Source organism: Lacerta agilis, chromosome 3 (assembly GCF_009819535.1).
Source record: "Lacerta agilis isolate rLacAgi1 chromosome 3, rLacAgi1.pri, whole genome shotgun sequence".
Classification (NCBI taxonomy): Eukaryota; Metazoa; Chordata; class Lepidosauria; order Squamata; family Lacertidae; genus Lacerta; species Lacerta agilis.
In genome coordinates, this window is record NC_046314.1 from 95124618 (window position 1) to 95389309 (window position 264692).

The window sequence follows — 264692 nt, forward strand, 5'->3', positions numbered from 1 at the left end:
CAAAGACCACCTCCTTATGCAGCTTTGGGAAGACAGTGCTATGGCTGTGGGTAGAGAGTTGTCAAATGTTGCTGAGGGCCATCAAGAAAGGCCTTGAGGGCATGTTGGACCACCCTACTGAGAGCCAGTGTGGTGTAGTGGTTAAGAGCGGTGGACTCGTAATCTGGTGAACCGGGTTCACATCCCTGCTCCTCCACATGCAGCTGCTGGGTGACCTTGGGCTAGTCACATTTCTCTGAAGTCTCTCAGCCCCACTCACCTCACAGAGTGTTTGTTGTGGGGGAGGAAGGGAAAGGAGAATGTTAGCCGCTTTGAGACTCCTTCGGGCAGTGATAAAGCGGGATATCAAATCCAAACTCTTCTTCTTCTTCTTCTATCTGAAGGGCTATGAGGCGACAGGCCTCTCCTCTATTCAAGGGACTTTCTGCTCCAACTGCCTGCCAGGCTTCAGGGAATCCGATCCCTCCCACGGTGGCAGCCAAGAAGCAGATAAACAATAAACGTTCTTACCAAGCAATTTATTCAATAATTCACAGAGAGCAATGAAGGAATGCAGTCTTCCTATGATAATGGTGATGCTCTGAGTAAGGTTCCATCCCCTCTGTCTCTCCTATTCTACGTCATGCCTGCATCAGCTAATCTGAGCTTTCTGCTTCTGAGCTTTCTGTCTGACTACCCTCAATGCTCGCCTGGTCCTGGGAGTGAGGTCAGGAATGCTTTCCAAAGACACTGAGTCTGTCAGCTGTCTCTCCCCTGGTGCTGCTTCTTTCTGCTGTTCTTCTCCCAATATTTCCCAGCTTTCCCCCTCTGCAGCCTCTGAACTATGACCTTCTGCAAAGCACTGTTCTAAATCTATACTGTCCTCCTGTTCTCGGGAAGGTCACAGTCTTCCCTTCTGTGATGAGATGTATTTCTATTTTGATTAAAGTAAAGGGAGGTAAAGGGACCCCTGACCATCAGGTCCAGTCGTGTCCGACTCTGGGGTTGCGGTGCTCATCTCGCTCTATAGGCCGAGGGAGCCGGCGTTTGTCTGCAGACAGCTTCCGGGTCAAGTGGCCAGCATGACAAAGCCGCTTCTGGCGAACCAGGGCAGCGCACGGAAACACCGTTTACCTTCCCGCTGGAGCGGTCCCTATTTATCTACTTGCACTTTGACGTGCTTTCGAACTGCTAGGTGGGCAGGAGCTGGGACCGAGCAACGGGAGCTCACCCCATCGCAGGGATTTGAACCGCCGACCTTCTGATCAGCAAGCCCTAGCCTCTGTGGTTTAACCCACAGCGCCACCTGGGTCCCTTTCTAAATTTGCATTTCTGCAGATGAGTCAGACAAATTATATGCAAAACTGTGCTCGGGGGGGGGGGGCAATGCGGAAGTGACCACCCTATTCCCAAGACCAGTTTGCTGACACACATATTTACCAGATTGGAATTCTGATGTGCCCCTCTAGGAATTTCATAAATGCTTTTTTGTGAAATGATATTGCCACTCTGATTCCTGGCTACACAACAGCCAGATGGAGATGTCACATGGAGACAAGAGAGGTGACACAGGCCAGAGGTTCACGTGCCAAAAGAACAAATTATCTCCATTAGATTCACAACCTTGGCCTCAAAGGAGTAGCTGTCAGTGAAGTAAGCAGTAGGCCAGAATAGAGCCCAATCAGAATGTCATTTTGGGCCAAAATTCTGTCATTTTTATTCCATGGCCTAAGAGCAGATGGACTGATGGTGTAAATACTTAAAGGTATGGGATTGCTTTCAAACTGGGTCTTGTGGTAGGTTTTAAACATTTATATTGCATTCATTTTGATACAACAGTGTCAATCAATTAAAAAAATAATAATTTGTTTACCGTACCAACCTTTTATTCATCCCTAATCCTTTCTCCAAACACTTCTCTTCCATTTCACTTTTGTACTCAAATTTTCAACCTTCTTCTGTGAATGTGACTCCAAATTAACGATTCTGGATTTAGTTGCAAGCCTTTATATATAAGCCTTGTTTGGATGACATGCTAAGCCAAACTATGGTTTAGAGCAGCCTGGTGCAGCAGCAAAAAGGATCAGAGAAGGAGAAATGGCTGTCAGCTGCTCTCCAGGAGATCACACTAAGCCAGGGGTTGGCTTAACATGTCATGAGAAATGTCTTACAGTGAGCCAAGACACTCGGTAGTTCACACCTTCCAACAGGCAACAACCGTGGGGGGGGGGAGACTATATCAGTACAAGATATTATCAAAATAGAATCTGTAAACATTTTTCCCCTCCTAAAAACACGTAAAATAACGAGTAACGAAAGATTTGTTGTTGTTCAGTCGTTCAGTCGTGTCCGACTCTTCGTGACCCCATGGACCAGAGCACGCCAGGCACGCCTATCCTTCACTGCCTCCCGCAGTTTGGCCAAACTCATGTTAGTAGCTTCGAGAACACTGTCCAACCATCTCATCCTCTGTCGTCCCCTTCTCCTTGTGCCCTCCATCTTTCCCAACATCAGGGTCTTTTCTAGGGATTCTTCTCTTCTCATGAGGTGGCCAAAGTACTGGAGCCTCAACTTCAGGATCTGTCCTTCTAGTGAGTACTCAGGGCTGATTTCTTTGAGAATGGATAGGTTTGATCTTCTTGCGGTCCATGGGACTCTCAAGAGTCTCCTCCAGCACCATAATTCAAAAGCATCAATTCTACGGCGATCAGCCTTCTTTATGGTCCAGCTCTCACTTCCGTACATTACTACTGGGAAAACCATAGCTTTAACTATACGGACCTTTGTCGGCAAGGTGATGTCTTTGCTTTTTAAGATAACAGTATCCAAAAATCGTCTTCTCTTCAAAATTTCTAAAATTACAGGATCCTACTTCCAGGTAATTTACTCCTGGGATTTTTTTTTGGGGGGGGATGTGAAAATGGTACTAGAACACTGTTGGGAGGTGTTTTGTATTTTTATTTTTGCCAACATTACCTGCATGGCAATCCCAAAAAATGGTGGGAGGAAGGAGAATGAAGGTGGATAAAGTGCCTTTTCCTACCCCCTGCTAGGACCAAAGGATTCCAATCTCAAAATTTCATTTATTTATTGAATTTATATACCGCCCTATACCCGGGGGTCTCGGCGGTACACATGCTTATCTTTGGCTGGGTCTTGGGAATTTACCAGATTATATAGTCGTACATATCCACATTAGATAAAGGTAAAGGTAAAGGACCCCAGGATGGTTAAGTCCAGTCGAATTCGGAAACTGCTAGTTGAATATGGGGTGCAACGCTCACCTCCGCTTTTAGGCCAAAGGAGCCGGTGTTTGTCTGCAAACAGCTTTCTGGGTCATGTGGCCAGCATGACTGAACCACTTCTGGTGCAATGAAACACCGTGATAGAAACCAGAGCGCACAGAAACGCCATTTAGCTTCCTGCCGCAGCGGTACTTATTTATCAACCTGCACTGGCATGCTTTTGAACTGCTAGGTTGGCAGGAGCTGGGACAGAGCAATGGGAGCTCACCACCGTTGTGTGGATTTGAATGGCCGACCTTACGATTAGCAAGCTCAAGAGGCTCGGTTGTTTAGATCACAGCGCCACCCACATCCCCATACCCACATTTTTATTTTTATTTTTTTTAAAAAATCCACATTAAAAACATATCTCCAAATAGTTATGATCTATAAATAGCATCTTGAGAGACAAATACATTTTTAAAACATTTGCATATATTTTAACCCCCCCCCCAAAATGTATCTTACAACGACTTCCAGAGTTTCAAAGGGTTTGGCTTTGGCAAATGCATACGGATGAGAAATTCCTACAGCTACTGATGGGCAGCATGTCAGGATATACTGGGATACTGGTATGGCATTGTACACCGAGACACAAGATGGGGTTCATAGGTCAAAGGTCCCTTCTTGAGAAGTCTAGAGGGCATCCCTTCAAATAACTGCTAATGCCTGGAGTAAGTCTGTTGCCATTCAATCCCAACATGAGAGTAGCAATAGAGGAATCCCCAAACAGAGAGTGTCGCCCACGGCCAGCCTGTGAATAGAAGAAACAAGAGGGATTAGGCAGATGCAACAGCACTAGAATCCAGTGAACGAGCCAGAGAAGCAAAAAGCTCACCAGCTAAGCAACTTTTCAGTATTCGGCAGCTCTGGAAAAGGGTGAATGCCATGCAAGGAATCGTTTTAGGAAAGGAATTGAAAAGAAAACTGTCATGGTTGCAATGCTGTTGCACAAATCTCTGGTGCTCTCCCAGTTGAAATACTGTGTACTTAAGTCAAAACAAAATAAAAAAAATTCCTTCCAGTAGCACCTTAGAGACCAACTAAGTTTGTTCTTGGTATCAGCTTTCGTGTGCATGCACACGGAAGCTCATACCAAGAACAAACTTAGTTGGTCTCTAAGGTGCTACTGGAAGGAATTTTTTTAAAAACTTTTTTTTTGTTTTTACTATGGCAGACCAACATGGCTACCTACCTGTAACTGTGTACTTAGTCTCTTCTAGTCACCACACCTCAAAACAGAAATACTGTCGAGCTGGAAAAGGTTCACAAAATGGCAACCCAAATGGTAAAGGGAATGGAGGAGCAACTCCCCTGGGAGGACAGGTACAATATTTGAGGCTTTTCTTTATGATATATGGTTCATTTACACATTTATACAACCTGAGCTTACAATGGAGGGATTCACAGCATTCACGCCCCAAGAGGTTCTGGCTTCTCCACAGCAGCCTTGGACTTAGGTAGACCCCAAATATTGCTCTCAATGCTGCTCTCTGACTCTCACTCCAGCCTGCGGCCTATTATGTCCATTTTATAACTCCTAACTGCGACCCTAAAACACTTTAAAACTAATTCTCATTTGAGGAAAGGAGGGAGGGAACACACTCATTTGCAAATAAGATTTTCCCTTGGTGTTTTGTTGTCCTAATCGCTCCTTATCCCCAGGCTATCGCCTCATGCAGAAGGCTGGTCCTGTTTTAATTTGCTTTTGTCAACATTTGAGGCTTTTTGGTTTAGAGAAAAGGCAAGTAAGAGGCATAAGAGAAGCGTTTAGAATTATGGAAGATGTGGAGAAGGTGGAAAGAGGTAAGTTCCACCCCCCCCACACACCTCATGACACTGGAACACTAGATGTACAATGAAGCTGAACGCTGGAAGACTGAAGGCAGGCGAAAACAAGAAACGACCTTTTTCACTTAGCCTGGGAACTTGCTCCCGCAAGTGGCAGTGAGGCCACCAACCTGGATGATTTTAAAAAAGGACTGGGAAAATTAATAGAGGAGAAGGCTATCAAGCTGGCTATGTTCCACCTCCACTGTCTGAGGCTATATGCCTCTGAATGCCAGTCGCTGTGAATGCGCTACGGTGTTCAGGTTCTGCCTTGGGGCTTCCCTTTGGCATCTGGCTGGCCACTGTGAGAACAGGATGCTGGACTAAGATGGAGCACTGGCCCTATCTAGGAGGGCTCCTCTGATGAATAAGGATGCCTGGAGCAGATCTGATGCTACCTGGCATCATCTCAGCAGATGCTCAAGTTAGCCCTCCAGGCCTATTCGTGTAATTGAACTGATATGAGCTCAGTCCACCAGGCCCTGGCGCCTCATAGCTTTGATTCATTTCAAACTCTCTCTTTTATCTGTGTCTGAATGGAGAACTAAAAAGAAAAAGGAAGGTTAAGCACAGAGTGACTTAAAAAAAAAATCAGATGACTTTCTTTTTGGTCTTGGCAGAATGCTCCAGGCTTTGGAAGGAAGTGCAGCAAAATAAGGTGTCCTTTCATTTAAACCAGGCATGTCCAACAGGTAGGTTGTGATCTACCGGTAGATCACTGGATGTCTGTGGTAGATCACTGGCAGATCATTGGCTTCCCCCAAAGAAGATGACAGCTGTTCGACAGTGGAATTTGCTACCAAGGAGTGTGGTGGAGTCTCCTTCTTTGGAGGTCTTTAAGCGGAGGCTTGACAGCCATCTGTCAGGAATGCTTTGATGGTGTTTCCTGATTGGCAGGGGGTTGGACTGGATGGCCCTTGTGGCCTTTTCCAACTCTATGATTCTAAGCTAAACAACTGTGGCTCCCCTAAAGAAAGCTCAACATTTTACCTCCTCCCTGAAAAAACTCAACAACTTTGACCTGAAACCCCCCCCCCCCAAAATGGGCCTTCCTCCTTCCTAAAAAAAGCTCAACAACTTTGACCTGAACCCCAAAAATGGGGGTAGATCACTGCCAGTTTTTAACTCTGTGAGTAGATCGCAGTCTCTTGGGAGTTGGCCACCCCTGATTTCCTGATTTAAAACATCTCTGGAGAGTGGGCATCAGGGTGAGTAGGAAAGAGAGGAAGACGGAAAGAACACAGCTCTCAAGAAACACTAAGGGGAAATTTCATTCCACTTAGACTTGATATCAAATGCATCATTACAGGTTTTTGTTGCCGAGATGTGCAAGGACTCTGTGATTTAGGTAAGGCCAAAGCACCCTTGAAATGACTGCTGTAAATGAATGTTTCGTGTGTTCTTATTATTTGATTATAGAGAAGGGTACAAGATGACATGCAGGTCATCACAGAGAAGCTGAATTCTTCGGTGACATCATTGGCGTCTGCTTGTCACAGTCTCTCCTCCTCACATTCTCAACTCTTCTTGAAGCTCTTTGCCTCTACCTGGATTGCTATAAACATTTTAATTTGCAAAAATAAAACAAGTGTTCAGAAGTTAGGGGAAAGCATAGAAAAGTATACTTTTCTTTTTTCTTTTTAAAAGTGATGATAGCTGCCTTGTGTGTTTCGTAAGCGAGCTAGAAAGGCAGGTCATAAAATATTGTAAATAAATCAATGATATTAATGTCCTTGAACAAACAAGAGTTGCTAGCTTAACACTGTGAGTTAAATAAGTAATTGTGGATGCTGACAAAAGATGAGCAACGTTTCTTAACTTGAATATCCTTGCATAGTCCTCTGAAGAAGAAGAAGAAGAAGAAGAAGAGAAGAGTTTGGATTTGATATCCCGCTTTTCACTACCCGAAGGAGTCTCAAAGCGGTTAACATTCTCCTTTCCCTTCCTCCCCCACAACAAACACTCTGTGAGGTGAGTGGGGCTGAGAGACTTCAGAGAAGTGTGACTAGCCCAAGGTCACCCAGCAGCTGCATGTGGAGGAGCGGAGACGCGAATCCAGTTCACCAGATTACGAGTCTACCACTCTTAACCACTACACCACACTGGCTCTCTGAGTGGGCAACAGGGCTTTTTTCAGCCTGAACTTGCTTCCGCAGCGATGCTGGTGGTGGAGTAATCGGGTGGAGAAGTGTCCCCCCAAAAAATGTTGCTTGTTTGACTCCCCCCTAAAAAAAGCTGGGAGTTCCTGTACCTCTTTTTCTAGGAAAAAGCACTGTTGGGCAATATACATGCAGTGCTGCAGGTCTCACAAATATGTGCTTTGCTGGACACGTAGGTGAGAAAGAGGAGTTTGGGATGAATAAAGGTTGAACAAATGAGAACCCTTTGAACTTCTAGCTGGAGTTAGCTGAGACTGGAGGCAAAGCCTTGGGGCATGTGTGTGCTGCAGTAGCTGTGGGTAAGGAGTGCCTGTTTCCTTCCATTATGCTCTGCTGGTATACTGAAAAAAACAGCGCAACTTTCCCCTTCAAAAGGAAACTAACTCTGGGAATGTTGCTCATGGGAATTCCCAACGCTCAGGGAAGTAGGGAATGCAAAGCGAGAGGAAAGAAAGCATTTGTGATCATTGCTGCTCAAAGCAAAACCAACAAGGATGCGCTGATTCTGTAGAGCCCCTGTCTCCCAATTTCCTTCAGAAATCATAAAACTGGAATCCACATTCTGCTTTAGAGTTGCAACACTTGCATAACAAGCAGCAAGGAACTGGATGTGGGTCAGTTGTGTGGAGTTGCATGCAGGCAAGTCAGGAGCTGGAGCCAGGAGACGGTCAGCAATAAAAACACCATTGCCAGTGAAGTTAACTCTTCATTCATAGAAATCCAAACAGCTCAGGTGATCACAGCTAGTGACCAGAGAAACTCTTCGCAGTAGGTCTTGCCCCAATGAGCCAGTTGTGAGGACTGAAGGTCCCTGCCTTCCCACAGCTGCCTAAGTCTCCTTCTCTCCAGAGTCCCCCCCCCCAACAGCCAGAGACTGTGTCTGCATGCAACCAATCTCCCCTCTGGGTGTTCTGGGAGCGGGGGGGGGGGGGGGAGGGAGCTGGTTGCAGCAGGAGGGGGAGATTCCCTGGATTTTTTTCTCTACATATAATTTTTATTAAATTTTCTGTTTTACAATTTAGAATACTCATTTAAACATCCTTAAAATATCAATGACTTCCCTTCCTCTCTTTCCATGTTTCATTTTGCATATCATAAATCCCTGCATATTTTACATAAACTAAACCATTCAGTATTCCATTATTACACCCATCAAAACTTATTTACACTGTTTGAATTTATCTTAATGCTGCCAACGTTTTCAAGTGTACACAATCCCCCCCCCCAGATATTCAATAAACATTTTCCAATCTCCTCTAAACGTATGTTCTCTTATTCTATATGTTAAGTCCGCAAGCTGTGCATATTCCATCAACTTAAGTTGCCATTCTTCTTTAGTTGGGACCTCGCTCATTTTCCATAGAGACTGCCTGGATTCTTCAGCAGCGTGCCTCATCTCTGTCTCCTGCCTTCCCCCCACTCTCCTGCCTCTGAGACTAGACTCCTCTCTGTCGCAGCCTCTTCCTGCTCACTAAACCCTGCTGCCTCTTCATCTTCCAACACCTCCTCCCTGCAGTCTTCTATATCTGACCATGCATCGTCATTCCCCCACCAATCCCCTGGCTCTGAACCTTCTCCCCAGCCCCCCCGGGTTCCCCTGGGGTTCCCCCCCCATCTGGGGCCACCCACCACTCCTCTGCATCCAACCAGTCCATGACATCACCCCAGAAAACAGTAGAAACACTCTGAGGTTCTTTTTTCTTCTTCTAGGGAGAAAGAATCTCAAGGAATATTCTCGGGGAAATGTCTTGAGAAACTTTGGCTCAACTTGAGGAAGGAGCACTAGCGTAGCTGCAAGGGAGAGCCTCAGCTCTCATTAGGATACAGCGGGCGATGGGGAAAGGACCCAACAGCATTCTAATGAGGGCTCTGAATTTCCCTGCACTGCAGCATCTGTGGAGTAAATCTGAGCAATTGCATGCGACTTCAATTGTTCTTAATAGAACTTGTCCAGCATTAGAGACTTCTGAGCGATTCAATAAAAGCCGGGAGAAAAATCAAGCTGTGCTCCTTCGGCCCAATAGCAGCAGCGCTTGGTAGGATTGCTTTGCAACATTGTCCCCACCCCCACCCCCCACCCAGACAAAAGGCAGCGTGTCTAAATGGTTGATGCAGCTTGATTCTATTGCAAGCCCAAAAGGAACAAATAGATGTTGGCTCTAAACATCTCTCAGCACCTTCCAGTTATTTATTGCATTGCATTGTAGGAAGATAGGACTCTGCTTTATTCCAGGTCAGACCATTTCTACATCTAACCCGGCATTGTCTACTCTGACTGGAAGTAGCTCTCTGGTCCAATACACACACACACACACACACACACACACACACACACACACACACACACAGTACTGTATTAGGTTGCAGGTGATGGGCACACATGGTTCCTTCCAATTTAATTGCTGAATTAAATACCTATAGTGGTATTCAGGATGCGGGTGGCGCTGTGGTCTAAACCACTGAGCCTCTTGGGCTTGCCGATCAGAAGGTCGGCGGTTCGAATCCCCGCGGCGGGGTGAGCTCCCGTTGCTCGGTCCCAGCTCCTGCCAACCTAGCAGTTTGAAAGCATGCCAAAAAAAGTGCAAGTAGATAAATAGGTACCGCCCCAGCGGGAAGGTAAACGGCGTTTCCGTGCGCTGCTCTGGTTCACCAGAAGCAGCTTAGTCATGCTGGCCACATGACATGGAAGCTGTACGCCGGCTCCCTCGGCCAGTAAAACGAAATGAGCGCCGCAACCCCAGAGTCGTCTGCGACTGGACTTAACTGTCAGGGGTCCTTTAGCTTCTTTTTTAGTGGTATTCAACTCTAGTCCTACTCAGAGTAGACCTATTAAAATTAAAGGACACGACTAACTGACGTTCATTCATTTGAATGGGTCTGTTCTGAGTAGGTCTTATTCCACCCCTACATTTTGAGTTTTATTAATTGGTTGGGGGCCAAATTTATTTACTGGGACCTTAAAAGTCAGGACACACTTGTGTACATTTTGAAACTATTTTGGTTCTGGTTTGTTACAGCAATAGGACCTGGAAAAATTGGAGAGCCAAAGGTTGCCCAGATCTGATATGCAGGGGTGCTACTGAAGTCATATTTGTTTAGAATTCTTCATTATCTACTGATGTATCCACTGAGTGCTGTTGTTCTGCTTATGAATAGATAACGGTTGTCTTTGACTAGGAACAATATGGTGTTTCTTTTTTTTGGGGGGGAGTACATTTGGAATCACCTTTTTTACCAACCTAATCCTGCTCTTGGGAGGGGGGGGGAATCCACTTAGAAAAGTGAGTTTTGGTCAGGATATGCAAAGCTTAGCTCGCAATCCCAAACTCTCTGGGCGTGCGTAATGCTACCTTTATGTATATGAACAAGAATTTATTCCCTACTCAAAGCAGTATAATTAATTTTAATTTTATAAATGGGCTAAATTTATACCCCACCTTTCCTCCAAGGAGCTCAAGGCCACATGTGTGGTTCTGCCCACCTCATTTAATCCTCACAGCAACCCTCTAATGTAGGCTAGGTTGAGAAGCCCAAGGTCACCTAGTGAACTTCGTGGCTGAGCAGGGATTTGAACCCTGGTCTCCCAGACCCATCACTGTGACCACAACACCACCACGCTGACTCTCACATATATATATCTATATATCTGCATGGTGCATAGAAGATGCCTCTTTTCCACCACCCACCACCCCCCGCCCAGCATCTATTTATGCTGCCAAGGACTAAAGATGGCATTTGGTTCCCAAGCTCCCTTCCTAATTTGAATCCTCTGCACAATGCAGGCGGCAACTGTGCATCAAACCACACATGTGATCAAAGGGGCGGCTGCCGTTGCCAGAGCTAAAAGTAGCTCAGTAATTGAAAACAACCATTTCCTGCAGTGAATCGATGTTGCAAAACTTGGAGCGGGATATTCTGCGCACCCCCCCTCCCCAATTCTTTGTGGCAGGCAATAGATCTTCAGCAGAGTATAAAGCAGCAAGCACTTCAATGGGGGGGGGGGAACGAAACCAGGCTGCATGAAATCCAGCACTCAGCTTGCCCCCAAATCATTTTTTGGTGTTTTTTTGTGTGTGTGTGCTTTGTCAGATGGCTATGCTGCCAGGAGGAGATTTATCGAAAGAACAATGCCTTGCTGTCATTATTTTCTTTTCCAGGCTCGAGAGGTACGTGCAAATTAATGCAGGGAGGACTGCGGAGCAAGTGAAACGCAGAGTGCAGGGCTCAGAGGTTTCCATTAAAATTTCCACAGCTTTTTGAGAAAGCTCAGCTTTAAACAGCTGCTTCGGTAATTGATTTACGCAGGAAGAGAAGAGCCCAAATCCTAACCAATCTGTGATCAATAATGGTTTTTTCTCTGCAGGCTGAAAAGGATGCTGGGGGCTGGGGAGTTAACAGTAGGTGGCATGTAGCTGACTTGACACCTTATTTTCTCTTTTCTATTTGTACTTGCTGCAATAGTCAATTCAAAAAGTCTGACCTCCACTGTCAGCAACACTGATTACCAGCCAGGAGCCTGTTTGTTTTTCAGTTGCCAAAAAAAGGGGGTGGGGGTGGGGGTGGGGTGGGGGGCGGGAATCAGTAATTTTTATCTGCTCCGCTAGCTTCTGACATTTTAAATCTTAATTTGAGTTTAAACATCATCTAAAGCTAGGGCCAGGGTAGATGAGATTTGCAAGACTGCACAGTCAAGAGCCTGCATTGTGTACATCACAGGAAGAGGCACCGATAAAATTTGAATGATGCAGATAGAAATGAAAATTGGGGGGAAATACAGCCCTGCAGCAATGAGTCAAAAAAGAAGAAGAAAGAAGCGCAAACAAAACCAGAATCACAAAGGCTACGGAAACAAGGCAAACTCAAATGCTAAAGAGAACTGTGCCAGCCATGTTTCTGAGAAAATGGACTTTCAAGTCCTCGTTTTATCTTATTCCCTGACAAATGAACTCACAGCAGAGGCGTATTAGCTTCTAGGGCAGCGGATGAAGTGGAAGAAGAGACAGTTCTTACAGTACATACCCAGGAACAAAGCAAGATCGTCGTGGCCCCATCTGCACGACATGTTCAGTGGTAGAGCATCTCTTTAGCATACCTAAGTTCCCAGTCTCAATCTTCCTCAACATCTACAACTAGGGCTGGGAGAGACTCCTGCCTGAAACTCTGGAGAGCCACAGCCAATCACTGCAGACAATACTCAACTAGATGGACCAATGGTCTGACGTAGTCTAAGGCAGCTTGCAGGGTGTTCCGAAGACAAGCTCTTCCACACAGCAATTAGAGGTGCAGGAGCCTTGTTCTCTTTTGTAACTGGCCACCCTGAAAAATAATCAGCGACAGCATCGCTCTGCTCTACCCCACACTTAGCAGTAACAGTTGGCACGTTCGTTTGGTAGCATGTTCACACTTCTGTCTCGGTGGCATCTATGCTGGCTCAGTCACATGCAAAGAACGGAAGATGTCAGGATCCTCGAGGGTGTGCTCTGTGGGGAGCTATCCTCAGGTACCAGGCCTATGGGCAGACTAAGTCTGAGCCACAAAGATATCTGTAAACATGACGTGAAGGCTGGCAACATTAACCCTGCCACGTGGAAATCCCTTGCAGACGACCACAGTGTCTGGAGACCCTCAACAGTCAGGTCATGTACCCGCAGCAGTGATCAGAGGAGGAATGGCTGCTGGGGAGGAGCGCAGAGAGAAGAAACAGCATCGTGCATCTCAGCAGTGAAACCAGATGGCTTCATCTGCCCCAGCTGCAATAAAACATGTCTCTTTCATATGTGGTCTCTACAGCCACAGCAAGCACTCCAATGGTTTGACTTTACCTCCTCTGGCATGCTCCTCCATTGTCTCCCAAGACAGGCAGATGCCAACAGAAGACTACCTAACGCTATGCATTATTTGCTGTCACACAATCTTTGCAGGAAACGAGGCCAGTGCAAATTGCATTAACCCTCTTTAATGCTGCATTACTATGGTGCAGGGCATGCAAGGAATCTTATAATAAACAAACAATAGCTTTATGAGAGGGACTAATTAGGAGCTGCTACTCCATTTTAAGAACCAATCTGGATAGCTCCCCAGGAATGCCAACCCATGGGCAAGGCCTATGTAACAAGGCTTAGGAGCGCATCCGACTCCGGACCCCATTCTGAGCTTCTTCAGATGTCCAGGAAATTAACCTGATTACTCAGAGTGGATGTGGATTATTGCACCCAGCACTACATTCAACTGGTCTCTTGTCCAATGCATGTTTGCATGTTAGATATATAAGCATGTAGGCCAACTGTGCAACACCCAGAATGTGTTAATGTTCCCATTGATTTAGACTGCATTCTTGCAACAGTTTCCTGTTGTATTAATATTTTCATTTACCACCTGCCTCATTTTTGGGGGGAGGGGTGGCACACACATTATCACTGAGGTAGGCTACCTGCTATAAAAATTCAGCACAAAACCCATTTGCATTTTAAAAAGACCCTGAGAACACCTTTTAATCCATTTGGGGTGGGGATAACTGTCCACCCAATTATTTCTTGCAGTGTTTATACTCAAGCGTGGACCAGTGTCATCCAAGGCACGCCATCAATCATTCCTCATAAATTCTAATAGCCTTAAATGTAAAATGCTTTGCACCGTTTACCGTGTAAATACAAAATCAATGTAATTTTCCCTGATAATGACAGGATCTCTCTCTTTCTGCAATCAACATTGTTCATTTGACTGAAGTCCTGATAATTTAATGTACTGCCATCCATGAAACTGGATTGTCACAACAGATTTAGAGAGAATGCCGAGTTTTAGCATTTCATTATGGCGAGTCTGAGCTCCCAGAGTATCCTTCGTGTCTGAAAGGAGATCCTGAGAACAAGCAGGCCTCAAGAATTTTGATCGTAACACATTCTGGCAACCAGTAAATATTAAATAAAAACTGCAACTTGCCAATTTTATGACTGGAATGTCAAATTTCAGGGAATGCTTCGTGAAACCGGTTCACATAGATGTTGATGCGGCAGGACTATACTACGATAAAAGAACAGAAACCAACTCGAACGTTTTAGAAGCCTTTCTGTAGTAACAGGTGATCTGAGAGGAAGTCATTTTACTGCACCCAAGTTATAGAAATGCTTGTCTGCTCCCAATGAAAGTGTTTCTGTTATTAATTGCATGCATTTTTGCAACATAGCAATAAAAGGTATCAAGCTGCTGTTCTGTTCCTCTGCTTCCTGCTTCCCTGAGCAGCATAAAATTCCAAGCAAGCTTTTACATGATCAGCTCCCTTGCATGGACGGGGCTGGCTCAAGGTATTTTGCTGCCTGAAGCAAAACAAGATGGTGCTCCCTTCCTCCCAGTTCCACACCCAGAAGCCAACTGGATGGGCAGTTGAATCTTGCTTTGACACTAGCAACAGAACAGTGTCATCCACCGCAGAGCAGCAGGCTAACGCAGGCGGTACATGACAGGCCATGAGGCACACTGAGTGCTATCTTCCATCAGAGAACAACAGCCAGCTCATGCCACCTGCCACCTGAGGCAGTTGTTCCACTCTTGTCTGATGGCAGGGTTGGGCCTGTGCATGGAGGAAGGACTGGAGACAAAGGCCACATCCACACCATACAAATAAAGCACTATGATAACACTCTAACAGTTGTGGTTTCCCCCAAGGAATCCTGGGAACTGCAGTTTATTATGGTTACTGTGGATGGTTGGGAGACCTCTATTTCCCTCTCAGAGATACCACTCCCACAGCTCTGTGGAAAGAGGGATTGATGGTTAAACTCTATATTTGCAGCCAGTGTCTTTGAAGATAGTATCCCAGGTGCCAACTGATCCTTGGCATGAATACCTGAGACCTAAGGACACACACGGCTCATGCAAAGCAATGACTCTAAAAGCAAGCATGGACTATAGCTTGCTCCAAAAACTAAAATTTGGAGAAACCTCCTGCATTTCTTAGCTCTTCTTGCTTGCTGCCTTGGCATACAAATTGAAACCACCAACATCATCTCCCAACATGTTGTTTATACACTGGGATAAATTCAGTAGGTTTTGGTTATGTTGAGAGCATATCCAATATGGGGCTGTGCCAGCATAGGAATATACACAGAGAGGCGCCATGGTGGGAATCAGGGAGGCAGGCCTTTGTGCGTGTCATTCTAGAAGCCTTTTAGCCACCCACAGAATCAGCGACATCAGTGCTACTGTATGCTCTTGACAGACCCTTTCTAGTAAGCACAGGTGGCGCTGTGGTCTAAACTACTGAGCCTCTTAGGCTTGCCGATCGGAAGGTCAGCAGTTCGAATCCCCGTGACGGGGAGTGTTGCTCTGTCCTAGCTCCTGCCAACCTGGCAGTTCAAAAGCACACCAGTACAAGTAGATAAATAGGTACCGCTGCGCGGGAAGGTAAACAGTGTTTCCGTGTGCTCTGGTTTCCGATACACTGTCCCGTTGCGCCAGAAGCACATGACCTGGAAAGCTGTCTGTGGACAAACATCAGCTCCCTCGGCCTGAAAGTGAGATGAGCGCCACAACCTCATAGTCACCTTTAAATTGACTTAACCATCTAGGCTATAATGAGACTTTAGCTAACAAGCAGGATGGGCTTACATAAGGGATGGGGTACCAGGTATCACTGGACTTCAACTCCCATCAGCCCCAGCCAGCATGGCCAATGGTCAGAGATGATGGGAATTGTAGTCCAACAACATCCAGAAGGTCACAGGTTCCCCATCCCTGACTTATCCTGTTGGATTTGCACTGGGTGAGACTGTAGCGACAATGGAGCCGAATAACATATGTGTTGTCTCAGCTTTGTGTATCTACTAGGCTGGTGTGCAGAAAGACACCATAGCAGCTGGTGAATGTACAAACATTTCCAAAGGCACGGTAATTTGTTTTCAAAAGACCATGTTTCATAATGCAAAGTGTACAGATGTCCTGTGTATCTAGAATACCTGAAGTGCTCAGCGCTGGGAGGGGGGCAGGCGGAATACGCACAGGCACCACATGGAAGACCAGAGAAAATATCCGCTTTGCTTTTCCCCTGTCATATTAATGATGCTGATTCAAGAGGGTTCTTAATACGTGTGAAACCAAAAAGAAATATCTTATAATTACTTTAATTAGTTTTCCATCCAAACTACCTATAAAAATGATAAATGAAGTTGATGAAGCTGATTTGCATATATCTGCCTCTTGGTGGCTTCTCTTTCCACTTCCCTTTTTAAATCCATGGCATGAAACAGACAGATTGTGCTCCATAAAACTCTCATCGTTCTATGTCACTGACAGGGATATTATGTTTATGGCAAACTGGCATGATTAATAAGGGATGGGCTATTTTCATTTTGGCATCTACTGCTCTTGTACACATGCTAATAACTTAATGGGTGATGATCACTCCCAGCGGCTGCATGTAGATGTGGAAAAGCATGGGGGAGAGGACAGAACCCTGAGGTACCCCACAAGTGAGAGCCCAGGGGTCTGAACACTCATCCCCGGCCACCACTTTCTGAACACGACCCAGGAGGAAGGAGCGGAACCACTGTATAACAGTGCCCCCAGCTCCCAACCCCTCTGGACGGTCCAGAAGGAAGTTATGGTCGATGGTGTCAAAAGCCGCAGAGAGATCCAGCAGAACTAGGAAACAGCTCTCACCTTTGTCCCTAGCCTGCCGGAGATCATTGACCAGTGCGACCAAGGCAGTTTCAGTCCCATGATGAGGTCTGAATCCCGACTGGAAGGGATTATTGGGTTAAAGCCAATCCTTGACCTCATGGTAAGCAATGAAGAGGAAGGGGGCAAGACTAGCTCACTCATGTCTGCTTCCTCCCCACTCCACCTTTCATGTTTGTTAACTAAGATCCTGAACACCTGAATGGAGCAAAAATCATTTTTAAAAAAAGGTTGTGTGACAACTAGGGATGGCCACATATGCCGATTTCTGTTTTTCTTGGCTTCTTAGTATTTTCAATCTTGACTTCAGTTCTCCACACTTCAATATCAGTTTGGCATTTCCCCTGCAATGAAAATTCACTAGCATTTTGGGGCAATTTCCCCTCCCACCCCCACCTGCAGTATAGACATTTTTTGGATGCCACTTTGCCCAATACTTTTGCAAAGCAATTCCCCACAATATAATGCATTTTTTTTGATATTGCACTAATATACACATTTGTTGGGTGAATGCACTAATATATGCATTTTTGCACACTTTACACTGGTATCTGCATTTTTGCACACACCACTTGACTGGGGAGCTGCACTGCAAAATTCAGAGGAGTGCAACACTGATTAAAGTTTTTAAATGTTTCGGTTTGCCGCTTGTTGTTTCAGAAAGTGCCTATTTGGCAGATCTGCCTTTAAATCCAGGGGGAAATGAAACGTCTTCCCTGTCCCTAGCAACAGTTCCTGAATGATCCTGAATGCCTCCTGCTTGGTTGTTGGGCTACCCCCGTTCCACTTTGAAAACTGAGCTTGGTGCTGCAAATAATTTGAAAGACTGGATTGTTCCCATATCTTGTGGATGTGCAGTTCGGGAAGAAGACCACAGGTTCCTCAGCAGGATGTGTACTTGTCTGTAGCCAAGTGTATAATATCTGCTTCCCCCTTATTGCTCCCTAATGAAATGCTTCAACTAGAAAAGATAGCCGGGAAGGAAGCGAGATCCGAGGTGCTCAGCATACAGAGCCAGAGGCGCAGAGAGGCTTCTGCAAGCAGCTTTCCTTGCAGCCAGCTGCTCAGTGCATCGTGATCCCTGCCAAGGCATCTCTCTGGTTCATCAATTGACAGCACCTGCTCCCCTCTCAGCTTATTGGATCAGAAACGTCGGAGCACCTGGCTGAGCAATGGCACCAGTGACTCAGCGCTGCCTCCCACAACCTCAGCCCACGGCAGCCGAGTGCGGGAGCCTGCTTCCTCCCTTCTCTTTTTGCAACCAGAGAAGCAGACGCACAAAAGTCAGGCTGCACGGTGGCTCTGGCCGTCACGTTCTCAAACTGTACACTGGAGCTGCCACCAGATAAGTCTCGTATTTGGGTGAAACCACCCAGGGAAACCAGGGCTGGAGTTTCCAACATGGATTCAGCAGAGGGTGAAGTTTAGAGCAGCCTTTGGCAACATGGTGCCAGCTAGGTGCTGTTGTTTTAAAAAATACAACTCCCAAAAGCCCCAGCCAGATGTTTTGGACCACTCCTCCCATTAACCCCCCCCCCACCCTAATATCTGGAGGGCACCAAGGTAAGGAAGGCTACTTTACAACAGGCGGGGGTACCTTTTATTACAACCCTAATGCAAGAGGGGAAATATGACAAAGTAGCTTGTCAGATTACTGTGTGCCGGAAGTGAGAAAAGATTCACCCACCAAAATTACCTCTCCTGCACAATGATGGAAAGGACATGAGTCAGATCCTTAACGGTATTTTGTCACTTCTCAGTAGTATCAAATGACCTTTTATATAATGTGTAGCCCAGACATTTCAGAACAGAAGGGAAGAAGTCTCTGGTTCCACCTCTCAGCCAGGGGGCAGAGGTGTGTCCGTGTTCTCAGCAGCAAGGAGAATCTGTCCAGATTGTGATGACTCTGGCATCAGACTCTAAAGGACCCAGAGTTAGAAAGGGAGTTGCATACAAGGCCAGCCCTGAGGTGCGTCTGCAAGACAAGCCTGTGGTGCCAAAGCCCCTCTGGAGAGAGGATGTCACACTGCCATCCTCAGAAGACTCCTTTGCAGAAGCTCCGGTACAATCAGTGTTTCTGCCACTTTGTTGGGGGGGGGGGAATTGTTGGAGCCCCTTTAACTGTCAGCAAAGGGGGAGCTTGCAAGTCAGGAAAACTATTCTCTCCCCCCCCCCCCAATACATAAGAATCCATACAATTTATGCACTGCTTGATTGTAAAAAAAACAAACAAACTCAAAGCAGTTTACAGAAAAGACAAAACCATAAAATCGAGAAAAATTCACAACCCTAATTTAAAACATACAAATGTTAAAATATCAAAACCTATTAATATTACTTCAACTTTCTCAGCATCTGGGTAGGCTTGTTTAAACACGAATATATTTAGCAGGTACCAAAAAGGGTGAAGGCACCTGCCTGATCTCAATAGGCAGGGAATTCCAAAGTTGCTGCCACGCTAAACAACCAAGTCCTTACAAATGCGGAACTTTTATTATAAGGTAATAACCTGTAGCTATAAACTTCTGCTCCTATACAGAGCTCGGCCTAAGGAAGACTGTTGCTGAAGTAACATTACAGCCCTGATCTCTTACAGCAGCAAGCCCGGGTCCTGCACAAGTTTTGCTTCTCCTCTGCCAAGACCAGCGCTTGCAGATGATACTGCTGGTGTTGTATGCCTCTTAACACATTTACTCATGTGCAGCATTAGAAACGGGAATACACTTTTGGTCCTGCATCGCCAGTTCTGTACCTCTTCCAACCGTTTTGTATTAAGTGTGGCAATCTTAAAAGGCGAACCCCTTGCAGAACCAGCTGCTTGCGCAAAGCATCATAGGCTCATAGAATTGTAGAGTTGGTAGGGACCACGAGGGTCATATAGTCCAATGCTGTGCAATGCAACAATCTTTCACCCAACATGGGGATTGAACCCATGACCCTGAGATTATGAGTCTCATGCTCTACCAGCTGAGCTACCCAACATTCCCTTTCACAAAGCTCTGCGCTCAGTAATATGAAGGGCTGAGTTGTGATGCAACATTCAGTTCAGGGCCAGAAACGCAGTCCTGCACCTGCTGGCTACACATAAGCAGCCTTTACACCTGCACAGTGCTTCTAAATATGGTTTCAAAATAAAGATGCATTTGATAGCAGAAGGAGTATACAAAAATACATGATACTATAGAAAAGAACTTTGCAAAAATGTGTATATTAAGGAAAATTGCATATGAAAATTTGTATGTTAGGAGAAATGCTGAATTTTCATGAGGACTTGAAAATTCTTTTAAAAGAAAAATCTTTTAAAAACAAGATTTGCAAGCTGGCGTGGAAGTTTGGAGAACTGAAGAGCAGAAAAAGAGAAAACCAGAGAAACTTAACTTGTCAGATTCACCCATCCCTAAAACTGAGAGCTGAACAGAAATACCATGGAGCTTACAAGTTTCCAATAAAAAGCTTCCTTTTTTGCCTCGTACTGTAACTAGTTTCTCAAATTCTACTGCCTCTCTAAGGATATTATGGCTCCCCTTCTGTGTCTATAAAAAAAATAAAATAAAATAAAAAATCTTTGGAGGCCAGTTGCAAGATGTATAATGAACCAACTCTCAGTATCAGGGGAAATTTTTGCATGAATGAATCTGATTTGACTTTAATTACTGCTGTGAATAAAGAAGCCTCTCTCTATTTAGCAAATGTTATGCACTTGTAATTGTCATGTAAGTGGAAAATCAATGTTCTCTTACTCCCCTCCCCCTCCTCCATCTGTAAACATAGCCATGTATTCTAAAACTCAGTAGAAACAGTCACAACAGGAAAAGGGTTCCCTTAATTTATAAAAGTTGAAAACCACTGCTGTAGGATAAGGCACTCTCTCACATTCTGTGCACTTGGATGAACAAGCATCAAGCGGAGATGATAGTGACTGTAATGTGCTTAAACACAGCCACAAATTCTCAAGGCCTAGAGCCTGCCCATGGAGAAGGGGGCTGAGGGACTATACTGCTGGTCCTGCCCTGGTGTACTCAATGAAACTTGTGCAGATGTCTCTGCATAGGTGAAATTTAGAGAGACTATGCCCTGGATTCTCAAAATATTAGGACCTGGGCCTATCCAATGAAGACGAATGTTGAAAGGGCAGACAAAATAAACTACTTCTTCACACAGTGCATAGTGCATATGGAGTTTGCTCCCATAACAACAACAACAACAATAATAATTTATTTGTACCCCGCCCATCTGGCTGGGTCACCCCAGCCACTCTGGGCGGCTTCCAACAAATATTAAAATACATTAAAATATCACAGGTAGTGACAACTTTAAAAGAGGATTACACAAATGCTTGGGAAAAAAAGGCTATCAACAGATACTAGACCCAACCAGGGGCACTATCTGGGGGGCGGGGGGCTGGAGGACCCCCAATTTTCAATGCGGGAGCCAGGCCCTCTCGAAATTATGCAGCGTCCATGCCAGGGATTAAGCTAGAGAGTTAATACATGCAGAGGAGATCTTCTCCCACTGAACTGTGGCTCTTCCCCAGTATACTTCTGAAGTTGATGTCGCACTCAGATCCCACTTGTGGACTTCATGCAGGTGTCTGGTTGGCTACTTTGAGAACAGGCTGTTGGGACAGAGGGCCCTTTGGCCTGATCCAGCAGCACTCTTCCTTTGCTCACTTCTCATTAAGAAGAGGACGATAGGTTTGGCAAAGTGGTGAGTTGTGAACAGGCCACGACAAATCCAGCGGCTCTTGTTCTTCCAGACGGCAGCAGAGGCCAGAGTGTGCTTCCCCTTGCTTCTGTGGACCAAGGGCAGCTGACCATTGTAGCACAGTCTTCTTCCTGGTGGCGAGACAGAACTCCTTGCAGTTATTCTTCCTCTGGCTGATGGATGGGAAGCAGGTTGGTCTTTCTCCTGCTGTGATGTTCTTCAAGGGAGGGAGGTGTGAACCTCACAGTAGCCCTTGGCTGCCTGGCCAATGGCAGAGGGCAGAGTGTGCCTGCCTTCAGCTCTGCAATCCCAGAGCAACTGCAGTTGGAGCTGAGAACTTGACATCCACACCAAAACATACAGATACACACATGGGCAGAGCTGTGGTTATGCTTCTGTGGGTTCACTTCACCTTTCCTTGGAGGGTTAGAAAAACTACCCAAACCCGGCTGGTCATGATGGGGCATTAAGAACAACAGCCATATACTGTGAGCAACAACGGTTACACAATGCCTAATTCAAATGGCTGGAAAGCTGTTGTCAGGACACAGCCTGTGTTCATCTATCCCTGCTGGTGCTTCAGAGATGGAGCAGCAGAAGGGTGGCAGGTGAGATGCCACTATGAATAGACAGCTCTTGGCTAAACAGAGATGGCCAGGATACATGCACACTATCTAAAGCATTTAGAGCCAGCAAGTTGGATTTACTATATGGGAGACTACAGGATCTTTGCGCTGTGTATTCACTGGAAATAAAAGTACAATTACAGGTGCTGTGACAGCTGTAAAACAGTGTTGGAGGCAGCCTCAAACTGTTATGCAAACACTGCTGTGTGTTTAGCATCATATTTGCCCCTCAGAGAGAGAGGAGCCTGAAATAAATAGCATTTGCTGCAGTATTTCTCCCCAGATCATTTCTTGTGATTTATTATATATCTTATCTTTCTAATTCTAGCATTTAAAAAAAAACACACACCATCATCATCACCACCACCAGTGTGCACTTGACCTTTTCCTTCAAAGAGCTGCATTACCAGAAGTCGCCTGCGTAATAAATGAAAGTGTCTTTCTGATAAGAAAGTCTGTAGAGGCCAGCCCTGACATTTCCATAAAATGCATTTTATACAGTTGGATTACACCATCCTCTTGATTTTTTTCTCCTTTGTTTTAAGAGCGTCAGTGTTATTTTAACTCGCTCTTTCTCCAAATATCTTGGCATGTCTGCAAAGCATGAGTAACTTTTTAGGACTAGCCTACTTTATGCTGGGGGCAGTTAGGCTTGACCTCCAAGGCGGAGAGCAGAAGAGTATGCTAGCCCTCCTTCCTGTCCTCCTTTGGAGGAGATCCTGGAGGTAAGAGGCACCAGGGCTCAATATGAGCAGGAATTGATACCCCGGAACCTATTTTGTATAGTGGAAACATGCAAAGTAAGAGATGAAGTCTCCCACATGTGAAATTAGGTGGAAAGGGCATTAGGTTTCCTCAACCTGCTTTCTCATCTCGTCTCCACAACGAGTCATGAGCCCCACCTCCCTCTCTGTTCCCGCCTCCCTCTCCACAGCTGTTGGAGTCTCCCTCTGACACGTCCATGATACCTATCCCATTACCCAATCCGACAACCTCAGATACCAGGACAGCCTTTCTCAACCTTGGGTCCTCAGATGTTTTTGGCCTACAACTCCCATCATCCCTGACCGCTGGTCCTGCTACCTAGGGATGTTGGGAGTTGTAGGCCAAAAACATCTGGGGACCCAAGGTTGAGAAAGGCTGTCCTAGGAGTAGCTCTGCCTTTCCATAGGGGGATGTTGCCTCAGCCTCAGTCACTTCTCAGGAGGCAGACACCTGCCCTGTCCCATAGATGTAGGAGGAGCCAAAGGACAAAGGCACAGAGGCTTCTGCTTACTAGTGAGAGATTGCAGAAATGACTACTGCACTTAGTTGGGCCAACTCCAATGCTATATATAGGGTAGCAGGGTGTGTGTGACAGTATTCAACCCCTACCTACAGTTTTGGCAATTGGAGCACCTGACTTGGTTGCAGCTGTATTTAGGATTAATTATGTGTATTGGCTGAAGTGCCTTAAACCAGCGATTTGCATAGCTAAACATTAAAGCCTTTGGAAAGAATCCTCCTTTGAGTTTTTGTTCTTCATCAGCTAGGAGTCGAGACACCGAGTCAGATTAAAGTCCAAAAATCTAGAGGTGTTTTGCATTTCCAGAGTGAGCCACAGCTATATCTATATCTGTATCTATATATCCATACAGTGGTACCTCGGGTTACAGACGCTTCAGGTTACAGACGCTTCAGGTTACAGACTCCACTAATCCTGAAATAGTACCTCAGGTTAAGAACTTTACTTCAGGATGAGAACAGAAATTGTGCGGCGGTGGCGTGGTGGCAGCGGGAGGCCCCATTAGCTAAAGTGGTACCTCAGGTTAAGAACAGCTTCAGGTTAAGAACGGACCTCCAGAACGAATTAAGTTCTTAACCGGAGGTACCACTGTATATCATATGAAAGACATCCCTCTATTACACCTTGTCCATTGCTATGATAGACAGGCATTTTTCTAGTCAGCCAATCAGGGAAGAAATTTAGCTGTCAAGCACAGAGCTTGGATATGTTTGTAAAGTAGGGCGGGGGCAGAGGGTTCAAGTCAGTAGTGGATGGCATGGTGGGGTAGAAGCTCTTACCTGATCTTGCTGATGCTGACCAGCAGGGAGAAGGGGAAGGCGGAAGTGCAGTGCAATTGTACCGGTAGGGGTGTCAGATTGCCTCTGCTGCTGCATTTGCACTGCACTAAACTCACGGCCTCATTGCCCCTCACCTTTCAGGTAAGGAGCAGTAGCACATCTACCAGGAGTTTGGGTAAGTTCCTCTGCCCCACCAACAACTTGCTAAAGGAGGAGACGAATGCTGCCTACTTGCCAAGCACCTTTTTGTATCCACTTAATGAGCGGGCAAATAATAAATACAAGAAATCTAACAAACAATTTGACCGAAGTAAATATTATAGATCACTTATGGAACAATAAAATCAGCCCTGACTACAATGCTACCCTGTTTCTCCTAAAATAAGACATAGCCATAAAATAAGCCATAGCAGGATTTCTATGCATTTGCGAAATATAAGCCGTTCCCCAAAAATAAACCATACCCCGAAAATAAGCCATAGTGACGTGGTACCTTCCATTAAAACAGCCTGGAGAGGCGTGGCAATGCAGCGTACCGATGCGACACGGTTAAAATAAGACATCCCCTGAAAATAAGCCATACTGTGTTTTGTTGAGCGAAAAAAAATATAAGACGGTGTCTTATTTTAGGAGAAACACGGTAGTTGGTTTTGGGGGTTTTCTGACTGATCATTTTGGAGGGTGGGGCTGACCCTCTGCCTCCCATACCAACGGGAGGGGCTTCAGTCCCCCTTCCCCCCTCATTTCCAGGGACCTGTGCTGTCAAGGGAGTCCTTTTCCAAGGGAGAATTACCAATTCAGCTAATCTTTAGCCTTTATTTTCTCTTTCCACGCATTTGGGCTTAATGTGTCCAAAATGTGATCAGTTTCCTATCCCATGCAAGATGATATTTCAATGCTAATTTTAATTTTGAAAATAATTGCATACTTCAAACACAGGTGATTTAGAAAGCAGAAAGCCTTTTTAGCAGAGGCTCTGAGCATTTTCCAAGGCCATCGTTCCAGCACCTGGCCTCCCAACACTAATCTTATTTAAAACCAGGGAAGTGAGAAAGAGAAATATTACCATTTTGTTCTCCAGCACATCACATTTCTTGAAGCTTTTGTAATTACCCGTGATTTATTTAAATTTGGCCTTGCTTGCATTTACTAAATTGTGATGTTCCCTACCATTCTCCAGTCTAATAGGGATGTCTGGCCTTGAATTAATGAGGGACAGCAGGAATGTCATACAGAAGCCAGCAGGCAAAACTCATGTGTGTATTTGCAGGATTAAGTGGTAAAAATGGTTCCACTTCCCTCTTTTCAATTTGTGTAATTAAAGTGGGGGGAGGGACACCTTATCTGACAATTGCTCCCACTAAAAAGGTCCCCACACCCTGAATTAAGTGTGCTCCGCACTGCCACCAGAATCCACACTCACAAACAGCACAGGAGTATATAAAGGAGAGCAACATGTTTTGCTGTATTATTAGAAACTAGCTTCTGGGCATACACCTCCTGTGTCTGGAGAGGACACTTCTCAAGAGGTTGCCAGTAAGCAAGAATATTCAAACTGGCAAGCAGAGGGAACAGCAGCAAGCACTCGCTCAGTTCTCATTTTGTAATGTGGCAGACCCACCTGCCAAACAAATATGGCAGCAAGTGCTACAGGATATACAAGCTACAGAAGAGATCAAAGGGGAAGAAAGGGGGAAGCAGGGCTTGGTCTAAAAAAAAAAAGCAACAGGTAGCCATAAATAAGACAGTACTTCCTCTTGAGCAACAACTCCACCTTCACATTACTTTCAGATTTGCAAATTTGAGTGGTAAATAAGCTGGCAAAAACTACTAGTCTTTGAGGTGGGCTGTCCTAGGATGGATGGAGACCTCTGTCCCTTCCTCCAGAAGTCCACTCCAGGCACTTCATCATGGTTCCTGCACTGCAGAGGTTGGACAACAAGACCCTTGGGGTCCCTCTATAATTCTATGGTTTGTTTGCGGGGAGGTTAGATGATGCTGCGTCCAATCAACTGTTATCCCACACTTTCCAATGCAGCTCCCGGTCACTTTCCTTATCTCAGACAGGCCAACCTTTTGGGGAAGTGGGTTTGTTGCATGACCTCCCAAACAACTATAACGACATAACCTGAATTTGCTGGTATGTGACTGAATGGCATCCAAAAACAGAGATGCAGAAAGTACCCTGCATTCCCACGCTGGATGCTGCAGAAGAGGACATTTCCCTCTTCTGGATTAATGCCCACCCCTCCTCTGCTAGTCCACTCACCTGCCGGCCTATTGCTCCACCCCTCCTCTGCTAGTCTACTCACCTGCCGGCCTATTGCTCTCTGTTGCCTGCGGCTACCAGCTGTGTGCTTAAATACAGCACTGTGCCAATTCGCAACAGCCAGTGCTGCATGAATATTTATGTATGTAAAATAAACCAATGAGTAAAGAAATAAGCCACCAGAGCTCAAGTGCACCCAGATGTGCTGTGTTTACTTAGTAGTGAGTCAAAGCACTGACACACATGTTCCTGAAGTGGTGTGGCATAATGTTCTGGTCTTCAACTGGTGGGATTTCCAATGGCATAATAAACATCAAAGCCTCCGTTCCTCCCTACAGATTTAATTTACAAAGGACGTTAAAATCAGCACCAAAAAAACCCCTTCATCTTACAGTGACTCATCAAGAAGAAGCAAGCTTTTAATCTCCTCTGGACAGCATGGGAAGAATACGCAACGAGCTCTCTTGCGTCCCATGAATGGACTCAAAATGTCATCTGCCACAGGTTGCAATAAGACAGTTGAATCACTGAACTAAATCCCTGTCCAGGGCACTGGAAATCCATCCAAGCCTAGGATCTTAATCTGGCCATGCACAATCCAAAGCAAAAACAGAAAAGATGAAAAATATTTCAGGTTCCCCCTCCCACCCCATTTCAGTTCCAACCTCTGTCTAGGGGACAAGAGAAGGAAGCTGTGCCTCAATTTTAGGCTTGGGAGGACAGAAATCTGGAGGAGGAGGAGGAGGAGGAGGAGAAGAAGAAGAAGAAGAAGAAGAAGAAGATTTGATATCCCGCTTTATCACTACCCGAAGGAGTCTGAAAGCGGCTAGCATTCTCCTTTCCCTTCCTCCCCCACAACAAACACTCTGTGAGGTGAGTGGGGCTGAGAGACTTCAAAGAAGTGTGACTAGCCCAAGGTCACCCATCAGCAGCATGTGGAGGAGCGGAGACGCGAACCCGCCTCCCCAGATTACGAGTCTACCACTCTTAACCACTACACCACACTGGAGAAAGAGGATGGTGGAAATTTGGGTTCCGGAGATAATGACATCCTCAGGCGCCAACATTTACTTTAATGATCGCCATCACTTTTGAAATCAAGTGTTTTCAAACTCCACCATCCATGGTTGAAAACTGTTGAGGGTCTTGGCGAACCACTCAGTGATTTTTCAGCCTGTTGTAGCAAACGTAATGTGCTGTGTTAGGTGCTGCATGATATTTAATTGCATTTTTACAGAAAAGCTGTGGTCCACCTGAATGAAGCTTGTGGAGCACTGGTGGTCCATGAATCACATGTTTGGGAACCCCTGCTCTAATCTCTCGTGGTCACTTGCACACTGCCAAAACAGATAATGAAAGTGGGCACAGATGTGTGTAAAATTCGCATATGCTAATTGATATGAAAATGCAAATATAAAACATACACGTAAACAGAGTCATTGGTCTATCTGGCTCAGTGTTGTCTACACTGACTGGCAGTGGCTCTCCAAGGTTTCAGACAGGGTTCCCTACCTAGAGATGCCAGGGATTGAACCTGGGACCTTCTGCATGCCCTGAGCTATGGACCTTTCCCATAAATATACATGAGCAGATTATCCCAGGTAGCTGAAGTATTATTCAAAGAGGGTTTCCCCCTTTTGTTATTCATTAGTGCCAAGCATTCCACATATCTAGCATATCTCTAAAGTCAAGATTACAAAATTAAATAATCGCTTTTTAATTGGACTATAATTTAAATAGAAATCCAATCCATCTTACCACCTGCTAATTGAGGCACTAACTGTTTTGGGGCAACTTCTTCTTTTTTATATATTTTTATTAAAAAAATTCTGTTTTACAATTTAGAATACTCATTTAAACATCCTTAAAATACCAATGATTTCCCTTCTTCCCTTTCCATGGTTCAATTTGCATATCATAAATGCCTGCATATTTTACCAAAAAAAATTAACCATTCAGTATTCCGTTATTACCTCCATCAAAACTTATTTACACTGTTGAATTAATGCTGCCAACGTTTTCAAGGGTACACAATTTCCCCCCAATATATTCAATAAACGTTTTCCAGTCTTCTCTAAACGTATGTTCTTCTTGTTCTCTTATTCTATAAGTTAAGTCTGCAAGCTGATGGGCAACTTCAAAAGCCCTGCTCTCTCTCCTTTCTTAGGGTTTAAAACCTTGCTTCCACAGGACAGGCCTTGAAATAGAGAATTAGATTACTGTCCACTGTCAAGCAGGATGCATGGTCACCCAACCCTAATCTGAACCCTGTATAGCTGTGAGTCTTATTTGTCTTCCCCAGTATCCTCTCGTTACTGGAGTATCCATTGGGACTGGTAGGCAGAGGGACTAGAATCATAGAGTTGGAAGAGACCACAAGGGCCATCCAGTCCAACCCCCTGCCAAGCAGGAAACAGTAGCTGAAGCCAGAGCCAGTGGCGGGAAGAGCCTTCTCATGACTGGTTATAAGTTAAAAGGCTGGCAGCTTGAAGATGGTCAGCAGTGCCCCCATATAGACCAGCTCAATAATGTGGAAAAGAAGTGGACATATTTCAGTCTTGAGGGATCTACTCTGTTTATAACCAGAACCCAAGAGACAGATAGAAAACAGTGGCATGGATACAGACTGGCATTTAGGGAACTGGGAAGGTGCTCTGCCCAGGGATTTTTCAGTATCAGAATTGAACTCTCGGTGCTTTTATAGAAAAATCTACTCCTGATTTCCGCCCAGTCTATCTTAATTTAGAAAAAAAAGAGTTCCCCCCCCCCCAAATGCTGCTTCTAAACAATTACGAGTTTGCTTATCTACTGCAAATCACCCAGAGATCTACCAGCAGATCTTTTATTATTATTATTATTATTATTATTATTATTATTATTATTATTATTATTTTGCATAACCCTGGTTTAGAAAACCGCAAGGCAAAGATCATCAACATAGCCAAGAGGAAATTACTTTCAATGTTGTTTTGAATTTGCTGGCTGTCTTCACTTTTTCCAAAGGAAAAAAAGAGCCAAAGCTAACATTGATTTTCTGCTTCTCAGTAAACCCCCAAACAGACAGTTGTTCAAAGGAACTGACAGAGATGTTGCTGGTGATCTTCAAGGAAGCTCCCTAGATACTGTGCCCTGGGAGACCTCAACGTCACGTTGACAAGAACTCAGAAACTGGGCCTGATATTTGGGCAGACAGTGGAGAAATCTGTTTGTTACCTATCTCCACTTAAATATGACCAGAGCATGGATTGTTCCACAATGAGCTGGTATCTACAATGCAAGCTGCACGAAAAGAGAGAGAAAGAAATCAAGGAAGCTGAAATACTGAGGGGGGGGGGGACACAGTATGAAGCTCCCTTTTCCTGTCTTGTTTTCCATTTTAATGAAAGCTTATATTAAAACCAAGCTCCCTGTTCATAGGTCTAATCATGTCAAGCTATTTTAGAATCCAATGCTTTGTAAAGGTTGATTATGGAATTTGTTTTCATGTAAATAACTTCTCCTGTAGTGACATGAAACAGGCCTTTTTCAGTGGTGGCCCCCTGTTTATGGAATGCTGTCCCCGGCACTAGCTGTTTTTAGGCACAAGGAAAAAATATTATTTTTCACCCAGGCCTTTGGATCTTAATTTTAGCAGGGTAGGGTGGAGCTGGATCTCTCCTTCTCTCTCTCATTTATGAATTTTAGGCTGCTTTTTGTTTTTTCTACTTGTTTTCAACGTTAATTTTTTGTAAGTTGCTTCGAGTATCATTTTTTGTACAGAAGCAGCTAGTAAGTATTAATTATTATTTTTGTTACTACTACTACAAATAGCTTCCTATGACGGATCTCCATTCTCAAATTAGAGACACTTAGATAAGTTGACAGCATTACCCAAACAACTTTACTAAGTGTATCTCAGGTGGCTTTTAAAACTCAGATGTACAGGGGTGCTCCTCAGGAAAATACGTAAAATGCCCTTGCGTGAATGCAGATCCCCCCAATGCACATAAGGCCACCACCTATTTCTCCCTAGAGCCGGTCACTCATAATGGCCCAAACTGATTCTATCAGAAGAAAGACTAACAGATAACTTTTGTTACCATCCTGTCAGGGGTCCCTTTACCTTTTTAAGTACTAATAGTGAATTCATTCACCGTGTGGACGCTTATGAAACCAAAATGGCAACATCCTCTCACAAGGAAGGTGTATCAGTATGCTTGGTGGAACTTCAATATTTGTTGGAGGGGGAGGTGAGGGATAGAAAATGAGGAGGGGTGGAATGGAGTATCCTGTAAATAGGCATGGCTGTCTAGATTCCGTGAACAGGAAACATTCACAATACCTGCTCAGACTAACGGAATAGGACAATTATAATAGTACATATGAGGAGGAATTAAAGAACCTTTTAATGAGGGTGAAAGAGGAGAGTGCAAAATATGGTCTGAAGCTCAACATCAAAAAAACTAAGATCATGGCCACTGGTCCCATCACCTCCTGGCAAATAGAAGGGGAAGAAATGGAGGCAGTGAGAGATTTCACTTTCTTGGGTTCCATGATCACTGCAGATGGTGACAGCAGTCACGAAATTAGAAGACACCTGCTTCTTGGGAGAAAAGCAATGACAAACCTAGACAGCATCTTAAAAAGCAAACACATCACCCTGCCGACAAAGGTCCGTATAGTTAAAGCTATGGTTTTCCCAGTAGTAATGTACGGAAGTGAGAGCTGGACCATCAAGAAGGCTGATCGCCGAAGAATTGATGCTTTTGAATTATGGTGCTAGAGGAGACTCTTGAGAGTCCCATGGACTGCAAGAAGATCAAACCTATCCATTCTTAAAGAAATCAGCCCTGAGTGCTCACTAGAAGGACAGATCCTGAAGTTGAGGCTCCAGTACTTTGGCCACCTCATGAGAAGGGAAGACTCCCTGGAAAAGACCCTGATGTTGGGAAAGATGGAGGGCACAAGGAGAAGGGGACGACAGAGGATGAGATGGTTGGACAGTGTTCTCGAAGCTACTAACATGAGTTTGGCCAAACTGCGGGAGGCAGTGAAGGATAGGCATGCCTGGCGTGCTCTGGTCCATGGGGTCACGAAGAGTCGGACACGACTGAACAACTGAACAACAACAACAGATATGATTTTTAAAGAAGTAAGTGGAAAGGCTGGAACAGGTCAACCTTAGAATCATAGAATCATAGAGTTGGAAGAGACCACAAGGGCCATCCAGTCCAACCCCCTGCCAAGCAGGAAACACCATCAAAGCATTAGGAAACACCATCAAAGCATTGAAACAGGCTTGTAAAATTAACCCAAACCCAAAACATATGCATGCATCAAACTTGTTCAAGAACCAACCTTCACAAAGTGGAGGTGAATGTTAAACATTCATTGACTACACGCTCATTAGAAATCCGTGTTCCACATGCATTACTCAAAACCATTTCCCATATCTCTTCCCAGAATCCTGACCGCTCCAACGCCTGTGTATTTCCATTTCTTATTCCTTTAGCTCTGCCTTATCATGCAGACAACAAACTTGATGATAAAGCTGAAGACCCTATATTTTCATTTGGCCCTATCAGCAAGGAAAAGAAGGATGAGAATTAAAAACCGTTCCGACAGAGTCAACAGACGCGACTCCACAGCTTCATTTTTATGGAAATTTAGAGAAGCAGAGATATTATGTCCAAAGCAATAAAACTTCATCCTAAAGTGTGTGGGTTTTTTTTTCTTGCTGAGGGAGGGTGCAAGGACTGAGCTGAGGTAGGGAAAGGCATGATCACATCTTACTCTACCGGAAGCCCACCTCCTCAGTAAATATATTTTCTCAACTATGCCAGAAATTGCCTCTCACTCTTCCTGCATCTAAAGAAACTCCGGGCTCCATTTTAATGAATTATTGTCTTGTGAGAATAAAGCAATAATTCTTGAGTACCCCATGTGATTTCTATTCTTTTCTGAATGAAACAGAAAGTCAAGGAAACAGTAGTTTGTGGTTAAGGAGCTATATTGGTGCAACAAAATATATCTCCTGGAAGAGGAAAGACCACTCAGGAATAACTGTATGCTACTGCACACATTCTTCTGGCACTGTGGTCTAAACCAGAGAGCCTAGGGCTTGCCGGTCGGAAGGTTGGCGGTTCGAATCCCCGCGACGTGGTGAACTCCCGTTGCTGAGTCCCTGCTCCTGCCAACCTAGCAGTTCGAAAGCACATCAAAAGTGCAAGTAGATAAATAGGTACCGCTCCAGCGGGAAGGTAAATGGTGTTTCTGTGCGCTGCTCTGGTTTCGCCAGAAGCAGCTTTGTCATGCTGGCCAAAGGACCTGGAAAAACTGTCTGCGGACAAACATCGGCTCCCTCGGCCAGTAAAGCGAAATGAGCGCCACAATCCCAGAGTCGTACACAACTGGACTTAGCTGTCAGGGGTCCTTTACCTTTACCTTTTTACTGCACACATTCTTCCCCCGCAGTAAGTTCCCATCTGTAGTCTACAGTTAAAGCAGTATCAGTCCACATTAAACAGTCGTGGCTTTCTTCAAAGAATCCTGAGAACTGTTATTTAAGGGTGCTGACATTAGGAGACCCTCATTCCCTTCAAGGAGCTACTTCAATATTGTTATTACTACCTTGTTGTTTGCTGCCCTGGTGTCCTTCGGAAGCAAGGGTAGGATAACAACCCAGTAACTCATCATTATCTTCCTCCTCACCATCTTGCCCTTTGCCCCACACAGAATATGTCTTGGGCTACCCCTGACATTTCCCTTTTGTTATCGCAGCGCAAGATTTGAGCAGGCTACTGCTGAGCGTTCCTCATATGCTATTTCTTTCCCAAACGTTCATTATCTTTGTTGATTGCTTCTGAATCCCTTCATTTTTTTGACACTCAGTAAGTATAGCAATCATCAAGAACGATGCAATGTTGAAAAGATAATGCGTGTTTCTGAATACAGTGCTTTTAAAACAAATAAAAACGGCACGCGCCAAATTACTCCTCTTCTTTGAAAATAGGGCGCTAGCTATGTTTTGCATAGGAGATACCTGTTGGCTGTGATAAAACATTGCCAATCACATTGGCCTGGAATTAAACCCAAACTGTAGCTACTTAAATCCACAGTGTTTTCTGGTCTTATGTTTCCTTTCTGCACCACAGAAGTTGGTTTAAACAGGGATCACCAGTAGGCATATTTTGAATTTTGAGAATTTTGAAAGTGTAGGGAAACCAGTAAAAAAAAAAGAAGGGCAGCACACTAATAGCAAAAGCAACCTCAACACAGTTCATGCAGCTATGGAGTTTTCCACTTAAAAATCCCAAACCTTGCCCAACATGAACAAGACAGGGCTCATATGAATTGCGGATTCATTTCATGACATTAAAGAAGCAAACCTCTTTCCACATTTCCCTCTCCAGTACAATTAGTTTCCAGTCACTTATATGCCATATTACAATGCATGTCAGGTGAGACATGACAGGATGTTCAGTCCTGTTGTCTCCAAGTGCTCTCCGGTGCTGCAGGGGGCAGCTGCCACTACAGCGGAGTCAAACGGTTGGCTTCTCTGTGATGTTTGAAGGCTCCCCCCCTCCTTCTTCTCTCATTTACTAAGCTCACAGATCCAAGGACAGCCACTTACATACTTTCTCCAGCTTTGCTATCCTAGTATTAAGTATAGAATAAAATAAGGTGTTTGCATATCACTAAGGCATACAGTGGACGCTTGGGTTGCGAACGCGATCCGTGCGGGAAGTGCATTCACAACCCGCAGCGTCCGTAACCCGCAGCGCTGCATCTGTGCACATGTGGGCTGTGATTTGCTGCTTCTGCGCATGTGCAAAGCGCCAAACCCAGAAGTAACACATTCCGCAACCCAAAAACGCGCAGTCTGAAGCGGCCGTAGCCCGAGGTATGACTGTATTTGAAAAACAAGTCATTGTGACAGTTACAGGTAGGTAGCCGTGTAGGTCTGCCATAGTCAAAACAAAATAAAAATTAAAAAAATTCCTTCCAGTAGCACCTTAGAGACCAACTAAGTTTGTTCTTGGTATGAGCTTTTGTGTGCACCTGTATCTGAAGAAGTGTGCATGCACACGAAAGTTCATACCAAGAACAAACTTAGTTGGTCTCTAAGGTGCTACTGAAAGGAATTTTTTTTTTTAAAAAAAATTAAGTCATTGTGATTTAGTTTACCATACACATGCCTCAACAAGCTTTCTGGCTGATAAAAGTTAGATTGGGCTAAAGTTGTAGATTTTGTCAGCCTAGTTCTATTAATGGGAGCCATCCCACAACCCAATGGCAATTTGTGCTTTTGGCTGGCATCTGTCTGTCTCGGGAGACAATGGATATGGCTTGACCCCCTTTTTTTGTAATTGGGTGAGGAAAGCCAATCTGTTGATTTCAGCCAGACCAACGTGGCTGAAGTCAGCAGAGGCTGACCGCAAAACATGGCTGCTATATAATGCAGCCACATGTGCATTGCAAAGAGAAAATGCATCAGCCAAAAAAACCCAGACAAAACATGACATATATTTGCATAGAATTTGTATATGCTAGTTTACACGCATACACAGAGAAATACTTAAGATAGTTTGGACAGAAATGTACTCAGTATAATAGGGAAAACTGTGACCCGTGGCTGTTCCAATGGATGGGCAGTTTCCAGCACCCTGGTTCTTTATCCTTCAGCTGGCAGTGGTTTAAACAGCTGATCACACAGAGGACTATTTCAAAAGGACCACCACCATCTGCAGATGGACATATTGATGTAGCTACAGGCTGAACACAGTGTATAAAACTGCCTTTACTACCTTCCAGAAGTGATGCAAAGGTCTTTTCTTGTTAAAGGAGACCAATACTGTATTTTCTTGGGTAAGTTCATTTCCGACACGGTTAACATCTTACCAAATTGTTTTAACAATGCAGTCACCTCACTTTTAACCTTTAAGGATGACTTGGATTAAAAGCCTAAATAAACAAGCAGACTGAGCTGCCATAACACTGTCCCATTGATTTGTCCCTCGAATTACACTTGCTTTATTCTTGCGTGATTTGGAGAAGAAACCTCTCTCGTAGTGTTAAGGAAAATCCTAGTTGTGAATAATCTCTCTCACTAGAGACATTGTTTGAAAATCATTCATTCCCTTGTGTGGATTAGCTTGGTAATGCTACCCAAGGTCAGTTAGTCTGTGCTGACTATCTCAGCCAGCCAAAGTAGCTGCCTGCTGCTACCCAGGAGACTTTAATTTGTACGGTCTGATTTATAGTTCCCCCCCCCATTCCACCATTTTAATTCTTCCTTCATGCAGGTGAAGAGTATTTATTTTAGCTCAGCACACTGTGTGCAATCAGATCCGTTTTGAACTTTGCGCTCTTCATGGCATCCCAGCTGAGTTTCCCTCTGCCATTGCAGAGAGAATTACTCTTTCAAATTAAGGAACTTAAAAGGGAATAGATGTGCTCACAAGGGCCATTAATCCTCACATGAGGGGGCAGCAGTCATGAACCGCACGGGACCCTGTTTTTCTGGCTGTTGACAGCTAGGCCTGAACACAGTAGCTTGCATTTATATTTCAAGCGCTTCCTGCTTAGATTCCTCCCTGCCCCCCAAAACGAGGAGCGTTCTTTGAGCAGTTGCATCTTGGTAGTTTTCAAAAGCCAAAGGCAAATGGTGCCCTCAAGGAGTCTTCTTTTTAAAAGAAAACAAGCGAAACCATAACTTTAATAACAGACAAATCGTTTCCGCTTTATCAGTGCCTAAAATCTGTCTCCTGAGGCGGCTGCCACATTCTGCCTAACGGCAGGGCCAGGCCAAGACCAGAGTCACTTTCACTATGACAAGCCTTAGAGTGATCTACTCAATCTTCATGGGTGATTGAGAGCTGAAACTGAATTAGCCCGTGCTCTTTTAAAAATAGGTGCCAGTGGGGGGTGGGGAAAGACATGGAGGCTGGTCAAACCAGTTCTATTGCTGGGGCAGACACTGCAGACTAGGTCTTATAGACATTACTAAAATTTTGAAAGCCTGTTTCTCTATTTTAACCAATAAAGGTCACGGCCACTTTAAACTCCATTTCCAGTTGTAGTGTCACTCTTACTCTCCAGTTGGCCACTGCCTCACACTGCAGGTACTGGGAGAAGGGAATGACTGAAGCCTGCTACTCCCCAAAAAGTGTAGCATTAAGATTGGTAGTGAAACCTTTACGTCTGGAAAGAATGACAGAGTTGCGCTCTGCACTATGTCCCTTCATCAACCTTATTCTCCACAATAATAATGCTTTCCGTATAAATACTAGAATGGGAGCAATTTTCATCTTCAGAACAAACAGAAACCAATATATTTTTTTGGGAGGGGGGAATCATTTTTAACATTTAGAATGTCTTTCAAAATGATTTTTTTTAAATGCTTGATTTCTGCACACCCAGTGGGTTAACATAGCCACATTCTTCTGCTCCCCACGAGAGCAGAGTTTCCTACCGGAAGGATAATCACTGTTATTTACTGCAGCTGGGAAAGGGTAATAAGTAACAAAAGTAAATATATGTAGAATTTCCGTCAAAGTCTAGCTTCAAGGATAATGACGCTTACAGTTAAGGGATGTGTGTTTTTCTTTTTTTAAAAAAACAACAACAACACCAAAGAGATGTAATTTACAATAAGACAAAAACACTCTTTCCAAATGATTTTTTTGTGCAAATATGTAGAAGACAGACTTTGTAAAGAAATCATTACATTTGAAACAAGTTTCAACCTTAGTCTAATAAAATATTTAAGGTGATGGGGATTAGGCTGGAGTGTAGGGGAAGACATCAGGAGTCAGTTTATTATTATTCTGCTGCATTGGTCAGCACAATGCTGCCCTCGAGGTCTTTTCCTGTGCCCCCCCCATCCCCATTGCTCCCTTGGTCATGAGGTGGGGAGAGCAATTATCTTTCTCTCCACTTAAAAGCACATTATGTGTATACTCCCCATCATCCGTAGATCTCAGGGCAGTTGGCAGTATAAAAATACAAGATAAAAACACAAAATACATAATAGAAACAAGAACAAACCATTAACCCCATTCCTCACCCCCATGGAGCAGAAGGAGGAAGTTAGAAGAGTGACACTCTTTCCCACTTTATCTTTCAGCTCTATGGTGCTTTCCAAGGTTCAGATTAAGGGCTCTTCCAGACTTCCACTTGTCCCACCACTCCCCGCCCCTGGGGAAACCCGACCTTTGCCACTGAACCACAGCAAATGTCTGTTGGATTTTCCACGGATTGATGTTTGTTCTGATTCAGTGCTAAAGAGCGAGTTTTCCTAGGGAAAGCCATGGGACAAACAGAAAACCGCTCAGTCCTGTGCTTTCTAGACATGGGACAAGTGGAAGTGTAGACAAGCCCTAATTCTGCTGGACCCAACTTTTATCCAGATACATTGGGAAAAGGAATTGTGTGCACGTGTGCTTTACTTCTGTCTCTTGGGGGAAGTGATCAGGGGAAGAGAAGTGAGCAAAGGGTTGGAGCCCAGAGCACCTGCTCAAAAATCCAAATTCTAGCAGGAGCGACGAATATAAAATATCATTGTTGTTCACATGCAAGTCTAGAATATGTGGCAATACAAATAGCAGCAGCTTCCTTTTACAAAGTACAAGCATAATTGTGCTGCACGTAGTATTGCTTCTCTATGCCCAAGCATCATCGCACATACTCATCCAGGAACCAAAGTCCATGGCAAGAGGCTACCATGTCTGGATCCCAACTGCACGGGGGGGAATTGCACTCAGAAATGAATGGGAAGAGAATAAAATACCCTGCATGCTGGATACACCTTATCCCAAGTGTCTGTTTTTGACAGTAAGACACTGGATGGCCACAGCATAAAAATATTTTAAATAAATAAAGCTTGTTTATTGGTGACTGGGGTAGCTGGAAATTGCCCCCCTCCAGGTGAAAGATTAACCTTTCAACACTTTTTGTAGTTCAGGAGACCTGGTGAATGGAGCAGTGGCCTTGCCATGCATATTTTTTCTCCAGTCTCACCCAATAGCTGGACGGGGAAATCTCATAACTTTAAGGCATGGATGGGGAAATCTCTCAATGTTGGTTTCTCACAGTTAAATTCAGTTCCCCACATTTCCACATCAGTTTGCAACGATGATGATGATGTTGGGGATGACTGTAGGAAGTCCTCGTGAAAATTCACCAGCAGATTTTGGTGTGAGTTTCTCCACATATATTTGTATGGAGTCTTGCATACAAAGAGGCTGAAATCATTCCACTTAGCGCCTGAAGAACATCACAATTTGGAGCCTGTGCTAGACCACCCAAAGAGCTGATCAGTGAAAAGCCAGCTGTGTAAAATAGGACAATACCCAAAGCACAATCCCAATGGTGAACTCTTTTGAATCAGCACTCTGTTTTCATTTGTGTAAAATAAAAAAACCAACCAATAAATTATTGGGAGTAGGGAGCTAAGTAACATGTGTGTGCAGGGAAATAAGTGTTTATTGCCTTGCGTCGTTATTTACTTTTTCAATCCGTAATTTTTTCTTTTGGCTCAAGCAGGTCCTTAAGGCAGCTGACAATCATTTATCAGAAAACAAACCACAACAGCCTATATAACAAAATAGGAAAAGAACATTAATATCTCAGCAGAACAGAGCAACAGGCCTGGCATCTCAATTATTAAATTTCCCGAGGCACGTTAGCTCACTACCCCAAGCTAACTATTGCTCATTTAATGTTTCTAGAGTCCATACTCAATATTTTATATACAACAACCGTGCTTCTCTCTTATGTTATGTTTCACCTTGCAATATCAAGCAGAATGCTGCAGGCCAGGATACCAAAGTCCTCCACAAAAAGTAAAGAAGCACACTGAATACTATGAGCTCACATAAAATAAAGAACGAAACAAATTTGGAGATCATATGGTAGTTTTGGGGTACCCATAAACTACAGACATTTGCAATCACTCTGACCTAAGGTGGCAACCTATGTGCATTACCAAAAATGTGGGCTGAAGAGGGCACAGGTTTGCATAGCAGTTGCGTATACCAATTTATGTGTCGTATCCAGCACTGCTGTCCTGCTCCCACAGGGGACGTCTGCTTGTACAACTGAACTTCCCCCTCCTCTTCCCGACAGGTGTGGAGGACTCTCTGGAGCAAATTTGGGGGGCACATGGGGTGAGGAGAGGAAAGGGGGGGTCCTGTTTCACAAGCGGATGCCCAGTTGCATAGAACTGGAATACAATCCTACATGTACAGATGCAAGTCCAGAAACAATTACTGCAATTATTAGAAATGCAGTACGTCTCCCCACAAGGGGACAACTGGGTCAAGGTGGCTTGTGTGCCTGGTCCGGCAGCTGCCCAGATGCCACTACTGATGGGCAACTTCAAGGACCTTGTTTTCCCACTGGATGGCTCTTTTATCTTTAAACTGTTCTTGAACCCTCCTAACAGAGGATGATCGTCTGACAGCCCTTCAAACAGAGCACAGTCCTCTGCAAAGAAGAGCACAGGGCCACCCTCATCTGATCGCAGGACCAGGGCCTGTGAGCGTAGATTAAGTTGTACACTTACAAGTCCAAGTAGCTTTCCTTGGTTTAAAATTGCAATGTTCTAGTTCATTATTAAATACAATGCCTGCCCAAAGTCATTTGATTCAACAGAACCCTGAGCAGTCAAGACAATCTGGTAATCTGGGAGAAAATCATGCTTTCGTCTCTTGCCTCTAAAAATAGTGTGTACATCTTCTTCTTCTTCTTCTTTTTTAAATGCCGTTTTACCTTCCCTATGACAATGACTGGTTTTCCAGCTCTATGCAAACAGACAGAACAAATACCAGGTTATATTTGGCTACGTGCCAGGTGGCTGAAACAAGTAAGAACAAACCTTCGCACGTGTAAAGGATCCTGACAGCTGAAGGACAAGACCCTTTCAGACTACTGTAATGTGTGAACTCAGCGATTCTGGATATAGGATCCAACCATTCCTGTGACCAGGCCAGCTTTTGCTATAATGAGAATTATTACTGACTTTATCCGCAATTGCCCAGTTTGCAAGCTACATTTGCCCTGCATTTTGCTCACAGTGAAATTTCTGAACCAAGAGGGTTGTGACTGGCACACATCAGAAGACAGTGGAGGGGACTCAAGAAAGTTTTGATGCAGCTGAAATACTTCTCAAGGAGAGGGATGGTGATGGTTCCATAAACCCTTATCTGGGATGTCCAAATAACATTGATTCTTTCAACTGGGCTATGTAGCTAGCAGAGGTTGGCGCAGAGAGAGTGGTGTTGCTCTCTTGGCTTCCCAATGCCATGAATCGCTGCCGGTCACTGAGAGGGGGAGGGACAAGGCCTAGGGAGCTTAACATGCTGTATGAACTTTGCTGCCCTGCCTGTACCACCCTGTTCAGGCTATCTATGTCATTTGACTCCCAATGACATTGGACGCCTAAGTGAAGACTGCTGTTGATACGGTGTTGGTTCGTATTTGATCTGCTTTGTACATAATCCTGTAACGATGCAGCCAACAACTAATTCATAAAGATGGGCCTGATTACGTAGAAAACAAAACATAAAATGTCCATTTTTGGACATTTTGAGGAAACGCCAGAAAAACAAAGAAAAACACAGCAAAACTTCTTCTAAGACACTATATCCTTTTAGGAATCAAAGAAACAGACACCATATATATTTTTCATACACTTCTATCATAAAAAACAAGCTGAAGAAGGCATCCATGCCGAAATGGGGCCCTGTCCTGGTCTCCCTGGTTTACATCTGACACGTATTTGAGAAGCCTTGACATCTATCTCTAGAAGACTTCAAGGAAAATTTCCATATGAAACTATTTTATGTTTAAGACTGTAATTCTTTACAGAATTGATATTACATTTGGAATTACTTACGAGTAAACGTATGTTTTTTGGTTAAAACCTTTGGCCAGAGTTCTTATTTGGATTCATTACAGTGTATTTGGCAATAAGAACTCCAACTTCTTTTACGAGTACTTTAAATTTAAGCTACTGTTGCAAATGGCAAGGCAGATCATTTGAAGACAAAATAAAGAAGGTCCCATCCAAGAGAAAAGTCACCTTTCTTCTGCCGGGTTCAAGATGCAGTTTTACATATTTCAACCACGATCAGGAAGGATCTTACACTTTTAACACAAACACCAAATTCACATCATTTGTGGACTAAAACACAATGACAATTTTCAGATTGTCATTGTGTTTTAGTCCACAAATGATGTGAATTTTCAGATATTGAGGCACGCGGTTTCTATTTGTAATAATGTTTCGACGTGAGCATGGTGTAACACAAAGTTACGTATCTGTCCGAAAACATGATATGGTCCCAAAGCTATCCTAGTGTGTTCAATCACGCAACTGTATTGTTTAACGTGATTTATATAACATACACGTGCAAATGCACAAATGTGATGACTGTGAAAAGTTCAGATCTGGACCTGCACTATAAGAGGCCAGTTGAGGAGTAGCAAGCGGCTGCTCACACATTTCAACACAGAATTACAGCATAGTGTGCTGCAATCCCAGTGCTCCCTGCTCTGTATTTATAGAGCTGATTGGCCTTTAATGTTAGGGTTGTCATATGTCAGGAATTTCCTGGACATAGAACAGTATTCAGCCCTTGTAAACAGTGTCTAGGCAGAAATCACTTAAATGTCCGGGACGTATGACAGCCCACATATGGCAACCCTATTTAATGTGGAAGACAAACAGCAAAAAGTGCAGAGCTATTCCTTGGTGCTAGTGGTGATTCCTTGATAGCTGAAGCAGTGGGGAATTAGATGGCTGTGAACTAGGGAAGGAACCAGTACAATAAGGAATTGTCGGTGGTAGACTGCCATCTCCCAAACTATTATTTACAAAGTTCTTCTAGGTAACTACCTCTCATATAAATGGAACGGAGGAAAGAGAGAGTCATAGAAAGGTTATTTTTAACACTCTGTAATTTAATGTCTCTTACTTCTCAACAAGGAAGATGTAGTACCATTGCCCTGAGCAGTTTTGAAATTAGTTTTTCACTTTTCAGTACCATGGGTCTGACCAGTGAATTGCTTAAAAGTGATATTTCAGATCCTATTTACTGCACAATGGGGGCAGCATAACTTGTACAGAAAAACAATTATTGCTGAGGCACCTAAAAACTCTGTATGATGCATACCGATGCAGCGAGTGCCTTAGAAGAGGAGAGGAAACACTTCGGGCATCCTACACATTCTCTGAATCTGGTGGCGTAGTCCCCTGCCTATGAAAGTTTATGCTACGATAAAAGTGCAATAAAGGTGCAAAATGTTGTGTCAAATGAAAATATATGAGAGCTGGTCCAACTGTGATGCCTACTGGTGTAATGACACCTTTGCGAACTCCTAGCACCCACAGAATCTCTGAGCCTCCCCATACACACTCACTGCCCCCTTCACTACAAGGCAGCAAGGCTGGGTACCTTTTTCTCCCTTGAAAAACACAGCAAGGTGAAAGAGGAAGTGGGAAGAGCGACACTCTCTCCCACTTCCTCTTTCATCTCTATATGCTTTTACAGGGGAACACAGGAAGCTACCTTACATTGAGTCAGACCATTGGGTCCATCTAATTCAGTATTGTCTACATTGACTGACAGTGGCTCCGAACTCTACCTGGAGTTGTCATAGATTGAACATAGGACTTTCTGCATGCAAAGCTGTGTAGAACTTAGTTGGATGCAACCCAATATGTTTTTAATGCTGCTGCTAAGTTTATCCAATTTTGGCTTTAACGCTTCTTGTCCACTTTTAGGGATTTCATATTATTGTTTTTTTTGTACTGGTCCATTGTGCTATAGGACACTCCAAGTACCAGCAGGAAATGCTTCTAAAAAGTGCCTGGAATGAAAATAAATAATAAAGGATCAGGCTGCCAGCCAACAAGCCCTGGGGAAATGCTACAATGACTACTGCTGAGATGATGTCAAGGACAAGGAGGACTAACTGGAAAAGGCATATAGTGCAAGACACAGTGAATGGCACCTGAGAAAGATGCTAGTGTGTTTTGCAATGCTGAATCAAATTCCAGGAAGGTGTGTCTAACAACAACAACAACAACAACAACAATTTTTAAAATCAGATTGATAGAACTTGCCTTCTACGAAGATCCTGTTCCAGTAGATTCTGCCAACATGATTCCCTCCAAGAAAGATAAGGTTCGAGAAAATCAACCACATGGTAGACACAGATGCCAGAGCTGCATGGAGTCGCCGACAGCCTCTTGGGGACAAAAAATGGTTCTGAAAAGAAGGTAAATTGGATTTAATACACAAGTTAGGAAGGGATAACTGCTGGGCATGTGGAGAAGTAAAAGCAGATTACATCCATATTTTCTGGAACTGTCCCCAAATACAGGGGTGTGTTTTTCTTTGGAAATAATCTCAGAAACGTTAGGAACACAAATCCCTATAGAACCTAAGACATTTCTGCTTGGATACATAAAAGGTGTTTTCATAGACAGTGATCAAGAGATGGCAGTCAATTTGATTACTTCAGCAAAAATAATAGTCGCAAAGAGCTGTGGTGGGGAGAACTCTCCTCACTACTTTTAAAGAGATTGAAAAGATCTGGACCACGGTGAAAATGGTCAAACTAACCTATTACAGGAGAATACAAGCAAATAAATTCATGGAGAAATGGGTATTTTTCTTGATATATTGGAATAGCAAGTATAATAACGTAGACGTTATGTTGTTTTCAGTTTATTGTTAAGCTTTTAGGTGGAAATTTTGTTACTGTGTTGTAAACTTCTTGTTTATTGCAAACTTATTGCAAACCATAAAAATATCAATAAAAATGGTTCTGAAAAGCAAATTTTAAACAGGCAGCTTACAATAAAATCTTAATACTGGAAGAGTAAAAATAAATCATGGTGGTGTTAGGGTGACTGCTACAGGTATAGTGAAGTCATGAGAGTGGGGAGAAGCCCCTGCTCTCTTGTAAATGTTAATATTTTAAAAAAAGAGATGGGGAACCTGCCACTCTCAAGCTGTTGTTAGACTACAAATCCCATTACCTTGCCCCTGGGCATGCTGGGAGAGGGTGGTGTGAGTGGGAGTTCAACAAATCTGGAGCATGGCAAGTTCCCTATCCTTAAAGGTAAAGGTAAAAGTACCCCTGACCATTAGGCCCAGTCGCGGACGACTCTGGGGTTGCGGTGCTCATCTCGCTTTACTGGCCGAGGGAGCCATTGTACAGCTTCCGGGTCATGTGGCCAGCATGACTAAGCCGCTTCTGGTGAACCAGAGCAGCGCACGGAAACATCGTTTACCTTCCCGCTGGAGCGGTACCTATTTATCTACTTGCACTTTGACGTGCTTTCGAACTGCTAGGTTGGCAGGAGCTGGGACCGAGCAACGGGAGCTCACCCCGTCTCAGGGATTTGAACTGCTGACCTTCTGATCAGCAAGCCCTAGGCTCAGTGGTTTAGACCACAGCGCCACCCGCGTCCCCATCCTTATCCTTGGTTTACAGCAATAGGGCATCATTCTAAGAAGAATTCTCCTCTGCATTGAAAGTAGTGCTGGAAAGCACCTTGGCTTAGTACACCACATTTAAAGGAAGTGTCCTGGGATTTATATAGGTTTAAAAAAATACACACACCAACAGAATCAATAGTTATCTTCCAGGGGTATACTACACAGAAAGTTTCAGAGCACATACGATTAGAAGCAGCTATATTACCAGACAACTCACTGGTTTTGCAAACTGTATGGTTATTGAGCGAACCAATTAACAGATGATAGGGTTTGGATTCAGTGGATCTTGGGCTTTCCCAACTGAGATGTGTACTCAGCCAAGGCTATGGCAGCCTAAGTTGCTCACCCCAGTTTAGCTGGGACTCAGCTGGCAGAACTTGACTTACACCATAGTTAGTCCCCAAAAAGGGTTGTTCCAGCAGTGGGACAAGGAGAGACTTACATGTATTCCAACTCCGCTCTCAGCTCAGTCATGCATCTGTGCAACCCAGTAGAACATAGCTCACGAAAAGGGTGGCGTAAGTCAAATTCATCCAAATTCCTTGTGAACAGTTTGGAGCGGGGCAACTTACAATGGCGTTAACTTTCGCCATTGTAACAGTAATGCATGCATGTGCATAACTATGATAATTATGCATGGTGATAGTGTTACAAGATGCGGAGAAAATGGAAATAATAGCAGAATTTGGGGTCATCCATTGAAGCTGAATACTGAAATATTTAAAGCTTTCTGTGGCTTCTAGCCATGTTGGCTACATCATTTTTCCACTGCCAAAGGCTATATGCCTCTGAATACCAATTGCTGGGAATCACTCAAGTCCTGCTAGCAGGCTTCTGACAGGCATCTGCACTGCAGGGCGTTGGACTAGATGACACCTGGGTCCCTTCCAACTCTACAATTCTATGATTCTATGATCTGGTTGGCCACTGTGAGCACAGAATCCTCGGCAAGATGGATCTTTGGCCTGACCCAGCAGGCCTCGTCTTATGTTCTTGCTTTTTTCTTGAGCCAGGAGTCAGGGTTGTGCTTTACAGCTTGAATGTTCAATACTACAATAATCAATACGCATTTCAAAAACAGCAACGCAGAAGTCACTCTTGTGAGTAGGAAAAATTAAGTTAAATTCACATAGCAAATTAAGCACAGGGAAGTTAACTCAAAATATAAATACCTTTCCTGTCTCCATAATTTAGCTTTATGATTATTCTTCTACCATAATTGCTTTTATTGAAGGATCCAATTAATATTACTGTATACCTTCCTCTATTAAAGCTGCTAAGAATTCGTATCACTGGGTTAGCAGATTGTTTTCCAAAAAATCAAATCAAGTAACTTTGGAAACACAGGTTTTATGTTCAAACTTAACAGCAGAGAACTAGACACATCTACTCAGATATTCAAGGGAACTCACTCCCAGGTAAGCAAGTATAGGTTTGCAGCCATTTAATATGTGCAAGCAACAGTATTCCTACCTCTATTTGTTTCAAAGATAGCAATCCATAATTTATTACATTTTTGACATACTCTTGGCCATGTTTGTGAAGCTTTCAATGTTATGCATGTATAAAACATTCAGAGCTTTCTTATTACAAGGTTGACACCAACCACAAAGTACATTAATATTAGAGTGAACAGTCTGGAAACACATTTAGTCCTCTGCTGCACTTGCAGTATTTTTATTTGAAATTTTTTAAACTAGCCTTGCAGTGAACAGGGTTAAACTAGCCATAGTTTACTGCTAATTTTCATGTTTCAAAACTGTAAGAAATGCCATTCACGTGATCGGTTTAATTGCTGCTTTAAGTCCTCTTCTCATGTTATCCATATGAAGGGCTCTCTGTGCGTAGAAGGGGGAATGAGGGCTGACTCTGACCCCAGAGTTGCACAGATCCCAGGTACACCTTTCATAAGTTGATGTCTGCATAAGAGAAGCCCACATTCACAGAGGAAAATGTTGTGGTGGGTAACTGAAGCAGTGCTCAAGTGTTACTTTGGGACAGAAAATAATATTTGTGTAGGCAGTGCTATTTTTCTAGAAAAAGAGGTGCCGGAACTCACCATGAACACCTCCCTCATTCTCTTAAAATGGCAATGGCACCTACCAGAGAGGTGCTAGAAAGGAGTTCCAGTGTGTTCTGGCTGAAAAAAGCCCCAAGTTTAAGTCCACCCTTTTACAAAACCAGCTAATTCAGTTCAAGTTCATCCAAACAAACTTTTCTTTATAAAAAGTTCATTCACAGCCATTTTCTTCCAGCTTTTGGTATGTTGCAAGTTGCTAGGCTGACATATAGAGTCCAAACCAAATCAGGTTGACAAATAAAAAATGTCAACAGGTGAAGCTTTCCTTGTAATTTTATTTTTATACAGGAAAAAGTTTACCCTTGTTTACTTTGTGCCAGCCACACAGCTGTAAAAGGGACAAGGGACCATTTGCATTGTTCCTGTTATCCTCACTGAAAACAGGTCCTGCTTGAAGAGACTACTAAATCTCTTCAGCAGAAAAAGATACAGGAAATGCCTCACATTCATTCCTTTTAATTGCTTAGCAATCGTGTTTAAGTGAGTAAGTGTCCTTAGCCATAGCAGTGCCCCCATATCTGCCTAATAAGCCTTAGAAAGTTGACTCAACATTTGGCTTTCTAAATTTTTCAGAGATGTCCAAATGATTTACAAGAAAGAAAGAAGGAGAGAGAGAGAGAGAGAGAGAGAGAGAGCGTGCTAAGGATTCGGGCCTCCTGCTGAATGGGTGAAGGTGTATGTACATGAAGACGAGCTAGACATTATTCAGAGTTCTACCCCAAAATGAATGTAATTCACCTTTAGTTCACCTGGCTAGTATGGGATCTATCTTCAGAAACAGCTGATAAATTTTTCAACTAGTTCAGTGTACTTCATTAAACTGAATTAGTTCACTCCCAGCACTGGCTTTTACTGGCACTTCATTGAACACAAGTAGAACTATCTGGATGGTCATAAACCTGAATCCTGAATTGTACCGTGGTTCCTACTTACACTCAAGCAAACACAGTAAAACAAGACAAAACAAAACCTTCAGACCTTCTCCAATCAAGTTTGGAGGCTGAGTGACCAAGGCTGGGAACACTGGAGGATGGGGCCAGCATGTGCTATTTACATGAATTATTTGTTAGTAATATTCCACCTTGGGGTGTCATGAGAGTTCAAGCAGGGGTGCTTGAATAGGTGAGAAATCCTGCTCAGTCAAATATCAGTTCAAATCTTGCCAAGCAGAATCAGGGCTTAGTTTCTACTCAAGCCACCTTCCCTTGCCTGAAGGACCCCAAACTTGTCTTGTGGCAAGCAGTGGGGCAACATGCACTCTAATCCTAATGTATCGTTATAGGAAGTTCATAAAAATAACTGGGATATCAAGGGACTTACTTCAAGCACAGTAGGGTAACTATTGTGTTTGTGTGTGTCTGTGTATTACTATTAAATAATGGATTTGGAAAGCACATTTTTATTATTTCATGGACATTATCATCTTATGTATCAATTTTCTGACTGAGTATGAGAAACACCACTAATAACAAATATGCATTATATTTTATAAAGTAACTTACCCTTGTTAGCGCATCTATACCTATATATATATCTATATCTACATCTATATATCACCAGTCAAATACAGCTTCGAAACTGAAGGCAGGAATGACTGATATCTGCACACAGACATTTATTCTGTCAATCCCAAACATGTTCAACATGTTTTCTTAGTATTTACAGTTGCCAAAGCTCCTGACCTTTGAACAATCCATGAACATTCCAAATGTGATAGGAAAGAAGCTAAATGTGGCTGTTAAATATTCTACTGACAGATGTATAGATACTGATAGGATGAAACAGTGGTTCTGTATGCGGAGACAAATCATTTGTCCCTATTTAAACGTAAACCAAGATAATCAATCTAAGCCTATCTTCAATGGTTTTCCAAGGTATCGTTAATTCATACATGACACGGGTAACTTTGGGATATGCCCAAAGTACTTAAAATGCCACAAGTCAATGTAAGCATACAAGTTTGGTGGCTGGAATGCGATGAAAACGGAAGGGTTAAGCTGCCATATGAATGGAAGGCGTGGGTATAAAAATACCATTATAATTTGCTTTTCTGTGCTTGAAATATGGTGTAAATTGATCGTCTGCCACTCCTGGTACTCAGTCTAGAGTGTGTGAGTCAGCACTCTCCGGGCGAGAAGTATTGGTGAATGTTTTGCGGTAGACTCACATCACAAAAACAAACAAGATAATAACAGAAAGCAACATATAATTTCAGCAGTGACTGTGACTATGTGGAAGGAAGATATTGCACACAATTCCCCGCAGGGCCAAAAATCCTATCCCTTACAAGAGGGGCATCAGGGAGCCATCCTGGAAGGTGGTCTAGGAATTCAAACTCATTTTGCAGATTTCTGTGACAATATAAGCCACAGAAGAAATATCTTACTGCAAAAGTTGTAAATCTGTGTACATGTTATTTTAATGCTGAGGTGTAAATGATAAAAATGCAATCAGTCAACAGCATTAATCCTAGGGTGAATGTGATCTGCTCATTCAGCAAACAAATAAATCACCCAGTAGAATGTCCTTCAACCTTGAAGGCTATATGGATTATGATCATTGTCTACTAGTGGTTCATCTGCAAATGTCCTAATCACCAGCTGCAACTACCGGGGAAGCATTTCGCCACTGTGGAGAAGCATTCACTGAAAACTAACCAGGCATGAAAAGGTCCAGCTCGTGTGATACTGGTTTCACCACACTGCGATTCTGGCCTTCTGAAGGTGATGCCATCAGTCCATGCAAGGACACACAGCAGCAAACCTTGGTTGGAGGCACAAGAGGGATGGACCCATTCATTTACAATGTGGTTACTGCTGGCTATTAACCAGAAATGGGGAGACAGACCACCTCATGCGATGCCAGTGTCACCATGCTGCTGGAAATTGCCTAAGTAATCGAGTGATGTCCTCAGTTTGTGACAAGGCACAAAACTACAGACTTCTGTGGGAGGTACAGCACAGGACCGCATCTGCATTGCATGAAATCCCTTTTTCCTTGGTCACCACTTGCCAGATTTTCTTCTTGGCAACCAACTGCAACAAGAGCATAAGAACACAAGAAGAGTGCTGTTGCATCGGGCCAAAACGCCTCTTCTACTTGCCTTGGTCAACCAGATGCCCATAGGAAGTCCCACAGGCACTACCCTCCCCACTTGCCACTGGCAGCAGCTTCCTTAGAAAAGGACAGCAACACACACACACACACACACACACACAAAATAGACAAAAGGGTCAAGAAAGTGGAGTCAAGGGTTAGGCTGAGTGCACACCATATATTTAAAGCACCTAGAAAAAGCAGCACCCAGGAAGCTGTAGTTTGTTAAGGATGCTGGGAGTCATAGCTCTTTTGGGGTAAGCTACAGCTCCCAAATTTCTTGGATTGTTGGTTTTTTTTAAAGTATGATATGTATAAAGCCGTAGTTAGCTTTAATAGGGAATACAACAGTTTTATAGAGGACAGAGATCTACCAACGGTCCAAAACATTCATATTAATATACGTGCTGATAATTTTCTCTTCCTGTTGCTCTAATAAGAAACTGTTTTGTTATGAAAAACTGTATTCCATTGCACATTTATTATTACTATCATAATTTGATTTTTTTAAATAACCATTTTCATTTCATCAGTAAAAGAAGTTACACGCAACTATTTAAAATATTGAAAAATAATTACAAATGAACCATATATTTATTTATTTTCGGTCACGAGTGAGTCAATCATGCCTAAGTGGTGGTGGTGGGGATGCCTGTATGAAGAGAAAGCCTGGATTTATTTGTATGTTTGCAAGGTAAGCTCTCTGTAGCTTTCCTCCCGGAACTTATTTTCACTGATTCAGAAATGGGCTAAATAGTTAAGAGGAGAATGACTAACCTTATTCTCCAAAGACTAAATCATAAAGCTGGCTTTTTGGTTGTTGTTGTTGTTGTTTTCAAATTGAGATGGATTTTTCAGTCACCCCTTAGATGAGTCATCTGCACGTAGTTTCATTTGATGTTTGCTTTTTTGCATCACTCAGTGCAGGAATGTTACTGCTGTAAAAGTGGTACGTGTCCTGGTTCTTTTTATTTCCGGTCTGCTGGGGATTGCTCTTCCGGCACGAAGATTTATTTAATTATATTTTTACTCACTTAAAATAAATTACAGATTGATTTTCAAACCCAGTGCTACCCATAGTGCTTTATAAAAAGAATTAACATACACACACGAACATATAAAGCATAGTACAGTTTTAAAACAAAGTTAAATGCAGACATTTCAAAACAGTGCAAAATGTTACTAAAGCCAGCATGAACAAACATGATCATAAAATCATAGAATCTTAAGAGTTGGAAGGGACTCAGGGGTCATCTAGTCCAACCCGCTGCAATGCAGGAATCTTAGCTAAAGCACCCGTGACAGGCGGCCATTTTTTTCTGTAGGAAAAAAAACAACAACCCACAGCCACAACCAGATTAGCTATGAAAAGCAGCAGTTAAGAGCTGTTTAAATTCTGTCAAGGGGTGGAGCCTGCTGAACATCACACATAGTTGAGTTCCAGTCCCCATGACTGAAAGAGCATGTGCAATGTACCTATACTGGGTATCTGCTGAAGTCTAGATGCTTGCATGGAGAAGCTAATGTATATGGAAGTCTCCAAATGGTCTTACCCAGAAGAAGAAGAAAGTATATGCATTGATACAGACCTTCTAACCAGCAGTGTACACACAAGGGCTGCTCATGTGGTCATGCACCCCTGTGTAAGCAGGGACTGCCCATTTGTTTCATTGTCCAGTCACACTCTGCATGCACCATTATGTTTTCTGAGTGATAAGCCTGCTGGACCAAAGTCCCATCCAGTCCAGTATTCTATTTCCACAATGACCAACCGGATATCTTTGAGAAGCCCACCAGCAGGACATAACTGAAATGGATCTCCCCTACTCATGATCCCCAGTAAATAACAGGCATGTTCTCTCTGATCCAGGAGGTAATAATATACAGATATCATGATTAGACAAATCACAGGCACAACTAGAGTGGGCCCTAAAAATGTATCTCAAAGCAAAGACCACTTGATCACTTGAAGTTTCTAAGTCGTCTTCAAGGGCAACCCCATGTAGGGTGCACTAAAATAGTCCAATCTGGAAGTTACCAAACATGAAATATCAACATTTCTGCCCAAAAGGGGCTGACAAACCAGTTTTGGCCACCAAGGCCACCTGAAACTCCAGTAACAATGTTAAATCCAGGAGCACTCCCAAGCTATAGACTTGCTCCTTCCATCAGAGTACAACCCCATCCAAGACAGGCTGTCTCTCTCTACCTCCCACACTCGAGAACTCGGTACACATAACACCTCTGTCTTTTCAGGATTGAGCTTTGATTTATTGGCCCACATCCAACCCATCGCTGCCTTAAAACACCTCAGCCGCCTCTCCCAATTCAGATGGAACAGAGAGGTAAAAGCTGGGTGTTGTCTGCATATTAACAACACCTTGCCCCAAATCCTCTGATGACAGATTCCAGAGGCGTCATATGGATGTCAAATAATATGGGGGACAAGATGGAACCCTATGGGACACCACAGGACAACTTCCATGGTGCTGAACAGTGCCGCCACCCCCTTCACTACTTTCTGGAAATGGTCCTGGAGGTAGGATTGAAACCACTGAAGTATAGTGCCCACAACCCCCACCTTATATTTCACAAATTTGTTTCATCCATTTTTCAAAGGCATTCAAGTTGGCTTTAAAATGGGCCGTGATGACATCAATGTTCAATAACATCTGACTCATAATGCAAATGTTTTTTTTTTTGACGCAAGCTCTCTTATTCCTCTGCAAATGGTTTCCTGCGTATCATTTAAATGGAGCACTTTGAACTTGTGTACCTATTTTGCGCCTGTACTTTCTGCATTCAGACTAAGTGCTCAAGAAAGGAAGCTGCTGTGCTGGCAGTTGGTTGACACACATTTCGTTGCCTGAATGGACATGAACTTTTCAAAACGGAATGCAATTTACAGAAGAAAATCCAGGTGCACACCAAGAGAAAAGCATTCGTTATGCAAGTGTGACTTTTACAAATGCAAATCATACTTGTGTGTTGGGGTGGATTGTGTGTGGTACGGTAGCTTTCACATCAGCTTCTGGTGTGCTCTTCAGTGGGGAAGATTGAATATTATGCCTGGATGCCTCTCACTTCTGCCTGAGACCCAATACCAGGGAGATTCTTGGTTGTCTCATAGTTGAATTTCTTGGTGCCTTGCTAGCGCTTTTCTGGAAAGCAGGAAGTAGGACAGAGTATATCCTTTCCTAAGTTGCCTCAGAACCAGCCTGAAGCACAAAACACAACTCTGGGTGGGGTCGTGATGCTTACTTGACCTCCCAGCAGCAGAGTCATTGCTGCTTACCAGGAGAAGAAAAATAAGAAGAAGAGGAGTTTGGACTTGATATCCCGCCTTTCATGCCCCCTTAAGGAGTTTCAACGCGGCTAATAATCTTTCCCTTCCCCTCCCACAACAAACACTCTGTGAGGTGAGTGAGGCTGAGAGACTTCAGAGAAGTGTGACTAGCCCAAGGTCACCCAGCACCTGCATGTGGAGGAGCGGGGAAGCGAACCCAGTTCCCCAGTTTATGAGTCCACTGCTCTTAACCACTACACCATGCTGGCTCCAGGAGGAAGAGTGGAAGGGGGCACGGTGGTGGGGAAGTTAGTATTATGTTCAATACACCGGTGGGAACATGGCTGTACAAATGCACTGGGAAGTGTGCGATAACAAGTTGCTTTGATGCAACTTCACCTAATCTCCCCGCAAACAAATCAAAACGAATGCTCATTAAATAGCCGACGTCATCTAATCTTCTTGCAAACAAACGAGGATGAATATTCAATAAGCAGGCCGCCTAGAAGCACCCAGTGGGATTTGCACAAAAAGATTTGATACTCACATAGCAAGAATCTATATTGAGTTGCACTTGTGGGGGTGAAGCTTCACCACCAACACTGATGGGGTGGAGCTGCTGAGCATGTGTACGCTTCCGTCTCACTAGCAGGGCTTCTAGCACAGAAGATCTCATTCAAGACGCTTGCCTTTTAGGTTCCTCCCTTGAACTTCACAAGCTACGAGATACAGGCAGGCAAGAGACCCAAAGAGCTTCCTTTGCACTAAATCAGGGGTAGCCAACATAGTGCCCTTCAGATGTTGTTGTACTACAACACCCAATATCCCTTACTATTGGCCATGCTAGCTGCGAGTGATGGGAATTGAAGTCCAGCAACTTCAGATAAATGAACAAACAGCTGCACTAAATTTCTGATGCCCTAAATTGTTTAGCCGCAATTTATGATTTCTTAAAAAAAAAAAAAAAAGACCGCTAAGCAAAGTAAAATCCCCTCTTAGATGGCCTTCGGGATTTTTTATTACCTTTTGTTTTCATTGTGTTTCACAGCACAACCACTTTCTGTATTGTGTAGCTCTAGAAAGTTGCCAATCCCTAAACTCGAGTCCAACGAGTGGGCGCATTCTGATAGCACTAAACCACCTGAAGTCTCTAGTAGAGGGAGTCTAGTCCTAAACACAGTTCTGAGCATTACAAACATGAAAACCAATGAACTTACGATTAAGTCATGGACAGCTGGAAGAGAAACCAGCCTCTTCACTCCATTCTCGGCTGCTACTCCAAGCCAATTAAGTATCGCCCAGGACCAAAGGTAGCTATAGCCGCCGTGCCAATAGCTTACAAAAGCAAACGTGATTGCTGTGGAGAACAACATCTTAAAGATGCTGCAGCGGGATCCTCCCATCGGGATGTAAATGTACCTGCCAGGGAAATTATAAGCAGAAGTAATTAAGACTTCATTGAAATCACAGCAATACAACTACTGCAATATAAATTTGTTTTTACCAGCAGCTCTAAAGTGCTGCCTTGACTAATTACCTGACATTTTCTTTCTGAAACCTCTATAGTTTCTTAAAGACAGTGGATGAGTTAGTGTTTTTTAAATAATAATAATAATAATAATAATAATAATAATAATAATAAATTATTCATGCTTTTTGAGAGAGAAGAAGAAGAGTTTGGATTTGATATCCCGCTTTTCACTACCCGAAGGAGTCTCAAAGCAGCTAACATTCTCCTTTCCCTTCCTCCCCCACAACAAACACTCTGTGAGGTGAGTGGGGCTGAGAGACTTCAGGGAAGTGTGACTAGCCCAAGGTCACCCAGCAGCTGCATGTGGAGGAGTGGAGACGCGAACCCGGTTCCCCAGATTACGAGTCTACCACTCTTAACCACTACACCACACTGGCTCTCCCCCACCTGGAAGATGCCAAAACTGAATACACAGGCTATGCCACATTCCCAGTGAGGTTAAACTTTAATAATGATGATGGTGATGATGATGATGATGATGATAATAATAATAATAATAATAATAATAATAATAATAATAATAATAATAAATTATTATTATTTATTACTTATACCCCCGCCCATCTGGCCGGGCTTCCCCAGCCACTCTGGGTGGCTTCCAACAGAGTATTAAAAACACAATTAAAAAATAAACAGTGAGGTGGAACAGGATATTAACCAGGACCAAGCAGTCATCTACACAGCAAATAAATAATTCCATATTTACTTGCATGGTTTCTGAAATCTTTCCACAATAGGTTTGTGAAACACTATTGTTGGATGAAATGCTTTGTTTGAAAAGTTTTGGTAAAATCTTGTTTGGTAATTTTAAGTACATTTTAGTAATGTTTGCCTTCATTCACATTGTTTCTTTTTTACTTTCTGTTTTATTTGCAGTAAGTATCTATACAGAAGTATTACACAAAATTCAGAGCTGCTGCTGAGAATGGAAGCATGCAGTTCTTCCTCTCACTCCCACAATTTACCTGACATCATTGCATCATATTTTACTATGTCAAACTCAGAGTAGGCACACTGAAATCAACCGACTTAAGTGCATGGATTTCACTGGGTCTACTCTGAGTATGTACGGAAGTGAGAGCTGGACCATAATGAAGGCTGATCGCCGAAGAATTGGTGCTTTTGAATTATGGTGCTGGAGGAGACTCTTGAGAGTCCCATGGACTGCAAGAAGATCAAACCTATCCATTCTCAAAGAAATCAGCCCTGAGTGCTCACTAGAAGGACAGATCCTGAAGTTGAGGCTCCAGTACTTTGGCCACCTCATGAGAAGAGAAGACTCCCTGGAAAAGACCCTGATGTTGGGAAAGAGAAGGAGAAGGGGACGACAGAGGATGAGATGGTTGGACAGTGTTCTCGAAGCTACTAACATGAGTTTGGCCAAACTGCGAGAGGCAGTGAAGGAAAGGTGTGCCCGGCGTGCTCTGGTCCATGGGGTCACGAAGAGTCGGACACGACTGAACGACTGAACAACAACAACTCTGAGTATGACTTAGTTGGATACTGGCTTTTCTCCACATTGGCAGGGATGCTGGTGGAGTGGGGAGTATCATGCCATGTAATGGTACCCAGAGCGAGGGTAAGTTGTAATGCATGTTACACACAGTGTGAGGAGGCCTACCCAAGACTTACATTTTTGTAACGTGGTCCCAACCTAAGTTTTCCTTTTAAGGTAGGAAATGCAATCAGTCATTTGATCCATAATGTTTACATTTATAATTATTATTATTACAGCTCCACTGGTTTTGAGGGGAAATGAAGTCCCCTTCCCAAGTGATATTTTGAAAAAAATAGAAACAAATTGTACAGGATTAAGGAGATATAGATCTAACTGAAGAATGCAATTAGAAGTGGCAACATTTAATTCTCAAATGCTTACGACATTTCAGAATCACTATTCATCTCTCTGTCTGATGGTCAACACCAGCCTTTGAAGTCTTTCTTTTCCATAAATCAGGCTTCAATCCTCAACATACATCTTAGTGAAGAAACCTCACTGTATGAAGTGGCATCTACTTCTGAGTAAACCGGCAAAGGGGTGTATTGTTAACCAGTGCCATTTCCCCCAGGGAATATTTGATTATTAGATCCTGGTCTCAAACACACAACAAAACTAGGGAATTGGGGGGATGGGAAGTGTAATAAGATCACTCTACTCTTCGTGTTGAGGCTCTGCGAATGTTATCGTAGCTGGAGGTTATGCAAGCAGCCCAGAAGTGCTTTCTAAGTGTCCTTGCAATTTAGACACTCCAATTGAGAGACAGCCAGGCTTTCTTCCGGCACTGGCAGAAAACTCCTTCTGGGGAAACAAACCAGGACCCCTTTGAAGAACTGGACATGATTTATCCTGCGTGGTTTAGATTCTCTCACGTTGTTCTTGCATACCTTCAGTAGGGAATACATACAAGCCCCCCCCCCCTGTCATGTAAAAATCAGTTCTAAGCAGAGTGATAGCTAAAACATGGACATAAAAATTTCCAATTGACAGTTCAACAGATGCATCTTGGAGGTTCTTCTCAAACCTTAAAAAGATAGCTCTCCCTTCTTCAACCTGGTGTCTCCCTTCCTCAACCTGCAGTTCCTATTGGGCCCAGCAAACGCAGTCAATGGCCAAGGATTATGGTAGTTGTGGTCCAAAACATCTGGATGGCACCAGGCTGAGGAAGGGTTTGGAAGTAAGAAAAAGCAGAGCATGGTGTGTTTCTGCATCAGTAATATGCTGTTGTGTTTGCTAAGCTCCTCTGAACTTTTTTTAACAGCCCTAGCCAGCAAGGTGAACATCGCAGGACACAAGCTCGTCCCTGAAAGGATAATTCAGGAATGTTTTCCATGAAAGCATCCTCTAACTATAGCAGATTCAGGCTGGTTCTCATCAGGAAGCTCCTCTGTTTGTGCAAATGATCTCAATTGGCACCAATGTGACCATCACTAGGAATAGTCTTAGAAATGACAACTTTAATTTAAAAGTGTGCTTTCAATTACAGTTCAGTTTACACGGTGTCAATTGGCTCTCCTTAGGTGACTGCTCAGGCAGCTGTACAGGAGGGAAAGAGATTCAGTTTTCTGACTTTTACAATCTAGTGCCAGCAGTTGGTTAATTGAGCAGCATTAATTCCTTTTTGCTTATGAAAAGTCTTGGATGTGAATCCTTGAAAGCGGGGAGGATCCAGATATAATTTTAGTGTTGACAATGGAACCATTAAGAGCTAGATGGTAAAACACTGCACAAGTGATGTCCGGCTGTGACTTAAAACTGATGAAGGGTTGGACTCAGGCTATGCTAGTTACCGGGTTAAGTTCAAGGTGCTGGTTTTGGTGTATACAGACCTATACAGCTGGAGACCTGGAGACCTGAAATGTACCTGGGGAAACTGGATACCTGATGGGTACCCCATCAATCCCTGCACTCTGCAGGTGAGGGCCTCCAGCAGACAGCATCTTATCAGGAGGTCCATTCCACCCAATGTAGGAACTGGGCTTTTAAAATTGTGACACCCACACTTTGGAATTCACTCTGCTTGAATATTAGGCAGGCACTCTCTCTGCTGTCTTTCCAGCACCTGCTGAAGATCTTCCTCTTCCAACAAGCCTCGTATGTAAAGATCTTTCCCAGTCTGCATTGGACTTGTTTCTAAATGTTTCACATGCTTTATTGTTTGTGTGTTTGCGGTCCTGCACTTCTTTGGGAAGAAGGGAAGGATATAAATTTAATAAGCAATAATGATGGTGCCATTTAGTTCCCAATGAAATCATAGGAGACTTAATTCATGGCTGATTTGTCCCACCAGCTTCATAGGAAACTGTGTAATTATAGTCCTGGTCTGTCCTTACAAACACATTTATGTAGAAAATGAAGTATTTGAGTGGTATATTGCCTTGAGTGGTAAACTCTGGAGAACTCAACCGTTTGCCGTAAATGCATGACACTTGGTTTGGTTCTAATAAAGGTATTTCCCAGTCTTGGATTGTGGAGTCTTTTCTCTTAAGTTGTAGTATTTTTACCTACCTAATGAAAAATGCCTGACAATTTAAAGTATTTCTTACTGAAAATTAGCCCACCTTGTATCGGTGGTGATTGTGCAAAGCACTCCTTCTACAACTACACAGCGTCCTTTTTCAAGTAACTGGGCAGCTTTTTAAAGTCAGCTTATCTCTTGCAGGCAAGCTGTTCCATTTAAGCAGCACATCATAATTTTAACTCACAAGATGCCCATTAGTGAATTGGACAGATTATGTAAATACTACCCTTCAAATCCCTATTGCATCACAGACACAATTGCTGAAATATTTAAGAATGACATTTCTTGAAGGCGTAAAACTTTCAAACCCAATTACCACTTCCTTGTTGTTGTTGTTCAATCGTTCAGTCGTGTCCGACTCTTCGTGTCCCCATGGACCAGAGCACGCCAGGCACGCCTATCCTTCACTGCCTCTCGCAGTTTGGCCAAACTCATGTTAGTAGCTTCGAGAACACTGTCCAACCACCTCATCCTCTGTCGTCCCCTTCTCCTTGTGCCCTCCATCTTTCCCAACATCAGCGTCTTTTCCAGGGAGTCTTCCCTTCTCATGAGGTGGCCAAAGTACTGGAGCCTCAACTTCAGGATCTGCCCTTCCAGTGAGCACTCAGGACTGGTTTCTTTAAGAATAGATAGGTTTGATCTTCTTGCAGTCCATGGGACTATCAAGAGTCTCCTCCAGCACTATAATTCAAAAGCATCAATTCTTCGGCGATCAGCCTTCTTTATGGTCCAGCTCTCACTTCCGTACATTACTACTGGGAAAACCATAGCTTTAACTATACCACTTCCTTAGTTTCTTACAAGTGTTAGCTGCACCACAGTGAGACAGCCTTTTGGAAGCATTTGTTTGTGCTTGCAAACTTTGCTGCTTAATGGCTTCAGTATTAAGACTTCCCAAATCCATCATGCTTTCAATGAATTTGCTTACAAGCTGCCCCTGGATGAATAAGCACTCTGAATTCCTGCAAGATCTGCATTTTTGTGGCATTTTCACCTTATTTGCATCAAGCCATCTGGTTTTGGGTTGTTGTTTTTTTACAATATTTTAATACTTTCACACCAAATCTTTTTATTTCTTATTAATGAAACTTGTATGCGCCAGAGAACTGCAATGTCCAATACGGAAACATCATACATATGGAGGGGCAGTGGGCCCATGCTACAGCTACGTGCAAGATGAGAGAGAAAATGTGGGTGTATGAGCAAAATGCTGCAAGAATCGGGGTGGGGATGTAGAAACAAATTAACATGCCTACACCCATCTCAAATGTTACATTGCATGTGCATTATGGGTAGTCTCTCTGTTCAATCGTGCACATAGGATTTTCAGTTGGGAGACTGCAAGGATACTACGAAGTCAATGATGCAGGGCAACCGCAAGGGACACCTACGCATACAAAAATCGAGGGCTTTTAATTAAACTTGGTGTAAAGAATGTTCAACACCACTATGGCAATACAAGGAGAGCCAGGACTACGAAAATATGACTATGCAGATTTGTTTCCCCCCAGAGAGGTCTCGATCAGGGTCAAGAAAACAGAATTAAAAATGGAATTCCACCTGCGAGCTTTGCATGCACTTTATGGAAATCGGAGAAGGTATTTATGACTCTTAATACGATTATCTACTTAAAACTATCCAACTTACAAAAGTGATTTAAAGGACACACTGTCCATTATGGAACTGTAAAAATCTATAACAGCCCTCTCTACCATCCATGGTTGCTTTTCCGTGGTTGATAATGAAATATTTGTCTCTTTGAGACATGCTGGATCACAGCTACAAGGATGTATTTCAAATGAAGGTAAGAATGGCTGAAGTGAATTTTGGAGAACAGGAAGCTACAAAATGGCAATACCCAAGTCCCAGAAAAGGACAACTAATTTTTTGAGGCAAAGGAACAACTGCTCCTAAGTGCATTGCAATCTATCCAGTATTTAAATTCTTAAACACTTTCCTTACTAATTTAACAAGCTTGCCTAAGTGCTTGCTAGATTTTAATATTTTAATGGGCAAGGAGATGGAGTGACTAAAGCCATGAACCGTAGAAACTTTGCTAATGACCAAATAGAAGAAGAAGACAAGAAGTTGGAAGAAGACAAGGGAAAATAACTAATGAGAATCTCTGTTTTTTTCCAGGATTCACATTCTACTTTGCACTTTGTTTGAAATAATTCACCAAAGATATCTCAAGGGTCACCATAATTATATATGGGGCTTTAATTTCTTTCACTCTTCTGTGGTCGAAGTAGGAATGGACAAATTTGTCCTTCTATTTCTTTCTCTATCTAAATGTTTCCAATCCCTCATTTCTGCATCAGTTTGCTTTTAAAAAAAAATAATAATAAATAAAATCTTCATGATTAATAATAATTATACTTCATTGTGAAGTAATTAATACTGATCTACAGCTGATTACTACACTGCAAACAACAGCAAAACAGTGTATTACAAGAATAAAGACAACCCCCCTACAACTAATTGGTTGAGGAAATGTTGGCAGATTATCTTAATGATAAAACTTACAGATGAGATAAAAACAATACATGATAATCAGGAGAACAAAGTTGTTGAGAGGTGGGCTTTGTTTTTACATTTTTGGAATGGCAATCTAAATGGTGATATTTATCCTTTTAATCTATTCACCACATTTAGAAGTTTTTGTGGGCTGGGTTGATGTTTTTTTTAATATGCTCTCCTTTTTCTCTTCACATGTCATTTTTATTTTACTTTCTTCTTTCCCTGACTACTTGTTTTCTTTCTTCCTGACAAGCAAGCTTGTTTGATGTGTAACGATCTTGGCTACAAAGTGTAATGATACAATATTAATAAAAAAAAATTTTTTAAAGAAGAATATAAAAATTCAATAACATATTCAACTAAAGGCAATGGCATAGAAAACCTAAATTTATTAAATAATAACATCCTATCTAAAACCATGACAACCATGTTTTCTCTAGAAAACGTAGGGGGAGATACCTGTAAATCTGAAACCAAACTATATGAAATATATTTCCACTATACTGAAAAAAAATGATCAGGATCTTCCTGTCCCTTAGAAATCTGTTAATGTATGTATGTGTTATTCTTTTCTGAAATAACTGAATTCCAGACAAGAATTCCATCATGCAGGTGCCATGATGCCCACAAAGGGTTCCACTGGTGCCCCCAGGCAGGTGCCCCAGACTCTGAGTTATGGGGGAAAATGTGCAAGTAATTTCTAGGCTGTGAAATGAGAGTGAGTGTCATGTGGCCATCTTGTACATTTTCCCTGGTATTTAGGAATGCTCCCTGTTGCCATTAGATGCAGTGTGTGTGTGTGTGTGTGTGTGTGTGTGTGTAAAATCAATATTGTGTGATCCTCACAACCAGGAACAGCAGGTCATAAATGACCTCCTATGGTAAGCATGAAATTGCTGTCTCTCTGATTTTGAGTAATACCACACTCCCCATGGCAGCCATCCATCTTATGTTATGCCGTGCCCTACATAGCAGCTGTTTTGCCACTGGAACCCCCAGCACTCTTGAAAAATTGCAATGTGTCCACAAGTCCAAAAACGTTGGCGACCCCTGCTCTTAATACTCTTGTGCATGTGTGGTGCTGTTTTGTCTCTGTAGGCAATGGGTCTCACAGCCTGAACGTCAGAAAGGTAACATCAGAAATCCTTGTCTAACATTCTGAAACGGCACAAAAGGCCATGCCCAACATTTTAGAGTCTAAACACAGAAGTATTCTGTTTAGACTGCAAAACGGTGGGCAGGGCCTTTTGTGCTGCTTCAGAATGTCAGACAAGGATTTGAAAACACTTTCTTCAGTGGTTTCTCAGTTTCTTCTGACACCAGTTAGACACATTTAATCAACGAAGCGTGATTTAATTAAGGGTGTAAAGGGGAAGAAAACCCAATAATGTGGCACTGATTACAAAAATAGATATCTTCAAAGTAATACACTTCAAAGATGATTGGGGTGTGTGTGTGTGTGTGTGTGTGTGTGTGAGAGAGAGAGAGAGAGAGAGAGAGAGAGACAGAGAGAGAGAGAGAGAGAGAGAGAGACAGAGAGAGAGACAGAGACAGAGAAGAAACTGGAACTAAGTAATGCATGTTTCCTAATGAGCAGCTGCTCTTCCGTGAAATAAAATGGGTTAGAATCTACCCCCCAGAGTTGGGATCCACTCTGGAACTCTGGAATCCTTCAGGTGATGTGCAAACGTTCCCCAGGTTTCAAATGCACAGATGGTTTTGCATTAAGTTGGGTGTTCATTATTACGACCTGTGTTTGATGCTTTAAAAAACCCAACTACTGTGAAGATGGTACTGGCCTCAAGCCAAGTTCTTCTAAGTCTAAGCACATAACTCCATTGTTTCAAAGTCCTTTTTTCCCCCAAAGAAGCTTTAAAATTTTTGGCTTATAGTAGATTTGTGCTGCAGGAAGGGGTGATAAAGTTGACACCTTTTTGCTCAATGTCCTTTGTATGAATTCAGAGCCACGTCTACCTTTTTCCGTGACAAAAATAAGGTTGTTTTCGGCTGCTTTCTTTTCCTGTGTGCTCTACAGAGAAATCACAGCTGCTTAAATGGAATGGATTTTTCTTTTCCTTCAGCCCATCAAGTGAATTGGTTTAAACCTGTGTAAGCCCTTGCAAGATGCTTTGCAAAGATGTAAGGAATAATTTGAAGGCAATAAGACAGCAAAGTGTTTTATCTCTTGCGATCAAGCATAGAGGGAAACCTCACATTATTGTATCCAGGCTGTGCCTGTTAGTTCATCCTTCTTTCTTTCTTTTGACCTCAATATCTGACATCCATATTAATCCACTAAGAAATCTGCTATCATGAGACAGGATTACTTAATTGTAACTAAACCTAATACTTTTTTAAGCTGACTCTCTATGTGTACATGCATTTGTGTCTATATTGGTTCTCACATAAGGCATGCATTTGCAAAAATCACTTGGGAAATGAAAACTTTTATATGTAATTTTCAATGCACAACTCAGTGAACCTTTGCCTTCAAAGAAGACAACTGTTTGGGACCAGGTGACTGGAAGGGTCACCTTCATCCTTAAGAGCCTGACTGCCCACTGTGCATCATCAAAGGCCATACTCTGTGTCCTGCCTGCGATCAGAGGTTCAGCTAGCTGGGATGTATGACAGAGTCTCTTTCATTATGGCACCCATGCTTAGAAGCTCACCTGGGCCTCTCTTTATTGGCTCTCCAGCATCTAGTAATTTCTGTTCCACCAAGCTTTTGGATTGCCCTGAGCTTTTATATATATCTCGCTGTTGTAGAACTAAACAAAATATAAAAAAAAAATCCTTCCAGTAGCACCTTAGAGACCAACTAAGTTTGTTCTTGGTATGAGCTTTCGTGTGCATGCACACTTCTTCAGATACACTCATACCAAGAACAAACTTAGTTGGTCTCTAAGGTGCTACTGGAAGGAATTTTTTTATTTTATTTTGTTTTGACTATGGCAGACCAACACGGCTACCTACCTATAACTGTTGTAGAACTGGCGTCCTATTCCCAGATCACTGACACATGGCTTAGACAACTACCGGTGCACCCGAGTCCATAGAGACTTGCCCTGGGGACCACAAGGACCTCTCCTTAATCCTGCTGAAATGATACTTGAAAGAAGCATTATACTGTAGCCAATGGAATAAGTTGCAGTGTATGTGTTGTGTCCACAGCAGTTTGCAACTGTGCCTGCGGCTCCAAAGAGGCTGGCCATCCCAGGCTTGGTTCAATCCCCAGCTTCTCTAGATAAGGCCATGAAGGACCAGCCAGCCTTTGTAGGTAGCCAATGTGGTGTCCTCCAGATGTTGTTAGACTACAGCTACCATCAGCCCTAACCACTGGCTATGCTTTCTGTGACTGATGGTAGTTGGAGTCCAACACTGTCTGGGCAGCTGCAGGTTAGCCATCACTGCTATAGAAAGAAGGAACTATCTAGGTCAGCAATCTGACTTGATGCAAGGAAATTTCATATCTTCCTTTGCACCCTGGCAGAGTGCAGCAGAGTTTTGCCAGATGGTTCAGTGCCTCCTTCATCTTGGTCTTCAGGGGGATGTGAGCAAACCCTCTGGGACGGACTGAGATTTTTCTGCAAAGCAACAGAATATTTAAAAAGATTGTTTGCATCAGCAGTGATCTTGAACATACTAGTTCTGCACTTCAGTTTAAGAATGTATCCAGACCTCAACTTTCATTCACTTTTCTTTGTTCCAAAGCTCTGTCACCATTATCGTCAATGATACTAGCTGCAAAAGTGGGGAGGGAAACATTTTTAGCCACCATGTTGAAGTATACATGAAGGAGCGTCTCCACTCCTATCATTCAGTCTGGACACTGAGGTCCAGCACCAAGAGCCTTCTGGCAATTCCCTCACTGCGAGAAGTGACGTTACAGGAAACCAGGCAGATGGCCTTCTCGGTAGTGGTGCCTGCCCTGTGGAACGCCCTCCCTTCAGATGTCAAGGAAATAAACAACTATCTGACTTTTAGAAGACATCTGAAGGCAGCCCTGTTTAGGGAAGTTTTTAATGTTTGAAGTTTTATTCTGTTTTTAGTGTTCTGTTGGGAGATGCCCAGAGTGACTAGGGAAACCCAGCCAGATGGGCAGGGGTATAAATATTATTATTATTATTATTATTATTATTATTATTATTAGGACCGACATCATGCAATCAGACCATGTGGTAAATCCAATAACATTGATTAGCAACGTGGGAACCCATAAAACATGTCATGGAAGAAAGCAGCCCTGGTGTAATTTCTGAACACAGCTTCTGTGCTTCCCCTGTATGAAATGTATCCTGCAACTACAGCACACAGAAAGTAGACAAACTTTTGTTAAGTGTTGACATCGTCTCCCCCACCCCGCCACCTACTTTCGTTCAAAAAAGCTTTTTGCTGCAAAAAGCAGGAAAAGAAATTATTGGTGAGGAATAAAATGCAGCGATAGAACATTTAATTAAGATAGTGCCTTTTTTCTGCCTCAGCAAAGTTATAAAGAAGCTATTGAATAATTCAACACGCAGGGATCCTATTGCGACTACCCAAGTCACTGGAATGTGTCCAACAAACTGAAGTCAATGGCTCAGAGACCAGACCGACAGAAGAAGTGGAGCGTCCTTAAAGATGGGTAATGTTGAGAAGCAGGGGGAAACACCATAACACTAGACTTAAGTATTACCTCCGTTTACATTTACCAACAGAAATTTAAAGTTCACAGAAACCTCAACGATTTCCAGATAAAGTCGATGAATGAATTCCACAGTGGGATCGTAGAGCAGGGATTCTAGGCCAGCCTTTTCGAGAGCTGACACACCATTGGGAACATTCCTTGAGTGTACTCTGACTTAACTGGAGATGCCAGGGCTTGAATCTGGGACCCTCCACACACTAAGCATGTAGTCCACCACTGAATTATGCCCCATATGGACCCTCCAAGTAACTTTAAGCCATAAAAGGAAGATGTCTGCTGGAATCTACTCAGAGTTTCTAGTGTTTGAACCACAAGCTGGTCTGGGAGGGCAGGGCCCTGACTGACTCCAGCTACAAAAGCTGAAGTTGCAGAGGAGACTCTTGGGCTGAAGTGCTGTTTGGGTTGTTGTTGTTGTTGTTGGGAAGGTGTTATTGCTGTTATTGGGATTAATTTTTGCATCTTTATTTTAGCTCTTATTATGATTGGTGTGGAAGTTGTCCAAATTGGCTGTGTACTTTTTGATGTGTTGTTTATTGCTTATGATGACTTTTGTGACAAGCATAGTTCAAACTATGGAAAGGTGGCATACAAATAAAATTATCTATGTATGCAAAAAGCTAGAGAGTTCCAGAAAAACATCTACTTCTGCTTCATTGACTACGCAAAAGCATTTGACTGTGTCGACCACAGCAAACTATGGCAAGTTCTTAAAGAAATGGGAGTGCCTGATCACCTCATCCGTCTCCTGAGAAATCTGTATGTGGGACAAGAAGCTACAGTTAGAACTGGATATGGAATAACTGATTGGTTCAAAATTGGGAAAGGAGTACGACAAGGCTGTATATTGTCTCCCTGCTTATTTAACTTATATGCAGAATTCATCATGCGAAAGCCTGGGCTGGATGAATCCCAAACCGGAATTAAGATTGCCGGAAAAAATATCAACAAACTCAGATATGCTGATGATACAACCTTGATGGCAGAAAGTGAGGAGGAATTGAAGAACCTTTTAATGAGGGTGAAAGAGGAAAGCGCAAAATATGGTCTGAAGCTCAACATCAATAAAACTAAGATCATGGCCACTGGTCCCATCACCTCCTGGCAAATAGAAAGGGAAGAAATGGAGGCAGTGAGAGATTTCACTTTCTTGGGTTCCATGATCACTGCAGATGGTGACAGCAGTCACGAAATTAGAAGACGCCTGCTTCTTGGGAGAAAAGCAATGACAAACCTAGACAGCATCTTAAAAAGCAAATACATCACCTTGCCAACAAAGGTCCGTATAGTTAAAGCTATGGTTTTCCCAGTAGTAATGTACGGAAGTGAGAGCTGGACCATCAAGAAGGCTGATCACCGAAGAATTGATGCTTTTGAATTATGGTGCTGGAGGAGACTCTTGAGAGTCCCATGGACTGCAAGAAGATCAAACCTAACCATTCTCAAGGAAATCAGCCCTGAGTGCTCACTAGAAGGACAGATCCTGAAGTTGAGGCTCCAGTACTTTGGCCACCTCATGAGAAGAGAAGACTCCCTGGAAAAGACCCTGATGTTGGGAAAGATGGAGGGCACAAGGAGAAGGGGGCGACAAAGGATGAGATGGTTGGACAGTATTCTCGAAGCTACTAACATGAGTTTGGCCAAACTGCGGGAGGCAGTGAAGGATAGGCGTGCCTGGCGTGCTCTGGTCCATGGGGTCACGAAGAGTCGGACACGACTGAACGACTGAACAACAACAAATGTATGCAAACCTCAGAGTCTTGGGCTGGGCTTAAGCAGCTGAGCAACCACAGAGCATGTAAGCAAAAGCTTCAAATTTTTGTTTGCGAATCAAAAGAGACAGGAACATGCATTGTGAGCAGGCTGTTTATTCATATGGCAAGTATCAGGAGCTTCATGTTTGCACAAGGAATCCCAACCAGAGTGTTAAGTGTAGGGCTAACCTCTGAAACTGATTTTAATGAACTTAACACAGATATTTCTGATTCAGTCACCCTATTTGTACTGTACAGGAAACTCAGGGTTTAAGGTTTTGAACGAAGCTGCTAGTTATGTTATATGCTGCTGTGCTGTTTTTCCACAGTTTTAAATGAGATTTAATTGTTGATTAAATCAATTGTTGAGCTGTTATTTGGTTTAAAAATTCACGATTGATTATATATATATATACAGTATAGGCAGACAGAAAAACTCTTTTCTAAACACTGAGATGAGTCTCCAACCAGACTGAAAAATGTTCTCCTGTGGACCTATATCCTCTTAATCTTCATTTCTAGGGGCTCAGGCTAATGGATACAGGGAAAGGAAATGCAGGCCATTTCAAGGAGTAAAAAGGAATCATGACATCCCAAAGGGCAAAACAAAAAAAACCCTTACATTGAAAACACAAAGGAGATGATCTTTTAAGGTGGAAGAGTAAAAGCTTTGAAGATTTAGAAGTAATACTGCAGATAGACTGGAAGGTTAGATGGTAAAATAAAAAACAGGAAAGGGGGGGAGTGGCATTTTAACTTTGAAAATTGTTCTACGCTGGGGCAGATATCAACAGAAACATTTATACTGGTATTGATGTTTCAAGCGAGTACCGGTAATTCCACACATTTTTTCCTCACCTGCAAATATGACAAAGCATGTTTTCTATGCCGTGTCCAATGAAAATGTTGAGCAAAACTGGGTTATAGGTACCACCTCCTCTACGTGGGCAGTTCCCGAGTACATTTCTATCCAAATTTACAAGGTAACCATCTTGTAATCTTCATTTCTTTTGTTAACTGATGAAAATGTTGCACGTGACTCAAGTCAAGGCATTTGCCTTTAGCTGCCAACTGTATTTCTTCAAAAGCAAAGCAAGCAGATTGAGTTAGTGCATTTCTCAGACAAGCCAGGGGGTTGCATCTAAGGCTTGGGCAAGCAGAAGGCAGCTCTGGAGAACCCCTGTCTTTCTCTCCCTCCTCTCCCTGCAATCACCAGAAAACTTCTCCAGAGGAGCAGGGGCCCACTTCTGATTGGTGTGCACCATGTTTCACTGAGCTGCAATTTGGAGCATTGCCTCAAATCAGACGGAGGGACCCTCCATGGAACAGAGCTTGACTGGTGCACCCATTGATTATTTGCCCCCATGCACTACTGTCCTGTGTAACAGGAATCATGCTGATCGGGAGGGCTGCCTAACCCTCTGGAGAAGCCATATTGAAGGTTACAAGGTCACTAAAACAGAAAGAGAAGTGAAAGGCTGGTTGTGCAAGTGGCTTTTGCTTGTGCCGCCACTAGATTCAGCCCAGAGTGTCAACATGAGCAGCAATCTCCCCACATTCTCACAATACGCAGCCAAAACTTTAGGCCAGGCAGTGGTGGACTTTCAAATTTCAGTGGCGCCCTGTGCAGCAACAAAATTTAGCACCCACCTCATTGTTGTGGCCCCCTCTCAGCTCAGCACCCAGTATTGATGAACTGGTAGGGCTCCCCTAAATCCGCCACTGGGCGAGGTTCAACTTCAGAGACAATTCACTGGAACTAGCTATCAGGTAGTGGTACTTTTGACCCAGAATAGTTGCTCCCTGGGAAACAGCTAAAGAGAAATAAGCTGGTTGTGCTACGTAGCTTTAAGAGCCCTTTTAGTAATATATGACAGACTGATATACCTAGCCGGTGTGACTGTGGGCCAAGCACAGCATGTCTTGCAGTGACAACCATGTAAATATCCCTTTTATTAGCTAAGAAGATTAGGGGTTGTATCTGACTAAGTCAAACTCAGAGCAGATAAATAGACATGAGTAACTTAAGTGCACTGATTTCAATGGATCTATTTCGAGTCTTTCTGACACATACTATACTATGCTTGAGCTTAGACACAAATCTAAGATAGGACAGAGCACCCGATAAGGAACTTACAGGAGTCATCTACAAGTAACCACAATAAATTGCCATTAAATGTTGAAAGAGCCACCATCAACCAGGAGGGAAGCATTTAGAGGTTTTTAACCTCTATTTGCCTGACAGGCCTCTGATGTAAGAATGGCAATAAGATTCCATTTGTGGAATAAGCATTTCAGCTGAAAAGGCTCTTCCCTGTCAGGAACAGGTCAAAAGAGTGAAGAGAAGATATTTATATCCAATCATATAAAGTGCTATTTTTCTAGAAAAAGAGGTACCGGAACTCACTATGAAAGCCTCCCTTGTTCTCTTATACAGTGGTACCTTGGTTGTCAAACGTAATCCGTTCTGGAAGACTGTTCGACTTGCGAAACGAGGCACAAAGGGTGGTTGGCAAAGTCAATGGAGGAAAAAACAAAAGCAACTCCCCAGAAGCCATTCGACACCCAAAAAGCGTTCGAAAACAGAAGTAATTACTCCTGGGTTTTTGGCGTTCGAAAACCAAAATATTCGGCATCCGAGACGCTCGAAAACCAAGGTTCCACTGTAATGGCAATGGTATCCACCTGAGAGGTGCCGGAACTGAGTGCCGGTGAGTTCTGTCTGTAGAAAAGCCCTGATCATAGCATTGTGGAGTTGGAAGGGACACTGAGGGTCATTTAGTCCAACCCTCTGCAATGCAGAAATCCTACCCACACCCGTCCCCTGGAGGGCTCGAATCACCGACCTTCTGATTAACAGCCAGATACACTGACCCATGGTGCCACTGGTTATAACAGCTACCCTTTGTGCACAAGTTAACAAAAGTATTTTTACTTACCTTTATGCAATTTAATAAAGATCTGCAGGGGAAGTTCTGCTGGTGGTTTCTACACCTAATGCAATTCTAAGTCAGGGGCCCATGGGTGGACTCTCTCTACAATGGCCTCTCACCTTTGTGATGACCTCCCCTCTGAGGCGGCATCTCACTACAGTAGTATCCTTCGTGTTCTTTTGTTGACAAATGAAGAGGATTAGAGGGATGGGGGTTTATTGGGCATTTGAATTTCTGTCACTACTGCTGGTTTTAGTTATATCTCAGGGGGGCGGTTTCAACTAACTCGTCCCATTAGTGCAAGGATTATCACTAGTACAATAGGATTTTCCCTCTTCCACCCCCAAATCTGCTTTGGAAGACTGGAGGAAGCCCTAGAATATATTTAGGAGGCACAGGGAAAAGGAGAGAGGGGGAAATGCCATTGCACTAGCAGTGTTTTATGCTGTTTTAATCATATTTCTTTTTTTGTTTGTTTGTTTGGATTGTGAATAGTTGTATTCTGGGGCCTTTGGGTGAAGAGTGGATTGTTCTTGTTGATGATGCTATTTTACAAATTATTTTGAAAGTCTATAGTTTGCAGTGTTTAGCAAAATCAGAATATGTGTGCAATGAAATTAAAATGGTCACAAACCTGGAGCAAAGTAGGGGGTCGAGGTCCTCTTAATTCCATAATTATTGTTTCACTACATTCTAGAAAGTGATGGAACTGGCCAGCTCTGGAGACCTTTGACTGCAGATCAAATAACAGACTTGCCTTTTGTCAATTGACTTGTTTTAAAAAGTAACTTATTAGCATTCTCTCTAGGATCCACTTTTGGATACCAAAGTCATATCCACGTTTTATTTAAACTTGAAGCATGTACATTACCATAAACAAATTACCTACTAAATAAGAAAATCACTTCTACTACATTTTCTGTTATTGATTTAAAGCGAACCACATAATATAGTAGATGAGTGAGCTTGAAGTTAAGTTGACAAGACAGTAATGTGATGATGGAAACAAATGTTCGCACACATTTGAGAGACTCTCTGTCTCCATCCCTTGCTGAAGTGGTGCTTTTAGTAAGAAGCAAGATGCACTGCCATTGAGGAGGATTTACTGCTTAAGAGCTGACCATCTGGATGGAATGCAGGCTACTCACATCCAGGATTTGCTCCAATGTAAGAACACCTTAAGACTGTTTGTAAAATAATACCTATTAATTATATTGCTGTCAGGTCCAGCTCCTGTGCTATTGAGAGAAAGGCATCAAAACCAAGAGAAAGACTTTGAGTGCCGAGAGAGTAAGAGAAGCCTGCTGGGTCGGGCCAACAGAGCATTTAGTCCAGTATCCTTTCAGTAACCAACCAGGTGCCTGTGGGAAACCTGCAAGCAGGACCTGAGGACAACAGCATTCTGCCCACCTGTGATTCCCAATAGCTGCCCCAATGACTAGTAGCCCCTGGTAGCCTTGTCTTCCATGAATTTGCCTTTGCATCATATAATTCTAGAGTTGAAAAGGACCACAAGTGTCCAACCCCCTGCAATGCAAGAATCTCTTTGCCCAACGTGGGGCTTGAACACACAACCCTGAGATTAAAAGTCATGCTTTTACTGACTGAGCTATCCTATCTATTCCTTTTTTAAAGCCACCCACCACTGCCCCCTATAGGAGTGAGCTCCATAGTTCAACTATATCCACAAGTTCCAGTGTTATGTGAGGGAAGGGACTTTCGCCCATCCACTTCCTCCATGCTATGCATACTGTTATGAACTTCTAACATGTCACCTCTTCCTAACCTTTTCTATAAACTAAGAAGTGTCATTTGTGGTAACTTTTCTTGACTGCGGTGGGGTGTGTGTGTGTGTGTGTGTGTGTGTGTGTGTGTGCTCTAGCCCCTTTATTATTTTGGTTGCACTTTTCTGAAACTTTTCCGATGCTACAATATGCTTTATGAGGTGAGGCGACCTGAATTACACACTAAAATAATGTGATAGAAGATGCAGATAAATATATATTATTGTCTAATCAATTTCGCTATGTAAACTCGTTTGGCTTTAAGTTAAGCATAACAGAACCTTTTCCTTGAATACATATTTGTTGGCATCTGGATGGATTTGTGAATTTGGGCTATGTCTCTGCCAATTTATCATATGAATGACACCTTTGCCTTTTTTACAAAAGAAAGAAAGAAAGAAAGAAAGAAAGAAAGAAAGAAAGAAAGAAAGAAAGAAAAAGAAAGAAAGAAAGCTGTTACTTCCAGTTGTGCATGGCTGGTGCTGCTGCACACTGCAAAGGGGACACAAAAGTCCTGTGACCCTAAGAGTTTCCCCCCACTCCAGTTTACTCTGACCTCAATAACAGCATTTTGATGCATTAGATAAGACTGCACTCCTACCTAGGAATAAAAATCGTTGAACACAGTGGCTGAGAACTTTCAGAAAATACCATTCTGTTCTGGAAGCCAACAGGGCAAGGTATCAAGGCTGGTTAGGAGTTTCAGAACCATGGAGAGCTCCAAGTGAGCAACTTGCTCCAACAAAGGCTAGAGATTTACTGTGACCTTTTGGGTCTCTGTCTCCTGTCCACCTCTCCTAGGTTCCAACCCCTTTGTGAGAACTGCAGTCCTTAAAAGGCTAAGCCTCTTGCCTGCTGATGAGCACTGCTCTTGAAGGGAAGCTGCCTCCAAGGGTTCAGACTCTGGCTCCATGGGTTTGGTGCTGTGGAATCTTGTCCCGGGATCTCCTGCCCACCAGCCTTGGATTTAGCAGCCCCCTAGTCACTAGCATCAGGCTCAGAGTTGGATACTTGGTCAGACTCCTTAGCCAATGCTTATGCAGCCTCTGACTTTGTGTCTTGGTCGCTGCTGAACTCTGGGGTCATGACAACCTGGCCTTATTTTTCTTACGCTAATGATGAACAAGTGCAACTGAGGAATGAACCTTATCCTATGTATCTTTAACAATTTGCCATATTAATTCCTTCTGGAATTACCTTCACGAATATGCCCTTAAGGCTCTGAACAAAAACTCATCTTGCTAACTGATTGTGTAAAAAGGAAGAAGAAGGTAGCCTTGGCTCAATATTGGATATGTAAGTGTAATTGGACAGGAGCTTAGTTGTGGCTTTTGTTCTGCTGAATAGGTGAAAGCTCAGTCTATGCAAGTGCAAACTCTGCTCTTTTCAAAACCTCATTGCATTCTCTCACCCCACACTCTGTCTCCTAGATCTGCCAGAGAACTTATAGCTATTACTGTTTCTCAAATGTGAATCTAAAAAGGGGGGACACCTTAGATTTAGATGCTGATTTTAAGGACCCCCAAACTGTCCAGCAAGCACTAATGCATGTGAGTAACCCAGAACCTGCCAGGTGCATGCACCCCTCAAAGGCCTGCAGTGAGGCCCACAAGAGTGCCCAAGCCACCCCACCCCACTCTCCAATTCCCCTCTGCCAAATTTTGCTTCCTTCTCCTTCAGCCCCCCTATCCTGCCCATGAAAATAATGCTTCCACCAATAAGCCAAACAGCTGTTTTACATCAAGGTGGAGAATGCTTTTCAGCATGAGGGACATTGTCCCTTCTGGAGGAAACAAGCCAGTGGGCAGAAATGAATAGAGTAATTTTAAAAAGAAAAACTTCTGTACTATGGACTAGTTTCTTCACACTCATACACCCCTCTCCATCTTCCACCCAGGCTACCATTGTCAGGATTCAAGGGCAAAAATTCCCAAAGAGGGTACAAAGTCATGCTGTGAGAGATGTGGCTTGCAAAGATTGTGGGCTGGGGCAGATAGGTGGGATTTGCTTTTCCAGTGGTTAGTAGTTTTATTGATGTGTTCCGTGTTTTGAATGGTTCTTACAGATGTGTTACTGTTTTAACTGTTGGTGCACTGTTGGTCAGTAATTTCTTGTTGTATTTTTGTAAATAGTAATAATAATTTTAAGCTATGCTGCCCTTAAAGGATTTCACTGAAAGGTGTGGTTAAAATTAATTTAAATGACTGTTGCACGGCTGGTACAATCTGCTTTTAGAGCAGGTTGTGATCTTGCCGCCACTACCTTTTGCTACCTTGGCATTTTGAGACATTTGGACCGTAGAGCAAAAAGTATTTGATGATTCAAAGCAGTGACAAATCCTGGCTAATAAATTATGCCCAAACTCAGCAAACACCCACTTTCCTGTCACCTTTCATGTTTTTCAAAGTCCAAAATAGAACATATAATAAATGTAAAATATAAAAGGGCAAGAAATATGAGCAAAATGATAGGAAAATGGCACACAGGTAGATGTAAGTTCTTTGTTTTCAACAGATATCACCTTCTGCAAAACTGACACAACATCAAAACAGCAGAGACAGCAACTGGAAAGAATGGGAACACAGGGAGACAGACAGACCGACCGACAGTCAGATTAGTTGCACAAATTAGCTATGCCATTTGACAGATAAGCCCAACTGGATCCAGCAGTTGACGGTAATTAAGGCTCCAGAGTTTAGTGAAAAGTTTGTTGATGGCTCTGTGCGCAACAGAACAAATGTGTTATGTCAATTAAGGCACACAAATGAAGGCAAGGGAGAGCTAACTGAAAGAGGTCTATGCAATTACTGGCGATATGAGCCATTAGTATTGTAAAGAATGGTAATGGTAAGACCTTCTCGGTGGCTGCTCCTAAAGTTTAGAACTTCCTCCCCAGAGGAATCTGACTGGCTCCCTCCTTGCTGTCATTCCGACAGAAGGTGAAGACTTTTTTGCTCCCACATAGGATTTTGGGGACTGCTTTGAATGAAAGGGCTGATGTCATGCTATTCTTATTGTGATTATTTCTATGGTTTTAATAGATTTTATATGTGTACTTAGTTTTAGCTCTAATGATGTTCAATGATTTTTTAATTATAGTTCTTTTTCTATGTTTTTAGCAGTTCTCGTGTTTATATGTAAGCCGCCTTGAGTCTCAACAGGGAAAAAGGGAAATAAAACAATGATGATGATGATGATGGTTAGAAATTTAAAGAAGGCAGATTTATAGTTCAATGCCAGATGGGTAAATGTCTAATGGCAAGCATGGCTCAGCAGTGGAACAAAACTGCTAAAAGAGGATATGGAATTTCCACCCTTGGAGGTTTTCTTCAAGTAAAATCTGTATGGGGATCTGTTAGAGACACTTTGAAGTATATATATCTTGCCTTGGGGCATCAGCTTTATAATTCCCTTCCACTTCTCAGATTCTGTAAATATGATGATCCCGAAGACTAAAAGCAAATATTGCTTCCCTGGCCGGCTTTGGAAAGGCAGAGCACTGCAAACCCAGGCTTGAGAGCCTTTCTACAGCTGACAAGAGTGAGGATGCAAGCAGAGGTGCTTGAAACATGTAAAAATTAGAGTTGATTGGGCCCCCCTCCCCCACTGCTTTATCTTATTGGGAGGAAAAGCTACAGCTGTGAAATTTTGGTATGTCAGTCTGATGTTAAAGTACAGGAACAGTGTCAATTAAGGAGCTGGCAACACAAGTTATAAGCAGTGACCTTCCGGATCACAAAACACTGACAGCTTATCTCATCTCTAAGAATCACAAGGAGACAATATCTTCCTTGATATTAACTTGGCAAGAGTTATAGTTCTACACTAGTCTCCGGTGGACTGTAGATTGTAAACTCCACTTTGAACTATTTAAGAGAGGGGAGGGAAGAAGTTCAAGAAGGCACCTTGGCAATTAATCAGTATATTGATTTATTAATTGGGACTTGATTATTGGTGACACAACACATTCCGCCTCTCATTTTGTTCTTAGGCTGATGCATTGTTTCAGAGGGCACGTGGGTGCCGCTGTGGTCTGAACAACTGAGCCTCTTGGGCTTGCCAATCGGATGGTTGACGGTTCAAATCTGCCCAATGGAGTGAGCTGCTGTTGCTCAGTCCCAGCTTCTGCCAACCTAGCAGTTCAAAAGCACACCAGTGCAAGTAGATAAATAGGTACCACTGTATATAAATTCAAACAACAACTGGCGTTTCTGTGCACTCTGGCTTCCGTCACAGTGTCCCGTTGCACCAGAAGCAGTTTAGTCATGCTAGCCACATGACCTGGAAAGCTGTGTGTTGACAAATGCTGGCTCCCTTGGCCTGAAAAGTGATATGAGAACCACACCCCAGTGTCGCCTTTGACTGGACTTAACCGTCCAGGGGTCCTTTACCTTTACCTTTAGAGTACCTGCTTCTCTTGGCTACAATTATCACAGTGTGCTTTGCATTCAAACCATCCCTATTACCTCCAGAACATGCCTTGTTGCAAAGCAAACCTAGTGGGAATCCATTACCTCCAAAGATGAGGGAAGGTCTGAAGTTGAACATTGCCAACACACCAGGGACTAAACTACTTCTATTTACAAGCATCTGCCAAAATAAAGTATTTGATGGCTGAAGCTGCTGCCAGGGTCAATTATTGCTGTTTGAGAGGGTGAGTGGAAATGCTACCAGAGTAAAGAGTTTTGAAACATTAGAATTCAAACTTTGCTTTGGGGCCATCATACCATAGTACGAAGCAAAAATGGGCCTTATCTCAGAGATGGACAGATTTTTAGGGCAACCACTGGCAATGTGGTATCTGGCATCAACGGAGAAAGTGCACCAATCCCAAGAAAAAAAGATGCAACTCTCTCTCCACTGTTATAATATATACAGCATTTTACAGAGGTTATTTGCTTTTTTCTCAGAAAGCCATGTGAAGTTGATCACAATCATACACATTCTTACGGATGAAAAACTGAGGCTATAACTCTCAATGTAAGTCACCCAGCAAGCCCATGTCAGTAGACTGCTGTGAATCCCAAATACCAAGTCAAACCCAAAAATTTTATTTACTGGATCCCACTGGGTTTCAAAAGGTTATCTGAGTATTATCAGGCAACACCCAGAGTCCATTACGGGCAAAACATTTACTTTTCCAGTGAGAATCTTACACAATCCAATCACAGCTAATTACAGATGGGCAAAGATACATCAATAATATCCATGCCTTATGTTAATTGTTAATGAAATATATACTGAAAATGATATTTCAGTCATAAAAATTGCTATAGCAAACAGAAGACAGCTATAACAGAAGACATGTTTTGATGCTACCAAAGGGACCCAAATCTGCTTCACTAGGACTAAAAAATTAACAGTAGCTTTGTCAACAGAAAGTTTTCAGCTGAACTGCTGACACTTCACTCCTTTTGTTACAGGGGGAATTCAAGGTCAAGGAAGTAGGGGAGAAAATCTGGCGAATGTCCACAAGTAAGATTGGCATGGAACTGCAAGACACTTGGGAGATGTTCCTGTCCTAGGCTTCATTTGAACTATTGACCTCAAGATGAAAAGACATGCATCCTATTACCAGCAGCTGCATCCCATTATTAATTCGCGGGGTGGGGAATGCCAAGGCACACTTCTCTATAATGGGATTTCATTAATTTCCACAGAGGTCATCATCTTTAGGTTATTACCAACCAAGCTAATAAGAATGCTTGACAGCTAAAAGAGAGAGAGAGCATGCACTTTATTTATGTTCTCATTACACTATAATAGCTCAGAGCATTGCTAACTGCATAAAGCTCACAAGGTGAGAAACGGAAGCCCATGTCATGATATCAGTCTGATAAACCATGACATAAGTCAGAGAACAAGCTATGTGGCTACGGACTCCCTTCCCGCTTTTCCACTCACATGTCCTACTTTGATCTTCATTGTGGTTTCTTAAGTCGCAGTTTCCTGTGATGCTCAAAGCAAGAAACTGTGGTATAATTAGTTACATGGCTGCCATAGGAATTTCATCCAGGTGATCAGATCTGAGTAAGCAGGTGATCAGAAAAAGTATGGTGAAGTGGAAGCCCCTCCTCCCTCACTGGTGTAAGAACCAAGCAGGCCTCCAGCAGAGGTATACAAAGCTTTATCTCTCCTCCAGTAACACACTGCATGTTCATACCTAACCCCAGGTGATGAAGCTTCCTCCCACACTGCAGCATAGAAACTAAGGATGTGTTCACACTCCTGCTTACTGTGTATTCACTGCATTTCCAGTGCTGGGTTTTTAATCCATGTTCACCATGTGTACCTTATACTTCATTACAAGATATGAGATAAGAGAGCCAGTGTGGTGTAGTGGTTAAGAGTGGTGGACTCGTAATCTGGTGAACCGAGTTCACTTCTCCGCTCCTCCACATGCAGCTGCTGGGTGACCTTGGGCTAGTCACACTTCTCTGAAGTCTCTCAGCCTCACTCACCTCACAGAGTGTTTGTTGTGGGGGAGGAAGGGAAAGGAGAATGTTAGCCGCTTTGAGACTCCTTAAGGGGAGTGAAAGGCGGGGTATCCTCCTCCTCCTCCTCCTCCTCTTCTTCTTCTGTTTTATGCCAGTTGGAGTCCTTAAGCCATTCCTAAATCATCTCTCGCCAAGGTGTGAATACCTTTGCATAGGGTAATGAGATTCCCCACCCTGCTGATGCTGCCCTGTCTATCCATCAGCAGAAAGCTTGAAATGGGGAATTCGGGGGTAAGAGAAGGGTTGAGCTGGCCCAGGATTATGAACTGGCTCCACTGCCTGCACATTCATTCATTCATTTAAATATACACTGCTTGGTTGTTCTTTTAAAAAATCCTCAAAGCAGTTTACAAAGTAAATTAAGCAACAAAATTGTCCGTAAAAACAGTTAAAAACAACTATTTTTTAAAATTAAAACCAGCAATGAACTAAAACAGATAAAACACACATCAAGTTTCTACATATCTGGGTGGGCTTGCCTAACCAAAAAGATTTTTAGCAGGCATCAAAAAGGGTACAGTCCAAAGTGTAGCTGCTACAACACTAAAATATTGGTTTCTTACAAATGTGAAATGGGTATTATGAGGCACCTGTAATAGGGCCAGTGTCAACACCCACCCAGCCAAGGAGGACAAACAGACAAAATCCTTTATTGACAAAAGCAAGCACTTATAGCAGCTTCTAAGTTGCACAGAATACACACAGACAGAGACTTCTAGCAACTACATAGCATATTCTTAAGGCACCGATGTCGACATTTTAAATAAAAGACTGAGGAGATGCAAGGATGTGTATGTTCAAAAGCTTGAAACATTTTAAAACAACAATCTGGCCCTAGAACGCCCATTGTTCCACCTATTCTTTCCACTCCTCATTTACAAGCCAATAGCTTATACTTGCTGCCAAATCCCACGGAAGCCAAAGCCAAACTGAAGTGAGGGCCAAAGCTAACCAGGGGCAAAAGCCAAGCAATAGCTCTCTGGGCCTGTCAAATTAAACACTTTCTAAACTAAAAATGATTGCAAGGACATCAGAATTACCTTGCTGGGTCAGACCAAGGCTCACCTAGTCCAAAAAGAGTGATCAGATGATGAATAAGTAAACCAAACCTGGGGGGGGGGGGTCAGCTGAATTCCGGCGCCTCTTAGGTGGGCACCATTGTCATTATAAGAGAACAAGGGAGGCGTTCATGGTGAGTTCCGGCAACCTCTTTTTCTAGAAAAAAAAGTACTGAACCAAACTGAATTTCTCTCCCATTCCCAGCTTAGTCAAAATAGAGGCTGCTTTAAAGTGGCGAAAAAACCAGGGGATTATCACCATGCTTTGACATCATTTTGAAACCTTTATTTTTAAACAATGTTTAATATTTCAAGGTCAGTTTTTAGTGCTGCAAGTTCAGAGCATACCCCACCTCCTCAAAGATGTCCATAACGTACAGAAGTAACTGCTTCTTCTATGAGACAAACACACATTCATTCTTTCTTTTCCTTCCTTTCCTTGAACCGATACAATAATATTGATTGTCATTTCGAGAAAGAAAACTCTGAAGCGCTTTAGAATTACAACCGAACCCAGAAATACAAAACATTGCTCCAGGAAAGTGTCGTCTCTGCAACCATACAAGGATCGGCCTAACCCACCCAACGTCCTCAAAAACCTGCTTCCTATAAATAACCTTTTTTGTGTGGAGCATTTTCTCAACATTCTCATCCCTGTCCCCAACATGCATATTTTAACTTTGACATTTCAGTGCCATCTGCCACTTAAAAAGCCCAATCTGTTAAACTGTCAACATTTTCCCAAATCCTATGTAGATCAGCCAAGTCACTTGATTATCCAGCCATGAATAGGGGCTTTAATTTCTCCTCTGCCTCAGACCCCATGTAATAGCTTACACCTGTCTGATATGGTTGTGTAAGTCAGCTAATCGGAATGGCAGACATTTACACCCACATTGTTCACATGCTTGTTGTTGTTGTTCAGTCGTTCAGTCGTGTCCGACTCTTCGTGACCCCATGGACCAGAGCACGCCAGGCATACCTATCTTTCACTGCCTCCCGCAGTTTGGCCAAACTCATGCTAGTCGCTTCGAGAACACTGTCCAACCATCTCATCCTCTGTCGTCCCCCTTCTCCTTGTGCCCTCCATCTTTCCCAACATCAGGGTCTTTTCTAGGGAGTCTTCCCTTCTCATGAGTTGGCCAAAGTACTGGAGCCTCAGCTTCAGAATCTGTCCTTCCAGTGAACACTCAGGGCTCATGATTGCAAATGGCGAAAGTCCCCCCCACACACACACAAAAAAAAGCTGGAGTGTGGGGTGCATGAGGACTGGCGCATGAAGATTGCCACATTCCACTTGTTTAAGAGGCTGCATCCAGTCAAGAATGTGCAATGACACTTAGAAACACTTTCCACCAAGGGCAGGTAAACAGGTCATTTTCCAGATGTGGTTGGAATTATGATTTCCATCAGCCCCAGTCAGCATGGACAAGTGTTGGGGGTGATGGAGTTGTAGTCTCAAACATCTGGTGGGCCACGGGTTCCCCACTTTTGCTTTACACAATGAGAACATTTGCTTACATACACACTGGAAGAACAAATACCATGAAGTGTGAAGCATAAAGTGGCATTTGGCCACAGCTCCCCACTATACATCAGCTTATGGAGGGCTGAGTTTCCCTATGCCTGGATTACCGTATAATAAATTGCTTTGCAGTCCCTTATGGGAAGCGATTAATGAACAAAACAACAATACAAACAGAGTTAAAACACCAGGAAGAAATTGCTTCTGATGAATTGGAAAGAAAAGCTGAGGAAGGTATAACTTCTAACTTATTGTAGGCCAATCCAACATACTTATATGGCAAAGCAATGCTAGCACTTGACACTAATTTATCACAGGGCACTGCACATTTATAAATGCACACTGACAAACGTTATCTTAAGCATTGTCGCCAATTCTGAAGGTGAACAAGACTCTGAATTAAACGACTCTTGCATTTCTGCGTACTGGGACCAGCTAATTAAACCCTCAGTGTTCGGAGCAGACACCTGGAAATTAAGATTGGAACCACAGACAACCTTCATGCTCAAGAACACAGAGTTGGTAACAGCAAAGGGCTGGCGCACATGCTGGCTTGCCACAATTCAGTGTTTTTAGGTGCATTCGTGGGCAGGTAGGAATATGGGAGGCCTATAATGGCCACTTCTATTATCAAAAGGGCCCAGGGCAGCTTAAAGTAATTCCAACTCATCTTATTTCATGTCATTGGGGGTGGGGCATTTAATACAAGTAGCAATAGCCTAGGATAGCCTTGAACATACAAGCCATAGAAAAATGGTTGTTAGAAGCTTTTCCCCGGGTGAAAAGGCAAAGGGTGGCATTCTGTCAGCAAAAGGATTTCCACATGCACAATGGAACCTCTTCCCCCTCTTCTTCTCCTGCTCCTTCCAGGGGAGTATAACCCCACTCAGAACAGGCCGCCTCCCCTCCTCCTGGAATTAAGAACTTTGAACACGTAACACCTCTGCTTTGCCTTATCATGATTCAGCTTGTTTACTGGGCTGGGGTGTTTTTTGGGGGGGCAGGGTGCTTCTTGAGGAGGTTGTTGCTGTTGCTGCAGGTGGTGGTGTTTTTGTTTCTTTAGTTTAGATCTTGTGATTTCTATGAAAATTGTTCCATTTGTTTGTGTTGGCGTGTGTTTTTTTAAGTGTTTTTTTATTGTTTAGGATTCCTTTTGTTATGTTGCAGTTAGGTGCTTTTTCGTGTCGTAAGCCGCACCGAGCATGGTTTGAACAGTAGAAAGGCAGCAAACAATAAAATTATTTATTTATGTATGTATGTAGGTATGTATGTATGTATGTATGTATTGCCACATGCCCAGGTCATCTCTGCCTCCATGGACCACTCTACCATTTCAGCCTCCTCTCCTGATTCAGATGGAACAGAGAAATAGAGCTTGGTGTTCATTTGTATACTGATGGCACCTCACTCCAAATCTCTTGATGAGAGCTCCTAGCTGCGTTGTTAAACAGCACGGGGGAGAAGATGAAACCCTGCAGGACACCACAGGACAATTCCCATGGCACTCAACTGTAGTACCACATAACTACTTTCTGGAAACAATACTGGAGGTAGGAGCAAGAACCAATTAAGTACAATGCCTACAACCTCCCTGGGCTGCCTTCAGAAGAATACCATGGTCAATAGTATCAGAAGCCACCAAGAGCTAAAGGAGAATGAGCAGGACTACATTCTTTCTATCTCCTGCAACAAGTATCATCAACTAGGGTGATCCAGGTGGTTTCAATGCCATGTTTGGACATGAAGTCATACTGAAGATCCAGATTGTTGTTGTTTAGTTGTTTAGTCATGTCCAACTCTTCATGACCCTATGGACCAGAGCACACCAGGCACTCCTGTCTTCCACTGCCTCCTGCAGTTTGGTCAAACTCATGTTGGTAGCTTCAAGAACACTGTCCAACCATCTCGTCCTCTGTTGTCCCCTTCTCCTTGTGCCCTCCATCTTTCCCAACATCAGGGTCTTTTCCAGGGAGTCTTCTCTTCTCATGAGGTGGCCAAAGTATTGGAGCCTCAGCTTCAGGATAGGTATAATTAGGTAAACGGGTAAGTTATGATTATTTGACACAGGTAGTATTAACTGAAGGACTGTTGCTTATTCAAACCCTCTCTGATACTTGAAAAGTATGTGTCCAGTAGAACAGAAGTGCACTGACTGTAATGAGCAAGGAGTGATGGTTAAAACATGCACTGTCCTGTTGTGTGTTTCTCCAAATGATTTAACTCAGTCAGCCTTCTTATTTGCAACCAAATAAGTAATGCTAATGAGATTGCTTGTTGAGTCAGCACTTATACGTATTAGATCTCGTTGTGTTAGACATTCCAAAGGAAGTAGGATTAATTTCTATTGACATGTCTTCCAAAGGAAGTAGAATTAATTTCTATTGATGTGTCTCCTTTTTAGAGCCTTGATAATATTATTGGCATGTCACAGCAGCCAGAGGAAATTAAGCCTTTCTGGCTTTACATTCTAAGGTCCAGTTCCTTCCATAGATTTTCATCCTAGTCATATGTATCTTGGGTAGGTAGCCTGTTTTCTTTTGAGGGCTGCATGTACTGGGGAAAATTTGCTGGGAGGGCTGAAGCCAGCAGTGGGCGGGGCATGTTCTAAAGGTGGGCCAAACCACACCTTTCTCCCTTTCCAGAGACTGCTGTCTTGTGGTAGCAGAATGAGAAAGCTGGATACCACCCAGGGACTACACATGTAGCATGTAGAACATTAATGGCAAGTTTAACACATAATTTTAAAAGCTGGAAATCTCATACATTTCTTTATAAAAGGTATTTTGCACAAAAAAATGTGTTTCTTCATCTGCATTTCTTTCTGATGTGAAACTCATTTTTCATGTGCTTTGAAATTCAAATAATGTATTATTTTGTATAAAACATTTTTTTGAAAAACACACCCTAACACTATAAAGCATTAAGTGCATTGTCCTGTGTACAAATGCAATTTGTGACTCATCTATTCATTTGTAGAGGATTCTTAAATGAGATTATTCTTATTTTGAAACTGAAAAATAATTTGCCTTTAAGATGCAATCTCTGTTCCGTTTTTGAAGAAAGTATAATGAAGAAGCCTCCAATTTTAGCAATTTTTTTTAGCCTTTCTAAATCATTCTCAAAGCGCTCTAATTTTTAATGCATTCATTTTCTTCATGAGATTTTTGGAGTGTCTTTATTCCTTAATAATGGGGATGTGAAAATCAGGCCAGTTGACTGGAGTAAGGTCACACCTGGAGTTCTCAGGTGCCAAGGAACAACCTGAATACCACAACAGTTATGACTGGTTTGGATCAGGACAATCATTAACAATTGTTATGGAAGCAGCTCCATTGTCTGCATAGAAGTGCACAGCTGACACAGGAAAAGAGCTGCCTCTTACATTATCCCCCCCCCAAAAAAACCAACATCATCTACAATTTTTATCAAACCATATGATTTTGGGGAAACTGTCTTGTTTATTTCCACACATTTTCCTGCCTTGAGCCTTTAAACAAATGAATGGGGACAGGAAATAGAGCTGTAGGGAAGGTGTTGCATCCTTGCATTCATTTATTTTTTTTAAAAAAATGTGATTGCAGTCTTGTGTGTATCATCTCTCCATCTCTCTCTCTCTCTCTCTCTCTCTCTCTCTCTCTCTCTCTCTCTCTCTCTCTCTCACTCTCTCTCTCTCTCTCTCTCCTTCCTTCCTACATAAAACATTTATTTATAATTGAGTTTCAGTTCATTCCATCTGCGCCTTTTTGGGCTATTGCTGCAAAACAAAAAGGTACCAATTAAATATTTATACACAGGCACCTGGCATTTTGGAACTGTGCACTTGTGGGAAGCCGTGCCAACTTTAGGAGTGGGCTCACACTTTTGCAGCTGGAGCTAAACGGCAGGAAGCTAGTGGGGTACTCTGGAACAGCCTCCTTGCCCTGTTGGGAATGAATAATGTTGCTTGTCGTTCAATGCTGTTAGTGGAGGAGGAAGTTATTTTCATAGGGATTTAATATTAAGGGGGAACAGTAGAGTAAGGGCACTTTCCCTCTCCTACATCAAAGAGGTGGCACAGTTCAATCTTTTTCAGCAAGCTATTTCTGTGTTTTCGCTGACAAGTGACCTAAATGATCAAATTTGCTATTGAAATGCACATTATTTAGATGCTACTTAAATATTTGGCATTGTGACATGCACATGGTGAATGCTGAAGCTCTCCTAAAATGCTAAAAATAAAAGTATTGTGTATTTATTTGAAACAGAAAAGAGCAATGCAAAAATAGGCCACTGCAATCCCAATGAACAGTCATATAAAAAGGGTGTAGGAGACAATTAACACGACCAATTAATATTAATGTTGAAAGAGCAAAACATTTTTCATTAGAAGGAGACATAATTAATTTACATGTTTATTTGTACAGGAAGGCATCATGCTAACTTTTTCATACTGTATGTCCAGGAGGGACTGAAATAAGTTAACAATTCCTATGAAAACTCTTAGACTTGCCTGACTGATCTTCATAAATGTGGGATGGGGGTACAATCTAAAATATCAGAGTTCTCTGAACAGTTTGGGCTTAAAAGGTGCATGTATTCAGAGTAGAACTAAGGAGTGGAAAGAAGTCCATGTTGGTAATGAAAACTATCAGGATATCTCTGCATTAATTCACAACAGAGTGCTTTTAATTTTAAATCAATTTATAGTAGCTTCTCATATTTGATCAGATCCAGACCTGCTTGGTATCTGCTTTAGATACTCCTACATCCATTTGCTGCCCTTTCAAATACAACTGCCCATCAGACTGATAATCTTTCTTCCAACACTGGTGTTGAGATAGTGTCATCCACTCTTATCACAGGGTAGCAGGCTAGTTTAGTGGGTGCGGGACAGGCTACATGGAACTCACAACACTGTCTCCTCCTCCACTGTTTCTCTGCCACTTTCTGCTCCCACCCCAGCATGCACCATCTGAAGAAGCCCCCACACTCTGCCTAATGGCATGGACATGCCCTGCCTAGATTCGGCTTACTACTGAATACTCTAAATCAGTGTTTCCCATACTTGGGTCTCCAGCTGTTTTTGGACTACAGTTTCCATCATCCCTGACCACTGGTCTTGATAGCTAGGGATGATGGGAGTTGTAGTCCAAAAACAGCTGGAGACCCAAGTTTGGGAAACACTACTCTGAATTAAAAGACTAAGTTTTATGCAACTAACTCATTCCATCAGTGGATTTTCACTTGCACAACAGAAGTTCCCCGCTCTCCTCTCTCTGTGCGTGCCCCATGCCCTCCTGCAGATTAGCTCATAGGCAAGAGGATCCCCAGGTGGACCACTCGGCTGACATTCGTTCTGACATAAAGCAATTTCCTGTGTTTCTACGCCGAGGTAGAAACAACAGAGCTAAGGCACAAAAGCTCCTACTCCATTTCTACAAGTCTCCACAAACGTGAGAGCAGAATATTGATTTACTTTTAGATGTTTATTTGAAAACCAAATTTAGCCTCAGGTTCACACTGCATAGGCCAGGAACTAACACATTGACTGTCCACCTCCTTGAAATATGGCTGCTATGGAACCATAAGAAAAGGCAAAATTGTGACCCAGATAGTAGATGTACATGTAAATAATGTCAGGAGTAACTATATTTGGACATAACAGTGTGCTTTTAAATAACATACTTGGAACGCAATGTGCCAAAACGTTGCACTAGAAGTAAAAGAAGGTGACACAAATGGTTTTTTTAAATAAGGGCACTCGTCTTCCACAATTAGTTGTTCTAGTCATTTAAATGATAAAAGCCAGAAAGGACAATGTCTCCTATGCATGTGATATAACCCATGACACCCAGAAATATACAGTACTTAAATTAAGGAATTAATAAAATGGGGGAAGGGGAACCACAATATAAATAGTAGAGATTTTGAGTTGCTTATTTATTCATTCAACTAGCCACCTGAATTCTTTCCCGATGTTGTCTATTAACTACTTAATAGTTAATTGTTAATAGTAAAAAGTGCCCTAAAATACTTTGGACTGCAACCATGATCCATCCCAGACAGTACAGGAGTTGTAGTCAGGCGCATCTATAGCAGTTTCATTCTGGTAGTCCAAGGCATGTCCACATTAAATATTCTCATTGGTTTTAATTGTATTTTTATTGCTTCTTTTCTTTCTTATATTGTATTTTATTGTATCAAGAACTAAATTCTATGGAAAGCAAACCTAAACATAACAAAATACTATTAAAATTAATACAGCCTGCAGCACAACGCAATACAATTGCTACAATAGGCAGAAAAATCATTACGTGACCCATCAAGACCACCAAGAATTCTCAAAGCAGTCAATGGTTGGGGGAGGGGGGCGGAGATTGGGAACTACTGGTGTAGAGTGTACCAGTTTGGTAAAGGCTGGGAGAGACTATGTCACATTTCTGTAACAGCAGCATTTTTGGAACAGCACAACTTCTGGAACAATTTGGCTAATGGTCTGTGGTAAACTAATGGAATAAAACTTGTTTAAGGTCATAGGAATTTGACCATATTAACTACCATGACGCCATTTTGTTGCTACTTTCTACTTTTCCCATCCAGGAGTTCATCCACACTGGAGTTTAATGTGGATTAGAAGCTGCCCATGTCTCTTTTTATTACTTTGTTTGCAGCATCCATCCGGTGGGGGGGGGGGTGTATGAATTCCTGCGACTCATGTGTGTGAGGTAAAGAACAAAAGAACTGGCTTGGTGCCTGGATTCACAATGCGTGGCTTTGCACACTCCCCAGCAAGAGAGAGCCCCCAATAGCAGAGTTGAAACTCACAAAAGTAAATCACTTTGAGGTTGTTGTTTTACAATCAAGCCATGCATAAATTTTATGAATGAAAGCAGTCTTGCCGAACTTAATGCATCTTTGTATTTTATTTTTTATGCTAGACGTGGTTACGACCACTTTATGGTACTTCCTGGATGACACCTGAGTTGACCTTTGCATAGAGTGCTCCGGCTACATGCAGTATATTCGAATATTTGTTTTATTTGTACACATGTCGCTCCTTCCCCAGCACGCTAAAGGCTGCATGAGATAAATGACTTGGAAAGAGTCGTTTCAACTTGCTACCCTACCAAGTTTTGATTTGGTGGAACTGATTGGCAGTAGGTAGAGGACAAACAAAACGAAACAATCCTTCTCAGAACACAATAATTAACCCCAAGGTGTTGCAATGGGCACTGGCACAGATGGATATTTAAACAGATTAGACAGGTGTGCCAATGGCTATTAGTTACCATCAGGAAGATTGGAAACTTATGTTCGGAGGAACTACTGCTCTAATTATCAGATACTGGGGGATAAGCAACACAAAATTCATCCTTCATGCCACATTTGTGAATATCCCAGGCCCATATGGCTGAACTAGTTGGACCTGATCCAGCAGGACAAGTCTTCCATTCTTATATTTCCATTTCGCAGAACAGAAATGTTGCTGGGCTACAACTCCCATGGTTCCCCCAAGCATTGGCTGTGCTGGGGAGTCCAACCAGAACTAGAGTGTCTCTCCACAGAAACAAACATAGCGCGTCAGATACAACTCTCTGGTCCTGCTAGTGGATGTCTGCTCAAGGACTTTTGCTAGTACAACAGGCATTTCCCTCTCTCCTTGCCCTTGCCCCTCTAAATTGGTTGGTGGGAGGACAGGAGAACACCCCCCCCCCAAAAAAAAAAAACCCAGCATGTGCTGACAGAGGAGGGAAGATCATTCCAACAGGCAAACAGAAATTCTTGCACCCATGGAGCAATCTCCTTAGTGCTATGTTGAATCCCTCCCATCAGGCTGTATTCAACTAAGTCCGTCTCGAAGTAGATCCACTGAAATGAATGCACCCAAATGAGTCGTGGTGATTAGCTTCAAGGGGGTCTACTCATACAGGGCCAGCATTAAATACAGTACCTTGGTTGTCAAACTTAATTCGTTCCGGGAGTCGGTTTGACTACCGGAACCATTCAAAAACCAAGGCGCAGCTTCAGATTGGCTGCAGGAGCTTCCTGCACTCAATTGGAAGCCATGGAAGCTGCAACGGAAGTTCGGCTTCCAAAAAAAACATTTACAAACTGGAACATTTACTTCTGGTTTTGCGGCGTTTGGGAGCTGATTTGTTTGGGAGCCAAGCTGTTCGAAAACCAAGGTACCACTGTACTACCCAATGGGCTGTATCCAACTTAGTTCTACTCAGTCAACCCCTTGAAAGTTAGCCGTGCACATTTATTTTAATGGGTCTACTCTGAGTAAGTGGATAGAACTCAAGATCTTCCATTTATTCCTTCATGCCACCAAATAATCTCCCCGCCCAACTTGACTGGCCCACGTTCTCTTTAAGAAGAGCCCCATTCTTTTATTTATCAGTGCTGTCTTCCACAGCCCTTTTGCTCTTCACCCTTTGATACCTCAGGTAGAGATGTGAAGGCCTGGGAAAAAAAACCGGAAAAATTCAGAAAAAACCATTTCCCCCCATTTTTTCCCCTGAAGCCTTTTTTGTTTTTTTCCGAAAAATTGGAAAAATAAAAAATAGATTATGGAATGTTTTATTTGAACATGATGAATAAAATATTTTAAGATAAGGGGTTCAAATATTTTATAAATCATTTCTAAAAAAAAAATATATGTATGGTATCAGATTATTCTAATTTCTGTGAGGACAAGCAAGTCCTAGGTTACAAACTGAACTCTCCAATGCAAGAACAGGATACATTTCTTCCTTTAGGAGGTGCTGTTGTCATCAGAAAAGAAAAAGGTTTCAGTTTTGTTTTTGCATGTGTGTGGTATGATTGGTTCTGTTCCTCTTCACTAGGCCTCAAAGCACTGGAAGAAAATATAGAGCAACAAAAAGGGCCTGAAAGTATATACTTAATTACAGCTCAGAAAATGATTCTGATTAAATTTCATGCCCATTCATTGAAACTTAGTCCCACTTCCTTCTTCAGTTCTTTTTATGAGAATGTTTTTCTTTAAATACTGTGGAGAGGAAATATGAATAATTGCTACTTCTGGATTTTTAAAAATTGTTTTGTGGAGTTTTTTTTTAGTTTTTTTTTTGTTCCACATAAACTAGTAAACAGTTCAGGAGATTGTTGCTCCATTTGTTACAAATACAAATAAATATTATTTTAAAAGTAAATTCTGTTTGTAATAATTGTTTGGATACACTATATTTTTAATATGCGAGTTGTGATAATTTTATGCCCATTAAAATTGTCCATAGTTATATTTTATGTTTCTAAAGTAACAGAATGACTTTCAATCTGGAAAAGAAAAAGGAAGTGCCAATGTAGCATTTCCTCCCCCAAAAAAAAAACCTAAGCACCCCTGCTACAACATTCTATCCTAGCTAATATTTATTATGAAAAGTTATATAACCATCAAGCTACAGAACAATTTTTGATATTCAGTAGGTTTTCAGACTACAGTATTACCAACATAGCTGTCACGCAGACAAATACTGATTATGACATAATCACCAAATGGTGATAAATATACCATGTAACAATAGTTATGGGAGGGTATTCATGATGTTGTAAATAAAGTATATAAATACTTCAAGAATTTAAAGTTCATTCTTGCATTATAATAAACCATATTAAAAAGAAATAGCTTGGGGGGAAGATAAGTATAACTGAAATATCAATGTGTTACATGCAATATATTTATATTACTACTGTATCTTTAACGTTTATATTATCTTATTTTTCTGCTAATATGTATATGGGTATTCCATAATTATAAACCAGTCTTTGTGCACCCATTTACCATGCAATCCCCCACACCCAAGAGAATCACTAAAACACAATAAAAAACTGAGGCAACAATTTTACCACATCATATATTTCACTTCATTTTCAAAAAGACTATTATGACTCAGCACCGCAGCAAACCGAGAAGGGCAGATGCCTGGCCTACTGAATTGCTACAGCACAGAAAACTGGACCAGCTGAGCTTCTGCCTGCCATATGCTACAAATTATCTTGTCTGAATTCACAATGGGGAGGGGGATTCTGTTCCTATCATGGTCCTGTATTTTCATGCAAGTTCACATAATCAAGTGAAGACTTTGTACAGAGTGGAGTGGAAGTATGGATTCATTTCAGATGCTCAGTTGCTATCTACATCTGATAAGTTTTCTCACCATTCAGTTCCAGAGAACTTAGAAGAAACTGTTATGGTGCAAATCAAAGCCAACTCTGATTTATGTCAGAGTACACTGTGCTAGGAAATGGTGCGACAGGAGGGGGGGAAATAAGGCTTTGAGTTAGGGAGGTTTCCCTAACTGTTGTCTCCAGTGCAACTGAGAGTGTTGTTTGACATCACCATGCATCAGGCCCAGGATTAAGTAGGTCCCTAAAATATTAATGCAAGGTTTCCCTCTAGTGGTAGCAATACTTGTAATAGCAAAACAAAATAAAATAAAAAATTCATTCCAGTAGCACCTTAGAGACCACCTAAGTTTGTTCTTGGTATGGGCTTTCATGTGCATGCACACTTCTTCAGATACACTGAGACGGAAGTCACCAAACCCTTAAAAACAGTGAGGGAGTGGGGAGGGGTATTTCAGAAGGGTGGTGGGAATGGGTGATTGGCTGATAGGTGTGGAAAAGCTGTTGAGGACTCTTAACGGCTGCAATTGGTCTTACAGGGAAAGGCAAGGGGTGAGATGGCTAAAGATAGCTTTGTCATGTATAATGAGATAAGAATCCAATGTCTTTGTTCAGACCAGGTTTCTCCATGGTTTTAAGTTTGGTGATTTATTGCAATTCAGCCACTTCTCTTTCCAGTCTATTTCTGAAATTCCTTTGTATTAAGACAGCTACTTTGAGATCTTTTATAGAATGTCCTGGGAGATTGAAGTGTTCTCCTACTGGTTTCTCTGTCTTGCGGCAGCAGGAGGTCCCATTAGCTAAAGTGGTGCTTCAGGTTAAGTACGCTTCAGGCTAAGAACGGACCTCCGGAACGAATTAAGTACTTAACCCGATGTACCACTGTACATTTAAAGCACTGTGATAACACTTTAACAGACCCCCTTTTCCCCTCACAGAGCTTGTCAAACCACTTTGGAAGTTTTGCTCTGTGAGGGCAATGGGGGTCTCCTAACAACTCTTTGTACCCTTAACAAGCTACACCTCCCAGGATTCTTTGAAGGAAGCCATGACTGTTAAACTGGTACTATGGCATTTTAAAGATAGTGTGGATACGTTCATGGAAGATATGTTTGCCCTCTACAGGCCACAACTCTGGTGGTTCCAGGTTTCTAGTCTCCTGTGGTTTTCTGAGCACATTCCATAAGCCAGTTTTGTCCTGCAGAACTGAAATCTTTATGTGAAGGGCTCAGCTTAACATTGGAAGGAAGCTGTAGCAGTAAGTTCTTCATCTGAAGAGTCAGAAACAAGCAATGTATTGCCAAAGGGGGTGTGTGTGATTCTGCAGTCAAACGTGAGCAAATACCTTCACATTTGGATAGTGCAGCTGGTCAGAGTTTTGTGTCAACAATGCCATGGACCTTATTGACCTCTGTATGGGAGGAGCACAGAGAGAAGAAATGCCATGGTGCATCTGTAGCAACACAACTGGATGCCTTCATCTGCCCCAGCTGCAACAAAATATGTCTCTCCCACATCGGTCCCTACAGCCACAGCTGGTGCTGCAAACATCCAACAGTTTGACTGCACCAGATGAGCAGGGTATAAATAAATTATTATTATTATTATTATTATTATTATTATTATTATTATTATTATTCACCCCAAAGGCACACTCCTCCATTGTCTCCTGAGACAGATTACCAAAACAGAAAACCAATAACCAAAGATCATAAATAAAACATGGAAGTGGGGTTTGATGGTTAGATAAGAAAACCTCAATGCAGCTGTTAATTAAGAGCTTATTTCAAACTAAATTTACATAAACCGCTATCAGTGCAAAGGTCCAAATATACAATACAAGCCTCATTTACCACAACTAGCGAGATGCATGTAACTCTTGTTTCCCCCCACTCTCTTTCTGCACAATTTTCTTTCTGCTCATGTCCACGTCCAACCCTCACCAACAGATGATTGCGCAAGTCTGACAAGCTGCTTTTTAAAGCGTGCTGAAAATGTACAAGCCCATGCTTATGAAATAATTGTGAAACCAATTGGCTGGCTTGACAGCATAGTAATGAGCTCTACGTCAATTGAATCCTAATCACCTGGAAGCATGAGCTGTCTTCCCGTCTGCCAAAGTCCAAATGAGAGACAAAGAGTATGAAACTAAAATGAGAGAGACAAAAGGCACTTTACAGACAACCAATTGAAAATAACTTATTTGGGAACCGATATCACTTTTAGACAGCACACAGCTAACTACATGCAAAACAGGAGCCAGAAAGCAGCAAAAGAAAAACTCTACCCTTCACTAGCATAAAATACAGGGAACTTTTATTGACACAGATTCCATGCTAATAAATATCAAATTCTGCAACTCATGTTTGCTGTAATATATAACGTAAATCAAACGCATTTCTATATTATTTAGTTAGGGGTTTTGTTTTGTTTTGTTTTGTTACACTCAATGCAACATTTGGGTTGTGTTGTGTTTCAAAATATTCTTAAAATGAGAGTTCAGGAGAAATGTTCCAGGACCGTATGTGTGTAAAGATGCTGACAGCAACCAGAGGCTACATGTGAAGATTTTAAAGGGTGTTTTCTCCTGTCTTTAAAAGGGATTAGAAATTCCTATAAGAAAATAAAAACCAAGGTGTTCAGGAATCTGCAAGCACGACCAAGTTACAAAAGAAATGTTTTCAAGACCAGATGCATACAGAACATAATTTCATAACAACCGCAGGGCATCTTTAGAAAATTCACGCATATAGAGTAACAGCCATGTTTTTCAGATTCCAAGTCTCCTGTGGAAACACATCTTCTTTACTTGAACAGCTTGCATGATGTAATGATGTGCCATAGTATAGTAATTTATTTAATATTTCACAAAATATGGAACAATAAAAAGCAGCCACGTGGTTTGCCGTTGTCCCTTGGTAAAGGTAAAGGGACCCCTGACAATTAGGTCCAGTCGTCTCCGACTCTGGGGTTGTGGCGTTCATCTCAGGTTACTGGCCAAGGGAGCCGGCGTACAGCTTCCAGGTCATGTGGCCAGCATGCCTAAGCCGCTTCTGGCGAACCAGAGCAGCACACGGAAACGCCGTTTACCTTCCCGCCAGAGCGGTACCTATTTATCTACTTGTACTTTGACATGCTTTCAAACTGCTAGGTGGGCAGGAGCTGGGACCTAGGCGCTGTGGTTTAACCCATAGCGCCACCCTTGGTACTGGCCTGCAAATGGCTAGGTATTTTTTTTTCTTGGAACATTTCTACATTCAAACTAGAAATTCACTCATGCAGATTGGACACCCTGCACTGCTCTAGTATGAGAATCAATGAGACATTAGGGGTGGCAGGGAATAGTGCGCATTAAAGTGTCTCAGATATCTAGACTATTGAAGTACTGAAAGTATCCTTCTGATTCGCCAGTTAGGAGCAGCAGATGCGACTAAAGAACAATTTTGTTAGCAGGGTTTGGCTGACCCATTAGCTACACCAACAGCTTCGCCTTGGGTGGCACAACAGGAAGTGTGGTGGATTTGCAAGCCTTTCCCTAACCATGTACCCCACCACTGAAGGAACATCAACGACACACAGCCATGCAGTCTATGGTGGCACCAGATTGCCCATGCCCTGCTTTGCGGACGTTTTTCCTTAGAAGAAAGTGTTCTGGGTAAAGCCTCAGAGATCATATGGCCCACTGCTACATTGCCATAGCAAACACTATTTAAAGTTTAGCATTAAATTTCAAATAGTATTTGCCCCCACTATGGCGAAACCAGAGCCGCCTCATCCACAATGCCTCACTCTAGAAGGACATTCTGTAGGGGCATTTATAATAGCAATGCTTTGGTTGAGAGGCCCTGGAGAGCCTTGACATACCCAAGCAGCTGTCAAAACAAAACAAAAAGGATGGAGGTCAGTGTGCAGGGTAGTGACGTGGCTCTGTCTCTGTGGCAGAATGTCATATGGCAGATCTGTTTGCTGGGATGCAAGTTCCCATAAACTCCTGCAGGCCATCAGAGTTCCACTGATTTCCATTTCAGCTCCAGTATTGAACTGCAAAAATTCCAATAGAAACACATAGCCCTTTGGATTTCAGCCACTGCTATTACAAAATTACCAGGAATGCTCCTAATTGTATACTTTCTCTTATTAATAGCAGTAGCGGGGTGGCTGGGTGGGGGAATCTCTTAAAGCACCTTTAATTCGCAAACCAAGGAGATGACACAAGCATGACTATATCTGCAGCTTTCTTAATCTTGACTTGGCCACTCCATCGTTTTTCAAAAGTTAAAATGTTGCATTTACATAAATATGTGCTCATGTTGATGCAAGAACGTTACGTTTATTTTCGCAACATGCTCATCAGCTAATTCACTGTATAGCAAACAGATTGCAGTTGGTTTTTCTAAAATTGTGACTTAGATTTCATTCTCTTGAGGCTATAAAGGGAAACTATAACAGAAGGAGTTTTTATGGTGTCCTTTTGTTGTTTCCTAGATAACAAAAAAAAATCATTTGTATTTAAACTCAACATTCCTGCAGTATGTGGAAATTTCACTTTAGGATATTTGTAATAATGTGATACTTATAGAGCAGGAAGGACCAAATATCTTCCAGTCCAATTTTCTATAATCAGGATAATCTCAGATGATGCATTCTAACACAGTAGAACTGTTCCGCTTATCTATGATCATTCACAGATATAGGAAGAGTAAAACATAATTGCACTGCTAGTAATTCAAATATTTCTCCGTTTCATTTATATTTTTACTTCACTTCCATCCCACTCTTTATTTTTCAGATAACTCAGAGCAGCTCCTAGTGGGTCTCTCATCCGGGTTCAAGTTCACATTGACTTTGCTTTCACGTTCACTTTGCTTCAAGAATATCATAACAGAACTTTCACTGAGCAAATCTCCGCTATTGTTAATGAACTCAGACATAGTGCCAAATCATAGTTTAGCACCACATAAACCAGCCATCAACAAGTCTTGGGTCACACACTCAGTCTTCCCATTATACACAGAGGTCACCTTCTTTTCCTGGATCTAAAGTAAACTGAATGCTTTGTGTTTGCCCTTCAGACCAGGACTGGAAACAAGAATCACCCCGTGGCTGTCAATCAAGTTTGCTTTATGTCTGAAATTGGCAAAGGTAAAGGAGAAGTGGGATCCCATCCAAGACAGGTTGACTGCCAAATTTCTGGACTCAAGAACCACTCACCCACAGCCCAAACACTACTTCCTCCTCCTGTCTTTATTTCCTCTTTCAATCAAACCACAGTTTGCCATTACCTCTGAACCATGGTTTGAGCAAGTCCTCCAAACCAGGGTTTCAAAACGAGAAGGTAACCGTGCATGGGAAGAGAAGAAGAAAGGAGAGCAAAGAGAGATGAAGCCTGTGACTAATTTTCAATTGTCTCAATTCAGCCAATTCAATTCAGAGTGTATACAGAAGCCTTCTACATAATGAAGGAAGAGAGAAAGCATGTACACTTTCTCCTTAAAATCAAGCAGAAATAAATATACTGTGCACTATACTCACTGACTATGCTGCACAATGCCACTTTTCTGATGCAACAGGGGTAGACAGTGTTGACTAACCAGCAGTTTCCTCCCCCTTACCTTTGCCAATTTTAGGCACAAAGCACTTAGCAAACCAACAGATGGTTCATTATCCAAATTCTGTTAGTCTTTGGGCAGTACTGGAATAGGCTGGACCCTGTGGGAGTGCCAATCCCAAACACAAAGAATGACAACAAAGGATAACTAGACTGGAACACTCTTCCCTTTGTATCTTCTGGCCTTAGTGCAGTTGTGGGGAGGAGAAGGAGAAAATGCACCTAAAACTCTACACAGACTCTTTTTTGTAGGACAAATTCTGCTTTTACACACAGGTGCTGCATTCTAATGGAACAAACAGTGGATGGTGCTGCACTGAAACAGCTTTCCATGCTTTTTTCTTTTCTTTTGATGTTGAAAGAGATAACAACAAGAAAACAGACATGAAAGCTCACTCTCTTCTATGCCATGATCCTTAAAACAAAAGTAAACATAGGAACGTAACAAGTAGCAACTGGATCAAGAGAATGGATTGGGATCATCAGGTACTATATCAGGGGTCAGCAAACTTACCGCGCCTCGGGCCGGTGTCTCCAGTGCCAATCGCGTGGTGGGCTGGAGGGCGGGGGAAGCCCGTGCCCATATGCATGGGCACACACTATTTCCGGCGCACTTCCGGGTCGGAGGAGCACCGGAAATAGCTTGTGCACATGTGCACAAGCTATTTCCAGTGCTCTCCAACCCAGAAGTAGGCAGCCGTGCCGTGTCATGCCATGCCATGCCACGCCACACCATGCCACGCCACGCTGGTAAGAGTGGGCAGCGGCAGCGGGGGTCGCCATGGGCCAGATAATTGAGTCCCTCAGGCCGTATCCAGCCTGCGGACCTTAGTTTGGAGACCTCTGTACTTTATCATTGCAGAAGCTAAGTGGGTGTGGACCTCATAAGGAACTGGAATGGTTGCGGCATGATCAAACAATCCACTAAAATATTAAATACCATCTCAAAAGTGGTATGTGCTGTCAGTCCTGATCAACGGGACTTACGAATTGCATGTGAAAGCATGGAAGTATTAACTGCAAAATGTCTTCAAGTTGGCTCGTCATAGTTAACATTAACCCATTCGTACATCTGGAAAATAACAAGCTGAAGTTGAGCAAAAAGAGGAAATGACTCCTCCTGAACTCTTTCTCCCAGCCGTGAGGGAGGAATACAAGGAAGGAAAATGTGAGCACTGAAGGCTCCCTGTGGTGTGGTGTATCCCTGGTCATTCACATAGCACTTAACTATGGTTCACTGTGATACGAAAACATGGCTGCAGCTTTGTGGAAGAGCAGGTGTATTGTCTCCACCCCCATCGTTCTGCCCGGACACTGAAGTCCAGCGCCGAGGGCCTTCTAGCGGTTCCCTCACTGTGAGAAGCCAAGTTACAGGGAACCAGGCAGAGGGCCTTCTCGGTAGTGGTGCCCGCCCTGTGGAACACCCTCCCACCAGATGTCAAAGAAAACAACAACTACCAGACTTTTAGAAGACATCTGAAGGCAACCCTGTTTAGGGAAGTTTTTAATGTTTGATGTTTTATCGCTTTATTAATAATAATAATATTCTGTTGGGAGCTGCCCAGAGTGGCTGGGGAAACCCAGCCAGATGGGTGGGATATAAATAATGCAGTAGTAGTAGTAGTAGTAGTAGTAGAAGCCTTCAGGTCCGATCCGAGGCATCTCCAAGTAGGGCGGGGAGAGATTCCTCGTTTGAAATTCTGAAGGGCTGCTGCCAGTCAGTTTAGAAATATACTGAGCTAGATGGACCAATGGTTTGATTCAGTACAAGCCAGCTTCCTAGGTTCTTAGTGCCATTGTGTTTAGAGCTAAAAGTCACAAGCAGGTTTGCCTGAATAAGAAAGAGCATGTCATCCACATCAAACCAAAGAGAAAGCTACCCACTAGTACCTCTTCTGTTGTCTGTGAAAGGTCTCAGTAGATAGCCCTCCAAAATCATTATATTTCTTGTTATTTTAATTTCATAACAATCTCTTGACAGATGATAGATAGATCTTCAGTGCATGAGACTATTTTCTCTCGATGCTCAGTTTCCACTGCCTTGGTGTTTCCTACACACACCATTAAATATGACCACATTTTACTGGATACCAGGATCAGACACCCACCACACCTCCCCTTCTGAACAGATAAAAATACTACCTGTCACCCCAAACACATAACATCCCCTGGCACTAGTTTTTTTTAATTTTTCCTTCCTCAGCCATAGCACACTGAAACCTCCAAGGAGGCGACTTTTGCATCACAGGAGCAAATAATCTCACATATTCAAGAACTCATTTCTAGTGGAATATATATATATATTCCACTACTGCAGAAGCTTATGAATTTCCAAAAAAGCACAGCAGTCACACCGACATCATCTGGCTTTGCAGAACCTGGAAAGAATGAAGCAGCTTCTCTTTTCTGATGAAAATATCCCCACAAATCCCATTATCATGCATGTCTAATCTTAATAAAGCACAGAGAAGCAAGACTGCAAATCACCTATCTATTTTTCCATTAGCGGAAAGCAAAAATATATACCCTCTTCACCTCAGTCAAGTGAGGATCCTAAATAGTTGCAGAACAAAAAATAGCAGAGTAACAGCCTGTGATATCTTTCTGCCAGGTACCTGCCACAGGAACACACACACACACATTTTTTTGTTTAGGTTTTTTTTCCAGCTGGATGGGATTATTTTTCTTTTAGGTAACTGCATTTATCCATATTGTTTTCAAAATGCACCTTTTGTTGTTTTCTGTATTTTTGGTTGTAAGGTGAGAAAGGCAATTCATTAAATGGCTGACTGCCTGAATGAAAAAACTTGCTGTATTATAATAATAAAAATTATTTCCATTATTCCAAAATTTGATAAACTATGGTGCGTCTTTGGTCATGGTTGTAGGATTTTTCTGCCTGCTTTTGGAAAAACTAACAAGATATTTCGCTGTTGGTTTTCTAAATTTTACTTAAACATTCTGCCTCTGAAAGGAAATCATTCTCTCTGCCAAGATCTTCAAATAAATAAACAAACCTTACTGTGAGGGTCATTAGGAGACCTTTCAATTTAATTTGCTGTCTGGTAGTCGAAGTTGTAGGTTATACAGTAATCAGGTCCTATTTTCAAACAGCACTGAAAAATCAACTGCGTGTTTCTTGATGTGATGTCCCAATTTGTTAAGGGAGGAAATTGACACACACACACACACACACACACACACACACACATTGTTGGATCACCTTAGAATGCATAACTATGAACAATAAACCATCAGAGGTGGTATGATGAAGCCATACCATCGATGGCAGCTGGTTGCTTAAAGTCGCATAATCTAAGGTGATCCAACAGTGTATAACTGTTGTCAGGGGTCGGACTTCCTCAGAAGGTTTGCCAACACAGAGTTTGGAAAATTATCTTGAAATGACTTGGATATACAACAGAATCCAGCAGCAAATAATAAATACTGACTTACCTGACAAGAAATGTGTGCAGTCCAACATCAAAACTTCTGTAAAAAAAGAAAGAAAATATTTTAATATGCAAATGTACTATACAGTAGTACCTCGGGTTAAGAACTTAATTCATTCTGGAGGTCCGTTCTTATCCTGAAACTGTTCTTAACCTGAGGTACCACTTTAGCTAATGGGGCCTCCCGCTGCCGCCGCACGGCTGAAGCACGATTTCTGTTCTCACCCTGAAGCAAAGTTCTTAACCCGAGGTAGCTACTATTTCTCGGTTAGCAGAGTCTATAACCTGAAGCATCTGTAACCCAAGGTACCACTGTATTAGAAAGCGGAATCAAAAACTTTTTAGGGAATAAGCAAAAGGGGGGGGGGTTCAGGCTATGAAATGCAGGAAGACCACAGAAGCAATATTTTCAGAGGAGAGGTGGGTGGGAACTTTCTGAGAAGAGTCTTACAAGTTCCACTTCCGTCAACAAGAGGCGTTGCAGGTCTAATCAAGCACACAATACTGTATCTACTTCTGTACACTTCTGTGCAGAAAGAAGGACAGATTCAAATCAGGGGAAAGTGCAAAAAAAGAGCGATTGCAATGATTGTGATAAAGCAAATGTTACAAGAGCTGAAAAACCCCCGCTTACTAAAGAGGAAGCTGAGAGGGCATATTTATACCCTACAGGTGTGAAAGGCCCTACAATAGGATCCTGCCAGTGGGAGGGGTTTTATCTCCCCCATATGGTGCGGGTCAAGTTTGACAGACAATCGGGGCAATCACCGATGTCACGATGACAACAGGTGACCTGTTTTGGCCCACACAGTTTGAAATCCAACTGAGCTCTGGGCCTACTACCTGGAAGAAAGCCTCAGCATTGCTTCCCCCTCTCCAAATCTCAAACACTGGGCTGGAAAAGGATGCTGCGTCTTTTTATCTTCAAAGACGCCATCCTCTGGGTGAAACTCTTCAGATTAGGAAGCAGGGCCTTCCAGTGGTGATTTAAAACTATCCATCAGGGATTCTTTACCTGCGATTCCTGCACTGAAGGGGGTCCCTTTACGATTCTATGATCTAGATCTGTTTTGGACTACAGCTCCCATCAACCTGAGCCAACACAGCTGCAGTCCAAAACATCTGGAGGGCACCAGATTGGCGAAGCCTGCCCGAGGGGATACTTCACTCTTCTTGAGGGCTGTTGGCAGTTATTTCTTACTGACAGTAAGAGCTGTTCGACAGTGGAATTTGCTGCCAAGGAGTGTGGTGAAGTCTCCTTCTTTGGAGGTCTTTAAGCGGAGGCTTGGCAGCCATCTGTCAGGAATGCTTTGATGGTGTTTCCTGCTTGGCAGGGGGTTGGACTGGATGGCCCTTTTGTTCTCTTCCAACTCTATGATTCTATGATTCTATTTTTTCAAAAGTCTGCTGTTTCTCCTTAGCATGCCACTTCCACATTGGTATTCAGCACACAGTCGTACACAAATCTCCACATACAAAAATAAACCCAAAAGCTGGGGGAGACTCAAATGCCCTCATGCAAAATGCCCACGCTCTACTGGTAGCAATAACCCATTTGATTAAAAAACCAAAACACCACATTGCCAAACAGCAAATAAAAAAATACAGCCCTCTCCACCCTACTCTGAAATAGCAATAACTTACACATCTGAAAGTCAAAGCATGTGCAAAACTGTGATTAGTTTGCATTTATGAGATGGCCGGTGGAAATGATGAGTCAGCCCCAACTGTGTCGCAGATGCCCTGAAGTCATTTCCCAACAGTTGCATTTCACCCATGCAATTCCTTATCACCACAGCCCCTTTGAAAGTAGGCTTGGCAATATTACTGCTGCATCGTGCAGCTCGTTAAATGTAAGGTATAAACTATATTATGTTTATGATAGGCCAAGTTGTTAACTGGGAAACAAAACTGGCTTAACCTCCACCAGGTCAAATGTGCCCTTCTTCAAATTTTGCGATGCAGTTCTCCACTCAGAAAATGTTTACAAAAATGCATTAATTAGGAAGGAAGTCTATATAAAAATGAACATGAGAAAACATGCAAAAATGCATTATACTAGGGTAAATCACTTGCAGAAATGTGTGTGTTAGTCCAAATTGCATGTAAAAAATGTGTTTCTTAGGATAAGGTAAAGGTGAAGGGTAAAGGTACCCCTGACTGTTAGGTCCAGTCACGGACGACTCTGGGGTTGTGGGCTCATCTCGCTCTATTAGGATAAATTCACCCTTAAATAACAACTTTTCATAAGGACGAAAAATGCACATTGCTGCAGAAATGTAGCGATCTGAATTTAAGATTAGAAAATGTGAAACAGAGAGAAATAAGATGGATAGATCTAAGTAGCACACAAAACATCACCATGCTGCAGAAGATGCCACTGTCACACACAAAAACCAAAAACACTAGTCTTTCAGCTAGGCATATTCCTAAAATTGAAGAGTTGTGCACCACCACATAAGCCAAGTGAGAAGATCTGAAATTTATACCCTGCCTTTCCTTCAGGCAGTTCAAGGTGGTATATATGGTCCTGCCCTTTTCATCCTCAGAACAATTCTGTGAGATATGTTAGTCTGAGAGATACAGTGACTGGGCTAAAGCCCAGTGAGCTTAACAGTTGACTGCGGATTTTAATGTGAGTCCTTCAAATCCCATTCCAACACTTTAACCAGTAAAACACACTGGCACTATTTGTAAAAGAAAAAAAGAAATCTGCCCTGAATAGAATAAAGATTGAGACACCTCATTCAGCCAAACACTTCTCATTACGAGACTTGCGAGGTCTCCATAATGCCACTTTAATAGGTAAGTAATCAAGTGTTACAGACTAGCCATGAAATTCTGGCAAAAATGAAGTCTGCGGGATCCTTGCCATTCATTCCAACAGGGCCAGAAACTCACGCCGTGGTTTTATTTGTTTTGGAAGGAAGGCACAGTCCTTCCTAATACCGCTCAAGTAGTACTAATGCAGTTGGAATTCCACTGCTGGAACTTCAAAGAGGCCAACAGTACTCAGTCAATCAATCAGTGAGCAGTATTGGCCAACAATATTTTTAAAAAGTTAAGCATAATCCCAGATACTGTATAAGAAAAGCGGTAACAAAACAAAAAAAAACCCACAAAAGTGGTAACAAAAACAACAACAACAACAATGCGCCAGTTATCCACACACATGCACCTCAGATAAATAAGAAGTGTTCAAAGCCATTAGCACAGCAGGCAACATCACAAGCTGACTTTGAGCCAACAGCAAAAGCTGTCCTTAAAATGCCATATTTTAGGAGCAGCCGGAAAGCAACTCCTTCTTCTATCGGTAGGGCATCCCAGGAGACTGATGCCGCAACTCTGCAACTCCCTGTTTGGCATGGCCACCAGTTGAACTTCAGTTGGCAGGGGATCGTGGAGTAAAAGGGTACAGAATGGATGAGGAACATCAGGTATGGGGGTCAGATTCGGTTCTCCAGGCCTCAGTACCTGGTCCTCAAAACTCTGCCCAGGTTACACCCCTTTTTCCAGGTTGTGCCCACTAACTGGTCCTGCTTCACCCCGTCTGCTTTTGAGTGGCTGAAATGTGTCCCTGAACTCTAGTAATGCCTGTGGGGAAACCAGCTATCAGGATTCGCACACAAAACGTTTGACTCACAAGGCATTTGGGATCCGAAATACTACTTTCTTTTACAGGTCTCAAATCTCCCAGCTTTCAGCTGCACTGGACGTCCCCAAGTTCTAGTGTTATGAGAGACACAATAAAAAAATTTCTCTAACTATTTTTGACATAACAAAATAAAATAAAAGATTCCTTCCAGTAGCACCTTAGAGACCAACTAAGTTTGTTCTTGGTATGAGCTTTCGTGTGCATGCACACTTCTTCAGATGCACACTTCTTCAGACATGCATAATTTTATAAACTCTTTATCATGTCACCTTTTACTTGCATTTTCAGTGGATTTCCATTGTGCCAGCAGGCAGACATCAAAGGAACACAGGAAGTTTGCCTTAGTTCACAGTCAGACCTTTGGTTTGTGTACTTCAGTGCTGGATATACTGACCAATAGTTCTGTGGGGTTTCAGACACAGAACACACACAGCCCTACCTAGAGATGCCAAAGTGGGACATTCTGCATGCAAAGCAGATACTCTACCACTGAGCTACAGCCCATCCATCTATTTATCTACTTGTACTGGTATGCTTTCAAACTGCTAGGTTGGCAGAAGCTTTGTGGGGGGGGTCCTTTACCTTACCTTTACCTTTACCTACCTTCGATCACTGTGATCAGGTGACTACTCAGTCCACTAATTGTTGATGGGCAAATGCCCACCTTTCCCCTTCTTCTGATACTTTTATCATTGAACTGAACTTAGAAAATATTGAATCACAGAATGGCAGAGCGGGAAGGGACCCAGAGTTAGGGACTTCCCCTGCATGTGAAGACAGGCTCCAGCAGACTGAGCGGACAAGACCAGAAGTGGGTCTAACGGTCAAGGAGGAGGTTTCTGTATGTGCTGTAGAGGGAAGTGAGGAGCAGAGGGGGCTTGTCAACCTGGGAAGAAGGAAAAATCTGATCCAAAACCTCAGCTGCCTTGAGGGGTATCACTGGGACAAGAAAAGACTAAGGAGTAAGCCCTACACAAATCCAGAGTGGAGTCCCTAAGGCGGTTGGGTGGTTCCTTGTATGCCTCCTTCCGGCAACTCCTGCAACCAAGTTGGTGCCAAATGTATTGCCCTGTTTTCCTTTGGACCATACCAACAAGGCCAAGAAGGAGGGCCTCCTTACACACTGCCCAGGCTTGCGCCCCAGGGAGGTCACTTCGGCTGCTAATGTTGTGGTTTGACTTCATCCCTGGAGGTGAACCCTATTGTCCCTCGAGACAGAGGGACGCCAACAGCAGCAGAACTTGGACCAGACAGCCCTTCAGACAGAGGACACAAGAATACTGTACATATAATGAGTTTGGGAGACTGGATTTGGACCACAAGGGTAGGCACATGAGATGCAGATGCACCATCAGAATTAGGCAGCAAAGCCAAAACATGAGAGAATCTGCTTAGCGAGGACTGATTGATGTTTTATGCAGGGTTGCAAGAAGATGCATGCCATTTCCAAGGCTGTTTAAACTGATAGTTCATTCAGTTCCCCCAAGTAGGGACCATCTAGGCTTTTAAGTTAGGATTTCAAAAGCAGCCACTTACTCACTGATGGACTGAGCCCCTGAAACTAGAATATCTCAGCACCACGGGTGTCTCTTTCAAACCCAGGCCTGCTCGACAAAAGGAACCTTCAGGGACCATCCACTCTTTGAAGAGGAACGGGATGTGGAACAGCAAGGTTTGGAAGAGCTTTGCAACATTAAAACTGGCTTTAATGAAAAGCCTGCTCCTATGGGGAGGAGTCAGCAGGATTCTAATGCCCTCAATTAGTTTGAAATATTTACTTGATTCAGCTGCTTGGATTCCTTCCTTTATTTTAAAGGCAGTACGGGGGGGGGGATATTCCCACAGCACAGAAAATCAGAACACGGGAAACGTCGCAGTGGTGCCTTTCTGAAACCTGCACACAGAGGAAGGGAGAAGGAAGTGTCAGCTTGTCTTTGCCCTTCCTTTCCTTTCAAGCTTCAGCTGCTGAATAACTCCCAGGGGAGGGTAAAGAAATGGCTGTTTGGTTAGCTACCAAGGAACGAAGACGGCTGCAGATGGGATGCAAGTCAGAATTAGGTGTGTTGTGCAAAGCAAATCGTGCCAGGCACTACAACCCTCACATTAGCAGAATGTCAGAAGGGTTAAGGTGCTTATCTTCCACCTTTTACAAAGCATTCTTAAAATAGGTCTAGAGCAACACAGTCCCAATGCTGATGCAGCGAAACAAAATCCTCTACTTTCCACAGGATTAGCAATTATTCCTTTACTATGGGGTGGTGGGATCAGTCGCCATGGTATGGGGACCCTGAGGCTTCTCTGCACTCAGCTAGTAAAGGTAAAGGGACCCCTGACCATTAGGTCCAGCCGTGTCCGACTCTGGGGTTGCGGCGCTCATCTTGCGTTACTGGCCGAGGGAGCCGGCGTACAGCTTCCGGGTTATGTGGCCAGCATGACAAAGCCGCTTCTGGTGAACCAGAGCAGCGCATGGAAACGCCGTTTACCTTCCTGCCGGAGCATTTATCTACTTGCACTTTGATGTGCTTTCGAACTGCTAGGTGGGCAGGAGCTGGGACCAAGCAACGGGAGCTCACCCCATCATGGGGATTCGAACCAATTATGCAATTATGTATATGTTCCTCAATGTAAGTCACATGAAGACCTACAACTAATAAGTTCAATAAATAAATAAATGTTTTTGCCTAGCTTGAGTGTACCACTGAAATCTGAAATTGCCTGTCAATATGTGTCTGATAGAGAGAGGGAGATGAGAAACTAGACTACTGTACAGACTTTTGCCACTGGTTCTGTCCACCACTGGCATGTGGCCCTTGGAAGGTTGTCCAGAGGGGAATATGGCTCTCAGGCCATTGCACTAGCTATACTCTACCTGCTTCAGTTCAGATCCAAGCACCACCACAACTGCCACACTCCATCGGTTCCCCTTTTGTTTGTATTCAGAATCAGTGACGAAGGTCCCCACATACCTGCTAGAATTTCAATCCCAACATGCTCTGCACTCCCGTGAAGGGGATCCCTGTCCAAACTGATTGCAGTGGAGTAGCGAAACGTGCAGCTACTCAGAGCCAAAACAGCAATGCAAACGCCTTCCAATTTATTAAACACTTCTGCCTCCAGCCGGATAATCTCTTAATCACCATGAGCCTGGAGGGAGCTGTCTTTAGGGATTTCGACAATTTCAACAATGCCAGTTCTCGCACTATATAGGATTAACAACTTTGATGTTCTAATACACTTGTGAGTACTTCAGAACAGAATAAAAAAATTATATTCTCCAAGTAAAAGGTTCTTTCTGTGTATTTTGGGGTGGGAGGAACGAGACTCATTAGGTCAACTCAGGCTCAGACTACAAGGAACTCCATATTAGTGATTTGCTCATGGTGTTTCTAGAAATCTGCCCAAGCAGACTAAAAGCCAGAACAGAGGAAGGGCGGGTGGAGAGAGGAGGCTTATTTCTTTCCCTCTGTCCCCCCCACCCCCAGTCGCTTTTCTCCCAAGTTGCTTTCTCTCCCATGGGGAAAACCACAGAAAAAAAAATGTAAGGATCTCATATATCATTTCTCCCATAAGTGGAAAAGGATGCTTGAGGAAAGAGAGTTTGACTCGGAAAGTGCCCAGAGGCAAAAGTGTTAAATAGCACTTCTCCTGCTGTGCTTCTTTTCCAATGATTTACAGCTAAATATGGGTGAATTTGTCAATTTTGTTTTCTGTCAGTTTCTCGTTTTTTGTTTTTCTAGAGAGTCCCTTCAGGCCTTTGCAACTGACACACACAGGTAACAGAAGCAGGTGGCTTGTCCAATGTACAGGAGCTGGTGGAGCTAGTGTGTGCATGCATGCATGCATGCATGGATGCATGGATGCATGCCTGGCCTCCATGCATGTTTAGCATCCCACCCCCGATCAGGTTGAATGCCCAAATAGCACTATTGTCCTCTGTTTGTGGCCTTCTAGTTTGAAGCCCAGGGCAATGCAATCCCTTGCCACCTCCAAAGCCTTCTGATATTTCAGGCCATGACCCTGTGCAAATTGAAGTAAGTTCCACTGAGCAACTGCACCTGCAATAGCCCTGCCTACGCTCTCACTGTGAAATCTCTGTTTCTGCCTTCCATCACTGACAACCATATTCCTATAAAAGGCAGCGAACAAATAAAATATCTCTCTACCCCGTGGGTAGCTGTGATTCATTATTTTAACTGTAAGGGCATGAAGGAGTCATAATTCAAGAGAAGCAGAGGGCAAGCTGGGTAGGTTTTCTTAGATAATTGAAATTGACCCATAATTCACCGGTAGCCATGGGAGATGTTGCTCCTCGCGTAACTCTTCATAACACCGTTTGGCATGAACTGGTTTTCAAAAACACACACACACATCCCATCTGTGAAAAGATCACATTTAATTTTTTTGGACAGGCGTTGCTTGCTATGTGTAAAGGGACAAAACAGCAATAAAAAAATATGTCTGCTGAAAGAAAAATAAGGACAGAAGAGGCTGCTGGATCAGGCCAATGGCGAATCTATTCCAGTATCCTGTTCTCACAGTGGCTAACCAGATGTCTGTGAGAATCCCACAAGCACCTGAGGACAAACCTACTCTCCCCTCCTGTGGCTTTTAGCCTCCAACTATGGAGGCAGAGCATACCCATCATGGGTGGTAGCCACTAATAGCCTTTGAACAATCCCTTTTAAACCCACCCTTTGGTGGTCCAACAGTCAATCTCTCTTCCCAAGGAAGTCTGGGACTTGCAACTCTGTGAGGGGACGAGAGGTCTTCTCAACACACTTAAACTACAGTTCCCAAGATTCTCTGTGGGGATCCATGACTGTTTAAAGTGGTACGATTCTGCTCTAAATATATTGTTCCTTCCTGTGATTATTATTTTCTTGGCACTCCTGTGGTTTAGGGTTAACATTTGAACTAGCTAATCTCGACATTTATGCCAGAACATGCATAAATTCAAGGTGCTTATTCAGACATTTCATCAACGTGGCAACACCTGAAAGTTTCTTCCAAACCAAAGAATTGCCCGCAGAACAGCTCAGAATACAACTGTGGTGTTCATATGGAGGTGGTTGCAAAATTCAACCAGTTCAAAGGTTGAAGATTGGCAAGTGATGGAGTCATCGGGAGGAAGGTTGTCAAAAATTGCCTTTCAGTTGGAATAATTAAACAAGAGCAGTTGAGGAGTCTCAGAACAGCAAATTTAATTTAATTGGGTCCATTGTTAGCCACTCTAATGATTCTCTTTCTTCCAGAATTCATTACTTTCTTTCTTTCCTTAAAACCGCAGAAGGCAAACACAGAAGCGCTTTGGTAAAGAGTTTTTACCCTTTATTAGTCTCTCCTACCATAGCTCATCAAAATCAATGGAGACAACACAGCATAGTTTGAGGTTATTGCTATTTAAACACTAAGAACCAGAGAACGTTGTTTCTCTATTACAAGGAGGGGAGCATAGAGTCTCATGGAAGGAGACTGACTAACACACCTTAAGACATAATAACTATAACCTGTTTATTGGAGAAGCACATGCAGTTTGCTTTCTAATAAGGGGATTTACTGAAATAGAAGTCATAATTCCCAAATTTCTATACCTAGAATTGTACTAAACATAATTAAAAACAATTTTCAAGATGAACACCTTAAGGCCAAATTAGACTTTATATGCAAGGTGTGTGAGAGAGAGACACTTTTAATTATTTTTATTTTTAAAAATAATAATAATCTGGTCTGAGAGATTGCAAGCAAGAGCAGAAATGTTACTCAACCGTTTCACCACACATTTTTCTCAATCAAAATACACACAGAGAGACAGAGACTTTTATTCCTGCTATGAAATATTTTCACCCATGGAGGGTGAAAACAGCCTGAAAGAGTTGGGTTTGCTGAAACGGAATCCTTTGCAGAAACAGCAGCTCCTATCACCAAACACACATAACACAGATTCATTGCACATAATGCTGAACCACTCTGGTGTTTTAGACGACACCTCCCATCAGTTTCAGCCAGCTTCCCTAGGTTGGAGGAATTTTGCACTATACGAACAAGCCAGAAAAGGGGAAAAAAGCATTTGGCTCAGGCACTGCCCTCCTAAAGTCTCCCACATGACAGGGAAGAGGACTTTGGCAGAGTTTTGCTTCACTTTTAACTGAATGCTGTTACATACGAAATGGGGTTGTATTCAATGTAGTGCTATGGCTGAAATTCCCCATGTTCTCCTCCCTCTAGAACCCTCTAAATCTGTTCTAGTGGTTCCCCCAACCCTCTGGATCGGATTTGGAGATGGCCCAGGGGTACTTGGGAGAAAGGAAGTTCCGTTGCACTAGTGGTAATCCTTGGGTGCTTCGTTTTGTTGAATACCCGCTTACCCAAGCATTTGACGGTTGGAAGTTCTGTCCCTGGCAACCTTGAAATTATTAGTTTAGAGAGTAGTTGGCTGCTTTTAGGAGTTTTTAACAGATTTTTAGAAGGTTGTTTTTAACAATTTTTATAACTTAACTGAGGTGCCGGATATGGTGTGCTAGGAAGGCCCTCCTCACAGTACCTTCTACACATTACATGTGAAGGGGGGAGAGCCTTCTCTGTTGTGGCACCCTGGCAATGGAACCCCTTCCCTGCAGACATACAACCGGCAGCAACTTTTGCTATCTTTTTTTGTTTGCCTTGGTGGTTTAGTTGTTTAGTTGTATGTCCCACAAATGAACACAACAAAACAGTGCAGTACAGGAAAATGATGCCTTCTTACACCCCGCCCAAGAGGGAACGTAGCTGGCAAAGCAGATGTCACTGACAGAAAGTATTTTCTGGGCATGGGTGCCAACTGACTAAAACCAGTTTGAGGAAGGGAGGGGGGTTCTTGGTTCGTTTTGTTCCTGTTCTTTTTAAGTGTTTTGTGTTTTCATCTTGTATTTCTGCGCTGTGAACTGCCCTGAGATCAATGGATGATGGGCGACATACAAATTTAATAACTAATTAAGAATAAGAACCTAGACTGCATTTCTGATCTAAGGAGATTGTAATCCCATCCCTCCCAGGTAAACCTTGCTTCAAAAGCTGCCAAGGACCATTAGATTTCTGATAAAAACCCAACTGAAGGTGCAAAACCAGATAAAGGCCTACGGAAATCAGCAAAATTTTGAGGCATCTTTAAAAGTTACTTTTTTCTGAAGCATACCCATTACCCTCCGAAAAGCACAGTGAAAATGATCATCCTCAACACTTTTGCTGCAGGGTCACCTAATCAAATATTACTTATCCTTCCCTGCATGAATTTTCCACACAAAGTGTCTTTTTCAGGGGGGACAATAATGAAAAATGAAACGTATTTCATAAAGATGTAGGGAGAAAATAATTATCCGATCAGTGGAGCTAAGTGGTTTGGATCCAATTCTAATCATTAAGAAGATGAACATCCCAAAAGCAGCCTTCTCCTCACCTCTGTGGCAGGAGAAAAGTAATTATTAGATGGGAAGGGCGTTTTTCAAAAGATCAGAAAGAGAAGCAGTTAGGAATGGAAACGCAATGCTGCTTATCAATTTGCAAGTTCTCTTGTAGGTGCAACGTGTCATGTGGCACGCAGGCAGAAGGCCGCGCAGCCCATACATTTCGCGAAAATTCAACCGGCGATAAACCTTTGCAGTAAAAAGCAAAACTAACCTCCACATTCCGGAAAAACTGTACATGGTGCTCACGCAGCGTGGCAAGTCGGGAGCCTTCAGGCCATCCATTCGGATAACAAGTGCAGGAACACCGAAAAGCACGAGGTATTTCACATAAAAGAAGAGGACCTGAGCCAACGCCAGCCCACCTGAAAAGAACGCAAGGCGGGAATATACAAGTCATTGTTTTAACACTCATCCTTCCCTCTCCCCGTAAATAAGGTCACTCTTTCATGTCGTCCAAATATGCATCATTAAGGTGTACAGTGTCTATTATCTCTTTCTGCCTCCATCAGTTGTGGATGTGTGTGTGCTGCTGATAACACCAAGGCCGCGGGTTCGATACCCATATGGGCCACCTGCATATTCCCGCATTGCAAGGGGTTGGCCTAGTTGACCCTTCCGACTCTACAATTCTATGATTCTGGTGCATGGAACATGTACACCAACTGTGCCTATTAAACAGGTTGAAGCAAACCATTTCTTTTGGCACTCCTTTCTTGTGACTTGAATCCATTGGTTCGAGTCCTACCCTCCGGACCAGGAGAAAACAAGCCTGCTCCATCTTCCATGTGGCAGCTTTGTAGATATTTGAAAATCTCCTCTGATTCTCCTCTTATTATTTATTTATTCATACATACATACATACATACATACATACATACCCCACCCATCTGGCTGGGTTTCCCCAGCCACTCTGGGCAGCTTCCAACAAAATATTAAAATACAGTAATCCATCGAACATTAAACACTTCCCTAAACAGGGCTGCCTTCAGATGTCTTCTAAAAGTCTGATAGTTGTTGTTTTCTTTGACATCTGGTGGGAGGGCGTTCCACAGGGCGGGTGCCACTACCGAAAAGGCCCTCTGCCTGGTTCCCTGTGACTTGGCTTCTCGCAGTGAGGGAACCGCCAGAAGGCCCTCGCGCTGGACCTCAGTGTCCAGGTAGAATGATGGGGGTGGAGACGCTCCTTCAGGTATATTGGACCGAGGCCGTTTAGGGCTTTAAAGGTCAGCACCAACACTTTGAATTGTGCTTGAAAACATACTGGGAGCCAATGTAGGTCTTTCAAGACTGGTGTTATGTGGTCTTGGCGGCCGCTCCCAGTCACCAGTCTAGCTGCCGCATTCTGGATTAGTTGTAGTTTCCAGGTCACCTTCAAAGGTACATTGCAGTAGTCCAAGCAAGAGATAACCAGAGCATGCACCACTCTGGTAATACAGTCTGTGGGCAGGTAGGTTCTCAGCCTGTGTACCAGATGGAGCTGGTAAACAGCTGCCCTGGACACAGAACTGACCTGCGCCTCCATGGACAGCTGTGAGTCCAAAATGACTCCCAGGCTGCGCACCTGGTCCTTCAGGGGCACAGTTACCCCATTCAGGACCAGGGAGTCCTCCACACCTGCCCGTCTCCTGTCCCCCCAAAAACAGTACAGTGGTACCTCGGGTTAAGAACTTAATTCGTTCTGGAGGTCCATTCTTATCCTGAAACTGTTCTTAACCTGAAGCACCACTTTAGCTAATGGGACCTCCCGCTGCCGCTGTGCCGCCAGAGCACGATTTCCTGAAGCAAAGTTCTTAACCTGAAGCGTTATTTCTGGGTTAGCGGAGTCTGCAACCTGAAGTGTCTGTAAGCTGAGGTACCACTGTACTTCTGTCTTGTCAGGATTCAACCTCAATCTGTTAGCCACCATCCATCCTCCAACCACCTCCAGACACTCACACAGGACCTTCACCGCCTTCACTGGTTCTGATTTGAAAGAGAGGTACAGCTGGGTATCATCCGCATATTGATAAACACCCAGCCCAAACCCCCTGATGATCACTCCCAGCGGCTGCATGTAGATGTTGAAAACCATGGGGGAGAGGACAGAACCCTCTAAACATACCCAGCTCCATCAAGAATTCCTCACAATTCAAAATGACCTTAACAGATTAGAGAACTGGGCCAAAGCAAACAAGATGAATTTTAACAGGGAGAAATGTAAAGTACTACACTTGGGCAAAAAAAATGAAAGGCACAAATACAGGATGGGTGACACCTGGCTTGAGAGCAGTACATGTGAAAAGGATCTAGGAGTCTTGGTAGACCATAAACTTGACATGAGTCAACAGTGTGATGCAGCAGCTAAAAAAGCCAATGCAATTCTGGGCTGCATCAATAGGAGTATAGCATCTAGATCAAGGGAAGTAATAGTACCACTGTATTCCACTCTGGTCGGACCTCACCTGGAATACTGTGTCCAGTTCTGGGCACCACAGTTCAAGAAGGATACTGACAACCTGGAACGTGTCCAGAGGAGGACAACCAAAATGGTCAAAGGCCTGGAAACGATGCCTTATGAGGAACGGCTTAGGGAGCTGGGTATGTTTAGCCTGGAGAAGAGAAGGTTAAGGGGTGATATGATAGCCATGTTCAAATATATCAAAGGATGTCATATAGAGGAGGGTGAAAGGTTGTTTTCTGCTGCTCCAGAGAAGCGGACACGGGGCAATGGATTCAAACTACAAGAAAGAAGATTCCACCTAAACATTAGGAAGAACTTCCTGACAGTAAGAGCTGTCCGACAGTGGAATTTGCTGCCAAGGAGTGTGGTGGAGTCTCCTTCTTTGGAGGTCTTTAAGCGGAGGCTTGACAGCCATCTGTCAGAAATGCTTTGATGGTGTTTCCTGCTTGGCAGGGGGTTGGACTGGATGGCCCTTGTGGTCTCTTCCAACTCTATGATTCTATGATTCTATGATTCATAAGGCTCGCTTTTCAGACCTTTGATCATCTTGTGTGCCATTGTATGCAATGAAGTTGACCCATTCAAGCAAGGAAGTCTGCTTACACAACAGAACTTCCCTTCCTTCTCCTCCACCCTATGCCTCCAGGTCAAATGGGACAGGCATGAGGAGAGAGGAAAGGGGCCGGGGAGTTCCATTGTGCAAGCAAAAGTTTTTGTGCAAATAGGACAAACTTGGTTGGATACAATCCAATGTTTTCAGAACTCTATCTTAAGGATTCCATCATTTTCTGGGTGAATGTTCCAACCCTCTGTGCTTCTGCAGCTAAACCACTCCCTGATCTGTAAATACATATAGCATCAATATGTTAAAACCTCTTCCTTCATTCATTCTAGTTTATGTAGCACAGCAGGTTTAAGAAAACATTAGAAATGTCACACTTCCTTCCAGAATCTCAGCTGGGACCTCCAGATTTGGATTGGTATAATAAGCAAATATTGATTTTCAGCTCAGCGGAAATCAAGACCTATTGATCTCGGAGATAAATATTTACCCTCAAAGGGCTATAAATCTTCATGTGTCCTAAATATAAAGTCAATAGCTGGTGTGTTCAGTGTTATTACAGACATTGCTCTACTTGTCCATCCAGAATTCTCTTGGTCTTTTATAGCGTGTGTTCCAAAAAATGTGCATTAATCTGCCCACACCCCACCACCCTGGAAAAAAAGAACCAACTGGCTTTCATTTTGTGGAAATTTCTGAGCTCCTGAAGACAATCTTCCCAACATTCAGTTCTGAACATTTGCTTTTCTGTGCATTCCTACAATTCCCAGAGCGGTTTAGCAACAAATTCCTCTTCCCAGGGAACTCTGGGGACTGTACCTCTCTGAGGGAAATGGAGGGAGGGGGTCTCCTGGCAAGCTACAGCACCCAGGATCCTTTGTGGCTGTTTAAAGGGGTATCATAGTATTTTCGATGTATTGGATAATGTGGTGGGTTTGGGACAGAGAGGGAGAAACACACTTTGCACATTTCAAAGGCACTATATGATTACTATTAATGGTTTTGAAAAGTATCACACAGTTAGAAATATTTTAGCATGCAATCCTAAGCATACACACTCACTGACCTTGGTGAGCTTTACTTGCGGAAGGGTGGTAGCCTAGTGGTACCTGCTTAGCATGGAAAGGATTCCAGATTCTCCAGTAGGGGGTGGGAATGTCCCCAGTCTGAAACACTGGAGAGTCACTGCCAGCCAGTGTTGACAGTAATAAGCTTGATTAAGTCTGACTTTGCATACGCCAGCTTCCCAAATCCCTACGTTCTTTACAACTGAGGCTTCTGCACATACGTTGGTACCCATGAAGGCCACCAAAAAGAAGTGGAAAAAACTGTGACTCTTAACTCTGCCCGCTTTGCCTCACACAAAATATTGCTGTAGTGGTTGGTGGGCAAGACCACTCACTACAGGAGACAGGAATTGCACACTGGCTTTTTCAGCTATGGCGGTGGCTAAGCCAAGTAGTCCAGCCACCAACCCACCACCACCACCACCGCTGTCTCCCGAGGGAAAGGCCAGAAGGAACACACACTGTTGGATGCTCCTTCCCAAAGATGCAGAGTGCACCCAAGTAGCGGTAGCCAATGCTTCTTCCTCACCCACCTATCATGCTGTGGAATAGGAAAGGGCAGCATGGCTTAAGGGTCTTGGGGTGCTTTCTCCACTCTGCTATCAAAGAACCCCCTAGCCTTTCTCCCAAATCTGGAGCTGTGGAGCACTGAATAACTGCTTACCCTTCCCTCCGCACAGCTCACTCGCTGGAGGATGGCGCTGTCAGTTTACATTTTTTAGTATTGATCGGATGTACAGAGATCTTTCCTATTCTAATTAATTCAAGAGCGTTCTGGAAGCTTCTGTGTGTGAAAGAAACAAGCAGAAGGTTCACGATGTTTGGGTTATTCATTCAGAGAAGCTGAGTACAGCTGGCTTAAACTGGTTCTGTTATCTCTTCTGTCGAGGTCATGCTGACTATAAAAGTAGGGCCAGAAGGAGCCTGGGTTTCACTTTCTCTTTCTATCTCTTTTCCTTCTGGTGTGGTGTTCCGTACATTGTATGCTTGGTGCTAAGGTTTAGACTTATTATAAGTTTAAGTTATGTCTTCTGCAACTGGACTTCTTATGGACAGTGCCAAGTCTGAATGTATTGGATTTGTGACGATTACGCACATTTGCCTTCAGTAGCAGTAAAGCTCTGCTGGATGAAATACAATTGCCTCTGGTCTATTTTTTTTTTTGGGGGGGGGGGGAATCCTGCGACATGTTTAAGTTTTTACTCTGCTAACTATACATTGGAATCTACTCTGGATCAATATTGAGTAGAATTCCATGACAGGTGCCACACCAGCTGTGGCAAGCACACTCGTTCAAGCCTGTTCTCCCCTTCAGATGCAGATCCTGGGTGGTAGTCAACCGAGAAGAGACCTATTGAAATGAATGGACCTCTCTTACTCATGTCCCTTAATCTCAGTGGACCTACTCTGATTAAAACTTAGTTGAATACCACCCACGCAGTGCAGCAGAGACTCTCTGCATTCAGTTCCCTGCTCCCAGCAGGATTTGCAGTCAGTGCCAGTCAGCTGACAGGTGCTGAGCGCAAGCCCCTTTCAGTAGAGATCTTCCATTCAACCTGGCTTGAGGTCCAACCAGGCTACAAAGAAAGAAAGGGAAGAATTGGGAGCGCTTTCAGAGTGCACTCCTGATTATTTCCTCTGAAGTTGGGTCAGCTGATGTTAATGATTTCAGGTGATTGACTGGTCTAAGTGGCCTGAGTACTTTGCCCACCAGTAAGATCCTGTCCCCCTTCCCATCCCGTCCCGTCCCCCAGATGTAGCATATTCTAAAGGATTAGATATGTGTGAAAGACTCCAGATATATTTTGTCATCCATGAACCAGGGCTGTCACTGTATTTGGTTAGAAGATTCTACTATGATAGGCCCAGCCTGTTCATTTCTCAAAAGCATGCGCACACTGATAAAAATGAAAGTTATTGTGCTAACCGTTTCCCATCGTTCACTTACTGGGCATGAAAAGGTCACAAAAAAATCAAACCAGAATTCTAATTTATCCAGGGCTGGTCCTGGAATTGGGTAAAGTGAGCTCATGACCTCCGGCAGGAAATCTGTGGCACGAAATAGTTAATTGTTAATTATTTACCAAATGATCTTTTTTTTTTTACTTTGAGTTCATCCCTTTGGATTTTCTGCCTCAAGCACCAGTTCTGCATTTAGCATCAAGGCCAATAACCAAACTACCTTGGAAAACATACAACTCCTTATATGTAGGTGTGCATATATAGCTATTTTGAAGGTTTCCATGTTAATGTTTTCTCTCCAGAGAGTTCTCCTGCAATACATTCAGCAGCAGCAGCAGCCACCATAACAAGCACTGTTAAAAACAAGAGTGTTGGCCCTTAAATTATTTACTTACAATTTCAACCATCCTTATTTAGCAAGTGGCTGTTGGCACACCTGCTTGAGTCATCTTTGTGTTAGTACCAGAGATGCTCCCCTCCAAGGAGAATATTATATGCGCTGCTTCAATCAATCGGCAGAAGCAAGTTAAAGATTATGAGCCAGGGCTTAACAAGCTGCTTCGTTTCCAATATAACGGGGTGTCAAGAAACCATATCATTTTTATGTAGGCCTGCAAAACTGCCAGCTGAAAACAGCTGCTTCTGCCCCTAAAACTGTACTGATATGTCCAGGAAAAGATACGGGGCAGATGTTCACTGTGAACAAAACTATGCCGTTATTTCCCTTCCCTGGACAAATCCAATCCCTCTCACCACTAGGGATCTTTTTATTTGTTCATTTGAAAGAGCGTCTCCCGCCCCCCCCCTTTGCAGGAAAGCCAAGACGGCTAATGTCACTTTTTCAAGATGCAATTGAACAATTATGAAAATAAATGAAAGCCTAAACAGCAAAATAATCACAAAGGACCGCACTTTAATACAGTCAAATGAGTAACCTTGCAGGGAATTTCCACGCATGCTTATCGTGGAAGGAAGCTCCACTGTGTTCAGCGAAGCTTATTCCAGGTGCAGAGAATGGAGACCTAAACAGAGCAGTGTTTCCAGTTGCTTCCAGAGGCCTGCAACCATAGCTGTCAAGTTTCGTATTTGAAAATAAGGGATCAGCAGCCTCACCTATCCCAGGGACAGTCACATGGCAGTGGTGGGTGGAGCCAGAAGCAAAAGTGGGCGGCACTGGTGTGAACGCGTGCAGTAGGCTTACTGTATTTTGGAAACGCTGCCTGTGGGCTACGCCTGTACGCGCGGGAAATGGCTCCTGCTTGCTTTGAGGCTGCAAAGAGGCGAGGTCTTCCCAATCCCTGGCCAGCAGGGGGTGGGAGAGGAGCTGCTTCCTTTGAAAAAACGGGAAATTAAAGGGATATAAAAAATAAGGGATAGCAGCGGGAAACTGCTTGAAATAAGGGAGATTCCTGAGAAAACAGGATACTTGACAGCACTGCCTGCAACTGTCTAGCTCAGGCAGGCTTCCTGGGGAGGGAATTTCACTGACTGATTTCACACAATTGATAGATGGTATCTGAAAGCAGGGCCTCCTCAGGGGAGCTAAATGGATGGGAAGCGTTTGTATAGCAAGAGACGCATCCTCAGATACCCTTTCAACTTTAAACAGCCTTGATAAGCGTTATCTGGATGCCCCTGGTAAGAAAAGCGACCTTCACATTAGAAAGAGGCTTACTGGGATAAAAAACTGCTGTTAAGAGTTCTCCTCTTGCAACTGGGAAATAAATAAATAAAGGGAGCTCCACGGCCAAGTGCGTGAGGTAGAATTGGGCCTGCTTCAAGCAACCATCCACGGGGCACTCTGGGCTCCTGCAGGAAGAGAACTAACCAGTCTAGCTAGCCAGTGCTCAAGCTGCTAAAATGCTGTAGCTGGATCAGGATTCAAATCCCCAAGCAGCCATTAAGCTCACTGGGTAACCTTGATCTAGTCTCAGCCTCACCTGTCTCACAGGGCTGTTGCAGGGTGTACATCACCTTGAGCTCCTTGGATAGGTAGGATAGAAATGCAATAAATAAGTAAATAAATAAATAAGCGAGCTCACATTGTGTTCACAAGCAACACTAGTCAAAGTGTGCATATATGAGTGGACATATCATACAAAAATACACTGTATTGAGGGAATTTGCTTGCAGGAATGTGTGTGTGTTAGGAAAATTTTGCACTAAAACGCTGACAGATTTTCATGAGGAAGAATGAATTTGCATGATTATTCATTTATTAATAAAATTTATACACACACACACACACTCCTCACAAAAGAGCACAGAGTAGCAATGTAAAAAGTGTAAAGCTGAACTTAAGCCTGGAAAAATGATTCACCCCCTCCCTAGTTTATAGTGCTGTGATCCACTTTGTCATGTATCTTCTTTTGAAAAGTGGGTACAGACTTGAGATTTTATGAGTGAGTTTTCCTTTATCGCTATGGGTTGCTCTTCCAAATCCAACCTTGAAAGAAAAAAGGAAGGAGTACATTTTGCTGTGTGTCTTTCAAAGCTAATTTTCTCCTTTCAAAAAACACATACTGGAAGCTCCTTCAAATTTCCCCCCAAATGCACGAGCAGAGAGGGAACCACATTTTGACAAACAATGAAAAGCAAAGTTGTTTAAAATAAGTGAATTATCTTTAAATCATGGGTGAGTGTTTGGGGTGGGGTCCAATGTTTCCTTTTGCGATTACCTCACAAAAGAAGATGGGAGGCACCAAGCCCTATTCGTGGAAGAATCTAGAAAGTGCATGGAAAAATATATCAAGCCCAACACGCTTCAGGCTAGAGCCCTTTTTCAAGGGGGAAACTAAATACAAGTACATTAAACGAAAAACAAAAAGTTCACAGTGCCTAACTGTCTGAAAGTCAGGGAAGGTTTTCTGCCCCACAGCATCCCAGGAGGCTGTTGCCAGATCCAACTATTAAAGGGTTACAGGGTTTTTGAATCCCTGAACATACATCCTACATAATAAACCACCAGTTTGAATTGGCTTCAAAGAGTGAGGAAAGTCTTGAAAGAAGTATTATCAAGATACGCAATCTTCTTTCCTGCTGCCTCTGCAGTGGTAGTACTCCTTCGCATCATGACACATACACCCTAAACAACCTTCCACTTATTTAGAGGATACAGACTGGACAAAAGATGAGAAACATAGCTTGTAGCAGTATTCTTTATATGGCTCTTCAGTCTTGAAATCTGTTGCATCAGAAACAGAATGCAACATAGCTAAAGGCCGTTTATTGATGCCTCCCCTTGATCTATCCTTCAGCTGCTTAGTATTGATACTATTACATCTTTGTAATAATGGGCATTCCGGCTATCATTTGAACGCTTCTTGTAAATTTAATCTGGTTGTAGTGGAAGGGTTTCTGAATTTGGCATAGAAGAAACAACAACACTTTTTAGTTATTTCAGGAAAACAACTTTGTTCACCAAGCCCATTCCTGAGCTGAGTCCAAGGATGAGTGAGAGCTGTCTGCCAGTAATGATGAGCTTAAACCAGGAGCACAGAAAACATTGCAGTTTTTTTTGTCTCCATTCAAGATAACCTCAAAAGGCTTGAGAAAAACAAGCACCAAGCCGTGGACTATTCAACAGTTGTTACAGACTTTAAAATGTTCTGCATGGATAGTTACTTTTCACCTGCTGGAGGGCTTTTTAAAAATAATATATTTTCCTATTAATGCTTATTATCAAATGATCAACTGATTGAAAAAGTTTTGTGATTCACCATCAATTTCAAAAATCCACCATATGACCATGCATCTCATTTCCAATCACCTGGTCAAGATTAACTTGTGGTTATCGAGATCTGACACTGGTTGCATTAAACGAACTTGGCGGCAATCGATTTCACAACGCTGCTTATTCCACGTCGTATCAATTCCTTCTTTATTGTATTGAGCCCAGATGTATGGAACTCACAAGAGCACGGGTTCCCTATATTTGGTCTCTTAATTTACCAGTAAATGAATAAGGCTGAATATGTTCCATCAGTTATTAATTTTCTGTCATTTAAACATGAAATGTGTCAGCAGCTAGACCTTATTTCGCTTACTGAATGGTATCCTTATTTGAACATTAATCATCAGTTCTGAATTCCATGAACTACTAATAAAGCTGTAGAGAAAAACACGTTTCTTTGTGTGGGCAACGTTCTAGGACTTGTTATTCCTGCCTGAGGTGCAAGATGAACTGGAGCTTCCTCGGCTTATGTATGTCACAGTGTTGGTAGAGTTGCCAGCAAAACCCTTCAAACCAGCAAATTCTCTCCTTTCGGGTATTTTCAAAAGGAATTACAACTGCCCAAATAGCGTATGGAGCTGTTTCAAAAAACACAGCGTCCCCATGCCATTTGTGACTGTTTCGCCTGCCAGCACCCAAGACCATGGGTCAAGCTGGCCAAAATGGGTATAAACACACTGGCAGGGGGAGAGCAGGTTTGGGACAAAGTTATTATCAAATGGCTGTAAGCCACAGTTCCATGCTGCTCCAATCTACACATGGAGCAAGAAAAGCCAGTTTTCCCCAGGACTGAAGATAATAAGGTAGCCCCACACACTAAGAAAGCTCCATGGGCCTACCACAGCCTCAGTTCATTCATTCATTGATTCATTCATTATTTAAGTCATCACTTCCCACCCAAGTATCTTGAAACAGAATGAAATTCAACACGAAAATGTTAAAAAAACATATATATGTGTGTGTGAGGGTAGCCAATAGATCTCAAGCCGTCGGTGAATTATGGACTGCCCTGGCAGATTGAGTGAATGAGACCAACAGTGGGTCTAATGGTCAAGAGAGCAGTTTCTGCATGTGCTGTAGAGGGAAGTGCTTTTCAACCTGGGAAGGTAGCCCATCTAGGAGAAGGGAAACTCTGATCCTAAGACAGTTGGATGGTGCCTTCTATGCCTCCTTCCAGCAAGTCTTGCAGCCAAGCTGGTGCCAAACATATTGCTCTGCTTCCCTTTGGACCACATCTGCAAGGCTGAGAGGGGGGCTTTATCGTCTGGGCAGCCCAAGACCTCCATGTTTCTTGAGACAGATGGATGCCATCAACAACAGTGTGTGTGTGTGTGTGTGTGTGTGTGTGTGTGTGTGTGTCTACATGTATGTATTATATGTATTACCATAATTTTCGCTCCATAAGACGCACCTGACCAACAGCCAATGAACATTGCCAGGTCTATACACAATCTCTAAAATGGGCTAATAACCTAGCCGGGGAAAGCCTGAGCAAACAGGCTTTGTTTTTAACAACCTTTGGAAGCACCCGTACATTAAAAACAAAATAAGAGTCCTGCTGGATCAGGCCAAAGGATGTTTGCTGAACCCTTGCTGCTTGCAGGCTGCCTGTAGGCATCTGGTTGGCCACTGCGAGAACAGGATATTGCCTACAGGGAGCCTGCAAGCAGCAGAAACCTTAAACAGAAGCTCTCCTCTTAGGAGAGACAATACACTGCAGATCTTACTAGTTTACTGCATAAAACCAATAGACAGGCACTAACCTAAGGTCCAGTAGGTCACTGCTTCCAGATGTGAAGGACTGCTGCAGATGGCATGTATATACATAAAGTGAATCATCGACTCTGCCAGCCACCACCAAAGCAAAATACGAACGGAGCCCCTGATGAAAACCCAGAGGTTGAACTTCAAACTGCAGTTTTCTTGTTTATTCATCTGTATTAGATATAATAACGAGGATGATGGTGATGATAATGAATGGTGATGATAACAAAACTGTATAGAAAAGATGGGACTTTTAGGCTGCAATCCTATATACACACTTACCAGGGAGTGAGTCCTACTGAAGTCAGTGGGACTTACCGTATTTTTCCATGTATAAGACAACCTTTTTTCTGGTATTTTTGTGATAAATTGAGGTTGTCTTATACACGGGTTAATATGCTAAGTAAGTGAGGGCTGGTGCTGCAGCGGTAGCAGGGAAATGTTGGAGAGGAGGCTGCTTGTCCGCTCTTCCCAGCTTAGGAAGAGTATTTGGTGAGTGCCAGTATGTGGTATATTACAGCACCAGTTCCGTCAGCCAGAGCAGGGGACCATCGAAAAGCTGCTCAACAGCTCAGCTAACTTACAAAAGAAGCTCAACAACTGTTGAGGGCTCCCAAAAATATGGGTCGTCTTATACATGGGGTCGTGTTATACACGGAAAAATACGGTACTTCTGAGCAGACATGAAAAACATTGCCCTGTTAATTATGATAAGCAGTCTCATTTTTTTAACATTTTAAAAGGTATGTCTGGATAGTAAAGTATTGAATGTATTGGGCTGACCAGTGCTCATGGAGTCTTGTAGTCTCATGTCGGCTGACAAATTTTATTACAGTGGTACCTTGGTTCTCGAATTTAATCCATTCCGGAAACGGTTCGAAAACCAAGGTGTGGCTTCTGATTGGCTGCAGGAGCTTCCTGCACACAATCAGAAGCCTCGGAAGCCGCATCGGACGTTCGGCTTCCGAAAAACGTTCGCAAACCGGAACAGTCACTTCCGGGTTTGCAGTGTTCGCGAGCCGGTTTGTTCGGGAGCCAAGCCGTTTGACTACCAAGGTACCACTGTATACAGGTATGTATTTGAAGTGTAATATTAAGGCAATTATTTAAGTCAGTGTTTTTCAACCTTTTTTGGGCAAAGGCACACTTGTTTCATGAAAAAAATCACGAGGCACACCACCATTAGAAAATGTTAAAAAATTTAACTCTGTGCCTATATTGACTATATATAAAGTAATTTTTCCATTTTTCCCACGGCACACCAGGCAACATCTCGCGGCACACTAGTGTGCCGCGGAACAGTGGTTGAAAAACACTGATTTAAGTGTGGAGTACTTAAAAACCTGAGACGTGTGGATAGCACTTCTGTAAATAAATGGGCACAAAGACCAGACTTTCCCAACCTGGTGCCCTTCTGATGCTTTGAACTACGACTTCCATCAGCCCCTGCTGTAGCATAAAGTACCTGGAGAACACCAGGTTGGGTGTAGACCAAATGTGGGGAACCTAGATGTTTCAAACTACAACTCCCAGCAGCCCGAGCAAGCATGGCCAATGGTTGGAAGTGTAGTTCAGCAACAACTAGAAGGTTAAAGGTTCCCCACACCTGATATAAATCATGGTGTGTGATGGGGGACTCACACATGTGGCGTTTTGCTGTTTGCACCCATATGATTATGACACACTGTGGGCTCTACTTCTTGTAACCAATTTCCAAACAGAATAATCAGGAATCCATCACATTTGAAGTGCTTCTGACATGCTCCTGATCCTAAAACATAAATACTTCAAAGTAAACCAATTTCAACTGAATTTTCTTATGGACAGGACCCATCCTTACCAGCCCTTTCTTGTGTGAAGTCTACTGCAGGAATGCAATTTTAAAAGTCTCTTTTCCAGTGCTTTTTCCAAAAAAAGAGGTGCCAGAACTCACCACGAATGCATCCCTTGTTATCTTATAATGGCAATGGTGCCCAACTGAGAGGTGCCGGAACTGATTTCCTGTGAGTGCCCAGTGAAAAGAAGCCCTGCCCTTTCCTGATCTCGCACACCAGATTTCTTCAGAGAATCCAATCGTATATCGAAGGAGGACCAACCGAGATATTTGTCTAACATTATCAATTCCCCACTTTAAACTCTCAAATTTTTTTTCATAAATGGCTCATCGACTCACACTAACTCTGGATCACGTACGTCAACCAACGGACTAGTTCTGTTAGCGAAAGGATTTCTGTTTCCACACCTTGTGCCCTACTCCACAGAGTTGGGGGACGCCCCAGATCAGGTTCAGGGGGGATACGGGGAGAGGAGAAGTTCTGTTGCATGGCAAAAAGTCATTGCACTGATTGAATGAGTGTGCTCTCTTTACATTGTCAGATTTTCTAGCATTTTGCTCATTCAATTGTTTAAATAGAGTAAGACTATCAGGATTCCCACAACAAAATAGAAAATTCTTTCCAGTAGCACCATAGAGACCAACTGAGTTTGTTCTTGGTATGAGCTTTCGTGTGCATGCACACTTCTTCAGATACACTGAAACAGAAGTCACCAGATCCTTAAATATAGTGAGGGAGTGAGGAGGGGTCCATAGCCATCTCACCCCTTGCCTTTCCCTGCAAGACTAATTGCAGCCGTTAAGAGTCGTCAACAGGTTTTCCACACCTATCAGCTGATCACCCATTCCCACCACCCTTCTGAGTAATACTCCTCCCCACTCCCTCACTATATTTAAGAATCTGGTGACTTCTGTTTCAGTGTATCTGAAGAAGTGTGCATGCACACGAAAGCTCATACCAAAAACAAACTCAGTTGGTGTCTAAGGTGCTACTGGAAAGAATTTTCTATTTTGTTTCGACTATGGCAGACCAACACGGCTACCCACCTGTAACAGGATTCCCACACTTCAAGCTTTATGATGATCACTGTGTAGTAGTTATGAGTCTGCTTGCGTGGATATGACTTTTAAAAAAACAAAATACCTGACCAAATTTTTATTCCTTAGTAAATTACTAACACATAACAAAAGCTTAAAAGGTTTAGGCTTTCATCCCCCTTCACTTTTATCCGTCTCTCTAATGTCTGCTCAATTCATGCAGAGCTGACTCACTTCTCTGAGCATCATGCTTAATCATTCTGCAAAGTTCCCTTCAAGCCATAATGGCCTGTAGAATAGTCTCAACATCTAGTCTTTATCACCTGTTGGGATAATTGTTTCTGAAAAAAGCATTTTGTTCCCTGACCTCTCAGGAAAGAGATTCTGAATGAGTAAAGGCAATTAACGGAAGAGAAATGTGCTTATTTCCCTTTACACTCAGGATTTGCATTCAGGATTTCAAGCACGAATAATTAAAATGTTGTTTTGAAATATTAAATTTGGAAAAAGTTGCCTTTATAGGAAGATATTCAGGCAACCCAATAAAGCAGGGAAATGATTCATTCAGAAGTGGATTTTTGTTCAATGTGTGAATATCACATTATTATTATTATTATTATTATTATTATTATTATTATTATTATTATTATTATTTAGCACGCCCCCAGTAAACACTGGCCAGCTTAAACTAAATATTTTTAAAATACAGTAATAATTAACACACACCCCCAAAACAAACCCCACCCACCTTCCTTGCATAGAGGCAGCATAAAATAATTTTCAGCCCAGATGTAGGACACAGTTAGAACACCTGGTTAACAAAAAAAAAGCATTTGAAAGGCCTTAATTTGTTTTAACTGATTTTAACAGTGTATTTTTTAAATCTACCCTGGGACCTCTCGGCGAAGAGCAGGTAAGAAATCTAATTACAATTACTAATAACAGAAAAGGCACAGAAAGGGAGCTTCTTTGGGGAGGCTCTTTGGCGACACAATGAATTGGGGAGGCTTCTTTGGCGACACAATGAACTATGTGTTTTTGCACTCAAGACAATTTTGTCCTTCACAACAAACTCATCTGATGAGTCCTGAAGTGAAGATAGCCAGACGCTACTTAGAGAGCATACACTAAAGGGGGGGGGGGCATTTTCAAACTACAGTAGGCCAGAAGGTCAAAAACAAGAACCTCAGGCTGGACACCATTCTCTTTCATGCCCCCCACCCCTGACCTCTGGGTGTCATATTCTCTTTTCAGCACATTGTTGCCGAGAATGGCTTCTCAGGGGGGGTTGACAGACTGCAAAATGTTCCCCACAGGGATGCTTTCAAGTTAGTAGGACCTTAACACTAAAAGCTAAGGTAGCTAACATTTCCCTTTTTCTGTGTGATTGAGTAGGCCTAATGGTTATCATTAGTTTCTCCTCAAACAACTATGAGACCTAACCCTTAATGCAGGGTGCTCTCTCGCTCTCTCTTCACAGATTCATGGAAGGTACATACTCTTTTAAGGAAGCATTACATGGAGAACAGAAGTATAAAACATAAAAGGAGTTGCCAGAATAGTTCAGAAGTACCTAACTGATATTGGGACACTGGTGGCGCTGTGGGTTAAACCAGAGAGCCTAGGGCTTGCAGATCAGAAGGTCAGCGGTTTGAATCCCCGCAACGGGTTGAGCTCCCGTTGCTCAGTCCCAGCTCCTGCCAACCTAGCCAGTGATCAGTGTCAGCAACTTTTCTAAAATTTGGGTTCAACAAAACAGGGGTTTTCTTCTACATGGGGGCATCTTATACATGGAAAAATACGGTAGATTTCCCACATTCCCTACTGACAAGCAGGCAGGAAGGCTTATGCACCAAGGGCACAGAGTCCACAAAGGAGCCTTTCTGGAAGATCAAGTCAGCCTCCAAATCATTCACCTGGCAAAACTCAGCATCCTCCTCCTCAAGACTATCAGTGATCTATGATTCTGATTATTTAGTAAGAAACTGTAAATACAGCAGATATTAGACTATAATGTCTAACATGTCACTTGTATAATATGTTTGCTTGCCTGCATGTTTGTTATATAAAAATAAGGTGTCTACCTTCATTCATGCCAGGACACCTAGAATGCCCACATATCTTTTAGCTGGTGTGTGTGTGTGTGTGTGTGTGTGTGTGGTGGTTTATACTTCTGAAGTAAATTAAGTATTTGTGGGGAAATGGGGAAAAATTCCTCAGTTGTTAAGGGTAAGGGAACGAGGAAACACCTCATTCAGCTAACTTCCCATTTCTTTATTTTATCCTTTCCCCCTCTCTTTCCTTGCTCTGTTCATCGCTGGGAAATGATTACACAGATGATTGGCTTATTCTCCATAAAGAATGGAAGATTACTTAATAACTCTTATTACATCTTTCAGGGAGCTTGCCGGATGCTTTCACTATTCTGACTCATCTTTAATGACATCTCACTAGCAGCGAATACTTTGAAGAAGCTACCATTCTTCAGAGCGCTTGGTGGGGGGAGACTGGAAATTTCTGGGCTGCTGCCAATTCAGTTGTGATGCATGCCAATCAGACTTCTATAGGCCTGTTGACACATCTGCTTCCTGTTCGAGCACCAAATAATAAAATAAAATATTCATTTAGGCACATCAGCAGAGATCTTCGAGGCCGCAGAGTGTTTCCTTTTAGTGGGAACCGGGTATCAACATTCCTTCAGCAGCTTTGAAAATCTTTAGTTTGGAGGTAATTTTCCTTTCGTTTTATGGAACTGGTAGAAAGGTGCTTACAGCAGCTGATGTTCCTGCTATAGACTTGCTGATACAGCAGCTGCAAATTCAAGATGAAATGGAATCTCACTAATGCAAGCACACAGGTCTCCCACCTTCCCTCGCTTATTTCCTGAGCCGCCGGTTCTTTATTCTATATTGCAGAGATGGAAACCTCAGGCCTGGGGGGACCAAATGCAGGTCTCTCTCTTGCTCTCTGGCCCTCAAGCTTCTTCCTAGGCTACACACCCTTCAGAGACACATCCCTCAGCAGCCCTTGTCTTTCACCCTCCTGGAGTGCTTTTGCCTGGCTGGAATGTGTCACTGAACTCTGATAATGCTTCCTGTTTGCTTGGACGGAGCATAGAGAGACTGAAGAATCTAGGCCAGGCATAGGCAACCTTCAGCCCTCCAGATGTTTTGGCCTACAACTCCCATGATCCCTAGCTAACAGGACCAGTGGTCAGGGATGATGGGAATTGTAGTCCAAAACATCTGGAGGGCCAAAGGTTGCCTATGCCTGATCTAGGCTATCATAGAAAGGCAACACTGGCATTCATAGCTCCCCACAACGGACCCGGGTGGCATGTGAGGCACAGAATGTTGCCCAGAAGGGATTATGGCCTGTTGACTCATGTGGTCTACTAAGACAAAAGATTGCTTTTAATTGCTTAATATATAGAAATTTAATTGTCCCCAAATTTAATCCTCAGTATCTCCAGGCAGGGCTGAGGAAAGCTTTGTCTGCACAAACAACCTATTAGCAACACCTGTTAGCACCTAATAACAACAAATATTTTCAGTGAAGCACATAAATTTTAATGCACCTTCCCCCAAAATTCAAGATTTGTCTACACCTGTAGCAGAAACAGGACTGCCAGGCTGTGTCCCACTCTCCCCAGCTTCCATCCTGTAGAGAGCACTGTCATGTAAAATTATGTAAATACGCCAATGCTTAAAACATTTATCCACTTAAAATCTCATCAGCGAGAATTTTTGAAGTAAGGAAACACACATTTTTAAGGAGATAATGAGAACAGGAGTTCAGCACAATCTGAAAAGAGCTTTCTGGCTTTGCTTCCCAAAAGGCTAAAAAATCCTTATGATTGAATGACAATCTCTCTCAAGGCATGCAAGAAAATCTTATCACCTGCTATTTGGAACACACGCAACCAGCTCCCACGACACCTCCAACACGTCCCAAAAATTCAAAGTTATATTCCATCGAAATTGGCCTAGATCTGCAGGTCAAAAAAGAGGTAAGCTTTCCTAGATCTGATGGCCCGTGCCGAAAATCAGCATGATGAATTCTCACAGTTGAACTAACTTAGTCATTTGCAACATGCACACTTAGGGAGGAATTCAACATTGCACGGTGCAAGATTTTCAGTTTGTCAGACAGAACAATCCCCCCCCCCCCCGCATGCTGTTCTGGGGGTTCTCTCAACCCTCCCAAGCCAATTTCAGGGAGTGCACAGAGGGAGGGGGGGAAGTGCCATTGCATAAGCAGAAGCCCTTGCACAGAGCGTCCACTGACCAGACACATTATGTGAATCCTGCCCTTAGGGGTTGGGGACCTGACATTTTGCCTATAGACTTTTCTTAATTATAGAGCTGGACGGGATCTTGTAAGTCACCCAATCCAACCCCTGCTCAGTGCAGGGAATCAAGAGCTACAGCAGGGATGGGGAACCCTTTTGGCCGGGCAGGGCAGATCGTTATCTCCCCTCCCCCATCCCACAGGCCAACTCTGACAAGTGGGTGGGGCCCATCAAGCATCCCATGCCATGAGGGTTCCATCCTGCTCTCTGCAGGGGTCTGCTTCATGACAGGGAATGTGCTGGTGAACTAATAATAATAATAATAATAATAATAATAAATTGAATATAAGGAATGACATGTGAATTAGAGAAAAATATGTAATATCAAGCAGCAATGGTGGGAAGTAGGGAAGCATCTAATATGAAGAGCAGGAAGTCAAATTTTTAGAAAGTTGTATTAAATTTGATGTAGCATGACACTAATTTGTTAAAAATTTGGAAAACTAATAAATATTATTTGGCCAAAAAAAATGTGCTGGTGAAGCAGCACCCAGCAGGAACAAACTCTTCACTCAACAGCTGAGGAGCAGAGGGTTCAATCCTGCTCTCTGCACCCACAGCTGATTGGCAGGTGCAAGGGATGTTGAGGAAATGCCCCCCTGGGCCAAACCTCCACCCCCTGGGTGATCCACATCCAGCCCCCTGTTCCATGCATGTTAGGTCTACAACCATCTGTTTTACATGCAGAAGGTCCAAGGTTCAACACTGGCATTTCCGGGTAGGGTTGGTAAAGATTCCCTGTCTGAAATCCTGGAGAGCTGCTGTCCATCCTTTCAAACAATAATGAGCTAGATGGACCAACAGCCTGACTCTGCATAAGGCAGCTTCCTATGTTCCTAACCCAGGACAAAAGCATCTGCAACAGATTGCTGTCCAATCTGTTCTTGAGAACTTGCAGTGAGGGGGAAGCCACCAACCCTCTAGATAGCTGGTTCCTTTGTCAAACTGCTCTTACGGTTAAAACATTTCTCCTAATACTCAACTGAAATTTCTGCTGTAGCTCTGAAACCCATTAGATGTAGTCCTGCAAGTCTTTGTCCTCTTTCCATGTGACACCCCTTCCACACCACTCGCCATCTTTGCTGCCACCTCTCAAAATTTGTTAAGGATTCCCCAAACCCTTCACCTAAGTCCCAGAACAGAGTCTATGCAGTGCCACACTAAAACAAACACCCTCCATCTAGTTGCTGAGGAACCACCGATGATCACTCTTTTGAGTATTTCTTCCCAACCGGCTGTTAATCAACACTTAAGCAGTTTGTTAACCAGATTATCCTGGGGAGCTTTGTCAATGCTTTGCTGAAATCAAGATGAATTGCATCCACCATATTCCCACAACCCATTAAGCTAGTAAAGCGGGGGGGGGGGGGTAGATGAGTCTGGATTTATTCTTGTGGCTGCCTTCAGCTCTTTTTGCGCCTTTTATCTTGCAAAGACAATTTTGAATCACGGGATTCTTTGATCCAGCCATCAGGCCCTGCCAGTGGCTACACTGGTCTGAGGTCATGCCAAAGTTCCTACTTGCATGGATCCACAGTCAGTGTGTTTGCGTGCCACAAAAGCAACGCAACTCCCAAGAGGCTGGGCAAGTGGTAAGATCAAAATGGTGTCAGAAAACCATGTGGCCAGAAGCCTTCTGGTGAGTCCCGACTGGCATTGGCATGAGAGAAAGCTATGGCAACGAAGCAGGTACGTATGTTGTTATGAAGCAGGGTTTTGCCAAAATTGGGCCCCCAGCTATTGCTGGAATACAACTCCCATCATCCCTAGCTAGCAGGACCAGTGGTCAGGGATGATGGGAATTGTAGTCCAAAAAGAGTTGGAGACCCAAGTCTGGGAAACCCTGTTATAAAGGGAATTAAGAACCAGCAGCTATGAGCAGTACAGAAATCGCTATTATGCCAGGATCAAAGAATTATTATTATTATTATCATCATCACCATTATATTAATCACCTTCTAAACCACTATCTCAAGCCCATTTGCATATAAGATACCAAGAAGTGCTGTCACCTGTTTATAAAATCCATCGAAGGTAATAATGGGTCCGTTGTGGAAGACAGGATAATAGAACACATAAGCCAGCATCCAAAGGAATGGGTGAGGAGTCATTTTGGCAGACCTGTACCAGCAGTATTCCAGACCAAAGCTTGTGTAATAGAGGCAGCGGACAGTCAGGGTGAAAAGAAGCAAGTAGTATTCACTTTCACTGGCATACCAGCCTCTCTGTAGAATAAAAGCAGATCAAAAATTATGTGAAGTATCACCCACGCATATAAGGAGATAAAGAACATTGCGGATTCAATGCCACACAACCACAACCTAATCATTTTTACAATACTCGGTGTTTATATAACTTTGGCTCTAGTGCTCAGAGTATTAGGTACCACTATCTAAAATGCTACTTTGCTACTTTATTGAATATACCAAACACTGGTGCCATCTCTGGAGGGCCCTGGATGCCTAGGCACCCACAGAATTTTGACTCTGGGTGCCTGCCCGCTGCCTTACTGCTTTCAGGTGCCCTGGTGGCGACTAGGCCACCTAGTCTCCACCACTCTGTTGGGGCCCTTCTGTGGTTGCAGGACCTCTGTTGGGGCCCTTCTGTGGCTTCCCCATGGCCACAGCGGGTCCTGTTGGACCTCCTTCTGCCGTGTGACATCACACCCGGGCACTTGGGAACGGAACGGGGTTCCGTTCCCAGCCCCCGCATGTGTCCACAGAGCATGCATAAACCTGCCCTGCCCTGTTATGCCCCTGCTACACCCTATTCTGCCTCCCATTGTGCCCCCGTTTTCCCCTCTCCTGGGTCCAAAAGGACCTGCGCATCAGTGGTCACACATCAATTGGATGCACGCAAAACCGTTGCTGCCTGTAGTTTCACAGGTACAGCTTCCAGAAGGGTTTGTACCAGAAATCTGGCATAACTTTTTATATGATAAGAACATAAAGTGAAAGTTTTGACTTCCTCCTCAAGGCAGGCTTTCTAAGGCAAAGAACACAACATAAAGAATTGATTTCATTATGACCAACTTGACCTGGCCAAGATTTGCTCACAGACTACCGGTTACCCACTCATGTGATAAAGGGTACCAGACGAATGGTATCTGCACAGAAGAGCAGAGAACAAGTCGAAGAGCAGAGAAATGCTCTTTGGATGACCCCAGAGGTTGATAACGCACATTGGGGTTGGCCCCGGGCAAGGTAATACAAAACAACTCTTGGTGTCTATAGAGAGGCAGATTTCATATTATGGTGGAAAAGCTGGAGGCACAGGTCATTGAAAGCAGTGCTAACAGCATAAATTAATCCCAGTGGGTTGCATGGGAAACACTCCACCAGTACAGTACTAACATTAAAATAGCAAAAATCACTGCTTCACTGTGAGAAACCCTCATTTCCTCACCCATTTCCAAACATGGAATAGGTAGGTAATAGGAACAAAGGCATTAGCCAGCAGCTGTAAGCTTAAAGTTCAGAGGAGATTTCATTAATACTGTACAATGTAAGTTCTGAGTCAGAGAAAACCAAAAAAACTTATCTAGAAAAAGTATCAGGTTGGCAATGGGAGTCACGACAGATTGACATCTCCTTAATTGTTTCCCGTTGAAACGTAAGAAAAATGATCCCAATAAGGCTAGAAAGCAGTTTTTGACTCTGCGTCCACCAACCACAGACCATTACTGACAACATTGAAAGGAGCAGGAGAATGCAGAGACCTCATAAAAACAGAGTGGTACTAGGTTTGTGGGGCCGATTACTGGATGAGAGAACACTCAGGCACTTATTATCTCCATCATCCTGCTGATTCGAAAGGTCAGCACGACCGCAGAATATGGAACCTTGCAGAAATATAAAAAGGAGACATGGATCTGCAACTGAATACTTCTACAAGTCTTGTCTTCATTTTATGAAATCATGAATCACACCATGAATGGCCCAGCTTGACAAAGAAAATGATGGTTAGGGTATTTAAAAGAAAAGTCTACTAACAGAGCTAATATGTGAACCATAAAAAAACAAGGTTTGGAAGCCAACAAACCATGGCTTCAAACTGTGATTTGTTGGCACTAAGCAAATCATAGTTAAGCCATTAGGGAGAATTCAGACATTAGAGTTTGTCTGTCCAGGGTGGAGTCCATCCCTAGCATGAGTTACTGTTCTAGACATAAGCCAAACCCTCTCCACACTGCTATAAAATCCCTCAAAGAAGTCCTGCTCTTTTTGCAGATAGCAGCAGCTTGGTCTTTTTCAGTCATAAATTTATTGTTCTGTTTGTTGCACTAGTTCCTCTGCTGGTTGTTTGGGACGCTGATTTTTGTTTTACTGGATGCTGTTTTCAGTCATTTTTGAAATCTCCAAGAGATTTTATGGGCAGCAGCATAAAAATCTGAATAAATAACAGCAACAATGCTGATAACACTTCTTCCTACAAACACACCTGATGCAGAGAAACAGGAGGACTGCACAGAACAACAGCAGAGGCAAAACCAGAACAGTACATCATGCAGAGAGACAGTGGCTAACCTCCTTTGAGGATGGGTACTTGGGGATAGTTCGCCCTAGCACACATGTTGGAAATTCCTGAAGTGAGAGGGGTAACTATTCTTTACACCTTAAGCTTCCTTATAAAAGAAGATTCCTCAAAATGCACATTTTCAGAACCAAATTGAAAAGTGGCTATTTCAACAATAAAGTGCTTGGTATGAATGAAACTGCGGGAGGCAGTGGAGGATAGGGGTGCCTGGCGTGCTCTGGTCCACGGGATCACGAAGAGTAGGACACGACTGAACAACAAATGAATGAATTTAAACAAATAAATCACAGTATTTTTTATTTTAAAAACAACAACAGTTACCTTTATTTCTTCCAGGGCAGACACGTGCAAAGTTGACAACAGAAGCAATGAGCCCAGCCACATCAGAAAGGGGTTCTTAAATTGAGCCACTCCGTACGAGAAAGTTACATGTAGAAAAATCACTGCCAAACCATTGGTACCAAGCAGAAACCAACAGGCTGCCATGCCATACACCATCAGAAACCAGGGTTTGTACTAAAAAGACAGGGAGGACAATAATGAACGAAAACACTCGCTTTCGGTTCAGTGCATGACTCAAGACTCGGCGCCGGATGCAACTCAGTTTTGCATCAGTTTGTACAAGGGATAGGAGTACAATGTAGATTTGGAACCAACCCATTAGTCACACTTAGGTTGCAGTGCCTGGAAAAATGTCAGCGCCTGCCTCTATTACAAAAACACAGTGTCGACCTGTAGCATGTAACAGAGACATCTGTGGAAAGTGTGCGATATTTAATTTCAAGCTACAACCACTCCCCCTCAAATATTTAAAATAGGAAGAATTCTTGAAGGAATAATTGAAAATAAAAGTGGCTCACTTCTAACGAATCCCATGCTGAGCAGTGTTGCAGGCTCTCTGTTCTATAATATTATTATTAAAACTAGAGGAGAGAGAGGGGAAGAAGCCACTGAACTGTGGCACTAAAACAGGTGAGCAAAGGGAATCTATGCATTTCTACAAGGTCTAGGGAAGAAATGGGTTCATGTGGCCCGAGGGGGAACTAATTTCCCCACCTACATAAATAAGAGAGCTTTTCTTCTTCTTCTTTTCATTGCCTTTGCAAATGTGGTTGTTTCTGAAAGACTAAGGGCTTCCTCTTCTTTTTCGGTTAATCTTTCAAACATGCATCCAATAAAGATATATTTATGCCTCTTGTCTGCTTAGATTTTGAAGCCCTTACAAAAAATCGGCGGTTGTAGAGGATAGTTTTCTTCGCAGTTGGAATTGCTTCAGTGGTTCTTTCTTAGCTTCAAAGAGTGGCTAAGAAACAAGCAGACACCTAGACAGGCCTCTTGATTACTTCCAAAGAACAGCTGAAACACACTGAATATTATCTGAAATGCTGTTCCCCTCCGCTGGGTCACACGATGTCCCTCGGCTCTACTTGGAGCAGCACATTATGTGCAGCTCTTAACCATGTCTTTCTACTAAGCTGTGATTTCTTGTTATTTATTTTTTAATACACACACACACCATTTCACTTTTCAGAGTGTGTGGCTGATGTAGCACTTGCTAACCACCCCATCGCCACCATGCTTTGTTCTAGACCAGGCATAGGCAGACTTGGCCTTCCAGATGTTTTGGGACTACAACTCCCATCATCCCTGACCACTCGTCCTGTTAGCTAGGGATGATTGGAGTTGTAGTCCCAAAACATCTGGAGGGCTGAGTTTGCCTCTGTTGCCTGTTCTAGACCCTTCACACATTAGCCATGAGAAATGGGAGAGACCCATGCAGAAGTGGGGCAGCTGGGTACACTTACCCCATGCCTCGGAGGGCTAAATTGGTGGAGGCAACCCACTAGGGACCAGCAGCATTTTCGTTTGAGTTTATAACTTTATTCTAACAAGGCTCCCATCCCGAACGTCAGACAAACTCTACCCAGGACTGGAAAAGGCACCACATATTTAAAGGGTACTACAGCTGTGCCACCGATCCAGCCTCCGATGCTGAGTGAAGCTCTGTACCCCCAGAGGTCACGGGTGATCTCGTTGAGCAGGCACATATCCCACCTTTTAGGGTTGTTACCAGGATTGAATGACACTTTGTGCTACCTGCGGGAAGGGAGCTCACAAAGGCAACAAAACGTGTCTAAGCAACTAGTACTGTAAAACTAGAGCTTTCTTATTCTTCTACTTTTCTTTCTGTTTTGTGGGATGACGGTTTTGCTGGGAGAGTATGCAATGAATTTTAACAATTGTTGTGTAGATATTTGTGTAAAGGCACGGTCCTCACAATAAACTGATATGTTGTTATTCTTCTTAGAGATAATGTAGATATATTTGTTGATCCAAAGCCATTTCCAAATTAGAGCAAGTCAGCTCAAAGTCGCCTACCTTCTCCATGTAAAGGCTGGACAGCTGTGATACCGTGAGGTGACCGAAAAGGAGCCACAGGATATATCCTTTACCCCATTCCATCCAAAAATTCCATTCAAAATCCATGGGATCCTAGGCATAAATTGAATCCATCATAAGATGGGTTTAAAGCATGAGAAGACTGGAAGTACATGAACACTGCTTACATTTCGATTTAGGTCACAAACCAGGAGAAACCATGGCTGAAGTAGTTCTGCGCAGGTATCCAACTTAACACATGAGGGATTTTTCTATCACTGCCTATTGAGTTGTAACTCATTATTTTTAAATTGTAAGCCACCTTTGAGTGCATTGGAAGAAAGACAGTATATAAAATTAAGTACGATACGAGTGTGGTGGAGTCTCCTTCTTTGGAGGTCTTTAAGCGGAGGCTTGACAGCCATCTGTCAGGAATGCTTTGATGGTGTTTCCTGCTTGGCAGGGGGTTGGACTGGATGGCCCTTGTGGTTTCTTCCAACTCTATGATTCTATGAGTCTCCCTGCTCGCTCTCTCTCTCTCTCTCTCTCTCTCTCTCTCTCTCTTCCTCCCCTGGCAATGTATCCATCACAATCTGTATGGCCACATTCACTTTCTGAAGATATTCCCAGGACGCCTGCCAAGAACAATGCCATCCTTTGCACAATGTTGATCAAAAGGAATTTCCAAATTAGAACAGAAAGCAGACGGCAGTCACTGTCTGGGTGTCTGTATGAATTCATACCGTTAAAAGCGTGGCACAGTTTTCAAGAAGGTGCTGAAGGAATTTTTCCTCACCCTTTGCTTTAGATTGAAGCCTATGAAACGACCGCAAAATCTTTAGTGCCGACAAAGCGGCCGTATAACATTTCGCTGTCTGCGGTGTGTGTGGCTAAATTAATACGTTATGCACCATATCCCTCTCTTACAAATATATATATTTGTATATATTTGTAGGCATACTTACACACACCGTTATATATAGGGGCATATACACATATGCACACATCCATATAAATTAACGCAGTAATATGCTAAGGGATTTGGGTGTCATAGTAGCAATGATGCCTTCAGGATTGGCTGGCTAAGCTGCCCATCATGAGGGTGGGAAGACTAGGTAGCCACAAAGGTCGCAGGCAGTGCTTTTTCCCTTAAAAAAAAATGTTTAGGGGTACTCTCACTTTCCTACTCATATTGAAATACTGCTCCTCAATGAGGCCAAACTTAGATTCACAAAATATTTAGGGGTGTGCGTACCCCTGCGTACACCCCCCCCCAAAAGCACTGGTCGTAGGCTTAGCTGCTCTGCTGCTAAGGTTCGTTGCTTGCAATTTGCTGAGCTACTCTAATCCTTAAGAATCTCTATCGCCAACTGCTAAGCTACTCAGAAGCTAGGCAGGGCAGGCACTGTTGCCGAAGCATGAGGAACAGACCAAGTCTAGGGAAAGAGCAAGCGGGGGATGAGTCAGCAGCTAGGCATGGGAAGCAAGGAAGCCTAGGAAGAGACACTGGGGGGGTCGGATGGGGCAGAGAGAGAGAATGGTCCCAAAAAAATGATAGGAAGAATAGAAGGCCGGTCTGAAATGGGAAGGGATACTGGATGGTCAGGGAGGCCATCCAGTTGATGGGGAGATTGGTGGGGCTCACCTGACCTCCTGCTACCTGTGCCACTTTTTCATACTGGGAGTAAGATGGGGAGGCGAGGCAGCACCAAAGTCAGTGCAGTGGAAGCACCGGAGTAGTTCTGCTGCTATGTTTGGCCTTACCCCTCCCTCTGCACCTCCCAGTAAGCAGCAGGGATGAGGAACGAAGCTCGCATATTGATTTAAAGGAAGCGGTATGGGGAGGGACCATGTCTCAGTGGCAGAGAACGAACACACAGAGGTCCCAGATTCAATCCCTGGCATCTCCTAGTAGAGCTTCCTGTATGAAACCCTGGTGATATGCTGCCAGTTAGAGTAGGCAATACTGACCTAGATGGACCATAGCATAAAGGTGACTTCCATGTTTTCAAATCAGCCAAATCTTTGGACTAACTGAAATGCCACCAGTTCCTACGATTATTTATGAACAGAGATGGCATATACCGGTAAGAGGCAAGTAAAAGAAGCCAACTAGTTAAAGCATTCCCTCTCTGAGCGTACTGTCACAGCTCTTTACATTTCCAGGTGCAACAGACCCAGGATAGATGGATATCTCATTAGAATAGGCTTACAAAATACGTAATCAGGCCAGTCCCATCCCTTATTGCTATTCCTGCAGAAGTTGAGAAGGAATACAGTCAACAGCAGCAATATATTGCAGCAGCCTTCCACAACCTGGTGCCCTCCAGATGTTTTGGACTACGACTCCCATCAGCTCCAGCTAGCAAGGCCAATGGTCAGGGATTCTGGGAGTTGTAGTCCAACAAAATCTGGAGGGCACCAACTTGCCAAAGCCTGCATTAAGGCTGGAGATGGGTCAGACCCTTTGTGAAACACTGTTTTGTTTGAGGAGGAATTTCCAGATTTGCTACAAACTTCATCAGAGGTAAACTCTAGAGATAACCAAACCCCCATCCCCACAGATTTTCATTATAAAATACAGACAACACAGCAATCCAATCTTATGCATGTTTACTCAGAAGAACGCTTCACTGAATTCAATGGCAAGTCTGCGTAAAACTGCAGACTAATTCCCTTTTGTCTCCTCTTAAAATTCTGCAGATGTTTCAGCTCTAGAAAAAAGCTACCCAAATTTGTTTCACGTTTTTGCTTTAGACTGAACATAGGTGGCATAACTAGTTAAGGCGAATTGTCAACAATATCTTCATCCTCATGCCAAAAGCTTTGGGTAGGCTGGCCTAAACAATAAGGTTTCTTGTTATAGCAGGCATCAAAAACAGCACAACAAAGATAGTGATTGTATATACTGAATAATAGTAATAATGATTGTATATACTGAATAATGCTGTGTGGTTTTTAACTGTTGAATTTTTAGTGTTTGTTCCACTAAACATGAAAAAGGGGAGAGGAAATCTTGTTGTTGCTTTTCCTAATAGTTTTATTTAGCTCATACGATGACAGTAGTAACAGGTGCTTGCGACACTTACTCCTGAAAGACGAGTGAGCAAGCAAATCTGAATTTGTTTGCACACTAAAGTCCACACAGCTGCACAGATCAGATCTGCAAAGTTTAATACAGCACTTAGTTCAATTTCTCCGCCAAGCAACACAGGCCATATTAATTGGCAAACCCAACCGTGCCAACGTGACAAGCCATATGGCACAGGATAGCATTGCGGCTCCATCACAATTTGTGCCAAACTGTTCCTTCTTCATCCAGAGTGCAATTTAACACACCAGTCATCAAAGCCAATTACAGTTCACTGAAAGGCAATTCAAAATGCTTATTCCCATGCTTATTCAAATTAAAAGTAATATCTCAGCAATATTCATTGGCCTTACCTTTCTAAATCCTCCAAACAGTGAATCAGTTTCCAGCTCAAATTCTCTATCAAGTTCCTCTTCATACTCTGCCAGGAATAACAGATCATTAAATAAGAAGTTATTATCAGGAGGTAACAGAAGTTGGTTGTTTCTTATAAACAGCTCAACATGTACATCAGTTTCTGTTACACAACAACTGCAACCTAACCCAAATTATTAAACATGAAATCCCACTAAGCCTAGTGGGGCTTGTTTCCAAGTAAGCATGTGTCCTTTCCTAGCAAAAAAAAACCAAAACCCAAAGAAAGACATGGCTGACTTAGGAGGGCAAAAATCCAGCAAGCAGTTTTGGAATAGAATGAAAGAAATGGACTGGGTTTCATCAGGGCCTGAAGGTGAGAAGTTAAGAGCAGGTCTTTCAGGACCATGGACAGCATAGGACTCATTTCAATGAATGCATCTTCCCATCTGAGTCAAGTGCTCCTTGAAACTGTCTACTCAGGCTCCACCCCTTTGCTGAGAATTGTGGAGCCTTAAAGGAGTAGCCTTTTGGAGTAGAATCTAGCACGTTCCAGGAATTCATGCAAGGCACCTGCACTCAAAGGATGCAGCCTTTGATCCAGTCTCAGGGGGTCTCAGGATCAGTGGTGGTGTTCAGGCCCAATAGCCTGCTCCTCAGACAGCTACCCTGGCACCTCAGGTTCTGTGTCATCGCTGGGTTCCAGGAGCACGGCAACATGCTTAGGCTGAAAAGAGAGCTATTGTTGGAGATTCATTCCTGTGTCTACAGTCATGGGATTCTTATCTATCACATGATGGTGTATGTTTTCAGTCCACAGAATGGGAAGTGACTGAGACAGGATGTTTGTGTTACTGTGTTCTGTGAAGTGGGACTGTTGTCCTTTGTTTTCTCTTTTTGCTGTCTGATGCTAGAGATAGAGGCAGCCATGTTGCAGTGCTCCGTATGTGTTTATATGTAAATAAAGGTAGATTAGCCAAAATGCTGAGTTCTGTTACGCAACTGCGCAAACTCTGCGGATCCATAAGCATGCTGATGTTTATTGGCATCAGTTGCTGTGATGTTCGGGCAGAAGAAAGCTTTTGAAGCTCCCGAACAATCACCCAGGAGGGAGGGAACATGCCAGTTGGGCATGTGTCTCTGCCAGGGTACTACTCATGTATAGGAAATCCTAACAGTTATTACAGATTGGGTTTCTATGTCAGGGGTGGCCAGCTGTCAGATTCAGTCATCACCAGCAACTCCATCTTAGTCACCCACAGCCGTACCAAATTTTAAAGCAAGATGTGGTGTAGAAAAGCCTTGTGTTGACTTTCCTAGAGGTGAGGATGGGCACAACATTTCATATCCCTGCCACAACCAGACGACTTCCACTTGCTGAAATACTTAGTGCTATTTAAAAGAGACAAGAAGTCAAAATGCTAACAGGCCAATGATGCCAAGCCTTCATTCTATAGACATTTTCCCTTACTAAATAGTGAAAAGGTGCAAAATGAAACCAATATCTTTCACCAGAAGTGGCCACTCACTATGTGACCATTAGACTCAGAAAGGAGTAACAATCAGTTTGATCAGGGCTTAAAATTCATTGCACATCTTTTAAAAATAAACATCACAGAAAACACATGTTTAAAAGCATTGAAGTAAGTGGTTCCTTTCTAACGATGCATGTCTATTTTGGTTTATTGCATTATCACTTAAATTTACACATAAAAGCCAGAATAATTAGATTTTCGTAATATTCAGCAGTATTCATATTCCATCCTACGGCAGACCAACACGGCTACCTACCTGTAACTGTAGCCAATGTTCAGGATGGCCTACAGCATACTAGCAATAACCAAAAAGGCATGTGAGTGCTGTGCTAGACAGTCACTGCCTTTAATTTCACAGAATGTGTAACAGTGACCTACTGAATTGATCAGACAGCTTATTCACAGGAAAAGTGAGAAATATAGGCACAAAGGAACCTCAATAATAAATACGAGTGGTAGGTAGCAGTTAAGCAATAGTTGAGAGTTCAGTCTGTAAGGTTATCAAAAGCAGAATTCCCTTCCAACTTTTCCACCCACAGGCTTTCCAATTAATTTTCTCTCTCCCTTGCATACCCAGCAACTTCTGTTACAGCTCCACATCCATTTCCTGGGCTTCCTTCACAGCTTGCTGGTGTTTCAAATAAATCCAAATTTAACCTGAATTTAATCAGTCGATTAATTAATCTGTTAAAAGCCAGATCTGCTAACAATTAACAACAGCCTTAAGGTGTGTGTGTGTGTGTGTGTCTGTGTGTGTCTGTGTGTTGGTATTGCCCTTGCACAGCTACTGGCCACTCAGAGCAAAATTTTCAACATGTATAATCCACTGAATATCAAATTTATTCTTGCCCACAATTTGTCCCCAACAAAAGCCTGTCAAGTCCTATTCTGGAATCACACTGAAGAGAGACTGCCTCAGAGGTTCAAACAGTTAACTTTGCTTAGCTGAAGGGAGAAGAAAAAAGCTCTTCGAGTGAGGAGCCAAACGCTTGATTTATCACCTTTGCTTTTCTGAGGGGGATTCTTAATTTCTACCTGAAGAAATTCATCTCTCAACAGAATGAGTTTTTGCTCTCACTTTGTGACACCCAAGATAAATCTCAAGGGAAAGCGTCATCTTCTCTGAGGGATTTTTGCTTCTCCTTTTTCCTTTTTCCCCCTGGTCAACCTGCAGACCCTCTTAATCCGGCAGCACTGACCTTGCAGAGAGCAACCCAAAAAATGTAGACTAAGAAGTATTTTACTCAATAGACGCAGCACTTTAATGAGTTACTTTGGAGATTATTTAATGGCACGTGGGGCTTTATCCCTGGCTGCCTGATTAAAAGGCGCTTCTGCTGTGTACAGATAGGGCAGCACAGGCAGGAATCAAAGGTTTAAAAAAGGAGTGAGGAACCTCTGGGGCTCCAGATATTGCTGAACTACAACTCCCATCCCCTAGCGCTAATGTGAACATGTCCATAATTCACTTTCAAAGCACCATTTCTCCAACATTATGCTGTAAACTGCTAGGGACAGAACAGCCTGCGAATGAGTGGCAGAAATGATCGTGCACAAATGCCTGCTGAGAAAGATGGTGCCATGATTGAATGGTAAAACAGACATAGATAACTGTATCGACCATTTGTGGGCAGAAGGCGGGGGGGCGGGAAACAAACTCACAATCAGCGTCATTTGGAGTCCCCAGGTCCATCCTCAGCCTATGGGACACTTAGGGCAGGCAAAAGAAAGAAATATCAGGGAAATATCAGGCAGATTAGCCATTCTTCTCCCAACTCCTTCTGAGGTTCAAAGCGGATATTAACAACAACAACAACAACAACAACAACAACATGATGTGTTTACCACCCTATACCCACAGGTCTCAGGGTGGTTCACAAGATAAAATCACAATATAAGAATGTAAAATACACAATAAAAACAAAAACAAGAAGAACCCAACTATCCCGCACCCTCCTTGGAATCTCCTGTTCTCACTCAGTTTTTTGATCAGGATAACCAGCAAATGTCTGCTCACACTGCCCTTCAAATAAAATGATGATGATGATGATGATGATGATGGTGTGTGCTTTATCCCATCTTATTTTGCATCCCCTGCATAACATTTTCTTCCTGCTTTACTCTGGCAGACTCTACTGCATGCTCATCCACTTAAATATGGCTATCTGCTGATTCTAAACCTGCCTATTAAGTACAGTTATCAAGTCTGCTGCTCAAGATTGCCCTACAGCAGACACACTCTTCAACCCTCTACCTGGCCTATCCATCCTGCAAATGCCCAATCAGCACCCTCCAAACTCTGGGACCAAAGTGACAAAATGCTGCCATAGCTCTGGAGGCTAGGGAGGACTTGGATCAGCCAAGGGAGGATGTGGCAGTGACCGAACAAGAGCCTGAACAGGAGGGTGCAGTCTTGCCATCTAGAAAAAGGTGCCACTTTTGCAGATGGGAGCAGCAGATCGACGTGGCAACACAGAGCACACATTTGCAATCCCATCATTCCTGCAAGGTGAGCAAGTGTCATGAGTGAACATGCAACACCTTGTCTTTAAAAGCTCAGCGGGTGCGGCAGGGAAGCCTGTTGGGACATCTTCCTTACTTCTATCCAGTTCCGATCTTACCCTGCTCATCAACCATGACTTGTGAGCCCTGCATCTACTGCTGAGTCTGTACCATTACATACTTTACTTCCAAGTAAGAATCTCTCTCCTCATGTGCCGGGCAGAAACCTTGACACAATGAATGATTTTTATATAAGCATGTACCCTAAGCAAACCTTGCTTTATTTTTATAGTCATTTTTTCTGTATATAAAGATAGAATGCAGCACTGAAAAAATGAGTGCAAAAGTTGATGAATCTATGTCTGCTTGCCCTTATCACAACATGCAAGGTAGGGATTGCATTTGCCAACATTTTCAAAGACTGTTTTGCTATCTCCCCCTAGTGGGGGAAAAATAAGCATGGCAATTTACTTCGAGTTAAAAGTAAAAATGTTTTGCCACAAACAAAGGTTACGTATTCTTTTTATATATACGTTAAAATATCCAAGGCACATCTGAATTAAGCCATCAAACTGCCAGATTCAGAAAGCTCAACAAGGAAGAGGAACACTTAATATATTGAGCATATACAGTGGTACCTCGGGTTACGAACTTAATTCGTTCTGGAGGTCCGTTCTTAACCTGAAACTGTTCTTAACCTGAGGTACCACTTTAGCTAATGGGCCTCCCACTGCCGCCGCACCACCGCCGCACAATTTCTGTTCTCATCCTGAAGCAAAGTTATTAACCTGAGGTGCTATTTCTGGGTTAGCGGAGTCTGCAACCTGAAGCGTCTGTAACCTGAAGCATCTGTAACCCGAGGTACCACTGTACATGAATGATTCACATGTGGAATGCTCATATTTAATGAGCATGTTGCAAGGGGAGAGGTTCACTCCTGCACCACACAAAGAGGATGTCTGGACAAGAGAATAGCATTATCCAACCCACAGAAACGGATAGGAACGGAGGTACAGTATATGTGTTTATGGAACAGCAGCAGCTATGCACTGCTAGCCTCACTGGAAATAAAAGGGGAATTACCGTATTTTTCGCTCCATAGGGCGCCCGGACCATAGGGCACACCTTGTTTTTAGAGGAGGAAACAAGAAAAAAAATATTTTTCTGGTTTTCCTCCTCTAAAAGCCCTGGGTTTTTTTGAGGATCAGCTAAACATTTTGCAGCTTTTTTTGCAAAGGGAAAAGCCCTGTTTTTTTGAGGATCAGCTAAAAGTTTTGCAGCTTTTTTGCAAAGGGAAAAGCCCTGTTTTTTGAGGATCAGCTAAAAGTTTTGCAGCTTTTTTTGGAAAGGGGAAAAAGCAAAGCTCCTTTTGCAAAGGGGGAAAAGCAAAGAGGAAAAGCCCCGTTTTTAGGGGGTTCAACTCACATTTTGATTTCTGCAGCTTCTGAAGGAAAGGGAGCCTTTTCTACAGTTTCCAGTCAGATAATCTAATCAGCCAGTCACATGTCGCTGGGGAAACAAGCAACCACCCACCCTCTGCAGCACATTCAACAATGGAGGCCTGGGCAAGAGGGCAGGGCTGAAAGGGAGCTGGGACTCTTATCTCTCTCCCGATCTCTTGCTGATCAGCTGCTGAGCGGGGTCTTTTCAACACCCCCTTTTCTCTTTGTAAAATAAAAAGCACGATCCTCTTTTGGCCCCTGGGCAATTCAGCTCCAGGGACCACATTTGCTCCATAAGACACACAGATATTTCCCCTTACTTTTTAGGAGGAAAAAAGTCATAGCTGTAAAGTTTCAGATTTGAAAATAAGGGATCAGCAGTCTCACCTATCCCGGGGACAGTCACATGTCAGTGGTGGGCGGAGCCAGAAGCAAAAGTGGGTGGAGCAGCAATGTAAACTCCAAGCGGGCTCTGGCTCGGAGCGGAGCAAAGAGGAGGGCAGCCAGCAAAGAGGAGGGCAGCCATGTGTTCCGCGCAATGGAGCCCCATCGTCTTCTTGTCTGATCCCATCAAAACAGGACAGGAAGCAGCAGCTGCTCAAAGGCAGCCAGGCTCTGCCTGCCAGCTAACCCTATTGGCCGGCTGAGGGGCTCAGTGGCAACGGATAGGGGCTGATGCAGGGGGAGGAATACACCCCCCTGTAAGCACGGGAAAGAGCTCCCACTTGCTTTGAGGACTGAGGCTTTTCTCTCCAAGTAGGCGAGGTCTTCCCACCCAATCCCTGGCCAGCAGGGGAGGAGCTGCTTCCATTAAAAACGGGAAATTTAAGGGAAATAAAAAATAAGGGAGAGCAGCGGGAAACTGCTTAAAATAAGGGAGAATCCCGGGGAAAACGGGATACTTGACAGCCCTGAAAAAAGTGCATCTTATTGAGCGAAAAAGACGGTATGTTGTTAGTGACTTGCTCCCAATAATGGGAACTGCCTTTAAATAGAGAGCAGTCACCCAACAGAGCTCTTCGTTGGCATCCACCTGTCTCGAGAGACAATGGAGTGCGCCTCCGGGGGTGAAGTCAAACTACTGCATTAGCAGCACCAAAGTGACCTCCCCAGGATGCAAGTCTAGGCAGTGTGATTGGGCTGCCCCAGACAAGACCACCACCCTCCGTCAGCCTCACTGATGTGGTCCAAAGGAAAGCAGAGCGCTACATTTTGACACCAGCTTGGCTGCAGGAGTTGCCGGAAGTAAGCGCCATCCAACTGTCTTAGGGACTCTACTCCCAATTTGTGTAGGGTTTTACTCCTTAGACTTTTCTTCTCCCGAAGATGTCCCACAAGGCAGTGGAGGTTTAGGATCAGAGTTTTCCTTCTCCTTCCCAAATTGACAAGCCCCGTCTGCCACTCACTTCCCTCCACACCACATGCAGAAACTGCATTCTTGACCATTGGACCCACTATGGGTCTCGTCCGCTCAATCTGCCAGAGCCTGTCTTCTGATGCAGGGGAAGTCCCTAACTCACTAAGGGTTTGAGGCCCATCGGCTACCCTCACCTGGTTTAGCCGGTCAGGTGAAGCTGTTTCGCAGGGTGTGGCCAATATTGCATGTTGACAGCTTCTAGGAGCCACCCACAATTCAGAATGGACAACACGCAAAAAGGCCTGTGACACACTTGAGAACCATGGACACAGCAGCAAGACATGTTCAACAGGAACAGAAACACCACAGGACAAACACCTGTGTCTTCCCCCTAAGTAAATACTGATGGGTAGGAACTCCACACCCAACTGATAAATTGAGGCAGCAAAGCATCATTTCTTCCGTTCTTAAGCAACATATCCCATTGAGAGGGAGAGAAGGTCCACACCTCCAATAAAAAGTGCTATCAAAGGATTCTCCGACAAGTGTGACTTTCAACAGGTATGCATTTTAATGCTATGAGAGAATAAGGAAAAACTGGTGTACTTGTGCCAGAAGCATGAGGAGGAGAAAGGACTTGTTGGTTGCATTAATTTCAAAAATGCTACCAATTGCAGCAGTCCATTACTGCCACAGCCATTCCGCAAGTTTTCTTAACATAATGCAATAGCCAAATTCAAAAGCTGTGTTGCCCTTGGGAAAGATGCCAAGCAACACTGAGCGCAACTGCTGTTATTGCACTCAGCAACACTCTTGTTCTGCAGCTGCCAGCGCAGCAGCTATTGTTATACCTTTGCAACGTCAGCTCTCAAAATTATTGTGCTGAATTATGTTCAATATCACCCCAAAGCACCAATTCTGCTTTGAAGACTATTCTTATAATATATTTATAGAAACCTAACATTCAACAGATATTAGCAAGGTGGGTTCTATGCTCAAGGTGTAAACATTAACACAGAGAAAGCACATACACCGACCGTGCAACTGAGGCACGCGGAGTACACAAGACCAACCTTTTCACCGTGTGTGCAATTTACCAGTAGAATTCACTGACACACAATGAGTATACCGGTAACTGTGGATAACTGTGCTGAAGCAAGGGCTGCAAAATTAATGGGAAACCAGACATCAAACTGGAAATTGACAAAAACAGAAATGATCAACAAAGACTGGGGCAGCCTACTAGTGTCACGTGCTGTTAAATACTCTTGCTGAAGTAGCAGGAACAGACAACTTCCTCAGAAAATGGAAATAGCTACACACCCATCAGAAACTCATCACTCTGAGTTTCTACTAATCCAATCGCTTTACAGCTAGGAGACCCCCCCAACCTCAGAAGCACAAGCTGATATCAATGTGGCCCCTAAGGAATGGCCTTCATCTTTTACTTCTTCCTTAGATGGCTCCCTCCTTCCTCCAGACTTTCACTTTCCATTAAAGGAGTTATCATCCTGAGAGTGGGGTGCATCCCCAAATCCCTCAATACACAGAACTCTCTGAAACTCTTAGCTTCTGCAAGTAAGCTACCTTGGCCAGAAGGTGTTCAACATGCCTGTCTGCTTAACTATTTACCTGAGCCCTTGTGAAAATACAGTGGTACCTTGGTTCTCAAACTAAATCAATTCCAAAACCATTTGAAAACCAAGGTGCAGCTTTCAATTGGCTGCAAGAGCTTCCTGCAGCCACGTGGAAGCCACGTCGGATGTTCTGCGTCCGAAAAGCGTTTGCAAACCGGAACACTTACTTCCAGGTTTGCGGCATTCGGGAGCCAAAATGTATGAGTACCAAAGCGTTCAAGAACCAAGGTACGATTGTACAAATCAACCAAGTGGTAAAGTATGTGATAAAGGTAAAGGTAAAGGGACCCCTGACAATTAGGTCCAGTCGTGGACGACTCTGGGATTGCAGCACTCATCTTGCTTTATTGGCCGAGGGAGCCGGCGTACAGTTTCCGGGTCATGTGGCCAGCATGACTAAGCTGCTTCTGGCGAACCAGAGCAGCGCACGGAAACGCTGTTTACCTTCCTGCCGGAGCAGTACCTATTTATCTACTTGCGCTTTGAGGTGCTTTCAAACTACTAGGTTGGCAGGAGCGGGAGCGAGCAACGGGCACTCACCCTGTCATGGGAATTCGAACCGCCGACCTTCTGATCGGCAAGCCCTAGGCTTTGGGGTTTACCCACGGACTTAACCAGACCAGAAGCTCTACACAGTGGCATATTACGATCCAAGTAAACAGTTTCGTACAAAATGTTAATGCCACTTCTCAAGGGTTAAGCAAATGAATTTAAGTCACAAACATCCAGAGCTCTCCATCATGCAAGAAAAATACTCTTGTTAGGAAAATGAAAACAAATTTCCATTGTTACCCGTTTGAAAACACATTAGTAGGCCAACCTTCAGTTTTGCGTCATCTTTTCCTATTACAAAGTAAATGTCAACTGACTGCTTCTAGTGGTCCCTGACTAGCTGGAGTACAAACCTTGAATTACACTTTCATTAAAAAGAGATGCACAGCTTGTGTACCTTCCACCTGGCTCGGCTGCCGCTCTTGGCTCACACAAAGGAAGGGTACCTGCAAGCTCCGGGCAAAAAGCCTTTGTAGGAGGCCCTGCTGGGAGCTGTTACAAAGTACTCCATTAAGACATACTATTTAAGTCAATACACTGTGAACTACAAAAGCAAAAAATAATAATAATAAGCACCTAACGAGAATGAGTCTGAAATAGAGCCTTACCTCGAGAGGCTTGGAAGACTTCATAAAAGGAATAAAAATGAAAGCCAAAGGAAAGGAACAAGTAAAGAGACAGCTCCCATCCCGGCAGCAGTCCTAATTGTAATGGCATTTTTCAGGATTCCCGAAACCTAGGAGGACAACATCCTGGTAGATAGCGCCTGCAAAACAAGAAGATAATTTTATGGGGGGGGGGGGTTAACTAGATCCAGAGGAGTCTCCAGGAAAGGGCAGAACAACAGTTCTATATGGAAGATAATATTCATCCGAACTGTCAATCATAAGCAATGGTGACTGCATTATTATAGAAGTTCAGTCCAGTGAAGAAGAAGAAGAAGAAGAAGAAGAAGAAGAAGAAGAAGAAGAGGAGGAGGAGTTTGGATTTGATATCCCGCTTTTCACTACCCAAAGGAGTCTCAAAGCGGCTAACATTCTCCTTTCCCTTCCTCCCCCACAACAAACACTCTGTGAGGTGAGTGGGGCTGAGAGACTTCAGAGAAGTGTGACTAGCCCAAGGTCACCCAGCAGCTGCATGTGGAGGAGCGGAGATGCGAACCCGGTTCACCAGATTACGAGTCTACAGCTCTTAACCACTACACCACACTGGCTCTCAGGACCAAATGCACATAGAACATGAGTTGCCAGTGTGGCACTCACAGATGTACATGTTGCCCTCAGATGCCTTTCCAGGCACCCACAGAGTCCCATCCACCTACCCCTCCCGCTGCTGAAAGAGGCCTTCTTCAGCCTCGTTGAAGCACAGAGAACGATCTCGAGGGGAGCATGGTGTTACCAGCACGCGATGGCCCTTCCCCTAAAGGAGAGAAGCCTGTTAGCATCTCTGCTGATGTTTGCACCAGGGAGGATGGGGTCAATGGGTTCTTTGCTTGTGTCTCAGGGCTTGCAAAGGAGCAAGGTCAGCACTGCAGGCAGGCACTTCGGCCATTGTCCACCATGAATAGAATCCTGCACTGAAAATTATTTTCAGATCTGTAGAACAAAAGAGTAAGCGGACAAGCAGGAAAAGGTATCGTTCTCAGTGCTGTTTTTTTCTAGGAAAAAGGTGCCAGAACTCAATGTGAACACCTCCCTCTTGCAGTACCAGCAAGTTCTGGCTAAAAAAGGGCCCTGATTCATTCCCATTTTATACCATTACCGCTCCCCCCCCCCGACACAAAGCTGTATGGATATGTCTCCATAAGGGACATGCTGTAGCTCAGTGGCAGAGCACCGGCCTTGAATGCAAAAAGTCCCAGGTTCAATCCCCAGTATCTCCAGGTAAGGCTGGAGGGAAAGTCCCTTGCCTGAAACCCTGGAAAGCCACTGCCAGTCAGTATAGACCAGGAATGGCCAGGGATGATGCAGCAACATCTGGAGTAGACACTACTGAGCTAGATGAACCACTGCTCTGGCTTGGCATAAGGGAGATGCCTATGTTATCCTTATGAGTAGTTTCTCATCCAGCCACTGACCACATCCAGGCCCAGCTAACTTCACCAAAGTTGCTACATCATACACCTTGAAACTATGCCGTTGGAGTCAGGGCAATAATGGTGGCCAACCATGACAAATTCCATTTGCTATTCTTAAAATCCATGGCTGTTTGGTTTACTACAACTATTGCGGGAGCAAGGAGGGTGCAGATGGTGTTCTTTCACCACACTGCTGCCCTGTGGCATTTTTGGAAAATGATGCAATGGGAAGGGAAAAGGCCATGGGAATAGACTTTTTGTTGCTGTCCCAGCCTCCCCGTTTTCCTGCAGGATTAGTTCACCTCCTCAGATATTCCCCCAAAATGTTTCTACCCATACAGATTGTTAGTTGTGGGAGGGTGAAGTTAAGCTGGACACCAACCGAAAACACTAATTTTATTTTTATATGTCATCCCAGAAAGGTTTGCCAACTTTTCTGTTCAAACCATTCTGGAACCTCAAGTTGAGTAGCTCTGAGCATGTGCAGAGTGTCTTCCATCTAAGGAAAGTATCTTCAACCATTACAGAACCAGGACCCACTTTTAGCCCAAACATGCATTTGGGGACCCATGTGTTTATCTTTTGCCTTGTATTTGCCTGGTGGCAGTGCATCTTGGAGCAGCCTGCAAACCACTAGCGGGTGCCGACCCAACACTTGAAGAGAAGCTACAAAAAGCTTTCTAAAAAGTGTACCGAACATCTTCAAACAGAACAAAGTGCTCCTCCTCAAAAAAAAAAAAAAAAAAGCATAGTCTTTTCGAAACCACATTGTAGAGGAATAGCTTAAAACACAAAAACACCAACCGTATGAATTCCTTTGGGATTGTTACCATTCAGACAACTAGGGATGAGAGTGAAATTCTGGCCAGTTGATAAACCTAATCTCATATCCGCAAGACTGGAAGCCACTCTGCAGGCACTCAGGAGCCTTATCAAATTTTTGCAAAGTACTGTATTACAGGAAAGTCCACTGTTTGTTTGTTTTTGTTTGTTTGTAACAACCTTAGAGCGCAAACTTAAACCTCACTTGAGTTCAAGGCTGCTTATTCCCAGGTAAAATAATTGCGGCCCCACACGTTTATTTTAGCCGGGACTTTTGTGGCTCGCGAGCGCCTGCTCGGACTTCTATGTGGTGAACTTGTGCTTGCAGGACTCATCTGCCCATGCCCAGAGGCAACATGTTCTTGCGCATCTTTGCGCGCGCAACCCTCCTGAGACCGTCAAGCGGAGCTCCCCGGCATGACGCTTTCAGAGTCCCCTCCCGCTCCCAGGGTCCTCAGACAAAGTTTTCCGCGGCAGGAATTTCCTTCCCGCTTGGAACAAGCATGCATTTGTCCTCTGCGCCCGGGGCGAGACGCTCCTCGACTTGCTCGGCTCCTCGGAGCCTCCCTCCCGCCCAGCTCCCGGCGCAGGAGGCGGACCTCAACTCCCCGCCTTGACGGTTTGTCGCAACGAATGGCTCGCGGAGCTGCGCGAAACAAATCAAAAGCACCGACCTGCGGCGGAACGCGGCTCCATGCGCGGCCCGGGCCGTCCCTCCCCGTTTCCGGCTCCGGCCCCGGCGAGGCGCGCACTCGCTCCGCCTCTTCTGCGGAGAGCGGCGGGGCGCGCGCGGTCTGTGCCCAGCGCGCGTGGCTTGCAACATTCAGGACCTGCTTGCGAGACCGTGGGGCTGTTTACTTGAGTGTAAGCCTCGCGGAGCGCAATAGGGTTGGTTTCCTCCCTTCCTTCCCTCCCTGCACACAGATCAACTTTGGAATGGCGAGGCGAGGCAATCTGACCTTTTTTGCGAGCGTTTCTTTAGCAGGCTGGTTTTTTTTTTTTATGAAACGGAGAAGAAGCTAAAAGCTGGCTGCAGCAAATTTATATTTTAGCAAATTCTGAGATGCCCCTACAAGGCCAGCATTGGATCACAAGTCTTCCAGTGCCACCGTGGCACGAAAATAGGGATCTACACCTTCTTGCATAGTTTTTGCATGGGAGTTTCCTGAAATGAGTGTCAAAAGCACACCTCTCATCTAGCCCAGTAGACTGGATCTTACAAATAAGGATCTGAATCTGATTTGATGGTGGTTTGGGTGGTGCCCTTTGTAAACATGCACTTTCAGTAAGATCTCGTTGTACTGTATTTACTGGAACCAACTTTTACCCATGTCCATGAAAGCTTGTTTTCTCTCTCTTCCATCCCTCCCCTGAAAAATTCCACACGCAGACGTAGCTCATCATCTATCCCATTATTATTATTATTTTCGGTATATAAATGCCTTAAATAAAATAAATACATCAATTCTGAGAGAGGGGCGGGGTTTTGGTTTAAGAAGCACCACATTAAAATGTGAGGTGCATCTGTCCCCATCATTATTGACTTTCATGAGCAATTTTTAAACGTTCCTGTTTACCCAGTTATTTGATGACTGAAGAGCACTGTACCTGACAACCCTAAGATCACTGGATGAGAAAATGGTTTTGGAATGTTTTAACTGTTTTGGGAAAGCTTTTAAAAAATAAATAAATAATATTTTTCTTGTGGAAATGTTTGCTACCCTGGGTTCTTTCGGGAGGCAGGGCGGGATAGCAATTAAATAAATGTAAAGGTACCCCTGACCGTTGGGTCCAGTCGCAAACAACTCTGGGGTTGCAGCGCTCATCTCGCTCTATAGGCCGAGGGAGCCGGCGTTTGTCCACAGACAGCTTCCGGGTCATGTGGGCAGCATGACTAAGCCGCTTCTGGTGAACCAGAGCAATGCACGGAAATGCTGTTTACCTTCCTGCCATAGTGGTACCTACCGGTATTTATCTACTTGCACTTTCAAACTGCTAGGTGGGCAGGAGCTCCCCCCATCGTGGGGATTTGACCGCTGACCTTCCAATCGGCAAGCCCTAGGCTCTGTGGTTTAGACCACAGTGCCACCCGCGTCACATCAAGCAGCTCAGGGTGTCTGGATCTGGGGTAGGGAGAGATGTGAGAGTTTCTTCCCTGCTTCTCTAACCCCACTGTGCGGATACCAGAACCCTAGCTGGGACAAACAAGCATACACTGACAAACATGAGGTGCCAATAGTTACCCTGGTAATTGTTTTAGTAAAATAGTACAACTGCTACAGCAGGGGTCAGCAAACTTTTTCAGCAGGGGGCTGGTCCACTGTCCCTCAGACCTTGTGGGGGGCCCAGACTATTTTTTTTTGGGGGGGGGATAAACGAATTCCTATGCCCCACAAATAACCCAGAGATGCATTTTAAATAAAGGGACACATTCTACTCCTGTAAAAACACGCTGATTCCGGATTTAGGCGGCGATTGGGCCAGATTTGGCCCCCCGGGCCTTAGTTTGCCTACCCATGTGCTACAGAGTCGGAACAGCCACCAAATGATATATACAGTAACTTCTATTGTGCTGCATTTTCCTTTACTTAGAAGAGGGCGGCAGTTATTGCACAAGGAGCCCACTGGATGGCAGCAGAGTACAACGAGTGTTAGGTGCAAAAGTCCTGTTCTTTCCCAGATTAAGCAGCGCTGCTGTAATAATAGGGACATCGTCAGCTGATATGTTTGGGAAGGAATCGCTGGGAGGGAAAACCATGCATATTTATTATACCGATGTCAGCCACCATTCTGCTATAGGTAAAAAGGCACTGTCAAGTTAAGTAGGTCAGTACATTGATCAACCCTGACAGTGATCGCATCTGGAAGAGCTTACTGTCTTGGTCTCTCTCTCTACTCAGCCTGAGTTCGCCGCCCCCCCCGCCCCCACCTCTGGAAGAAAGAGAAAACAAGTGACAAGTTTCCTGGAGCCTTCGTTTATTAGGCTACCTCTAAGTCAGTTTGCATACATCATGCCATGTCTGACACACACACACACACACACACACACACATTTTTTCATGCATCCAAGCTGCAGCGTTTTCAATTTGGGCAAATGCAGTGCTTCTCCCGCAGGGATGCTTTGAGGGATTTGTTCTTTGCAAATTATGATTATGAACTGACCTGATCCGAATCTCCCAGGCTAAGGTGTGAATCGGAATGCCATTATCCTTCAGATTCCACACTTGGGATGTGGTCCCTGACTCCAAAACACACACACACACACACACACACAAGGTACAAATAGGTTCACAAGCATGCATATTTCGGGACAAAGTATGTTCAGCAATGCAAATTTAGTGAGAAAATACTTTCTCAAGAATACATATTTAAATCTGAATCTTAATACAAGCAATGTGTGTGGTTTTTGTTTGTTTTTTTAATTAAAAAATGCAGATTAATGGAGAAACAAGATGGAACAGATTTCTGACTGGACAGATGTGAAACTGACACGGACCAGAAATAAACAGAGTCACTGCTTTTTTCCCCAGGGGGTACTCAAGGGTACGCAGTAACTGCACCTCTTTTTTGTTGTTGCTAAAAAGTGTAGCACTTACTGTAACAACTCCATGGTGAGTACCGGCACTTATTTTTCTAGGGAAAAAAGCACTGAACAGAGCCATCCATTTCCTACACCCGGAGACTGCATGTATTGCTGTTAGAGGCTTGTAGCCCAAGGTGTGTCTGACCATTTCAAATCAATATGCAACAGGAGCCTTTCATTATGTCCAAAATTATTGGTTATGTACAGGCTTTTCTGTACTTATTATCTCTTTCAGCTACTTTTGATTTATTTGGCTTCCTCCTCCCTCCCTAGGTCTTCGCCTTTTCCGTCTGCTATCTCTACGGTAGGTCAGGGCCGAGGCTTTTCCTGGACTACAACTTTAAGAACCGTATGAACTGCAGGAATTCAACACAAGAAGTTTTTCTGGGCACAGAAACACAGCAATAGGGAATGCCTCGAGGGATGATTTTTTTTCTGCCTGTTGTTAATGCTTCAAAGGTGTACAGCCCTGCAAGTGCGGTGGGTGGGTGGGAACCCAACAAATCAAAAACATAGCCGTGCATATGCGAATATTGCAGAGAAACCAGAAAAACTAGTCCTGCCTATATCTGTAAGCGAATTATGTTGTGTATTTTTAGTAACATAGAGTAAGAGCATTGTTGTTACTCTGAGAAACTGGGCAGGGGAAATGAAGTGGGGAAGGGTGTTCCTCCCCCCCCCCCTTTTAAACTCTGCTCAGAATCTTGAAAATCGCTAAAGAACAAGTTAAATGTGGGAGAGAAGAACATAAAAAAGGTGTGGTATTTGCCGAAAGAGCCAAGTGAGCTATTTCAACAGCCAAGTTAAATATGATGCAGTCAAGGCTGACATGCACTTCCTTTCAGAGCTCCCAAGTGTAGGGCTGTGAATTCCGAGAGGAAAATACGCAACCTCATCCCACTCTTCGCCTCCCCAGCCAACCGTTCCTTGTTTGCCTTGGCCACGTCTGGGGCTAGCCTTTCACTCACTGGTCTGGTTTCGAGGACAATTGCTTCTCTGCAACGGATATCATTCTCCAGCTCTCAGCTTGGTTGCCTGTGAATGGAGCATTTATTTTCATTGACTCACAGGACTGAACAGATGCCGAGAATATATTTGAGGACTTCTACAAATGAGTGGAAAAGCACACAGCCTTCATCGGGCACAGAACCCACTGGCCTGCGTCCTCTTTCAAGACAGCAGTCTTCCTCCTCTTTTGCAGCAGAGGAGCTAATGCAGAGCTCAGCGATGGGTGGGTAATGTAAGCTGGGTAAGGGTCTTATTACGTGCAGGGCTCCTGAGGATTTAGAAAATGAGCTGAAGACAAAAGTGAAACATCTGGTTAGCATCACTGTGTAGCTGAGCAGCTGATTTGGGGAGGCTTGCTTGAAACCATGGCTGTTTCATCTTACACATGCCATGTAATCAGGCTGCACAAAGGACTCTGAAAATATATGGATCTGAACATCTGGGGCTGCTTTCCTTGCGCTGCTCTCTTTCCTAGCAAAAACCCATTTTGTCTTTCGTTAAAGAGGAGCTGCCTGTTCACGAGACATAGGAACCTGCCTTCTACCAGGCTAGACTCTAATTGCCCATCCAGCCCAGTATGGTCTATCCTGACTGGCAGTGGCTCGCTCTCCTGCATCTCAGGCAGTCCTGGGATAGCTCAGTCAGTAGAGCACGAGACTCTTGATCTCAGGGTCATGGGTTCAAGCCCCACATTGGGTGAAAGATTCCTGCATTGCAGGGGGTTGGAGTAGATGACCCCTGTGGTCCCTTCCAACTCTACAGTTCTATGACTTTCCCATCTCTTGCTACCCAGTCCTATTGTTTAACTGGAGATGTCCAGACTGAATCCTGGGCCTTCTGCAAACCAAGTCCTCTGCTTCTGAGCTATGGTCCTTTCTTCTTTAGTTGCAGCAAAAAGTAAATATGTGTCATAAATTGAATCGCTCCAATAGACACACACACATATTCTCCCTGTCTCTGAATATTCCACCCTATTGTGGTTTCAAATGAAGTGCAAAGTGCACAGGTAGAAGGAGGGTGGAGGGAGGGTGTTTAGTGATGTCAGGAGCTGCTGGGATATGTGTGTGTGTTGCAGTCTTCTTGGTGACTTCACCCACCCAGGCTCTCCTAATATTTCTAGGGAGGGAGGAGTGAGGTATCAAAGATTTCCTTGCTTGATCAACATGGTCTCCCTGAGCTCTTGCATGTTTTGAGTTTCTGATGTTCCTCCTTGGGCCTGACTCCTGGCCTGTTCTTCTCTGATCCTGCCCCCCCCCCTTTAGTCCTGATTGTTCATTGGTTCTCTTTCAGAGTTCTTGACTGCTGGGGGTCACATCCACACTCAGTGCTGAGTGGTCTGCTAGGGTTCCTGGGACACAGCCCTCCAAAGGAGAATGCCATGCAATTCTTTTTTTAAAAAAATCTCGGAGTGGGACACTTTCTGTCCCCACATATTTTATACTTCTACTTGAACTGAGAGAAGTTCTGCAAACATTTCTGTTCACTGGTGGATCAGGTCTCTGCAACACTTAGCTCATCCTAATCCAGGCATAGGCAAACTCGGCCCTCCAGATGTCTTGGGACTACAACTCCCATCATCCCTGACCACTGGTCCTGCTAGCTAGGAGTGATGGGAGTTGTAGTCCCAAAACATCTGGAAGGCCGAGTTTGCCTATGCCTGTCCTAATCCAAACTCACTGAGGGTTTGAGACCCATTGGCTACCCTCACCTGGTTTAGTTGGCCAGTTGAAGCTGCTTCCCGGGGCCCGGCCCCTGTCACATGCTGACAGTCTCTAGGAGCCACAGGTGTGTGCTGAGTGCAGGGTGGGGACCAAAGATGGACATCCTACCCCAGAAGAAACACAAGAGGTCCTACCCCTTCCCTAACACCCCATACACCCAATGGGAGTTGCAGCTGAACAACATCAGAGGGGGGCACACAGATTCCCCACTCTTATAGGATCCAGTTTTTTTTAAAGGTCCTGAAGGACCACACTGTCCAAACAGCAAGGACGAGCCATTCGATAAGTAACTCTAACATTTGCCAAAAGAACAAATTCAAAACTAGATTTGGACCAAGGTCTAGTGTGTGTGTGTGTGTGTGTGTGTGTGTGTGTGTGTGTAGACAGAAAGGACAGCATGTTGCACACACGCTTTCAGAGAAGCTTGTACGTGATTTGGAGGAAACTTCTCATTGCTATGTGGAGTAGCGAAACAGCAGGGTGGGAGGGAATGCACAGCACATCAAAGCTGTCCTGATGGGAATGATTCCAGACAAAACAAAAAGGCTGCCATTTTACACACACGCCGAGGTCCCCGCTATGTGGGACAGGGATAGATGCATGATGAGTGGGCACTTTCGGTTCCTTAGTGCATTGCTTAGAAACTGGATGGTCTAATAGCTAGATCAAGGATTTTGAGTTGGGTTATATTATATATCCTGCCCGAACCACAGTCTTACAGTGCAAGTCACAGCCTCTCAACTTGACAAAACACCACAGTCAGCTGGCCGGCTACCTTAGGGGAGTGAAGCGAAATGAATGCCTCCTTCATTTAGCACACAGTGAGTGCCAGACTCAAGAGCAGGGAAACATGGAATTTCACAAGCTGCACTGCTATATTTATATGAGATGTGGCATATTAGAATCATAGAACCATAGAACTGCAGAGATGGAAGAGACCCCAAGGGTCATCAAGTCCAACCCTCTGGGGTGCAAGAATCTCAAGCAGATCATACATGACAGGTGGCCATCCAACCTCTGCTGAACAACCTCCAAGGAAGGAGAGTCCACCAGTTCCCAAGGGAGTCCATTCCACTTTCCAACAACTTTTACTGATTTTTTTAAAAAAGAAGTCCTCATTGAAATTCATCATTTTAGTGCAAATTTCTTCCCTTTGTGGAGTACAATTTTTCATTGTTGCAAAGCAATTTCCTCCAATACAATGCATTTTGCATATTTCCTCCCCCCAATAATAAATGCATTTATATGCACACATTGCCCTAGTACAGGGGTCAGCAAACTTTTTCAGCAGGGGGCCGGTCCACTGTCCCACAGACCTTGTGGGGGGCCGGACTATATTTTGAAAAAAGAATATCAACGAATTCCCCACAAATAACCCAGAGATGCATTTTAAATAAAAGCACACATTCTACTCATGTAAAAACACCAGGCAGGCCCCACAAATAACCCAGAGATGTATTTTAAATAAAAGGACACATTCTACTCACGTAAAAACACGCTGATTCCTGGACTGTCCGCGGGCCAGATTTAGAAGGCGACTAGGCTGCATCCGGCCCCCGGGCCTTAGTTTGGGGACCCATGCCCTAGTATATGCATTTGCATACATACTGCTTGACTGGAGAACTCAGAAGAGTGTGTATTTTGAAGGAGGGTTTGCACTTTATTTCAGAATGTGCGAATTCGGCACACGTCTAAATGCAAACTTGAATCACATTTCTCTGCAGTCCGTAACAGCATATACAGGACTGTGCATGTGCAAGGTTGTTTCTGACTACTTTTCCCTCTAGAAAGATGGTAATGGAGAATAAAACAGTGGAAAAGAAACATGATAATCAGTATGAAAGTGTGTGTGTGTGATCCAGGTGTTCCTCCCTGTACAAAGCCAACTGCATGAGAGACCAGACTGGAGGAATAATCCCTGACCTCATCCTCTCTGTTGTGTAACGGCCTCTGATTTTGTGTATTTGAATAGAACAGAGACTCCCAACAACCCCCAATGCAGCAAGAGCGCGGAGAGCTAGTGTTTATTTTAAATCAGATTATCGATTTGTCATGGGATATGCTTTTTATCTTAGGGTCTTTGAATTTCTAAGCACTTGCATATAGTGACAAAATAAAAGTCAACAATGCTCCAGTGCGATCAATCGATGGTCCCTGGAAGAGTGTCCCTGGGGACATAGGCAGCAGCATCAGATCTCCTTCTCCAATGATAGAGAGGGAAGCCTGACCTTGGAGAGGAAGGTCTGATGCCAGATTCCCTTTCTCCACGACCACAGAGGCTTCCACTTCTCTTGCCTTACCAGCAATAGAACAGCCAAAATGGGGCGTGGCTGGGTAGGCCAGGGACCATGTCACCAGCCTAAAACACAGCTAGCTTAGAGACTTCTCCTGCATGTGAAGAAAGGCTCTGGCAGATTGAGCAGATGAGACCGATTGTGGGTCCAACAGTCAAGAAAGCAGTTACTGCATGTGTTATAGAGGGAAGTGAGGGCCAGATGGGGTTCGTCTTCCTGGGAAGGTAGCCCATCTAGGAAAAGGAAATCTCTGGTCATAAACTCCCACTGCCTTGTGGGATATCTTTGGGAGAAGAAAAGGCTAGGGAGTAAAACCCTACACAAATTGGGAGTGAAGTCCCTAAGGCGGTTGGATAGTACCTTGCACGCCTCCTTCCAGCAACTCCTGCAGCCAAGCTGGTGCCAAACGTATGGCTCTGCTTTCCTTTGGGCCACATCAGCGAAGCTGGGAGGACTGTCTTTTCGCCTGGGCAGCCCAGGACCTCCATACACACTTTCCAGGTTTGCACCTCAGGGAAGTCACTTTGGTGCTGCTAACACAGAGGTTTGACTTCACTGACCTGGAGGTGCAACCCATTGTCTCTCGAGACAAGACAGATGCCAACATCAACTCTCATCATCCCTGACCACTGGAAATGCTGGCTGAGGTTAATGGGAGTTGGAGTTCTACATCACCTGGAATGGAACACAGGTTCCGTTCTTCTGCTATAGTTTTTTGGAACCATGGCCCAGGGCACAAGTAATGCTAAACCATGGCTTGCAGTGAGCCTGAACAAAACCTCAGGTTTGTGTTCTCCCTCCTCTCCGCCCACAGGGCCAGGAGACCCACCGTATTTTTGTTGTTGTTGTAGATTGTTTTAATCTTGTATTTTTATATTGTTGCAACCTGCCCCAGGGGCATTGCAGTGAAGGTGAGGTAAGAAATCCGACAATAATGACAATATTAACAATACTCCTCACACCTTGTTCCCGCTGAGTTACTGTGCTTTAACACACAGCGTTCCTAATGCGATGCATGCCTGCTTCTCGAATCTTAATATCTATGCAAGTAAAGAAATTCTTGGGAGTGTTATTTTGCATAACAATAGCATTTTATTACCCTTCCCATCTAAAATAATGCAGGGTAATAAGTACTGGGAATTTGAGGCATTATCCCTTGAAAATAAGTGCTTCAGGCATTTGATCTTTAGACATGATTACATAATACGATGCAGAATGAGTGTTCGGAACAACTATTAATATTAATCTTAGCGCCTACACAGTGTTTTTCTCACATCTTCAAAGTGCTTTCCTTCCATTAGCTATAAGCCTTACAATACTTTTGGGACAGTCCCTGGTAAATAAGTAAATATTATTGCCATTATATTGATGAGACAACAGAGCCAGTAAGGCTGCACCATGTGCCCAAAGCCAGAAAACGGAGACACCACTAACTTGAAGCGAGGTCAGTAGGGTGGGGTGAGTTAGGGGGAGAAATTGGGCTCAAAACAATATTAAAACAAAAGGAGACTTGGTAGCGAGTGGGGATGCTCCACATTGTGTAACATTCAATATGTTGGAAATGTTTTGCATCTCAGGAACCTATGAGAACAGAGTAGGGTGGCCACTTATGCATCACAAAAAAAATGCACATGTGCATTAGCTAATTGATATGCGCATATGCAAATTTGGAAGTAGTGGCTGTTCTCTAAATAGAAATACACTACACTTCACTGCAATAGGAAAGACTGTGTCCAGGTTACCTTTTGACCTGCTCAGTCTACTGTCGAGGAGCTAACTGCTTGCCCTCCAACATGCCCCAGAATGGAACCAGGATGTGCGTCTTCCAGGGCCATGCTCCTGTGTGAGTTCACATGACTCGCACGAGAGAACGGCCCCTGCAAATGTGCATCTTTCAGGGCCATGATCTTGTGGGAGTCAGGTGACTCGCAAGAGAACATCCCCCCCCCAAAAAAAACAGGAGGTCCCGTTTAAATCGGGACAGTTGAAGGCATATGTAACTGTTGATGGGCAACTCCTTCCCCTGGTTCTTTAGCCTTAAACTGGACTTGGACCACACAGTCCTTCAAATAAGGGAATATCCTTTGCTATAAAGTGACAGGTGGACACCCAGCAATGGATGTACCCCTGAAATCAACAGATACTGTTTTTGACCATTCCTACATGGGGGCAGGGGGAACCCTCTGCAAACAGAAAACATAGCACATCTGGAACAGATGTTTAAGGGGAGCACTGCATTGCTGGCTTTCTGTTTGCATGGCGTTTGAAGCCTAGGAGTCTCCCCTCACCCACAGCCTGAAGTGATGCAGTCTGCCTTAGGACTTTGGTGTGTTACCATCTCATTCCATTGCATTTATAAGCCAAGTCCCACAAGACTGTGCCCCAGTTCCATTCCCTTCAGGGTTGTTGCTTCCCCCCCCCCATTCAGGTCAATAGATGTCATTTACATTGGGGGTGGGCTGGGGGAGAGTAATCATAGGGCTGCTGTCAAAGGCATCGCTGAGGAGAAACCAAAAGCTGACCTGGAGCCTCCAACCAGGTATTGACGCTGCAGGGGCTTTGCAATTCAAAACCCCAAAGTTTTCTTGATGACTACGAGCTTATTTTTTAAAAAAAATGTGAGGGAAGAGCCATGTAAACCAGAGAAATCATAACTCAGGAGTTGCTATCTGGATGCAGATTTAGGTCAGTTAAGTGGCTTCATGCAGAGAAGCCTCAGGTCTCACATGAAAGCAAGGATATATATATATATGATTGCTTGCTTATTTATTTTATTTCCAGGATTGCTAGACTGTGTCCTCCACTGCCAGAGGGGAGAAAATGTTGAAGTTGCCCCTCTACAAAGAACACCTGGGCAGCAGATCGAACAGGCACTCGGATGGCCTGGCCTTGGTCTTCCCTGCTATGGTGAGGCATTTGATGTATCCTTTTAAAGTATAGTCATTATAAATTTATATAAATATGCACTATATATGTAAATGTTATGCAAATGTATGTCCTGTTTTTGTCTCTTGGAAATGCACTTCTTCATTTTTGGCGATTTGTAAGTGACCACCTCCTCAGCATTAGTTACCCAACTCTCCTTCTGGCACAACCAGGCTCCGTTTACACAAATAAGGGCAACCATCAGAAAATAAAGAAATAATTCACTTTTTTGGGGGGTGGAGGTTGTGGGGAGGGATGGAAAGAGAGAGAGGGAGAGGAGATAAACTTGCCATAACTTGAAAGTGGGTAATTTTAAGTGGCGGGGTTTTTTTTTTCTCCCAGAAGAAAGCAAGTGAAATAGACACAAAAATGAAACATTACTGTAAAGATTGCCTTAAAGGGGGGTACTTATGCACATTTGGAAGAGAAACTAGTAACATAGTGCACATTAACAATTTGGGGCTTAAAGAGAATCAGCACCACTTCAGGAAAATTCTCAAATTTTATGAGGAATTTCACAAGTGGAAAATACATTATAGTCGGTGAAAATACTTTACTAGAATAGCTTCGCAAGAGATCTGAGCTATTCAAGGCATTTATTTTCTGCCACATCTTAAAAGAGCAGCCAACCTTTCCAACTGGAGCGTACAGATATGCCTATAGAAGACAAAAAAAAAAAAAAACCCTGCAAGGGCTTTCCTGGGCAACCGTTTAACAACAAGGCCTGTTCATGTGAACCTCTCAGGACTTGGACAACTTAGCAAATCTGGTCATCTTTTTCATTGATTTATTTAAAATGTTTATATCCTGCCTTTCCCAAAGAGTTTGAGGCAGCTAACAAAGCAGAACAAAAAATAAAATAATAAAGCAAACATATCCCCCTCAATATATATATATATTCTTTTACAAATTATGATTAAAAAGAAAGAAGCAGGGGATCAGCAGGTGAAACAAGAAGAACAGCTGAAACTAGATAAGCAGGTTTAAATGAAGCCACTAAAAACCCAGAGCGAAGACACACACACCAGCAACGGATGGTGACCAAGGAAGGGGTGAGGCAGGCCTCCCTGGGCAGGGAATAGCAAGCCTGGGCCTAGCCACCAAAAAGGCCCTCTCGCTTGTCCCAATCAGCCATAACCTTGGGATGCCGATTATAGCCCTACTGTGATCCACAACCCACATAAAGCAAGAAATTATCACTAGAATCAGTTTAGATGGCTGAAAACCAATGGCAGTAACAGCCCAAACCCACAAGTTTGTTTGTTTGGGAGTTTAGAGGGGGGTGTTACTGCATGCACTCTTGGCATATCTGGTCACCCTGATAGATGATATGTGGACCGCAACATTGCTGTTAAACCTAAACCGTAATATACTACTGCAGGCATAGGCAAACTCGACCCTCCAGATATTTTGGGACTACAACTCCCGTCATCCCCAGCTAACAGGACCAGTGGTCAGGGATGATGGGAATTGTAGTCTCAAAACATCTGGAGGGCCGAGTTTGCCTATGCCTGTACTACTGGTTCGGCTTTCAGAGTAGGGAGCCCTCTGAGGTCCTTCTTCATGTGCCTCCTACGCGAGAGGCCTTGGAGGCAGGGGCGTCGCAGAGGGGGCGGGGGGCCCGGGCAGCGCCCCTGCTGGGGGTGACACATCGAGGGCGGCCCCGCCCACTGGGCTTTATTTATTTATTTTTAAATTCTTTTTAGGCTATTTTCGGCACTGCCTGGGTGGAGCCGCAGGGGCCGCCAGCAAGTCGGGGTGTCACCCCCCTCACTGGCCGCCCCTGCGGCTCTGCCCCGGCAGCGCCGAAAATAGCCCCCGCCCTCCAGTGGCTTTTCGCGCCGCTGGCTGGCTTGCAGAGCTGGGGTAAAGAGAGCGGCGGGCCAGCAAAGAGGGGTGACACCCCTCTTCGCTGACCCGCCCCTCTCCCTGCCCCACTTGCGCTCCCCCGAGGGGGCCCGGGCGGCGGCTTCGGGAGTCTCTGCGGGCTGCAGAGAGTCCCGAAGCCACAGCCTGGCACCCCTTTGTGCTACAGCAGCGGCTTCGGGACTCTCTGCAGCCCGCAGAGGCTCCCAAAGCCCCCGCCCGGCATCCCCCGGGGGTGGGGCGTCGCTGCGTGTGCGTGCGTCATGACGCACACGCCACGATGCCCCGCCCCCGGGGATGCCGGGCCGCCGCTTCGGGGGCCTCTGCGAGCTGCAGATAGTCCCGAAGCCCCCACCCAGCATCCCCAGGGGCGGGGCATCGCAGCGTGTTCGTGCGTCATGACGTCATGACGCACGCACACGCCGCGATGCCCCCACCCAGAGGGGTGCCTCTTGGCTTCCCGCCCCGGGCAGCCAAGGGGCTAGGAGTGCCCCTGCTTGGAGGGTGACAACATGAGAACGAGTCTTTTCTGCTGTGGCTCCCCGTTTGAGGAATGCTGTCCCCAGGGAGGTTTGCCTGGCACCTTCATCTTTAGCCACCAGGTGAAAACATTCCTCTTCAACCAGGCCTTTGGCTGATTAAACAATCCTAAGTCCTTTTAAATGTGTTTGTGGGAGGAGGCTATTTCATTATGTACTTTGTGGTTGTGTTCTGTATTTTTATGCCGTGAACCACCCTGAGATCTTCAGATGAAGGGCAAACTGAATAAATAATAATAATAATACCTACAGGGAAGATTCCAGATAGTCGCAGTGGGTGGTTGTTTGGGGCTACCTGGGAGTTGTCCTGCCGAGTGCCACAGGACAATATATTGTCCCCAGTACTATTCAGCATGTATATAAGGCCCCTGGGTTTGGTCATTCAAAGCTCATTGTCTCCTTACCCATGTCTGCATGCTGCCCAGTCGTCCCGATTTAAACAGGGCATCCTAGAATTACAGAAGCCATCCCGACTTCTGATCGGATCCCATAATGTCCCGTTTTTTAGTCCGATGCTCTGGTGTGAGTCAGCTGGCTCGCTCCAGAGCAGCAGACAAAAATATGTTGGGGTTTCTTTGATCTCAAGTCAGTGGGCTCCCACAAGAGCTCGGGTCCAAAAGAAAGAATGTTCCGATTTGGATCAGCTGGATTTTGGAGGGTATGTGTCTGTCTATCTGTCTGCACATCACCTGTAGATAACTCCATGCAACTGAGCAAGCGAGTTCTAGTCCATTAAAGCTTATGCCACAAAGGAAGTACATGTGCACATATTAGATATCACTTCTTTGTCATGGTTGAATCTATGGGAACTCTGAGGCAACTCCCCGTCGAAGCAGCAGCAAAACCTACAAACCAGAACTTAGGCAATGGCAAGCTTACCTAGTGTGTTTGCAGGGAAATTTTGACCGTTTCCCCCCATCCCAGCAACATGTTTTATATTCCACAGAAGCAGGTCCTTTAGGTATGCATGGTAATAATAATAATAATAATAATAATAATAATAATAATAATAATAATGCAACATCTGTTGACAAGAAGGGAAATGAGTATTTATTTATCCAAGACATCCAACACGAACATGTCCGGGCTCATTAAAGTGTGAGAATTAGGCAGATTTTGTTAGTTCCTTTTCTTTGAACTGGCATAGCCCATCATTATTAGGCATTTAGAACATATAAAAGAGCAGATTAAATTACTTGTAAAATGTGATTGCATGAATAAAACTATTGTGACAGACCTCCCTAGGAATGGGTGTTTCTCCACCCCCACTCTTTATTTGTGTAGGTCTGTAAAGGATTTTTGGCAGAATAATAAAATGCCGATTGAGGGGTTTATTCATCATCAAGCATCTGACAGGGAAGCTAGGTGCAAATCAAGTGGCTAAATGAAAAAAGGGAAGAACCACCCCCCTCTGGTTCTGTCTCAGAGGCCTGTCAGCACTCTGCCTTTACTGCCTACTTCTCTTGAAGTCATGTGATTGTAATATATCTGACCTGCAAAATCTGCACAATGCGAAAAGCTCCGAGCCCAAATCAATGCAAGCCTTTCAGGTATTTATAGCTGTCTTTCCATTTAAACCCACCATTCCCCCACCCCAAATAAACTGAAAGGTAGCTTCCAAAGGATGAAAACACTGCGGAATGTAAGAAAACCATTATTGTCAAAAAACGGTGTGGGGAGAGGGAAGCTGCATAAAACCAAGGTGAGACAACAATGAAACTCTGCTACTGCATAACTCTCTGGCGGTAGCAATAAAAAAATATTGCCATCACAGTCCAATTAAAAAGCTCAGGTAAAAAGAACCGTTTTTGACCTGGTGGCCGGAGGATGCAGTTAAGGAGACGGATGAATCTATCAGTTTTGGGTTCTCTCCCTTTCTCATTTTGCCGTTCTTAAGTTCAGTTGTCCACATGTCCACATCAGTTTGTGACTTCTTTAAAAGTCACATGAAAATTCCGTATCATCTTAGTGCATTTTTTCTCCTGATATATGTGTTTGTATGCAATTTTCCCTAAAATAATATTTTTTTGCTAAGCAATTTCCTTTAATATAATATATATTTTGGTTTGGGGGGGGCATTCCTGAAATTGTTGGGAACTGTCACCAGGACATTTGCACCAGGCTGCCAGTTGCCTTTATTACTGGTTATCCTGTTTTTGATGTTACATTGGAGGGGGGAAACTCTCTGCAATGCATCTCAGGGTTGCCTCTACATTCTCCTAGACAATTGTGGCTCGGGCGGGGGGAGGACAATGGCATTCCTGCATGCTACGAAGAGGATGAGGAGGGGGTACAAGTGACTTGGGGGGGGCATCAGCAGCAAGGTGGCCCATTGGCCAGACTATGCTGAGGAGCCCTGAATATGTTGTTTGCAGAGGACACAGCCTTGACAGCACACTCCGAGGAAGCTCTACAGAGACTCATCAACCATTTTGCCCAAGCCTGTGGGGAATTAGGCCTTTACCATCAGCCTTACAAAGACCAACATCTTGGGTCAGGATGTTGCCAGCACTCCATGCAGCAGCATTGGTCTACCTGGGTTCCACCATAACCAGCAACCTCTCCTGTGATGGCCTGGGAGTCAGACTCTGATGCTGAACCTGAGGGATCCCAGCCTGCACAGGATTCCCCGCCTCCAGAACCAGCTGAGCCGGGGCCAGGGCTTGAGCCTGAAGGATCCCCACCTGTGCTGGATCCCCAGGTGCAGGCATCAGCAGAGTCTGCTCTGGCTCCTGATGGGAGGGAGGACCCATTGCCTGCAGGTGCTCCACTCCCAGCCTCTTCAGAGGAAGCTGAGGCAGCCCCTGGGTCCAGTAACCCACCAGACTCTCCTGAGCTACAGAGGCTCAGGACAGAGAGGCGAAGAGAACTAAGTGCCTACAGGAGGAGTGCTCGCCTCCAGGCCCGGAGGAGAGGCGAGTCTCTGGAGGATTGGGGCCGCCCTAAGCATAGGGCCAGATAAAAGCCAGCCTGACCCAGCCCAAGTTGCGTGAGCAACTTAGTTGCAAATGTATGCTCAACCTGCAACCTTGTGCCTGAACCTGCCTTGGACCTTGACCTGTTCCCTGCCTCGCTCCCCGCCGGACTGACCTCCTTTGGACCCCTACACCCAGGACTGGACTTGTGTGGGAATGTTGAGGGATGTGGGAGAGGATATATTGTTTTAGATATCCTATCCCAACTTGCGTTTACAAGCTCGATAATATCAGCAGAGCTAACATTCCCTTTTTACCTCACATGCACAGCGGATAGTTTGCATAGACTCGCTAGAGTCATAAAAAATGTTATCCTGGTGTCTTCCCCTTTTGATCCCTCTTTCAATAAGACGCTTCACAGTCTTCGGTCAAGTGAAAAACGTTTACTCACAAGTAATCATCTAGTCACACACAGGATCCTAGAGACAGGCTTAAAAGTTGCTAAACAATATACATGTGGTGACTTTCTCCTTATGAGAGAAAGTCCCCCTTTTCTACTCTTGGCCTAGTGCCAACGGTACATTTTTAGTAATGCTGCTTTTAAACTGTCAGAGAGAGAGATCAACACGACAACTGACCAGCGACAAAATGGAGCCCGGCCTGCGCTACAGTTGGCCGCTCCCAACTGTGGAGTTCGCTCCCAACTGTAGAGTTCCATATAAGGAAGTTTTGTCTCAGTCCAGGAAGACAGGAAGTTCCGGCTTGAGGACTGAGACAACCTTCTAGAAAAAGTTGGGTTTGACTGCCCCTGTTCTTTTTACATCCCACAACTTGGACCTCGCTTCACGGACAAACCCTTGGGGCCAGCACATCTCCATTGACGCTGAGCTGGACAAGTGTGTTGGCAAGGCAGCTACTGCAATGGCCCGTCTCTCCGAAAGGGTGTGGGAGAATGTGATGCTAACTCCCAAGACCAAGATGGAGGTCTACCAGGCTTGCTTTGTGGAAGTGGTTCGTGGGCAACTTCAGAAGGATCTGAAGCGCTGCATCAGAAGGATTTGGGGTGTCACATGGCAGGACAGAATTCCAAACAAAGATATGATCTCTCAACCCCACATTCCCAGCATATTAGCACTCATGTTTAAGTGACGTGTATACTGGTTTGGTCATGTCCACAGAATGAAAGATGGCAGGATCCCCAAGGATGTGCTCTATGGGGAGCTGGCTTCAGGGACCAGGCCCATTGGCAGACCAGTTCTGTGCTACAAAGATACCTGCAAACGTCATGCGAAGGCTGACAACATCAACCCTGCTATGTGGGAATCCCTTGTAAACAACCGCAATGCCTGGAGAGAGACAGTCAAGTCATGTATCCATAGCAGTGACCAGAGGAGAGGTGAAATGAGGCCGCAGGGCAGGGCAGGGCAGAGACAGAAGAAACCCCATGAGACAGAAGAAACCCCATGACACATCTGCAGCACTGCAACCAGACACCTTCATCTGCCCCAGCTGTAACAAAACATGTCTCTCCCATATCACTCTCTACAGCAGGCGCTACAACCTGCCAACAGTTTGATCTCATCCCCTCAAAGGCATGCTCCTCTATTGTCTCTCAAGACAGACAGATGCCAGCCACAGGTTTGTTTAAAACAAGTCATGAGGGCCTGAAAGCGGCAATTTCCGAAATCCTCCTTGTGGCGATGTTGGATGAGGAGTGGGGAACCCAGAAGCATGGGGCTCATGGCATCTCATTCTCGTAGTTCTAAACCAGGCTTCCTCAACCTTGTCCCTCCAGTTGTTTTTGGCCTACAACTCCCATGATCCCTAGCTAGCAGGACCAGTGGTCAGAGATGATGGGAATTGTAGTCTCAAAACATATGGAGGGCCGAGTTTGAGGAAGCCTGTTCTAAACCGTGACTTCAACATGACATCAGAACCAGGACAGTAAGAGCAGAGAGCAATTCTAATTGTTGGTGTGTTATTTCAAGGGTCAGTGGTCAGTCATAAACATTTGAAAAGCACCTCTTCTCATTTCACCCCTCTATATTTAGGACTGCACAGATTTATTCTCTCCCCCCCCCCCGGCCTGTTAATATGGAGATTTCTGGTGAGAACACTTTTCTGTGAAACTCTCCAGAGAGAGTTCCCTTTGGAAATTAGGCTTTTTGCTCTTTTCCTTGAGCTGCTGAAAAGTTATTCATAGCACAAAGATTGTTCCCCCTCCCCACCCCCCTGTTGCCTGCATAATGGCTTTTGTCTCCAAGATGGGAAGAGAGGGCAGCGTTTTATTTGATTGCTCAAATGAATAGCCAAACAGACATGGAAACATTTAAACTTTTTTTTAGTGTTTTGTGTCTTGAATATTCAACATAATGGAATAACATAAAATTATTAGTAGTAAGCAAGCAGGCTGCTATATTACCATGCCCTTATATTATTTCCTGGCTAAAACTCTGAAAACATTGTATCTACAGAATAAAACATCTTCCCACCTTTAACTTTTCACTACAAATGTAAAAAAGGGGGAGGGGTGGTGGAGGAGGAGGGAGATGTAAAACAGACGCATGATGCTGGCACACTTTTCAAGACATCTTGCACGGTTGTGATAGGTAACATGGTTTTAATTCCTGGGGGGGAAACATAAAATTGCACAATTTCCTTTCATGGTACCCATTTCTTCCGAAATGTTAAATTGGTATTACAGTAACCCACAACAGGTATAATGATTTAGCAAACACAGGAACAACAGAGCTGCCTTATGCCAAATTTATTTAATAAATAAAAATAATACGTGTTTGTCAGAGGAGGGCTATTGGCTGGGTATAAATAATACATTTATTGTTATTGTTATTAATCTTTTGCTTTTGTTACATATTTCGTATTTTTATGTGGTGAACCGCCCTGTGATCTTCAGACAAAAGGCAGGATACAAATTTAATAAATACGTATTATTATTTTTTAAAAAATCATACCATTAATCTTTCTAACTCAGTATTGCCTATATTCACTAGCAGTGTTGCTGTTGTTTAGCCGTTTAGTCATGTCTGACTCTTCGTGACCCCATGGACCAGAGCACGCCAGGCACTCCTGTCTTCCACTGCCTACCACAGTTTAGTCAAACTCATGTTGGTAGCTTCGAGAACACTGTGCAACCATCTCGTCCTCTGTTGTCACTAGCAGTGACTCAGTTTTAAATCCCTTCTCCTTTAGTGTATCTTAGCTCAAGAAAATATTGTTTTGTCACTGAATAGGAAATTCAGGTGGCGCTGTGGGTTAAACCACAGAGTCTAGGGCTTGCTGATCAGAAGGTCAGCGGTTCGAATCCCTGCGACGGGGTGAGCTCCCGTTGCTTGGTCCCAGCTCCTGCCCACCTAGCAGTTCGAAAGCACATCAAAGTGCAAGTAGATAAATAGGGACTGCTCCAGCGGGAAGCTAAACGGCGTTTCCGTGCGCTGCTCTGGTTTGCCAGAAGCGGCTTTGTCATGCTGGCCACATGACCCGGAAAAGGCTACTACACTCCAGTCCTTTTGAAAGGCCTTGAACACCTACCTGCTTCAGGTCACCTTTGCATGACCAATACCAATGAAGGCTGAGAGGTGCTTCGTTTAATTGTTGTGTTGTGGCATTCTGTCTTGTATCTTGGGCTGAGAGCGTATTTTCATTACTGCTGGCTTAGTAACTTAGGGGATGTTGTAGAATTATATTGTGTTTTCATAGCTTGTATTGTTGTTGTTGTTGTTCAGTCGTTCAGTCGTGTCCGACTCTTCGTGACCCCATGGACCAGAGCACGCCAGGCACGCCTATCCTTCACTGCCTCTCGCAGTTTGGCCAAACTCATGTTAGTAGCTTCAAGAACACTGTCCAACCATCTCATCCTCTGTCGTCCCCTTCTCCTTGTGCCCTCCATCTTTCCCAACATCAGGGTCTTTTCTAGGGATTCTTCTCTTCTCATGAGGTGGCCAAAGTACTGGAGCCTCAACTTCAGGATCTGTCCTTCTAGTGAGTACTCAGGGCTGATTTCTTTGAGAATGGATAGGTTTGATCTTCTTGCAGTCCACGGGACTCTCAAGAGTCTCCTCCAGCACCATAATTCAAAAGCATCAATTCTACGGCGATCAGCCTTCTTTATGGTCCAGCTCTCACTTCCGTACATTACTACTGGGAAAACCATAGCTTTAACTATACGGACTTTTGTCGGCAAGGTGATGTCTTTGCTTTTTAAGATGCTGTCTAGGTTTGTCATTGCTTTTCTCCCAAGAAGCAGGCGTCTTCTGATTTCGTGACTGCTGTCACCATCTGCAGTGATCATGGAACCCAAGAAAGTGAAATCTCTCACTGCCTCCATTTCTTCCCCTTCTATTTGCCAGGAGGTGATGGGACCAGTGGCCATGATCTTAGTTTTTTTGATGTTGAGCTTCAGACCATATTTTGCGCTCTCTTCTTTCACCCTCATTAAAAGGTTCTTCAATTCTTCCTCACTTTCTGCCATCAAGGTAGTATCATCAGCATATCTGAGGTTGTTGATATTTTTTCCGGCAATCTTAATTCCAGTTGGGGATTCATCCAGTCCAGCCTTTCGCATGATGTATTCTGCATATAAGTTAAATAAGCAGGGAGACAATATACAGCCTTGTCGTACTCCTTTCCCAATTTTGAACCAATCAGTTGTTCCATATCCAGTTCTAACTGTAGCTTCTTGTCCCACATAGAGATTTCTCAGGAGGCAAATGAGGTGATCCGGCACTCCCATTTCTTTAAGAACTTGCCATAGTTTGCTGTGGTCGACACAGTCAAATGCTTTTGCATAATCAATGAAGCAGAAGTAGATGTTTTTCTGGAACTCTCTGGCTTTCTCCATAATCCAGCGCATGTTTGCAATTTGGTCTCTGGTTCCTCTGCCCCTTCGAAATCCAGCTTGCACTTCTGGGAGTTCTCGGTCCACATACTGCTTAAGCCTGCCTTGTAGAATTTTAAGCATAACCTTGCTAGCGTGTGAAATGAGTGCAATTGTGCGGTAGTTGGAGCATTCTTTGGCACTGCCCTTCTTTGGGATTGGGATGTAGACTGATCTTCTCCAATCCTCTGGCCACTGCTGAGTTTTCCAAACTTGCTGGCATATTGAGTGCAGCACCTTAACAGCATCCTCTTTTAAAATTTTAAATAGTTCAGCTGGAATATCATCACTTCCACTGGCCTTGTTGTTAGCAAGGCTTTCTAAGGCCCATTTGACTTCACTCTCCAGGATGTCTGGCTCAAGGTCAGCAACCACATTTCCTGGGGTGTATGAGACCTCCATATCTTTCTGGTATAATTCCTCTGTGTATTCTTGCCACCTCTTCTTGATGTCTTCTGCTTCTGTTAGGTCCTTTCCACTTTTGTCCTTAATTGTGGTAATCTTTGTACGAAATGTTCCTTTCATATCTCCAATTTTCTTGAATAAATCTCTGGTTTTTCCCATTCTGTTATTTTCCTCTATTTCTTTGCATTGCTCGTTTAGAAAGGCCCTCTTGTCTCTCCTTGCTATTCTTTGGAAATCTGCATTCAATTTCCTGTATCTTTCACGATCTCCTTCGCATTTTGCTTGTCTTCTCTCCCCCGCTATTTGTAAGGCCTCATTGGTCAGCCACTTTGCTTTCTTGCATTTCTTTTTCATTGGGATAGTTTTCGTTGCTGTCTCCTGTATAATGTTACGAGCCTCCATCCACAGTTCTTCAGGTACTCTATCCACCAAATCTAAATTCTTGAACCTGTTCTTCACTTCAACTGTGTATTCATAAGGAATTTGATTTAGATTGAATCTTACTGGCCCAGTGGTTTTTCCTACTTTCTTCAGTTTAAGCTGGAATTTTGCTATAAGAAGCTGATGATCTGAGCCACAGTCAGCTCCAGGTCTTGTTTTTGCTGAGTGTATAGAGCTTCTCCATCTTTGGCTGCAGAGAATATAATCAAGCTTGTATTACAAATATTGAATTTGGGTGAGTTCTACTGCAAATATTTGAAAATGAAAATAAACAAATAAAGGTTGCCATTTTTCGTCTCAAAGTCACATTTATCTTCAGCACCTTGAAGTACTCTCCGCAAAGATCGGATTGTTCTTTCTGAGTTCATTTCCTAATTTCTAGATACTGCTATAGTGTGCTAATAACCAATTCTTCATATTCTCATTGTCCATATCCACTTCTTTATGCCGTATTTGAACATTGCCATAAATAGTATGTTTTGTCGCCAATGATTTTTTATTTGTTCTTCCTCATTGATCACAAAATCCTATTTGTTTATCAATAAGCTGAAGCTCTTCTTGGACCACAAAACTTGCAAGCCTACAAGAATTGAGATAGACTGAGATAAATCACTTTTGTTGCAGTCAGATCTATAGGATATCTTTAGCCTACCATTTGATCAAAACTGAAAGCCATTGTTCCCAATATTTAGCATATGTCAATCATGCTTTCACCAAAATTGGCTGAAATCCCACAAATCATACTCAGAGTAGAGTTGGAAGCGACCACAAGAGTCATCTAGTCCACCCCCTGCAATGCAGAAATCTTTTTGCCCAATGTGGACAAACAAAAGTTTCCTGCTCTACTGACTGAGCTATAGGCCCATTGAAATCAACAGGTTTATATGCATTGTTATGGGCTTCTTATTAAGTTCTTTATTTCAGTGGGCTTTCTTGGAGTATGACTAATGTTGTATATCGCCCATTGTGCCGAGACATCATTTTTTTCTATTTATTTTTTTAAAAAAGATTTGAAGATGGCAAACCGATTTCATTAATATTAATATGCCTAAATCTGTAATATGATATTCTAAACAGTTCCGTTGGCCCAACTGGAACTGTTTAATATATAATCAGAAAGATTATTTATCTCTGATCTAATGATTCAGTATTTTTGTTTTCAGTTTAACAGACGAGGTTCTTTTAAAAATAAAAAAATCCAGACTATAGTATAGCCACTAAATAAATCTGGGTAATTGATCTCTAGAGGGAGTTTATTAAAAGACTAAGCCACAATGCTTTCCAGAGCATGGTTGTAGTAATCGTGAACTTAAACAAATGTTCAGTGTGCTATCTGTATTTCATCACTTCATACTTTCTGACAACTGGCTTGATAATGGCTTTAATCCAGAAGGAGCGAAATACATCCTGGTGGATTACTAAAATAGCTGCAAAGAATTCGCTGCACTGTTTTACGTAGTTATAGCTCTTTGCCAAAAGAAGACAGAGATTTTACCTGTCACTGAGCATAAACAGAATACTGGGAGTTTTTCAACTACTACAACATGAGCGCATATTTTTCAAAAGGTTCTCCCTCACACAAGGCATGCCTACATTCCTTACTCCACCAGCAAACTACACCAGTGTTTATGTCTGAATTCAACAGGTTTTAATAAATATGCAATCCAGTTAAGTCCTTGGGTTTATTCAGACTTAGCTTCGTTTTCATTCTGCAGTGCTTTGTTTGCCTGCAAATGAGGATCTGCTCACCTATTAAGTCACCCTGTGCCTGATTATATTGGGCTTGTTTTCAGTGTGCTATTAGAGGAAGGAATATGACGATCTCACGAAGGAAGTTATCATGTGAAGGAAAACATTCAAATGGATGAGGATGGTCTGCTATGGCGAAGGCATTGGATTCACACACATAAACACCCCCTTTTGGGAGATCACTTCTTTTCTTTTCTGACATGCTCCTGTTGGAGCAGTCTTTCCACACCATTTGGTAAAGCATGAGCTATATATGGGTAGCTATATTTTTATAATCCGTCTTATATTTGAGATAGTGCAGTTGACACATAGGAAAACCTGTAGCCATTTGTCTCTTTACATATATATTTATTTGTTCCTGTGTTTCTGACCAGGCTTGTTTATCTATTTACTACATGTATATCGGGACACAGGTGGCACTGTGGGTTAAACCACTGAGCCTAGGGCTTGCTGATCAGAAGGTCGGCGGTTTGAATCCCCGCGACGGGGTGAGCTCCAGTTGCTCAGTCCCTGCTGCTGCCAACCTAGCAGTTCGAAAGCACGTCAAGTGCAAGTAGACAAATAGGTACCGCTCCAGCGGGAAGGTAAACGGCATTTCCATGCACAGCTCTGGTTCGACAGAAGCGGCTTAGTCATGCTGGCCACATGACCTGGAAGCTGTACACCGGCTCCCACGCCCAATAAAGCGAGATGAGCGCCGCAACCCCAGAGTCGTCCGCGACTGGACTTAATGGTCAGAGGTCCCTTTACCTTTACCTTTACCTTTACATTTACACTTACATTTATATCATAGGTCTCCTCCAAGGAGTTCAAGGCAGCTTATATGGATCTTCCCCCATTTTATCCTCACAATACCTTTATGAGGTGAGCAAGACTGAAAGCTGTGTGACTGGCTGGCCCAAGGTCATCCAGGGAGCTTTATGGCTGAGTGGGAATTTGAACCCTGGTCACCCCAATCCTACTCCAACACCCAAACTGTTTCACCACTCTGGCTTTCTGAGAAACTCAAGAAATACTGTAAGTAGGCCAAAGGTAAGGCAAGATTTGGAAGAAATTCTGTTCTTTCTTGCATTTCGCAAAAGAAATCTTAGAACTGCATTAGGAGCTTTGTACATTTGGAGATCATAGAATGTGACCCTTTGCTGTCTGCATGCATATTTGATTATTTGTTTGGCAGAAAGCAGGCGTTAAAATTTAATATCTTCCTAAGAGTTTTGCTTTGAGGAGACACGTTGATCACTTTAAATTTTAAATATGCTCTCTCTTACCAGTGGACCCTCAAAAGCCTGTCCAAATAGAAATTATTTGTGCTGCTTTAGAAACGTGTTCAGAGAAGCTGGTGTTCTGGTGAATTTCCGGAAGGCAAGTCCATATCTTTGCTGCATTTTTAAGGTGGCACTTTTGCTCATCTTTCAGATTGCAACAGGATTTTTTTAAAGAGGCTGAAACAAAGGTTTACTGAATATATGACAACAAAGGACTTGCTTTCCAACCCTGAGAGCAGGGCCGGCGCATCCATTTAGGCAAACTAGGCAATTGCCTAGGGCACCAAAATGGAAGGGGCGCTGGCCAGCCTGCCCCGCCACCCCCCCATCGCCGCTCCGCAAGTGGCAGAGTGGCGGGGGAGGGCGAGCAGCCCAAAATCGGGCTTCTCCGCCCCCTCCGCTGCAAGCTGCAGAGCAGCGGGGCTGGGCAGCAGCCGCTTAGCTCTGACCCAGCACCGCTGCTTTGGGGTGAACTGTGAGGGAGGGCTCTGTTTCCCTCTCTCGCAGCTTGCTTTGGAGCAGCGGGGCTGAGCAGGAGATGCTCCTGCCCAGCTTCGCTGCTTCAAAGCCTCGAAGGAGGGCTCCGTTTACCTCCCTCGCAGTTTGCTTTGGAGCAGCAGGGGTGCGCAGGAGACGCTTAGCTCCTGCCTAGCCCCACTGCTTTGGGGCAAGCCGCGAGAGAGCTGGAAAGCAAGGGGTGCAGGTGTTCTTCTTTCTTTACTGGTGATCACTTGTAGCTGAGTAAGATTGTCTTCCATGAAAACATGGTCTTAACAGTGAGTCCGTAAGTGACTGTGGAGGCCACTTCTGGATCCACGCATCCTTCCACAGTAGGGACATAGGTTTCTGGGTGGGAGTTGGTCACAGCGAGAGTTTGCCAAACGTGCCTTCCTCTGCAAGTTTCTGCCTTTCATCCTGAGGATAGCTGTCAACTTTTCCCTTGCGAGAAATCCTATTCGGAATAAGGGAATTTCCCTTTAAAAAGGGGGGAAAGTTGACAGCTATGATCCTGAGTTCGAGTATCTTCGAAGTCCATGACACCTTTAGTAAAGGCTGTTCTCCAATTGGAGCGCTTGCAGGCCAGTGGACAAGCAAACACACATAAGAGCACATAATCATGATGTGTTTGGAGACAACAGATGACAAGTAGCTGATTATTGTTATGAAAACTTCCCGCGGGGGCAAGTTGAGAGACTGACCCCCAAGACGGACGAAGCTTCCGTGCCCTCTGGCTTCTGGAGTCCAGGGGCACAATGTAATATGCGGTTGTTCCCAGCTTGAAAACAACACACACAAGCCTTTTAGGCTAAAACCTACTTTATTGTAGATTAAGAGCAGAATGTCTCTGTGTAGCAGCTCATAATTCAGAGCTGTCTATTAAAGCGTCTTGCATCTCCTGATGCAAAACAGAAAGTAAGGTACATATGTAAATTACAATGACATCACATGTGTGGAATGATTGTTGGATTTCCCACAGTGTGAAACATGACTCTTAAGTCAGGTGCCTCGCTACTTGCAGCTCGGCTTGTACTGATATCACAACAATTATATCACACACAGTAAACTGGCAAAAGAAAGCTACCCTGGCTAGCAAAGGACTGTATTCAACTAAATTGTTGCACTAGCAGAAGCTAGTCAAAGCATTCCATTTAGCAGAATGGAAATTTTCCTCCCTCACCTGCCCTTGCAGAGTCCACAACTCTGGGGAGCTGCGAGAACACCAAGGGTGTGTGCAGAGGGGGGAGAAGGCTCTGTCACAAAGGGAAAATCCTTGCACTGACGGAACCTTATCCTTAGCACTACGTTGAATGCAGCTTATGTACTTTGGCTCACAAGGTTCACTCCACCTTCCTCTGATGGCTGGCAGAGAAGTGTGCGAAAGGCCCGAATGATTAGCGCATGAAAAGCATTACTGAAAAAGCGAGGGAGCCTGCCGAATGCTCCTCGCTACACACTGTGTTTACAGAATGAGGCTTAAATGTAAAACAGGCAGCTTGCTATTCAAAGCAACACAAATGTAATCTAAGATCAGATAGCGTTGTTAGATAAATGTCTGAAAGGGCCGAGCCTGGTAAAGAATAAGCTCTTGACATCATTCTTAATGAACTGTGACATCTAAAATAAAAACTGCCTATTTACTATTCCAACCCTTGCCAGAATAAGCTATCGCAGCGCAACATCGTGTTATGCACGAGGAGGCAGGGAGAGCAGGGTACATATGTGCATCGCAATGTAAAACCAAGAGACGGGAATGAAAAACAAGCGCTGCTAGGCTTGAGGATGTGGTTCTTAATAAGGCAGTGCATCTCTCTCCCGTCTGCTGTGCTCTTCTGCAGCTCCCAGTCATTGCAAGGCGGCTGTGCAGATCAGCCCCTCGACATCAGCTTCTACTGGCACAAGAAAAGCATTCCTAGTACAGTGGTACCTCGGGTTACATACGCTTCAGGTCAGGGGCGGAGCAAGGGGGTGGGGGCGGTCCGCCCTGGGTATCGTCCTGGGGGGTGACACTTGGGGCAGCACCCCGCCTCTGCAATCAGCATCACTGGCGCGCGGCAAGTTTTAAGGCTGCAGCGCGTGAACAGCAGCACTGTGCTGCTGTTCACGTGCTGCAGCCTAAAAACTTGCCACGCCACCGCCGCACGGTCGGGAGGGGTGCCAGCCACTCGCGAAGCCATCTTGGGTGGGCGCGAGTGGCCAGCACCCCTCCTGACTGGGTGGCGGCAGAACGCCATGCGCAGTCCACCTGGGATGCTGCGTGGGTGCGTTAGGGAGCGGCGCCCTGCCCCCAGAGGGGTGCCCCCCGCTTTGCCGCCCCGGGCAGCAAAGCGGCTAGCTATGCCCCTGCTTCAGGTTACAAACTCCGCCAACCCAGAAATAACACTTCAGGTTAACGCTTCAGGTTAAGAGCCAGTGTGGTGTAGTGGTTAAGAGCGGTAGACTCGTAATCTGTGGAACCGGGTTCGCGACTCCGCCCCTCCACATGCAGCTGCTGGGTGACCTTGGGCTAGTCACACTTCTTTGAAGTCTCTCAGCCCCACTCACCTCACAGAGTGTTTGTTGTGGGGGAGGAAGAGAAAGGAGAATGTTAGCCGCTTTGAGACTCCTTCGGGTAGTAATAACTCGGGATGTCAAATCCAAACTCTTCTTCTTCTTCTTCTTCTTCTTCTTCTTCTTCTTCTTCTTCTTCTTCTTCTTCTTCTTGATAAGAACAGAAATCATGCTCTGGCGGCGCAGCATCAGCGGGAGGTCCCATTAGCTAAAGTGGTGCTTCAGGTTAAGAACAGTTTCAGGTTAAGAACGGACCTCTGCAACAAATTAAGTATGTAACCAGAGGTACCACTGTACTACTGAAATGTTCATTTAGCACTAAAGGAGAATGACTAAATTGGTGATACATATGATGTCAAGCCCAAATGGATCCTCACACAACCTTTAGAAGGAAGGAATGGCAGGTGTAGGTGTAGGTGTAGGTGTAGGTGTGGAGCTCACAATCTGTATCTGTACTGTGTTTTGGTTCTCATCTCATTTTGGAAAGTGCCAGTTTTATAGATCTGTCTCTAAATGTGAATTTCCAACCAACCCTACTTGAAGCTGGCCTAATAAAGGTACTGCCCTAATGTGACAGCGGGTGGCGCTGTGGTCTAAACCACTGAGCCTCTTGGGCTTGCCGATCAGAATCTTCATGATGGGGTGAGCTCCCATTGCTCTGTCCCAGCACCTACCAACCTAGCAGTTCAAAAGCACACCAGTGCAAGTAGATAAATAGGTACCATCACAGCGGGAAGGTAAACAGCGTTTCTGTGTGCTCTGGTTTCTGTCATACTGTTGTGCCAGAAGCGGTTTAGCCATTCTGACCACATGACCCAGACACCTGTCTGTGGACAAACACCAGCTCCCTCAGCCTGAAAAGCAAGATGAGTGCTGCACCCCATAGTTGCCTTTGACTGGACTTAACTGTCCAGGGGTCCTTTACCTTTACTGCCCTAATATGGGTTTTTGAATCTATCTCAAGGGACAACCTTTGCTGCCACAGATGCATGATGTCTGCAGCCAGTGCAGGGAAGACCAAGGAAATGCACAAGGAGATTGGTATTGGGTTGAACTAGACCAATAGGAACCAAGTGGGGTCAACCATGTGCTGCGGAGTCACCCCAACACTGATCAGGTGCTGCAACCCTGCACAGGCCCCCATTGGGGAGGTGTTTTGGCCCATTGGTCCCTGTGTGGACTCCCAGACAGAGTCACCTCTCCTGGGCTAAAGATCCAGTCCAATGCCTTATCCACCAATGTTGCAATGGTTGCCATTAGGTAGGTGGAAACCTGCAAGCTGGCCAATTTGCTTGCAGGAGAAAATTCCTCCCTGGCCCCGAATATGGCGACCAAGTAAACCATAGCAAAGTCCTTACTCCAACTTGCCCACTCCCCCAATGAGAGGGCCCCTAACGAACTGGGTGGGTGGGTGGAAAATCCCATGACAGTCAGCAAAGAGGGTGGCCTACACATGATCACCCTCTTAAGCATAGCAGGAGCAGGCAGCACCCATCCCCATGTTCCTGCCCTGATTGGCCTCGTAGGCAAGGCCCTCCCCAAAGGAGGTTGCTCCTTTCACCCATCTGTGCAGGCAGATAGCAGCCCTCTGGAACCAGCCCTTTTTGGGTAGGAGAACTGCATTGCAAAATTCAGAGAGCTGCACCATTTGAAGTATAGCTGTCTTTCAGTTTATTTCTTTCTCAGGAAGTGCAAATTCAGGAATTATTTCTGACATTTTTCCTCCTCACATGCTGATGCTGGCTTCTGCTAGTTCCATTGCTATTGCAGAAGCATCTACTTACAGTAGCTTGTCAGGCAATTCACCCAAACTGGCAACTGGGTGTGTGAAGGGCAATGGTGGGAAGAGAGAGGAGGGGAAAGGTTTATTCAAGCTCCTTTGTGTAGCATCTCGTGTGCTATTTTGATTCCTAACTGCTTTGCTAGCTCAGACTAAAGTTTCAAACTACCCCAACCTTCTGTTCTTTCAACAGTAACCAACCAGACGCCCCCTGGGAGATTGCACTCTTAGAAGCTGAGTGTGAGAGGCTTGCACAAACAGGCCCGGACCATATTTAATAGCATTAAGGTTAATTTATTGGCAATCAGAAGGGGGGGAAATTCACTGACTAGAAAAGGCTCAGGTGTAACATTCAGGCATGCAAATCTCTGCATACTTCTGCAACTGATTCCTAGGACCAGATTGGCCAATGCCCTTTATAAAATCCTCTCTCTCTCTCTCTCTCTCTCTCTCTCTCTCTCTCTGTGTGTGTGTGTGTGTGTGTGTGTGTGTGTACCACTCCACGAGTGCAATATGATACACTTGCTATGCCTCAACTTAAATGGAATGCGATACTCATTGTTAATATTATACAGCTTGATAGTTCCTCTACTTTCACGCCACCTTTTCAAGCCATTTGAAACCCAGCTTCTGTTTTACTAGACTTTTTGAAAAGTATTTGCACTTGGGGAAATTTCTGTTTTGCTAAATGGTATGAAATTCCAGCATGTTTGCACCAAGATAAATTAACTCAAAATCCCCAAATCCCTGGTATTTTCACACCAAGTTGCAGGAGGGGAACCCCCCCCCCCCCAGCAGGCATTTCTGAAGGTTTTGTTGTGTCTGTTGCTTGCATAACTGGCAGTGGCAGGTGAGGAGGGTCTGTGGAGAACAATAAAAAAGTAATTTGTAAAAACTTGAATTCTACTGCTGCCAGTTATAACAACATATCTGAGTGCATTCCAGCCCTCTAAAGAATTTCCCCCACTTGTACAAAAACAAAACCTCTGCAAATTTATGAAAGTAAGCATATTAAGCCCTTACAAAATATATTCACATGGTAGGAAAGGGGTAATCATAGAGAAAATTAAAATACTTAGTAGACTACCTCTTACCACTCATCTAGATAACAGTAAGAACACAATTCTTGGACCACACAAATTACTTTAAAGTCATTGGAAATTCTGGCTCTGGCCAAAGACATTTACCTCATGCCAGGAAAAATACAATAAAACAGCAGACAGGGAATCACTGAGCAGGGGAAAGAAAAAAAATAGATCTGGTAAATGCCCAGGGAAACAATGTTTTTAACTGCCAGAAAAAGCAAACTACTGAGAATGCTTGACAGATGCCTGGGAGGGAGACTCTTCCATTACGTAGGTGCCACCACCAAGAATGCCCTGTTTCTCATAGTTGCCTGGTGGACCAAAACAGACCATGACTCCATCCAAAGATCTTAGTGAACAGGCAGTTTCATATTAAAGAAGATGCTGTCTTTCAGGTAACCAGGTCCCAAGTTGTTTAGGGCTTTATCAGTCAAAAATAAAATCTTAAAGTGGGCTCCAAAGAAATCAAGAATCAGCACAGCTCCTGTGGTAGAAGTGTCACATTTGTGCAGCAACCTAGCTATCAGGCATAGTGATTGTTTACCATATAGACTTTAGAGGCATTCCCTAATTTGGCACACTAATCACCCCATTACTGAAAGCTGGCAATTTGTGGATGTGCCCTAATGTCACATGGGGCTGAGGAAAACCATGGACTGACTCAGAACACTAAAATGCTCTTTTGTACTTGTTGTGCTTGTTTTTGCACTGACCTTTAAAGCCCCAAATGGCCTTGGTCCAGTATACCTGAAGGAGCATCTCTACCCCCATTGTTCAGCCTGGACATTGAGGTCCAGCACCGACGATCTTCTGCTGGTTCCCTCACCATGAGAAGTGAGGTTACAGGGAACCAGCCAGAGGGCCTTCTCGGTAGTGGCAACTGCCCTGTGGAATGCCCTCCCATTAGCTGTCAAGGAAATAAACAACTATCTGACTTTTAGAAGACATCTGAAGGCAGCCCTGTTTAGGGAAGTTTTTAATGTTTGATGTTTTATCGTGTTTTTAATATTCTGTTGGGAGCCGCCCCGAGTGGCTGGGGAAACCCATCCAGATGGGCTGGGTATAAATAATAAATTGTTGTTGTTGTTGTTATAAATTTTTGTGGGCCCAAAACCAGACAGCCCACAGTTAACAGATGCATTCAAATTATGGACCACCAGGATGCCACATCCAGAGGCCAAATTTAATGTACAACAAGCATGATATTGTTACTGAGTTACTGCTATTGTTGTTTTCCCTCAGAATAATTTTATGGGTGAACACATTAATCCTGTGTCTTTCATGGCCCCTAATTTGTTGCTTGTGGATCTCTTTTGTCACTCTCCTTTGCACCCCCTTTTCTCCTGTGCATTATTTGAGAGGAGTGAAACAGTTAACCAGGGCCATGCTAATCTAAAGAACCCTGCATCTGAGTTAGCATGCATTAGAATTAATGGGACAATTCACACCTCAGAGGCAGTGCCTCAGGGTCTCTGCCAATTCAGGCAGCCACTTCCTTCCACATCACTTCATTTGGATAATATTGTGATAGTTTCCTTTCCTGCAACCCCAACAGCTAGTACAGTGGAAAACTATGCCTACAATAACACCTGCTAGGTGTTACCTCCATCCCAGGCCTCCACTGGCAAGGGCAGATGACCAATCGCAGAAGGAACTGGGCAGCACCATCAAAAATAATGTGATAATCATATTATCTGTGAGCAGTGAGACGTGTCCCGATCAAGGGAAGTAATAGCACAGCTCTGTTCTGCCTTGGTCAGACCACACCTGGAATACTGTGTCCAATTCCGGGCGCCACAAATTAAGAAGGATGTTGACAAACTGGCACATGTGCAGAGGATGGCAACCAAGTTGATCAAGGGGCTGGAAACCAAGCCTTATGAGGAACGCTTGAGGGAGCTGCATATTTTTAGCTTGGAAAAGAAGAAGAGTTTGGATTTGATATCCCGCTTTTCACTACCCGAAGGAGTCTCAAAGTGGCTAACATTCTCCTTTCCCTTCCTCCCCCACAACAAACACTCTGTGAGGTGAGTGGGGCTGAGAGACTTCAAAGAAGTGTGACTAGCCCAAGGTCACCCAGCAGCTGCATGTGGAGGAGCGGAGACACGAACCCGGTTCCCCAGATTACGAGTCTACCACTCTTAACCACTACACCACACTGGAGACTGAGAGGAGATATGATAGCCATCTTCAAATATCTCAAGGGCTGTCACATGGAGGAGGGAGCACGCTTGTTTTATCCTGCTCTGGGGGGTAGGACTTGAACCAATGGCTTCAATTTACAAGAAAAGAGATTCCGACTAAACATCAGGAACAACTTTCTGACAATAAGAGCTGTTTGACTGTAGAACCTTGGGAGGTTGTGGACTCTCCTTCCTTGGGGGTTTTTAAGCAGAGGTTGGATGTTCATCTGTCATGGATGCTTTAGCTGAGATTCCTGCATTTCAGGGGGTTGGACTAGATGACTGTTAGGGTCCCTTCCAACTCTACAGTGATTCTATGATTGTTCTCCTCACAGAAGTCCGCTATTACACACACAACCGCTATTACACACACAACCGCTATTACACACACTTCTGTTCATAAGATTAAATTACGACTCCCACATCACCAGTCCAAAACATCTGGAGGGCACCAGGTTGGGAAAGACTGGCTTCAGCAAAGGCCCATAGTGAATAACTGATTACTGTCCCTTAAAATACCATTTCAGTTTTAAAAATAGGGCAGGGGAGACAAAAAAAAATGCTTGGTACAATATACTTTTTTACCTGCATTATTGTATTGGTTTTATTGTATCTATGATTGTTACCAAGCTTGGGAATAGAAGTGTGATTTCTTCTTCTTCTAAACCTTCTTCACTAATGTAAAATTAAATGTTCCTGAACTGTATGGCAACATCACAGACCATGAACATTCCATGAACAGAACAGAGCCTCTTCTGTTTGTTGTTTCTTTTTGCTCACAAGTCACTTTTGGAAATCAAAACATTGACAGCAAAAAGTACAGCCCTATGCCTGTTTACCTGGAAGAAAGTTCCCGTATAGTTCAATGGGGCTTGCACTTAGGAAAATGTGCATAGGACTGCAGACTAAGTTTACTAGTCCTTTGTTCCATTTGTACGGTTCGTACAGCCCTTTTAGCATCTTGGATTTCACATTAATAGATTTAACATGCCGCTTAACAGAGCAGTCAGTGAAGCAAGCAACATAGTTTCTGTTCTTTTCATCTGCCTCAGTAATTAAAATGTGTCATTTAAAATACAAAGGAGGAGGGAAAAAAGCAATTTCTGCAAACATACTGAGGTGTGTTGTGCTTAGCACATTTATTCTTTTGTAGCATTTGATCTTACAGTGTTACAGCAAAAAAAGGGGGAAAGGGTAACTGAAGTCTAGCCTGGGATTTCCCAAGCGAAAAGAGCCAAAATGGAATCCTGAGCATTCTGTAAATTGCTGAGGATATTAAACGCTAAGTATAAGGTTACTGGGAAACAATAGCAGCCATTTTGAGCTGGTCTTTCCCACAGCTTGAAGTTCTGTGCGAGGCCCAGCTAATTTCGGCTTCAGACACTAACTCGGGCTGGAAAGTTGGATATCATGGATAAAGAAGCAATTAGGTAAGCAGTAGAGAACACATTAACCTTCTTGCTTACTACAAGTGTGAGTCCTAACAGGGGGTTGAACTTGCCTCCGTTAAAGGTGTTTTTAATATCACTTCCATTATTCTGGAAAGGTTTCCTGCTGTTGTGTCCCATACCTTCATAGATAGTGGCATTTCCCCAAAGCTGTTCTAATGTTTGCCATGGGGAGGGTCGGAGAAGGACCCTACACAGAAGGCATGAGGCAGTGATCCTCACTGAGAGGGAGTGTGGCTAGAGTTTTCCGTTCTGTTATTACAGCATGCCATCCTGCATCGTCTGAGAAAAGACTGAAGATGCTTCTGAGGCTGGTAGGCTGGTTGCTTCTTGATTTGAACAGAGGATCCCCCAGACCCCGAGGGATATATTTAAATGTGTGCATTTAAATATTTAATTGGAGGCAAGACTGAGTGCAGAGTTTCTAATCCCTGGATAACTGTCTAAAATGCAACAGATGTTCATCTGTAGCAAGTTCAGTTCCTGAATGTGTATGCATGTCCAGGTAAACAAGCTTGCAATCCCCCTTCAGACGTTGCAAAGTTGGAGATGGAGAAGGCAGGGGTTGGTGGGCACGACCTTGTGCCTCTTACGTGCTTAGAATTTTATAACACCTGAAGAGAGACTTGAGGATGGTTCAGATTTTAATGTGCCCATTGTGCAAGTGGTAAATCCTAGCATGGAGAGGATGGTTACTGAGCACTACGTTGGATACAGGCCTGAACAAGTTTGCAGATGACACCAAATTGGGAGGGGTGGCTAATACCCCAGAGGACAGGATCACACTTCAAAATGACCTTAACAGATTAGACAACTGGGCCAAAGCAAACAAGATGAATTTTAACAAGGAGAAATGTAAAGTACTGCACTTGGGCAAAAAAAATGAAAGGCACAAATACAGGATGGGTGACACCTGGCTTGAGAGCACTACATGTGAAAAGGATCTAGGAGTCTTGGTAGACCACAAACTTGACATTCTGGGCTGCATCAATAGGAGAGCTGGAACGTGTCCAGAAGAGGGCAACCAAAATGGTCAAAGGCCTGGAAACAATGCCTTATGAGGAACGGCCTAGGGAGCTGGGTATGTTTAGCCTGAAGAAGAGAAGGTTAAGGGGTGATATGATAGCCATGTTCAAATATATAAAAGGATGTCATATAGAGGAGGGTGAAAGGTTGTTTTCTGCTGCTCCAGAGAAGCAGACATGGAGCAATGGATTCAAACTACAAGAAAGAATATTTCACCTAAACATTAGGAAGAACTTCCTGACAGTGAGAGCTGTTTGGCAGTGGAATTTGCTACCAAGGAGTGTGGTGGAGTCTCCTTCTTTGGAGGTCTTTAAGCAGAGTCTTGACAGCCATCTGTCAGGAATGCTTTGATGGTGTTTCCTGCTTGGCAGGGGGTTGGACTGGATGGCCCTTGTGGTCTCTTCCAACTCTATGATTCTATGATTCTGAGAGTATTAAGAAGAATGCATGCTAAAATGCTGGTGTGAGAATTTGGCTAACTGAATTTAAGATTGGGAAAATGAGAAACTGAAAGGAATAGAGACTGATATCATGTCCCTCCAACATTTCTCCAATAGTGACGTCCTATTCCATCATCATCATTTTATTATTTATACCTCGCCCATCTGACTGCATTACTCTGGGCGGTTCCCAACATATATAAAAGCATAATAAAACACGCATTTTAAAAAACAACAGCCCTTCCCTCTACAGGGCTGCCTTCAGATGTCTTCTAAAGGTTGCATAGTTACTTATCTCTTTGGCTCAGGGACTGCAGAACTCCATACCCTCCAACATTTTTCTGATGACAATAGGGACATCCTAAGGAAAAGTGGGACATTCCGGGTTCAAATCAAACCAGGATGGCTTCTGTAAATCTGGGACTGTCCCTGGAAAATAGGGGTGCTTGGAGGGTCTGTGGTATGTGTGCCTATCCCCCCTCTAGCTCTTAGCCCCCTTTCCTTTCAAAAACAATTCTACAGAATTGTGAAAGTTATGAGAAAATTCAAATGTAAATGAGTTAGGTTTTCAAACACCCTTCCTGTCTCCTCCACTCTGTCACACTCCCTATCTCTGAGAGTGGTTCTTTTCCTTTTCACGGAACAGTTATTTCAGTTTAGCAAACCCCTTAATAGGCCTTTAATCTACAAGTCAGCACTAAAATGTGGGCAAAAGCTTAGCCTATGTTGTGGAGGCTACTTTAAATCACTCCAAGCTGCAGCTGTCCAAACATGCTCGCGTGCAGCAGCTCACCACATGGATCGGGCAATTTCCTCCCTACCACCACAATTGGTGCCCTCCATAAAAAAAATTTAAAAAGTGGCTTGGAGAGAATTTCATCTAGACTTCATCCACATGGTCAATCTCTGGGTGCGTACACATACACACACCACACACACACACAAAACCTTCTCACCATGTGGTCACAGTCCCCACATAGAGCAATTTAAAATGGTTTCCATGTGGTGGATTTAAGGTGTGCCCCAGCCCTGAGGCGGCATTTACCCAGACAACAGCAAACAGCATCGGGACCTTTGCTGGGGTTGATTCCAGAAGTCTCATTATACTTCCATGCTGCTCACCCCACCCCAGCTGGTGCCACAGGATGGCATCTGCTGAGGCCTATCCCTGAGGTCCATCACCAGAGCCTCCTGTCCCTCCTTGCTGCTTTTGCTCTTCCTCATCATCACCAATCTCTGTTCACCCTCACTCTTCATCAACAGCTCATCAACTGCTGGTCTCAAAGCATATTTAAACCTCTTTTAAAAAATATTTGCACAGAGTGATGCAACCACCTCAGGAGGGGCAAATGCTAGGAAGCAGGGGTGAGAGAATATTGGGCAACAGAGAATATTGCCTTCAGAGAGTAGGCTAGAGAACCCATAGTCGGCCTTCATGAGGTAGTTTTCCTTACAAACAGCTGGTGGCAACTTTCTAATTAGGCCCTGAACAATTTTTAAGAAGTTAGCGTTGAGAAATGTTACGAGAGAGTGACTGTTCACTATGGATTTTTAAAAGGAGATAGTATTGCCAACCATTTGTTGAATAGCAGAAAACTGGATTTGTCCTTAAGACCTTTAGTTGTAGATTCCTACTACTTTATGCACTTTTAAATTATGGTGATCATGATAATAATAATATAAATTTTATTGTTGTTATTAGTAGTAGTATATAAAAATGGCTGCAGAAAATATCTTTATTTCTTTCCTAACTATTCTCCTAACGCCACTCTGTTGAAAATCATACGGCTCTGGCTTACTTTGCCTTCGCTGTCATTATAGACTGCTAATATTTCATGTTTCAAACATAGCTTATCTATTTTCCACAGCTAAAATATTATGGGCAGCCAGTTAGGGGCAGCCTCAACAGTGTTGTTTGCACTAAATCCACTCATAATCGTTTCCCCATATTGTGAGGTGCTTGAAATTTCTGGCGCTCTCCACTCAGAAGTTAGTGAATACTGACAGCTATTATCAACACATTTTAAAAGAGAATAATATTCTGTCTCCAGGCCCTCTTTCCTTCCTCCTCTCTTTCTTTCTTTCTTTCTTTTGCACTGTCAAGCATTCTGCACTAGACAGCCAAAGATGAAGAAAGCCAAGTAGGGGGAAAGAAGGAACACTTCCAAGTATAACATTAAAAGGTCTTGCCTTAAGACCATGGATTTCCTTTTTGGTACTTTCAAAGAATGTCTCTTTAGTTCTCTTTGGCAGTGTGACCAGCAGTTGTGGGGTGTGTCTGTGGTTTTTCTCCTCTTCACAGTGACTCTATTGTTCAGAAACTGGAGCCAATTTATGGAAAGAAATGGAATGTTTATGTAACTTACTGTGCTTTAGACACGAAATGAAAAAAAAAGGACTGATGGAGGAAGGCCAGTAAAAACAGGATTTTTCTTCCTTTCTGGACACAGATGTTGGAAAAACACAGCTCCATCTTCATATTAAATCAAACAGCATTTCCATTTTTAGAAACTGCTTTTTTAATTAAGTAGGTCAGTGAAACAAAACCAGCCACTATTTGATCAGCGTTCCAACTTGTTTGTTTGTTTTTATTTTTAAAAAAGTGTGCCAGTGGTTGAGTGCTACTCTGTTGTCAGACATACAACTTTGGACACTGGGGAAATGGGCACATTGTGATTGGGCAATGCTGGGCTTCGTCGGGATGTACATTGCCAGGCCCCAAATACACAGCTGGCAGATCTCTGCTAGGCTGCAGATGTCAAGCATCCCATTAACCAAAATGTAGTTTCCTGGAAGATGCTGTTTTCAGATTAACTGGGCCATGCCGAAGACTCTTAAAATTAAAGTCACAAGGAGAAATCCCTCATGTAATCACACCTTTTGGTTCATGCATAAGGGAACAAAGGAACACAAAGGCTGTTGAAGCAAATGGAATGTAGGAAGCTAGTAAAAGGTAAAGGGGCCCCTGACCATTAGGTCCAGTCGTGTCCGACTCTGGGGTTGCGGCGCTCATCTCGCTCTATAGGCCAAGGGAGCCGGCGTTTGTCCGCAGACAGCTTCCGGGTCATGTGGCCAGCATGACAAAGCTGCTTCTGGCGAACCAGAGCAGCGCACGGAAACACCGTTTACCTTCCCGCTGGAGCGGTCCCTATTTATCTACTTGCACTTTGATGTGCTTTCAAACTGCTAGGTGGGCAGGAGCTGGGACCAAGCAATGGGAGCTCACCCCATCACAGGGATTCGAACCGCCGACCTTCTGATCGGCAAGCCCTAGACTCTGTGGTTTAACCCACAGCGCCACCTGGGTAGGAAGCTATCTTATACCAAGTCAGACCAATGTACCATACTGGTTCTTAGAACAGTTTGGAGAAAAGCTATTGATGGCTACTTGCCATGATGGCTAAGCTGTGCCTCCACAGTTGGAGGCAGTAATGCTTCTGAATGGCAGCTGCTGGAAACCTAAAGAGGGAAGAGTGCTATTGCACCCGGGTCCTGCTTGCTGGCTTCCCACTGGCATCTGGTTGGCTGCTGTGAGAACAGGAAGCTGGGTTTGATGGTCCATTCAGATGGGCACTTACTTTCCTAAGAAAAAAACATCAAGGATTGCAGCCTAAATTATAGGCACAATATATTATATGCATGGCAGGTAAGAATATGAGAGACTAGCAATGAATGAAACAGACTGTTTCCTTTCAGGCACCTCTGGGGTGCAATGGGTTAGTGTGTCTGGCTGTTAACCAGAAAGTTGGTGGGTTGAGGGCAGGATTCCTGCACTGCAGGGGGTTGGACTAGATGACCCTAGGGTTCACTTCCAACTCTACAGTTCCATGATTCTAAGTCCAGGTGTTTGTTCAAAAATCTCTTCCAGCTAATTCCGATACTAATCTTTAAAAATGCAAAGTATTTTGGATCTCAAAATACCAACACTGAATACATATTCACCCCTCCATTTTTCTTTAGCCTAGAATTCCATCACAAAATCCAGAGCAGTGAAATATCCGACGGATAATTACACTCCAATCTATTTGTGGAATGTTCTCCCCAGAAAGGTTCGGCTGGTACCTTCATTATACACCTTTAAGTGTCAAGCAAAAACCTTTGTCTTCAACCAGGCCTTGGGCTGATTAACATCCAATACGTTTTTAAACGTATTGTGGGAAGGTGGATTATTGTTTAATTGTTGTTATTATTTTTATGATGTATTTTGTGCCTTTTATATTGTGTTTTTATGTTGTTGTAAGGTTCGTGTGAAGGTGCTTCACGAGTAACGGAGCAGGAGCCCAGACAGTCTTTTGCAGTTTTATTGTGCAAACTATTTACAGTGCAGAGCTACAAAAAGCATGTCTGTCTCAGTCACTGGCAGAATCCAGGAGTGGCCCCTTCTGGCTTCTCCCCCAGCATAATAACTTTGGCACCCCAAGTCTCCTCCTACCTTCCTTGCGTTTCACTCCACTGCGCAACTGGGGTGCCCAGCCAGGCGAGGTGTGCACAGGGTCTCAGCAACATCCCCAAGCCCTCTCCCCGCCAGGCTCCCTCCTTGTGGCTCCTGGCTAGAAGAGGCGCTGGGGCTCTCAGTGGCATCCCTAAGCCCCCTCCCCACCTGGCTGGTTCCCTCCCTCTCCTCCCCACTGGAGGTGTGGCGGCTTTCGCCGCAGGAAGAGGTGCTGGTGAACCGCCCTGAGATCTGCGGATGGAGGGCGGTACTGTATACAAATTTAATAAATCAGTAAGTGTTTAGGTCCTGCAACCCACCTTTAACCCAGCTTGCAAGAACGGAGCCACCTTTTAGTTGCAATTCCTATTTAACAGATATGAAACCAAAGCTGAGAAAAAGCAACTTGTTGGATCCTTGCAGTGGGGCTGTGTTGGATCAGAGATCTTAACCGAAGCCTGCTAGGTCAAAGTCCAGCCTTGGAAGAAAATCTGGTTCCAGGGTGAAATACTTCAGCTTGGTAACAGAATCTGGCTTAATAAAGCATTGATTTGCCACATGGGCCATCAGTCAGACATCTGCTGGGCTTTTGAAAAGCCTCCCTCTTCTTTTTGAGAGTGTGCAGCACTCACTTCTACAGCCCTCTATTCCGCAGAGACACTCTTTGCGGAGGGAGAGCAGCGCAGCGCTATGTGGGGCTTGGGTTTCTTGGCCTTTGCAAGCAAAACCTGAAAGCAATTAAAGCCCAGTGCCATGCCAAATCAGTTATGCAGTCAGTGCTGGATTTTCCCATGGAATTATTACACAAGGATCAGGCTGCATTCGAGGCAAACGAGAACGCACAAAGCATAACACTGGTCCAGAAGAGGCTGGGCAGCTTGTGGGCAGATTTCATGAGACTTATTTTAAACTAAAAATGCTTTCATACTAATCAATTATGAGCAGCACATAGTTGGCACTGAGGCGATGGTTTGTTCGGTAAAGAATCTATCACAGGCCGCAATGCACCATTTCTTAAATGTAAGGTTGTGGGGCTCAAGCTTGCCTGGAAATGGCTACCGTGAAATCCTTTGCCTGTAATTTCAGATGTGCAGGCCATTATTATTCAGGGCTAAGGGAAAGGCACTCTGCACACATGTACATTGGCACTCTGTCATACACGTCAACATTTCTCCAAAGAAAATATGAGTGACCTATTCAATAATAATAATAATAATAATAATAATAATAATAATTTTATTTATACTCCACCCATCTGACTGGGTTGCCCCAGCCACTCTGGGCAGCTTCCAACATATATAAAAACATAATAAAACATTAAACATTAAAAATAAACTTCCCTATACAGAGCTGTCTTCAGGTGTCTTCTAAAGGCAGCAGCATAAACACATATAAACAGGAATCCTGTAGCATTTGTAAAACAGACATGGATTCAACTGGTAAAGCTTTTCCCAGCATGGAGCTAACTTGATGTGAAAAGCTTCAGCTGCTAAATTTCTACTTGCCTTAAAGACACAGAAGCCCTGCTGCTTGGGGTGGGGGTGGGGAGAGACTGAGGCATCCTCCAAAAATTTGGGAAATGACATATGAAAGCAATTAAAACAAAAAACCTTTGGGATTAATTATGGGAATAATTCTGCTCTCCTATAACCCTATAACCCTTCAGAAGTCCCTTTGTGTGTCATAGGAGCTTACTCCCAGGTGAGTTAAAAAAGGGTGTTTTGCTTCCCCATTTTCCAAGAGAGCTGCTGGAGCTTCTAAGCTCTACTGGAGTTAAAACAGCAGCTTTGCCAACTCTGCAACTCCGGGAGGACTCAGGCTCTTTCATAAATCCCGAAGCCTGTAAATCTGAAAGGGCCCACACCCTACACATTCCTATGCCACAGACTAACAGCCTCTCTAATTACGAGGTGTGGCATTTCTGGACAAGAGACAACTAATCCTCCAGACATGTGTGTTATTTTACATTTACCCTACATTTCTTGCTCTGCTTTGGATCTCAAGTTGCCCTCCCCCTAAAAAAAACAACAACCCCTAAACAATAGCACACACCAAAGACAAAGCCCAACAACAATATTTAGCTTGTGGTGAGGCTTGGTGGGGTTGTTATGGGTCATTAACAGTAAAGTTGTTCCTGAGAAAAGCAACACTTGAAGTACAGAATTCAAATCCTGATTCGATTGCTGCACCTACATTTGTTAAATTTCACTTATTTTTTCCAAATGGGTCGCTTGCAGCCTATATCACATTAAGTGGTCATTTCACATACCACCCCCCATTAACACACTTTATCTTCTTCAATGCACAAGGCACAAGGAGAAGGGGACGACAGAGGATGAGATGGTTGGACAGCGTTCTCGAAGCTACTAACATGAGTTTGGCCAAACTGCGGGAGGCAGTGGAGGATAGGCGTGCCTGGCGTGCTCTGGTCCATGGGGCCACGAAGAGTCGGACACGACTGAACGACTGAACAACAACAATCTTCTTCAATAGACTTTGCCATGTGGAATCAGTCTTGTCAGTGCTATTACTAGTTTAAACAAAATAAAAAAATTCCTTCCAGTAGCACCTTAGAGACCAACTGAGTTTGTTCTTGGTATGAGCTTAAGTGTGCATGCACACTTCTTCTTATCTGAAGAAGTGTGCATGCACACGAAAGCTCATACCAAGAACAAACTCAGTTGGTCTCTAAGGTGCTACTGGAAGGAATTTTTTTATTTTGTTTCGACTATGGCAGACCAACACGGCTACCTACCTGTAACTATTACTAGTTTGAGAGACTTGACTCACCATAAGCTGGTTGAATTTAGTGTCCAAGTTGCAGCCCAGTTTTAATTGCCAAAGACCAGTTTATATGTTTAACAGAATCCAGTGATATAGATTCCCCCCCCCCCCTTCCTGGTCAAAACCATTTAGATTGCAGTGTAACAGGATCTCTGAAAAAGTCATTTTCATATAGTTTTAAAACAGTTGTGATGTGAATTTTTCTAACGGCGGAATATGGCCTGGGTCTCTTTCAGAGTAGAATGTAAAAGTTCTGGCATATTTCATTCATTCATCAAACTTCCACGTATAAAAGCATCTCTTAAGATCAAGAAGAGAGAAATGGGGAGCTGCTCCAAGGTGGGTGCAAATCAAGAATAAGACAGCGAATTTACTTCAGAGGCGCTCACAGTGGTTTCAGCATTGCTCAGAAACGCCCAGGCTTTTGTTTTTTGTTGTTGTTGAATGTTCAGCTCCTCTCATGAGACAAAGATTTAACAAATGTTTTGGCCATAGGAGAAATTATCTCATTCCCTCAGAGCAAGGATTTCACAGGTGATGATTAACTGTGAGATCACAGAGATTAAAGTTAGAAAAGAGCTATTAGGTCAGGTCGTCCCTCCCTGAGGGCAGGTGCGGAAGTGTTTGTTAGGGTAGATTTCTCCACTTTCTTGTCCAGTCTCGTTTAAATGGCTCAAACAAAACAGCTTTCACAAATTCCATCAAACTGCCACTCTTGCAGTCTTGAGGTGTGTGGGTTTTGTTGTTTTTTTTAAATCCATGAGTTGACTCAGGTTATTGTTGCTGAATAGTGGCTAGCCTTGATGCTTTGAATTCTTCACTAGGGCCACCTGTCAGACGCAGCTCCTGCCCAAGTGAGGGAGGATTATGTGGAGAGGCCCAACACGAAGCAAAGAAGCAAAGCATGGATGGGTGAGACACAGAACACTTTAAGTATTGACAATGGCTGGGTAGGGTCAAGCACAAGAGATTGCAATTGTTTGGAAGGCTATATACCAGGCATGTCCAACAGGTAGATCACAATCTACTGGTAGATCACTGGACATCTGTGGTAGATCACTGGCTCCCCCAAAGAAGCTCAGCAACTTTGGCTCCCCTAAAAAAAGCTCTACATCTTTGCCCTGAAGCCCCCCAAACAGGGCTTTCCTTCCTAAAAAAAAAAAAAGCTCAACTTTGACCCGAACCCCCCAAAACATGGATAGCTTTCCTTCCTAAAAAAACACTCAACGACCTCGATCTGAACCCCCCCCCAGGGGGTAGATCACTGCCAGTTTTTAATTCTGTGAGTAGATTGCAGTCTCTTGGAAATTAGCCACCCCTGCTATATATGAATTAGCTTCTAGAGCCATGTATTCACAGCAAAATAATAACCAGACTTCACAAATGTGTGTTGTGCACATCTTCTGTTTATTTCTGTGTATGGTAGCTGGAACATTACAGATGAACCAACTTGGCGCGGCTGCCTTTGGGTATAAACTCACGTCCTAAGAATATATACAGTTTCCCCCATTTAATTTTGATTGGATATAACTGGGGGCCTGCAACTGTTCAGGCTTCGTACCCTTTCCCAGGATACTCCATTCCATTGCTCCTAGAGTTTTCCGTTCCCCCTCCCCGATAACAGTCAGCCAGCATTCTGTGGGTGCTAAGCACAGCTCAGCCATCAGTGGGCTGTTTGAGGGTTACACCCCGCTTTGCTTACTTTTCTTTTTTTAAAAAAAATGTAGTTCTGCAAACCTTGGGATTCCCCTAAGCTTGCTATTAGCTACCTCTCATGTGTTCTGGCTACACAAAGATCATCTATCAGTCAGACAATGTGTGCGTAAGTGTGTCCGTAGGATTTTTTTACTCTGCTTTTCTAACACATACACAAAGGGGCACCCAAAAACATATTGGGGGAAAATGAAATACATCAAAAGTACACAGGGTGGGCAAGGGATCCCACCATCAGCACATGGGACTTCTGCTGGAATTAATAAAATACATTACCTTTCTACTCAGGAAATGGAGCTAAGATTGTTCTCCACCTACATGGGCATTATGAAAATGATGTGCCACGTATTCTGGTTTTTAAAAATATATATAGATATAAATGAATGGTGGGTGTTTATGTCTAGGGGCAACCTGATTGCTAATGTTCCACCTCAGTTGCTGAGATCCCCTGATATGGCACTGATATGGTGCCATATTTGACATGGTGGCTCTGATATGGTGGCTCCCCATTGGCTTGGCTTTGGTTGGTTGTCCTTCAACAGAGACTTCAATGTGTCCTTCTGTGTGGCAGGCCCTGGCCTGTGGAACTCCCTAGGAGTAGAGGTTCATCAAGAAGGATCCCTCCCTTATGCCAGGCGTCTTTTGAAAACTATGTTCTTCAGGCAGGCCTTTGCAATGTGAATTTTCTCTTTTGAACGGATCGGTATTCATTGATATTTAGCGATGTTTTTAACGACGTGTTAATGGATCTTCTGTTGATTGCATCCTTATGCTGCACTCTGCCTTGCTATAATTTTACGAAAGTGTGGATTATAAATTCAGGAATAAATTAATAAGGTATGTATATGTGTGTGTGTGTGTGTGTGTGTGTTTGTGCTTTGCAAAGGGGAGGTTGTGCCTCTTGCGCTACGAGCTCAAGCATGCCTGCGTGTTGCCCTTCCGCGGGGACCATTTTGGCTAGGCGTCTTTCGGCTTGACAAGAATAACTAATATGAGGGGGTGACAAGGCTGAGGCAGCCTTCTTCCCCCGCCACCCCCGCTGCCACACGCACATCCTAGGGGGGCTGACAGAACTTGTCGCCTAATCTGGGATTTACTTTTTTCCTGCCCTGTCAGGGACTCTTGATCTGGGGCAGGAGAGAAAAGTCTCCGACGAGGGTTTAACTTTTAAATCCCTCATTCTGAAAGCATGAAGCATCTGTGTGCAGCAAACATATCTGACAGGCGTTGGACCCAGGGGAGGATCAGCTTCGCGAAGCTGTGCCATTGATCGCTCTGCTTCTCTCACTTCATTTCCTGCAGCGTCTCTAAATCCTGGTAGATGTAATTTCCCTTAGCAGCTGTCTTGACAGAGAATAACCTAGATTCCCATTACCTAGCAATTCCCATAGGCAAGTTTGATAGGTAGCCTCACGCACTGCCAGGCCTTCCACTGTACCTGCTTTAGGCTTGGCTCGATGCCCAATTCTCACCCGGTCATAACTCTGGGCTGACGGGGGGTGGTGGGTAAATCAGTCAGTCTGGGTTTCTCGTTTCTCCACTCTTAGGTTCACTTCTCCACATTTCCACATGCCGGTTTGTGAGTTTTTACCGGGGGGGGGGGAGAATCCTCATTAAAATTAGGAGGCCGTTTTGGTGCGAATTTCTCCTACTATACCTTGTACACAGTTCTGCCAAATATAAACATTTTTGCAAGACATTTGACCCTGTATATAATGCATTTTCATGTGCTATTTTTCACTAATATATGCATGTATTCTGCATATATCACTTTGCCATATGCATTTGGAGAACGCAGTACAGGCAAGATTTGGAGAAGTGCAAAATTCAAGTGCTGGCTATTGTTGTGGAAAGTACAAATGAGGCGAACTGAATCAAATGTGAACTGTATCAGATTTCTTTCCCATACCTAATAGCCAAGTACCAAAGCAGAGGCCTGCATCACCCTAACCACCGACCGGGCTTTATTTCATGATGCTCTGTCTCTGTTGTTGTTGAGGTTTTCTTCCTGGCAGTGCTTTTGTGCATCAAAAAGCTTCGTGACTGGCAAAAGCATAGCAAGCGCAGCTTTTCCTATCTTTTCCTATCACTGCCTCTCTGTGTTGAAACAAAATAAAAAAAAAATTCCTTCCAGTAGCACCTTAGAGACCAACTAAGTTTGCTATTGGTATGAGCTTTCGTGTGCATGCACACTACTTCAGATACACTGAAACAGAACTCACCAGACCCTTATATATAGTGAGAGGGTGGGGAGGGGTATTATTCAGAAGGGTGGTGGGAAAGGGCGATTGGCTGATAGGCATGGAAAACCTGTTGACGACTGTAACGACTGCAATTGGTCTTACAGGAAAAAGCAAGGGGTGAGATGGCTAAAAATAGCTATATCAAGTATAATGAGATAAGAATCCAATGTCTCTATTCAGACCAGGTCTCTCCATGGTTTTAAGTTTGGTAATAAGTTGGAATTCAGCAACTTCTCTTTCCAGTTTGTTTCTGAAATTCATTTGTAATAAGACAGCTACTTTGAGATCTTGTATAGAATGTCCCGGGAGATTGAAGTGTTCTCCTACTGGTTTCTCTGTGTTGTGATTCCTGTTGTCAGATTTATGTCCATTTATCCTTTGGCGTAGGGTTTGGCTTGTTTGTCCAATATAGAGAGCTGAAGGGCACTGTTGGCATTTGATGGCATACACAATGTTAGAAGATGAGCAATTAAATAGTCCTGAGATGGTATGTTCTCTGTGTTGAGAAAAAGGCACACATGGTATCAGCTCAAGATTTTGTGGGCACACACAGAGAGAGAGAGAGAGGGAGAGGGAGAGGGAGAGGGAGGGAGGGAGGGGGGAGAGAGAGAGAGAGGAGAGAGAGAGAGAGAGAGAGAGAGAGAGAGAGAGAGAGAGAGAGAGAGAGAGAGAGAGAGAGACCTGAGGATGTAAAGGTGTTCCCCCATCAGAACTTCTGGACCATGTGTAAACACCTACAAGGGAGGCCCTGCTAATAATGCCAACAGTAGGTGAAGATGGTGGCCTGATGGCATGAGGGAGGCAGGGACTTCTCAGGGGTAACTTACAACCTTATAACCTTATGAAGCCTAAATTTAGGAATTCCCTCCAACAACCATCCAGCAGGTACCCCAATAAGACCACATGATAACAGGTAAGGAGTTCAGAAATGGCTAAACATTTCTGCAAGTATTTCAACTTTCCTTGATTGTGGAAAGCATATCCATAACGCTGGTGAAAATGGTGACTCAGATTGTCACAGTCCTGCTAAAACTTACACATATATGAAACTTAATGTAGATTTGATGTCTCCTTTCCAGGAAGTTTTCTGAACATCTGAAAGTAATATTTGCCTGTGGCTAGGGAAGCTTCGCTCATGATGAGCTTACAATCGTGCAAATAGATTATCCGGATTCACTCTTTGAGCTTGGCTGAATTTAAACCAGGTTCAACCTTCAAAACTGCTCTGAATGTCTGGCCTGAGCCCCAAAATGTGTAAACAGACACACAAACATACACACATATCAGGCAGGAGTTCCAAATCTGAGTGTGTAACTCTTAGGTTTCAGTGCCAGCGCAGATTCTTCCTTTTAGAATGGTAAAGAAGTCTTGAAAGTTGACATGTGGAGAAAGTATCTGTTCAGATGCATATGTCACTCGCGCACGTGTGTGTGTGTGTGTGTGTGTGTAAAACAATGGCCTGCAGATATGTGCAGAAGAATCTCTCACTGCCAGACTGTGGCAATGTGGTAAAGCTATAATTTTCATTCCACGGATGTCCAAAAGCGCACTCTAACTTTGCCCAGTTCTAAATGGAACTCAACTGTGTGTAAAACGCACATCAGATTCAAGATATTTTGAAAGCTTGCAAGTGCATAGAACAATGCTGTTATACAGTTCTTTGTTATGCTAATAATCGCTTGCCAGCTGCTTCAAGCTGCCCTGCAATCATAGCCAAGAGCCAGCCAGCCCATTAAAAAGGAGCGAAGTGGGTTGGGAGGAGGGGAAGAGGGCAGCCTTCTTCTTCACCTTCTCTTAAAGATTCTGCTACTTCTAAATTTGCAGGTCCTCTGATTGGATTCAAACAATTAATTCCCCACATGTGCAGCGGTTTTTGCAATCCGAAAGTGGAATGGATCCAGTGGAACCAGATTGATTAAAGGGGACCAAAGCATGATGGACTGTGCAGCTGCTACTACGAGGGAGAGAGGCCATCCCTGAAAGTGAAAGCAGTAACAAAATTGCATCTGTTTGCATTTACATCCATTGCTTTGCTCCAAATTCCCTCTGGCCCCACCTACCACTGTCATGTCCCCCCCCAGCTGTTTGCCCAGAGGGGCTTATGTGGTTCTTAGTCTGAGAAAGACCCAGTGTGGAGTAATGGTTAGAGTGTTGGACTCAGACTGGGAGAGCAGGGTTCGAATCCCCGCTCAGCCATGAAGCTCACTGGGTGACCTTGGGCCAGTCACCGTCTCTCAGCCTAACCTTCCCCACAGGGTTGTTGTGGGAGTGAAATGAGGAGGAGGAGGAGGCACCATGTGATCATTGGAAGGTAAAGGTGGGATAATAAATATAATCAATCAATCAATCAATCAATCTTAATAAGCATAAAGTTTAGGGCAGACCAAATCTGCAAAGGGGAAAAGCCCTGTTTTTTTGAGGATCAGCTCAAAGTTTTGCAGCTTTTTTGCAAAGGGAAAAGCCCTGTTGTTTTGAGGATCAGCTCAGATTTGTGCAGCTTTTTTGCAAAGGGGGAAAAGCAAAGCTTCTTTTGCAAAGGGGGAAAGGCAAAGAGGAAAAGCCCCATTTTAATGGGGTTCAACTCACATTTCTACAGCTTCTTAAGGAAAGGGAGCCGTTTCTACAGTTTGCAAACAAACAACCTCCCTCTACAGCACATTCAACAATGGAGGCCTGGGCAAGGGGGCGGGGCTGAAAGGGAGCCAGGGACTCTTATCTTTCTCCCGGTCTCTTGCTGATCAGCTGCTGTGCGGGGGCCTTTCAACACCCCCTTTTCTCTTTGTAAAATAAAAAGCACAATCCTCTTTTGGCCCCTGGGCAATTCGGCTCCAGGGACCACCATTCGCTCCATAAAATGCACAGATATTTCCCCTTACTTTTTAGGAGGAAAAAAGTGCTCTTATGGAGCGAAAAATACAGTATGTGCCAAGTATGTCCACTATAACACAGCTATGGCCCTTCCTTCTTCCCTACAGCAGCTATATGGAATACCGTTCAGAAAAGGAGATTTGTCCATGAAAGCTCAAACTAGTGGCACGTAACATCCTTTCTTTGCCTTCACACAGATGAAAGTTCATAGATAATATCCAACAGCATTATTGGCATCAAGACAGCAAGACAGTTCTGAACAAGAACTTATGTTGTTGAAGATTTCACCCATGTGAAGATTTCACACATACACACACACACACAAAAAATACCCCTGCATCCATCAATAAACACGCCATAATATGATGATTTGCAGCTGTTCCAGATCAAATGGTGCTTTCATACCATGCCATCCACACAAACACAAAACTTTTCAATGGAAGCAATTTGCACTTTCAACGATGAATGAAGCGGTGGTGTGTCGGCTGAGATATCAAGTGATACACATAACATGTGTGAATTGGCCCTAAGTGCATCTAATAGCTTCAAGTAGCTGAAAAAAACATTTTCTGATGAAGAGGAACAAACAAAAAGAATGAAACAATGCTTGTAAGGTTTTTTTTTATAAAATAAAAGCAAAGGTAGTTAAGGATGGTGCATAATGGAAAATACTCAAAATCCACAGCTGGGCAATCACTTTATTAGGACAAACCAAATCATCTTTATCGGGGCTGCCCAAATACTAGCTAATAGGCATAAGAATAGAAGCATAAGAATAGAAGAAGAGGCTGCTGGATCAGGCCAATGGCTCATCTATTCCAGCATCCTGCTCCCACCAGATGCCTGTGGGAAACTCACAAGCAGCACCAAAGCACAAGAACACTCTTCCCTCCAACAGTTACCAGAGCATGGAATCCAACAACATTACAACTTCCCACTATGGAGGCAGAGTGCAGCCATCATGGTAGTAGCCATTGATAGCCTTATCCTCCATGAATTTGTCCAATCCTCTTTTAACCCCACCACTGGGTGCAAATCCCATAGTTTAACTATGTGGTGCATGAATAATAACTCTCTTTCATGTCCCCTGCAGTTTCCAACATCCAGCAGCTTCGTTGGACATCCAGGAGTTCTAGTGTAATATTGGGCTTTTCTATCTCCTTTCTCCATACTATGCACTTAGAGAATAATTTGCTATTAGCACATATAGCCGGGGTGGGGAACCTTTTTTGGTTCCGCAGGCCAGAAGCTAGCCTCATGGGCCCACACTTGGCAACCAAAGTCTACTTCCCCTTGCCAACGCACAATCAGGAGCGCACTTTAAGTCTCCTTGTTCTGCGTCTGCTGTCACGTCTCTGGCTGCTCCACGCCTGACATCACAAATTATGTTTCGAGGGAAACTGCTTCGTGGGCCAAATTTGACCCTCATAGGCTAGAAGTTCTCTACCCTGATCTCTTAGTCCCTTTGCAACCTGGCTATATTCCCTTACCTCAGATTTTTGTGCATCATTTTGTACCACGACCTTGAACAACCAACATGTAGTGGCAGATGGGTCCAAAGCCTTGCTTAATCATAGAATTGTAGAAGACCCCCAACAGTCTTCTCCCCCAATCCCCTGTAATGCAGGGATCTCAACTAGATCATTTATGTGGGAAGGAGCTGCTGCACTAGCTTCCTGACAGGTGGGTCACTGTTGCTTTCCAGTAAGCAAAAAGGGTGAGGGGTGAAGCAGTGGGGAGTTTGGTGCAGTGCAAATGTACCAGTGGACTTAATCTGGGGCTCCTGCCAGAGCTTTTGCACTGCACCAACCTCCCCACTGCCTCGCCCCTCCTGGTAAGCCTCAGTGACCCACCTGCTGGAAAGCTAGCTGCTTCTGGTTCTGAGGTTCCTTGTCCATGGAGTCCCTGTTAGATGTGAAAGGAACGTGTCATAGACCTCGAGATCAGTGTTGTGAATGATCAATTAGTGCAGCATCCTAGAAAGGAAGGAATAGTAATGTACGGCTGCTCCTAAACCAATATGTGACTGCATGATGAGCTGGCTGGGCCTTGAAATCTGATCTGAGACATTGCAAATCTTACCAGAGGCTTATGTGACAATTAGTTCATCCAGGCCTTGCTGTCACGGCATTATCTATTCCTTGGAAAGCCTTGGAGATCCCATCCTGACATCCTAATGAGCTTCCGCACGCCCAGCATTTATAGCTGTTCAGTTCACAGGGGCCAATACCGAGCCTTAGATGGTCTTGGATGCATCTCTCACATTCTCAAAATTAATCTGAGCTGGATTAACTGCTTCAGAAGATCTGGGCAGACTGCCAGGGGTGTGTTTACATTAAAATAAAACTGGACCTCAGAGAGATACTTTGCAACATCACAAGGGAATCTCTGTGTACTATAGTACAGTCAATTCTTTCCATCTGCCTCAGCAACAGAACTGATACTCTATTTTTACAAAAGGATGACTGGAAATGGTGTATGTCTGAAATACTCCTGATCTGACTAATTATAGATGATGGCTTGTAAAACCTTCACATTTTTATAGCTTTGTGGAAGAGTTTGTCTAGATGCCTCTTTGATTCAAACTCTTCACAACATATATCACCAGCCTTCCCCAACCTGGTGCAGTCCAGATGTTTTCGACTACAGATGCCATCCACCCTGGCCAGTAGATACTGCAAGCATACTTCTAGAAAATCATTCCAACGAGCTAATAATTGTGTCATTTTTGAATAATTTTGTGGAATGATTGTGCAGTCTTATCTGGCTTTTACATTTATGTCTTAACTGCTGACCCATTTCTCAGTTGCAGAACTATCTGAAGCAAAGTGAATCCATCAGGGGCCCTCCATTCTTATTTAAAGTTTACATTTGCTACAACAAACAAAAGGGAATACTCTGAGTTGGCGTGCCTAATGCCTACTGTGAAAGAGTTTTCAGTTTAATGCCACAACTGTGGACCAAGGACAGAAAAAAGTCCGAGTAGCATCATTGTGAGAGCTAACTTGCAGATGAAATGAAATTAACAAGAGCTGTAAAGAGCTTCTGGGCTTCTTTAAAAGAAATGAAAAACAGCAAGCAGCCAACTCAAATACAAATTCAAAAGGAAGCAAGCTGAGGGCAAGCCAATGCAACTTTAAGGTAAAATCATCAGATTTAATTTCAAGTACGTCAGCCAAAGAGCTGCAGGGGAGGGGTCAACAAGCTTAGGGAGATGACAGAAATGGCTTCAGAGAGTGGTTGTTTGAGGAGACCCGCTACTGTCCCTGGAACTTACTATCTGAAGGTGAATTGAAGGGGTGAATTTGGGTCTGTGAATTGTAACCAATGCGCTCATTTGAAAGTTCCAAATTCCATTTGGTAAGCTTGCAAAGCAGTCTGTTGTGGGTCTTTCCTTCCCCCAGCCTCCATTCTTGTTTCCCCCCTGCGCAGTATCGCCTTGTTTCTCAGACCAGACCATGCTAGAGGGCAAGTCTGAGTACTCTTGTCAGGCCTGCTCCATTCTGGGATTGTAAATATAACAATTAATGGGCTTTGTGTTACTTAGAGGAGGTCCGTATACTAAGCAAGGTTGGCCCAGCAAATTTTGGCACCTGAAGCAACCCCAAAATGGTGTCCCCCTACCCACCACCACAAGAAGGGGCAAGGAAACATCTACATCGGGAATAAAGGGGAAAGGAAGATCAACATTGGGATCTGCTGTCCCTGGGGATCCTGCAGCATGAGGTGGTCACCTCATCTTGCCTCAAGGGTGGGTGGCCCTGATGCTGAGCTCCTGTGATAGATGTCATTCATTACTTCCCCAACTCAGAGTGGTATGTGGTCTTGGAAATGTAAAGGTTCTACCTCGTTAGGCTTCAAGAAATGGCAGGACCCATTAACAATATGTTTATCCTTGATTTAACCTGCTGCCTGCATAAACTGTTGAATGCTGCCTTGTGTCTTTGGGGGGAAAGTGGGATATCCATCCATCCAACCAACCATCCAACCAACCAACCAACCATAATGCTAGCTAGAGCCCACTTTCTGACAATCAACTTTGGACAATCTTGTGCTATAATCCTTTTCCCTTAGGCACATATTATTTTATTAAATGTTCTATTTTTAGTTTCTCTCCCCCCCCCAGTAAAAATATTAGGGGAGGGGAACCAATCAACTTTACATATAGGGATTAATTTCTGCCCAGCAGGACATTCTTCACAGCCTTTCTAGTTGCCTGCACACACTTTTTCTTGAAAACCTCCGAGGATATAAGACACCACTGTGTTGCTGATATGCTCAGACATTTTAAAAGTATTCCCTAATGTTTAATTTTAACACACATCTCAGAATTAGAACCTAGAGCTTGTTGTCCTATCCTCTGTGAATACAGTGGACTCCTTTCCCCCATTCTTCCCTTTCTTTAAATCAAAAATTAATTTGTTTTTGTTAACCCACTTTCCCCCATAAGATTTGCTGCTTAGGCCCAGCTCTCCTTTGTAAATTTTCAGCAGTATTTACATCAGAGTAAGCAAGCATATGCACTCATTTCACACTCAGAGTAAGCAAGCATATGCACTCATTTCACACTCTAGCAAGGTTATGCTTAAAATTCTACAAGGCAGGCTTAAGCAGTACGTGGACCGAGAACTCCCAGAAGTGCAAGCTGGATTTCGAAGGGGCAGAGGAACCAGAGACCAAATTGCAAACATGCGCTGGATTATGGAGAAAGCTAGAGAGTTCCAGAAAAACATCTACTTCTGCTTCATTGACTACACAAAAGCATTTGACTGTGTCGACCACAGCAAACTATGGAAAGTTCTTAAAGAAATGGGAGTGCCGGATCACCTCATTTGTCTCCTGAGAAATCTCTATTTGGGACAAGAAGCTACAGTTAGAACTGGATATGGAATAACTGATTGGTTCAAAATTGGGAAAGGAGTACGACAAGGCTGTATATTGTCTCCCTGCTTATTTAACTTATATGCAGAATTCATCATGCGAAAGGCTGGGCTGGATGAATCCCAAACCGGAATTAAGATTGCCGGAAAAAATATCAACAACCTCAGATATGCTGATGATACAACCTTGATGGCAGAAAGTGAGGAGGAATTGAAGAACCTTTTAATGAGGGTGAAAGAGGAAAGCGCAAATATGGTCTGAAGCTCAACATCAAAAAAACTAAGATCATGGCCACTGGTCCCATCACCTCCTGGCAAATAGAAGGGGAAGAAATGGAGGCAGTGAGAGATTTCACTTTCTTGGGTTCCATGATCACTGCAGATGGTGACAGCAGTCACGAAATTAGAAGACGCCTGCTTCTTGGGAGAAAAGCAATGACAAACCTAGACAGCATCTTAAAAAGCAAAGACATCACCTTGCCAACAAAGGTCCATATAGTTAAAGCTATGGTTTTCCCAGTAGTAATGTACGGAAGTGAGAGCTGGACCATCAAGAAGGCTGATCGCCGAAGAATTGATGCTTTTGAATTATGGTGCTGGAGGAGACTCTTGAGAGTCCCATGGACTGCAAGAAGATCAAACCTATCCATTCTCAAGGAAATCGGCCCTGAGTGCTCACTAGAAGGACAGATCCTGAAGTTGAGGCTCCAGTACTTTGGCCACCTCATGAGAAGAGAAGACTCCCTGGAAAAGACCCTGATGTTGGGAAAGATGGAGGGCACAAGGAGAAGGGGACGACAAAGGATGAGATGGTTGGACAGTATTCTCGAAGCTACTAACATGAGTTTGGCCAAACTGCGGGAGGCAGTGAATGATAGGCGTGCCTGGCGTGCTCTGGTCCATGGGGTCACGAAGAGTCGGACACGACTGAACGACTGAACAACAACAAAGCAAGCATAGGATTGCACTGAGAATTCTTCAAGTGAGGATTTTGTCGTACATCAATAATTTGCAAGTCAGAATTGAGGGGGAACCCCCACACCTTTGGATGTTCTTCCAATTATTTGAAATGTGTGTGTGTGTGTGTGTGTGTGTGTGTGTGTCTGTCTGTCTGTCTGTCTGTCTGTCTTTCTATATAAAGATGTGTTGACCTCACTTACTAAAGAAGATAACAGAATCTTTAAGTTATAGGTAGGTAGCCGTGTTGGTCTGGCATAGTTAAAACAAAATAAACAAAATCAAAAAAAATCCTCCCAGTAGCACCTTAGAGACCAACTAAGTTTGTTCTTGGTATGAGCTTTCGTGTATCTGAAGAAGTGTGCATGCACACGAAAGCTCATACCAAGAACAAACTTATTTGGTCTCTAAGGTGGTACTGGAAGAATCTTTAAGGTTCTTCTACATCAGTGTGGAAAGCTGAACACAGCAGTGCAACCCTGGTCAAAAGTAAAAATTGGTTTTATTATAAAATCATAGAGTTGGAAGGGACCCCAAGGGTCATGAGTGATTAGATATGCCAGGATAGAATTGAGGATACATTTATCAATGCATATCCTTGAACACATCTCACTGAAAGTACTGAAGTGGGTGTAGATGGTACCTGCATGGGGATGCATATCTGGCTTACCCTTGAAGTTCTTGATTTAGCTGGTGATATGTACTGTATGAGGATGCCTGTTGTGGATGAGTGCTCACTGGAAGGACAGATCCTGAAGCCGAGGCTCCAATACTTTGGCCACCTCATGAGAAGAGAAGACACTCTAGAAAGAAACTCTGGTGTTTGGTAAGATTGAGGGCACAAGGAGAAGGGGACTATAGAGGATGAGATGGTTGGACAGTGTTATAGAAGCGACCAACATGAATTTGAAGAAACTCTGGGAGGCAGTGGAAAAAAGGAGTGCCTGGCATGCTGTGGTCCATGGGGTCACGAAGAGCCGGACACGACTAATTGACTAAACAACAACAATGTATGTGGAAGTCTTTTTCCACATGAGAGGAGGAGGCGTAGGGCAGCAGCTCAGAGACTGAGCTACAAATGAGAAACTCCCTTGCTGGAATCTTCCATCTCTGCCATGAACACATAGAGGAGTCCTAGCCTTATGCCCTCCATTCTACAATATGGAGCTAAAAATCAACCTTACAGGGTTGTTGTAAGAATAACAAGGCGATGTGCCCGTTAATTTATACAAAAGCATTATAATACAAAGTTGTTATAATTGGCTTGGATCCATAGTGGCACTTTCCTCAATCAATCTATTGGTATATAGACAAAATTCCAAAAGGTTTGGTACAGTAAAATCACTCAGAAAAATCGGCATCTAACAAATTAAAATACTCTTGCATAATATTCACGAATCTTTGTGGCATGTTGCAGAAACCTGGCTACTATCTCCATCTGCGTAAACATTAGGAAGGCTATCTTAAATTCGTCTGACTGCCATGCCCAGCTAATAACCAACTGCTTGATGAACTTAGATTGAATTGTCTGATACAAGGGGCAGTGCAAAAGAACATGCACGACTGATTCTATAGGATTCTGTTCACAGAGGCATAGTCTCTCTGCGAGTGGTATTTTATGGAATCTCCTCTGTAGTACTGCTGATGGCAACAAATTCAGTCTCACTAGCACATACGCATTGGCACTTTCCTGGATGTCTTTTTATGCTTTATTGGTTTTAAAAACAAAACAACACAAAACAGTCAACAAAAACAATCCAAAATCGATCCAAAAAAGATTTAGATTCATACATAACTAATTTCAACATGACTTCCAATCCCCCCATTGTGGTTCCTAAATTACATTTTTGACTCCGCACTTAACTTTCTCTCTCCTGAGTTGTTTCGGTTGTATTGGTTTTGTAAAATTCCCTTATTTCATGTAGAAGTCAATCCAGGCCTGCCAAAGAATTTAGATTTTTACAATGTTCTTTTAGGTATACTCTGTAAATGTCCCACTCTCTATTAAATATTTGGTCTGTATAATCTCTGAATCTTGCTGTCAATCTTGCTAACTCTGCATATTCTAACGTTTTGTTCTGCCAATCCAATTTAGAGGGAATGGAGTCTCCTTTCCTGAATGTCAGAGGACCTTATGTTTATAAAAAGGTTGCTAATCCAATGGAAGCCGCCACCTGCAGAAATGGATTCATCTCCCCCCTCTTCCATGAGCAGGAGATTCCATGAGTCAAATCCACTCATGGGCCACCTAGAACCATCCCAATTTGTGAGGACAAGGCAGAAGCTCAGTACCCATAATCCTGTAGTCCAAGATAATTTAGCCCTATTCCAGCAAACTACTCACACCTTCTGTTGAAGTGTAAGCTGTGGAATAGGGCTTTGCCAGCTAGTTCTGCCCCTAATATCACAAAATCTGGCTGGCCCAGACTCTGCTATCTGTGCACAGTTGGGGCTAGGCAGAGTATGTGTGATCAGGGGTAGGCCTCGCTGGTTCAGCCCCACTAATGAAGTGAGTGGTTCATCAGAATGAGGCTTCCAGTTACTGGAAATGTCTGACATCTTCCCCATGGAATTTAAAAAAACAACAGCATTAATTCTGCTTCGTAAGAGTGGAAAAAGTGGATTTAGGGGAGGACAATCAGTTTGAAGAGGTGCTGAATTTTGGTGTCGCACAGGTTGCCACTGAAATTTGAAACCCCAAGATGCACCACTGATATTGGCCTTCATTCCCACATGGAAAAAAGCAAAATGGGGACACATTGCTGAGCTGTGGGACTTGCAAAGCAGCCTCACATTAGAATGGAATTTGCTGTCCAAATCCAGAACAATTTACATGTACACATTTTGTCAACAATTATCAGATTAAGGAAAAGTGAAAGAGGGATTATCCGTTTTAGCTGGAAAGTCTCAGTGCTTGCAAACTGCAAGAGGCAATTATCAATATATAAAGTGGGCATAATAGATTGACATACCAAAGTGAACTGAAATTTAATCCTTGGGTTGATCTAGCCAATAGGAACAGAATCAGCCATATATTTTGCCCACAGAAACATTTCACTTAAATGCTGTTTCTTGACGGCGAAATAAACAACCACCACATTTAAAGATTTTTAAATCAAAATGATTTTTTAATCATTTCAATAAATATATATCAAGGAAAAAAACTCACTTTACTACAACACCACTTAGTATACAAGTACCTAAATATCTAAGCTTAAAACATCAGATGTTTGACATATACTGGAAAGGAACAGATTTTTCTATTCTCAACTGAATATAAACACAAGAAAAAAATCAGCAATTTAAAAAAAATGGTCCATGTGGACAAATGACTAAATGATCCTACTCATACACTGTATGAATGAGACCTATATTTAATATTGATAGCAATTTTAAAAAATGCTTTTGTCTTGGAGAAATAAGGTAGGATAATTTTTAAAAATATTAGAATTGATCATCCTTGCAAATTTCTTACTTTTGGCATAGATAAAGGTTATATTTAATTCTCTGCAGAATTTTGTCTTTGTATTTCCAAGAAATACACCCATGAAAGGTAGAAATATCTTCAACACAATCATACCTTATGCAAATGACAAGCTGTTAACAATGACAACAGAATGTGTTGGTCTATTGTGCAATCTCACCTATGTGTTTTAAAAAGAATGCAGATGGGTGGGTGGAATAGAACAAAGGAAAACACTGAAATCCGTAATGAAGTTGTCCCTGGTCAAGGACTTGGTTCTTCATGGCTGGCTTCTAAGATCTTGAGCTTCCTGCTTTGCATCCCTTCCCAGCTGTTGGAGTGTCCCTCACCTGCACCATCTGCTTGCTTGTGTAGTTCTATGACTGGTCCCATGTCCTCAGATTTGGAAGTGTGGAGTTAAAATCCACCCATGTTATCCTCCTTCCCCTGCTCAGCTCTGGCTTGCAGCAGATGTGGAAGCATAACAGCTTGGCTAACCTGGCGGCCCATGGGTGTCACAAACAGATAAGGGCACAGCAAGGTCACACACTCAACTGCCCACTCACATTCCTGAACCCTACATATTTCGAATTGGTTTAAAATCCCAATCACATTTTCAGCTTTGTCCCTACAGTGAGCTCCCAGTTCCATTGGTAAAATAAAACTGGGGTCGAACCAAAACAAAAAATTCCTTCCAGTAGCACCTTAGAGACCAACTAAGTTTGTTATTGGTATGAGCCTCAGGAGTGTGCATGCGCACGAAAGCTCATACCAATAACAAATTTAGTTGGTCTCTAAGGTGCTACTGGAAGGATTTTTTTAAATTTTGTTTCAACTACGGCAGAGCAACACGGCTACCTACCTGTAAATAAAACTGGGGGAAATTCTCATTGGTTGCTAGTTGCAGGTACTTAGGCCACCACCATACAGATAATCCCTGGGATCTGTTTTGAACACTCAGTCCAGCCTCTGGTTATCTGCAGAGCCCTTTGCAGAGCAGCCACAATGGACTTTCCATATCTGCAATTAGGTCAAATGGTTCTCAGGTCAAACCTGAGCATTGGAAAGTGCCTTATACTGTGCCAGACACTAATATCCATCTTGCCAAATATTGTATGCACTGGCTGGCAGCAACCCTCTGGCAGAAGTCCTTCCCATCACATGCTGGCTGAGAACTGCATCAAAAGTATGCCCATAGGGGAACAGGAGCTGCTGAATAGTTAGCTAGCCTCACTTGGCCCTTTTGTCTGCAACCTGTAGACTGTAGGGTGAGGAATGAGAGATTTGAGAGATACTATGTACCGGTAAATCACTTTCTGATGACCTATTTATTGTGCCTTCATCCCAGTTTGTTTACGGGTAGGTTAGACGTTTTCCAGGACATTTCCCCATCACTTTCCATATCACAAAAAAGTCTGAATTTGCAGGTGGGGGAGCAAATCAACTTTAACAGCACAACATGAATTTGCTGGTACGTGATTGAATCCCACCCAAAAAATAGCAACAATCTGGAAGTGCCCATAGTTATTTGAGTAATCCATGTGGCTGTTGCACTGGGAATAAAAAATAGAGGTTTATGGGAACAGCAAACAGGCCTTGAAGATCAACCCTCCCCCTTTTCTTTTGTGTGGGGTGTGTGGCTGGAGGTTACAACTGAATACACCCTGCTGATAATTTGGAATTCTGTGGTGACTGAAACATAGATTAAGTCTTAGTTAAGGAAGCTCTTCATTTGCCCCTAAACAAAAACAAGGGCAAGATTCAGTCAAAGTTAAGCGTTGTGCTAAAATTAAGATTGCTCTTAATTCAGGTCTTGCTCTCCCGTGGGGAGGATAAATGTAAAGAGTTATGTGGTATTTTCCCACATCTGGTTGGTTGGTTCTTTCAGCAATCAAAATATCTTGGTGATTTCAGTGGGGCAAAATTCATGGTGTGCCTAACCCTCCCCCTGTTATGTGTGGGATTCAAACAGGATGAACTTTAGCCAGATCCTGCTCAAAATGTGTGTTTTAAATTGAAGACACCTGAAAATGAACAAAATGCGCTTCTTACAATTGAAGATTATCCCCCCTGTTTCTCCAAGATAATCTTAAAAAAAAAATTAAAACCCTTACATTCATTTCAGATAAAATCTTATATCACCACATCGTTTAGTAACATTGTGCTTTTCTTCCCCCAAATAAAAAAACCCTAAAGTTATATGAAACCCCAGTACATGCTCTTTACAATTTTAAAGAGAGAAAATGATGTGAAACAGAATAAAGTATAAAGCATGCCACTGGTTCATGAACTTCATTATACCAGGGGAAAGGGGGGGGGAATCACAGCAACAGACAGTTGCCATAGAAATGTTCAAGCCGCTAAATGCTTGTTTACAAGAGACATCTCTCTATTGTTTCTTCTTCTTCTTCTTCTTCTTCAATCCTTCCTAACTATGGCAAATCAAAAAGCAATTGAGCAAAAACGAAGAACAGATGCATTTGAATAGGAAATCTAACACAGTATTTCAAAGGATACAGGTTTCTAATAATATTTGATCCACCCTGTTATTATTATTTTATTTCCTGTTTAGGTTACATCCCTGCTGTAGCTGTTTTGTTTTTTGTTTGTTTGTTTGTTTTTTTAAAAAAACAACAACTTAATTTTCGCCCTGGAAAAATTAAGATTAAAAATTAAGGCACCAAAGAAATTCTGCCCCTTATAGCAACAAACCAGCATAAGGCTCACTCATTCTTGCAGCTTAGCTGAAAACTGTGCATGTGCTGGAACTGTTTGCTTCTCATAAAGATTCCATAAAGAGGTCTTATTGCAACCAGTTGGGTCAGTTGAACCAGACACATAAATACATCCAAATGGTATCAATACTAGATAACGAATTGGGTGTTTTCCTCTTCAACTCTCCCTAGTCTTTCTCACGGCCATTATTCTTGGGCAAGAAGTAGACCTCCCCCTTTGCTGGTAATAATTTGTTTATCAGATATATAATTAATTGATACGCACAAAGGAGATTCCTCTTAATACATGTCAGACTCCCCAGGGGGCTAGGTGAAAAGGGTTGTGTGTTTTCTCCGTCTGGTTTATTAGTTTTCCACAGCGGCAAAAGCTAAAATACACATTGCAATTCAACGGAGCTCTTTATGAAGATTCTATATATATGTATCAATAGCTCTGCGATGCAGACCATACATACATACGCTCCAACGCACTCCGCTGCCAAGTCCCTTAAACTATCCATGAAGCTTGTGTTATGATTGTATTGGCTGTATAAAACTATCAGAAAAATTCATCCGGAATGAAATATTGTTCGATAAATTCAACATGCTTGTGCGTGCTTTAGAACTGCAGTTATTTTGGAAGGTGGTTCATATTTTACTTCCTTTACTGCAACATATTTTGCCACCTGGTAAGCATTCCCTTTTTCGTAAGGATTTCTTCCAAGATTCGTTCATGTTGCTCTTGTCAGCACGCCCTGTCTCAAAATAATCATAACATTTGCTTTTACATGCAATGCCATGGTCGCTTTTCATAGGCTCCCAATCCGAGGCACGGTCTCTTTCTATATCGTGGCTTCCTTTCTCATTGGTTAATACGGTCTTGTCCTGGTTCCCATGCAGCCCAGCATTAGTAATGAAAATTTCATTGATGTGTATCTGATCATCGCTCCGGTAAACTGGGGTGCTGCCAACACCATATTCCACCTGTTGGGAACAACTTGGCAAAGATATCGAAGAGGAGGAGGAGGAGGAAGAAGAGGAGGAGGAAGAAGAGGAGGAGGAGGAGGCGGAGGAGGAGGAATTTCCCATTGCAGAATTTGCAGACAATGGCAAACTTAAATAGTGGCTGCTGCATTCTTGGTAAAAACAGCAGGTGTGGATCTTTTCGCAGTCCTCCCTTGCCATCCGAAGGCGTTTTCTATAAGGACAGTCATGAGAAACGAACCACTCCTGGGCAGAGGCCCCCCCAAAGGAGCAAGCAGGGAAACACCAGTTGTTTTGCATGATAATTTCCCCATGAATTCTCTTCATTAAATTGTTTATGAGGACGGATCTCCTTAAGTAGACTTCGGGGTCGTCAATGTACTTCAGTTTTTCCAAAGACATATAAAGGATATGCGCCCGCTCCTCAAAGACAGATATCGTCTACGGATGAAAAAGAGAGGAGATAACAACAACAAATTATTAATATTCTGTTGGGAGCTGCCCAGAGTGGCTGGGGAAATCCAGCCAGATGGGCGGGGTTTGTTTGTTTGTTTGTTTTTGGCTTAATGCAGGTCAGCTGAAACATGCTGTTGAGATTCTACCTGTCATCATTTAACATGTAGGGCAGTCATATTTATTTTAAAACAGGGGTGCCTAAACTTTTTTCAAAGAGGGCCAGATTTGATGAAGTGAACATGCGTGAGCCGTGAGACCAGAGTTTCTGACCTTTTTTTAGGATTGGAGTTGTTGAGCTTTTTTTCGGTTTTACCCCAAAGTTGTCAAGCTTTTTTGCAATTTTACACCAAAGTTGTTGAGCTTCTTTGAGGATTGAAGTTGTTGAGCTTTTTGGGAAATAAACTGCCACAGGGCCCAGATTAAATTGAACGATGGGCTGGATTAGCCCCCCAAAATGGCCTTTAAACATGCCTGTTTTAAGACCTCTCTACCCCACCCTCCAGCACATTCAGCTCCCCCAAACCAGTAGCTTGTCATTACCAAAGTGCGACCCAGGAAAGCTAGTTAGTAAATAGCCAAGTTCTGAAGGAATTGAGACCATATGGTCCCAGAAGAAGGGCTGTAGCCTAGTCATAGAGCATCTGTTTTGCATGCAGAAGGTCCCAGGTTCAATCCCTGGCATCACCAGGAAGGACTGGGAAAAGACTTCTGTCTGAAACCCTGGAGAGCTGCTGCCAGGCAGTGTACTGAGCTAGATGAACCAATGGTCTGAATTATAATAAGGCAGCTTCCTGTGTTCCAGTGCTGGGATATTGACATTTTTCAATGTTAGTTCAGCTATGAGGAATCTTCTTGAGTCAAACTGTGTCATTGTGGAGAATAGTATATATGCATAAAGGGGAAAAACTGAATCAAACCAAAAAATTATCTGTACTTTGAGCAGTACCATACTTCCCCCAACAATAGTTAGCTTCCATGGCAGGAAAAAAAATATTTCTAATGAATAAATGACTCAAATGAGATTTGCAAGAATGTGAATTAACCAGAGGGTTAATTTAACCAGAGATGTTTTTATCTGGAAAAAAGCTTCTTTCCTTAATACACAGGCTAATTTCATATCCGTAACAGACTCTCAAGAGACTCTCTTTCCTTGGAGGTTTTTAAGCAGAGGTTAAAGAGAGGCTGTCTGTTGTGTATGGTCTAGTTCAGATTCCTGCATTGCAGAGAGTTGAACTAGCTGGTCCTTGGGGTCCCATCCAGCACTACAATTCTGATACTATGAACTCAGCAAACCTTAGGTATCTATATGTTCCTATCATAAGGCATAGAGCTGTCCTGTTTGCCAAAGGGACTGCAATCCTGCAGGAATTCATGCTGGGAAAGCAGGAAGATTATTTTCACCATGTTCCCCTTTTCGCTGCAGTCCCTCCCCCCAATGGTTTTCTAGATGGATCCAAGAAGCATACCAGGGAAAGGGACGTGATGGGCATGCCTGGAACCTCCATTGGTGCTTCACTGAGCAGCATACCCAACCTCCTCAACCCACAAAAAAACAAATTGTATTTAAAAAAAAGAAAGAAAAAGTAATGTGGCAACTGGTGTCAGCTATAACAGGTGCTGACACAGTGCCTGTTTCCTGCTGCAACCTTCTGCCCCATCATCTGCTGCTGTTGTCTCTGGTGGTCATTAGGCCCCGTCCCACCCCAGTCTGTGGGTTCCTCGATTTACACCACAAAGTCTGGTCCTAATGGCGCCGCTGTTTTCTTCCTGCCACCTGAAGGTACACTGTCACTTCCTGTTTTGTGAAGCAGCTTCTTGCCTTAACTATGCTGTTTGCATATGAGCAGAAGCAGATACAGAAAACAGGAAGTGATGTCAGTCATATATTTCTTTATGCAGCAGGCTAGAGTAGGCAAAGCTCCAGAGAATTTCTTCAAGTTCAGAAGCCTTGGTGAAGGAAGTGCGGGCTACCAGCCCATAGATTTGCTCTTGGCACAATTGCCTCCTTTCTTCCTCTCTTGATAGATTAAGATAAGCCAAAACATATGCAAATATTGTATGAGAAGAAAAGATATTCCTCTCTGTGTCTTGTTTTTCTTGTTCTGATTTTCCCTTGTGGCCAAAGAATTTTGGCAGGGAGGAAAAATCTTTCCTATGGAGATAATAAGGATATTTTCCAACAGTCCATTTTTCTCATAGCCTCTCTCCAAACAATGCAGCATCCCTTTCCCTTTGAGCAAAACCTTCTGCACATCTTGACAGCACTTCTTGTGCTTTAGAAACTAGTTCCAGGCTTTGCACTACCCTACTTTGAAAAAGAATTCATTATTAATTTCTAACAAACAGCTAGGGGAAATATGCAATGCAAAAAAGCATGCTATAAGTGAAAAAGGATGAAGTAATTAGTTACCCTGCTTCTGAAATATTGTTTCTGAAATAAAATAAAAAATAAAAAATTCCTTCCAGTAGCACCTTAGAGAACAACTAAGTTTGTTCTTGGTATGAGCTTTTGTGTGCATGCACACTTCTTCGGATACTACACTGAAACAGAAGTCACCAGACCCTTATATTTATATCTTTAGCCATCTCACCCCTTCCCTTTTCCTGTAAGACCAAATGCAGTCGTTAACAGTCAACAGGTTTTCCACACCTATCAGCCAATCACCCATTCCCACCACCCTTCTGAGTAATACCCCTCCCCACCCTCTCACTATATATAAGGGTCTGGTGACTTCTGTTTCAGTGTAGTATCTGAAGAAGCGTGCATGCACACGAAAGCTCATACCAAGAACAAACTTAGTTGGTCTCTAAGGTGCTACTGGAAGGATTTTTTTAATTTTTAATTTTGTTTTGACTGTGGCAGACCAACACAGCTACCTACCTGTAACTGTTTCTGAAATAAACACAGTTTTATACAAGAAGTTCATTGTATGCACTCAGTGGTTTTTTATTTTATATATATATATTTTAAAAGAGATCTCATGGTCCCTGGTTCAATTGCAGTCACTATTGCCATGACTAGAAACCAACAAATATCTGGCAGGCTGCAAAGCTTTCTGTGAAACTATCTACTGGTCTCTGTCCAGTTCCCAGTGGAAAACTATCTGCTTTACAAAAATCACCATCACATTTGGCAACCTTACTTAGCAAAAAGGTCATGGTGCACATGAAGCATAGAATCCAACATTCCCCTGGGCTTAAAGCTTAATTTTCCAGATGTCTGGGCAATATGGCAAGCTTGCAATGCTCTTACACATTAATTTGCTCTCCGTAGTATATTTTCAATAGGCTGAAAAGAAAAATCTAAGTTGCAAGGTCTACAGAATTGCTACCTGATCTCATGAGGGGTGGGAGTGAACGATGAATTAGGTAAGAACTGTTTATCTAAACGGTGGGTGTTCTGTAAAACACTGCTTCCCTAATACTGACACCTACTATGATTCAGAAACTAGAAAGATTGATATCCGCTGGGAGTGACCTTCAGGTCTATTCCTTTACAGTGGCACTTTTAGCTATACAGTATTCCATTTCTTTTCATTCACTATGATGAGCTAGTCTGTAAATCTGCTTTGGGGGAACAAAGTCACATATTTTTGTTTCTGTTTCTTAGCCCATTGTCTCTCAAACGTTACATATTTCAGCTAATGCCACCAGGAACAGCAAAGAGGTCAATGTGGTGGTGGTTTGTTTTATTTCTTGCTGCTCTGGAGCATTTTTTTTATGGGTATGCTGAAGCAAAGCTACATATTACATTAAAACTTCCCTTTGCAAATGTTTCACCTCTGTTTGGAATTTGTGGGATATAGGAACAAGGAGCGCAACAACAGTAGGCTTTTGCTACGCCTCCCAATGGAAACTAGTATATGAATGGAAAACAAAGTTGCTTTTTAATGTTATTGTGGCTTTCTGAACTGCTGAGCCTTCAGCAGAGTGAAATGTAAAGCAATTGCCTGTCACAATAAATAAACACCTAACACTCGAACAATAACAGAAGGGGCACAACTGTGGAATGAGAATTATTGTTATTACCATTATCAATATCAATTAAATTTGTATACCACCCTTTGTCCATAGATCTCAGGGCAGTTCGCAGCATAAAAAAGACAAAATATATACTAAAAGTCATAGAAGTTGGCTCTGCTCTGATCAGTTGTGAGTGAATTCTGTTCCCTCCTCAGCAAAGGTCCACACACCCTATTCCTACTTTTCAAGAGGATTCACTGAACCTCGAGAAAAGCTTTCAATGGGTTCAGAGCAGGACACTGGGGAGAAAGTGGTAGAAAAATCCCCTTTTGTAAACTTCCTTCCATCTGTGGTTCTAAAAATCCAAGTCACAGTATACTGTGATTTCCTCAGGGGTCCAAAGAGATTTGTATACATTACAGGGACAGAATATAAATTCCACTTCAATATGCAGGGTGATGAAAAGCCATCACGTGTAGGTGACAATACCAAAAACAAAGCAAAAAATCACGCCTACAGGATGTCATATAGAGGAGGGAGAAAGGTTGTTTTCTGCTCCTCCAGAGAAGCGGACACGGGGCAATGGATTCAAACTACAAGAAAGAAGATTCCACCTAAACATTAGGAAGAACTTCCTGACAGTAAGAGCTGTTCGACAGTGGAATTTGCTGTCAAGGAGTGTGGTGGAATCTCCTTCTTTGGAGGTCTTTAAGCGGAGGCTTGACAGCCATCTGTCAGGAATGCTTTGATGGTGTTTCCTGCTTGGCAGGGGGTTGGACTGGATGGCCCTTGGGGTCTCTTCCAACTCTAGGATTCTATGATTCTATGACTAATTAATGGCTCAAAGTGGCTAACCAAATCGAAAACCAAAACACAGCCTGCAACAATAAAATGAACACTTTTTAAAAAAATAATAATTATGGGGGGGGGTTTCCCGAAACCCCACATTAACAACACAATCCTATACGTGTTTGTGCAAAAGCAAGCCTTGGTATCTCAACGAGGCATATTCCCTAGTCAATGTGTTTAGGACTGCAACCCAAAATGGCACAATAGGCTTTAACAGGACACTTTCGAAGACTGATCTAAGCCAGTTCTGCAGAGGGACATGAGAAGGAGCAACTCTGCACCACAATTAGAAGAGGGTAGGTAGCCTTCGAGCAACTGCCCAAAACATATCTGCTTGCTGCAGGGCTTATGCCAGGGAAAGTGTTCTCAGGGGCATGTGAGCCTCAGGCAATGAAGGCAAATGGCAGCACTTTTAATTCAGTCCAGCAGCAAACTGGCAATCGGTGTGAAAAGGCTCCTTGTACATGTATCATACTGTTGTTGTGTGGACCATGGAACAAGCACCGGCATTGTATCAATGCATATGGGAAAGAGTACTTAAATGCAATTCCTTCCTGTCCACCAATGCACAGCCATTCTAAGATGTAAACTGGCCCTCATGATTCTTACAACAACCCCTTAAGGTGGGCTCTAGTTAGGTGCAAGGAGCTGCAGCTGAAGGTTAAGGCTGTCCAATGTGTTTTTGGCTGAGTTGAGATTTAGCTTGGACATCTGGCTCATGATTCAGGATCTTCCCATGCTTCCATCCCATTCCTTCCCTCACCATCAGCAAAATCTGAACCAGGCATTTCCCAGATTTATCTAAATGGGATCAGTCAGTCCTTACCCAGGATATTTTGCCCAAGTTTCATCCTACAATTTAGGCCAGGTGAAGCAGCCATTAAATAACAGCAAATTCTCAATTGTTTTGTAGGCGTGTGTGTATCATGCCATTGGACAAAGTGCCATTTGTATGCTTTGCCTCAGCCTCCAAAATGTCTTTGGCTACCACCAGCTTTATCTGCTAGGTAATGGGGATTCAATATTGTGGGGGAGGAAGATCATGCAATGTAGCAGAATTGGGAGCGGTAGCAGTGGTGGCAGCAACAGGACGAATGCAAAGGGAGAAGGAGCAGATTGCAAAGATGAAAGCTCTGCTTTACTCCTGGTGTTTCCCTTGGACACCATGGGCATTTGCCATCCAGCAGATCAGGAGCAGCAGGAAGAATGCCAGGAGTGTCCCAGTGAGGGCCAACCCAGGTTTCATCTGCCTCATCCAGCATGAACCTGAGAGCATAGAAGTTTAGAGCACATAGCTGGAAGACTATTCTGATGCATTGCTCAGAGACATGGGATCATCCCACAGAGAAGTAGCTCCCGTCTGCGTTCATACAAAGCTAAGTATGGAGACACTGAATGGTGACATCAAGGAGGAACCTTATTATTGAATTTATTCTTATGGATTTAATAGGTTTGCTGTACTATTGTTTAGAGATGTATGTGACTTTAATTTGTGTTATATTTTTACATGTGCTATGTTTTAATATATTTATTATTCTGATATGTTGTCTTAACAGAAGTGCTTGCTATGGACCACTTTGGGTTCTTCCCAGGAAGGGGGAAATGAAATATAGGCAATAAATGAAATGAAATGCATTACAACAACCAGTTTGGGTACTCACTGAGGAGCAAAAAGGAAATGTGCTCCAAGACTCATTGGGTATACAGTCATACCTTGGAAGTCGAACAGAATCCATTCCAGAAGTCCGTTCGACTTCCAAAACATTCGGAAACCAAGGTGTGGCTTCCAATTGTCAGCAGGAAGCTCCTGCAGCCAATCAGAAGCTGTGTCAGATGTTCGGGTTCCAAAGAACGTTCACAAACTGGAACACACACTTCTGGGATAGCGGCGTTTGGGAGCCAAAACGTTCGACTCTCAAGACATTCATCATCCAAGATACGACTGTATAAGCATTCAGGGTGCCTATATCTGATTGTCATAAGAAAGCAAAAGTGACAGCTATTCCATTCACCATACTAAGATGAGTGCAAGTGGAGAAAAAGCAAATACAGATATTTTTTAATAAACAAAACAGGAACTGAAATATGGACGTAACCTGGGTGGAGTATTTTCAGATACAAGCAGTGGAACACAGTAGGGTTGATTGCTAGCTAGGATCTACATGTATGCTGCGTTAGGCTTCAAGGCAGATGGCGTCCTAAAGATTCCTCTCTGAAACTTACTTTAGGTGTACAGCTGCTGAGTGGGGGGTGGATGTCCTCTTCTTCCACATATTTCCTTTTAAAGTACGTGATCTTGGATGTTGTTACAGGATTTGAAATTCCTCTGTGGTGAGATCCTGTGAGAAAATAAATAGCATGTAGCAATCTGTCTGAGGTCCCCCCACTCCAAAAAAAGTAGAAGAAAAACCTTATCCGTTTCTTCCCCAGTGCATCAGAACTCTACTACATATTTCTTTATATGCTTATATAGCATTAACAAAACAGAAATTTAGTTTAATAATAGTTTTTGTGAGAAAATGCTGTAGGCAATGAAGGGTTGTGCTGCTGCAAGACCGTTTAGGAAACAAGTCTGTTTATTTAAGCACAGTTGTCACATGAGCTTAAGCACCCTCTGCATATTTGACTTCAAGGAAACATTCATTCTGGCTGTTCAAGCCATTTGAAAAACTGCAACGTTCACGGCTACACTCTGTAGTAGTTTGAGGAATTAGACAGGGCTGATTAAGTTTAATGCATTGTTGGTAGTAAGTATTAGTTGCTGAAGATTTATAAGTTTGGCTTAACTTTCTTGGAAAAGGCTAAGACAACTCTCCAAATTATTGGGAAGGGGGATTATTAATTGATGTAGTTAAGTGGGCTGCTACCTGTGAAAATTAATGCCACGTTAATCATGAATTTGATTTTAATAGCTAAAGTGCCAGAGCTTTTTTAGTGTCCCCCCACACACACAAAATCAGTTCTTAACAACAGTATACTTGCATCACCCTCCTCTGGCAAGAAAAAAAAATGCTGGCCTCATGGGAAGACAAATCCAATTTGTAATTTATTTATCAAATAAGCATAATTTGCTGTAATAACCAACTTGGGATGATGCCCTTTAAGCCCAATAGAAAGGAAGTTATTTGGAACAGGTAGCCAAAAATGTAATTACTTTGAGCTCTTTTGAGACCAATGGATACTGTAATCTAGCCTGGGTCACAATACTCCAATCAAACCATATGCTACCATTGAGAGTGAAATTTTAATTACTGCCTAGCACTTAATATGGCCACCTGTTTGGGGTTTATTGCATTTTCCTCCTAGTGTTAATTTCAACCTCCAATAATTGATGCACAAGACAAACCGGGTGGCATCTAGTTTCCTTTGCAGCAGAGCACACCCAAGTCTACATGTGGCATGCTACCGGTAGTTAGTTAGTTAGTTAGTTAAAAAATACTGTACTGACAGTTAGCCAACAAGCTCATGCAATGGCTGCAGGCAAAACATAAAAACATTTAACCAACCACCAGTATTGAAAACTAGCTAGTCTACAGTTACTGTTATCAATTTAGAATTTTAATCTTAACCTCCCCCCCAAAAAAGGGGGCTTTTCCTCAAATATATTTAGAATCAGGCCTTTTCAGATAGCCAAAGAATGACATTTCAAAGCAAAGCAGACTAAGGCTGGATACACACCATATATTAAAAGTGCACACACACTAAGAATCCTGGAAACTATAGTATGTTAAGGGTGCTGGGAATTGCAGCTCTGTGAGGGGTAAATTACAGTTCTCGGGATCCTTTCAAGGGGGGGTGTGTGCTTTAACTGTATGGTGCCTATGCAGGCTCAATGTCTCTAAACACACTGAAGAAAACACAATTTGCCCTTCCACATCTATAGGTACTTGTAAGTAAGGCCTAGCAGAGTGTTTCTCAAACTTGAGTCTCCAGCTGTTGTTGGACTACAGCTCCCATCACCCCTAACCTGCTAGCTAGGGATGATGGGAGTTGTAGTCCAACAATAGTTGGAGACTCAAGTCTGAGAAACACTAGCCTAGCATATCCAAGTTTAGATGATCCGGTTTAGATGATCATTCTAAACCATGGCTAAGTGATCAGGAATGGTCACTTTGGGTAACTTTGGGCTCATGCACTCCCCTCTCCTTTCAACCTTCTTTGTACAGTATTCAAGAGGTGGTGCCTTAAAAGCTTCCACTTGTATTTCATAACTATCCACAGCTCCATGTTACGTCAGCATCTGGGGAGTTTTAAGTTTAAGCAGAATTATTCAACAAAACTGGATCTGTCCGATCCTGATTTGTTTTAAGTAACTTTGGCTAGAATAAACCACAATTCCACGAGCAGTTCCATACTTCTCTTGTTGTGTGCATAAGAAGAGAAAGAGAGGGGAGGGTGCTTATCTAGACCAACTTCTGACAACTGGGTGGGGCTGATGAGGGTTGTAGTCCAAAACCTCTGGAGGGCACCACGTTAGCAAAGGCTGGTCCTGACCATGGGACCATGATTTATTCAAATCTTCCTATAAATCATAGCATTGTCCCTGAAATCCACAAAGTTTTGCCCTGAACTCAGATTGCAGATAGGACATGTTGTGGAAACCTAGGGCCTACATGTTATATTAATTGTGCGGCTTGCAGGAGTATGGGGGGTGGCAATTTAATCCTAGGTATGTAGGAGCAGGGAGTGGATTTTCATGTGCATCAATGGGCACTTTTTTCTATGTCTATTTGTAGTGAAGGGGATTCCCCCCCCCCAGTATTGCACTTGGGGAGAAAAAGGTTAGACCTCCCCTGCCCTGTGCACTGTGGCCCCAGTGGAAATCACCCGCAAGCCATGCCTAGGGTCTACATTTTTTAAATATATACAGGTATATTGACAGCCACCCAATTGACATAATGTGTAAGGCCTTCAGCTATGTGGGAAGGATACTCTGTGTGCACTAAGAGACTGCAAATACAGAAGACTGGTTCTTAGATGCATGATGAGGTAGTAAAATCATCTCTAGACCGTATCATTTCAGACTGCAGGTAGGAGCTCTTGTGATTAAGTTCTTGTCCATTCGCCACTCCCAGGGGCCGAAAAATAAAGTCCTACCAAAAAGAGGCATGTCAGGGAGAGCAATGGCCTACATTGATCTGAATGGCACCCCAGATTATCTACCTGGAGTGTCTCTCTCTCGCTCGCTCTCTCTCTCTCTCTCTCTCTCTCTCTGTGTGTGTGTGTGTGTGTGTGTGTGTGTGTTACCTTGTATAGAGGAACATCAATCATGTTAATTCCTACCCCTAGCCTGAAGTAGCATCATCTAGACGCAGATTTGTTGCTTCATCTTCTGTCTGTGAGGACTATGCCCCAAAGACGCTCTTTTGTCTTTATTATTCCCTCTTATGCTCTGGGACTCCTCTGTACCACCAAAAGCAGGCTCTGGGATTTGGTGAGTCCCTTTGATTTTTTTTCTTTTCAAAGCCAGCCACTACAAAGCATCTATTTCCTCTGGTTTGAGTCAGGGCACCTTCAGTCTTTGTCCCACACTTATCTCCCGCACTGGAGGGGCTCAGAGTGAGATCGTAACACCTGCAAAAGTGCATTGGAGCGGGTGGTGCAAAACTAGCCTCCCCAGGTAACTAAAACGCTAATCCTTAAGGCAGTTCTAAGTGGCTGGAAAAGATTCCTGCACAGCTGCTTTTGCCCTGACACTTCTCCTTACAGAGCAGAGCAGCAGGAGCAGCCCTGATAACTGAACAAAGCCTTCAAGTGTCCTTCTTGTGTACCAGAGGCTGGGGAGGAGGACAACAACAATGGGAGGTTCTTGTCTTCACACCTGGCTACCAGCTTTCCAGGAACATCTTGTTTGCCCCTGCTGGAAAGAGGATACTGGACAAGGTGGGCATTTGGGCCCTTATTCAGCACAGGATTCATCTGAAGCTCACTGGGTGACCTTGAGCCCTCAGTCCCTCTTAACCTGACCTACCTCGCGGGGTTGTTATGAGGATAACATGGCGCACGCTCAGGGGGGAGGCCATATGTTACCCATATCTCTTTCGAGTAAGCATCCAATGATGATTACTTACTTACACACACACACACACACACACACACACACCCCACTGTTTTTTTAGAGAAAGAAGCCGAGACGGTGGTTTGATGCTGATGCAACCGACTGCAAGCCCTGCCTTGGCGCGGAGTCTCCCATCCCTAAGCCACCTCCTTACCTGGCGCCGGGGGCTGCCCAGCCGCTGCCCTGCTGTCGTTGCTCGGCGGCGGCAGCGGCTGCGCTTGGCCCGGGTTGCTGCTGCTGCTGCTGCTGCTGCTGGCGGTGGCAGCGGTGGCTGCATCCGAGGCGGGGCTGCTCTTGCTGCAACAGCGCGACTCCCACAGCGGCTGGAACTCGGCGGCTCCTTCGGAGGAGACAATGGGCTCGCAGAAGCTGCTCAGGGGCAGCACCAGAGTCATCGCGGCACCTCCGATCTGCAAGCGGAGACAAAGGTAGAGCGCGACCCGTCAGGTCAGGCAGGCAGGCAGGCAGGCAAGCAGCCGCCCGCCCCTTGCCCTGCCCTGCCCTGCCTTGCCCGAGCGGCAGCGGAATCAGCGGCCATTGCGTGCCTTCGCCCCGCAGTCAGCCTGGCATCTCGCTTCGGCTGCTGCTCCTGCCGCTGCCACCGAGGGATCCTGTCTCTCTCTCTCTCTCCCCACCCCAGCCTCTTGCTTTGCCATTTCTCACCCGGGTTTTGCCCTCTCGCACTCGCGCTCCAGCTTTCACGCGCTCGGGAGCATTCTCCCTTCGCCTTCCTTGTCTTCACTTGGCACGGATTCTGTCTCGCACTCCCATCTGCCCTGGGACCACACACGCTCCTGCTGAAGAAGCCGGGGGGGGGGGAGAGCACCAGACCCAAGAGCTGACCTTCCCTGAGCGCACCTCTCCAAACGCACTTGGTTGGAAGTAAGTGCCGCTGATTCCGGGGGTCCTTACTTCCAGGTAAGTGAGCTCTGAGCACCGCCGCAGCCCCTTCCACTCAGAAAGGCAAGTCTTCTCCCCACCCCTCCCCGCCGCCTCTTGTTTGCTTGCTTGCTGACTGGCTGCCCCCCAAATCCCTTCGCCGCTGATCTCTGCGCTCCGGCTCAGTGGCGATCCCCAGTTCCTTTCCTGAAAGAAGAAAGTGCCAACAAACCGATCCGAGGGATGCTCGCAGATTGCCAGACGATCACTTTATTCTCTCCGCATACTCTGCCGGTCTCACTCGCGCAAACACAGCGACCTCGCCAACGACATTGCATGCATGTGTTTCTTATGTGTGGCAGGCAGGCAGGCAGGCTCGCTTTTCTTTTTTCTTTTTTTCCTTCCTTTATTTCCCCCCCTTTCTTTCCCCACTCCTCCTACTCCTCCTCCCTTCTTTTTTCCTTCCCCAAGCGAAACAGAGCGAGACTCTTAGGTAGTTGTTTCCACCAGCCCCGATTGGGCTGAACTGGATCTGCCTCCAGTCAAAACACGGAGATTAAGACAGAAAATTGGCTCCGGTTTCAAGCCGTGAGTTGCAGTCCCACAGGAGCCAAGCACAACATCAGTGGAGCAAGTAGAATATTAAACAGGAGCAGGGACTCCGGGGCCGGAGCCAGGCTGTGTGAGCTCTCCATCCAGTCCCATAGCAGCGAGAGAGGGAAAGAGGGAGAGAGAGAGAGAGAGAACTTTCTGAAAGAGGCAGGCAACCCGCATCACAATGCGCTTTCTACACGAATTCACCTACCCTTTGGCACAAAAGCCAGGCACCTCCCCCATCTTCCCCTGCGCTCTCCAAGAAACAAGAATTTTTGTTTTCTTTCCATATATTTCTCAAGTCAGGACCACTGCAGGAAGACAACAGGGTCCTCCAAATTCGGGGGGTGGGGGGGAAAGGAGGCAGAAGTTGGAAAGGAAATGGATAGCCAGCAGCATGTTACAAATTAAAGTCTGTCTGGACAAGATTGATGAAGCAGGAGGTCAAGACTTAGAACAAAAAGAAACAAGAAATATTCGAGACTGGTTGGACTCCAACCGTTGGAGAAGCCCCTTGCTATTTCAACTGAGTGAGAGGAGGGATTGCAGTTGCACATAGCGCTGGGGCCAAAAGTGAAGGACCACCTTTTTGAAATTCACAGATACAAACAGATCAAGCCTTGCAATATTTCCACCGGCTTCAGGATGAAAAATGTGAAAAGGCTTCTTAAGTGCTCCAGATTTAACAGCGGGGCTCCTTAACCTATTCTGTTGTCTAGCAGACTGCAAAATTGTCATTTATCCATGGATTCTGTTGCATAACTCTGCATTTGGAAGCTATACATCTGAAATATATTCCTTTCTTTCTTAGGGAAGTCCATCCTCACTCAAACTACCCCCAGCAAATTAGTCACAGTTAAGCCCCTTTGAAATTGATGGGGCTTAAGCTACTTACCACTAACTTGATCCACACTGATTTCAATAGGACTTAAGTACAGTGGTACCTCAGGTTACATACGCTTCAGGTTACATACTCCGCTAACCCAGAAATAACGCTTCAGGTTAAGAACTTTGCTTCAGGATAGGAACAGAAATCGTGCTCTGGTGGCACAGTGGCAGCGGGAGGCCCCATCAGCTAAAGTGGTGCTTCAGGTTAAGAACAGTTTCAGGTTAAGAACAGACCTCCGGAACGAATTAAGTACGTAACCAGAAGTACCACTGTATCACTAAATTGGACTACAAGAAGATCAAACCTATCCATTCTTAAGGAAATCAGGCCTGAGTGCTCACTGGAAGGACAGATCCTGAAGCTGAGGCTCCAATACTTTGGCCACCACATGAGAAGAGAAGACTCCCTGGAAAAGACCCTGATGTTGGGAAAGATGGAGGGCACAAGGAGAAGGGGATGACAGAGGACAAGATGGTTGGACAGTGTTCTCAAAACTACCAACATGAGTCTGACCAAACTGTGGGAGGCAGTGGGAGACAGGAGTGCCTGGCATGCTCTGGTCCATGGGGTCATGAAGAGTCAGACATGACTAAACAACAACAACAAATCACTAAATTTCCTGCAAGTGAGATCCACATGTTTTGGGGTTTACTATTTGTCTTACGTAATTTTTAAATAAAGTCATACAAGGGAGCAAATTCATTAATGGTGAAAACACAGGCACCCACATTTGAAGCTGCAGTATCTCCCCCACTGAACTGATTATTGCCATGTTACCCCATTTGTGAAGTGGCTAGATCCACACAAACTCCCTAAAACACTGCTGTTTAATGCAAAGGTTTTTTTCATGATGAACAGTCTTCAAAGCTGACTAGAGTACATCCATTTTGGTAGAGTAAAAGCAGTATAGCTTTTCAAACACAAACCACAGAATTATAGAACTGTAGAGTTGGAAGGGACCATGAGGATCATCTAGTCCAACCCCATGGCAATGCAGGAATCTTTCACCCAATTTGAGGCTTGAACCCACAACCCTGAGATTAAGAGTCTCATGCTCTACTAACTGAGCTATAGTGAACATCATAAAGAAGAGTGGAGTCCAGATGGATAAATGCATAGAAACCTATTTTACTTCATACATGCATTGCCCTTGCTACATCAGGCCTAATAAAGATCTTATGACTTGCATTACAGCTCTCTAGCACGAAAGGCACGGATGGCGGTGTGGTCTAAACCACTGAGGCTCTTGGGCTTGCCGATTATAAGGTCAGCAGTTCAAATCCAAGTTACGGGCTGACAGCCTAGCAGTTTGAAAGCATACCAGCACAAGTGGATAAATAGGTACTGCTGCGGCGGGAAGGCAAATGGTGTTTCCATGTGCTCTGGCACTCGTCACGGTGTTCCATGCACCAGAAACGGTTCAGTCATGCTGGCCACATGACCCAGCAAAGCTGTCCCTTGGCCTGAAAGTAGAGATGAGCGCTACATCCCATCGTTTAATTTGATTGGCCTTAACCATCCAGGGGTTCTTTACCTTTTTTACCTCTCAAGCACAAACATTTTGTAGGCAACATGCTGAGAATCCATTCCTCTAAACTGTTTGATTGCTTCTGTAATTTGGCACATTCCTATGCATGAAGTAAGCCCTACTGAATTCAATGGGACTTCTTCCCAGTAAATGTGCATGGTACTGCAGCCTTAGTGAGGAGGTGAAAGAGAAACATTATGAAAGATTGCAAAAGGTAGTATTCAGAAATACCGGGGGTGGGTGTTACAATAACTTTTTGCATACAGTAGCTTTTTGCACACATAGATTAATCCAAAACAGTGGAGAGTTTCAGAATCTATACATGTTGGAACACCTCTGCTGCTCCAATGCTTCCGGCTTTTTAGTTCTTTGCTAAGTAAACACTGAGAAATCTTCAGTGCCAAACTTTTGTTCAATTTGTTACATTTATCTTCGTTGTAATTTTTTTTGCAGTCTGCAGGTTGTTGTCACATATCAATTTGCTGTTGTGCACACTGTCCCACTTTATTATACTAACTTACACAGAGTGCCATGTTGTTCCTAAGGAAGAGTTTTCAGAAGCCAGCATGGACTACTTAAATTTCTACTAGGTAGAAAATTCACATCGCAATCTATGCATGCTCACTCATAAGCAAGCAAGGCCTTTTCATTTCACTGGGACTTCCTCCCAATTAAGGGTACATAATGTTGTGCATCTAAGAAACCAATTCTTATTTCCAGGAGTGTCTACAACCACTACTGATTTCATACACAAAAACCACCACCAGAAAATATTATTTTAATTGTCCATTGCTAAAGGCTGCTGCATGAACAAATGCAGAAGATTGAGACTAGATTCCCAGGGCAACTCCATACCTTTTTCTAACCTGTCTTCTGAGCAGTGAAACAGCAGCAGCTATTTTGCATGGCTGATTAGCAAAAACCCCAACTTAACATACCTCAGTTGCACTGCACAAATTCTCTTGCTTTGTTTGGCTAGTGCGAGAAAGGGAGAGGTCCCAGCGACTGTCCATATATCAGCTATTCCAAAAAGCTTTTCAGCAACAAGTGCTGGCGTGCCAAACCAGTAAGAAGAACCTGATCTTAGATCCTTATGTCAAACTTACCTAAAAAATAAGCCTGCAAGGGGTTTTGCCCAGGAAACAGGGCAGAGCTGGATGGCCCAGTGCCGTTTGCAAATATACTGCAATTTTGGCAGTGCAAGTCGCTGCTTGCACCATTCAAGTTACCAAGGTGTCATGGAATCAGAAGGCAACCTGAACCACCATATTACGTACAACACATTTAATACATTATTGCAAATAAGTCTTCTCAAGACTGTGCCTGGTGGATCAAATACTATATTTATAAAATAATTGTAGAAAAGTGTCATGATTTGTTAAACCCCACACAGAACCCTTCTGGATCAGATGAAGGGCTTACTTAGTCCAAGACCAGTTTCCCACAATGGTCCACCAGATATTTCCAGGAAGCAGAACTTAAACTAAGAAATTGACCAGATTATAGAATCTAAGAGTTGGAAGGTATTGTGGGGGGTCATGTAGTCCAACCCCTGCAATGCAGGAATATTTCTGCTCAATTTGAGGCTCAAACCCACGACCCTCAGATTAAGAGTCTCACTGTGCTGGCCCCAAGGGTTTGTCCATGAAGCGAGGTCCAAGTCCAGTCCTGGGTCTAGGGGTCCAAAGGAGGTCAATCCGGCGGGGAGCAAGGCAGGGAGCAGGTCAAGGTCCAAGGCAGGTTCAGGCACAAGGTTGCAGGTTGAGCACACGCTTGCAACTAAGTTGCTCACGCAACTTGGGCTGGGTCTGGCTGGCTTTTATCTGGCCCTATGCTTAGGGCGGTCCCGATCCTCTGGAGACTCGCCTCTCCTCCGGGCCTGGAGGCGAGCACTCCTCCTGCAGACACTTAACTCCCTTCGCCTCTCTGCCCTGAGCCTCTGTAGCTCAGGAGAGGCTGGTGGGTTACTGGACCCAGGGGATGCCTCAGCTTCCTCTGAAGAGGCTGGGAGTGGAGCACCTGCAGGCAATGGGTCCTCCCTCCCATCAGGAGCCAGAGCAGACTCTGCTGATGCCTGCACCTGGGGATCCAGCACAGGTGGGGATCCTTCAGGCTCAAGCCCTGGCCCCGGCTCAGCTGGTTCTGGAGGCGGGGAATCCTGTGCAGGCTGGGATCCCTCAGGTTCAGCATCAGAGTCTGACTCCCAGGCCATCACACTCACTCTCTACCAACTAAGCTATAGAGATGTTTTTCAGTCATAACCTTCACAGTAATTATTATATACTGCCAAAACATCTATTATTATGATTAAGTGTATTTGAACACAGCACCTGTATATTGAGAAAGTAAAGGGGTGCATTGAAATATACTGCTGGGCAGCTGGGGTGCAGCTTTTTCCTCTTAGCCATGCCTAGGGACAATCACAGTCCACATACTTTGCTCTGTAGAATTCAGCAGACACCTTTGAAGACTAAGACAATCCCTTCATCTGCCAATCAGTGGCCCACATTCTGTCTCTTGTTGGAATGCAGCATGGGATCAAATTTTAGGCTTTTAGGCATGTGACAAAGAAAGAGAACAATGGAAGCTACTTATTGCACCTAAATATTTCCATTAGTGTGTCGTATAGAAAGTTGTTATACGACATCAGCTCCATAGTTCTTGACATTTAGTTATTTACTGGTAATGCACCCCTATCCTCTTTTGTAATGAAAGTGAGTGCACTACATATTTTCTGCAAAGAAGTGTAACATAAAGCCTTGATTTGTGGCCAGATCCATGCTTCAAAATCTGTTTGCAAAGCTTTGTGTGGTATAGAAACCAGGCCATTTTTATTTTTTATTAAATCCAGCTCTTAATCCTTAGGCTACCACAGATTTTCCTTGTTGCCAGCCGAATGCATGCATTAAGAGGACACCCTGAGGCACCCAAAGCAGCCTGAAGGTTAAAATGTCAGACTCCTATTGCATTTATGCAGCTCTACTCAGTAAGAGGCTACTGTGCAGTGCTACACTGTTCCATTTGCTCACTATTCCTTCAGCAACTACTCCATTTTCACTCACTATTCCTTTGGAGTCATTATGATGCTAATGAGAGAACTGTAATGATGCCATTCACAATGTCAATGAAAAAGGGGTCTTTATGCATTTCCAGAATGCCACTAAAACAGAAGTTAAATTTAAAATGCTTGTTACAATAATGCTGCAAATCTGACTAAAATCCCTAAAGGCCAAAAAGGTAAAGGTGGAAGCAATGCTTGGTACTGGTAGGGCCTCATTAGTTACCCTATATTCTGTGGAAACAGCATGTGGTATTACTAATTCTGAAACTCTTTTGATTTCTTAGTTGTATGAATCCATTATGCTTACCTGTGCTTATAAGAAAATGCAATGGGATTTACATAGCTGGGTGGAAGAATATTTATTTGTAACAGTTTGACAGTTCTAGTCATTATTTTATTTTATTTTATTTTATATTTTATTTTAAATTTTTAATCTTCCTCCCAGCCCACTAGGACCCTAAAGCCAGCTGCAGACTCAACTGCATTAAAATACGATCAACAAAACATAATGGCGATGCATCATTTTATTAGGTGACATACAGTTGGGTACCATGTGAAATAGTGTCTTCACAAAATAAGAAGCTGGTAAGAGAAAGGCAGAGGTGGACAGCATTCGAAACTCCCATTGTTCTAGATGCATTTTGTGACAGGGAATTTCATTAGCGCAAGCAGTTTCTGAGTTCTGGGCACCTAAGATTTCAGAATAAAACTGAAGAGTGGAAGGAAAAGAGGCCCCTTTTCTGCCTCCCCACTTCCAACTACTCTCTGAAGAGTGGAGAAGAGAACTAGACCATGTGAAAAATGAGCATAATATTTTAGCGTCAGTTCATTCATTTTCAGCTTTGTATTCTTGTTATTTAAAAAGGCAGGCCTAGACATTCCGTTGTTGCGTCCGTAATCTAGGTTTAAGGTGCCATTCAGCTCCTAGCTTTCATATCTCAGTTTCTAACACTGAGGATGGATTATAACCTTACTCATCCAAGTGGTCTGGAAACGATCCACAATGTCTGGATAATTAGAAATGTGGGTTTGTGGGATTAGTCACTGAATAATCAAGGATACTTGTGTTGAATTCAGAAAACTATGCATTACTATGGATATGTCAAGAGCACCAGTAGGTGGGTTTTGTTTTTGTTTTTTAGCAGGGAGGGTCTTCTCAATTCATTTAGAGTTGGGGGGTTGGGTATCACATCTACACCATATATTTAAAATACATGGCTTCCCCCCAGAGAATCCTGGGAATAGTATTTTATCCCCCACAGAGCTATAATTCCAAGCATTCTTAACTACAGTTCCTTGTATTCTTTGAGAGGAGGAGAAGAAGAAGAGTTTAGATTTGATATCCCGCTTTATCACTACCCGAAGAAGTCTCAAAGCGGCTAACATTCTCCTTTCCCTTCCTTCCCTTCCTCCCCCACAACAAACACTCTGTGAGGTGAGTGGGGCTGAGAGACTTCAAAGAAGTGTGACTAGCCCAAGCTCACCCAGCAGCTGCATGTGGAGGAGTGGAGACGCGAACCCGGTTCCCCAGATTACGAGTCTACCGCTCTTAACCACTACACCACACTGGCTCTAAGCATGTGGTGCAGATGTAACCTCTCTCATTTTTTGCATGTTTACAGTATACATCATGTCTAATGAGGAGCACCATAAGGTACAAAACTATGGTGCTGCACAATACGGTACATTCTGCAGCAATGGGAAAATGTATCTATCTATGTGCCTTTGTCCATCTATAAGGGGGCACTCCAGACTGCCAGTTAAATTGACACAGGGCCTGTACTTAATAGATTCAAACTGAAGCTAGTTACTAGTAGGCACTTCAGCCTTCTGTTTTAGGCATAAAGGAAAGGAGACAATTGTGTCGCATCACCCAGTCCACCAGACACACGCTTACACACTCTAGCACCCTAAAGACTAGCAGAATTTATTATGGCATCCTTGCATGTGGTAAAGTTGGCTTTTATCCAAAAAATATATACCGGGCATTTGCCATAATAAATTTGTTAGTCTTTAAAGTGTCACAAGAGTCCTTACACATGCCATTTAAGAACAAACTCCAGCGATGCTTATATCTTACACATTAGTTTGTTCCTGGTACCTTGATTCCCTTTTAGCCGGTACTTGAGCTCACTTTCCTGGGTTGCCGTTTGTACTTATGCACCACTGTACCATCACAATGGAAGAAGCAGTGTTTCATGAAACTATTTACAGTCTGTATGAAATCCAAGAACCCTGGTACTGTATTATTATATTTCCTCCTGAATTCAGGCACTTTGGGCATGGTGTGGCATCTACTACGAATAATAAAAAGACATGATCAATGTGGCTATTCGTTGCAGGAAACTGCTTTCAGGCAAGGGTTTTACTTGATCTCACATCCAATATATTATGCAATTCAACATGAATGTAGAATTTTGCATTGATTTCAGAACCACACCTTCTGAGAATCTCATATTTTGTTTTGTTTTTTGAATCTGCCATTTATATCTTTGGAGATAGGCTGAAGAAAGTGTGGTCAATGTGTGGTTCATTGTCAGAAGAAGCCAATGAGGAAGTTCTGTGCCCCAAATCCTCTTCCCAGACACAGTCCAGAAGCCTATTCAGGAGAATTAACAAGATCAAACTTTGCCTGTACTCCTGGCATAGATTAGCCACCAGAGAGACCAAGGCTGTTTTGATGAAGAATGTGGGCCCAAAGCCAGACTGAAATGGATCCAGATAATCAGTCTCATCTGAGTGCCTGGATTGTATGGCAACTCGAGCACATTGCCCAAGAAAAGATTTGCTAACAGCCAAAAGTCACTCAAGTCCTTGGGATCCAAGGCAGGGGTATTTAGAAGTGGTCTCACCACTAACCACTTCAAAATAGCCAGGTAACCCCCTCTTTCAAGGAGACACAAGTCATTAATTACCTCCTAGACTTGGCCAGTGATCTCTCCTGCTACATGTTAGTTAGCTGTGGTCTAAACCACTAAGCCTCTTGGGCTTGCCGATCAGAAGATCAGCAGTTCGAATCCCTGCAACGGGCTGAGATCCCGTTGCTCTGTCCCAGCTCCTGCCAACCTAGCAGTTTGAAAAGCACATCAGTGCAAGTAGAAAAATAAGTACCACTGTGGCGGGAAGGTAAACAGTGTCTCTGTGCACTCTGGCTTCTGTCACAGTATTTCGTTGTGCCAGAAGCAGTTTAGTCATGCTGGCCACATGACCCGGAAAGCAGTCTGTGGACAAATGACAGCTGCCTTGGCCTGAAAGCCACAACCCCATAGTCTCCTTTGACTGGACTTAACCGTCCAAGGGTCCTTTACATTTTTTTAGCTAGTCAGTAAGGGAAAGGTTGAGAACACAGGTGATTGGCCAAGCACCCCCCCCCCCATCTTCAGGCCTAAACAATAAATTCATCCAACAAATCAGGACTATACACTGTACTGGAGATGTCCATAGGATGGATTACAGAAAAGTAGCATCCAACTCAAGATGAACATGAGCAGCTTTTACCTTTGAAGTCACAGAGGGACCACTTACATCACTTTGCAATACAAAGTGGAAAAAGCCCTGAACCACTTGGAAAACTCAACTGGGTGGCACTGCAATGGAGGCTGAAAGGTGTTGCTTCTTGGCTTTCATCATCACCATAGAACAAGCTCCAAAATGAGCTCCTACCTGTGTTTTTTCAGGCTCCAGTTCAAATTTTCTGTCACTGGCATTCGAGCCACCTCCACCCCAAACTGCTTTGTAATAAATAATAAATTGGGATAAATAAATCAGGAAGATGAACAGTCTCTGTTCAATGGGAGAGATTGCTTAGGAAAGATTGTGTCAATTGCCAGGGTCACCTCTATATCCCACAGAGAGAGTTAGGCTTTGACAGTACCAGCCATGCTAACTGGAAACTCCCTGGTGGTTTTAAGTAATTGATCTGAATCCATCAATCTCTGGGGGTAGACCCTAATAGGTTTATCCATGTATAAGAGAATGGTCAGCAGGAAGTGAACTGACAATTACATCTTCCATTTTCAGATCACCAATCTTCCCTAACCAGTTGAGAACACTGTGTCTAGAGTGTCACCCACAAGAAACATTAAGCCAATGACACATTAGGACACCCCCATGGTTGTTGAGTGGCAGTAACAAAAGCATGGTGGAGGGGGGAATAGTGGATATGAAATGTTTGTCAAATCCTTGTGTTTACAATAGTTATAAAACAATAATAAAAAAATTGCAGGTTGCCTCTCCAAGTGCATTTTGTCGTACGAGAAAGGTGGGAAATTATAAGCTTTAGGTATAGTATTATTACACACTAGCCCAAGTTTTAAAAAGTGAGAGGTGACTTGATTGTCTAGGTAGGCCAGCCTGAAGAAGAGCAAGTTCACCCCTTAGTTAGTTTAAAGGCAGATGGCCCAATAGGAAGCAATAAAAGAACAAAGAGATGGGAGAAATGGTAAAGTGAAAGACTAGAGAAAGCAAAGTGAATGTAGACATATGTGAAAGATAAGTTACACAGGTTCTTTAGTTCTCCCATGTCAGTGCTGATCTGACTGGCAACATAATTATTACTCAATTCATTCCTGTTAAGTACTACTCTGAAAATGTAGATAACGACTGGATTACACTTGTATTATGTTCCATAACCAGAATGAGGGTTAAAATCTAGTTCGAACATTGAATTACCAATCTAGTTGCCAACAGCTTCATGCTTCAATATCCTGGAGAAAAAAATAAACTACTGATCTTCTAAAGAAGTCCAGTGTGTCATTGTCGTCGTCCCGTCCCCCCAACAGCTGTTCATTTCCCCCACCCACCCCCAAAAAAGAAATACAAACAATTCACTGGTTCCGTTTATGGTTTTAGTGCAAGAAAAAATATGAAGCCAGTGAGTGAGCTGTATGAGCATATAAACCTCTCCGGAAGAGAAGTGTTTAACGCCATCTTTCACTATTTATGAAATTATGTTACTTAATATTTTAAATTTACAAGTACTGTGCTAGCATTCATTCAGATAAAGCAGCTAAGCTTTTTTTCAAAAACAACAACAACAACAACAACAACAACAACAACAACAACAACAAACACATTTCTGGCTAAATATTGTTCTATTTTAAATATATGCATATCTCAGATTCCCTACCCCCCCTCACCCCATATATGAGGTGCATATGCATTATATGAGTTCAGCCAATGATGCTTTTACCTTCAGTGTTCTCCAGGTTCAAATACAAGCCCTTACATATTTTTTTTTCTGGATATGAAAGGAACTGGATCTGAGGGGTCACACATGTGAAACATACACTACTACTTTTTCATCTTATACCATAGATGCCTTGAAACCACTTTCTTGAGGCTATCATTTTGTTTCACTGAGAAAACAAATCATTCTGGGGTGTTTTTTTGGTTCTTTTTTAAAAAAAGAACCTGCATTTTGTGTTTCTAGTTTTCCAAAGTATGGCCTCAGGATCTCATTACTACTCTTCTGAGATCCCTAGAAACAGCTGTTTTAAATATCTTGATTTCCTGCACTTTCTTTTTTAAATGTTGGGGGGTTAATTAAGTGATAATTAAGCAATGGGCTGTACTAATTGGCATCACTCCCATTCAGTTTTCTTAGAAACTACCATTAGGAAAAGATATAACATCAGTAATCATACGAAATAGATTTGGTGTGTGTGTGTGTGTGTGTGTGTGTGTGTTTTACATCAGGAAAGAGAGGCATGGCAAGCATTAAGCAGATTGCTCTTAATAAATCACTCTAGTTTTCAATACAACATTGGTATCTAGTATCCACTTCCTTGCTGAAGGTGGAAAAGAAAGGTCACCTCTTTATGATAGTTTGGAGTATAAATTAATTTACATTATGAAGATTTTTGCAAATGCATTGTATCTAGGAAGCTGGGCTCCAGTTGATTTATGGTATGATGAGATATTAGCCAAGAACCTGTCAGTACTTTGAGAACAGTAAGTTGCTTATATATATCTAACACTGTTAACTAAGCCTCAAGTGCTGACTGCCTCACTTTAACGGCCATACTAATGGCAATGCTGATGTTTTTTTAGATTCAGTATGTTCTTTTGAGTTCAGATTTTTAAAAGCATTCTGTTCACCACTTACGTGTTCTTGGATTAATTTTTGAGCAGATAATCCTACACCCTCCCCTCACCTCTACACTTCATGGACCCAAAATTGCATGGATGACTAATCTTCATGTAACATTATCACGTGGAAGTATTCAAGCAATGTGCTTCCTGTAAAAAGTCTATAAAAAACACGGAACATTAATGTGGGAAACAGTCCTAAGATAACCTAACCTGCAAAACAATTGCATATCAAGTGGGAGAAAAGTTCTAGCTGTTATATGGTGCATCTTAAGTTTTCACATCGCTGTAATTACCGGTAATATGCATTGTTATTGTGCTGGAATGGTATAAAATTGGGTCAAGGAACTCTGAGTGGGTTGACAAAGCAAACCACTCCTCTTAACAAAGACCTCTAAAATCACAAGATGGTTCTCTTGATTCTTTAATTATTCTTTTAAAAAGAACTACCAATTAAGGTTGCCTTTCCAACTGACTCTGAACCCTAATGCAGCAGTACACAAATGTCACTGGTACAATAAATTAGATGTTTTATGGGTTAATTACATTGCCGCCTTCTCTTCTGTCCACTGAATAATGCAAACAAAACCAAAATAAGTGTTTTGAAGCAAAAAGCAAGTTGTCTTCACTGTAGCCTGTGCTACTTTCCATGAAGTTTAAGAGCTATTATTATACTTTTACAAGAATCCTTCTAAGGGAAATAAACACCAAAGGTAGGATTCCAAGGAAATGACTCACAAATATTGGCAACAGGCTTCCAAAATTGAATCCAGTCTTTGCAAAATTCTGCAGCAGCTCACTAACCCTTCCTAGTTCAAATTAGGCACTGCAAATGAAAATAGGAGCTGCTGAAGTGACTTTTTAATGTTCCCACTTCTGTATTTCCCCACCCTCCAACTCCCCACCTCAGGGGCTTTGCTTAAGTTGCCGTTTTTGAGCTCCAAGTTGGGAATTTTTTTAATGATTGAGTCATTGTGGCAACCGGGGAAAATGGGAATCGTTTATCTTCCTGTGCTGAGGCACTGCAGCAAAATATTGCCGATAAACACCTCCACAAATTGGCAAGGACGAAAGGGGGACAGGGGAGGGGGCTCAAGTAAAAAAACCAGGTTAGCACCCACAACCCTTGCATAGCTACGCATGGGATGAATTAAGGAAAGTGATGCTTCCGAGTTTTCTTCCGCTCCTTATTTATTTACATGGCACCGTATTGGAGATCCTTGCATTAGAGGAGGAGAAAACGGGGAAGGGTTCGGGCAGCTGATGCAGTCCACATTTTTGCAAGTGGACCAAATGAGCTCAGCGCCTTTCGCCTCTGGTACGCTGCCTTGTTTGTTTTTCCGTCGTCTGCTTCAGAAATCCGCCTCTGAATGCAAACATCCAGCCCACCCCCTTGGCGCGTTTGCATTGGCCAGCTATTCCCCCCTATGGGTTTCCTGCACAAACGGCACATTCCAGCTGCAGATTTCTACCAGACCACCATTCCCCACACCTGGCCACGACTGTTAGTGTTACCCACCCCCAAAACCCCATTGAAGGCTGTGGACGCGCACACACCCAACTGCATTCGAGAGTTTTACCCAGTACGTAAAATGGGTTCGCCTCCATACATCCCTGCTGGAGGAATTAAGTTGTGGTGTTGGTGTGTGTCCACACGAGCATCGGGGAGGCAAGATACACGTGTATCTTAATCATCATCACCACACACACACAAACCCCTCTAGCCATGAGAGGCTCTGCCAGCCAGTCACAGAGAGCCTGAGGGGAGCAACTCCTCGGCAGCTCTCCGCCCCCCCCCCAAGGGATCCTGCTCATTGTATCCGCCCTGGAGCATAAAGAGCCATCAGGAGGAGGATGCTTCAAGGGAGGGCTGGCGAAGGGGCGCCTTGTCATTACAACTCAAGTGGCCCGGTTATTTATAACCCCGCGGAAAGAGTCGGGAGCTTCTCCCTAATGGAGAGCTTGGCACGGCGCGCGCGCGCTCTGGCAAAGGAGGGAGAGAGGGCGGGAGGCGGGAGGGAGCGGCGAGGGCAGAGGAGGAGAGCGGCTGGTTTCCCGCTACTTTCACCCTTCCTCAAAAGACGAGAGGTTGCCAGCTCCCGCCGCCTCCACCACCATCACCCCCTTCTCCCCCTCATCCCCGGGCAGAAGCTGGGGAAGAGGTCGCCACGGCGCTGGCTGCAGGAAAGGGGCAGCTCGCCTCCCAAGGTGGAGACCCCACAAAAACACACGCCGGTCACCACAACCTCCCCCCACCCTGCCGCCCCACCTTCCCCTCAGGAAAAGGGCGCCAGAGCCACAGCAGTTGCGTCATGTCCCTGCTTCAGTCGGTCACTTTTGAGCCTCGGCTTATTCCTGCTCCCCTTCCTCAAGCGGCTTGGAGGGTCTCCATCTCCCTCTCTCTCCCCCTTTCTCTCACACACAGCCTTCCCCGCCTCAGCTGCCGCCTCCTCCTCCTCCTCCTCCATCTCCTTCCCCCCTGTCCAAGGCAGCGCCTGAAGAGCCATCCCTGTGCTGGGAGAGAGAGCGCCAGCGCCGCCGAAGCGAAAGCGGAGCCCATCTCGGGGGCGCCCTTTTAACCCTGGGCAGCAGCAGCAGCAGCGTCCCCCGCCGCCCCAGCCCCTTCCCCCCCCCTCGTCAGACGCGCTTCGGGGGCCACGCCGGCAGCTTCAACCCTCGACCCAGACCGCAACACCTTCTCCTTACCCCGCGGCTCTTTGCGTGGCTTGGAAGCAGCGGCTGCGGCTGCGCTTGCCTCGCTCCACGTCCCGCCGGCGGCCTCTCTCAGGCTTTGCCCTCAGTGCCCGCTGCTGCTCCTGAGGGTGCGAGGGCTGCCTCCTCCCTCCCGCCCTCGCTATAGTGTGTGCAGGCGGCTGTTGTGGTGGATGATAATGAAGAGAGAGAGAGAGAGAGAGGCTCGCTCCCAAAGCGAAGGGGCGCGTGAAACCAGTCAGTCCTGTTTTCTGCACATTCATGCCCCCCTGAATGAATAGTAAAAGATTATGTGTGTGTGTGTAAACGCTTATACTGTACAGTATGTGTGTGTGTGTGCGCGCGCGCGCGCGTATATCTATATTATGTGCTCTCCTCAGGATGCCCCCAGGGTTAGAAGAGGAATAGGAAAGACGCGAGAGAGGCGCTGGAACTGGCTGGCTGGCTAAGCAAAGCGGAGAGAGAGAGTGAGGGAACATTTCTCCCCCTCAAGAAAATCTTTAACAAAAATTCTGTAATATAAAACCCTCTTTCTCTCTCTCGCCTTCCTCCGCTCCGTGTCCAGCTAAGGCGAAAGGGCAGCCACCTTTCCCTCCCCCACCCCACGCCACCGCCCCTCAGGTTAAGACCCCCTCAGTCAGCCTCTGTCGCCCCCTTTTCTCGCTGAATGGCTCCTCCTGCCACATACGGGCTGAGGGCTTAATTTGCTCTCTCCTCAAGGAGGCCATTGTTGTTTAGGGGGAGAGCCTCGCGTTTCCCGCCCTGCCGCCCTTTCATCCTCCCCGAGCCAGCGCGCCATTGATAGGAAACAGATGAGGGGCTCCTGCGAGGCCAGGCAGGAGGAGGCCAGGTGCCGCGATCTGGAGGAGGAGAGCTCGAGGCTGCCGTTGCGTCTGCCTGTGAGGCAGCAGGAGACCTTTCAACGCCAGATGCTGAGGGAGACACCTTCATGCCCTGCTTTGTGCCTCGTGGCGGCTTCCTGCAAAATTGCCACTGCTCCCTGCTGGAGACTGGGCATTGGGTTAGGCAGGCGGTAGAAGAAGGACGGCGTCTGGTCCAACCCAACGTGGGTCCTTTTGGTTTTCTGGCGGGAAGGCGACTAGGTAGGGCTGCATTATTATCAGAAAGTGGTCCGCCCATTATAGCAAGCTAGGGTGAAGGGCAACTGGTGAAGTTCACTCTGGTTATTTATAGGGTGAACTTCACAGATTGCCTGCTGTTTAATTGCCGTCGTTGATACATGCTGCATCTATAATGAACGCACCACGAGGCAGACAAAATGTGCTCCGAGTCTGAGGGATCTACAGGCATTTCCCCGCAGTGTAGGTTGTGCTAATTTAAATTCTTATCCTAGGGGCTTTGGGCAGGTTAAAACATATTTCAAGCCAAAACCGTTCCGTTGCAAAAAAAATATGGAAGATCAACAAATCTCCAAAATATTCGGCCCCCAAAGGAAGGTTTTACTAGGGTTTGTGCAGTGAACTGTTCTGCAACTGAACTGTTTGATTTCTGAGCTACCTTTGTTTTCTCAAGTCTAAATCATCCAGGAGTCCACAAAACAAGAAGCATGAAGCACTGCAGCTAATACAATAGTGATTATGACCCGCATACTATTTATTTAATTACTTTAAACCAGTGTTTCCCAAACTTGGGTCTCCAGCTGTTTTAGACTACAGTCCCCATCATCCCTGACCACTGGTCTTGCTAGCTATGGATGATGGGAGTTGAAGTCCAAAAACAGGTGGAGATCCAAGTTTGGGAAACACTGATTTAAATCAAAGAGTAAATTATATGAAAATTGTGAACTGCCCTGAGATCTTCTAATGAAAGGTGGTGTATAAATTTAATTTGATGATGATGATGATAATATCACAATCCCATTACAAAAAGCTGTAGATTAGCACATTAAGGATTCCTGCACATTAAGGATTAGGAGTCATTTTCTTAGATGCATTGAACTATGATAGCATTAGACATATCATAACATCATGCAACAGAGTAGGTGAGTTTTCAGTCTGTTTTACCAACAGTTATAGGGCTAGGCTGCATTATAAGGAGAAAGGAGACACAATGATCTAGTATCTTTAAATGTGTTCTTTAAATGTTGTTATACTATGCTTTTCAAGCATTAAGACAAACCAATAACAAAGGAATAAGAAAATGATTATCGGAAAGGCAAATATTGACTAGCTTGCCAAAGTCCACTATAGCATTCTGGAATAGATGGGTTCCCAGAGTTGTTAAACGTAAGGGATTTTTACAAGGTCACAATTAAAGTTTTGAAATATTTAGCAACAATGCATTTTTATACAGTGCCTCGAGTGTACTGCTCAGCCAGGCACTGGAGGGGTCTGAAACACAGGATGGAAAAATCAGACAGCAGAGCAAATACAAAGTTTGGGGAATTAGCATCTGCAAATATGCCCAACTCCTTTGTACATTGATTTTATAGAATTATAAGTTTGCATCAGGCATTAGTTTTCAGTTTCACTGCTTGGTCTTACCCTCCATGAATTTGTCTAAACCTCTTTCAAAGCAGGACTGGCCCACCCACGAGATAAGGTGAGATGACCACCTCGGGCGGCAGGATCCATAGAGTCAGCAAAGGAATGTATTGTCTACTGCCGCCGCCATGGTGGCAACGATGGCTGCAGCTCACTCCTTAGAGGTGCTTCCTTGGCAGCTCCCCCCATGCCACCTCTACTGCAGCCCCTCAGTGAATAGGAGACACAACTGGTCTCCTCCCACACTTAAGAGAGGAAATAGTGGGGGTTGCTCTGTGGGGTGTCCTGGGCTCTGCGCCCATCCCCTGTTCTTCAGAGCAGGTCGCTTTCCCCCGTGTGACAGTCTTTGATCCCCACTTCAGCTGTATGGTAAGGATGATTTGATTCCCCAGCCCTTGCTCCTGATAAAGATCTTTATCCTCCCACACACAGCTTGTTCCTGATGTAGAGCTTCACCCACTTCTTCTACTGTAGCAGGAGGGGGTGCCATTTTGTGGTTCTCCTCAGGTACCAAAATGTCTTGGGCCAGCCATGTTTTAAAGCCATCCAAGATGGCAGCCATCACTGGCTCCTGTGGGAGTGAGTTCCATTGTTTAACTATGCGCCGCATAGTACTTTGTTTTGTCTGCCCTGAATCTCTCAACATATTTTATTTCAAAAGAAGCTCCCCTTAGCGTTAGATAGTTGTCTTCGCAAAATGGAGGATGTATTGCTGTTCAATGCATATTTATGCTCAAAGTTATAATTGCACAACTGAAATGGACATGTTGTGTATGTCCTCATACAGACACAAGTCCAAAATTGCACTACTGTAACAAGTTACAATCTTTAATAATGCAATTTTCCTCTAAGTGAGAAGCATGACTAAGTGTTTCTTCTTAGAACTGTACACTTGGGATAGACTAAACACCATTTAGTCTATCCCCCCTGCCCCAGAGCAGAGCCATTGAGCCACCAGCTTCTAGAGAGCAACCTACGTAATCCAGTGTAATACACACAGAGAGCAACCGCATTAAAGTAAGTTGCCTGCAGAGCAAATAGCTCCAGATGTCTCAAGTAAAATATCTTTTGTAACACAATCCCTTTAAAGAACAGAAATTTAGTCTTACTGTTCACCTATTAAAAAAAACAACACCGAATGCGAGGAAACAGCCTGATGATTATTCAAAACAGCTGCACTATATTGGAATGACGAGTATTCTGGACATGGTCAGGATGACTGAAACAGTGAGGATAATACACAAATCAGCTTATATACTTTCCATGCAGATTAAGGATTTGCAGCAGGCATTGCTCTTCTACCTGGACAAAAGGGAAAACAAATGAGGCTGACTACCTGAGTCAAGAAAGATGAGAATAGAGCAACAGAAGAACCCTGATGGGTGAGGCCAAGAGGCCATTTACCGTAGTCTAGCATCCTTTCCCCCCAAAGTGACTAGGCAGATGCTTCCAGGAACTCAAGGCAAGAGCATCCTCTACCCTTTGGCCTCTCCTGGCAACTGCTATGCTGCATCTGAACCTGGAGTTTCTATTTAACAGTTCTGGCTAATAGGCATTAAATTTGTCCAGTCACATTTTAAAGCCTTCTATAAGCCAGTGCCCATTGCTAACTCCAACAGCTGTGGATTCCATACACTGTATTGGATAGCTCAGTTGGCAGAGCATGAGACTCTTAACTGCAGGGTTGTGTATTTGAGCACCATGTTGGGCAGAAAGATTCCTGCATTGCAGGGGGTTGGACTTAGATGGCCCCTGTGGTCCCTTCCAATGCTACAGTTCTATGAGTCTATGTTTTATTTTGCCTGTCCTAAATATATTCCATTGTCCTAAATCTAATTTTTACTGAGATGCAGTAAGATTCCATTGATACAGCAGAGAGATGAAGAAATAAATTAACTTTCTCCATATGATGTGTAATAAATCTGTGTTAGATACCCCCTCAGATACTCCCCCCCTCCCTGCCAAGTCAAACAGGCCCAGACACTTAATCTTGCACCACAGGAAAGAGGCTGCAACACTTTTGATCATTGGGGCTTCTCTTTTCTGCACATTTCACAACCCTGTGATGTGCATTTTGAGATGGAATGACCAGAGTTGCACAGAGTATTTCAGTGTGGTCACATTATGGTTATAAGCATCCATAGGGGTACTGTTGTGCTTGCTGTTTTGCCGTACAGTTTATCAGTGTCTACTCAGAAGTAAGTCCTGTTAAATTCGCTGGGAACCACTCCTAAGTATGTACAGTTTAGCGGCCGTATTTACAGTCCCTTGCCTTTGTTCAAGACCAGCATGGAGTTTGTCTTATGTGACACTGCTACCCATTGGGTCACGGGGTTTCATCTACCACAATCCCAATTTTCTGTAGTCACCCACTTGGTAAGGACCCTTCCAGAGCTCTACATAGCTCACAGGTTTCCGTCATCCTCAATCATTTGATGTCATTCACAGACTTGGCCACCGCAATGCTTATCCCTGACCCCTATAAATTAAATAACACGGGTTGCTGCTATTGGGGAAATGTGTGTGTATGAGAGAAACATATGTTGGGTCTTCAGCTCAAAGTCATGGGGTAAATTACACATGCCGGTAACTGGGCAACAGGCCATACCTTAAAAGACAAAAACTGAGTAATATGCAGGTTCTTACTGAAAGAAAAGATGGACCATATAGGCACTATAATTTAATAGGGACTGGCAACTCTTTGGTTAAAACTAATAAGAAGTAGAGAGGCAGGAAGACCCTAGTGCCAAATATGGAGAAGAAAAAGTGGCAGGTGCCAGAAGGACATGTGGGGAACTAAACTGGGATGAAGAGGCAAGTTAGAACATCTTGCTGCAAAGCAGCGTGGGCACTTGCAAGAGAGCTGCAGAGAGAGAGGGAGGCAGGGAAAGAGAGAGAAACTGGAGTGCAAATATTATTAATTCCAAGGCGGGAGGCATGGGGAGAAGCTCTTCAAGATGTTGCAGTAAACCAGGAGGCTGTCTTCAGCACCAGGACACTGAGAGTTATTTGAGGAGTTCTTTATGAATTTCTGGGTGGGTGGGTGAGGGGTAAGGTACCCTGGTTCTTAGATAATAATGCACCTCTTACTATTTATTAACATTCAGAGACAACAAGGCAGTGACTGGAGATGAAGGGTGAATTAAGCATTTGCCAGTTTCCTTTAGCAGTTTCGTGTATTGCACAGCACTGTTAATAATCTTCCCCCTACTTTATGGGGTGTGATGTATTCATTACACCCCATAAACTGATTTTAATGACAAATTTTATTTTTAAAAATCCACTTTCACATTTGACCTCTTTTGAAAATCTTGGGTATTATCTAGATCTGGTGACTTCTTAATTTTTTAATTAATGTTTGCAACTTTCAATTGGCTTAAGACTTCCTGCACTTTTCGAGAAAATGCAATTCATACAAAATACGTAGCAAAAGGGGAATTAATATTTTTCTTGCAACAATCGTGTTTCATAATTTGGAACAGTGGGAGTAATATAACAGCTGAATAGCCAACTTAAAACTGATTGCTGTGTGACTGTTATATACCAAAGAATATCACACACTACTTCCAAGATTTTCAATACCTGGAAATCTGCAAATTTCTGAGTAACAACTGGTTCACAGCAACATATGAGAATTCTGCACCTGCAGTGCAACTGCCAAGCTAATAGTTAGCGCTACTTTGTCATAGGAGCTCCTGTAATAAATAGTGATGGGGAGAACTGAGCTGGAGTTGTTGCTCAATAGAAGTGAGTTTAGACAGCTATGGTGTGAGTTGTTTAGCAGGGAAAAAATACTGTTCATAAGAACTAATGCATTTGGAATGTGACCCTGTGAAATAAAATGTGTCTTGGCCATGTTGCACTGTTGGCAATAATCAAATCATTCAATTATATGCATTTGCCAGGGGCAAAGATGATCTACTCTGAAATGTTGACTGTTGTCCGACAGAAAAGGTTGGGAAGAGAGGACTGGGCTAGATATCCACATATTTCATGCATTATCTTTTCAAATGGCATCCTTTCTGCACTTGAAAATAATGATTGCAAAAATGACAAATGATATCTAGAGAAATGAGTTATCTGGGGAAAATAACATCATGTTTCCTAGAAAAAAGTGGAACAGCTGGGTTAAGAGTACATACCCTTTCTTCTCTATCCTCTGCTAAGTCCCATGTGCTGCTGAGACAATTTATTGAATCTTATGAAGACACGCTGCTAATGTAAGTGATATCTTCTGTAAGCTACATGAAGGTAGCTTGCATAGGGTTTATATTTGGTGCTGTAAACGCTGACGACGCTAACTCAGTGGTTGCCTGTTTGCTGTTTTAGTGTCCCTAGTATGGGAGGAGTGGTAAGGAAAAGTTGACTTTCTGGAGATGCCATCTGCTGGATAAGATGTAAAGGAGAGATGATAATTACTTCAGTTAATTAAAGACCCCAGGCCATATTTTCTCCATGTAGGTAGTTAATCCAAATGTTCTGGCAGAGTTCCAGCTCCAGTTATTACATACTGATGGCCTACATTCGCTTTCAAGAGCAATATGGAATGTGTCCTTCCTTGCCATAATGCAGATTCTGCACTAGAGAAGCTAGAAGAAACAGCATAGTTAATATTAGAGCTTAAACACAATCTGCTGCTCAATGGACAGCAAGAACAGTAGACGGAGGGTTCATAGCATCATAGAAGCATAGAATTTTAGAGTTGGAAGGGATACAATGCCCCGCAATGCAGGAATCTCAACTAAAGCATCCACGACAGAGCATGATGAAACTACAAGTGTACCTACTCAGGAGGAGGAAGAGGATATAACTGGCAGTAGCACAAGGAGGTGGGAAATAGGTATGTCCTGCCCATTTGATTGCTTCATTTGCATCCCCAGAACAGCATGGGAACACCGGTTATTACTCATAGGGTCGCTGGATGGGAAAGTGTCACCCACACTATTGCCAGTGTACATGAATGAAGTCAAGGAAAATCTCAAATGAGAATCATTTATGTGAGGGGAAAGCACAACATCTAAAGAAACCAGGGCTATTGATAGCCATAAGAGTTTATTTTAAATGTTTTATTCCCGATATGGGAGTCACTCAAAAGCCTATCCTGTGACACTATAGTACATAAATGAACACTTCAAAGTTCTTTACCACATGTGCCATCCCAATCAGACGCAACTAGCTGCACGCTAGCACTACCTTCAGAACAGGGGTGCCAACTTGAATGAAATATTGTGGGGGCACAGGTAAGCCCTGCCCTACATAATTGATCACATGACACAATGCACACATATCAATTTTGCGGGGGACCAGCTAGCCTCAAATATTTTATTGTGGGGGCTGAAGACCCCACGGCTCCTAGGAGTTGGCTCCTATGCTTCAGAAGAATATGCAGTCCTGGTAGCCAAATGCTAAACATGAGAGTGGAGATGGGGGCAAGCTGCACAAACGTCACTTGGGAGTGCCATAATTTTTACATTTGGCCTAAGAGAAATTTAGTATCAGAGACAATCTGGGCAAGTCCAAGGTTGTGTACAGATAACTTTTCAGATATGTGGAAGTGGCACTGTAGAGCTATTACTGCCTGCAGCACAGATGCCTGTATTTCTCTCAAGTCATGGTGTTTGTCATGTCACATCAGTACTACAGTTGTCTAAAAAAAAAAATCAGAAGGTGCCTGGAGAAAATGTAAGATGGCTCACAGCAGCCCAAGCCAGTGCAGTGTTACAAATATGTATGAATGCTGCCGGCACTTGTTCAATAGTGTCTATGAGATTACTTGTGATGAGCAATCCCTACCCCAGGCTTATTTAGTACAACAAAGGATGCACGTGTATCTACTACTTAGCATGTAGTCCTAGAAAGAAAGAAAGAAAAAACAATGAACCAGGTTACATTCTTCCAACTTAGCAGTGTTCCATTTCAAGAATGTTTTCATTCTTTAATTTAAAAAAAAAACCCCACACACATATTTTTAAAGGGTCCACTTGAAAGGAAATTCTGTCTAAACACCGGGAAGAACTTTCTGACAGTAAGAGCTGTTTGTCAGTGGAACGGTCTCCAGCAAGAGGTTGTAAACTCTCCTTGTATATTTTCAAGCAGAGGTTGGATGGCCATTAGTCATTGATGCTTTAGCTGAGATTCTTGCATTTCAGGGGTTTGAACTACAAGACCCTCAGTGCCCCTTCCAACTCTATAATTCTATGATTCTCATATTCAACATTTTCTTCAAAGGTTTCTGTGGAAGTGAACTTGACTAGGCCAGAAGCCTTTTGAGGGAGAAATTTTTCTCCCTGAGATGAAAACTGTTTGAAGGAGGGATCACACACTGCCTGTACTGTTTTTGTCTCTTGGAGAAATAACCTTTGCAGGATTTTATTTAGTTCCCCAAACCATGGAAGTCCTGTGTGGTATACATGCAAACCGTGAGAAGCAAAACCTCTCTCAAACCACTTTCAACTCTGTTAGAAATGCCACCTTCCTTAATTTCACACCACTGCAGTTCGAAATTAAGAACAAGGGTCTCACTCTGCAGCAAGATTCTTGCTGCCCTTGATAGTGATCCAGCTGTCAGCTCAGGGTTAGCTTCACCACCACGGCTGGGAGAGAGGCTTCAATTAAAAAATAAATGAATTTATTATTAATTTTCCAATATTACCACAGTTTTGCCCATTATACAGAATGGAGAGATGCTTCCATTGGTCGGCTGTAATTGTTGTCTGTATATAGCCTTTGGTGATATTTGAATAGTGTTCCTCTTTTTTATATAACCCATTTGCTGTTTATATAAATGCTTACTTCCTTTCCCCTCAAAGCAACTCTTTCTGCTTGTATTCCTGGATATGTGCATTCTAATTGCCACTGCTTCACTTTACAGCTTTTGTTCTTTTAGATTGCAGCATTTACACATCACATCTAATTTAGATTGCCTAGAATGACAACCAATTGTTTAAATGTATTCTGCACTTCACACTCTTGCTACAGATCTCATGTAGTATGTGCATTCTTCTGAAAGTACATTCCAGAAGTACATTCCATATAATTAAGGAAGGATGGGATTTACGCACAGAGAACAAAATAATCCTTAAAAAAATTATGCTAGTTAAGATCAGGCTTGTAAAGAGGCACTTGCCTGTGGCAAGTAAGTTTTGCCTCCAGGCACCAAAACCCAGATTTTTTTTCTTTAAAAAATAAATAAATGAAAGAATATGTTCATCCTTCCTCCAGGCTATTTATGTGCCAAAAATGCATGGGCAGGTGTACCAATACAAAGATTAGTGGCCTAATATTTTTGAAGACTGATTTGTTTATCAGGTCTACACCACCAAAATGAATTCAATATGAGGCATGAAAATAACTGGGTGGCGGGGGGGGGGGAGTGGAAATTTTGGCAGGAACTGTGCTGTATCAAAGGAAAGCAATTTGCAGTTCAAGGGTGTCATATACCCCTCAGCACCTCCTTTCCATCTTCTTCTTTTCCATCCAAGTTCTTTTTTTCCTGTGTGTCCCCCACTCTCTGGTTTTGATGTGTCCCCCCTCTTTCTAGGTAGTCTCAGAACAACTGGAAGAGGCAGTACTATGTTAACAATAAATTTATTTATTTATTTTACTTTTTCTGGATTGCATGGTTTGGGGTAGCTTCTGTATAGCTTCTGCCATGTGTGTGCATAGCACACTGAAGCCAGAGGCATTATAGTTCGCTAGCCAAAGTTGGGAATCAGATGGAACTGTGGTTAAAGAAGGAAAATTTTGAGCTCTTCTTTGGCATGAAAGAAAGAAGGGGAAGGGGAAGAGGCAAGCCATAGGCTCAACATGACAATTTCTTGTAGCAAGAAATCATGGTTTCTCAGCTGAATTGAACCATGTGTTAATGCAACATGTGCAGCCCAATTCCACACATTCTTAGTCAAAAGTCGTGTTGAGTTTTGTGGGGAATTCTGCTTAAAAAAAGTGTCAATAACATTGCTGCCTTAATTATGAATCCATCTTAATATTAGATAACAGTCCACATTTTGAGCAATGATTTCAAGAACTGCCACTAGAATTATCACTTGTGTCAACATCCATCTCAGTGATCAGACCACAATACATTTAGCTCAACAACAGTGTCAATGAAAAAGATCCATACTGGACAATAAATTAGGTAAATGAATTAAAAGGAGTATTAAAAATAGAGAACACTTTATTTATAGAAAATGCTGATTATTCAACTGAAAGTACAGTAACAGCAAAAGGGAAAAGTTAGCTAGGAGAAGCAGTAAGAATGCATTAAGTCAACAGCAGGAATCAGTTACGAGATCCATGCTTTCTAAAGGATATCAAAGTGTTAAAAGGAGAGTTCCTTACATTTCCATTCTAAGCATCATCAGAAAAAAGTACATTAACTGGACATTGATGTTTCATGTCAACCAAGTTAATTCAGGAAGGATTCTGGTCCACTCATGGATATTTTATGGACTTAAAGGCTGTTGGTGACTTGGTCGTAACTTCAGTGTTTTAATTTCCAGGTACTTTACAGTTCAAAATACATATTTTAAATGTGCAGCATACAATTTTGCAGAATAATATCCTTTTTTTTTTAACCGCTATTCTGTTAACACAATTTTTCATTAAAGATTCCTAAACAAGTTGCAGTGATAGTGGCAAACAGAAGATGAAAACAAAACCTTGGTATTAAAAAATTCAACATTTTCCAATGAACATTTTTAAAATTTAAATAAATAAAACAAAATGTAGAGCTGTTCTAAAGAAACATTATTATCCATAAGATATGTACAGTAAATAAAATATCCATTCTTCACTGTAAATGTAAACAGTGCTCAATCCAGTCCACTGTAGGCACAGCAACTATGAATAGAGAGATTCTCATAAAGCTTAGGTATCATGTAGTCATGGCTGAATCTCTCTGCTTCTCATTTTTCCAGTCTTAAGTTCAGTTCTCCACATCATCTAATTGGGTTTTTTAAAGTTCCCATCATCATTTTAGTGTGAATATCTCCTAATATGCATACTTTTGCACACAATTTCCCACAATGTACAAATGTTTGCAAGCCATTTCCCCAATACAATATTTGCTTATACATTATTTTCATGAATATATGCATTTTTGTGCACACATTACTCAAGTAAATTTCTAACACATTTTGTGGCCTTGCAAAATTCAGAGCTGTGTGTGAATTGTGAAGGGTGGCTGTTTTTTGGAAGTACTGTATGAAATTAGGCAGGAGAACAAAAATGGGAGGTCCGTGAAAAAGGCCATTTATATTTTCAACCAGTTCATCTGGTTAAGAACCATATGGAGGGCATCTTTGTATGGAGAATGGGGGCAGGGGGGTGCTGAATGGCAAAATGGAGACACACAGGTCTTTAATTCCCTGCGATGCCCTTGCATGCAGTGGGAATAGGTGCAAGTGAGTGGAGTCTCTCTTCTATGCATGTCCTCTCCCATGGTGATCTGGATAGCTCAGGCATAGGCAAACTTGGCCCTCCAGATGTTTTGGGACTACAACTGTCATCATCCCTGACCACTGGTCCTGTTAGCTAGGGATGATGGGAGTTGTAGTCCCAAAGCATCTGGGAGGGCCGAGTTTGACAATGCCTGGGATAGCTCACACAGATAAATCAGTACACACTAAGAAGCTTCTAACAATAATAAATTTGTGTAGTTCTAACATATGGATGAATAAGGAATATAATGTAAAGCAGATTTCACTTTTCATTTAGATTTTTGTCTTGTGGGCAGATCTGACCAATGAAATCTAAAAAATTAACATTCTTGCTCTTAACATAGTATTACACAACTTGTTAAGATACTTTCCAACATACCTCAACATGTCAAGTTCATATTTGTAAAATCTGATCACATGGAAACAACATTGCCTTTCCATAAAAATGAGAAATGGGGCTTGTTCTTTGGATCCCATCATGTGACAATCATAAATAGGCAAAATACAACCAATCATATTAGGGTGGACAACTCTACTGGAAAGTAAGCCAGCAAAAAAGAGGCCTTCCAACAAAATTGCCCTTTATATTATGTGGAAAAGAACACAATGTGTAAAACCTGTGGCCAGAATAATCACAATTACAGTGACACTAAGGGGTAGGATAACATCAGTTGTCCTCCATATTACTTTTCTACAAAGAAACAAGGCACCGAGTGTATCGGTGGTATGTAAGCAGTAGAAAATTATGTGAATAATATGTAATATAGTAAGTCTTTAATACGCACATTTAAAAATCTGGTGGACATGTGCTTTCTTCACATAACCTACAGCATCACAGGGCCAGGTTTATCTTTCAATACAAAGTGAAAGGAACACATAAACACACTTTGTTTATAATGCCACAACAGCTTACGTGAATGCTCTAAGATCACTTATTAGTTTATCATCACCAATAAATATGTTTGAAATAGTTGAAGGATCATAATCTAAGAGCTAATATAGGAATTCAGAAAAGTACATCGTACAGATCTCCTGAATGTGCCGTTTTCCAATGAAAGCAGAGAAAATTCACATTCAGCCATCCCAGTCCCTATATATAGAAAACTGGCACATCAGAAATATGGCTAGATAAAAATCCTTTCGGATGTGCAATGTTTCTATAGGCAGAAAGTTTTGGGGATTTAGATGAACCCTCTTCTGAATTCTAACGTTGGGATAAAATGTACCACATGATTTTTCTGAATGTATAGATATGTGCCTTCTTGGTCATATTAATACTACATTTTGAGATCCCTTTGACTTGAAGTGGAAAATGGATTTGGTCCTGAGTGATGCAGTTCTACCACTGTTTTTGCATGGTAGTATATATTCTGTGAATGGGTTCTCATTGAAATCAGCTGAATCACATAATGTATAGGGCGTGGTTCAGCATGAATAAACCCTGCAGATTCAGTCTCTAAGTAAGGACAATGGGTCAGGACCATTATGATACAGTATTGCTCATGGAGCATCTAACCTTATATTATTTGATCCAAGTTATAAAAATAGTTAAGAAAGCTCTGTAGGAAAGTTCATAAACTCAGTAAGGGGGAATCTTGTCTTAATTTAAAAAAAGGAAAGGAAATAACATTTCATTTATCACACACTGTTATTAAAATATTTTTAAAGCATTATTGGATGTTGCTCTCAGAAGCATCCTTGTAGCCTGTGACTTGCATTGTTAATAAATATTTTCTTAAATGTCCAAAGTTACAAGATAGTTGCTTAAAATGTTACAAAGACGTACCAAGTACATTAACCTGGGCTGCCTGAACCTGATGTCTGTCTGCATCTATCAGCTGGGTGAGGAGAGACAAGGCAGGAACAGCAGCAAGTTGCCCATGGCGCAGATGGTGGAGGACACATGCTGTGGTGCTATGTGAGTGGGACTGGACCCATAAGCTGCTTTGTAGCCATGGAGGTTGTCAGGCCATGGATATAAGTGGGGTAAGGATCGGGCTGCACAGCATACAGAAGAACGAAGGGGGGAGGCATCAGGTACTCAGTGCAAGATTAGACATCCATTAGGGCAGTGGTTCCCAACTTGTGGCTTGTAGATCACCAGCAGTTTTTTATTGCTTCTTTTATTTCTTATGGAATTCAAATTCAAACACAATGCAATATATGTACAACACATAAGAAATAAAACAAGCAATAAAATACTATTGAAAACATACAGCCTCTAGCACAGTGCATTACAATTGCTGAAACAGGCAGACAAATAATTACCGTACATGGTCTGCCAATTTTGGAAGCCACTGCATTAGGGAACTAGGACCTTGGGTAGGACGTTGGCAGCTACAGCCTAAGAACAAAGTTCTTCTGCATTGTCGTACAATCTGCCACAGTATCCAAAAGAATTCGATTGTGCCATTTCTAAATGCGCAGTTATACAAACTCTGATTTTACATCAAAGGGGAGATTTTGATACTATTTGCTTAGAGCCCCTGTGTTACAGAGAAATTGACCAGATTTGCTGATCGAAACAATGTTCGTGCAAACTAAAAAGTTGCTGCTTACTTTTTCTTCGCTAGTTTTTTTAAAAATAAAAACCACAGCTAAAACTGCAAACAATACATTTCATATAAAAACCTCACCAAATAACAACTCCCAGCTCCTTTCCACCTCTCTGATGAATGTTAAAACTTTAACGCGAGCATTAAAGAGATACATTCCAAATCTTGTTGCTGCTAAAGGGAATTTCAGGTGGTTGTTTTTTGTTTTTTGTTTTAAATCTTCATACAAGTAAATATGCACGGGTAGTACTGAGTAACATTTTATTAAATGTTAAGATAAAACTTTAAAATATAGGGAAATTTGAAAAGGCAAATACTAGAGTTCAACCAAATTTTTGCAAGCTTAAATTTTTGTGTTTAAATGTGCCTACTTGATAGGGGAGATTTTAAAATTTGTGGAACAGGTATGCAAATCTTGAAGAAGAATGAAAAACTTTGCACTGCTCAGAGAAAGCAGTGCGGAAAACATCATCGTTTTGTTTTTCTTTTCTTTTTTTAAGCTCTAGGAAGCTGTGCATTTCCTAAGCTAGTCCACAGGACTATCCAACCTACCAATTCTATTATTGTGGGGAAGCAGAGGGATGCTTTTCTCATGCTGGTGTGTGTTGTGTTCGTCTTGCTCAGAGAAATGTGTTCACAAGAAGTATGTCTAGCAGTTACTGGGGTAACAAGGCTTGCAACTGACAAGAGTAAATCTTTAGGCAGGACATAAAGCTCCAGGATCAACTGAGAAAATAATCTGTGCAGTCCATGGTGAGTGTTCACAATCACCCTGTGGTGAATCCCTTGTGCAGCATCATGGTAGAAAAGGGTTCTAGCATTACACTGAGTATCCAGCTACCACGTTTTGTTTTTTTAATCGCTATTTGATTTTAATGAGAGTCTGGTGGCCATAGAGGTGGTCTCATGCCAGAGCCTTTCATGCAGCTCATTTCCCAAGGGTTCCTGTATTAAGGGGGACTAAATAAATACATAAATCACCACAGTATCAAATTAATCCACACCTAGAATTTCTGTCTGTGGTTGAAAACCCTTGTGCAATTAATAAGAGTTCTGTACTTGGTTTGAAATAGCAGCAGGCCAAAAGATAAGCAGTGATGCCAGCATCAAACAGAGAAATTATCTTAATGCAACAGGTCCCAGCCCAGTTCTAGTCAAAAGCAACTAGGTGTGCACAACATCCATAGTCCTGAAGGGATATGTGAAGGTGAAGGGACCCCTGACCATCAGGTCCAGTCGTGTACGACTCTGGGGTTGCGGCGCTCATCTCGCTCTATAAGCCAAGGGAGCTGGCGTTTGTCCGCAGAAGCTTCCGGGTCATGTGGCCAGCATGACAAAGCTGCTTCCGGCGAACCAGAGCAGCGCACGGAAACACTGTTTACCTTCCTGCTGGAGTGGTCCCTATTTATCTACTTGCACTTTGACGTGCTTTCGAACTGCTAGGTGGGCAGGAGCTGGGACCGAGCAACAGGAGATACATATTCCCAAACCCATCAAAAGGTGAGTTTTAAATTTATGTCATTCAGAAACATGAACTCTGCTAAAGATCAGGTAAAACACACACACACCCCCAACGTGGGTTCTCTATTGCAGCAGGAAAATGAAAGGACTGCCACATGGAAATCACAACAAGTGGGACACCAACAACACAGTCAACATAGAACCAAAAGCAAGTGCTCTTGGTGGTTTGTTCAGGAGTTAAGGCTGCCACCCTAACCCCACAACGTTGCTGGCAGGGGGAGAGGCTAGGATGGCACATAATTGTGTCTGCTGGTTGGGAGGGTCTACCACAAAGATGCCTGGGCGAGTGGTTATGGGGCATTTCGGGGCACCACAGATTATGCACCGATGGAATCCAAGTCCTCATGGATCCCCCAAGGGGCCCAATCCTGTGCCAGCCCTGGAGCTGGAGCAGCAGTAAACTGGAGGAGGAAATACTCCTCCTTTCCCTGTGTCCAGCAGCAGCAGGTAGGGCTGCAGCAGTGAATCTGCTGCTTCCCACCTTCCCAGTCCTGGTAAGTACCTTACAGACTTTGAACAGAGCAATTTTCCAAAAAGAGAATCTATAATTAATCTGTCTTTTCATGAGGACAGATATTCTATAACTACTATTTGAATGAAGTGTTCCTCAAATGATTCACTTTCTTTTTAGCTTTAAAGTAGACAAATTCCAAGCTGCTAAAGGATGAACAGGATATTAAAATGAAGACAGGGGATTTTTGATAAAACTCATCCATGTTAAAAGGGGTACTATACTTTACACGTCATTCACATAGCATCTGTGGTTGCCTAATGTCACTTGCCTTTGGTGGCATCATTTATTCGTTTATTTTAAAAACTAATATCCTGTCCGTGGTTTGTTTGTTTTTTTGTAAAACACTCAAGATGGCTGAGCATAACAAGAATGAAAAACCATCATGATTTAAAACAATGTAAGAGAAGAGAATGGTGCTGGAGGAGACTCTTGAGAGTCCCATGGACTGCAAGAAGATCAAACCTATCCATTCTCAAGGAAATCGGCCCTGAGTGCTCACTAGAAGGACAGATCCTGAAGTTGAGGCTCCAGTACTTTGGCCACCTCATGAGAAGAGAAGACTCCCTGGAAAAGACCCTGATGTTGGGAAAGATGGAGGGCACAAGGAGAAGGGGACGACAGAGGATGAGATGGTTGGACAGTGTTCTTGAAGCTACTAGCATGAGTTTGGCCAAACTGCGAGAGGCAGTGAAGGATAGGCATGCCTGGCGTGCTCTGGTCCATGGGGTCACGAAGAATTGGACACGAGTGAACGACTGAACAAGAGAATCCAAACATGAACAGTGAGTAAAATCAACAATAGTAAAGGAACCAGGCACCACTCTATCCCCCCCATAGGATGCAATCTCTGTTTTTCTATAATCAAGAGCAAAAACAAAAGCCCTAATGAGTTTGATCACATGAGGCTGATTCCCACTTCTGAGTCAAACCACTGACCTGCCTATCCCAATACTTCAGTGGCATTCAAGGTTTTGGACAAGAGACCTTCACCAACGTTGCTACCTGAGTTCCTTTCAACTACGTATGCCACTGATTGAATTGGGGATCTTCTGCAGGCAAGATCCTGCCATAAAAGCCATAGTCCTCCCATAAAAGGCTTGCTGGCATACAGCAATAATCCACAGATTAGCAAGAAAGCAGTTGCAACAGTTGGAAATGATTCAGAGAATACGCCAAGTCAGAGTTTGAAAAGCATGATGGCCCCTTTGCCAACAGCATTCAAGCAAGAATATTTCCAAGGCACCCAAAATGAGTACATTAAAATGCCTCACTCTCAAGTGGTGCAGAGCCCTGCTAATCTCTGGGTGACTTGCTAGACAGGAACTTGAAGCAACACAGTCCCTTGCAAGAGTCCTCAACACCACAAGGCCCTTTCCCTAAACATACAACTTAAGATATAATTTCTGCACTCAAAGAAAAAGAGGCTTGTAGCCAATTAATTTCTACTCAGGGTAGACCCATTACATTAATGAAAGTAAGTTAGTCATGTCTATTAACTTCAATGGGTCAGTTCTGAGTAGGACTAGACTGGGATACAACCCACAGTGTGGTGTAGTGGTTAAGAGCATTGGACTCGTAATCTGGGGAACCGGGTTCGCATCTCCGCTCCTCCACATGCAGCTGCTGGGTGACCTTGGGCTAGTCACACTTCTCTGAAGTCTCTCAGCCCCACTCACCTCACAGAGTGTTTGTTGTGGGGGAGGAAGGGAAAGGAGAATGTTAGCCGCTTTGAGATTCCTTCAGGTAGTGAAAAGCGGGATATCAAATCCAAACTCCTCCTCCTCCTCCTCATGTGAAAAATTGCAATGTTTGGGTAAAAAAATATATGGGGGCAATCCATATGGTATTTTGGGTGCAGCTGCTGTCACAAAGTTGCTTGTATTTGGCAGGCTCTCTTGCCCCAGATAATATTTTGTATTTATATCCTGTTGTTAGGGCAGACCAGCCTTTGTCAACCTGCTGCCCTCGAGAAATTTTGGACTACAGTTCTTTTTATTGCTAGCCAGCACAAAACACCTGTAAAGTATCAGGCTGGTGAAGGCTGGATCAGACCATGTAGATACCTCCCACACTAAAGTCAGGTAGCATGGGGGATGCCCCTGTGATCTAGCACAACATGGGAACTAGCTTTAGAGAAGCAGTGTGATGGCAGCAACTACACTGAAAAGGCTATACATCTGTTGGCCCTAGTTCACACTATATTCTGGTTTCATGATGGAAAAGCTAACCACATACTGCTTTCCTAAGCATGTTACTCCACCATATAGGAAGAAACTGTTAACTCACATGTACTAGCCTCTATTTTGTTGTGTGTACACAACTGGAAACTGCACATACACTGCCTTTTTTGAAACCTGTACTTGTGTTACTACATGTACATGCCATTTCCAATATGTGTACACATTATGCAGTTACTGCACGTGACAATTTACACAGACTTTATATGATTTTTTCCGACATCAAAATGCTGTGCATTTAGGACATTTCTTGCACTTAAAGGAGTCACTGAACATATTATTAACCCTAGGGCACCATTTATGCAAAGTGTTCTACTACGGAGATATGACCCCACTCAGTTGAAAATGACATTAATCTGTTGCCTTGAGCTAGTTGGAGAAGGGGGGGGGGGAAATCTAGTAACTAATACAGTAATGATAATCCCAAACAACAAAATAAAAATAAAAATCACTGAAAGGAGTGTTCTGTTGATAGGATCTTATGTTAACGTGACTTGCTGAATTCCCTTTAGGCCTTTCTAAATACGTACCCAAATACGTTTGTTGTTGTTTTTAAAAAGTTTTCTTATGGTACAAAAGTTGAATTTTCAGTTAATACCTGTACAATAATCCTGTAGAAAGATGGAAGAAGATTTGAATGTTTCTTACCCATCAAATGCTTTATGTGTACAAGGTAATATCCAAACAAGGCAACCAATGTGAAAATTAGGGCAAAGGTGTTAAATATGATAGATCATTGTACGAAAAATCCAAAGTTCATTAAAAAAAATACTCTGTTCACTTCTATCTTTCCTTTAAGCAGAATTACTCAATAGCTGTATCTATACTGTACTTTAAAGAGCAAAAGAATATGCAGAGGTACAATTCTGATTAGACAACTTTGTGAATTAGGAATCTCTTAGGTCATAATCACCAACCAAGTAATACATTTTTAAAATTAGGAATATTGTTATGAAGCCACAGTTTATTCACCTGTTCCTTCTCTGTATGAATGCATAATCCAATCTTCAAGGCACTATGACAGTGCAAGTCTTACAGCACAATGCTAAATATGCTTACTCAGAAGTTTAAATGAGTTCAATAGTATACTTATTTTCTGGTAAGCCTTCTTGGAACTGGAGGCTTAGATCTATAAGTAGATCCCAAGTGTCTCCATTTTAACAAAAAGGTTGTAAAGTGAGGACTCCTGAAACAAAAAAATCTTGTAATAAGGCTTGTATAAGGATGCACTGCAAAATCAGTAAGAAACAAAACTGGAAAGATTATACTATAACTGAACAACTATTAACATTATTTATGTTTGCAAAAGTTCCTGAATGGTTTTCTTTTAACAAATTATATTTTGTGTGCCATACTCTTCATGCAACACAGGAAGGAAAATTCATTTGGTAAATCTTTAAATCAATTAAGACTTAAATCATCCAGTTCAGCATCACATTACAGTTACAAATTTAAGTGGTGAAACATGAAAGGCACTGAATAACAATTTCAAGACAACAGCTGGGAATTTTTAAGGAGGTTCTTAAGAATTTTGAGACGGGGAACATTGCACATATTTCATATGCTGCACTTGTATCCATTCATGCAAAAACTGGATCTCAAACTTAGCGGCATTCAAAAATATTGTGGAAAAATATGCACTTTCTCAATCAACTCACTCTAAATAAATAAAGGAAACATGAATCTTTTTTCACAGACTCACCTCATCCAGAAATCTTAACTGAATCTGGCACTTAAGTAGGAAATCATGAGCTCTGACAACACTTGCAACAGATAGAGATTCCAACCTCAGATATGCATAATAGAAGTTCTAGGTGCTTATTTAAACTACTAATTTTTAATGATGATGCCAACTTCATCCTCAAGGAAAGCTTCAGTATCACACAGAATCCCTGTGTGATACTGAAGCTGATTCAACCAGTAGTTGAAACAGAAAGTGGTGAAACAATTTATTGCAAGAACTTTAAAACTAGCAGATTCTAGTCATACCTACTTTCCTTTGTGCTTCAAATCTCATA

The 264692-nt window shown here is 43.5% G+C and overlaps 2 protein-coding genes across 6 annotated transcripts; both read right to left on the reverse strand.

The window, feature by feature from the left end:
* Positions 1-3781: 3781 nt before the first annotated feature.
* On the reverse strand, positions 3782-151026 carry HHAT (hedgehog acyltransferase). Of its 3 annotated transcripts, XM_033144836.1 has the most exons (11): positions 150881-151026; positions 141247-141314; positions 137803-137916; positions 135745-135939; positions 132900-133112; positions 123664-123835; positions 112348-112498; positions 101044-101079; positions 54761-54962; positions 43698-43842; positions 3782-4017 (listed from the first exon to the last, which is right to left on the reverse strand). In XM_033144836.1, the coding sequence occupies exons 1-11, from the start codon at positions 150987-150989 to the stop codon at positions 3926-3928; spliced, it is 1497 nt and encodes a 498-aa protein (XP_033000727.1). In that variant the 5' UTR covers positions 150990-151026; the 3' UTR covers positions 3782-3925. The 3 variants fall into 3 exon arrangements, with proteins under 3 accessions (XP_033000727.1, XP_033000726.1, XP_033000725.1); XM_033144835.1 differs by lacking the exons at positions 3782-4017; positions 43698-43842; positions 54761-54962 and adding an exon at positions 84978-85112; XM_033144834.1 differs by lacking the exons at positions 3782-4017; positions 43698-43842; positions 54761-54962 and adding an exon at positions 93867-94127.
* Positions 151027-215219: 64193 nt separating this feature from the next.
* Positions 215220-244159, reverse strand: SERTAD4 (SERTA domain containing 4). 3 transcript variants are annotated; one of them, XM_033144839.1, is made up of 4 exons: positions 243898-244159; positions 228305-228560; positions 224316-224431; positions 215220-217265 (listed from the first exon to the last, which is right to left on the reverse strand). In XM_033144839.1, exons 2-4 carry the CDS (start codon positions 228543-228545, stop codon positions 216489-216491), a joined length of 1134 nt encoding a protein of 377 aa, XP_033000730.1. In that variant the 5' UTR covers positions 228546-228560; positions 243898-244159; the 3' UTR covers positions 215220-216488. The 3 variants fall into 3 exon arrangements, with proteins under 3 accessions (XP_033000730.1, XP_033000729.1, XP_033000731.1); XM_033144838.1 differs by lacking the exon at positions 243898-244159 and adding an exon at positions 229262-229422; XM_033144840.1 differs by lacking the exon at positions 243898-244159 and adding an exon at positions 228814-228874.
* Positions 244160-264692: the final 20533 nt, after the last annotated feature.

Excerpts from the sequence above, each read along its gene's own strand:
- HHAT (XM_033144836.1), bottom strand. The coding sequence starts at position 150,989 with ATGCCATTACAATTAGGACTGCTGCCGGGATGGGAGCTGTCTCTTTAC. Across the intron at positions 137,917-141,246 it reads TGTTTGGAGGATTTAGAAAG|GATCCCATGGATTTTGAATG; the intron begins GTAAGGCCAATG and ends ATTTATGCCTAG. Across the intron at positions 112,499-123,663 it reads AGTGACCTACTGGACCTTAG|GTGGGCTGGCGTTGGCTCAG; the intron begins GTTAGTGCCTGT and ends CGTTCTTTTCAG.
- SERTAD4 (XM_033144839.1), bottom strand. The coding sequence starts at position 228,545 with ATGACTCTGGTGCTGCCCCTGAGCAGCTTCTGCGAGCCCATTGTCTCC. Across the intron at positions 224,432-228,304 it reads TGGGCAGCCCCCGGCGCCAG|GATCTCACCACAGAGGAATT; the intron begins GTAAGGAGGTGG and ends ATTTTCTCACAG. Across the intron at positions 217,266-224,315 it reads TCAGCAGCTGTACACCTAAA|ACGATATCTGTCTTTGAGGA; the intron begins GTAAGTTTCAGA and ends TTTCATCCGTAG.